The sequence below is a fragment of the Pelmatolapia mariae genome, linkage group LG10_11 (genome assembly GCF_036321145.2).
Source record: "Pelmatolapia mariae isolate MD_Pm_ZW linkage group LG10_11, Pm_UMD_F_2, whole genome shotgun sequence".
Taxonomy (NCBI): Eukaryota; Metazoa; Chordata; class Actinopteri; order Cichliformes; family Cichlidae; genus Pelmatolapia; species Pelmatolapia mariae.
The window spans coordinates 37,798,048-38,079,622 of NC_086236.1; the positions used below are offsets into that span (position 1 = coordinate 37,798,048).

The 281,575-nt window shown below is 41.4% G+C and overlaps 3 protein-coding genes, 3 long non-coding RNA genes and 1 pseudogene across 9 annotated transcripts in view; 3 read left to right on the forward strand and 4 right to left on the reverse strand.

The window, feature by feature from the left end:
• The window catches only part of hlcs (holocarboxylase synthetase (biotin-(proprionyl-CoA-carboxylase (ATP-hydrolysing)) ligase)), a 46,506-nt gene extending 39,592 nt beyond the window's left edge, over nucleotides 1–6,914 (reverse strand). Inside the window, exon 1 of one of the 2 annotated variants that reach the window (XM_063488282.1) lies at nucleotides 5,805–6,914. In XM_063488282.1, the coding sequence (XP_063344352.1) occupies nucleotides 5,805–6,179 (375 nt within the window). In that variant the 5' untranslated portion in view covers nucleotides 6,180–6,914. The remainder of the gene's footprint in view (nucleotides 1–5,804) is intronic. The other variant, XM_063488283.1, reaches the window with a different exon arrangement.
• Nucleotides 6,915–18,194: 11,280 nt separating this feature from the next.
• Nucleotides 18,195–26,023, forward strand: smfn (small fragment nuclease). The gene is made up of 7 exons (XM_063488232.1): nucleotides 18,195–18,401; nucleotides 18,655–18,738; nucleotides 18,817–18,894; nucleotides 21,437–21,548; nucleotides 22,163–22,271; nucleotides 22,762–22,815; nucleotides 25,025–26,023. The coding sequence occupies exons 1-7, from the start codon at nucleotides 18,207–18,209 to the stop codon at nucleotides 25,140–25,142; spliced, it is 750 nt and encodes a 249-aa protein (XP_063344302.1). The 5' UTR covers nucleotides 18,195–18,206; the 3' UTR covers nucleotides 25,143–26,023.
• An 18,453-nt stretch (nucleotides 26,024–44,476) lies between these two features.
• Nucleotides 44,477–45,900, reverse strand: LOC134637116 (uncharacterized). Its single transcript, XR_010095072.1, has 2 exons — nucleotides 45,792–45,900; nucleotides 44,477–45,195 (listed from the first exon to the last, which is right to left on the reverse strand). It is a non-coding gene; the product is annotated as an uncharacterized LOC134637116 (long non-coding RNA).
• A 7,562-nt stretch (nucleotides 45,901–53,462) lies between these two features.
• On the forward strand, nucleotides 53,463–163,902 carry LOC134637767 (CXADR-like membrane protein; annotated as a pseudogene).
• On the reverse strand, nucleotides 61,093–64,118 carry LOC134637768 (uncharacterized). 3 transcript variants are annotated; one of them, XR_010095168.2, is made up of 6 exons: nucleotides 63,888–64,118; nucleotides 63,088–63,199; nucleotides 62,688–62,776; nucleotides 62,423–62,574; nucleotides 62,273–62,305; nucleotides 61,093–61,968 (listed from the first exon to the last, which is right to left on the reverse strand). It is a non-coding gene; the product is annotated as an uncharacterized LOC134637768 (long non-coding RNA). The 3 variants fall into 3 exon arrangements; XR_010573881.1 differs by lacking the exon at nucleotides 63,888–64,118 and having other exon boundaries at nucleotides 61,093–61,303; nucleotides 61,784–61,968; nucleotides 63,088–63,702; XR_010573880.1 differs by lacking the exon at nucleotides 63,888–64,118 and having other exon boundaries at nucleotides 63,088–63,702.
• Nucleotides 115,250–120,095, reverse strand: LOC134636525 (uncharacterized). The gene is made up of 3 exons (XR_010573861.1): nucleotides 119,963–120,095; nucleotides 117,386–118,395; nucleotides 115,250–116,713 (listed from the first exon to the last, which is right to left on the reverse strand). It is a non-coding gene; the product is annotated as an uncharacterized LOC134636525 (long non-coding RNA).
• A 35,645-nt stretch (nucleotides 163,903–199,547) lies between the features above and the next one.
• LOC134637766 (dapper homolog 1-like) lies at nucleotides 199,548–229,508 on the forward strand. The gene is made up of 3 exons (XM_063488284.1): nucleotides 199,548–200,034; nucleotides 220,017–220,143; nucleotides 226,464–229,508. Exons 1-3 carry the CDS (start codon nucleotides 199,762–199,764, stop codon nucleotides 228,053–228,055), a joined length of 1,992 nt encoding a protein of 663 aa, XP_063344354.1. The 5' UTR covers nucleotides 199,548–199,761; the 3' UTR covers nucleotides 228,056–229,508.
• The last annotated feature ends 52,067 nt before the right edge of the window (nucleotides 229,509–281,575 follow it).

The following is a 281,575-nucleotide window of genomic DNA, read 5'->3' on the forward strand; positions in this document are numbered from 1 at the left end:
TCTTTTAGGGTATGTCTCTACCAGCTTTGCACATCTACAGACTGAAGTCCTTGCCCATTCTTCTTTGCAAAACAGCTCCAGCTCAGTCAGATTAGATGGACAGCGTTTGTGAACAGCAGTGTTCAGATCTTGCCACAGATTCTGGATTGGATTTAGATCTGGACTTTGACTGGGCCATTCTAACACATGGATATGTTTTGTTTTAAACCATTCCATTGTTGATCTGGCTTTATGTTTAGGGTCGTTGTCCTGCTGGAAGGTGAACCTCCGCCCCAGTCTCAAGTCTTTTGCAGACTCCAAGAGGTTTTCTTCCGAGATTGCCCTGTATTTGGCTCCATCCATCTTCCCATCAACTCTGACCAGCTTCCCTGTCCCTGCTGAAGAGAAGCACCCCCAGAGCATGATGCTGCCACCACCATATTTGACAGTGGGGATGGTGTGTTCAGAGTGATGTGCAGTGTTAGTTTTCCGCCACACATAGCGTTTTGCATTTTGGTCTCATCTGACCAGAGCACCTTCTTCCACATGTTTGCTGTGTCCCCCACATGGCTTGTGGCAAACTGCAAACGGGACTTCTTATGGTTTTCTGTTAACAATGGCTTTCTTCTTGCCACTCTTCCATAAAGGCCAACTTTGTGCAGTGCATGACTAATAGTTGTCCTATGGACAGATTCCCCCACCTGAGCTGTAGATCTCTGCAGCTCGTCCAGAGTCACCATGGGCATCTTGGCTGCATTTCTGATCAGCGCTCTCCTTGTTCAGCCTGTGAGTTTAGGTGGACGGCCTTGTCTTGGTAGGTTTACAGTTGTGCCATACTCCTTCCATTTCTGAATGATGGCTTGAACAGTGCTCCGTGGGATGTTCAAGGCTTGGGAAATCTTTTTGTAGCCTAAGCCTGATTTAAATTTCTCAATAACTTTATCCCTGACCTGTCTGGTGTGCTCTTTGGACTTCATGGTGTTGTTGCTCCCAATATTCTCTTAGACAACCTCTGAGGCCGTCACAGGGCAGTTGTGGAGCTGTTTTGCAAAGAAGAATGGGCAAGGATTTCAGTCTGTAGATGTGCAAAGCTGGTAGAGACATACCCTAAAAGACTGGCAGCTGTAATTGCAGCAAAAGGTGGTTCTACAAAGTATTGACTCAGGGGGCTGAATAATTACGCACACCCCACTTTGCAGTTATTTATTTGTAAAAAATGTTTGGAATCATGTATGATTTTCGTTCCACTTCTCACGTGTACACCACTTTGTATTGGTCTTTCACGTGGAATTCCAATAACATTGATTCATGTTTGTGGCTGTAATGTGACAAAATGTGGAAAAGTTCAAGGGGGCCGAATACTTTTGCAAGCCACTGTGTGTGTGTATATATATATATATATATATATATATATATATATATATATATATATCTATCTATCTCAGGGGTGCAACAATACTCGTATCGATACTGAACCGTTCGATACAGTGCTTTCGGTTCGGTACGCATGTGTATCGAACAATACAAAATTTTTTATTTATTTTATCAACTTTTCTTCTGACGATGCTGTCTGTGTTGAGCGCTCAGTGGATCTGCGTTCGACTACTCCACCTAGGCTGCACTGTCGAGAGCAGATCCACTGAGCGCAGCGCAAGCTAGCGAGACAAAAGTTAAGCTCGTTGCAACATGGCAACTGCCTCAATGCTACCTGAAACTGAACCTCCCCCACCCTCATTCAGATCTGGCGTTTGGAACTATCTTGGTTTTCATGTGAAGTATGACCCTGAAGGTAAGCGCGTCATGGACAAAAGTAAAACAGTATGTCGGATGTGCCACGCAATGCTCAATTGGTGGGAACTAGCGCGTTAGCGCAGTTAGCTTGTTAACGTGTTGACGCCGTCCAGCCCCACACACGGGACGATCCGCGATAACTCGTTAACGGAGATTTGCCGTGTTGTGGCGTTAACGTCATTTCAGATTAACGCTGACAGCACTAGTGGGAACACAACGAATATGACTGCACATCTACGCCGACATCATCCTAGTGCAAAGACAAGTGGAAGCAGACAAAAACAACAAGCACGCATGCTACAAACTTTACCCGTGTCATTTAGACAGCCGTTAGCACATGATTCTCCTTACGGGGACCTGATATGTTTAATATGCTGCTGAGAGTATACCCCAGAAGAAGCGTATAGTATAGCTTTTATTTTGGAAAGAGCCATTTCTCTGTAATAAACTCATTTCCAAAGATGAGTGATTTCTCAATCAGAGAGATTCTGTAATTTGAGCCAGAGATGTAAAAAAATATACGAGTATTGGCTCGTGGGGGAAAATATGAGGAAAAATGCAGCACTCCTACAAAGTCTCATATTCCAGCACACATTCACAAAAAGACAAACGTTCAAACTGCAAATGATACGGAGTGAATTAGTTTAATGTTGTTTATGCATGTTGAACACTTCTAACATTAAATTTTAGGTCATGATGATTTGATGAGCTGAGACCGGAGTGACACAAGTGTTCAAAATAATTAGTTTCTGATTTATAATTAGAGTAGTAGCTTTTTTTTATCTAAATCCAGCATGCAGGCTTAAGGAAAACAGCGCACACCAAATGAGCTACGTCTCAGTCTACAAATGTTACAGCCCACAAACAAAAAAAACTACTGAACCAGTCTTGCTGTCAGAATAAACTGGAATATAGCCAAGCCAATTCCCGGGAATGATTCGCTTACTGCACTTTACCAGCTGACAGCTGGTGTGTCTGATGTACTGGCCACCTGGTCAAACATCAGTCAGCAGTGCCCTGCACTCTCAGTGTGAGCTGCTTCAGGTGCTTTCCTGACAGAAAGATGACTGTGGGTAGCACCCAGTAAACATTGCTTTGAACTTCAGCCAGTGGTACACCACATCTGCATGCTGCCGTGTGACTGGCGGATTAGAGATTTGTGTGACTGGAGTACAGGCTCTTTAACAGCTGTACCTATTAAAGTGCCTGTGACTGTATGCCATATGTATTTGAAAATGTGTCTCTATTTCAGTTTTCTTGAACTTGTTTGTAGTTTTCTGTAATGTAAAACTCAGAGCAGCATAAGCACATTCTATAGAGCACAGCTGCGCACATCTCACAGACACCAGTGAGACACCAGTAACACTACAGTGAGATACCAGTGAGTCACCAGAGAGACTACAGTGAGTCACCAGAGAGACTACAGTGAGTCACCAGTAAGACTACAGTGAGTCACCAGTAAGACTACAGTGAGTCACCAGTAAGACTACAGTGAGTCACCAGTAAGACTACAGTGAGTCACCAGTGACACTACAGTGGGACACCAGTGACACTACAGTGGGACACCAGTGACACTACAGTGGGACACCAGTGACACTACAGTGGGACACCAATGAGACACCAGAGAGACTACAGTGAGACACCAGAGAGACTACAGTGAGAAACCAGTAACACTACAGTGAAACACCAATGAGACACTACAGTGGGACACTACAGTGAGAAACCAGTGAGGCACCAGTGAGACACCAATGGCACTACAGTGAGACTACAGTGACACTACAGTGGGACACTACGGTGAGACACCAATGAGACTACAGTGAGAGACCAGAGAGACTACAGTGAGAAACCAGTAACACTACAGTGAGACACTACAGTGAGACACCAATGAGACACTACAGTGAGACACCAGAGAGACTACAGTGAGACACCAGAGAGACTACAGTGAGACACCAATGAGACACTACAGTGGGACACTACAGTGAGAAACCAGTGAGGCACCAGTGAGACACCAGTGACACTACAGTGGGACACTACGGTGAGACACCAATGAGACTACAGTGAGAAACCAGTGACACTACAGTGGGACACTACGGTGAGACACCAATGAGACTACAGTGAGAGACCAGAGAGACTACAGTGAGACACTACAGTGAGACACCAATGAGACACTACAGTGAGACACCAATGAGACACTACAGTGAGACACCAGAGAGACTACAGTGAGACACCAGAGAGACTACAGTGAGACACCAGAGAGACTACAGTGAGACACCAGTAACACTACAGTGAGACACCAATGAGACACTACAGTGGGACACTACAGTGAGAAACCAGTGAGGCACCAGTGAGACACCAATGGCACTACAGTGAGAAACCAGTGACACTACAGTGGGACACTACGGTGAGACACCAATGAGACTACAGTGAGACACCAGAGAGACTACAGTGAGACACCAATGAGACACTACAGTGAGACACCAGTAACACTACAGTGAGAAACCAGTGACACTACAGTGGGACACTACGGTGAGACACCAATGAGACTACAGTGAGACACCAGTGAGACTACAGTGAGACACCAGTAACACTACAGTGAGACACCAGTAACACTACAGTGAGACACCAATGAGACACTACAGTGGGACACTACAGTGAGAAACCAGTGAGGCACCAGTGAGACACCAATGGCACTACAGTGAGAAACCAGTGAGACTACAGTGAGACACCAGAGACACTACAGTGAGACACCAGTAACACTACAGTGAGACACCAGTAACACTACAGTGAGAAACCAGTGACACTACAGTGAGACACCAATGAGACACCAGAGAGACTACAGTGAGAAACCAGTGACACTACAGTGGGACACTACGGTGAGACACCAATGAGACTACAGTGAGACACCAGTGAGACTACAGTGAGACACCAGAGACACTACAGTGAGACACCAGTAACACTACAGTGAGAAACCAGTGACACTACAGTGAGACACCAATGAGACACCAGAGAGACTACAGTGAGAAACCAGTGACACTACAGTGGGACACTACGGTGAGACACCAATGAGACACTACAGTGAGACACCAGTAACACTACAGTGAGACACCAGTGACACTACAGTGAGACACCAGTGACACTACAGTGGGACACCAGTGACACTACAGTGGGACACTACAGTGAGAAACCAGTAACACTACAGTGAGACACTACAGTGAGACACTACAGTGAGACACCAATGAGACACTACAGTGAGACACCAATGAGACACTACAGTGAGACACCAATGAGACACTACAGTGAGACACCAGAGAGACTACAGTGAGACACCAGTAACACTACAGTGAGACACCAGTGACACTACAGTGGGACACCAGTGACACAACAGTGGGACACTACAGTGAGAAACCAGTGAGGCACCAGTGAGACACCAATGGCACTACAGTGAGACTACAGTGAGAAACCAGTAACACTACAGTGAGACACCAGTGAGACTAAAGTGTGACACCAGTGAGAAACCAGTGACACTACAGTGAGAAACCAGTGACACTACAGTGAGAAACCAGTGACACTACAGTGAGACACCAGTGAGACTAAAGTGTGACACCAGTGAGACACCAGTGAGACACTACAGTGAGACTAAAGTGAGAAACCAGTGACACTACAGTGGGACATCAATGAGACAGCAGTGAGACACTAATGAGACACCTTTGAAATTACAGTGAAACTACAGTGAGACACCAGTGGCACAAGGAGTTTTGTGCCACTGGTGCACACACACACACACACACACACATTGTATCACTGAGTGAACGCCAGCCTAACTCGCAGCTTTCCATCCGTTTAGCTGCGGCACAGCTTCAGAAAGGTGCTCAGCGTGCTGTTCAGGTCAGGCTCCGTGGGGACCTGCGCGTGTGACAGCCCACCGCACATGAACACACACACAGCTGTCAAACTGTAAGATTAGTAAGATTTTAAAGCGTTCAGGAAGTACTCGCTCTCCACGGTATGACGTAAGCGTGTGTCCGGTGACCAACCTGAGGCTCGCTAACATACACGGCTTTATCTCCCCGCTGAAGAAACACGTTGTCCTCGAGCTGAAGCGAGCCTGAACGCGCGCGCTCAGCGCGGCGCGAGCACAGGCTGAAGCTGAAGCTGCTGCTGTTCAGCCGGGACAGACTGCTCCGGATCAGCGCAGAGTAGCACCTGTGAAAGCGCACCCACATGTAGACGTAGCACAGCGTTATGAGCATGTTAGGCTGCGCACCGAGCGCCCATGGTGGCTCCTCAACTGAAACCAACTCGGAAGCATTACTGCTATATGCGTCCACAGCCGTGAAGCTAACGCTACAGCTCTTCTTCTTTGGTTTTAGTGGTAGGTAGCGACAAGCGGCGGGGCGCATTACCGCCATCTATGCGAAAATCATCTCGATTTCTTCTTCGGGTTTTTGCATTTTGCCACCTGTCCGACGGGATAACTGCCCTAATTATAATCCAGGTGCTCTAATGGAGCACTGTTTACATCCAGTTTGAACGTCTCGGTGTCGCGTTTGTTTGCAGTCCTTAAATAAAGTCAGTCATTCACAGTGAGTGTTCATGTTCTTCATATTCTCCTGCCAGCGTTTACGCAAACGACTCTGTCCTGTCCTTCCACATGTCATGCTTCATCGTGCTAACAAGCTACCAGCGGCTCTGCTGAAGCTGTCGTGGTGCATCAGCTGCCGTAAGGAGGACGTGATGAAGCCGACCGATGATCAGTGTGCACGCGGTCTGCGTCAATATGATGAACACAACATATGATGGTTCAATCACCATTTTTGATGCAGACTTGTATCGGTGGAGCTGAATGACTGTCTAGAGGGCTGTGATGTGCAGCAGCAGTTTGTGCCCTGCTGTTTCCAGTAAAACTCGTCTGTGTCAGATTCTCCCATTTCCACTCGCACTGCAAAAGCTGGTGATGTTTGAATACTTTTAGAAAATTAAACTTGTGATCTCTACACAGAAGAGTGAGAGAAAGAAGGAAGGAAGCTGAAGTTGTTAAAAGATTGTAGTTATATGAAGAAAGTTAGAATATGAAGTATTTATTGAACCTTTGATGAAGAAAGACATTAACAACCAACAAATCAAAGCCGTTTGTCATTCATAAATCCAAGTTCATGTTAAAATGCTTTGGTTACAGTGTCACAGATTTTATATTCATGTATGAACAATAGTATTTATTAAAATGAAGTTATTAACTTTATTTGTATATACATTGTGAGTTCATTGGCGTGAAAGTGTGCCCCTCTTTCCTGATTTCCTCATTCTTTGTGTGTTTGTCACACTTCAATGTTTCAGATCATCAAACAAATGTGTTCTCTTTGTCTAATATTTACAAGTAAACAAAATGCTGTTTCTAAATGAAGGTGTTTTTGGTTGAGGGGTAAATAATCCAAACCTACATGGTCCTTTGTGAAAAAGTGATGCCCCCTAAACATAATAACTGGTTGGGGCACCCTCAGCAGCAACAACGGCAATCAAGCATTTATGATAACTGGCAATGAGTCTTTGACAGCGCTGATGAGCAACTTTGTCTCATTTTTGCAGAATTGGAGGATTTTTGAGCAGAACCGTCTTTTCATGCCACAGCATCTCAATTGGATTGAGGTCAGGACTGTAACTAAGGCACTCCAAAACCTTCATCCACTCACAGGTGGACTCACTGGTGTGTTTTGGATCACTGTCCTGCTGCAGAAGTGCGCTTCACCGTGAGGTCTTGAACAGATGCCCATGAAGCAGAACAGCCCCAGACTGTCACACTACCAACACCATATTCTCCTGTTGGTATGATGTTCCTTTCCTGAAAACCAGATGTAACGGGACACACACCTTGCAAAAAGTTCACCTTTTGTCTGACCAGTCCACAGAGTATTTTCCCAAACGCCCTGGGGATCATCAAGATGTTTTCTAGGAAAACTGAAAGCCTTTATGCTCCTTTCCTCAGCAGTGGTGTTCATCTTGGACCTCTGCCATGCTGGCCATTTTTGCCCAGGCTCTTTTTGTCTTATGGTGGAGTCATGAAAACTGACCTTAAGGGAAGCGAGTGAGGCCTGCAGGTTTTTGGATGTTGTCCTGGGGTCTTTTGTGACGTCGTGGATGCACTCTTGGGTTAAGTTTGGTTGGCTGGCAGCTCCTGGAAAGGTTCACTGCTGGTTCATCCACATTTCTGGATAATGGCTCCCACTGTGGGTTGCTGGAGTCCCACAGCTTTAGAAATGGCTTTGTAACCTTTCCTAGACTGAGAGGGCTCAGGTACTTTGTTTCTCATTTGTTCCTGAATTTTCTTGGATCACAGCAGGAAGTCTGACTTCTGAGGATCTTTTGGTCTATTGCACTTTGTCAGGCAGCTCTTATGTAAGTGATTTTTTGATTGAGCACAGGTGTGGTAATAATCACGCCTGGGTGTGGCTATTCGACTTTCTAAAGATGTGATACACCGCAGGTAATGTTTTCACACAGGGCAGGTTGTAGGTTTGTGTTTTTAACCAGATGTTTAACATGTGTTTACATTCATACTTCTTTTCATCACACCAGTGTGAAAAAAGGCCAACAACAAATTGATGTCAAAGTAATAAATGATCAATGCACCGATTTATTATCAAACTATACACACATGTTCCAGTGAGATATCCCTACAATTAAAATCAGTCAGTTATTAGAGTATTGTCTTTAGTCATTCTAAAATGATGTGCTTGTTTTCCAACCAGGAGACCAAAGTTAACGTGGTATTGATTATTTAGCCAAAACAGTTCAACCATGAAGAAGTGTTTCTAAAAAGGAAACGAAGAAGGCTCAGGTGAGGAGCAGGTGAGGCTCAGGTGAGTCACAGGTGAGATCGTACTGTAGCAGACAATAAGGAACAAAACAGACCTGTGACGTAAACATTAAATGATCTAGCTGATCAGGGTGCGGGACAGATGCTCTCCTCTCTAATGTACCCATCACAGAATAACCATGGTTACAAGGGGACTCTGAAACTCACGATCGGTAATCATATCGATGCAAAAGTAGTAAAACATAGTAAAAGAAATCTGCTGTGTGCATGACTGCTGTCACTGAGTTTTTAAAACAAAGTGAATCCATACTTCTGGAGGAAATCATGTGAATAATGAAAAAAAAAAACACAAATCCTTTATTATCCTGCATTTTGTGTCTTTTTCCAGTTTCTCCAAAAGTTGATTCTGTTCATCTGGACGTAGCGTTTTGTGGGAGAAACGTTTCGTCACTCATCCAAGTGACGTCTTCAGTCTCAGCTGACTGCAGGTTTAAATCTTATAAACAGTACATTTGCATAATGACTGAAACCAGCCCACTGAAGGAACAATGGGCTGGGAGGTCAGTTCCTTAATCTTAATTATGCAAAGTCTCATGACCATTGATCAGTGGTTGTTGATCAACCATGGGTTGTTGTCCCATTCACAGAGAGTTGGGGAATGGCTGCAATCACAGCATTGTAAGATGGTGACAGATGTACCCTTAGGCCCCCTCCTCCATTCAGAGATGGTCTTTCCCTTTTCACGTAAATGGCCTCCTTGACTCCGCCCTCAAACCAGCGTTCCTCCCTGTCCAGGATGTGTACATCCTCATCATTGAAAGAGTGTCCACTGGCCTGTAGGTGTAAATAGACTGCAGAGTCCTGGCCTGACGAGGTAGCTCTTCTGTGTTGTGCCATCCTCTTCGCCAGAGGTTGTTTGGTTTCCCCGATGTATAAATCCTGGCAATCCTCCTGCACTTAACAGCGTACACTATGTTACTCTGTTTGTGTCGGGGGACCCGATCCTTGGGGTGGACCAGTTTTTGGCGCAGCGTGTTTTGGGGTTTAAAAGCCACAGAGACCCGGTGTTTAGAAAAAATGCGTCTCAACTGTTCCGATACTCCTGACACATATGGGATCACTACAGGTTTTCGCTTAGGCAACGGTTGTCCTTCTCTCCTGGATCAGCTGGAGCTTTCTTTAGGCGCCTTCCCAACTTTGACAAAAGTCCAGCTGGGATAACCACATTTACTCAGGGCCTTCTTGATGTGCTGTTCTTCTGCCTCCCTGGCTGCTGTGTCTGTGGGGATGGTGTTCGCTCTGTGTTGTAGCGTCCTGATGACACCCAGTTTGTGCTCCAGTGGATGATGAGAGTCAAACCTTAGATACTGATCCGTATGTGTAGGTTTACGGTACACGTCAGCTTTTAGATGTCCCCCATTACTGATGGAGAATTTGCATAATTAAGATTAAGGAACTGACCTCCCAGCCCATTGTTCCTTCAGTGGGCTGGTTTCAGTCATTATGCAAATGTACTGTTCATAAGATTGGGGGAACCTGCAGTCAGCTGAGACTGAAGACGTCACCTGGATGAGTGACGAAACGTTTCTCCCACAAAACGCTACGTCCAGATGAACAGAATCAACTTTTGGAGATTTACTTACCTGGATGATTGAACATGCATCAAGACGTTTTTCCAGTTTCCATTTTCGTTTACGTATCTGTTCAAAGATAGAAGTATAGTGCTGTCATAGCAGCAAATATACAACAAACATCAAGCACTCATATAAAATGAAAGTAGAAACAGAGATATGATATATACTTATAGAGATATAGCTATAAATATACATACAAAAGGACAAGTATATGTTGTGGTGTACAAAGTGACAAGTGCACTGAGGTGTGATTAATCTTGTTCCACATGTGTGGATCTGACCCCAGTGGATTAATGAAAGAGTCTGACAGCAGCAGAAGGAACGAGCTCCTGTAACGATGTCAGACAGCCAGGCTGAAGGAACCTGTTGCTGAAACTGCTCTTTTGTCCAGGGTGTAATGGAGGGGGTGGGAGTCCATGATTAAGAGCGGTCACTGATCACCTCCTCCAGGGTGGTGAGCTCATGCCAACGACGGACCGATAGAACATATAGAGCAGCGTGCTGCAGACATTGAATGATCCAAGCTGGCGATGGCTCCGTGGGTGGCAGAGGGGAGCCCATCATTTGCAAAGTGATTATGAAAGTGCTCTAAAACTAAAATGAAAAGGAAACAGAGTCAACAATAAAGGAAGTGATGTGACCGCGAAGACAGATGCCATTGGATGCAAAGTGCACAGAATCCAGCAGGAATAATCAGCAGCATTAACATCTGCAGCTGTGTTCAACACTGGGATGGAAATCGAAAAGAATTTAGAAATTCCATAATCGATATTACTTATCGATTCTCATTGGCTCCGCTTTGAGACCATCTCTGAGGCATCAAAGACTTTACATCCTGGATGGTCAAATGTTTGTGCGTGCTGGAGGCGTTTCCCCTCTTTGTTGTGATCGTTACTCCAAAAAGTAATTATTGCACATAGAACACTTTTCTTAAAAGTAATGATGCACCTTAGGAGAAAGACATTCGTTACGTTACTCGTTACGTTACTCGTTACGTTACTTTCGTTTTACTCTTATGATGTTGTGAAATGATCTGAAACACACTGCTGTCTGATAATAAACCCAGAGGCCATAGCCGCACACACGATTCTACTGTAGAAACATGAGCAGGTAGAAAGCTGCAGCCTGACTGCTCATCACTTTGTTACTTTTGTTTTAACGTACCGAGCAGTACATGGCCAGGCCCCAGATTATTTGTCCAAGCTTCTCACAAAATACACTGCTGCTTGTTGTCTCCGCTCACAGACTCAGTTTGTTGGTTGCTCCCCGAACACGATTGAAGAGGAAAGGGGGCGGAGCCTTTCAGTCTGTGGCACCAAGGCTGTGAAACAGTCTACCTCTACAACTACGTTTGGCTGACTCTGTGGAATCCTTTAAAAAGCAGTTAAAAACTTTACTGTTTAAACAAGCCTTCGGTTACATTTTTAATTTACATTTAACCTCTTATATTGTGTATATTGTGCATTTTGCTATTTATCGTACTGTTTATTTTAATCTTTGTGTACAGCGCTTTGTGACTACCTGTCTATGAAAAGTGCTTAATAAATAAATTTTACTTACTTACCTGTTCAGGTGCTGATCTGGGGTCAGCTTTAACGTCACTCTGGGTTCTTGGCTAGCTTAGCGTTAGCATGTTGTCAAGTATGATGCAGTTGTTTCTGTCGTGGAGCAGTCTCCACTTTACCATCGCGCTCTCATCCTTCTGTGCAGTAAAAATGAAATAAATGTCCGCATCCACGCTACAGACTGCACCACGATTTCAGTTCAGAGTGCAAGAACTGACAGGCAGGCAACGACTCCAAGCACCTGGACTTCAGTATCTCAAGCTATATTCAATGGTTCTTTCAATATTTTTTTTAAATGTTCGAGGTTTAAGAAATAACATAAAGCGTAAAGTGGTTTTTCTTTTTTGTAAGGAACAGCCTAACACTAATTGTTTTTTATTTCAAGAGACACACAGTAGTAAAGATGATCATATATTTTGGAGAAAGCAGTGGGGAAGCGGTGATATTTATTTATCTCATGGTACCTCTCATTCAGCAGGAGTGGCTATTTTTCTACATCGTTTTAATGGAAAAGTTATTGATCATAAAGGTGATAAGGAAGGTCATTGGTTAATGGTTAACATAGAGTTGGATGATACTAAGTACATTTTAGTAAATGTTTATGGGTTCAACAATAGAGCTAAAAACCGGAAATTAATTTATGATTTGAAAAAAATGATAGAAGAATGGAAGATCATTTATTCAATTGAAAAAGTCGTTGTTGCAGGTGACTTTAATATGGTACCAGATGAAAAACAGGATAGATTTCCAACTAAATATAACTCTTCTCATTTTAACCAAATAATAATGGATTTCTCCTGCACCCTCAACCTAATCGATATCTAGCGTAAGTTAAACCCAGAAAAACTGCATTACACCTGGAGTAATTCTGAGCGCTCTCAACGCTCAAGACTAGATTATTGCTTAATAACTGGTAGTGTTTTCCCCCTATCATCCAACTGTAAGATTCTTCACTCCCCTGTTACTGACCATTGTGCCATAACACTTTCAATCTCCCCGGATAATAGATCATCAGAACCAAAGAATTCTCACTGGAAGTTTAACAGTAACCTCTTAAGAAGCTCATCTTTTTGTATAAAAATTAAATCCTTAATAGGAGATGTAAAAGCAATGGAGGATTTTTCTTCTACTAGTAAATGGGAATGGTTGAAGTTTAATGTCAGAAAAATTGCCGGTGAAGAAGGAAAATTAATGGCTCATAAAAGGAGACAGAAACAGGCTGAAATCACTGCAAAAATAAGTTCATTGTGCAATTTATCACGTCTGACAGAGGAAAACTCTATAGAACTAAACCAGTTGCAGTACAAACTAGATGAACTTTATATAGACAAAGCAAAAGGTGCCTTCATTCGTTCAAGGGCTAAATGGATTGAGGAGGGGGAAAAGAATTCTACTTATTTCTTTAATCTGGAGAAAACTAGACAAACAAAAAAAACTATAATGAAGTTACAAATTAATAATACTCTGACTGAAGACCAACAGACTATAAACAACTATATTACAGAATTCTATTCAAGATAAGATAAGATAAAACTTTATTAATCCCTCGGGTGGGTTCCTCAGGGAAATTCGGTTTCCAAAAGCACAGCACCAACAAGAGTTACAGAACTTGAGCAGAATATTATATATATACACATATAAATACAGAGACATATATAAATAAAATATACGAAAGGGATAAATAGAATAAATAGGAATAAGAATACAAGGGAATTGCACATTTCAAGTATTGAAGTCTATTGCACCGTTGACTATTAACAAAAAGTATTGCACAAAAAGTATTGCACAGTGAAGTGAAGAGGCACTACAGTTTAGTTGTCCCCCCCTCCTTTGTCCTCCTGTCTCCCCTCCCTCTCCCCTCCAGAGAGGAGTTAAACAGTCTGATGGCGTGTGGGACAAAGGAGTTTTTAAGTCTGTTGGTTCTTGTCTTTGGGAGAAGCAACCTGTCACTGAACAGACTCCTCTGGTTGTTTATGGCCGTGTGCAGAGGATGCCCAGCATTGTCCATAATGTCCAGCAGTTTTTTTAGTGTCCTTTTCTCTGCCACTGTCACCAGAGTGTCCAGCTTCATGCCGACCACAGAGCTAGCCTTCCTGATCAGTTTTTCCAGCCTGGATGAGACCTTCTTTGCTGTGCTGCTCCCCCAGCACACCACAGCATAGAAAAGTACTCCAGCAACCACCGACTGGTAAAATATCCTCAGGAGCTTCAGCCCTCTACACTACAAATTATTCCAGTTCGGAGACGAATTCTCTTTTTAGTTCTATCCATGAAAAAATTCCTCAAATTGACACACACTTTAAAAATCTCAATGAGTCTGAAATTACTTTAGCTGAATTGGATACTGCTGTTTCCCAAATGGCGAGTGGTAAATCACCAGGTCCCGACGGAATCACAATTTTACAGATATTTCTGGAGTGACATTAAAGATTTATTACTAGAGGTATTTAATTTATTTAATGAATGTATAAAAGATCAGATGCTATCTCCAACGATGAAATGAGGAATAATTTCTTTACTTCCTAAACCAAACAAGGACTCTATCCTTTTAGATAACTGGAGACATATCACACTTCTTTGCTGTGATTACAAATTGTTAGCTCATGTCTATGCCAACAGATTAAAAACAGGAATAACTCAAATAATAGATGAGGCACAGTCAGCCTTTATAAAAGGACGTCATATCCATCATCATACCCATTTAGTATTAGATATGTTGGATTACAATCATTTAATTCCTCATGATAGCCTTATTTTATTTCTTGATTTCTTTAAAGCTTTTGATTCTTCGGAGCATAATTTTTTATTTAAAGCTCTGGAGGCTGTGGGTTTTGGTCCCAGATTCGTTAGTGTAGTGAAAATGTTGTACAGAGATATAACAAGTAGTATTGCACTCAATCAAGGGTTTTCTAATAGTTTTAAAATTAATCGTGACATTCGGCAGGGATGCCCTATTTGCCCGTTATTGTTTATTGTTGCAGCAGAAATGCTTGCCATTTATATCAAACTCTGTTCAGATCTGGAAGGCATAAACATTCTTGATAAAGAATTTAAAATTAGTCAATTTGCTGATGACACTGCCTTATTTCTAAGGAATGTAAATATGGTCTCTACTGCAATTAATAAAATCCTTTCATTCTCAAAAGCATCCGGCTTAACACTAAACCTTAAAAAATGTGAAATCTTATCTGTGCACAGCTGTAATCAAAGTACTATTAACAATATTCCAGTAAAAGAGGAGGTAAAATACCTTGGTTTAATAATCAGTAAAAATATTAATGATCGAGAGAATAATAACATAACTCCTAGATTAAATGTAGTTAAAAAAATATTTAATCATTGGCTAATTCAATTCAATTCAATTCAATTTTATTCATACAGCGCCAAATCACAACAAAAGTCGCCTCAAGGCGCTTTATATTGTACAGTAGATCGCACAATAATAGATACAGAGAAAAACCCAACAATCATATGACCCCCTATGAGCAAGCACTTTGGCGACAGTGGGAAGGAAAAACTTCCTTTTAACAGGAAGAAACCTCCGGCAGAACCAGGCTCAGGGAGGGGCGGGGCCATCTGCTGTGATTGGTTGGGGTGAAAGAAGGATAAAGACATGCTGTGGAAGAGAGACAGAGATTAATAACAGATATGATTCACTGCAGAGAGGTCTATTAACACATAGTGAGTGAGAAAGGTGACTGAAAAGGAAAAACTCAATGCATCATGGGAATCCCCCAGCAGCCTACGTCTATTGCAGCATAACTAAGGGAGGATTCAGGGTCACCTGGTCCAGCCCTAACTATATGCTTTAGCAAAAAGGAAAGTTTGAAGCCTAATCTTAAAAGTAGAGATAGTGTCTGTCTCCTGAATCCAAACTGGAAGCTGGTTCCACAGAAGAGGGGCCTGAAAACTGAAGGCTCTGCCTCCCATTCTACTTTTAAATACTCTAGGAACAACAAGTAGGCCTGCAGTGTGAGAGCGAAGTGCTCTAATAGGGTGATATGGTACTACAAGGTCATTAAGATAAGATGGGGCCTGATTATTTAAGACCTTGTATGTGAGGAGCAGGATTTTGAATTCAATTCTGGATTTAACAGGAAGCCAATGAAGGGAAGCCAATACAGGAGAAATCTGCTCTCTCTTTCTAGTCCCTGTCAGGACTCTTGCTGCAGCATTTTGGATTAACTGAAGGCTTTTCAGGGAGTTTTTAGGACTTCCTGATAATAATGAAGTACAGTAGTCCAGCCTGGAAGTAATGAATGCATGAACTAGTTTTTCAGCATCACTCTGAGACAGGATATTTCTAATTTTAGAGATGTTGCACAAATGGAAGAAAGCAGTCTTACATATTTGTTTAATATGTGCATTGAAGGACATATCCTGGTCAAAAATGACTCCAAGGTTCCTCACAGTGTTACTGGAGGCCAAGGTAATGCCATCCAGAGTAAGAATCTGCTTAGATACCATATTTCTAAGATTGTCAGGGCCGAGTACAATAACCTCAGTTTTATCTGAATTATTCATTCCTGCAGTTTAACTAATTGGTGTGTGTTACCTGGCTTCATGGATAGATAGAGCTGCGTGTCATCTGCATAGCAGTGAAAATTTATGCTATGTCTTCTAATGATGCTGCCTAAGGGAAGCATGTATAATGTAAATAGAATTGGTCCTAGCACTGAACCCTGTGGAACTCCATAATTGACCTTAGTGGGTGAAGAGGACTCTCCAATTAAATGTACAAATTGGAGTCTATTAGCTAACACTAACATGTGATTTATCCATATTAGGTCGTATCTTACTGTCTAAAGCAGGACTTTCAAGACTCATATACCCCTGTTATTCAATTTTTACATCTCCTAAAATGATTAAACTGTCCAATTCTATTATATTCAGCTTTATCTGGAAGAATAAAACACATTATGTACGCAAATCACAATTAGTTAAAGACTATGAAAATGGGGGCTTGAAAGCTTTAGACTTTGAATCCATTATTGCTGCGTTCAGGCTCAGATGGATAAAAGACTGCATTTCCTATCCTCAATCTATGTGGTACCATATTCCAAACAAACTCTTTAATAAGATCGGGGGTAGATTTTTTGCTCAGATGTGATTATGAAATATCTAAGATTCCTCTTAAGTTGTCTAGTTTCTATAAGCAAGCTTTGAATTTTGGGAAACTAATTTTCACCCACAATTTTTCACCTCACAATTCTGTGTTGTGGAATAACAGGGTCATAGTCATCAATAAGAAGTCCTTATTTAAATCAGACTGGTATGATAGCGGTGTATGTTTTGTTGTTGATCTGCTTGATAAAAACAGAAACTTGCTATCTTATGAAGAATTTATTGATAAGTATAAAATAGACATTTCATTTAATAATTATAATAAGGTTTGTAAAGCACTACCCACACCGTTGTTAAATCTTATCGTAAATACTTTAAAGTATTCACTAATAAGAACATACTTACCTTCACTGACGATAGGTAATACCTCAATAAAGGACAAACAATTTAATAATAAGTTAATCTCTAATACCTTTAAGCAAATAGTATATATATTCTGTAACTATAATGTCAATGTCAGACATGACCTTGTTAGCATGTTGAAAGAAAAGTCATTTTCTTTTTACCTAAAATACCCATTTGCACCTAAAATGAAAGAAACACACTTCAGAATCATATCTGGCATTTATCCAGTTGGAGAATTCCTGTATAAAAGGTTTAATTTTGAGGCCGGCTCTTGTGCTTTCTGTTCTTCCGATCCAGAAACACTAGAGCATCTATTTTTCACTTGTCAGTATGTTGATGCTTTTTGGTTTGAAATACACTGTTGGGTTTCACTCAGAATTTCCAATATACCTTCCTTCACATCTAAGGATGTTCTTTACTTTATGGACAATCTGGATTCTGAAATCTCAGATGTTGTCAATTTTGTAATAGTGCTGTGTAAGTTTTTTATTCATTTATGTAAGTGGAAGAATGCCTCTCCTATGTTTACCGTCTTCTTGAATTACTTTTGTCAATATTTAAGTCACTTAAGCTTATTTCAAATATGAATAAAAAAAACTGCTGTACTATACTGTAAAATCACAAAATACTTGCTATTCTAATTTTCCTGCCTGTGTTAAAAGGTCTATGTTCCTTATTACTTTACCGTAGAAACTTTTATTTTCTCCCTGTAAAGTTATAATGACTTGCTTCACCATCTTTATAATGTAAATTGTTACAGTTCTGGTCTGTTTCCTTGACTTGTTTTGTATTTCTTTCAATAAAAAAAACAAACAAACAAACCTGGACTTCCGTAGTGATCTTGATGGCTGTACACGTACATCCACACCAGCAGGTGGCAGTAATGCAGCAGTTCGTTGCTGAAGTGTCCGTTTGAAAAGTTTTCTTATGGCAACTAAGACCGGAAGTGGGCTCAGCATGCCGGTGTGCTCGCGCAGTTCGGCATGGGTGCTCGCTACATTCAGCAGGAGTCTGTTCGCGCCGTCTTTCGGAAAGGCAGCGCTTAGCCGGCCAGGAAGTCCGCTGTTAGCACCAGCCGCAGGTCAGGCATCAACAAGAGGCAGCATGTCAGCCACGGGCATGTCCCAGAGAATGGTGTGGGTGGACCTGGAGGTGAGTCACGTGTGGGAACTGTGGTTATTGCTACAACGCACTAAACGCTTTGCTTAGCCGTTGAATGTAACGGTAAGCTGTGGAACTAGATGGCGCATATAGCGCTGGATGCTGGAATAGTAGTGTGAAGTGTCCAACGAGCTGTAGGCAGTCCACGCAGGAACATGGCACACGGGTGTGCAGACTTGAGCTGCTGTTCTCAATCTGTCTGTGCTGTTTATAATGACAACTACGTCTCTCTGTGTGTGTGTAGATGACAGGGCTGGACGTCGAAAAGGACCAAATCATTGAAATGGCCTGCCTCATTACAGACTCTGACCTGAACATCCTGGCTGAGGTAATGTGAACGTGAACACTGGAGCCTCTGCTCTTCTCTCTGTCATACAAGTTCAAGGCAGCTGTTGTTTTTCTCCAGGGGCCAAACTTGATCATTAAGCAGCCCGACGAGCTACTGGAAGGGATGTCAGAGTGGTGTAAAGAGCATCACGGAAAGGTAAGCTGGCGTTTGTTCAGGGGCTCATACCACTGGGCATTAATGTCCAGTAAAGCAGAAATACAGATTGTTTTTCTACGCGTCTGTCAAAAGTCTGTGCTGGAAAGCACCTCTGCAAGAAAGCAAACTAATCTAGAATGCTAATGGGAACATGCAGCTCCTTACAACCATGGCCTTTAAACCATAGTGTGAGCACAAATGTTCCCGGCTCCTACACTCTTATGAGTCTCTGAATCAGTCTCTTCTTATTCATCATAGAGATTGTGCAAACGTATGTTCTTTCTGCTGGTTGCACTGTGCCATTTGAATGCTTCCTGGGTCAAAAACACTGATACTAAAATTAATATCAAATGAAGATAGTTGCATCAGTATCAGGCTATGTCCACGCGTACACGGGTATTTTTGAAAACGGAGATTTTCTGTTTCGTTTTAAAAAATAATCCCGTCCACACGTAAACGCAGAAATGAAGGAAAACGCTGCTAGGAACATGCCAAAGCAACAGGTGGCGATATATTCCTAACCGTGTAGAAATGTTGGCCAATCAGAAGTCTAGAAGCCTCGGTGGGAAATAGTAAACAAAGATGGGGCATAGAAGCAGAACCGAGTCCTATATGTGGAGGGACAGTAACTGTGTGTGTATGTAAGCATTTAAACACTGCAGAGAGTACAATTAACAGTAACAGTATTATAGAAATTCATTTCACTGAAACAATAACGTGGCGCACAGTGTGACATCAAAAAAGGCGCACACCTTTGACACTGCGTTTTCTCCGTTTTCCTCGTCCACACGTAAATGCAAAAACGGAGTTTTCGAAAATCTCCACCCTGGCAGGCGTTTTTAGAAATCTCCGTTTTCAGTGACCGAAAACGCCGTTTACGTGTGGACGAAAGGTGCAAACGCATAGAAAAATCTGCGTTTTCAAAAACACCCGGGTACGTGTGGATGTAGCCTCAGTGCTAACAGTGACGTCTTTGCCTCCTCCAGTTTGACACGCACACACACAAAAGTTAATCTTAAATACTGTAACTGGAAAGAATTGGTTGAAAACTAAGAAGTTAACATTTTCAAAAATTGCCTCATCATTACATGTGTTTTCACAGGACGGGGTCAAATCTTCCCCACGATAATGATATCGAGTGTTTTTTAGTGGTGCTTCGGATCGGATCACGGTTTTAAGTCACGGACCGGATCAATTTTCGGATCAGTAAAAAAAGAAAAAAGACAAAAATTTAACATTTACTTATTGAAGTATTTTTTGCCTGTTAAAAACATTAAACTCTAGACTCATTCCACGCAATTATTAAAAAAAAATTATGGTACAATATAGGGCAGTACAGTCAGTACAGTATCTACCACTCTACCACTCAATTCAATTTTATTTATAAAGCGCCAAATCACAACAAAAGTCGCCTCAAGGCTCTGCTATCACTTCCAACATAAATGAAGACAGGAAACTAAACAGCAGTGATGTTTGTAGGGTTACTGAAGTTGGGCTAGCTGGTATATAATGATGTGCTACGTGATCGCTAGCGACACAGCTATGTTAGCATAAACACAGTGAAACTGGAGGATGAACGCTAACTTTTTTTCACTGGTTAAAAGTTAACGTGAGGGTTCCTGATGGTTAGAGACAAATGCAATCGCATGGCAGGATGCTGTAAACGGACCAAACTTCAGTCAGGAGAACAACTGAGATAATCCATCCACAATACGAGGTTAGTCATTAATATACTGCTGCATGGGCTGTAGTTACATCGCAAGGGTTTAAAAACTGAGAGAGGCCGACAGTGATCACTGACTGTTTTTAGGGGCTTGTTCAGATTAAACAGAACAAGATAGAAAACATTAAAACGTTAAAAACACAACAGCCTTAATAAACACAGAGTTGTTTGGACTGAAGCAGGGTTCATACGTCATCACTTAAGGACCAGGTTACCAGTGTATGAACTTTACTATCGTTACATTCAGGTGACAAAGTCCGCATACTTAACTCCAAGGTTTGACGTATCCGGACCCAAAACAAAATCTTCTGATCCTCTGTAGCTCTTAAAATGAGATAAATGCAGCTTTGCACAAGGGCATGACACGTGACACCATGTCAGACTAACGTTGAACCAGAATGTAGACAGTGTGTGAATAATGAAGTCTCCCTTTGCTGCTTCAGTAGGTATTAAGAGGTTAAGTAGCACCAGGTGCTGCTAATCAATGGACTGATTAATCAGAAGTTTTGACATTTTGCTGGTCTGGACATCAGCAATGATCTTACAGAAGCAGTTGGTGCGACCCATCAAATCATTTAAGGTTCATCATTTTACAGTGAGAAAGATTCAGGGAGGTGCAGACAGTTACCAGTTTTCCAAGAAGTTAATGTTATTGTAACCTCAGGTTGTGCAACACTGAGAGAAAACCCAGACACAGCAGTTCAGATTTTAGTATTTGTGCTCACATGCCTGCTTTTCCTTTCCACTTTACTGTTGTCTTGTTTGAACGATGAGGCGTGTTTTAAAGTAACAAAGTCTGTTGGTGTAATTGTGTCTTAGTCAGGACTGACCCAGGCTGTACGGGACAGTAAAATCACCCTGGAACAAGCAGAGTATGAGTTCCTGTCCTTCGTCAGACAGCACACACCACCTGGACAATGTCCCCTTGCTGGTAAACTCTGATCTTTCTGTTCATGTCCTCAGAACCAAGACCTGGGCACAAAGTTATGATTCTGCATGTCTGTCTGTGGTACTGTGTGGGAGGCTGGATTATGCCAAGCATCTCTGTAATGTCTCTCCGGTGAAGCTACAGGAGCTCGAGGAGAGCCAATCATCAGCTTAGCTTTCCTAATTGTCCGAGGTTTCCATTTGGGTAGCTGTGATTACTCTAATTAGATCAGGGATGGGGAACTCCAGGCCTCGAGCGCCTGCAGGTTTTAGATCTCACCCTGGATCAAATGTTCATCACCAGGCCTCTGGAGAACTTGAAGACATGTCGAGGAGGTCATTTAGCCATTTAAACCTGCAGGACACCGGCCCTGGAGGCCTGGAGCTCCCCACCCTGTGTTAGATAATGCACAGCGAGGTCATGAAAGTGATTAACATGCTGAGTGTGAAAGGACTGACTCAGGTGTCAGTGTAGGTGATCTGTTTCTTCTGCTTCACCCTCCTCATACTGGAATCAAAGCTCAGACTGTAGATCATGTGTGTAACAGCAGCAGCAGCACATGTGCTGGTGTCAGTGATTGGCTTGAGGAGTCATGCTTGTGATTTGTTGTTCTGCAGGTAACTCTGTGCATGCAGATAAGAGGTTCCTGGACAAGTATATGCCACAGTTCATGTACCACCTTCACTACAGAATCATCGACGTGAGCACCATCAAGGAGCTTAGCAGGCAGGTGACTTTAGGAGATGTAAACTGTGAGAGTTGTTGCAGCCAGGCCGCTTTGCATGAGCTGACCTCAGAATAATCTGCCACATCTGTCTCTCAGGGTGGCGTCTCCATGTGGAGAGCCACTGTTAAACACTGTTGGTCACAGGGAGTGTGGGTGGGGTGGGGGGGGACTACGCCCATAAACATGAATGTTTATTCATTTCTAATTTCCATTTCCTAATCAAACCCTTTATAGAAATGAATGCCCACAGATTCATTGCTCAGGTATTTTAGAGTTTACAGTGTTTGCCATTGAGACAAGCCGCACTCACTCACGTGGTTTCTCACTTTGATGTGAACTAAAGTTGTGAGAACCGTTTACTGCAGTTAATGCGCCGCTGCACATCATGGCAAAGAAAAGGTTGCATGGCATTTTCATCTGCATGCTGCCCATACATGAAAATCGTAAATGCATCAGTACGATTGACTTTCTTTCTATAAACACTTTCAGACGCTGGTTTCCAGAAGAATACAAAATGGTGCCTCACAAGAAAGCAACACACAGGTAAATAAAAAGAAAGCTGCATCAACATATGAGCCAATGAGCTTCAGTTTTATTTATACAGCATCAAAACCTAACAACAGTCGCCTCAAGGTGCTTTAGATTGTAAGGTAGGCCCTACAGTAATACAGAGAACCCCAACAATCAGAAAACAGTTGACATCGGGAAGGAAAAACTCCCTTTTAACAGGAAGAAACCTTTAGCAGAACCTCCGGTTGGGGGCGAGGCGACAAAGACAGGATGAAGACATGCTGTGGAAGAGAGCCAGAGATTAATAACAAGTATGATTCAGTGCAGAGAGGTCTATTAACACATAGTGAGTGAAGAAGAAACACCCAGTGCATCATGGGAATCCCCCAGCAGCCTACGTCTATTGCAGCATAACTAAGGGAGGATTCAGGGTCAGCTGGTCCAGCCCTAACTATATGCTTTATCATAAAAGAAAGTTTGAAGCCTAATCTTAAAAGTAGAGATAGTGTCTGTCTCCTGAATCCAAACTGGAAGCTGGTTCCACAGAAGAGGGGCCTGAAAACTGAAGGCTCTGCCTCCCATTCTACTTTTAAATACTCTAGGGACAACAAGTAGGCCTGCAGTGTCAAAGCATGAGCTCTCTATAAGAGAGAGTGAAGATTGCACCTGATTATTGAAGATCTTGGATGAGATGTTGAACAGAAATAGTGTACAGCCAACTTTTCTCTTCCTCTAAAATAAAATGTGTCTGTGCTTTTGTTTAATCTAACTTCATGTTTAACAGCACTGCTGTACTCAGCAATGAACTCCTGTATACTGTAAATATGTTATACTGTCACTGTGACAAACAGCCTGATGAGATCCATGCACCAATGAAGCTCTGAGCTCGGTCTGCTCTCACCATGAATCCAAGTGTTTTTACGCTTTATGTTTCCACTGTATCCTGTCCAGCAGTGAAAAAACACTGTTGTTTAGATCATTCTTAACTTTTTACTGTTTATCAGCTGTGCTGGCTTCATCAGTCTGCACATCACCTTTACATTAGTGCCAGTCAGACTCTGTGAAAGCCACGGCAGCATTAGGCAGAGCCGCGAGCAGGGGAAGTATTATGCACTATATGTGATATTCAACAGCAGATTAAGTGACGTGTTGCAGGAGGTCAGAGTTCTTTTACTGTGACTTCTGGTAGCTTCAAAGGTCAGGTCCTGTATGTAGAAAAGCATCTATACAGACCAAACTTTGAGAAAAAGATTATTTAACTGTTTAGCTCACTGCATCTGACTGGGTGATGGCTCATCTGCCTGAAGGGAAGCAATACAAGCTACTTACTCCTGTCCATTGGATGCAGGGTGATATGTAAAACCTGCAGGACACCGGGCCTCGAGGCCTGGAGTTGAACCCCCCTGGTGTAAAGCTAGTTACACAGATGCTGTATTGGGTTTAGCTTGGTCCTGCTGAAATATGGAAATATGAAAAAAGACATCATTGTGGGAGCATATGCTGCTCTAAAACCTGTACAGTGAGGGGAAAAGTATGTGATCCCCTGTTAAGGTTGCACACTTCCTGAACTCAGCAGTCAAACAAAGCACAGAGGACTTTCACATTTCTACCACAGGTGCATCTGTGAGGAGGGTGAGGGGTAGCACTGGTGTTCATTCTCAATGAGGACAATAAAGACACGTCCTCATAAGGACAGAGATTCATATTGCTGTGTGGTAATTATGAAATGCATCTTGGGCCATAGTGATGAAGGAACATGGACATAATGAAACTATGGGGAAGCAACCTCGTGCGTTACTTGTTGAAAAGTGTAACGGCCCAAACACATTACTCTGAACTGTTGTAATATATTATTTTGTGATAATAATAATAATTTCAGTCTATTATGTGATGTTAGTGGACTATTACACAGTCCAAAAATGGAAAAGGCCTCCACAGCCTAATCTTCAGACTTTGCTGTTCATATCGCTTTTTTAGACATGAAGCTGACATTCTGATAGGTTAATGGAAAGCAATTCATGTTTTTTTGTAAATCTTCCACCATAAATACAAGTTTAAACAAACATGCAGCCTGAGCTCATTTGCAAAGTGTTTGATGCCCTTCACAGGGCATGGAGCTGAGTTTTTAGGTGGGAGCCACCTTTGCAGAATCTTGTTTTAATCCTGGAATGAAGTGTGTATGTGGAGGCGAATGTAGAAATATCCACAATGGTAAAGTTAAAATGGAGGTTTTCTTCTTTAGAGCGTTGGAGGACATCCGGGAGAGCATCAAGGAGCTGCAGTACTACAGAGCCAACATCTTCAAAGCATCAGAGAAGAATCGCACGATTGTTGAAAATGGAGGCAGCAGTATGAGTTAGCACATAGAATGAGAATATAGTCTTCAGTGTTATTATCGTATTGCCATCGGTTTTCATTTGTGCACTTGCGAATGCTCAATAATCCTTTGTTAGAATATTGTTAGTGGTAAGTTTAAAGGTTTCATTGAAAGAAGCAAGCAGCAGTTGGTTTTTTGTTTTTCTTTTCAGGAGAAATCCTTTTTTCCAAGTTCATGATAGTGATCTTTGGTAGATTGGATTTTTGTGTTAATTGAGACAGTGTCTGATGCAATTTTCAATTGTTCTTGTTTTGAAAGTGAAACCAAATAAATCTGGTTGTGCCTGTGGAAAAACTTCTTGTTTCCTTACTGTCATGTACCACATGATGCAGAAAATGGGAGCAACTATAACAGAAAATACCCAAATATTTGTTTATCCATTTCAAGTTCTTTATTTTGAATGTGATGTGGTGCAGATAACTGGAAATGCAGTGCAATGACATGTTGGAATATTTAACATTTTGTCTAAGTGAAGTGACGGACGTGAATGTTACAAACTCAAACGTCTTCATACTGTTACGTTTCTAACAGTACAGTAGTTTTATTTTCTAATCATTTGTTTGGAGCCTTTATTGGACAGTGGCAGCAAAGGGCCACTGTGGGTCAGATTCAAATCCAGCCCATGTAGCATGTGGTCGCCTGCTTACTGAGCTAAACTGGCACCCATATAGCAGATTTGAAAAGTCGTTGTGTCATTGCTGACTGGTGACGTGGGTTCAACATAAATGGAAATGTGTTACTTGTTTGAGTCAGTAAGTCAAAGCTCATACACAGTATGCAAAGAATGTACAGCAGGGTGGTGTTAGCTTAGATGGCAGAGTACAACTTGGTTTAAACTGATTTAGATGAAGTGCAATGTCTTTGAAAGTGTAAGAGAATCTTTTGAATAAATGGAAAATGCTTCAAATCAAGACCAGTAAGTTACAAATACCTGACTTTAAATTCAGTGCACAGTATGTCCTATTATATAAACCTGTGATGTTTGACAGCCATTGCATTGCAATCCCTTGTAGCAGCTCTGCCATGAATTCTTTACATTTTAGTTTTTTGTTGACATTTTAAAAATGTTCATTTTAATTTATGTTTATTTTTGAGGTAATATCAAAATCCTTCAAAGACAGCAATCTTATCAATGCCTCTAAGGCTTTATTTGTTAAGTTACATTGTAGCCATTCTCTTTGGTCTTGTCCAAAGGACATTGTTCCAGCGTGGTGTTTTTTACCACCTGTCATACTGGGTTTGGTTTGCCAAGCTGCATTATTCTTCTGTATAACCCCTCCCAGATTGATGGGTAGCAGAAATTGCTTCTCTAAGATCATTGTTGATGTCCAGACCAACAAACTGCCAGAGTATTAACTCAAATACTTTGGTATTAGTGATGGGATTTCCGGCTCTTTTTAGAGAACCGGCTCTTTCGGCTCGACTCACTAAAAAGAGCCGGCTCTTTCGGCTCCCAACCGGCTCTTCAGGTTGTTTTGTTGCTTTAATTAATTTATTATTAACAACAATACAAAATTATGGACAAAAGGAATTACTAATGTAAAAATATATACAGTAGCCCCTAGAGACAAAGCACGTACAAACTCCAAAACACATTTCTAGCGTTAACTGAACTTCCAAAACAGAGCTACCTAGATCACTTAAATTACACAATTGAAAGCATATGTGTATTGTTTGTGTATTTATACACAAGCACTCATATATATTCAAATAATTTAAAAAATGTTCATTTACCTGTTACTACCACACACCAAATCAGGTCGTTGGTACTTCCTGGCTTGTGTAGCCACTAGGTAACAAAAGCTCAACACTGCGCCCTAGCATCCTGGAGCACTTCTGTTGTGTTTTGTACGTGTTTTAGAGTTTGTACGTGCTTTGTCTCTAGGGGCCACCGTAAATATACTTTTATTTATTCACTCCACATAAAATGTAATAAATAAATCATATAATACAAAAAACAACTATTCACATTTCAACTTTAACTATTTAAATTTTCAGCTTTTTCCTTTTAAACAAATTTAAAGTGAAACAACACAAAACACTGTAAACCACAACACAATTAAATATAAATTAAAATATGAAAACAAAAAGCAGATGCATATTCTCTGTCATATGGGCCTGCATGAATAAACTTTCTGTATCATTTATCATCCGCAACTGAAAATAGTTGTGGATGATTACTATACCTTTCTAATGTGACGTTGTTGTCCCTGGCTCTCTTTCTCTCTCTCTCCCTCCCGCTCTGTTCCTGTGCTACTGAGAGTGTAACTACCGCCCCTCCCCCCTCTTCCCAGCGCAAGCACAAGGCTCGCGTGCGGAGTGAAGCAGAAAAAAAGTGCGAGAGAGAGAGGGTGAGAGAAAGAAAAAAAAAACACGGCTCCCAATAAGGAGCCGGCTCGCGTCGTTCACTTCAAAGATCCGCCTCTAAGAGCCGTTTTGTCATTCTCTATGTAGCAGGTTTATCAGAGAAACTCAGGAGAGTCTTCTCCAAGCACGACATCCCAGTGTACTTCAGACCCAACAACACACTCAGACACCAACTGAGTGGAGGATGATTTTGGAGTGGGATCAGGGTGGAGCCACACAAATATACTACGTCAACCTCCTAAAAGCTTGGTGAAGGAAAGACGTGAGTTAGGGCCCAAGGTGCCAAATTCAACTATTCCTGCCTCACTCTATTGAACAGCATTGGTAGATGCAGATGTGTCCTTCCCCTGCCTGGACACTCCACACTCAAAGAGCACCATTTTGAAATGTGTTACCCGTAGTTTAGCTGCATTTAGTGTACTTCCTGGGTAAAGTCCACTCCGGAGTACCAAAAATGACTGATGTCGCATTCTTATGGAAAACTTGAGTTTTGCTGGAGCATTTATGTGCTTGGATATTCCTGCTTGACTTAATCTCTCTTATCTCGGTTTACTTCACATTGGCAGATGTTCCTTTCATTTAATTGGCTGTGGCAACTACTGTCTCTGTGTATTTTTAATGGCCTTTTAAAATTAAATAATACACAGACTCAGGCCAGCTGATAGAAATGTGAAGTTATTGAGTTTCCCAAATGAATACATTGACATGAACAGCCAGTGAGTGGAGCTATTTTCACTTCACCTGGTTCCCGGGGTATGCCATGAATCAAAGTGTTGTGAACATACTGCCCACGGCTCAACTGATTCAGTAACTGTCCCTGCTCATTTCATGGAAGAGACGGACAAACAATGAAGGCTGTACATCTCGAGTTCATGACACCATCACAAGGTCGGAGGCTGCACGTGTCAAAACCCTAACAAAGAAGGACAGCCTGTGTGGCTGTGCAGACATGTATGCTGCCACTCTAGCTGACTTTGCACTTTAGTAAAGTAGATGCAAAGGTTAATCAGTAAAAGAATGTAACAACCTTTATTATTGCTTTATTTGCCTTCACTTTTACCTCCAGTTACAACTTTATTGTGCCTACTGTCAATCAGCTCATCGGAAAATCAAGGTAGTGAACATCAGATTGCCCCGATGCATCCGTGGCATGTGTGTGTGACAGGTAAAAACATGGGTTGTACAAATGTGTGTGAGTGCTTTGTATGTTCATTACTTACATATTAAAAATACTATACTTATTAGGCCTAAGAATCACCACCTTAAGCGTGAATGATGCGGTGAATACTTTTTAGAAAAGACTAGCAGTTTTCTACATCAGTAGCATTTTAACCACACAAAGCACTTCACAATACAAGCCAACAGAGTTTTGTGTGGCAGAAGTTGTGAAAAGGTGGAGCTGAAACACTACGAGAGAAAAAGAAACAAAAAGTCAAATGAGCTGACATGTTAGCTGTGAGGGCTGCTGCTGCACTTTAAACAGTAGCAGCAGCAACAACAAACAACTAGCAGCAAGCCCTCGCTCTCACAGCAGGCTGCTGTTAGCACCAGCTGTAGAGAAGTGGGGGGGCGTCCCAAAAAGAGTGAGGAGGTGACCGAGATAAATAGGAGGGACATAATTAGGAAGGGAGAGATTCAAGTCAAATAAATGGCTACTTTGACCATGAGCCACTCCTAGTAGCTAAAGTGTAGCTTTTAATTGTCACATGCTGCAGTGCAGTGCAACTAATGACCGACCCTAAAAAATCTTGGCCCTAAAAGTCTAAAAAATATGATGTCCAACCCCAGATTTCGTATTTGATAAGGTTTGTAGTCAGGCCTTGATCAGGTGACCGTGAATCCTTCTTTAGTTACGTTGCAATAGCCTTATGGTGCGTTCACACCAAACGCGATAGGCGCGAGCGAAAACGCCCCAAACGCCCCTAATTTGATGCGTGCACATTCGCACCTCAACGCGTGTCCAAGAAAAATCCATCGCTCCGCAAAATTGCATCTTTTCACGCGCGTGAACCGAAAATGTGGGAGGAATGTGGGAGGAAGTTGTGCCAGATGTGTTGTGCTGCAGATGTCCTCTGAATAAACACATTATCTTGTTAGCGGAAAGGTATTTGTACATCAGTGGGAAAATAACGGGACAGTAGGCGGGCTTGCTAGCTTTTGCGCGGCTTCATCGGGTCAGTCTGAAAATTAAAAAGAAGAATGAATGAACTTACCAGGTTGCCCAATCTCCTCACTTATGTGCCTCCAAGCTAGGTCCTTTTTATTCTTGTCTCGGTAGAAGTAGCAGCTAGCATCATATAGCTCTGGATGATTAGCCATGGCACTGATGAGCTTTTCCTGACGCGCGTTTCAGGCGTTTTCGCGACGCAAATCTGCTTCCGAATTTTCGCCGGACGCGCAATCGCGTGTCATCGCGCTCTTTCCATTGACTTTACATGTAAACCTGATGCTCTGGCCGCCTCTATCGCGTTCGGTGTGAACGCACCGTTAGACTGCTGCGGGCTTCCCATGTTCACTCACCTTCCCCTATACCTGTTCACTTAAGTTATTCAGCAGATCAAGATAAAATACAAGTTAAAGTACAGCCCTCAAAGAAGTTTGCAACAACTATGGTTAGCACAAAGACACAGGCTGCACATGCAGTTAAAAATCACAGCTTGTCAGTTTTTGTGGCTCTTTAATAACATAGGACATATCTCATTGCAAAGATTAAAAGCTCCTAAAAAACTGCATTTGTCAAACGAATAACCTGTTTGGTTTAAAAATGTGAAGTTTATGATTTCTGTATACTAATATAATTCAATTCAGTTTTAGTTATACAGCACCAAATCACAACAGCAGGCGCCTCAAGGCGCTTTATATATATCAGATAACCAATGTAAAGCAGCAACGGCAGGTACAAAGATGACTATAAAGCAAATAAGGACAAAGACATGAGCAGCACAGATAAATGCAGTGATCTTCCCTTACTGAGATACATACAACAGTCACATTCATTTAAAGCAGAGCTGGGAAAAGGCCAGGCACTTAATTAACTCTCCTCACAGAGAACAGAAGTGGCACTATCTAAAAATAGATAAGGTTCAGTTAGCTAAATTATACATACCTGAAGCTCCATCTAGGTATCCCCTCCTCCTACTTCCTGCAGTGTGTATCTGGGCAGCAACACAAGCACACACTGAAGGTAAGTGTGACTGCACTCAGCTTAAACATTAGACGCGAAGGAGGATAAACACCACTTTTCATAAAACAAACAGGAAAATGTGGCTTTCAAGAAAGAACTAATTTTATATTATATGGTAAAAAGTTCACACTATTTAACTATTTTTTTTTATCTTATCTTATCTAACCTTGGAAAAGTTTTAGTAACGGGCAGCATTACTAGATAAACACATTCAACTCCAAAATTGAATCTATTTTTACAATTAATAATTTCTGGCCAGAAATTGCTAGGTGCCGTGCAGTCTTGAGAAATTAAAGAGTGTAGTAGGCATCGACGTTGTCCACATATGCTGCAGTTTATTGGGGATTACGTAAATTCATTAAAGACTGCAGTGTGGGCTTCTGCAAGACTGCTAACCATTAGACTTGCAAATGATGACTCTGTTCGAATCCTGGTTAATGCTCAATATCTGACTTTATGTCTGTGTGTAGCTAATGTGTCCAGTCTATACCTGTACACCATCACCACAGCCTACTTTAAAAAGACAGCTTTCTAAGTTTGTGGTCACAATCAAAATTTGACAAAGGAATGCTGTTGAGGCTCTGTTGGAGGTGGCGACTCTTGCAGAGTGGGGCCTCTGCTACACAACTCCCACACACACACTACAGACCCTTTTGTTCAAAAACATTTCATTATGGAAAAACTGTTTAGGGCAGAAGTTTGATTGATGGGTAGGACCAATTGCTTCTTTAAGATAACTTGATGTCCAGACCAACAAAGAAGAAGATCAGACATCAACTAGGGACAAAACAGAAGGACCATCAAAACAACACTGTCATCCTCACTGTAGCAGGTTTATCAGAGAAACTCGGGAGAGTCTTCTCCAAGCACGACATCCCAGTCTACTTCAGACCCAGCCATACAACACTTAGGAAAAAGGGGTTCATCCCAAGGACAAAACTTCCAAACACAAACTAAACTACGTATTATATGATATCTCCATGCTTCAAAGAGGTTGAAGTGCTATATCTGTGTGGCTCCTCCCCTGTCAGACCTTACAGCTTTGCTCTCAGGTCCAGGATGTACTGAATCTCATTTTTCGCTGGGCTTGGACCTTCCTCCCAGTCTTCTTTAATTAGATCCAGCACCCCCTGTGGCTTACTGCTGAACAGCAACTCAAAGGGAAAAAAATTTCCACCGCCCTCCACTCTGCTCTGCATCACTTGGAGAATCCTGGGACATCAGTAAGGATGCTCTTCATCGACTTCAGCCCGGCCTTCAATACCGTCATCCCAGACATTCTTATAGACAAGCTGGTAAACTTGGACCCCCCCCCCCCCCCCCCCCAACATGAATCAAAAACGTCCTCACAGACCGTTCACAATCAGTCAAGGTTGGTAACCAGAGATCATCCACCCTGTCACTCACCACTGGCTCACCACAGGGATGTGTGCTGAGTCCACTCCTATACACCATCTACACTAGTGACTGCACCCCTACGCACCCCTGCAACATCATCAAATTTGCAGACGACACCACTCTGATGGGGCTCATCACCAACGATGATGACACCGCTTACAGAGATGAGGTCCAGCGACTGGCAGAATGGTGTAACTACAATAACCTCACCCTAAACACCAAGAAAACAAAGGAAGTGGTCATGGACTTCCGCAAAACAAGAACTGATCCCCCTCTGTTCTCCATAAAAGGTGACTAGGTGGAGAGGGTGTCCTCCTTTAAGTTCCTCAGCACCCACATATCTGAGGACCTATCTTGGTCCACAAACACATCAGCGCTGGTGAAGAAAGCCCAGCAGCGCCTCCATTTCTTGAGGGTTCTGAGATGGAACAGGCTGCAGTCTGACCTCCTAGTGTCCTTCTACCATGCCACTATCGAGAGTGTGCTGGTGCATGCCATTCCTGTGCAGTGTTGGGCAAGTTACTTTGAAAAAGTAATTCAATTATAGTTACTAGTTACTTCTTCAAAAAAGTAACTGAGTTAGTAACTGAGTTACAATATTCTAAAAGTAATTAATTACTTGAAAAGTAACTATTGCGTTACTTTAAAAAAAAAAAAAAAAAAAAAAACGTTTAACCCTCTGGGGTCCAGGGTATAATTCGCCATTTTTTACTACTTTTGATTTTCCCTCCACATTTTACCTTTAAAAACGATTTACTTTGCCTTGTTTGGTCTCATTCTTTTCAGCACAACCTCACGTGTCTGAATTTGCAGTCATGTTTTCATTTTGACATACTGTATTAACACAATTGATCTAAAATCAGACAAAAACCATAAAATCAGAGTAGAAAAAGTTATATATTTTACTGTAACAACCACAAACATGTTTAATGAATCATATTTCATAACTTTAAATGCAAATATAAATTGTCAATTTTAAAATCCTATGCACAAGTTTTGCAAACAACAAAGTTATTTGCATCCATTTACCTTTTACCCTTTTTTAAAATAACCATTTCAAACTATTTACAGAACAATCAGCTGCTCTTCAATAAGATGCCACACAAATTATTTGTGCCACTCCAAAAAAATAATTTCTGTCCACTATAAAGGAGAACATCACAGCCTGATACCTGCAGGTCTGACAGCAGCAGGTGTATCACTCCTGTTTCTACCTGGAGACAGCAGTCGCCTCATTGTTCTGACACACAACACAAAACACAACACTACAAACTACACAAGACAACACATGAACTACACACTCCAAACACGCTAAACGTCACAAATCTCTCACATCTCAAAACTTGCTCTCTTTCTGCTCGCTCTCTCTCTCTCCGTCACTCCTAAAACTTCCCTTGTGCTTTGTGTTTTTTTTTTTTTTGCTCAATAGCAGAGAGTGCTTGCTAGCGCTAACGTGGCAAAACTATTGAGGAAAAAACAGGCGTATATATTGTTTATCATGACTCTGGTTTTACGTGGCCTATCAACACAATTTATAAACTGGTATATATCACCTTGTTGCTTTGTCTTTAAGTGGTCATGTGATTGGCTTACCACGACTACTTTATTCTTCCTCAGTCAAACAGCAGCACTCATGCCATTGTTTTGCCCCCTCAGCTCCAGGTGTTGTGCTAGACAGTGATCGTGATTACCGTCCGCGGGAGCGTGCAGCTGCTTAAAGCTGTACTTACATAGTCAGCTGCAACTGATATAAGAAGCGGTAAACTGAACACAGCTTCAACCGTCTGTTTGTTGAAAAATAGTAACGGACCACGTTTCCTTGTTAGTAACTGTAACGGCGTTGTAACGATAGGAATAGTAATTAGTTAGATTACTCGTTACTGAAAAAAGTAACGCCGTTAGTAACGCCGTTACTTGTAACGCCGTTATTCCCATCACTGTTCCTGTGTGGTATGCTGGTTGCACAACAGCTGACAAGAAGAGACTACAGAGGGTCATCAGAACTGCAGAGGCTGTCCACTCCCTTCCCTGGACTTAATTGCCAGCTCAAGATGTCTCTCCAGAGCCAGGGTAATTATAAAGCACCACCTTCATCCTAACCACCACCTCTTCAACATCCTGCCCTCTGGATAAAGATCCAGATCCATCAGGTGCAAAACCAACAGGCCAAAGAACAGCAAATTTCCCACGTGTGGGACTAATAAAGGTCATCTTATCTTATCTTATCTTCTTCCCGTGGGCTGTCAGAACTCTTAATGCAAACTAAGAGTGTGTACAGACTTCTCCAACACATCCACTCTCACACTGCTGTTGATCATCTATGTGCAATATCTCAGTTTTTCCATGTTCTGTGCAATATTTTTTTTGTCTCATGTGCAATATCTTTGGTATGTGCAATATATTTTCGGTCTTGTGCAATATTTTGGTCTCAGTAGAATTACCATCTCCACCCTAAATGACCATAGCCCCTCCACCCTTATTTATTTATTTATTATATTTTGTAATTGCCCTTGTATACAGACCCACAATGTTTCTGTTTCAATGTTTCTTACACATACACCATGTATATAGTTTCACTCACATATGTGTATACATATACAGTGGCTTGCAAAAGTATTCGGCCCCCTTGAACTTTCCCACATTTTGTCACATTAAAGCCACAAACAAGAATCAATGTTATTGGAATTCCAGGTGAAAGACCAATACAAAGTGGTGTACACGTGAGAAGTGGAACGAAAATCATACATGATTCCAAACATTTTTTACAAATAAATAACTGCAAAGTGGGGTGTGCGTAATTATTCAGTCCCCTGAGTCAATACTTTGTAGAACCACCTTTTGCTGCAATTACAGCTGCCAGTCTTTTAGGGTATGTCTCTACCAGCTTTGCACATCTACAGACTGAAATCTTTGCCCATTCTTCTTTGCAAAACAGCTCCAGCTCAGTCAGATTAGATGGACAGCGTTTGTGAACAGCAGTGTTGAGATCTTGCCACAGATTCTGGATTGGATTTAGATCTGGACTTTGACTGGGCCATTCTAACACATGGATAGGTTTTGTTTTAAACCATTCCATTGCTGCCCTGGCTTTATGTTTAGGGTCGTTGTCCTGCTGGAAGGTGAACCTCCGCCCCAGTCTCAAGTCTTTTGCAGACTCCAAGAGGTTTTCTTCCAAGATTGCCCTGTATTTGGCTCCATCCATCTTCCCATCAACTCTGACCAGCTTCCCTGTCCCTGCTGAAGAGAAGCACCCCCAGAGCATGATGCTGCCACCACCATATTTGACAGTGGGGATGGTGTGTTCAGAGTGATGTGCAGGGTTAGTTTTCCGCCACACATAGCGACATTTTGGTCTCATCTGACCAGAGCACCTTCTTCCACGTGTTTGCTGTGTCCCCCACATGGCTTGTGGCAAACTGCAAACGGGACTTTTTATGGTTTTCTGTTAACAATGGCTTTCTTCTTGCCACTCTTCCATAAAGGCCAACTTTGTGCAGTGCATGACTAATAGTTGTCCTATGGACAGATTCCCCCACCTGAGCTGTAGATCTCTGCAGCTCGTCCAGAGTCACCATGGGCCTCTTGGCTGCATTTCTGATCAGCGCTCTCCTTGTTCAGCCTGTGAGTTTAGGTGGACGGCCTTGTCTTGGTAGGTTTACAGTTGTGCCATACTCCTTCCATTTCTGAATGATGGCTTGAACAGTGCTCCGTGGGATGTTCAAGGCTTGGGAAATCTTTTTGTAGTCTAAGCCTGCTTTAAATTTCTCAATAACTTTATCCCTGACCTGTCTGGTGTGTTCTTTGGACTTCATGGTGTTGTTGCTCCCAATATTCTCTTAGACAACCTCTGAGGCTGTCACAGAGCAGCTGTATTTGTACTGACATTAGATTACACACAGGTGCACTCTATTTAGTCATTAGCACTCATCAGGCAACGTCTATGGGCAACTGACTGCACTCAGACCAAAGGGGGCTGAATAATTACGCACACCCCACTTTGCAGTTATTTATTTGTAAAAAATGTTTGGAATCATGTATGATTTTTGTTCCACTTCTCACGTGTACACCACTTTGTATTGGTCTTTCACGTGGAATTCCAATAACATTGATTCATGTTTGTGGCTGTAATGTGACAAAATGTGGGAAAGTTCAAGGGGGCCGAATACTTTTGCAAGCCACTGTACATGTAATGTTTTGAGATGCAGCTCACAAATGTTCCACACAAAGTAAAAAATGGTCAGGACAGTACTGGAAAATTCATAATATCAATCAATCAATTTTATTTATATAGCAAACAACAACTGTTGACCAAAGTACTGTACAATAAAATAATCAGATAAAGTTTAAAAGGAAAGTAAAATAAAAGATAAGAAAATAATAAGAATAAAACTAGAAAGCGAAAATTTCAGAAGAAATTTTAAGTGTGCCTATGCCGCTGGTAAACAGTGTAGTTTGCCATTCATACAGCTACAGAGAGCAAAACTCAGCAGAGCAGCCATTCTCCACCATGAACTATGGTAAAAACAAACACCGCTCGCACCTCACAGATGACAGCTTACAATTTTGGGTAAAGATGAAGTGACTTTGTACAGCCCCGATTTGCAGACGCTGTGCACATAGTTTCATGAGCAGAAGTCCCATTGTACCACGGCAGACCCGACAATGTTTGCATGAACACGCTTTGAAGCATTACGTTATGGACCACTTTTCACACATGGTTGGTGTACCCACACAGCCGGCTGTAGCTTTTCAACTCACAGCCTGACACACACCCAAAAAACAGCCGAGAGAGCACAGACTACGCCAGAGAGGCGTGATTGCAGATGCCGCTCAGGTGGGTCCACCTCCCCTGCAGCGGCACTGCAGACCACGCCCCGCCACACACATCAATCACGTAAAATAAATATTTATGCACTTTTGCATTCACTTTTTGTTTTTTGTTATTTTTACACAGTGTTCTGAATGATTAACAATGGTCTACAGCCAATCTTGTGTATTATTATACAAACTTTGGTTGTAAGATGCCCTACCTGGCCCCCTGGCAAAAGCTTTGCTAGATCCGCCCCTGCACAGTTACCAGCTGTCAGCTAAATAAAAAAGGAGCTTGGTGTTTATTTCTCTCAGAAACAGTTCATAACTTCCCTTCAACTCATTCATGTCACCTAAAAAAAAGGTAAACCTGTTTCTCCATCACCAGTTCAGCTCTGATGATTCGGTAAGGTCATCTCCTGGTTTCCACCAAACTACACCTAAACTCGGTTTATATCTGACCCAAATAGAGTGCAGTTCATAACTTCTTACCTGAAATTCAGTTCACCTCACGCTCTGACCGGCAGCCGCCTGCTTCTCCTGCCTTCGGTTTCCCTGATCCACGATCTACCACCGGTTGATCGGCGGTCGCCTCGCCGCCTCGTTCCCTGCATGCTCTGTCTGACACACACCGGTGGATAGCTGCCCTCGGTATTAGCTCCGTGTCAGCGACCACCAAACAACTCAGTTATTTTTTCCACATCGACCATCAAATTTGATGCAGAACAGCTGATTGTTCTGTAAATAGTTTGAAATGTTTATTTAAAAAACGCCTTGGCTGCATTTTTAGGTAAACAGCTGCAAAACACTTTGTTGTTTGCAAAACTCAGTTACTTTTTTGAAGAAGTAACTATATAATTAATTGCCCAACATTGGTCATTATTTACTGTATTTTACAGACAGAGTTACAGGACTCTCTCCCAGACCACAGACTCACACTCATAATACAAGTCAGAGCTTTATATGAAAAAAAAAGTTGTGTTTTCAAAATTGGAGTTCAGGTTATTTTTCCTTCCAATAGTGTTAACATACTACACAGGTCATGAACAAGATTTCTTTTGATTTTCATTGTAAGTGGGCTAAAGCAGTTAATTAAAAGTGGTCTAACATAAATGTAAATGCTGTAATTTGATTATTTTAATAAACCATGTAACTTGGATGGATTCGATGTTGGCGTGACCACAGTGCACACGTCTGCTGTTGCTCACAGTGGTCCAAGGGACCGCTCAGGGAGTTTGTGTGTTCGCTCAGACACATGAAAAATTAGAGGGAACATTGCAGAGCAGACCGAACCCCGGACCCAAAGACCCGAGATCCGAGGGACCTCCACACTCCGGGGGGGGGGCAGACCCCGCCAAGCAGCTACCAGGGGTGAGCCAGTGCATACCACCCCTGTACGAGCACCCAGCCCCAGACACAGAGAACCACCAACGCACCAGTGGGTGGGGGCATCAGCCACTGGATGGGACTATGGTGAGAGGAAATTTCAAAACTTAAAAAAATAATAATAATAATAATTTCACACATTGGATAATGTGTGAAATACATTAAAAGTGATTTGATTTGATTTGATTTGATTTGATTTAATACTACTAATAATGGATCATGCTGCCACTGGAGCTACCGGTAACTCTTTCACCAGTCAGACGTAGCCATGTAGTCACATGACCAGATATAAAATGGCGGGCTGAGCAGCCCAAGCCTTTCGAGGGAAACAAAGAGCTTTGGATGGATTGTGGGAAGACGAGCAACAGAATTTAAACTGGATCAGTTAAACATTAGTCAAAGAGTACCATTACCAGCAATACCTCCATGGATACTTCCTGATGCCACAGTAGACTTAACATTGTTGGACAAGAAGAATAAGGATAAGGCATTTATTTTAAACTCTCATACAGTACAGGCTTACATTGACCAATATTATAATCATGTTCAAATATATGAACACAGCCGGTCAAACTGGTGTAGCAGTAGTGGTCCCGGAGTTTACGGTGGAAATAGGGAAAAGGATTACTCATGGACTTTCCGTATACACTGAAGAAATGCTCGCAATACTATTAGCTGTTCAGTGGGTAGAAGACATGAGGCCATTACATGCAGTCATTTGTTCAGATTCAAGTTCATCATTGGTCAGTCTACAGCATAGTCATTCAGAAGGTAGAGCAGATGTTTTAGCAGAAGTTCAGCAAACAGTTTTCGAAATACACATGATGGGACTTACAGTTGTTTTTTTATGGATTCCGGCGCACTATGGAGAAAGGCAAGGCAAGTTTATTTATATAGCACAATTCAACAGCAAGGTGATTCAAAGTGCTTTACAGAGACATTAAAAAACAAATAAAAAGAAGAAAGGAGATAAAATCAGTAGTTAAAATGTAAGTTTTGAAATTTAAGCTTAAGTGCAGATTTGGTGCTTTATTCAAATGCAGCTGAGAACAGGTGAGTCTTCAACCTGGATTTAAATAAACTGAGTGTTTCAGCTGATCTGAGGCTTTCTGGGAGTTTGTTCCAGATATAAGGAGCATAAAAGCTGAATGCAGCTTCTCCGTGTCTGGTTCTGACTCTGGGAACTGATAAAAAACCGGATCCAGATGACCTGAGGGATCTGGAAGGTTCATACTGGGTCAGGAGGTCACTGATGTATTTTGGTCCTAAACCATTCAGAGCTTTATAGACCAGCATCAGAACTTTAAAGTCTATCCTCTGACGGACAGGCAGCCAGTGTAAAGACCTCAGAGCTGGACTGATGTGGTCCACTTTTTTGGTCTTAGTGAGGACTCGAGCAGCAGAGTTCTGAATGAGCTGTAGTTGTCTGACTGATTTTTTAGGTAGACCTGTAAAGATGCTGTTACAGTAATCAAGCCTACTAAAGATGAATGCATGGACTAGCTTTACCAGGTCCTGTTGAGACATCAGATCTTTTATCCTTGATATATTCTTGAGGTGATAGTAAGCTGACTTTGTTATTGTCTTAATGTGTTTTTCTAAGTTTAGGTCTACGTCCATCACTACACCCAAATTTCTCGCCTGGTTTGTGGTTTTTAGGTGTACAGATTGAAGTTCTCTGGTGACCTGTAATCGTTTTTCTTTGGCTCCAAAGACTATTACTTCAGTTTGATTTTTGTTTAGCTGGAGAAAATTGTGGCACAACCAGTCATTAATTTCCTCAATGCATTTACCAAGAGCCTGTACAGGGCCTCGGTCTCCTGGTGACATTGTGATATATATTTGTGTGTCATCTGCATAGCTGTGATAGTTTATTTTGTTGTTCTTTATAATCTGTGCCAGTGGGAGCATATAAATGTTAAACAGAAGGGGTCCCAAGATGGAACCTTGGGGAACTCCACATGTGATACTTGTCTGCTCAGATGTGAAGTTACCTATTGATACAAAGTATTTCCTGTTTTCTAAGTATGTTTTGAACCAGTTTAGTACAGTTCCTGAAAGACCTGCCCAGTTCTCCAGTCGTTTGAGTAATATGTTGTGGTCAACTGTATCAAATGCTGCACTGAGATCCAGTAAAACTAAGACTGACATTTTTCCACTGTCTGTATTCAGACATATGTCATTAAACACTTTGGTCAGAGCGGTTTCAGTGCTGTGGTTCTGTCTAAAACCTGATTGGAAGGCATCATAGCAGTTATTCTGTGTTAAGAAGTAATTGAGCTGTTGAGAAACTGCTTTTTCAATGATCTTACTTAAAAATGGGAGATTTGAGATCGGCCTGTAGTTATTCATTTGTGTCTTGTCAAGATTGTCCTTTTTCAGTATAGGTTTAATTACAGCAGTTTTTAGTGGTTCTGGAAACACACCTGACATTAAAGAAAAGTTGACGATCTGTAACAGGTCTGACTCCAAAGTCTTTGAGACCTTTTTGAAAAAACTTGTTGGCAGGACATCTAAACAGCAAGAGGAGGAGTTCAGTTGACCTAAGATGTCCTCCAGGTCTTTGCTGTTAATAGGGTGAAACTGTTTCATGGTGTTTAAACAGTTTTTTGGTGGACACAGTACATATCCTGGATCTGCTGTTGATGTACCAATTGCTTGTCTAATCTTTTGGATTTTTTCTGTGAAGAATTTGGCAAAGTCATTGCAGGCCATGGTCGAATGAAGTTCAGCTGCCACTGACACAGGAGGGTTTGTTAGCCTGTCAACTGTAGAAAATAAGACCCGAGCATTATGACTGTTTTTGGTGATGATGTGAGAGAAGTAGGACCTCCTTGCACTCCTCAGTTGTAAATTATAATTGTGAAGTTTCTCTTTATAGATGTCATAATGAACCTGGAGGTTTGTTTTTCTCCATCTGCGCTCAGCTTTCCTACACTCTCTTTTTTCATTTTTCACCAGTGTGGAGTTTCTCCATGGAGACTTTTTCCTTCCAGAGATAACCTTTACCTAACCTTTGAAATGCTGGCCTTTGGAGATCAGTAGGTCAAGAGTGTGTCCTCTATTATGTGTGGCCTCTGTTACATGCTGAGTCAGCCCAGAGTTGCCCAGAGTGTTACTCAGGTCTTTACTCCCTTTGTCCTGAGGGTTGTCCACGTGGATGTTAAAATCCCCAACAATAATTACACAGTCAAAATCAACACAGATCACAGACAGCAGTTCACTGAGGTCATTAAAAAAGTCTGTGCAGTATTTGGGAGGCCTGTAAACATTAAGAAACACAACTTTGGATGGGGCCTTCAGCTGTAAAGCCACATATTCAAAAGACTGAAAACTTCCAGGAGATAGCTGCTTACATTGAAATGATTCATTAAATAAGACAGCAACCCCCCCTCCTCTCCTGCTCACCCTGGCCTCACTGATAAAACTGTAGTTAGGAGGGGTCGTCTCGATGAGAACAGCTCCACTGTTACTTTGGTCCAACCAAGTTTCAGTTAAAAACATAAAATCCAGGCTGTGCTCAGTGATTAACTCATTAATTAAAAATGTTTTCCCAGCTAAAGATCTAACGTTTAATAAAGCCAACTTAAGTGTTTTAGAGGTATTATTTGCCTCCTCGTGTTTGGGAGCAGTCTGTGGCACACAAGGTATGTTTACTATATTTAAAGGTCTTTTAGAGTGCAGCTCTCTGTGTTTTGACCAGGCCACACGTCTCCTTCTGTCACCTAAAAATACAGAAATTTTAAAACCTTCTAGTAAACAGGGTCCCAGCTTCTCCTGGGAAAAGTCACCACTGCCATAATCCTCACAGCCCGGACCCTCCACACATCACACATCAGACTGCGGAGACAGAGCATGAAGGTAGTAAGCAGGGATTAAAGGGGGTGGGGGTGGGGCTGGGCAATGTAACTTCGATTGCTCTGTTGAGGGCGGGGCTCGATGGCGAACCTTTGGCCGCTCTGGTGGGGGGTTTATGGGGGACAAAAAGGGATTGGGCCGGGGGGTAGATCTGAGCCCAACATTGACCCGCTCCATCATCTCCTCAGTGAATTTCAGGTGTGGGGAGGAGGTAGAAAAGGAGGGGGAGGAGGGTGATGGCCTGTCAGGGGTTTGGGGGACAGGGGAAGGTCGTGGTCCCTGGTCCTGGTCGTTGGTGTTGTTGAGAGAGTTGGAGGCAAATAGGGACCCCTCTTCTTGCCTCAGATGTCTCTCCTTTCTGAGGCTCTTCCAGGGTGGGGGCAGATGGAGCTCCTCCCAGGTTTCTGCTGGGCTTTGTTTGTTCTTGGAGTACTGATTGTTCCTCTTTATGAGATAACTCCTCGTTTATCTCAGCCTTGGCACCAAGCACAGATGGATGACGTATGAAATAAAACAAGTTGGAGGTGAACAGTTTCACCCCTGACTTGTTAAAATTAAATCCATTTGCTGTAAACAGATGCCTGCGTTCCCAAAAAATATTAAAATTGTTGATAAAATGCACTGAGTGGTCAGTACATGCTGATATAAGCAAACAACCTGCTGAATCTCTCGTCTCCTCCTCTGACAGGCGGTACAGGTCCACTGATGAATACAGCTGCATTCAGAGAGTTTACAGTATTTAATAATCCAGTAAAGTCCCGTTTCAGAACCTCCGACTGTTGTTTGGACACATCGTTTGACCCTGTATGCAGAACAATGTGTGTCACAGTTGTATGGGCAGAAATCTGTGCCATCAGAAACTGAATTTGAATAAGTTAAATTTGAATCTGAATTGTAACTTGAATAAAAGCTTTTGAAAACTGAATTTGAATTAGTCTAATTTGAAATTGAATTTATGGTTTGAAAATGATCATCACTAAATTGAAATTGAATTTTATATATTGAAAATGAATTCATTTGCTTTGAAACTGCATTTTATCCTTTAAAAATTCAGCTCTCGAATAATTTCAGTTTCACTCTCACCATTCAGTTTCAGTTCTACAATTCAATTTCAGTTCCAAAATTCAGTTTTTTGGAACTTACTTCCGGTTCCGGTTCAAGAGTAAACGAGCGCAGATTAATAGAACTACGTTTTACTAGCGGACCGAAAGTGTTACTGACGGGAAGCTACAGCGTCTTGAGCTGAATTAAGACTTCAGAAGTCATTCGTCATGTCGAATGACCAGCGGATAAACTCTCAGGTTGGTAATAAATGTATTACGTGTATAAGAACAAGCGTCATGTTAACAATTGATATCCGTACAATAACTTTTATGCTTATTGTAGCTGTTAGCTAAAAACGCTAATTTAGCCTAGTTTGCCCTGGATTTAGCTTTGACAAACAAATATGATCGACTGTTTCTAATAGAAATGCAAAGTTGTCATCTTGTACCCTGTCAGAGCCTTGTATGCTTGCAGAGACCCCTACAGTAGGGAAACATGCAAAACAGCGTCCAAACCTTTGTATTTGAGCTTTATTTATGTCTTACACAGCATCCCAACTCTTTAGCTAACTTAATAACTTTAGCTAAAGTGAATAGTTAGTCTAATTCATTAGTGCAGCATTACTGGATCACCTACGTTTGAAGTGATATGATATGTGACTATCACTGTGTTTAACTACCATAATAATTCTTAGGGTACTGAGTGCATGCTTAGTTTTTTTTTTTAAACATACTGCTCCATTGCTATGTTTGACAGGCTGAAGTTGTCAGGTCACCTCCTAAATCGATCATCTTTTACAGGTGTTTTGTGCCAGAAATGGAGTGTCCACTGAAGACTGAAGATACTGAATCTCTACGCATTGCCATTGATCCCTCTTGTGCCTTCATCTAGACAAGAGACATCAACTTAACCACTCTCACATGCTCTGTACCTACATCACCTTCCCTGACAGTCGTAGCTTGGCTCATCTGAGGGTGAAATTATAAGAATGTGTTATTTTGCAAAGTGCTCTCTAGGGTTCCTAAATAAAATATGGCATAGAGGTCATTTCTTTTGAATTAATCCCTTCTTCTGAAATATAAGAACCTCTCCTGGTTTTAATGGCACTTTGGATTTCCTTACTTTCTGTTCCACTCCCAACCCCAAACAGATGCTGACACAGTAACATGGAAGAGGGAAAGAAGTTGGAAAGGACTACTATAAATAAACCTAATGCCTAACAATGAAAAATGTAAAATAAGAACAATAATAATAATAATAAAGATAAAAGATGAAGTAACAAGTTTTTTGTTTATTCCAAATGATCATCCAGATGTCTGTGACATGTGATGACAAACACCATAATGGAAGGCCTTTGTCATCACATGCTTAAACTCATATATTTTTGCATATGCTGTACAGGCAGTCAGACATGCTGTAACTGTGGGGTAGAAAACTGCATGAACACCATACGGCAGGGGTCTCAAACTCCAGTCCTCGAGGGCCGCTGTCCTGCAACTTTTCCATGTGTCCCTGTTGCAACACACCTAGTAGGTCATTAGCAAGAGTATAGAACTTGAATGCATGCTGAGTTGGCAATTCAGCCATTTGATTCACGTTACAGCAGCTCATGAGTGAATGAACATGGTGCAATAAAAGTATTTTAGAAGTATATGTTTCCAAATACATATATTTACTTAAATTTACTTGAGTAGGTAGGGTTAGGGGTTGCCACCTCAGCATGCAGTCAAGTTCTACACTCTTGCTAATGACCTACTAATTGTATTCAGGTGTGTTGCACCAGGGACACATGGAAAAGTTGCATGCATCCCTCGAGGACTGGAGTTTGAGACCCCTGTCATATGGAATATGACAGGTGTGGTTGAACTGCATGAAGACTCTGAAGTTTCTCTTCTCTTCTGGCAGGACAGGAATGTAGCCTTGTCCTGTGAGCCACCGTAAGGATGTACTTGGAGTAGAACTGGACTGTCACCGGCCTCAGGCTCTTCACCTTTTCAAAGACAAAGCAGTCATTTAGATAAAATATTAGATATTGTTTACCTGTAAATACACAAAGAGAATTTAGAAATGTAATTATTGTCAAGAGTGAAAAAGCACTGATAGTATAATCTACAGCTGTGGCCAAACGTTTAGAGAATGAGAAGTGTTGTTTATTTACAAAGTTTGCTGCTTCAGTGATAGTTGTATATCATATTATATCACTTCAAACAGGTGATCCAGTAATGCTGCACTAATGAATTAGACTAACTATTCACTTTAGCTAAAGTTATTAAGTTAGCTAAAGAGTTGGGATGCTGTGTAAGACATAAATAAAGCTAAAATACAAAGGTTTGGACGCTGTTTTGCATGTTTCCCTACTGTAGGGGTCTCTGCAAGCATACAGGGCTCTGACAGGGTACAAGATGACAACTTTGGAATTCTACTAGAAACAGTTGATCATATTTGTTTGTCAAAGCTAAATCCAGGGCAAACTAGGCTAAATTAGCGTTTTTAGCTAACAGCTACAATAAGCATAAAAGTTATTGTACGGCTATCAATTGTTAACATGACGCTTGTTCTTATACATGTAATACATTTATTACCAACCTGAGAGTTTATCCGCTGGTCATTCGACATGACGAATGACTTCTGAAGTCTTAATTCAGCTCAAGACGCTGTAGAATCCCGTCAGTAACACTTTCGGCCCGCTGGTAAAACGTAGTTCATTTAATCTGCGCTCGTTTACTCTTGAACCGGAACCGGAAGTAAGTTCCAAAAAACTGAATTTGGAACTGAAATTGAATTGTAGAACTGAAACTGAATGGTGAGAGTGAAACTGAAATTATTCGAGAGCTGAATTTTTAAAGGATAAAATGCAGTTTCAAAGCAAATGAATTCATTTTCAATATATAAAATTCAATTTCAATTTAGTGATGATCATTTTCAAACCATAAATTCAATTTCAAATTAGACTAATTCAAATTCAGTTTTCAAAAGCTTTTATTCAAGTTACAATTCAGATTCAAATTTAACTTATTCAAATTCAGTTTCTGATGGCACAGATTTCTGCCCATACAGTTGGATATTCATCTGCAATTTAAAGAATTCTCTCCTTCAGATTATTGATCATATCCTTAGGAAAGCAGAGGACTTTAGTGTTCTTACCGCACATCCTTTGTACATCCTTTATGGCAGAGTCACCCAAAATCAGAGATTCAGGCCTAGCCTTTAGCTTTCCCTGTGGCCTTTTACTTTTCATCAGATTTTCAGTCCTTACTTTGTTACTTTTAGATGGATGGTTGTCCGATAGAAATCCAAGGTCCTTTGATAGTGGAGCGAATCTGTTCTGCAGCTTCAAATTCAGTAAGGGCAAATGAAAGGGCAGATAGAGTTGCAAAGGAGGCCACCAAACATGGGGTGGTTGACATAGCTTTTAGCTTTGGCCAAGCAGAGATAAAGAGTTTTGTAAGGCAAGAAATGAGGAAAAGATGGCAAAAACAGTGGGAGGAAGAAAGGAAGGGACGATGGCTGTATAAAATTCAAAGGAGGGTGGGAGGAATGAGAACCACAGGACGGACTAGGAGAGAGGAGGTGATCATATCAAGAATGAGATTTGGACATACTGGCTTGAACACTACATTATTCATGATAGGGAAACATAATACCGGGAAATGTGATTACTGTGGGGTAGAGGAAACTATAGAACATGTCATATTGCATTGTCAGAAGTATCAGGTTGAGAGGAGACAACTGATCCAAAACCTCAGTAACATAAAAATCAAACATTTATCTTATTGATTTATTGCAAAAGGAATTAGGGAAGTAAAAGTTATCAGGCCTTATTTCAGTTTTTAAAAGAGGGGAACTGTTTGGAAGGATTTGAGGGTTTTTTTTGTTTGTTTGTTTGTTTGTTTTCTTGAGCGAGGGTCCAGACCACACTCCATACCAGTTGGTGGCGGTAATGCACCTTTCAGTTGTTTGCCAACCGCCAATAAAAATGTAGAAGAAGAAGCCCAAGCCTTTCAAACTTACAAAGACGGAAAGAGGAAACACATCAAAAAATGGCAGAAGCAACCGTCTCCGCTAAAACTGAACAGGACAAAGACCCATGCCCGCATATGCAAAGCATGTTTTGCTTTAAAGGAGTACAAAAGGACAGCTATATAATGCGATGTCTTCTGTGTGAGCCAAAGCAAACCCAACATTTCAGTGTACACAAACTCAACATCTAACCTGAGGAAACATGTCGCGGTAAGTTTGCTCTAAATTTCTTTTTTAGCTGTGGTTAAGTGGATGTCAGTCTTACAGCCGCTGTGTCGAGCTTGATTCCTTAAGAGTCGGTGTACTGCAACTTTTTGATGTGTCCATAGTCCAATGTAACCAGTTTCTGCTTCACCCCGCTGCAACAGTTCGGCCCAAACAGACTCCTCGACTCTGCGTTGTGTTGTGTTTTTAAGAAGATTACTGCAGCAATATTACAATTTTTAATGTACAATAAAATAACAACAACAACAACAAATGATGTACTTGAATGGAAACAACAGTGTTGTATCAGTGCAAGGGGCTCGCCACACACAACTCCGCACAGCACACAACGGCAGAACATGCCATTAGCATTCCGCTTTAGCATACAGTTTTACACAATAATAAACAAATGAAAAGTACATAAAACTGGTGTTGGACATGTGTCCACTAAGCACTTATTACACTCGGTGCCCATCAGTTGATCAAACATGTTTTATGTGTCTGTACTACTTAGCTATATTGTGTGCAGAACAATACAACTCACCTCTCGTATGGCTACGGCAGACTGGCAGCGATTACTGCAGCCTTCTTCTTCTTCTTCTTCTTCTTCTTTGTGTTTAATGGCGGTTGGCAACCAACGTAAAGGAGCATTACCGCCTCCTACTGTTCCGGAGTATGGGTCAGACAGTGAGCTTACAATCTGTATCCAAAAAAACAATACAACATCATAACCCTTGCACCGCACATGCTCTACCGTCTCCTCCTCCTCCTGGCACACTCCACAGAGCCCCGTCTCATGTTCTCCTATCATCTGTAGTGTTTTATTTAATGCACAATGTCCCAGTCTAAGCCTGGTAATGACCACCTCTTCTCTCCTATTACCCCTATACAACCTACACCCTGCCACCTCCTTCTGAAGATGATACAATTGCGATTACTGCAGCCAGCCTCACCTAACCAGCCACACCGAGAGGGGGGGGCGCTGTTTCCCCATTACACTGACATTTGTGACAAGTGGAATAATACCACATAAACACTGTTACACCAACACACATGAATTAAATGGCTGAATTGCCACCTCAGCATGCAGTCAAGTACTATAGAGTCTTGCTTATGACCTAATAATTTTATTCGGTGTGTCGCGGTGAGGACATGTTTAATAGTTTCAGGACACTGGCCCTCGAAGACTGGAGCTTGACACCTGTGGGTTATAGAATCACAGTCTTAGGCCTTGCACATATTAAAAATGAGATGATTTAAAAAAAATGCACATATCCAGAATCACTCCCTTTCTCCTAGAAACTACATTAGTAATTAAGCTGTTTTGATATTTTTCTTTTCTCCACAAGTGACTTTTTGTCCTGACTCTTGCTTCAGAGAAGTACAGTTATAAGGTGAAGAAGTTTACAAAGAGGAAAGGCTAAACTTTTTTTTTTTGAAGGAGAATCTATTGACTAGCACTGCTAAGCCTTGCATACGTTCTTGTTTTGAACTTAATCTGGAATTTTTTTTCAGCGGAAACACCTGTAATGTAGGCACGACTTTGTTTCTCTTCCCTTCCCGTCATCTTCGGGTCAAATCTATGCGATTCACAACTTAAAGCACTCATAAATATTGTGTTTTACATCTGATTGCCTAATGATATCCTCCACACTATGCACTTGAACATATAAAAGTGATGATCACCTCTTTCAGTGAATTTTGAGTGTTTTAATCAACATTGTTACACCTGTGGTGTTCCCAGACAAAAGTGACTGCCATAGGAAATGAATTGGAATCCACTCACTGAACGGCCCACTGAACTGAATTTGGGGGTGAAAAATGTTTTTTGTGCTAGTTTAACCCTCCAGTCGCGTTCATCCCCCACCCCTTACTTTAGTGTTCCCAGTCAAAGTTGACTGGTCTATTTTAACAGCTCTTAAATTAGCATAACAGTTTTCACCACCAAATTCAGTTCAGTGGGTCGTTCAGTCAATGGGTGGGTGGTGGTGGGGTGGAACATGACAGGAGGGTTAAAAATATGGGAACATTGTTTTTTTGTTTTTGTTTTTTTAAACTGTATAGAAATTGCTTAGTCACATGTTATTTCATGGTCTATTTTTTTCTGCCAACAGAGGGTTCACTCCAACAAAATGAGGATGTATACAGAATTAATGGACAGCCACAGAAAACGAAAGTCGTCCTCTTCTACCGAGCCACCTATGAAGAATGCAAGACTTACAGATTCTTTCACTGGCTCTAGGCGGATAACACAAGCAACGTTTGACAAGCTTCTGCTTACGTTTGTATGTGAGGCCAACCAACCATTTTCTATAGTTGAGACATCTTCCTTCAAGACTATGATGGAAACCTTGCAACCTCAGAGTACAGTAATGACAAGGAAAACATGTCATTACTGACACTGCGAAGAACATGAAAAGCATAATCATCAAAAAACTGAGCACTGTGAACTATGTTGCTACCACAACAGACTGCTGGTCTGCCAGACAGCATAGCTACTTAGGAGTGACTTGTCACTGGATAGATGACATCTCTTTAGAAAGGCATTGTGCTGCACTGGCTTGTAGACCTCTTAAAGGTTCACACACGTCTGATGTTCTTACTGCAGCATTAGAAGAAATCCATTTCTTCCGACAACAGACAGTGGTTCAAACTTCTTGAAGGCCTTTCGATTATATGGTGAGGACAAAGGGGAAGAAACAGCCAGTTGGCAGGAGGATGGTGGATCTATCCTTGATGATGCAGAAGAAGACTGGGAGTTAGAGGTGGAGTATCAAGATGTGTTTGCTGTTTTGGATGACAACACAGGTCTGGAGTACCAGCTTCCAAGGCACCAAAAGTGTGCATGTCATCTACTCAATCTTATAACAATAGTTGATGCCACTGCTGCAGAAGCTACCAATGATACATACAAGAGACTGTCTCGGTCTGCTTTTGCAAAATGTCATGCTCTGTGGAATAGAACCAGCAGGTCCATCATGGATTATGACACAGTGGAACATGAGTGCAAGTTGTAGTTTCTTCGACCCAATCAGACTCGTTGGAGCTCCCTGTTCCTTGCTGTGGAAAGACTTGTGCGCATTCATAAAGAGCAAGGAGAGAAAGCAATCTGCAGTGTTTGCATGGCATTAAAGATAAAGATGTAAGTTGATGGAACTTGTTTTTAAATATTAAATTGAAACTAATGTGTGAATCCACCCTTTTTTTAAGTGACTTTGACTGAGACTGAAAAATGTGAATATTACTTATCATTTACTTATAGTTTTACTGTCTCATTTTGCAATTATTTGCAAATTTTACAGACAATGCACAGTTATTACATTGCTGTAGAAATGGCTATGACTTATTTCTGTTTTTACACCTTTTTTAGGTTCAATCCTGCTGAAATGGGATTTTTGGTTGAGTTACACTGCTGTGATGAAGCCCGTTGCCATGGCCATTATTATCCTCCAAGGGGAATCATCTGTGCACATGGGGTTCTTGCTGCCAACACTTTACCAGTTGCTGAAGAAGCTGAGGGGGCTGGAGTCATCTTGCAAAATGTGTAGACCTCTTGTTGATGCGCTGCAGGATGGATCCTGCAGGAAGACCCTGAGCTGATTGCAGCTGCAATACTTCTACCAAGATTTAGAACATCGTGGACGACAGAGGAGAGCCTCTTAAAAGCTGTTAAATATGCATGTTATCCATTAAATTGTGAGCCACTAGATTTTGACTTACAATGACTTCTCTTGTTACTGTGATTTGGGATCATAGTGTTAGTTAGGGAAAAAAACATCTCCGGTGTGATAAAAATTTAATGCCAAGCATCAGCAGCTCGGCAGTCTATACAGCACATTAATGCACAGACCTAACCATACATCTTTCCACAGGTCTGACCTTCATCAGACATCACCTAGACACAGAGTTGGGTGAGGTCAGCACAAACAGCAGCCTAACTGATGAAGATGACTTCCTTGGATCCATGGGGTCAGGAAATCCAGAATCAGGGGAGCTGGAGAGGTACCTTTCATGTCCATTCACTGGAGGTATGGATCTATAAGCTGTCAGTCAAAGTCAGTCTTTTTTAATATTCCTGCTGTCCGCCTTGGGGAATAAAATTTTCCTGATTATACCTGTTGCATTTCTGTGTCCTGTGTTTCTGATTTACTTTATCCCTCCTTGTATTTAAAAGATCCACCCCAAGTCTGACATTCTGGCACATCAGCTTTAGTGTCTACATAGATATGAAGTTGCCTCGTTCTAATGTCTTCTCTGAGGCTGCTGTAAATGTGAATGTATTTACTGTGGGTATTGCTTAAAAAAGCTTTGTTGTGAAAAACTGAAATCTGGAAATTAGAATTGTTGTGCCTTATTTTGTTAATGGTTTTACATAATTTCTATTTGAAAATACTGAATTTTGTACATTTATGTATTTTTGTTTGTCTGAGCATTTATTTAAACAAACTAAACACATAAATTAGACATTACAACCAGTTACTCAGTACTTGAGTAGCCTTTTCGCCAACTACTTTTTTTACTCTTACTTGAGTAAGTTTTTGGATGACTACTTTTCACTGTTACTTGAGTAATAATATTTAAAGTAATGCTACTCTTACTTGAGTACAATTTTTGGATACTCGATCCACCTCTGTCTGCGCGTAAGTTGTTGGCAGAAACCTTCATTACATCTCAGTGTCCTGGAGGTGTACAGATTGCAGCCCACCACCTTCTAAGTGCAGCGGACAAACCAGTGCAGTCTGCCTTTATCCATGGCAGAGGCAGCAGCGTACTAGATGGTGATGGAGAAAGTGAGGAGGAGTAAAACTGCACCATCACTGACTTGGGTTCAGATCTTGTACTTTTCTCGTGGTCTCCCCTCATACATAGAAAGGTCTATTTTTGTAATTTTGCCTCTGTACATCTTCACATTAAATCAAAAAGTCAAGGTGAGATTAAAGTACACACTTTGTTTTTATTTTGTTCAGCGTGTCTTGTCTGGCAGCTTTTGCAATCACAATTCGTGATGTCGTACTAAACACTTTTGTTTTTCCAAGATGAGCTCTATAAATTCTCTCTAGGCTCCTCTTGTTTATGTGTTTGTTTTATCTGTTTATTTATTCATTTCTATCAGTATTATTTCTCTTATTACAGCATATGTGTAATATAACAATGTCTAGCCAAAGGCACACAGAGAAAGATCCAGGAGAAGGGGGGCCATCAGTACTGAAGACCTGAGCCCAAATACGACTGTTACCTTCACCCTCTGCATCTTCTCCAGCTCCTCTCTCAGCTCTTGGTATTTCTCCAGATTCTTGTGTTTCTTCTTCCTGATGTTGCTGTCACTTGTTATCGCACCATCTATTACCAAGGCCATCTTCCTCTGTTTGTCCACTACTTACTATGTCCAACTGGTAAGTCACCACCAGTTTGTCCGTCTGTATCTGGAAGTCCCACAGACTCGGTCATTCTTCACCACCCTTGGGGGCGTCTCCCATTTTGACCTCGGGACTTCCAGGCCATACTCTGCACAGATGTTTCTGTACACTATGCCGACCACTTGGTTATGGCGTTCCATGTATGCCCTGCCTGCTAGCATCTTGCACCCTGGAGAGTTTTGAAAATGATTTTATACTTGTAGTCTGTAATATCTATTAGACCTTAAATAGATGTAATATCACATTCTTGTATAATAATTGTATAAAATGCAGGTCACAGCAGCACACAGAAGGTCCAGTTTATTTATAGCACATTTCCAAACAGTCCATGATGCAGAAAGGGCTTAACGATGTAAAATAATAATATAATAAATAAAATCCACAACAATGAGGCAGTAAAATATAGAAAAACACACAAATAACTAAAATAAGTCAATAAAAAAAATCTAAAACAACAACTAAGGCTGTTAAAACCAAAATGTTTAGGTCAACGTGCGTTAGCAGCCAGACCATAAAAATGTGATTTTAGTGACGATTTCAAATGTTTGTGCAGATCTGGGTATCTGCACTCGTCCGCAGCTCGGCTTTTGATTAGCTGCAGGAGTAGCAGCAGGACGCACAGACGGGAAGACATCAAGGAAGCAGCACGCTGACGAGCAGACAGGTCAGCAGACGCGGGGCTTTGCGCTCGGATGAAGGGCGATGCTGACAGTGGCGTGCAGTTGAGGTGCGGCTCCGGGTCTCGCTGTGGTCGCGGTAGAGTCCTCCCCTGATTTGTCCTTGGCGCATGGAGGGATGTCGGCTTCTCATCAGATCAGTCTGTTCGTGGGTAAGCTTTGCTTTAAATGTCATACAGTGCAGTGTGTGTGCGTGTGTGTGTGTGCGTGTGTGTACTAGCACACACTGCAATCCTGCGCGTTCTTGCTGCACTCCCACACAGCTTTGAAAAAGTTTTCGCGGTACTGTTTGAAAAGAAGCTTTGAGAAGCACCTCTGTGGATTAATGTGCAGCTACACATACAAGATAAGGACATAAATACCTCAGTACAGTAGACACAGCACAGACTGCTCTATATTTTCTTCTGCTTATTATCCAAATGACAAAATAAGATTGTTTTATGAAGAACAGAATTATTCCCGTTTATATTATTAGAGAAATATAATTAAAATAAAAGACTCCACCTGAGCTGTGGTTTCACCTGCAGACAGAGTAAGACCAGTGTTCTTCACAGGATATATGTGTGTGTGTGTGTCAGTGCTCATGTTGATAAAAACATTGGACAGCAGTGTTGTTGATGGAGTTTTTACTGTCACAGTATTCACTGCCCACATTCAGCTGACTGCCATTTTGTGCCAAGAGGAATTTGTCATACATTTCCAGATGGGCAGTCTTTTGAGCATCACGAGCATCGTTACTCTCCGTGCTCTGAACCTTTCTCACTTTATGTCCTTGTTTCTCTGCCTGTTTTGTGTTAGGCAAGCAAAGAAGACAAAACGATGGATTGAAGTTTTGAATTAGGTGCTGATTCCATCCTGATTTACCTTCATAGTGTGCAGATATTTATGTGCAAATTTCACATTATGACAGAAATGTAATGCCTAAGACGTATCAAGCATGTTAGCATTTATTGAGAAATATGAAGGTGGAGTAAACAGAGCTGCTGCAGGTTCTGCTGACCATTACTGTTTTAGAAAACACGTCCCACATGAGAGAGAAACAGCACCACCATTGGTATGCTTGTCTGTGGGTGATGAGGCACTTCATTACTTGCATTATGGGAAAATGTTAGACGAGCCACAGCAAGCACAGCTTGTTGTACTTCATCAGCTTGTCCTGCAGCTAAGTAAATGTGATGGAGCCACCATGACACATCAGTTTGTTTGTGCACTGACACTATATCTGATTGTGTGGGTCGTGTAGTAGTATTCAATTTAGGATTCAGTACAGTTGAAGTATGAAGATTGCTAAAAGCTGTCTGTAAACCAGCTCTCGCCCTCATCAGTCCTCAAAAAGAATTCATCTCTTTGCCGTCAGTTTTAGTGGGTTAGGGTTTTAGTGTACTTTCTCTTTGAGCTTTAGGAAACTCACCTTTTTGCCTCCTGTTGAGTACTGAGAACTATCATTGACCTCCTTGCTTACATTGAGCTGATTTGCACAAACAGTGAGTTTGGCCTTATTCCTCTGCTTGTGTCTTGATAAAGAGCAGATCAGCAGTGGCAGGCCAAAGGCTCTGTTAAGAGTGGAGATGATAGATGTTAGGGTGTGATGTGTTGCAGCATTCTGTCCTCAAATCTGTGGCAGCTGCCCTCCCTCATCTCCTTTTCTTCTTGTTGAGTGTCTCAGCAGTGTGTGTCATCGGTGACTTTGACAGCCAAAAGACTCAAATAGGCCAATAGCTTTGGATTTGTTGTTCTTTGGGATGTGGGAGCAGTGCACTCCCTCCGCCCGCAACGATGCACATGCCATCTCTTCTTTCCATCACTCCAGATTCACCTTGGGACTTCAGTGTGCATCTCGCTCAGACACTCGTCATGTTTGATAATCAGAGTAGAGTCTTTATACGTTTAATGTCAGAGTGCCCAGTACACTCAGACTAAGGAGGTCAGGTAGCAGGAAGTGGTAGTTTTGTCTTGTTCATCCAGAGTAAAATGTATACCTTAAATACATCAATGTAATTTTTCTTTGTTTAGACTTGGCTCTAATCATCGCTCCATTCTTGATGCAACCATGAGTTTATGTGCCAGTACAGATCCAGTCGGTGGTGGACACACGGTCCTGTCTGGTGGAAGTGATAAGGGGCTGCATGCGTGTACGTAAACACTGAGTTTTAATTGGCTGTGTACAGCAGCAGGGATTGGTCCCCCTTCTGAGCGCCTCCTCAGCCAATTGACAGAAATCACTTTGACACTGTCGTCTCACTTCCCCTCACCCCTTCTCCTCGTCCATCTCTTCTTGCTCTCGCTCTCCCTGCCAACACTATGTCATTGCCTTAGACAGCACCTGCACACTTTGAATAACCTGTGCCGTTCATATCAACCTGTTCAGCGGTAGTGCAGCCACATAGCCTTAGGGACAAAGAATAGATGCGTCTGCAATATATTTGAAAAGTTTGCACCACATGATAGTTTTTAATGAACTGATTTCTCACATTTATGAGTTTCCATCAGATTTCAGAGCACTGAATGAAAATGACAGTCACAGGTTTGTTTTACTTCTTTTTTCTCACTTGTAGCCATTTTTCCAGTTCCAGTATTTAAACCTTCCCTGAATGGCTTTCAGAGTAATGATCATTCAGGGAAGGTTTAAAACCATGAAGAAGTCTTTTTATGGCTTTGGGTTTGATTTCCATCATGACAGACGCGTCCTCTCCACCTGAAAGAGGCTTCTGTATGACTCCAGCATTGTATAACCATGTATAACCATGTTATTGCCCCGAGGACTGAGGTTACAATTCACTTCCAAAGTAATATTCCAATATTATTTCTCCACAGCCACATCGGAGTGGCTGTAGGTCAGGAGGGTTCGGAGGGTGGTTCGATCCCTGGCTGATCCCCAGTCTGCATGCAAAATAACCTTGGGCAAGATATTACGCCTAAGTTGCTGTGCAATGCATCCATCAGAGTATGAATGTGTATGAATGTTAGTTAGTGAGCATTTAAAAAAATCATAGAAGAAACAGCTTGTATGAATGGGTGAATGTGGCATGTTGTATAAGTGTCCATTTACCATTTACACCCACAGATTTAAACGCTGTTCGGTCTGTGTGGACGTATTTTACAATTTCCAATAGAATACAAAGCAAAACCCTTTAGTACGACCCAGACAGGTCACCAGTCTGCCACAGGGCTACACAGAGAAACCGACAACCATTTGAATTTAGAATCACCAGTTAACCTAACCCCACAAACCCCACAGTCTTTGGACTGCTCTGTGGCCTGACAGAGCAAACCACCATGCCACCAGTGAATTAAAGTGAAGTTACTGCTCATTTCCAACCCATGCCCCTTGTTGGGCTTTTACATCCATAGCTGAGGGCTCTGCCTCCAATTCTGCCTCTGGAAACTAGGAACAATAAATAAGGCTCCACTTTTAGGGCAAAGTGCTCTTAAGTACAGTAATGAATTATTGGTAAGTGAGGAGAAGATTTTAAAAGTATTTTTTCACATTCAAGGGTGGCCAGTGAATAGAAGTTAATATGTTATTAAGGACTTAGAGTAGTCAGGATGTTTGATATGCATCTTACAGGCCATATGAAAACATATAGAGATGAGCCTGAACTTATTTATATAGTTTTTAAAGCCAGATATAATTACTTTATTTTTGTCCGAATTTATATACAGAGAATTACAAATAGACAGTATTTCCTTAAGCCATCTCCCCCAACCAGTCGCAGCAGATGTTTGCCCCTCCCTGAGTCTGCTTCTGCTGGAGCTTTCTTCCCCTTAAGAGAAAGGTTTTTCTTCCCACTGTAATGTATTGCCTACTCATAGTTCATCTGATTGCTGGGGATTTCTCTGTATTATTGTGGAGAGACTGTTGTTGTGATTTAGTGCTACGTGAGTCAAATCAAATCACTTTTATTGTCACATCACATGTGCAGGTACACTGGTACAGTACATGCGAGTGAAATTCTTGTGTGCAAGCTTCACAAGCAACAGAGGTGTGCAAAAATACAATAACATAAGAACAAGCAAAATATAAGAATGGGTAAATCTGAGAATTATATGAATAAATATATATACAATATAAGAGTATATGCGCATTACTGGATGTGTATACTAAATATGTATATCTACGTGTGTGTGTGTGTGTATATACATATTTTAAAAATTAAATAGAATAAACAATAAAATTAAATATACAGAGGTTGGCAGTTGGACATGTGCAAAACAGTGGCATTAATGTACAGTATGGAGTGCATAATGTTGAAGTTCCAGTAGTGAGGGTGAGGTGTCTATGACGTGTTCAGCAGTCTGATGGCCTGATGGAAAAAGCTGTCTCTCAGTCTGCTGGTTCGGGACCGGATGCTGCAGAACCTCCTTCCTGATGGAAGTAGTCTGAAGAGTTTATGGCTGGGGTGACTGGAGTCCTTGATGATCCTCCCCGCTTTCCTCAGGCACCGCTTCCTGTAGATGTCCTGGAGGGAGGGAAGCTCACCTCCAATTATCCGTTCAGCACACCGCACTACTCTCTGGAGAGCTTTGCGGTTGTAAGCAGTGCTGTTGCCGTACTACGTGGTGATGCATCCAGTGAGGATGCTCTCAATGGCACAGCGATAGAAGGTCCTGAGGATGCGGGGGCTCATGCCAAATTTTTTCAGTCTCCTGAGAAAGAAGAGGCGCTGCTGCGCCTTCTTCACTGTTTTGTTTATGTGTACTGACCACGTAAGATCCTCAGCCAGATGTACACCAAGGAAGCGGAAGCTGCTCACTCTCTCCACAGCGGTGCCGTTGATGGTGATGGGGGTGTGTACTTCTCTGCACCTCCGGAAGTCCACTATCAACTCCTTTGTCTTTGCGACGTTGAGGGTGAGATGGTTGTCTTGACACCAGTGGGTCAGGGCGCTGACCTCCTCCCTGTAAGCCGCCTCATCACCGTTGGTGATAAGACCGACCACTGTAGTGTCGTCCACAAACTTCACAATGATGTTGGAGTTTCTAGTGGCCGTGCAGTCGTAGGTGTAGAGTGAGTACAGGAGAGGGCTCAGTACACACCCCTGTGGAGCACCAGTGTTCAGTGTGATGGGGGATGAGGTGATGCTGCCCAGTCTGACCACTTGGCGTCTGTCAGACAGGAAGTTAAGGATCCAGCTGCAGAGGGAGCTGCTCAGTCCTAGATCCTGCAGTTTCCTGTCCAGCTTCGAGGGAACGATGGTATTGAATGCTGAGCTGTAATCTACAAACAGCATTCTCACATACGTGTCTCTCTTCTCCAGGTGCGAGAGGGCAGTGTGTAGTGTCAGGGCTATGGCATCATCAGTGGACCTGTTGTGGTGGTATGCAAATTGTAGAGGGTCCAGTGAGTCGGGTAGTGCAGAGCAGATGAAGTCCCTGACCAGCTTCTCGAAGCATTTGCTCACGATGGGGGTCAGGGCTACAGGTCGCCAGTCGTTCAGTGATGAGATGGTGAAGGATTTGGGTACAGGGACGATGGTGGCCATTTTGAAGCAGGCTGGGACTACAGACAGAGAGAGGGAAAGGTTGAAGATGTGTGTAAACACTCCAGCCAGCTGAGCCGCGCATGACTTGAGGACGCGGCCGGGAATCCCGTCCGGACCAGTAGCTTTGCGTCCGTTCACCTTCCTGAAGCACTTCCACACATCCTCCTCAGACACAGTGTGCACAGTGACGTCATCCGCGGTGCGCACTCTGTCCGGTCTCATGGTGTTCGCTGTGTTGAATCTGGCGTAGAATACGTTCGGATCCTCACACAGAGAGGCCGTGGTCTGCGGTGTGCTGGTTTTCCCTCTAAAGTCTGGGATTGTGTTTAGTCCCTGCCACATACTCCGAGGGTTGTCAAACTGTTGCTCCACCCTGTCCCTGTACTCACGTTTGGCTGCTTTGATCGTCTTCCGGAGTTGGTAATGTGCGTGTTTGTAGTCCGATGTGTTCGCGGAGGTAAAAGCGGTGCTCCGTGCCGCCAGCGCCGTGCCGCCAGCGCCGTGCGAACATCTTTGTTAATCCAGGGTTTTTGATTTGGGAAGGATTTAACTGTTCTGGATGGGACGACATCTTCCACGCATTTTCTGATAAATCCGCAGACTGAGTCTGTGTACTCATCAATGTCATTAGCAGCCACGTGAAACATTTCCCAGTCCGCGTGATCAAAACAGTCCGGCAGCGTAGACTCCGATTGGTCCGACCAACGGTGCACCGCCCTCAGGGTTGGAGCTTCCTGTTTCAGCTTCTGCCTGTAGGCAGGGCAGGAGCAGGATGGAGCGGTGATCTGATTGGCCGAATGGGGCGCGGTGGAGGGCTTTGTACGCATCCCGGAAGGAGGTGTAGCAGCGGTCAAGTAGCCAGTCTCCACGAGTGTTGAAATGGATGTGTTGGTGGAGTTTTGGTGAAACTTTCTTCAGGTTTCCCTTGTTAAAGTCCCCGGTCGTGATAAACGCCACCTCTGGGTGTGCGGTTTCCTCACTGATGATCGCGCTGTACAGTTCCCTGAGTGCTCGGTCAGTGTCGGCTTGTGGGGGAATGTAAACAGCCGTAATAATCACTGCTGTAAATTCCCTCGGTAGCCAGAATGGCCGGCACTTAACCATCAGGTACTCCAGGTCCGGGGAGCAGATGGATTTTACCGGGTGCAAGTTTGCATAATCACACCAGCTGTTGTTGATCATGAAACACACACCACCGCCTCTGCTTTTCCCAGTAAGCTCCTGTGACCTGTCCGCGCGGTGCACAGAGAACCCTGGTAGTTGTATTGCGGAGTCCGGTACCTTGTCTGATAGCCAGGTTTCTGTGAGGCAGATCACGCAGCAGTCCCACATCTCTCGCTAGAATGAGATCCGTGCCCGAAGCTCGCACAGCTTGTTCTCCAGAGACTGCACATTAGCCAGTAATAAACTGGGTAACGGTGGTCTGTTAGTGCGCCGTCTCAGTCAAACCAGAACACCAGATCTTCTCCCTCTGCGTCGGCGTTTGTGGCCTCCAGGGGCACAGAACAAAGGCGTCTCAGGTGAGATGAATAAGGGGTCTGCAAACGGAGGCTCCGTGTTGCAAAACTTGAACTCCGGAAAGTGATGAGAAAGTCCATCTCTTATGTCCAGTAAGGTTTGTCGGTCGTACACAAAGAGACATGTGCTACTCGTGAAAAAATAAAGGAAAAGTAAAATTAAACACAAAAACCAGCTGTTGCTTGGGGGAGCTCACGACGAGGCTGCAATACTCGGCGCCATTGAATTAATTGATTTGAGCTCAGTTCCCAGATAGCAAGGAAACATTGAAACAATGTTGAGTCAATATCAGGCGACGTCATTGAATCAACGTTGAAGTGTGACGTTGACCCAACGTCACTCTTGCACCCATTTTTAACATTGAAACAACGTCAGGTTTTGATGTTGAATCAATGTTGAAACCTGACATTGATTCGACGTTATATTTTCTAACACTGTTGACATTGAAACAATGTCAGATTCTGATATTGAAACACTGTTGAGATATGGTATTGCTTTTCCACCTCTTTCGCACAGTTGCTTTTTATTGAAAAAAACAAAAAAAACAAAAAAGGTCAATAGACATGTATCATTTGCAAAGTACTTTATTAAAAGACAAAGTTTCCTATTTACATTTCTATGTTTCACGTCACTTTTTATTATTTACTCCGGGATGGGGATGGATGATGGGCGTCCTGCGCGCCACCCGTACGATCTGGATCATATCTGAGCCATTTCTGGACTGCTTGAGCAAAGACCAACTCAGACAGAGTTCGCCCCTACCTGCTGCGCCAGGCCATCTAGGACAAAAATAGACACACACACAAAAAAACAAAGACAAAAAAAGGGAATTAGAGCACATGAATAAGCTCTTGTTAATTGTCTTCAGCAGGGAGAAAGTATGTAAACTCCTAGGCTGATAAACATGAAAGTCACCAGGCGGAAATCAGCAAACTGCCGCATTTGATTCCCAAAGAGCTATAAGCTGAAAATGTGATATGTCTTAGCATGGTGTGCCGTGTATCCTTTAAAAAAAAAGAAAAAGAAAAAGAAAACATGGGCCCTCAGGCTGTACAAAGTGTACAACCCGAGGACAAAACAAGCCGAAGACCAAAGACTCCATCTCCAGATTAACCGGATATGAAAGTCTTGTTATTAAGAAAGACAAAGTAATATAGCAAAAAACAGACATAGGAAATGTGAAATGCACCCAGCACATCAATTGATCCCTTTATTGTTCACTTTAGGCTCATAAAACTACAATAAATGTTAAAACTTACCAAATATGCATCTGCACAGTGCTGTCTCTTTAAATGCCCTTTTTTGCTTTGTCTGGTCCTTGGTTTTTTTTCCCCTGCCCAGTTGAGTACAGAGGCCAGCTCCTTTGTAATGGCATAAACCATTACACGGCGGACTCGCACCTCCAGTGTGGTCCAGCAGCACCAATCAACGCAAAGCGTCTCACCTATAGACACATTTTATGAGATGGAATTAGCGTGTCTCATGTCTTAAATGTGTATGCAAGTGCTTGTGTGTTTACTTCATGTAATTGATGATAGAAACATGTCATTTAGTTTTCCCTAAAGCCTGATTTTCAAGTCATACAAAGAATAAACCAAAGTATTGGCAGTACAATGTATTTCTATTCCCTTTTGTTGGATATTCATTTGTTAGTTCTTGTAACTGCTAAAAGTGTTTACTAGTTTTTGCCTGTCACATATATTTGTTATACCATGTAAACTGTGAAATTCCAAGATTTTCAAACTTGCCTTGCAATAGTGGCCTCACAGAGTCTCTGGAATCTACAGAAAAAAAAAATCACAACAAGATGACATTCAGGAGTATAAATTGTTTTGTTTTTTTTAGATAAGAGTACAATGACATTGTGATGCAGCTTTAAAGCTTTTTAAAAAGCATACCATCTATAGGGAAGACATCAGACTCTGCATGCTGGGGAGATCGCAAAGCTGTGTCGGTTTGTGCCGGAGTGGCGAAAGGTGCCGGGAGCTGGGTGGGGCATTATGATGGTTGCTATCAGTGGGCTGGGGGGCAGACTGCGGAGTGATGAGGGCTGTTTAGAAAAAGATAATTTTTTAAGTATTTAAGAATACAGACAACTTGTCAAAAAAGTTTCCTCGTGTCAGACACAGATATGTACACAGACACTAGACAGTATTTTATTACCTGGTATTTTCACTCGAGGGGCCTGGGGAAACCGTTTTTTTGTAGGCTGCTCATCCTCTGAGTCCGTATATGTGTACAGGGGATTTGGTCTAAAGAAAAGAAATTAAAAACGGTCTTAAGTAATTGTAAATATGCTTTTGGCATATTGTTTCCTAAAGTTAGTTTGATTTCTAACAACACACACAGGAAACAGAGACGTGCAAGAAGGTACAGTATACAATGAATTTTTGAAGTGCACAAGTGTACACGGCTTTGCATTTTTAAAAAGTTTACAAACTTCCACTTTTTGGACTATATTATGTGGTGATATTGCAGTATGCAAGCACCACAGATATGTATAAAAGACAAGATCATAAATTCTTAACAATCAAAGATATGTTTGTGAATAAAAAGGTTTTACTTGTGCTTTCTTTTAAGACTGGTCTGAGTTTCAGCTTCGGACTGAAGGTCAGACGTATCACAGCGTTCACGTGGATATCTCTGAAGACTGCGTTCTGCTTCGTGAAATGTGCCTGGAAATACAAACACAATGTACGGCCAGACATACATTACGTGTGGACAAAAGGTGCAAACGCATAGAAAAATCAGCGGTTTCAAAAATACGCTGGTACGTGTGGACGTAGCCTTATTCATTATTTAAGGCACAAACGGAAAGTCATGTACGCGTGCAACGTAAAGTTAGGTGCGCGTACAACGTACAGTCACGTGGGCATGCTGCGTGAGCATTCAAACTGAGTCTAAAGTTTTCGTGTGCGAATTGAAGCGAGTGCTCTCCAATCATCAAAAGTAACAAAGTCATTGAACACGTTTATACAGTTAACTTTACGTTTATCAATCATATATCACAGATTTAGAATTTTTTGTAGTACTAAGCAACTACAGAGCGAAAGTCTGGGTCAAGCGCCGAAGCGACGGCAAGAAGAAAGGAAACCTCGAAGCGTTAAAGCTAGCTTTGTAAGGGAATATAACGAAGAAATTATGAAACAAAAATGTTTTCTTTGTTGATATACTTTGTTCGCAGTGCAATTTATTTGTTGCCGAATTGTAAGAAGTAGACACAATTTCGGGCTCCCACATTTTGTGGGAGCAACGTAAATAACAGTAAAAAAGTCGTTAATGTACAACATTAACAAGTTTTTTATTGTTATTCAAATGCAAACATAACGAAATAACGAGTAAAAAAAAATCATTCATTCTTACCTTATACTAATCATGGTGCGGGCCAGTGCAGTGCATGAACTGATGCCTTCTCCGGTCAATTCCGCTGAGAGTAAATCAAATGTCCCGCTCTACTGTAGAAGACAATGAATACCTGGGGGGATGTACCAATGTGAGAGGGGTGCTGCGGAATAGTCCAAGTGATCGCTGCTTTAATTTCCCGGTCAACTATACATAAATTGCACGTAGACACGATTTTTTAAAGCTGGTGAACTAGACCAAGTCATTGATAACAAATGAACAATAAATCTACTTTCTCTGGTACTTTATACCCGATCAGTTGCAATGCAATTTAATGCTCAACTACAAATCGATGGTTTTTGATGGTGACCGGAGCCGAATGATCGTCAACTATAAATAGACGTTTTCTCAACGTTGTTGTTGTCACCTGGTCGACTATAAATAGATCAAATATCAATGACAAAAAAACAACGGTGAATCAACATTGTTACAACGTCTCTATAGTAAGACCGTCGGTTTACCACAGTATTTCAATGTTGTTACAACATTGGCATTTCAACCCCGACCATATACGACGGTTCGGATGAAAAATCAACATAGATTCAATGTCGTCTTGCTATCTGGGTTATATCTGATATTGTCAACAAATGTAACAATGTATCTTCTACAAGACCAGCAGATATCCAGTGTGTGGTGTTTTGTAAAGATCATATTAGTCAAGTCAAGTGGCTTCATTGTCATTCCAACCATGTGCAGTGGTGATCATAATTAATCATGCTTTATATTGGACGTGAAAAAGAGTCAGTGTATTAGAAAAAGGGAAACAACTATTAGTGTAACGTAGACTTGAAGTCAAGACCGCCTAAACCAAGACAAGACCAAGACCAGATCTGAGACAGCAAGACCGAGACAGCGAGACCAAGACAAGACCAAGACCAAAGTCCGTCGAGACCAAGACCACGTAAAAGTGGTCTGGAGACCGGTCTCAAGACCAAGACTGGTCTCGACACATCCAACTCTAGTGTAACAGGTCAGTGCAATATCAGGACCAATGACTGTATAAAAGATGGACGACGCGACAGCTCCCCAAAAATGAAGCCAAAACGTCTCTATCGCCCCCTGGTGTCTGGCTGCAGTATAGGTCATAAACCCCGCCTCCCCCATGTTAGCGGGGGTCAGACTAAAATAAATTAGCTTGCGTATCTCTGTTCGGGAATAGCAGATAGAGCGTAGGCTCTGAGAGGACGGCCAGCGTTTACGCTACGAAAACACGACCGAGTGTTTTAACCTGACAGCCTGAGGTGTTCTTCAGTAAACTGGACTACCCGACAGAAGGACCCGAGGCCCCGCTGCACTTTTTCGGTAAGTTAAACGTGTTTGTAAGCTAATCCGTAACTACCGTCCTTAGCTAGGTCCTGAGACCTAGCTAGCTAAGACGAGCACTCGGCTGTCAGGGTTCGTTTAGCTAATCTGTGCAGGTGAATGAATTTACTAAAGAAATCAAGAGGAACGCCCCGGGCTGCTCAGTCACTAATTACTGTTACTGTACTTTTATTACAAGTATTATACTGTAAAAGCAACAGGCTGCACCCTGCTTCAGCTCCTGTGCAGAGCTGAATATTAAATATGTGCAAACAACAGCATGTTTTCAGTCTCTTGCCACATCTGTAAACACAGTAACATCTTTTTTAAAAGCTTGTACTTCAGTAACTCCTCATTAATCAGGAACTACGGATTAAAGTACTGTAGTGTACTGTAATACTGAAAAAAATGTAAGAGAAGAACTTCAGATCCTGAGTGTGTGAGGACAGAAGAATCAGCTTTATTTCAGTTTTGAGGGCTAAAATTTATATCTGAGTTTGATGGTTCTGTTCTCTTTGTGATTACAGGAGCTGCCCTCAGATTCAGACCTCAGCACCACCCAGTGACAGCAGACAGATCATCCAACATGTTCACATGTTAACTGCAAAATGAACTGATGAAAACAGTGCAAAGGTTAAAGTACCACACGTGCTGTAGTGAAAGCTGCAGCTTTATTGATAAAGTTAAAGACAAAAAAACAAAAGGATTAATCACTGATGTAACTGTGTCACTATATATCAGCATAAACAGGACCTCAGTTTGGTGTTTCACAAAGCTGCTGATCTCAGACCTGCACAGCTTCTGTTTTAAACACTTGATGTACTCAGCTGCATGAAGAGCATATGAGATTTTGTCTAACACAATTAAATAAAACCTGATGAAGGTCAAAGGTCGTCACTTGTATGTTGAACTACAAACTTGTCATCTGGAATTCTTTCACAGTTTTTTGCACATAGTGTGTTATTTACCATAAAGTGATTCAGAGTTATTCATACCAGAGTAACCAGAGAGGATCATATATTTTTAAATATATAACTTTCTACAGGACTGAATATAATATCTTTATGTAAAAGTCCGGAGCCTCTGGGGAGTATCCGACTATTTATAACATTACACAAACCAAAGGTCTCCATCACAGTGTTCATGAAATGCTGGGTTTATCCAACCCCTTGGGCGGGCCTACGGAGGAGTGCTGAAAATTTCCCTGTGAGGGAGCTGCTGCTGAAGATCATGAGTCCTGCTTGATCAATGCGATGAGCTTCAGTCTTCCTGGTATTTCTTAAATGATGTCTCTTTCAGTGGGTCAACAGAACATCTGGCACAGGACAGCTGTGATGAAAGAAAGGGAAGAAGTTTCTCCAAACCTCTGGACCCAGGAAACCCAGCTTGGTCCTTGTGGTCTCAGGGGCGGATCTAGAAGGGTGGCATGGGGTGGCAAGTGCCACACTAAAATGATCCCTTGCCACCCCAAGTGCCACCCCAGTTTTGGATATGACAGTGTTGTTTATTAAAATAAGATAGCATTAACAGTTTGAGCGTAGTTACAGTCAACTGTGAATATAAATGCTAAAACTGAATATATTGCATAGTGTTCCCCCCCTCCACCATTAACAAATGGTTCAGCCCATAGCAGGACCGGCTTTTTTTCTTGTTTTCAGTAGCAAGCGATGTTTATGATTGTGCCCGAGCACATTTTGAACAACACCATGGGAATTTCGCTTTTTACACAGGTGGTTGGATGTTACACTCTGGAAATGGAATGAAGGTGAGTGTTATTAACCCTCTGTGGTCCACGGACACGCTGCATCTCCAAATCACATGACTGATGTAAGCTGACATAGCAACAAGCTGCAGCCACGCTGAGTCTCTATTTCAGCCCACATTGAAAGTTCGGACTTCAAAGTTTTTAAATTTTAATTACAGGCCAGTAAATCCAGAGTTATGATAATATATATAAGCCACGCTTTTTTCTAAATACTGTCGTCACGTTTTTGTGTGTGTTTTAAGCGTTTTCTAAGGACAGCGCAAAAACAGTAAAGAAAGAAAAAAAGCCACCTCTTTCCTATCGGTGGAAAAATGTACCATGTCGACCAATTAAAAAAAAGTTAACACGTGGGATTTGGTTGTTTAGGAAGAGGGGAAAGCTTTGGGAGTGACGGTAACGGCAGCGAGACAGAGCGAGAGAGAGAGAGAGAGAGTTTTTAGATGTGGGAGATTTGTGACGTTTAGTGTGGAGTGTATACTTAGTGTGTTGTGTTGTCTTGTGTAGTCGTTCTGTTGTGTAGTCGTTTTGTTTTGTGTGTCAGTGAGGGCACTAATGAATGTCACAAAGGCACATTGCAGTGTAAACACTGTCACTAAGTAGAAAACCAGCGGAGTGATACACCTCCTGTTGTCAGGCCTGCAGGTTTGTCCCTGCGCTGTTCTCATCTGTCTTTTGGTGGACAAACTTTTTTTTCCACTGGCACACATCATTTGTGGGGCAGCTTATTGCGAAACCTGATTGTTCTCTCATTTTAGTTTTAGTAATATTTTTAAATGGTTGTAGAAAATGAAAAAAACGGCAGGTGTATTGGCTGCATTTTTGGATAAATAGTTGTATATGTTTACAAAATGTACAATTTATATTTGCATTTTAAGTTATAAAAATTTACTCAACATGTATGGTTTTTTTTACAGTAAAAAAAATACTACTGGGATTTTAAGTTCTTTGTGTGATTTCAGATCAGTAATACTAATGCAGTGTGTCAGTGAAAAAAACAACTAAATTCAGTTGAGCTGAAAAGAATGATGCCAAACAAGGCAGGGGAAAATTTCAGGTTGTATTTCAGACCTCAGTGGGTTAATCCAACAAATCATGAAAAATTAGGTTTAAATTTTTGTTCATGACAGTGCAGATTTCTGACATTTTGTGTAATTTAAGCATGTAACAATGTGATTGTTTTCTAACAAAAAACAGTGTGAAACTTAAGTTAGAGTTGTGTTTGTAAATGAAACGCCCCATGTCGTGTAGCTTTCTGGATTTTATACTTATTGGGCTACATATTTATTTATTATACAGGCTATACAGTACATAGAATCAAAACTCACATGTTTTATGTAACTAAAGTGTGTAATTATGTGGGCTACAGATAATAATTAACCCTCTACTGCATGACTTTTTAATTTTTGGGGAAAAAAATATTTCTCCCTATTTTGGGGGAGCTTTAGGGTCCCTAATAATGTATCAATCATAAAATTTGACACCCTGCCCCCCCCCCCCCAAACAGATATTGGTTTGTTGCTTCAAGGCAACACTGTGCAACAAGTTATTCTATAATAAGTTGTATTAGTACAACAAGGATGAACAAATAAATAAACAACAAATAAACAATGTAAACATTTCACAAAACAATAAAACACCAAAATGCATCCAACATTTGACCCTAACCCCATGCACGCGCGCGCGCACACACGCACGCACGCACACACACACACACACACACACACACGTTGTGTTTCCATCACTTTTGTGGACATTACATTAACTTACATTAATTTCCTGGAGACTTATCCTGACTCTACCCATCACAAGTCCCTGCCTGAACCTTATCCTAACCCTGACTCAAGCCTTCACCCTAAAATTGAATGATTTACCTTGCAATTTGTCCCCATAAAGTAGGCGAGACCTCACAATGTGAGTGTGTAAACAAATTTGTGTCCCCACAACAATAAGTAATACACGACCACACACACTGACACCCGCACAGCAATATTGGTATGGCAGGGATCAGGCCCACACAATGTGCTTACACATGGCCCACATACCGCAAAGAATGACGGCCCTTTGGTGGCCCAGACCTGGTTTGCCAGAGGTGGCCCACACATGGGCCAGCACAAGGCCAGTTTCAGACACCCTAGTCGTCCTGTGCTGGCCCATGTGTGGATTACCTCTGGCAAACCTGATCTGGGCCACCAAAGGGCCGTTATTCATTGCGGTATGTGGGCCATCTGTAGGTGGTGTGCAGCCACGGGCCAGTTGTAGACACACTGCTGGCCCTGTGCTGGCCTGAACAGTTTCAGCTCTGGCCCCAGATGTCAGCATAATGTGTACCTTAATCAAGCCATGCAATAACAACATGTGCCGGAACATGCAAAACAGTGCAAAAGTAACATGCGGAAACTGTTCAGACAGTGAATGGACTGATTTTTATATAGCGCTTTTCTACTCTCCCAGATTACTCAAAGTGCCGATTTGATACCAGATCCTGGCCAGACCTGCTTGCTATGTGGGCACTAACACACACACAGACACAGTTACTTTACCAACTGACCCCTGACCCCTGAGCTCCTAAGTGTCCCTCAAACCTCATACTCCTCTACTTCACTGTCACTCCCTGAAAGCTCACTGTCCTCACTTTCTGAGGACAGAAAGCGCACATTCCCTTGGTTTCCTTGCATAAAAGGTATTTACATCCATGTCCTGTAATTATGAGTAGATTGTAAAGTAAAAAGCATTGACTATGATCATATAAATGCACACAAACACATCTCTACACACATATGCAAATGCACTATATTGCCTGAAAAAAATTGGGCTAACTGCGCAGTGTTGCCTTGAGGCAACGAATGAAAATTAACAGTTTTACTATATAAATAAATTTAAAAAAGTAGAAAAAACAATCAAATATGCTTCTTAACATATCCATGCACATACAAGTATTTTTTAATATACATTTATTTCTCTATAAACATGTAAAATAGTGATCTTTATCTTGTCTCTCATGTAGTGCAGCTTGCAGAAAGGGGTCCTGCCCCCGCCCCCCCAAATATAAGTCACACCACCTTCAACTCATCATTTTATTGGAAAGAGATGTGCCTGGTAGCATTATTTGAAAAAAAACGTTGTTGTTTTTTTGAAGGGCCAGTGTAAGGCATGAAAATGTGGTTTGTTGCCTCAGGGCAACGCTATGCAGTAGAGGGTTAAGTTATAGACTATATTTATATGAAAAACGTGTATACTTACTGCATTTTAATTATTTTAACCATATGTAACCACCTGCATATGTTTGAAAAAAAAGCTTCGATTTTGCCACCCCATTCGATTTCTTTGCCACCCTCATGCCACCCTAAGAAAATTTCTCTAGATCCGCCCCTGGGTGGTCTCCCTCACTAGTTTCTCTCCAGGGTGAATGTAGCTGTTGATATAATAGGGACTCTATTATTAAATGAAAAGAACAAATTAGACTACATTACTGAAACGTTCTGCTGCTGTTTTTAAAGTTTCCATGTTACCAGGCTGTAGAGGGCTCTGAAGATTTAAACAGTTTTAGATCCATTACACTCACAGTCTTATGTTAAAATCTCAAAGGACAGCATTATATTTTTGATATTAACAGTAACTCTGGGCTTCTGTGGAGTGTGCAGATGATCTCATCGCTGTCTAAAAATGGATAAAAAAAACCATAAGAAGTGCTGAATCCTTCACAGACAGACACACAGACTATTAAGAGTATTAGGTGTGTAGCATCGCTAACTAGCTAGCAACAAGCCTCCAACACAGTGCGTATGCTAGCGGCTAATCTAACTAACGAATTAACAACAGAGTGATTTTAGAACTATAAGATGATAAGCTGTGTCTTTTTTATAACAGTGACATGGTTGTATTTACCTTAATTAAACAAGTCGTCAGTCGCGATAAACCAGCAAAAAAACTCGAGCAGCCGGGCTACGTAAAAAGTGTAGGGGGCGTGTTTGCGGTCACGTCCAGCGGGTGTGTGGGCGGGAGCGTTACACAGTCGCTCCACCTCAAGTCACTACTGTGCAGACTCTGGCTCCAAATTTGCAAGATGGCAGCCTCCACAAGCGGGATATTTTGGCTTCATTTTTGCACAATGGGAGGAGGCGGTGTCGCGTCGTCCATCTTTTATACAGTCATTGATCAGGACAGTCAGGGCATGTGTAATACTGGGGTTTGTGCAATATAATTGATGTGTTTCCGTTATTGTTCTCTCTATTGTCCTCTGTTGTCTATTCTTCTTGTCATTGTTTGTTCTAATATGATGTGATCACTGTTTTTGTTCTTGTCACATGATCTGTAAATAGTAAAAACATACAGAGACACTAACTTGTGTTAGACCAACCTGCCAGAGGGTCTGCAGATGGAAATTAGCCCATGGCTATAATCTGGCATATTTACATTTGTTAAAATGTTCATTAATATGTATTGTCCCTCTTTCTAAATAATTAAATTAAATTAAATTAATAACATTAAATTATTTATTAAAGGAGACAACGTTCCTCCAAGATCATGGTGCTACATATAACAGACAATCAACATGGGACTACATAAAGTGCAAGTGTGCAAAAAACAAAAATCAAATCAAATCAAATCAATTTTATTTATATAGCACTTTTAAAAACAACAACTGTTGACCAAAGTACTGTACAATAAAATAATGACAGTGTAACGCAATGTTATTTAAGGGCTACTTTTATTGCAATGGGTGAGTTTACTGACTGACACGCAGAAGAAATAGTTCTTTATGGAGCCGAGATGGTGTGAATGACGAGACCAGAGACTGCAATATCTTGTTCAGGAAAAACCAAAAATATATTGAATAAATGGGGGAAAGGGGAAATGGAACAAAATTAATACAACACACAACATAAATAAATGCCCACAATTAATTAATAAATTAATGCTGTGATTTTCTGTGCAAGAGTCTTTTTGTTAAGAGTGCTTTTGGTCCTTTTTTTAAAGTTTCTTTTTTAAAGTTCACTTTTAAGGAATTCCTCCTTAGGGTCCAGCTTCATGTGATGGGGAAATATGTCCGTAATCCAAAGACTGCAAAGTGGGGGAAAAGAGGGGAAAAAGAATGGTCCTACCGGCCGGGGGAACACAGCCTGCAGCCGCAGCAGCCTATATGCCAGACAGAGACTGGCTAAAAGAGGCTGGAGAACACACATTCGCTGGCTGACGTTTCAGACACAGCGAGATCCGACTAGCGTGTAAGCCGACGAATGCAGGCAGCATGTCAGGGGAACACAGCCGGCAGCTGCAGTGCAGCCGCAGGAGAGGAGGGCCAGGCCAGGGACGCGACCCGCAGGTCGCCCCAGGGCCAAGCGGCTACTGAGCGCCGTCTGTAGACAGGGGAGCCACAAGAGTGAACTCGAGGATGAGACACTCAGGTACAGCCGGAACCGCAGGCAACACACTCACTGGCTGGCATATCAGACAAAGCGAGGCCTGGCTATCGTGTAACCAGCGAACCGTCTGCAGGGAGCCTGGCGCTGCAGGCTGGAGAACACTCACTCGCTGGCTGAGCATCAGACACAGCGAGGTCCGGCTGGTTCGTAACCGGCGAAGCGCGGGCAATAGCAGCAGCAGCGGCGGCGGTTTAAGCTGCAGTCAGAGCTGAGAAGCCGCCTCACTCGAGCAATGACAGGAGCCCTGCTGGCTGTGTGAACCGCGCACTGCAGGCAACACGCCAGACAGAACAGGCTACGCTAGGCTGGAGAAATGCCACTCGCCGCAGCGAGGTGAGACTGGTGTGTAAGCCGGCGAATGCGGGCAAAACGCCAGGGCGACAGCCTACCAAGCAACTTGAGCACGGCAGCTGGCTATCGCTGTGACAGAAATCCGCTATATGCGGATGACGCTCCAGACGGGAAGTCGGAGCCGCCGGCTGGAGAAGTCAAGTCACAGCAGATCCCCGCCTGGCACTAGACAGTGACACAGTGCCAGGGAGAGAGAGCCTGTCGCAGCAGCTCGCCCACTCAGTGGATGGCCGAGGTAGGACGAGGCCCTGGGCCTGTTCCAGGAGCAGAGCAGCTGACCTGCACCATCCATGACAGGAGAGGGGCTGGTGGCTCAGGCCACTGAGGGCCCAAGTGAGGAGCAACCCAAGATTCGTCACCAGGGCATAGCAGCCACTCTGCACCGTCTGTAGACAGGGGGCCAGCAGAGTGGGCCTGATGAGACACTAGCGGATGGTCGGGACGTGTCAGCTCACTGAGCGGGCACCTGCTGGCCATGTGACCCGCGACACAGGGGCAACGCACTAGATAGAGAGCCAGCGCTGTGTGCTGGAGAACACTCACTCGCTGGCTGACATATCAGACACAGCGAGGTCCGATTGGCGTGTGAGCCGGCGAACCGTGGGTTATACGCCAGGGGAACACAGCCCGCAGCAGCAGTACAGTTGCAAAGACGCAGAGCCAATGCAGGGATGTGACCTGAAGGGTCCATCCACACAGCCACGGAGCTGCCCAGCCATCCGCAGACAGGGGGGGGGCTGGCAGCCTAGCCCACTGAAAGTCAAGCGGGGACTTAACCTGAAGGTCTGCCCCAGGGCTGAGCAGTTGCTAGTGCTGTCCACAGACAGGAGAACAGCAAGAGTGAACTTCGAGAACGAGACACTTGTGCACAGCGCTGCAGACTGGAGAACACTCACTCACCGGCTGAAGAATCAGACACAGCAAGGTCCGGCTGGGGTGTAAGCCGGCGAATGCAGGCAAGACGCCAGGGGAAGACAGCCTAGAGCTGCAGTGCAGCCAGGGACATGACTCGCCGGGGGTGTCAGCTCACTAAGCCGGCCCTGCCGGCCACGTAGACCCGCAACATTTGGGCAATCTGCCAGACAGAGAGCCAGCGCCGCAGGCTGGAGAACTGTCAACCGCTGGCCGATCCATCAGACGCAGCGAGGTCCGACTGGCGTATAAAACTGGCGAAGCACGGGCAATACGCCAGGGGATCACAGCCTACAGCAGTGCTGGCAACTAGGCCCAACTCAAAGGATGTCAGGAGGGAGGAGGGCAGCTGGAGGACAGCTGAGCCTAGGCTCCGAGTCCTCCCCGCCTCAACTGAACACAGCCGTCTCCACACACCTGCATAGGCCCCTCAGCTTCTTCACAGCGAGGTGGCCGCAGGGTAGACAGACAGTCCCATCAGGCAACCCTGATCGTCTGACCGGAGCCAAGCATCAGAAACATCAACCTCCTGACAATCAACCTCCACCAGCCCAGGCCTCACAGAGGCAGGGCCATGGGAGGTAATGCTGTGGGAGGGGACTGGAATCAGGCGACCCAGACATGGGTTCACCCGTCCGGGCCCCACTCCAGTGGCAGCCAGAGGGGATGGAACTTCTTCAACATCCACCTCATGATAATCAACCTCCACTGGCCCAGGCCTCGTAGAGGCGGGGCCATGGGAGGGAACACTGCAGCCATCATCCTCATTTAGCCTGAGAGGCACAGGATTGGGGCGGGCTCTCCATGCCCAGCCCACCTGCAGCTGTCGTGTCAAGCTCCATCCCATAGAGGGAGCGACAAAATGGCCACCAGCAGGCCATAAGTAACCCTCATGCCCCTGTCAGGGCATGCCGCCCTGCCCAGGGAAGGCCCGAAGTGGCAACTAGGGACCGGGGGGGCTATTGGAGGAGGGGCCAAAGGCAACTACTCCCACCATGCACGGCAGCAACCAACTGCGCGCAGGGGACCATAAATGCTGGGAGGCAGGGCACTCAACTGCCTGCAACCAGACCAATCAGGCAGCAGCGGCACCTGAGACAGGAGGCGCTGAGGCTGCGTGATAGCATCAACCTTGAGGTCCACTCTACTAGATGGCACCTCAGGAAGGGCTAATTCCCACACCCGGCATACTCCTCCAATCAAGAGCTGAAGGGACCCATCTCACCCGACACTGTGCCTGGGGACCTGCAGGGGGCAGCCCAGGGACAGGTGGGCAACACCGGAGGAGAGGATGGAAGCTTCTTCAACATCCGCCACCTGATAGTCAACCTCCACCGACCCAGGCCTCACAGAGGCGGAGCCATGGGAGAGACGCTGTGAGAGGGACCAGCAGTGAATCAGCAACAGGTGTGGGAGGGGACCCAGCCCATGGCCTGCCTAACTGGTGTCCACAGCAGTGGCAGCCATGTTCCCCATAGTAGCCTGCTCTCTCATTTTTGGAGTTAGGAGAAGGGGGAGGGGCGGGCCATTTAAATGCTCTTTCAGAAAACCAAGCATGGTCTGTCTAGTTTGTGCTGGTAACAAAGCAGTGCATGCAAGCGTCAGCTTCTTTAGCCAGCACAGTAGTGATGTGTCGGTCGTGAACGAAACGGCTCTTAGAGCCGACTCTTTGAGGTGAATGACGCGAGCCGGCTCCTTATTGGGAGCCGCGTTTTTTTTTTCTTCTTTCTCTCACCCTCTCTCTCTCGCACTTTTTTCCACTTCACTCCGCACGCGAGCCTTGTGCTTGCGCTGAGCAGAGACGGGAGGGGCGGTAGTTACACTCACAGTAGCATTTTATGTGGAGTGAATAAATAAAAGTATATTTACGGTGGCCCCTAGAGACAAAGCATGTACAAACTCCAAAACACGTACAAACTCTGAAGCACATACAAACTCCAAAACACATGCTAATTTGAAAACACGTACAAATTCCGAATCACATAAAAATTCCAAAGCACGTACAAATTCCAAAATACGTACACATTTTGAAGCACGTACAAATTCCAAAGCACGTGAAACCTCCAAAACATGTACAAACTCCAAAACACAACAGAAGTGCTCCAGGATGCTAGGGGCAGTGTTGAGCTTTTGTTACCTAGTGGCTACGCAAGCCAGGAAGTACCAACGACCGGATTTGGTAAATGAACATTTTTTTTAATTATTTGAATATATATGAGTGTTTGTGTATAAATATACAAACAATACACATATGCTTTCAATTGTGTAATTTCAGTGATCTAGGTAGCTCTGTTTTGGAGTTTGTACGTGCTTCGGAGTTTGTACGTGCTATGGAGTTTGTACGTTTTTGGAGTTTGTACGTGCTTCGGAGTTTGTACGTGTTTTGGAGTTTGTACGTGCTTTGTCTCTAGGGGTCACCGTATATATTTATATCTAAACATATATAAATAAAACCATGTTTTTTTTACATTAGTAATTTCTTTTGTGCATAATTTTATATTGTTGTTAATAGGGATGGGTACCGGTGTCCGGTGCCGTTCTGACATAAACGGTAGTAACCAGACCGAAAAGCAGCGCACATTTTGGTGCTTTATTTCGGTGCTTTTTTTTTTTCCTGAGCCAATTCTAGCCAATCATTTTACGTTTCCGAGGATAGTAGGCGGGCCCAGGTACGTACGTTCTTTTAGAGCAGAGCTACAGATTAAAAATGCCCAAGGCGAAGCGGTCAAAAGTCTGGCTGTACTTCGCAGCAAAAGATGCAAACTCAGCTGCCTGCAACAAGTGCTTTAAGCTGATACTGTGATACTGTCAAAGGAGGTAACACCTCGAATCCGATGAAACACCTGGCGACGCATAGCGTTTTTTTAAAAGCCGAGAAATGCGACGTGTTTGATAGCTTGCTGCGAGACCTCACACCGAGCACATCTACTGCGGGTGTGGTGCCTGTTATCGGACCCGGAGTTAGCAACATCCCCCAAAAACCCGAAGAGGAGAGTCCTGGTCCCTAGCCCTGCCAGTGTAGCAGAAATGATGAGGGATGATGATGGCAGCAGCAGCTGTTCTCCTCTGCGTGAGGAGCTTAATGTTGTTCGTGTGTAATTTACGTTGAGTAGGCTAACCACGTTATTACATTAATGCATGTAAGGTGAACTAGCAAATACCGTCGTAGTTACATGCGGCTGTCTTCTTGTTTGATGGCAGATACTCCCTTCACCCTGGCCAAAAAGGCTAAAATGACCAAAGAAAAAGTGGAAAACAGTTAAACATGAGAGGTTTTTGGACCAATTTTGTGTTTTTTCCATTGTTTAAGCACTGCTTCCAGCCAAGAGTGATACCATATATGCCCTATAGCTGCAGAAAAGGCTTACATTGTTATCTTTTTACAAAAAAACAGCTAAACATGAGAGGTTTTTGGACCAATTTTGTGTTCTCCATTCTTTAAGCACCGGTTTGAGCACCGTTTAAGCACCGGCACCGTTTCAAAAGTACCGGTTTGGCACCGGTATCGGATAAAACCTAAACGATACCCATCCCTAGTTGTTAATAATAAATTAATTAAAGCAACAAAACAACCTGAAGAGCCGGTTGGGAACCGAAAGAGCCGGCTCATTTTAGTGAGCCGAGCCGAAAGAGCTGGTTCTCTAAAAAGAGCCGGAATTCCCATCACTACAGGACAGCATGCTCTAGGCTGCTTTTACATTGTTATTTATTTTTCCTCTTTCGCCCAGGCACAGCCACACAGCTCGTGCCTATCGTCAAAAGGCAAAAATGCCGTACACAGACATGTTTCGGACGTGTGGGCTGCCATACTTCTGCTACCAAGAAAGGGGGCGGGGCCACACGCTAACCAGGAAGTGCTAACAGGTAGCCGGCACTAGCCGCAACCTGAATTCCCCTTTCACTGTTTATTAGCTCCTGCGTCACAGTGCTGACAGGTAAAAGCATATGCTTGGAACTCTGACACATTTCCCCAATGTAGCCTAGCTACGAGCAGAGCCCTGCTGGCCGCGTTAACCTGCGAGCTGCGGGCAACATGCCAGACAGGCTAACTGGCTGGAATGCTACTGGCAGGCTGGCTAACGATTAGCCGCCACGAACCGTAGCCTAATTCCCCACTGTTTATTCCCCACAGTGTTAAGCAGGCCAACAGCGAACACTTGGAATGCTGAAGCCGTATCCCCTCTGTGTTAACACACATAGCAGCCGAGCTGCACAGTGCCCAGGCGACAGCGTATGCTTGAACGCTGAAGCCGTGTCCCTGCTGTGTTTCCTCACTGTAGCCGAGCTACTCGCTAGCCGGCAGCCGCACAGTGTGGTCCGACCAGCGCATAAGCCTATTTTTCGAGGCGATAAGCCGGGGAAGGGAGACCAACCAAGGGGAGAGCTAAGGGCCAGCTAAGGGGAACCAAGCTAAGGGATACCAGGGCATACCAGGGAAATACCAGGAAAATACCAGGGGAATACCAGGGAATACTGGGGAATACCAGGGGAATACCAGGAGAGAGGCACGGAGGTTGCCGAAACACGCTCCTGACGGACGCACATACATACAGCACTCTCAAGGCACTCACACACACACACAACACAAGTGGAGATCAAACGATCACCGGTGTCACGTCTGCACAGCTGTTTTATACGTGAGCTGTGGGGCGTAGCCAGGCTTGCCGGAGTGTCTTAAAGAAATATCCACACGCCACGACCAAGGGGGGTCGTACCCCGTACATATGGAATATGTAACGGTGTGGACAGATAGTCTCGATATGCTAGAGAACTACTGTGATGAAGTCTACTCCCCACTGCTGTGTAATCAATTATTGTAAATGTAAATGTTATCAGGAAATGATCAGACAGCAGAGGGTTTTCAAGAAACACTGTTAAATGTTCAGTTTCTATGCCATATGTTAAAACAAGATCTAGAGTGTGATTAAATTGGTGGGTGGGTTCTTTTACATTTTGAGAAAAGCCAATTGAGTCTAATAACAGATTAAATGCCATGTTGAGGCTGTCATTTTTAGCATCTACATGGATGTTAAAATCACCCACAATAATTATTTTATCTGAGCTGAGCACTAAATCAGATAAAAAGTCTGAGAAATCAGACAGAAACTCTGTGTAAGGCCCAGGTGGACGATAGATGATAACAAGTAAGACTGGTTTCTGAGTTTTACAGCTGGGGTGGACAAGGCTAAGCATCAGGCTTTCAAATGCAGTACTAAGTAGTACTGACTAGTAGTAATGACTAGTAAAGTCATGTACTAACAGAGACTTGGAGGAGAGAGACCTAATATTTAATAATCCACATTTCACTGTTTTACTCTTTGGTTCAGATGTGGATACTGTATTGTTCTTTCTTTGTCATTTTTTATGTTTAAGTTGTTTTTTGCTGGTTTTTAGTTTGTTTTTTGTCTGTTTGGGAGCTGACACAGTCTCTATGGAGATGGGGTTTTGGGGGGTAACAGGAGGAGAGAAGCTGCAGAGAGGCGTGTAAGACTGCAACTCTGCTTCCTGGTCCCAACTGTGGATAGTCATATTTTGAGGGGTTTAATAAATTTGTCCATATTTCTAGAAATGAGAGCTGCTCCATCCAAAGTGGGATGGATGCCGTCTCTCCTAACAAGACCAGGTTTCCTCCAGAAGGTTTGCCAATTATCTATGAAGCCCACATTGTTTCTGGGACACCACTCAGACAGCCAGCAATTTAAGGAGAACATGCGGCTAAACATGTCACTCCTGTCTGATTGGGGAGGGGACCAGAGAAAACTACAGAGTCCGACATTGTTTTAGCAAAGTTACACACCGATTCAATATTGATTTTAGTGACCTCCGATTGGCGTAACTGGGTGTCATTACTGCCGACGTGAATTATGATCTTACTGTATTTACGTTTACCCTTAGCCAGCAGTTTTAAATTTCCTTCAATGTCGCCTGCTCTGGCCCCTGGAAGACAATTGACTATGGTTGCCGGTGTCTCTAGCTTCACATGTCTGAGAACAGAATCACCAATGACCAGAGTTTGACCCCCGGGTGTGTCGCAGAGTGGGGAAAAACGGTTAGACACATGAACAGGTTGGTGGTGTACCTGGGGCTTCTGTTTAAGACTATGCTTCCTCCTCACTGTCACCCAGCCGCCCTCTTTCCCCAGCTGCTTGGGGTCTGCCGGAGAACAGCTAGCGGGGCCTACGCTACCTTGGCTGCACCAGCTACAGGGGCCTGGCTAGCTACGGGTGAATGAAGGGTGCGAAGCCGAGTCTCCAATTCAGTAATCCTGGCCTCCAGAGCTGCAAATATGCTACATTTTTTACAGGTAGCATTACTGCCAAAGGAGGCCGAGGAGTAACTAAACATCTGCGCAATGAGCAGGAAAGTGCAGGAGGGACAGGTGAAGTAGCCATGGTGCTAAAGAGTCGGCTACGAGCTAAGCTAAGCTAGCAAAACAGTAAAGACACAGTGAGTGAATACTTTGGCTATAAATTAGGTAGTGAGTACACATAAAGTGTGCTTCGGGTGAAGCCCGTGAAGATTATGCTATGAAAGAAGAATGTATCTAAAACTTTTTAATTAAATTGCTAAGCAGATAAGCTATTCAGAAACACCACTGTGTTTGAGCAGGAACAGGAAGTGATACTCTAGAGAGAGAGCGAACACCAAGTGACAGCGCTACCAAGAGTCAGGAGTCAGTTTTAGAAAACCCCTTGTTTATGTCAACAAACTGTGATCTATCAAAAAGAAACAGAAGTAGTATAATGCATTTGCTTTCAAATCCCTGCGGAAAAATGTTGTGATGGCACTGAATGCTGTCTCATCTTTGACCTCCACTCCTACCTTTGTTTGATGTTAGTCTTGATAGCGCATTTCCTGCCTTACTTTGAAGCGTGGTTTTTTACATGCTGTGCTTTAGTTTTTCTTCATGCTTTGTGATTGCCCTGATTGTTTTCATATGTGAGTAATAACTTTCCCATTGGTCAGTCCACAGTGTACAAATAATAGTCTGCAGTCTTGTGCAATTACAGATGTAACTGAGTCGCTAATATGCAACGTTAGTCCTGTGACAGACTGGTGACCTGTCCAGGGAGTACTGCACCTCGCACCCTCTAGCCTTCCTGTCACGTGCAGGGCAAATCTGCCAACTTAAAAAACTCATAAATATTGTGTTTTACATCCGATTGCCTTGAGGCCTTATGCCATCCTCCACACTATGCACTTGAACATATAAAAGTGATGAGCACCTCTTTTCATTGAACTTTGAGTGTTTTAATCAACCTTGTTACATCTGGGGTGTTCCCGGTCGAAAGTGACTGCCATAGGAAATGAATGGGAATCCACCCTCCACCCCCCCTGTGGCCTCTGACTCCTGAATGGCCCACTGAATGACCCATTGAACCACCCACTGAACCGAATTTGTTGGTGAAAAATGTTTGTCATGCTAATTTAAGAGCTGTTAAAACAGACTGGTCAATTTTGACAGAGAGCACTAAAGTTGGGAGGGGTGGGGGGTGTCACAACTTTAGGTCTAAGAGTCTGAACCCTCCAACCCTGAATTGGATATGTGAAATAATATTGATGGTAGGACTACACAGATCAAATTTATCAAAAGAAGATATATTTGCCAGTCACTTTATTATGATAACTATTAACACTTCCACTGCACTCTTGCCTCCTTATTAGTGCCTGCATTATTATTTAGTGTCATCTTCTTTGCTGAAGCCTTCGCAAGTTACTCCAAACATGACAAGCTTCTCATCCATGTGATCTTCCAAACTCACGCTCAGGAATCCAGGGGGGAAGACAAGGACAGGTCCAGAAAGATCTATGTACAAGGAAACAGGTGGTTAGACGAGATCACAAAGAACACGAGAGCAGAATAGAGCCGGGGCTACACTAACACAGGTTGCACAACGATCCAGGAAGAAGAGACACTGAGCAGCCGCCTTAAGTAGTGGCTGGAACAGTCAGGTTAACAGGCTGCAGGTGAGTGATCAATTACCAGTGCGTGGGCCAAAAGAGGGAACCCATAATGAGTTCATCAGAATGACATCAAGCTGTATGCCAAGAGTGAACGAGACATCGATTCACTGATCCACACCACCAGGATATACAGCAATGACACTGGAATGTCATTCGGACTGGAGAAGTGTAGTCGGATGATAACAAAGAGAGGGAAGGTAGTCAGAACTGAGGGGATCAAACTACCAGAAGGCAACATTGCAGACATAGAGGACAGCTACAAGTACCTTGGGATCCCACAGGCAAATGGGAACCATGAAGAGGCCACTAGGAAAGCTGCAACCACCAAGTACCTGCAGAAGGTCAGGCAGGTCCTGAGGAGTCAGCTGAACAGTAAGAACAAGATAATAATAATAATAATAATAATAATAATAATAATAATAATAATAATAATAATGGATTGCATTTATATAGCGCTTTTCTAGGCACCCAAAACGCTTTACAATTCCACTATTCATTCACTCTCACATTCACACACTGGTGGAGGCAAGCTACAGTTGTAGCCACAGCTGCCCTGAGGCAGACTGACAGAAGTGAGGCTGCCATATTGCGCCATCGGCCCCTCTGGCCAACACCAGAAGATGCGATCTATCAACACCTACGCCCTGACCGTGATCAGGTACCCTGCTGGGATAATAAGCTGGGCAAAGGAGAAGATAGAAGCCACTGACATCAAAACCAGGAAGCTCCTGACCATGTATGGAGGGTTTCACCCCAAGTCCAGCATCCTGAGGCTGTACGCTAAGCGAAAGGAAGGAGGCCGGGGACTGGTGAGTGTCAGCACCACGGTCCAGGATGAGACAACAAACATCCACGAATACATCAGGAAGATGGCTCCAACCGACCGCGTGCTCAGTGAATACCTCAGCCAGCAGAAACCCAAGAAAGAGGAGGAAGAGGAGGAAGCATCATGGAAGGACAGGCCCCTGCACGGTATGTACCAGATAGAGGAGGTGGCTGATATCCAGAAATCCTACCAGTGGCTGGACAAAGCTGGACTGAAAGACAGCACGGAGGCACTAATCATGGCAGCACAGGAACAAGCTCTGAGCACAAGATCCATAGAGGCTGGGGTCTATCACACCAGGCAAGACCCCAGGTGCAGGCTGTGTAAAGATGCCCCTGAGACAATCCAGCACATAACAGCAGGGTGCAAGATGCTAGCAGGCAAGGCATACATGGAACGCCATAACCAAGTGGCCGGCATAGTGTACAGGAACATCTGTGCCAAGTATAACCTGGAAGTCCCGAGGTCAAAATGGGAGACACCTCCAAGGGTGGTGGAGAATGACCGAGCTAAGATCCTGTGGGACTTCCAGATACAGACGGACAAAATGGACAGATGGCTAACCAACCAGACAGAGTGGTAGTAGACAAGCAGAAGAAGACCGCCGTAGTGATAGATGTAGTGAAACTGAATGACAGCAACATCAGGACATCTGAGTTCCGAGCTATCTGGAACGCTGCATATGTTTAGTTTGACAGTCTACACACAAATTTGTAATTAATTGCATATGTGCACATCCACATGGAACGCCATAACCAAGTGGAACGCTATACAAATACAGGCCATTTACCATTTAGCATCCACATCCCATCTGTTGTAAATGTCAGCATTTACAACAGATGGGACAGTTTCAATTTATAAAACACCTCATTAGTTTGGCCTGAATTATTTGGATATCTTGCTATTATATGTATATTTCCTTTTGTTTTTGAGTATTTGCATCTAGATCTAATCAACTGATACATAAGCTGGAGGGGCACTGGACTAATAGGACAAGATCATATATGAAACTCTGAATACATTTTTTGCAGTTATGTTTATGTTGATTACACCAAGTAAATTTTAACTCATGCAACTGTAAAAACACACTGTGTCTTGCAGGGAAAGGAATACCAAATGAACCGTCCTGTGGGGTGTGTCCTGCAAAGGTTCCCGAGCACATTCCGCCTACTGGTGCTTCTGCGACTGACCTTTATCAGCAGAAGCTGGGATCAACCTTAAAAAGTTGATCCCAGCTTCTTCAGTTTATCCCCTCTTAAGAAGCCAAACAGTTGACTAAAACTGAGTCTGTTTCTCATTCTGACCTGTTGTCACTGTACCAAAATGTGGTTCACAATAAGTATGAATGCTTTAAAGATGCAGACAGGTTTGTTTGTGTTCAACAAAAGTTGTGTGTGACCTGTTATGGTGGTGTTCATTGAAGAAATGAGTATACTTCTGCAAAAAGAAAAATTATTACAGAGAAAATGTTAAAGCTGTTTCAGTTTAGAACAGTTAAAATATTTTGCACTTACAATCTTGCATGGGATTGTTGGCAATAAACGGAGAGAGCTTGCAAAACATAATAAAAGCACGGATGAAATAGGTGGGGCAAACACGTAGGTTAGGATTAAAATGCACGACTACCCCAGCTGATTTCACAAATAGTTCCACTTCCTTTGTAGGACAACTCCATCAATTCATTCACCTACTGTGGTAGTAGTACCGTGGTGCAGTATTATGAGTTACACGCACCAGGTTAAGGGTCTCTGTGCTGGTCTACAGTCAGGTCCATAAATATTGGGACATCGACACAATTCTAACATTTTTGGCTCTATACACCACCACAATGGATTCCAAATGAAACGAACAAGACATGCTTTAACTGCAGAGTGTCAGCTTTTATTTGAGGGTATTTACATCCAAATCAGGTGAACGGTGTAGGAATTACAACAGTTTGCAAATGTGCCTCCCACTTCTTGAGGGACCAAAAGTAATGGGACAGAATAAGAACCATAAATCAAACATTCATTTTTTAATACTTGGTTGCAAATCCTTTACAGTCAATCACAGCCTGAAGTCTGGAACACATAGACATCACCAGACGCCGGGTTTCATCCCTGGTGATGCTCTGCCAGGCCTCTACTGCAACAGTCTTCAGTTCCTGCTTGTTCTTGGGGCATTTTCCCTTCAGTTTTGTATTCAGCAAGTGAAATACATGCTCAATCGGATTCAGGTCAGGTGATTGACTTGGCCATTGCAAAACAGTCCACTTCTTTCCCTTCAAAAACTCTTTGGTTGCTTTTGCAGTATGCTTTGGGTTGTTGTCCACCTGCACTGTGAAGCGCCGTCCAATGAGTTTTGAAGCATTTGTCTGAATATGAGCAGATAATATTGCCCGAAACACTTCGGAATTCATTGTGCTGCTTTTGTCAGCAGTCACATCATCAATAAATACAAGAGAACCAGTTCCACTGGCAGCCATACATGCCCACGCCATGACACTTCCACCACAATGCTTCACTGATGAGGTGGTATGCTTAGGATCATGAGCAGTTCCTTTCCTTCTCCATACTCTTCTCTTCCCATCACTCTGGTACAAGTGGATGTTGGTCTCATCTGTCCATAGGATGTTGTTCCAGAACTGCGACGGCTTTTTCAGATGTCGTTTGGCAAACTCTAATCTGGCCTGCCTGTTTTTGGGGCTCACCAAAGGTTTACATCTTGTGGTGAACCCTCTGTATTCACACTGGTGGAGTCTTCTCTTGATTGTTGACTCTGACGCACATACACCTGCCTCCTAGAGAGTGTTCTTGATCTGGCCAACTGTTGTGAAGGGTGTTTTCTTCACCAGGGAAAGGATTCTTTGGTCATCCACCACAGTTGTGTCCCGTGGTCTTCCTAGTCTTTTAGTGTTGCTGAGCTCACCAGTGCGTTCCTTCTTTTTGGGAATGTTCTAAACAGTTGTTTTGGCCACGCCTGATGTTTTTGCAATCTCTCTGATGGGTTTGTTTTGTTTTTTTCAGCCTAATGATGGCTTGCTTCACTGGTAGTGACAGCTCTTTGGATCTCATCCTGGCAGTTGACAGCAACAGGTTCAAAAAGCAAACAGCACACTTGAAATGAACTCTGGACCTTTTATTTGTTCATTGTAATTGGGGTAATGAGGGAATAACACACACCTGGCCATGGAACAGCTGAGAAGCCAATTGTCCCATTACTTTTGGTCCCTTAAGAAGTGGGAGGCACATATACAAACTGTCATAATTCCTATACTGTTCACCTGATTTGGATGTAAATACCCTCAAATAAAAGCTGACACTCTGCAGTTAAAGCATGTCTTGTTCGTTTCATTTGGAATCCATTGTGGTTGTGTATAGAGCCAAAAATGTTAGAATTGTGTCGATGTCCCAATATTTATGGACCTGACTGTAGACCAGCACAGAGACCCTTAACCTGGTGCGACTGTGTGGCATTAGTGCCTGATTCAGACACGTGAGCAAAATAAAAAAATGACTCCTATAATCTGCTTCCCTTGAGTCTAGAGTGTTCCTTGTGTCATTATTAACATGTCTGTCTATTATCAATATTGCTTTCTTTCTTTTGTATTTTAGTGCTGCCCATGCTGCTCACAGTTAGCTACACCTGCAGCATCTTGTTCCCATGTTTCGTCTAAAGGTTGTGAGAGTTTTATTTATTTGTACAGAAATTCATCAAGTCCTTACTGCTTACTGAAGGACTATGAGGCCCAGAAAAATTCTTTGTCAGTGGGCCTTTTCTTCTTTTGCTGACAGATAGTGGGTTTGTTGTGATAAATTAAATCATTCCAGTCCAACTGAAATCATTTTTAATTAGTCCAAGTACACTTCACTTCAGGCTTATGGGTTCTCTGCTTTAAGTTGGAACTTTGTGATGCCACAGCACCCAGTGCGGTCTGCAGCACTACTAACAAGATCGTCCAAAAAGTGCATTATTGTAAATAATAACATAATTGTGAATCACGGACCTAACTGGTCACAAGGTGCTTACGGAAAAATGAGAGGCTTGTCATGTTTGGAGTAACTTGCAAAGGCTTCAGCAGAGAAGATGACACTACATATTAATACAGTCACGTAAAGATTATAAACAAGTTGTTAAACATTAAATGTTCATTTTCTGTGTCATATTTGAAGTGCTTGATTAAGATGGTGAGTGGTTTATTTACATTCTGGCAGAAATCACATGCTGTGTGAAGTTGACACTGGTGGTATCAGTAAATATCCACAGTTTAGTTTTCATTCCACATGCAGCTATAGCATTAATAAAGACGTCTTCATTTGCAGGTATTGTTCCTATTCATTTAGTCAAAGGGTTTGCATTGTTATAGTGTAGAGGTTATTGTCACATAGAATGGCTTTTTTTCCATTACTTCCATAACTCATGACAGCATTTTTACTTTGTGTACTTTTAAATCGCAGTGCCTTTTCATTCTGGTACATTACAAAAGCCCAACTAATGTTTAGTTTTGCTCTTGTTTTATACACCCCGTGTCAGACATGTACATCACGGACAAGCTGAACATTTAGATTTGTATGTCTATTCTTGCCTTTTCACCCTTGGTGTTAATATGGACTAAGAGCCAAACTGCAGCTACATACTTTAGGGTTGTTTGTGGTGAAGTTTGGCAGTTAGGACACAAGTCCTTTCAAAACAAGAGGAAGGGCAAAAAGCCCCCAGTGTTTTCTGAGTTTCCAGTGTTGTATATAATATATGATATGCAGTACTATGTACCATATATCATCTAAATAAGATATATTGTCTAAATGTGTAAGGATATTGCCTTACATTAGGTTTATTTAGGCCAGTTTGTTTCGTGGAAATTGGGGAAATGGCCTGAGACTTGCACAAAGGGAACATTTGTTATTATATGCTACCCTCCCAACCTGTTTCTCATGTTGAGGCTGTGTAAAAGAATGGGGCATAAAAGGCTGCTTTGTCATCACAGCAGTAACAAACACAAACATCTGAAAATGAAGACCTTCTCTGACAGGCTTTATGCCAGGGGGTCCAACTCCAGGCCTTGAGGGCCGGTGTCCTGCAGGTTTTAGACCTCACCCTGGGTCAGCACACCTGAATCACATGATTAGTTCATTACCAGGCCTCTGGAGAACTTCAAGACATGTTAGGGGTGTCCAAATCCATAGGCTGAATCCTAGACCCGTCCTTCACGGTCTACGTGGGCTGGGTCCTCAGAAGGTCGGGTAGACAGGAAGCGAGCGGCTGTGAAACTGGATGGTCTAGCCTTCAGATTTGCATCACCGCTGTCTCGGTGGAGTTTAATAAACTCAGCCGTCTGCTCCTTGCTATCTAAAATATAACAGGACACTGGAGTAAATTCTCGACCATCTCACACTTCTGTTTAATCAGTTTTCTGTTTGACGTTTATTCAGCTGTGTAAAAACCAAGGAGGAACCCACCAGATGGATTAATAAAGTTTTATTTTATCTAATCTAATCTAATAACTTTAATCTCAGCCAAATCGATTTACTCAGGAACAAATAAAACACTGAAAAAAGCCAAACAATAACATTTTTAGGTTATCTAAGGCTACGTTCACACTGCAGGTCTTAATGCTCAATTCCGATTTTTTGATCAAATATGATTTTTTTGTCTGCTTGTTCACACTACAAATAAAATGCGACAGCAAATGCGCTCTAGTGTGAACGGTCAAAGCGGCCCGCATGCGCAAAAGAAGACGTCACACACAACGCGCTCTGTTTAGACCCAGAGCAAACAATATTGTTTGACTGATGGCCCTTAATATAAAGACCTACGTTTCCGTTTCCCAATTTTTGCTTTAAGTTATTTTGTTATTTACATAATAATGTAAATAACCTAATAATGATCCTTATTGCTGTTTTAGAGAGGAGCGGTGCTTCAAAGGATAGTTGCAGATTTCTGTCAGAATCTGCAGATTATACAGTACAAATAAAATGTTCACGTTTCTTCAACGTTGTCTTCCCAACAGTTTCACTAACATCTACACAGGATGGACAGGAAGCGTTCACGATGTCTTCACGGGCGCTTCTCCGGCGCTGATAATTGGCGTCTGTCTCGTGTCAGTGACGTAAAAGACGGATTTAATGCGACATGACCATTCAAACAGCAGGCGCTTTCTAAAACATCAGATATGTATCGGATTCAGTACCACATACAAAAGTGACCCAGGATGGATTTGAAAATATCGGATTTGTGCCGTTCACACTGTCATACCATGATCGGATATGGGTCGCAGAGGGTCAAAAAAATCGGATTTGATGTGCTTTCGCCTGCAGTGTGAACGTAGCCTGAGTGACTTATATATCACGTTTAACCTGAGTAGCGCAAGACCGCGGTGATCTGAAAATGATCCGCTGGGAGTTTGCTGTTCTCGCCGGCTCTAGTGACCCTCGAGCTCCCGGCTAGCTATCGAGCTGGTGGATAACAGACGTCTCTGAAAACATCGAAGCACTTTTGCAAATATGTGATTTCTTGATAAACCGAGCAGGTATTTGAAGTTTACACAGCTACATTCTTGCCTGAAAATATGTTAAAAGCTTATTTTGTGACCCAGAAAGAGTAAAAAGAGTAATATTAACCCTCTGGGGTCCAGGGTATAATTGGCCGTTTTTGACTACTTTTGATTTTACCTCTATATTTGACCTTTAAAAACTGTTTATCTTGCCTTGTTTGGTATCATTATTTTCAGCACAACCTCAAATATTTGAAATTTGAGTTATTTTTTCATTTTGGCATTCTATATTAGCACAATTGATCTAAATTCAGACAAAAAATTCAAAATCAGAATAGGAAAACGTTATATTTTTTACTGTAAAACCCACAAACATGTTTAACGAATCATTTTCATAACTTGAAATGCAAATAGAAATTGTACATTTCTAAATATTATGCACAAGTTTTGCAAACAACAAAGTTATATGGTACTATTTACTATTTACCTAAAAATGCAGCCAAGGCCTCAGGCGTTTTTTATATAACCATTTAAATCTATTTACAGAACAATCAGGTGTTCTGCATCAAATTAGAAGGCACACAAATTATTTGTGCCAGTCCAAAAAATAGTTTGTGTTCAGTATAAGACAGAGGACAACACCACAGGCCTAAACCCTGCAGGTCTGACAGCAGGAGGTGTATCAGTCCTGTTTTCCATGTGGGAACAGTATTTACACTGGAATTTGCCTTTGATTGCTTTTTTGGAGCAAATGTGACATTCAGCAGTATAACTGACACACAATACAAAACAATAACTACACAACACACTAAATATAGCCTCCAAACACGCTAAACGTCACTAATGTCTCACATATGAAAACTCGCTCTCTCTCTTTCTTTTGCTCAGAGTGTTTGCGTTTCTTGGATTGCCGGGAGGGAAACCGATGAAGCAATCTGAAAAAAGATGGCGCCGGTGTGTATGGCTGGCCGTCTTCCTCCTACCTGCTTTAGATTCCTTTTTCTCGACTTTTGCATAGTACTACTCATTCTTTTAACATTATGTTCATCTGGTGGCAACGCACTAATTACCCTATGACCGGCAAATGCTTTTGGACCTTCGTTTTTCTCAATCTCATGACTCGGACTCACGATGGACCTTGGGAGGCGCCAGCTTGATGCGCTTGGTCTCCTCCACCAACGTATCCTGCCTGCCTTTACCCACCCTGCGCAAGAAATGCTACAGGAAGCGGGGTAAACGGAGCGGCATTCGTGTCCGCCTTAAGGCTTATTTTCGAGCTCAGGCTATGGCTGATCCATATGCTACCACGGACCTTCTACTTACCTCTTCCTGCTCCTGGCACCGGCTTTCTGCTCGATCACTCAGCCGTCGGTGGATTTGCTTCGCCGGGCAGCAAGACTACCCCGCCCTCCCAGAGGCATGCCTACCTATTCGGACCTGGATATCGTCTTCCAGAGGTGGTGCGTGCCGCAACAATCTAAGTCATCTGCGCCGCGTTACGAGCAGAGACGCAACTATGACGCGGATGGCTCTACTGAATGCAAGGTCACTGGTGAATAAGACTTTTATTTTAAATGACAGAGACATGGATTCGCCCTGATGACTCCTTCTCCTTCTCGGAGCTTCTCCCCCCTGACTGTTCCTTCTTTAGCTCACCAAGGCTTACGGGTAGAGGTGGTGGCTTAGCCTCAGTTTTTAAAAATATACATAAAGCTCGGCAGCTGCCTTCTCCTACCTACGGTAGCTTTGAAGTTCAATTACTGGAACTGGTCAGTTCTTCTAAAACCTTGTGTGCCGTGGTTTATCGTCCCCCGAAGTATAATAAATTTTTTATTCATGATTTTACTGATCTGTTAGGATCTATCTTTGTTGAATATGACTGTGTTCTTATTACTGGTGATTTTAACATTCATATTTGCTGTAAGGATGACCTTTTAGCCACGGACTTTCTTACCTTAACTGACTCTTTTAACCTTGTTCAGTGGGTTAATGGGCCAACCCACTTCAAAGGCCATACCCTCGATTTGGTTTTCTCATATGGCTTGGATATTTGTATTAAGCATATTGATAATGTTGGGATCTCTGATCACTTCCCAGTTATCTTTGACACTGATCTGTGTAAGATTGAACTGTTTCTTGAGAATCCCCGACGCCCTATGCGTATTATTAATTATGAATCTGTGACTAAATTTTCTGTGGCTTTCTTCAACTCTGCCTCTACTACTAGCTTTGACTGCTCCAAACATCATACGGTTGACGACATCGCTGATTCTTTGCTATCCATGTGTTCTTCCATCCTTGATACTGTAGCACCGATCAAAATGAAATCTCCTAGAACTAATTCTCAATGTTGGTTTAATGATTCTACGCGTGCCCTGCGGCGTGTATGCCGCCGAGCCGAGAGGAAATGGAAGAAAGATAATCTCCAGGTATCCTTTGATACTTTGCGTTCTAGCCGCCTGGAGTTTCAAATTGCTGCTAAACGTGCTAAAGCAGCCTTTTTCTCTGATATTATTGTGACCAATGGCCATAACCCTCAATTGCTATTTAAAATCTTTAATTCAGTGGTTAATCCCTGCCCTGATATGCCGATGGTCCCATCCTCAGCTCTCTGTGAACAATTTCTAAAATACTTTACTGATAAAATTCTATCTCTCAAATCCTCACTCCCCCCAGTGGTGAGCCCTGCTCTCACTGGAGAATGTGCTTCAACTCTTCATCAGTTTGAGCCAGTGTCACTCTGTACACTTAAGCAAATTGTCAAGCAACTGAAAATGACTAGTTCTGCATATGAACCTCTTCCGCCTCGCATTGTGAAGGATGGCTTTGATGTAATTGGGCCCAGTATTCTGTTTTTAATGAACTTATCATTGTCTTCTGGCTGTGCTCCCTCTGTTTTTAAACATGCTATAGTGCAACCTGTTCTTAAAAAAGGTGTCTTGATCATTGTGATTTCGTTAATTATAGGCGGATATCCAAACTTCCATTCCTCTCCAAAATCCTAGAGAAGATAGTTCTCTCGCAACTCCAGGCTTACCTGGATGCGCATGACATCTGTGATAAATTTCAATCTGGTTTTAAACCACGCCACAGCACTGAAACAGCTTTGCTGAGAGTCCTTAATGATCTTCTCTTAATTACTGATTCAGGGCATTCTGCTGTATTAGTCTTATTGGATTTGTCCTCAGCCTTTGATATGGTTGGCCATAATATTTTATTAACGAGGTTAGAATGCACTGTGGGCATTCGAGGTGAAGCCCTTAACTGGTTCAAATCATACCTTGAACAGGTCTTTCTCCGTTACCTTGGGTACTTATTCTTCCTCAACTGCATCCTTATGCTGTGGTGTGCCCCAAGGCTCTGTGCTTGGCCCAATGTTATTCTCTTTATATATGCTCCCCCTAGGCTTAATCTTTGAAAAATATAACATTTCTTATCACCTCTATGCCGATGATATATTTTCAATTACATGATGATGACATTGCTCCTTCGTTGCACTGCTTCCTTGAGTGCATGAGAGAAGTCAGAGAATGGCTTTCAGACAATTCCCTTATCCTGAATGAAAAGAAAACGGAGATTGTGGTGTTTGGCAACCATATCCCTAGGGGCCTATTAGCTGATACCTTTGGTTCCTTTGCCACTTCTTTCTCTGACTCAGTTAGTGACCTAGGTGTCCTGCTGGATAGCTCTTTCAAATTTAACAAACAAGTGTCTTCAGTAATCAAATCTAGCTTTTACCAACTGCGCCTTATTGCTAAGGCTAAGCACTATGTCCCTCATAAAGATCTTGTAAAGCTCATTCATGCTTTTGTGACTTCTAGATTGGATTACTGTAATTCTCTCTACTTTGGTCTTCACTCCGCTCTCCTTCACAGACTTCAGCTTGTCCAGAATGCTGCGGCTCGCCTCCTGACTGGCGCTAGAAAGCATGCCTCTATCACCCCTGTTCTTATTGATTTGCATTGGTTACCCATAAAATATCGCATTGAATTTAAAATATTGTTGCTCACCTTTAAAATTATAAATAATTTAGCCCCTCGTTATCTTATCGATCTTCTTAGTCTATATGTCCCTGGGCGAGCCCTCAGGTCTTTAGCCCAATTACTCTTGGCTCAGCCTAGATCTAGACTTAAATCTAGGGGTGACCGTGCTTTTGCCCTGGTTGCACCGAATCTGTGGAACAACCTTCCTATCGCTATCCGTGCGTCAGACTCCGTTTTATCTTTTAAATCCCGTTTAAAAACTCATTTATTCAACATAGCTTTTCCATCTAGTTAGCGTCCCTGTTTTATATTTGGTTCTATTTCTTATTTATGTATTTTATCTTTTAGCTATATCTGTTCTTAGTAACTTTGTTCTTATATTCCCTTCTATTGCTGTATAATTAGTGCCCTTAACCTGATGACATATGTGGTACTTTGTTAATAGTCTTTTATTTATTGTCTTAATTTTCCTGTTTTTATTGTAAAGCACTTTGGTGTATTGTTGGTCTTTTAATCGTGCTATACAAATAAAGTTGTATTGTATTGTATTGCTCGCCCGCTTTCCAACGCGGGTGTCACTCCTAAAACTTCCCCTTCTCCATAAACAACCAAGTGCCACATGTTGCCATATCATTTTTTTGATTGGCTGACATGGTAAACGTTAACACCAATAGGGAAGGGGTGTTTTTTCCTTTTTCTAGCGCTGTCTGTAGAAAATGCCGTTTTTACCATTCTTCCCACTGTAAACGCCACTGTTTTGTTCAGAAAAAAACATTGTGTGTATTTTTTATCATAACTCTGGTTTTACGTGGCCCATCGACACAATTCACAAAACTGGTATATAGTTTGAAGTCCGCACTTTCGACCCAAGTTGAAATGGAGACTCTGAGTCGCTGCATCTTGTAGCTGTGTCATCTTAAATTGGTCATGTGATTTTTGACGCGCCAGCGCGTCCGTCGACCCCAGAGGGTTAAAACGTAGTAGCCACCATTGTCGAAAACTGGAATTGGCTGGGCCGCGCTATGCATTCTGGGATATGGTGGGCCACGAAGGATACACCCGACCCATCCTTCAAATTCGGGGTAAAGGAGGACACATTTGTCGGCTGCATTCGGGGGAGTCTACGAATTTGGACAGCCTTTGTCGCATCGCTGTGACGTTAATCGGCCTACAAATGCGGCCTCAGAAGGATGCAGCCCATGAATTTGGACACCCCCGTTGAGGAGGTCATTCAGCCATTTAAATCAGCTGTGTTGGATCAAGAACGCATCTAAAACCTGCAGAACACCAGCCCTTGAGGCCTGGAGTTGGACACCCCTGCTTTATACCATGGACCCTTTCTGCATTGATGAATTGCATTACATGGAAGCAGAACTTGGCTTTCCCATTTACTGCTTGCCAGTAAATGGGAAAGCCATTATTTAGAACTCAGATTACCCAAATTAGTTAGAACTCAGTTATACGGTGTGATCCTGTATATTGGGACTGATTTCAGTGACATTCAATTTCAAAATGTGTCTACAAAGGTATAGTAATCATCCACAACTATTTTCAGTTGCGGATGATAAAGGATTCAGAAAGTTTATTCATGCAGGCCCATATGACAGAGAATATGCATCTTCTTTTTGTTTTCATATTTTTTCATATTTATATTTAATTGTGTTGTGGTTTGCAGTGTTTTGTGTTGTTTCACTTTAAATTTGTTTAAAAGGAAAAAGCTGAAAATTTAAATAGTTAAAAGTTGAAATGTATATAGTTGGTTTTTGTATTATATGATTTATTTATTACATTTTATGTGGAGTGAATAAATAAAAGTATATTTACGGTGGCCCCTAGAGACAAAGCATGTACAAACCCCGAAGCACGTACCTAGTACCTAGTGGCTACACAAGCCAGGAAGTACCAACGACCGGATTTGGTGTGTGGTAGTAACAGGTAAATGAACTTTTTTTTTTTAATTATTTGAATATATATGAGTGCTTGTGTATAAATACACAAACAATACACATATGCTTTCAATTGTGTAATTTAAGTGATCTAGGTAGCTCTGTTTTGGAAGTTCAGTTAATGCTAGAAATGTGTTTTGGAGTTTATACGTGCTTTGTCTCTAGGGGCTACTGTATATATTTATATATAAATAAAACCACGTTTTTTTTTTTTACATTAGTAATTCCTTTTGTGCATAATTTTATATTGTTGTTAATAATAAATTTATTAAAGCAACAAACAACCTGAAGAGCCGGTTGAGAGCCGAAAGAGCCGGCTCTTTTCAGTGAGCTGAGCCAAAAGAGCTGGTTCTCTAAAAAGAGCCGGAAATCCCATCACTAATGTTTAGCTAATCCACCGCCTCCTTTAATAATAACGATACTTGTAAGAAATTTAGCCAGTTTGCAGCTCTGGGTACCAGGATGAATGAATTAGAGAACCAGCTCCACACCATCGGCCCTGGTCTCCACCAGGCTGCTGTAGTCAGAGTGAGTGAAGGTAGCTTAGCCACTATTAGCTGTATTAGCCAGCAAATGATGTTGAAATTCAGACCAGCTGGGTGACTATGAGCAGGAAGCATAGCCCTAAATAGAAGACCCTTGTACACCACCAACTAAGGTGTGTTGCTTATGAAATCCATGAAGTGCTACAGAGAAAATTACATTTTATTTATGTAATTAACACATTTTGAACTCTTAAAGAAATATAACAAAAGGAAAGACACCAACCTGAACTAAAATGATCCATGTAGCAAAGAAAAACTGTTGTGAGCCGCCACCCTCATATCACCTTTGGGCTTTTGGAGCCTTGAACTGACTTTTAAAAAATAATTGGAAAAAAAGCACTATGCTGCTAAAAAATGCAAAATAGATATTTGCAAAATTCTGCCTAAATATGTATTTTACCATGTTAATGTATGTGGTGGGGCATCGTCTGCAGTGCCGCTGCAGGGGAGGCGGACGCACCTGAGCGGCACCCCCAATCACGCCTCGCCGCCTTAACGTCTGTGCCATCTATACTGTTGTATTGTTGTTGGTGTGTGTCGGGCTGTGAGCTGAAAAGCTACAGTCGGCTGTATGCGTACAGCAACCGTGTGTGAAAAGTGGTCAATAAAGAGATACTGAAAAGCATGTTCATGCAAACATCGTCGGGTCTGCCGTGATATGTCTACAATGGGACTTCTGCTCCTGAACCTCTGCGCAAAGCGTCTGCAAATCGGGGCTGTACGAAGTCACTTCAGCTTTACGCAGGACTGTAAGCTGTCATCTGTGAGGCGTGAGCGGTGTTTGTTTTTAACATAGTTCACGGTGGAGAATAGCTGCTGACATAATGTGGATCCGAAGATCCATAATTGGCCTACCTGGGGTTGAAAGTCTCGATAAATGCACGGCGTTTCAGCGGGTAGACTGGCTTCTGCGAGTGTGACACTTATTTTGAGCGATGAAAAAATAATAAAATATAATCATAGTTTTATATTTCAATATCACAATAATCTTCAAATTTAGAACTACAAGTTGAAAAAGAACTAACATAAATAAAATACACTTCAGCTAAATACTTCTAATTTATTTTCCCAAACCATGCGGAGCCGCACTATAAGGACTAAAGAGCCGCATGCGGCCAACCCCTGCAATAGGACAATAGGAAAGATACTTACTCTCCTCTAGGTTCAGTACATTGTTGCCGCTCATCCAAAATGAGACGTCTTTGCAAACACCATTCTTCTCAAGCAGGCTCACGTTGCGCCACCCCCTCTTCCATAATCTGCTGTGATTGGTTGTCCTGCACTCATGTGACTGAGCCTTACTGAGCAGTAACACACTGTAGTGAGTCAGAAAGCAGAGCATCATGTTGAAGTACTCTAAATGAAACACTGCAAACATGATGCATGTTTCTCTACTGTGGCCATACCACCAACTTATATGAAGACTTAAAGGAGCTTGAAAAAAAGAACTTTGTCCTTGAACAAGCAGCAAAAGAAATGAAGGGAGGAGGAAGGAAATCCCTGAAACAGACAAAAGAAACAAGGGGAAAAAACTCAAATATAATTGAGTCTCTCAAGAAAACTGAATTACCATTAACTGATTAACAAATAACTTCAAACTCTGCAGCAGTCAAGATCCATGCCCAGTCATTGCTACCAGCAGGTACTGACCGTAAGACCATATTGTAAACACACCAATGACTGTTACTCATCACTGCACATTTACTGGCAGGCTGCAAGGGGAAGCTGCAAGCTCCCAAGAGAGACACTGATGTCAAGCGATTCAGCTGTTTTGCATTATTTTAAAAGGAAGACATCTTTGGATGTGCAGGCATACTATTTCACCAAACTGACAGGACTAAAACTGTTCAATTCAATTGAACTCAATTCAATTTCATTTATATAGCGCCAAATCACAACAACAGTCGCCTCAAGGCTGTGATGGCAACATCACTACTATACATTGATACTGTCATAAATATGACCTTTAATTCAACCGGCTGCATTTCCATCTTATCAGACTGAGACTGTGTGGCTAGAACAGTTATGAGTAGCTCCTTCAGTAACAGTTTTCAACTTTTTTAATCCAGCCCTCAAAGGGTTAGTGATTTTGTCTTCCACTGACATTGTTACGTTTTTTATTATCAACAAATTACACAGTGTTCTTCATTAAAGACTCATTTTCTTCTGCCTGTCAGCTCTGGCATTGTTACACTAAATCTAAGAATAATAAAATTATCTAACAAGAGGAACCTGCAGAGAGCTTAGAGAGCTCTTGTTGGTAAAGCAAATGTGTTTGGCACAACACAGCGTTCAGACCATGATCCTTCTTTTTAACATTGCTGCACATGACATGTTTGACTTCAAAAAGAGAGTTTAATATTTTGGAACAGTTAAGTGAGGTATTGTCTCAATTGTTGACGTTCAGTCTTCAGCTGAGCAACTTTCCAGCTGGCACCACGCATCCTCTCCAGGTCCCAACATCACTGAAGAAGGGGAGAGCATGAAATAAAGTGCAGCTGCCCTACCAACCTCCCTGGCACTGCTGCACCACCCCTCCCCTGCAGCAGAGCCATAGACCACACCTCCACCACAAGCTCAAATTAAAAAAGTGTGGCTAACTTCGATATTGTATCTTTTACCATTTTAAACCTCCAGCACCGCATACACAAATTGTAAGTGTATGTCTTCTATCTTTTTGTCTCTCATGCGAAAAAGCCTTTTTCATGATAGGTTTTACCCACTGTACTGGGACACGCAAACTGGATCACATATCTCCCATACTTGCATCATTACATTGGCTACCAGTCAGCTTTCGAATTGATTTAAAAATTTTAACACTTGTTTTTAAGACGTTACATGGCCAAGCCCCTTTATATGTTGCTGATCTCCTAACCCGGTATTCTTCCCCAAGATCCTTGAGGTCTGCGGACCAAATGCTTTTGGTTGTCCCAAGGTCAAGGTTAAAACACAGAGACCGGGCATTTGCCGTGACTGCTCCTAAATTATGGAACTCATTGCCCTTGCATATCAGGACCTCTCCAACACTGGAGACATTCAAAACCCATCTAAAGACCCACTGTTACTCTCTGGCTTTTAAATCAAGATAAGTCTGTTTCTATTGTTCTTTCCATGATTCTATTTTCTCTTAATCTATATTCTATTTTATTTGGTATGTCTTCTGCTTTGTCTGTGTTATTGTACAGTACTTTGGTCAACAACTGTTGTTTTTAAAAGTGCTACATAAATGAATAAACTTGAAACTTGACTGTAGGAATTCAGGAGGCAAGACGTGAAAAGACAGACAAATGTGTGCAAGCAAAGTAAGTGAGAGGAAAGAAGAGAGTCTTAAGAGCTTGAAAAAAGAAGACTCACGGACTTCTATGAGTTTGTGAAGATGTTTCACTACTCGTTCAAGAGACTTCCATTTGTGCTAATGAGAAGAGCGGTTTGTGTTGGACTGAGAACAATTTCTTACTCGACTAACCATGAAAAAAAAAATTAGACTAACCAACTAGTCTGAAAGCAAGAAACACTCAGGTGTTAAGTTAAATTTGATGGAAAATTTCAGAAATTTGAAAGCATTTATCACATTTTTAAATAATGAACCATGCCTTAAATGTGTGGCACGTTGCATTGTGCATTATCAACAATACATGTTATCCTCCAGACACATGGTGCTGGGTCTTTAGCCCCTTTTCTATTAATATCTACTAGGACTGACTCGCCACGGATTGCCATGACTTGACTTGGATCGACTTGTTTTCCGTTACCACCTAATGTGCATGATCTTTATCATAGGAATGCTGTCAAGGATTAACGTTGTGACGTCATTAGTATGCGACACGAACGCTACAACAAAAGTAGACGTCAAGATGATAATACCTGCTGCTCGCTCTGTGGCTTGTCCTCAGACTTGGGGACCATGGCGTTGTTTTTCCCCCCTCATTGCCGGGTTTCTAAAATGCAGGTTTTGATTTTCATGAATGAGATGCTCTCATGACTCGTCGAGGGATGCCACTGACCAGCCAATCAGTGGTCTGCAGATCTCTAGAAATGTTTTTATTTTTGTTCTCATGATTCTTTCAAGTTCAAGTTTGGTATGGTTTAGTATTGAGTTTGCCTCACTTTTGCTCCCTCTCCCGTCATGTTCCTCTTTCCCTCTGTCTCCCTCTTTCTCTCGCTCTGAGCCTTAGTCGTGTCCCTGTTTCGTCTTCCTTACCTGTTCTTTTGTTCCTCTCCTTGTGTTTCATCCTTGTCTCCTCAGCGTGTCACATGTTCTTTGTCCTAGTGTCAGTTCATGTGTTCATACTACTTCCTGTTTTATTTTGTTAGTCCTTGTCTCATGTGCATTGTGTCCAAATTTTACTTCCCCTGTCTCGTTATGCCTGATTTGTCACTGCTGCGTTGCCGTGTGTCTCCACTTTTCCTATTCGCGCTCAAGTGTATACATTGTGTCAGTTCCCCTTTGTCCTCGCTGGATCATCAGTTTGTCACTCTATGTTTGAGCCTCTCTCTGTGTTTGTTTTACCGAGTTTAGTTTTCCTAGTAGTGAGCGTCCAGTCTCCTTTTGCTTTTTGTTTTGTATTTCAGTGCGCCGTGTTCAATTTCTTCAAAAGAAGTACTGGTTGTTTAACAAGATTTAATTTGCTTCGGCAGTTGGAATTACAAATTTACAGCGCCGGACCTTTCTGTAAGAGCAGCCATCTGTCTTCACAGAAAGGATGACCCTGAATCGGGCCGTACAATTTTATGCAATATATATTCTACAATATATATAGTACTAAGAATCAAGCGTATTTTATATATATATGTCGTTTTATGGGATGCTCCTCCCTGTGCCCAAACTCCGCTGCAGGTCCCTAGGTCAAACGAACACTGCAGCATCACTGAAAGTTAAAAACTGTCTAAATCCTTTCATCTGTAATAAAGTGAATAGCGTTGCAGCTTTACCAGGTGTAACAATTAAGTTTCACATCCAGGCATCCATGAAAACCGAATTTATGAAATTTACCGGTGTTAAAAGTTAGCAGGAATTTAGCTCGCTAGCTTCCATCTAAATATAATATATCATGCTCTGACTGAGAGATTTCCAAAACAAATTAAGACGTACAGCTCTGCTATCCATTCCGACATAAATGGAGACAGAAAACTAAACAGCAGTGAATTTTGTAGGCTTACTTAAGTTTGGCTAGCTGGTATATATTGATGTGCTACGTGATTGCAAGCGACACAGCTATGTTGGCATAATATATGCAGTGAAGCTGGACGATGAACGCTAACTTTTTTCCCCTCGATAAAAGTTAACGTGAGGATTCTCGATGGTTAGGGACAAATGCAATCGCATGGCAGGATGCTGTAAACGGACCAAACTTCAGGAGAACAACTGAGATAATCCATCCACAATACCAGGTTAGTCATTGATATACTGCTGCATGGGCTGGGCTGTAGTTACATCGGAAGGGTTTAAAAACTGAGCTTTAAAATGATTTGCGGTAATAAAAGCCGAGCCAGTTTTTATTACCGGCTCGGCCGACAGTGATCACTGACTGTTTTTAGGGGCTTGGTCAGATTAAATAGAACAAGATACAAAGCATTAAAACATGTTAAAAACACAACAGACTTAATAAATGCAGAGTAGTTTGGGCCCGGAAGCAGGATTCATACATCATCACTTAAAGACCGGATTGGCTGGTGGTTGCAATGACCATGTCGGGCGGAGCCACTCAACCTTAAATTGCTTGCACTATTACATAGTCGTTATTGAAGATAAGCACCTCTTTTCGCTTCAACCCAGCAAGAATGGCTGTCTGGTAAGACATCTCAGTCATGCTACTCTGAAAACCGTGGTTACGCAAGTAACCTAAAGTTCTCTTTCCTAGCATTCCTTTCAATGTCTCACTATGGGAAATGGAGACTCCCGTATTGTCAGACAAGTTTATCTCAAGCAGTCACAGAAATAGCCAGTGCTCACCTATCCAAGTGCCAAGTACTACTTGGGCTACGCTTGAAGCGGAGATGTCCAGCCTGTAAAAAACGTACGAGGCGAAGACTAGTTTGCTACTGCACAGATGTTCTGAACTGGCACCCAGGACGATGCCAGACCATGGGTCCGCTCCCTGATTCTAAGAGCTTGAAACGTGTGTTGCTCTCAGAGGGAGGAAACGTCAGTCTGCGTACCAGTGTGTGCAAGTGGCGTGAACGCAGCCCCACCTGACGATTGATGTAAGCCACCGTGGTGGTATTGTCCATCCTCACAAGAATGTGATGTCCATGTAGAAACGATAGGAATTAGCTTGACCTGCAGACAACTGCAGGATGCAGCATTTTGTAGTTTGCTGTGAACAGTGCACAACCCACCTGTAAAATATAGTCTTTTAAACTTGAAATTTTGGTTTCTGGTATCGTTGTTTGCATCATTTATTGTTTGCCCAAAATGTTTTAAAATTAAGACAAAGAAACAAAGAAAACTGTGTTCAATCACAAGCAGAGGTATGAGGGCAAAAACTTAATTATTCAAAGACAAATCCCACCCTGCTATTGTTTCTGTTTGGATGGGTCAACACAACTTTTTCAAAATGCGATCATATATAAAATCATGTCTTACTGGACAATATCTTGAGTTCATTTTCTGATTGATTTGTCCAATGTCAAAATATATTGACATGCTCCACTCTAATCAAGGGAAAATAATGTGTGAATTGTGCGAAGGTACTTGCCTTAGATCCAGGATTTTTTGGAGCTTTGGGGGAGTTCTCGGATGGTATTGGCAGACCTCTGGTTCAGACTTGTGTGGGGCTGTTTGGAGCAATAGGATTATTGGTTTTGTTCTGGTTTTTATGGGTAAAAGTGGCAGATGCTGGCAAATGTCAGCATATGTTGGTAAATAACTTGTGAACAAAGCAGCTTCTGATAGTTGGTCAAGTTACTTGAAAAAAGTAAAGTGTAACTAATTAGTAAAAAAAAAGTAATCCCATTACTTTACTGATTACTTATTTTTTAAAGTAATTAGTTACTTAGTTACTTTTTAAAACATGATTAATTCCCTAAATAGGTAATACAGCAATAGATCTTTCAGCCCAATTCTACTTTTTCTGCATAACCTTATCATATAAAATGTAATCAAATGAAAAAGTCTCTTTTTAAAACTTGTTTTATTAGTTTTAATCTTTTAACTTTATGCATCAAGCAAACATTAAATTATATGCAACATTCTCTGACTGGAAGAAATTTGTTTAACATTTAAACCTATTTTCTGCATATTCCAGCATATAAAATAAAATAGTTTTTTGTGTTTACACTCACTCTTTCAAATAGATGCATGTAAAACACAGCAGAAAATAAATAAAATCAAAGACTCAGCGGTCCTGTTGCTCTATTTTCACCTGTATAGCAGGAGTGGGGCAGGCGGAGGTTTGCCCTGGTGCAGGTGTGCCGCAGCGGTCAGTGGAAGGATACGACAGTTTCTCTGTGAATTAGTGATGGGAATTCCAGCTCTTTTTAGAGAACCAGCTCTTTCGGCTCGGCTCACTAAAAAGAGCCGACTCTTTCGGTTCCCAACCGGCTCTTCAGGTTGTTTTGTTGCTTTAACAACAATATAAAATTATGCACAAAAGAAATTACTAATGTAAAAAAACCATGGTTTTATTTATATATGTTTAGATATAAATATATACGGTGACCCCTTAGAGACAAAGCACGCACGAACTCCGAAGCACGTACAAACTCCAAAACACGTACAAACTCCAAAACACGTACAAACTCCAAAACAGAGCTACCTAGATCACTTAAATTACACAATTGAAAGCATATGTGTATTGTTTGTGTATTTATACACAAACACTCATATATATTCAAATAATTTAAAAAAATGTTCATTTACCAAATCCGGTCGTTGGTACTTCCTGGCTTGCGTAGCCACTAGGTAACAAAAGCTCAACACTGCACCTAGCATCCTGGAGCACTTCTGTTGTGTTTTGGATTTTGTACATGCTTTGGAATTTGTACATGCTTCGGAATTTGTACGTGCTTCAGAATGTGTACGTGCTTTGGAATTTTTATGTGCTTCGGAATTTGTACGTGTTTTCAAATTTGCATGTGTTTTAGAGTTTGTATGTGCTTCGGAATTTTTACATGCTTCAGAATGTGTACGTGTTTTGGAATTTTTACGTGCTTTGGAATTTGTACGTGCTTCGGAATTTTTATGTGCTTCAGAGTTTGTACGTGTTTTGGAGTTTGTACATGCTTTGTCTCTAGTGGCCACCGTAAATATACTTTTATTTATTCACTCCACTGACTGATGTCCCCCTGGTCCCAGCTCCTATATTTGTTCCACTTTTAACAGTAATACACAAAACTCTGGACTCGGACCTCGCTCTCCCACAGTCAACACAATACCCGTCATAATCACAAACAGAGAGCAACAGAATTATCATAAATCCAGTAACTCCAAAAACATTAATAACCTCCGGCCTCTTCAAAAATGTCAACATCCATTGAACTCTACTGTCAAAAATCCACCAGTCTCGATCAGTATGGCACTTTTAAATGTCCGCTCTCTGTTGAATAAGTCTTTTATTATTAATGATTTAATTTTAGATAATAAACTTGATTGTTTATTTTTAACTGAAACATGGCTGGGTTCGGATGCACCAGTTGTTCTCACTGAGGCCTCCCCAACAAATTTTAATTTCTCCTTTTCTATTAGAAGTGGTAAGAGAGGTGGTGGGACTGCATCTTTAACCAACAACACACTCACTACCAAACAAATTTTATTTGACCATTTTACCACTTTCGAATTCCACGCTATTGTTTTTAGCAGCCCTCCAGTTTTATCTGTCACAATTTATCGACCACCTAAAGACAGTGCTGCTTTTATCAAGGAATTCTCAGAATTTTTAACAAACATACACTCAAAATATAACATGATAATTCTAACCGGTGATTTTAACCTGCACATAGATAATCCTTCTGACCCTACATCAAAAGAATTCTTAAACATTCTTCACTGTATGGATTTTACCCAGCACGTCATGCAGCTGACTCACAACAGAGGACACACTCTGGACCTGGTCATCACCCATGGGCTGTCCACCAGTGTGTCCTCTGTTGTTGACTTGGCTGTCTCTGACCACTACTGTGTGTTTTTTAACATCACCGGTTTTATTCAGCGGGAGACCTCGGTGCGAACTGTGAGGAGGCGCTATCTAACCTCCTCTGAAGTGGCTGCAAATTTTACCAGGGTTTTAGACGAATGCCCCCCTGTGATTTTACCTGCACCCTGTGATTTTATTTTTAATCATTTTAACAGCAAACTGAAGAAAAGCCTTGACTCCGTTGCTCCACTCACCACCAAAAAGATTAACGTAAAACGTGTATCACCCTGGAGAAACGAAGAAGTCAAAACACTCAAAAGGAATTGCAGGGCAGCAGAAAGGAGATGGAGGAAAAATAAAAATGAAATCAACTATCAAATACTTTGCGAGCAACTTAAGATTTACAATAATATACTAAGGAATTCAAGAAATTCATACTTCGCCAAAATAATCAGTAATAACAAAAATAATCCCAAGGTCCTCTTCTCCACCATAGATCATTTATTTAACCCTGATTTTAACAGCTCCCAAAGAACCCCTACAGACTCACTCTGTGAGCAGTTTGCAGACCACTTCAGGGGAAAAATCAACACCATCAGATGTGATATTTTATCTTCTCGTGATATGATTTTAAACACATCTGAGGGCTCGATTGTACCTGAGGAGACACTGGACAGCTTTGTCCTGGTTAATGCTGAGAACCTTAAGAAAGTTTTCTCCACAGTGAGACCCACCACATGTCTTTTAGATCCAATCCCCTCTCCACTTTTTAAAACACTTTATGGATTTTTTGAAGCCAAGCTTTTATACATGATGAATTGCTCTCTTCAGTTGGGTGTCTTCCCTGCTGCCTTTAAAACGGCGGTGGTGAGGCCCCTTCTGAAGAAGAGCAATTTGGATTGTAATGATTTTAATAACTACAGACCTGTATCCAACTTACCATTTTTAAGTAAAATTTTAGAAAAACTTGTTTTTACTCAGATTACTGATTTTCTGAATGATAAACAGATCCTAGAGATATTTCAGTCTGGATTTAGGGTGAACCACAGCACAGAGACTGCTCTCCTAAAGGTTTTAAATGATCTTAGATGTAACTGGGACGCCCAAAAGCTCTCATTCCTGGTGCTACTGGATCCAAGCGCAGCCTTTGATACAGTAGACCATGCTATTCTTTTAAACAGACTGAAACACATGGTTGGCCTCTCTGGTGCTGTACACAACTGGTTCACTTCCTATCTCTCAGACAGAACTTTTATGGTGTGTATGGATACATGCTCCTCTAAGATCCAGAAAATGACATGTGGTGTGCCTCAAGGGTCGGTTTTAGGCCCTGTACTTTTTAATTTGTATATGCTCCCTCTTGGCGGTGTCATCAGGAGGCATGGAGTGAATTTCCACAGTTACGCTGATGACACTCAGCTGTACATCTCCGTGTCTCCTGATGACACCAGACCAATGGATGCCCTTTTTAACTTTATTTTAGATATAAGATCTTGGATGGCAGAAAACTTTTTACAGCTTAACCAGGACAAAACTGAAGTTTTAATCATCGGTCCTGAGGCTCGGAGAGAGAAACTCTTGTCTAAATTACAGGCATTTTCACTATGTCCTTCGCTACAAGTGAAAAACCTGGGTGTTATTTTCGACTCTGAGCTTGGTTTTATCCCACATATTAAACATGTAACCAAAATTGGATTTTATCATCTAAAAAATATAGCCAGAGTCCGCCCTATTCTCTCTCGGGCCAACACGGAGATGTTGATGCATGCTTTTATTACCAGTCGCATTGATTACTGTAATGCCCTGCTCTCTGGTCTCCCCAAAAAGAATATTTCACCCTTACAACTTTTACAAAACTCTGCAGCTCGTGTGCTGACGAAGACCAGAGGGCGGGCCCACATTACACCGGTTTTAGAATCGCTGCACTGGCTCCCCGTGTGTTTCAGGATCGATTTTAAAGTACTTTTATTGGTTTTTAAACGTCTTAATGGTCTTGGGTCTTCTTATCTCTCAGATTTGCTTTTACCATATGAACCCTCGTGGACCCTGAGGTCCTCTGGTACTGGCCTTTTGATTGTCCCTAAAGTCAGGACACATACTCACGGAGAGGCAGCTTTTCAGTGGTATGGTCCTCGACTGTGGAACAGCCTGCCGGAGGAGCTCAGGGCCGCAGAGAACGTACATGTTTTTAAGAACAGGCTCAAGACCCACCTTTTTAATTTAGCTTTCACCTAACGTTTATTTATTTTATGCTTATTTATTCTATCCTGTTATTCTATTTATATTATTAATTTAGGTTTTACCTAATATTTATTGATTTTATTCTTATTCATTTTTTATCTTCTTACTCTATTTATATTTATATTGTATCCCGTTCTTATTTATTTTATCTTTTTACCCTGTATATATCCTTATTGGGTCATATCTCCAGTGTTTCCTCGGAGGGGGCTCTCTGCACCAGGGCTGTGATTGACCGTGGCTGCTGGGGCTCTGCGGGTCCTCTCAGCCTGGCTGGGGGGCTTCTTTGCCTCCCCCCTGCTGTGTGCCCAGCCTGGAGGCTGCGGTCTGTGACCGGCTCCCGGTGCAGACGGCTCCCTGTGATAGTGTTTCCTCACTTGGCTCATGCGTACCCAGCCCAATTTTACTCTTTAAGTGTGCGTGTGTGTGTGGGGGGGGGAAAGAATGTGTGTATTCATGATCGTTTATGTTAATGAGAGTGTGGGGAGTGAGTTGGAGGGCGGGGTGGGGTGGGCTGCTTTTAACCATGTAAAGCACTTTGTGCTACTTTTTTTTTTGTATGAAAAGTGCTTTATAAATAAAGATTGATTGATTGATTGATTGATAAAATGTAATAAATAAATCATATAATACAAAAACCAACTATTTACATTTCAACTTTTAACTATTTACATTTTCAGCTTTTTCCTTTGGAACAAATTTAAAGTGAAACTACACAAAACACTGCAAACCACAACCAGTGGCGTGTCTAGAAAATTTTTGTGGGGGGGGCCAGGTAGGGGCACAGATTTGGAGAAGGGTAGCAGATGTAATTGGCAGATAATGTTAAAAAAAATTCTACCAACCGTTAACCATAATTCAATAACCCTATAAACCTAATAACCGAATATGGTTTTAACTCTTATTAGAATGAGATTTTAACCACTACAGTGCAAAGTTTTTAGATACTGCGTTGATAAAGTACAAGAGATACAATCAGTGCTTTGTCAGTGTTTATTCAGCATTCAAGGACAGCAATATTTGCATAGTATTTTTACTGACATATAGTGCACATATGTTTTTGGGCAAAAACATTTTTGAATATTAAAATACGAACATTTTTAACATACAATTGGCAAATTAGCCAATGCCAATGCAAAACTTTATCTGCCTATTAAAAAAAGAAGATAATCTGTGCACAAGTCTGTAAATGATTGTTTAAATCAGCTGTGTTGAAGTATGGAAACATCTGAAACCGGGAGGACAGGAGCCTTGAGAACCAGAACTGCACATCCCTGCATTGAACATGGCACAGCCATTTCATGGGGTGATTTACACTCTATTCATATCATGGAGCTGGAAGATAGGATAAGTAATGAGAGAAATTAGCTAGACCGCACAGTGTAGTGTAAGTGCTGCCTTATGGTAAACTTTAGTAATATTGATGTATAAAGAATAACACTGGCTGATGATGAAATACAGTCAGCTGGCATGGTGACACTGCCAGTATTAACCTGCAACCAAATCTGCAGCTCCATACAGCAATGTTAGGACTTGGATTATATCTTATAACTCATAACTCTTATGCTAGCTCCCCCCAGCAGCCTACTGTCTGAAATATTCTATGGTTGCAATAATTCTTTAAGTGTTATTTTTTCCTTGGCATTCTAATTTCACCGAAGTTTACTAAACTCAACAAACTTGATATTACTTACCGGGACATTTATTCTCTCCTCATTTTCTTTTGCCGAAAAATTGTTTTCTGCGCTGCCGTCTTTCGTGCTTTGCTCTCCTTCCTTTGCTAAAGTGATGCTCATAGTGCACAAGCCGATGCTGCATTCACTTACACTCGGATATCTCAGCTTCACTGTGAAAGCATAATTGTACATTTCATATTTGATTGAATTTTATTGTTTTAGCTTCGGGGTGGCACCTGGGGTGGCCATTCTCGTTGGGGGGGTGGCCGCTGGACACGCTACTGACCACAACACAATAAAATATAAATTAAAATATGCAAAACAAAAAGAAGATACACATTCTCTGTCATATAGGCCTGCATGAAAAAACGTTCTGAATCCTTAATCATCCTCAACAGAAAATAGTTGTGGATGATCACTATACCTTTCTAATGTTGTCTCTTGTTGTCCCTGGCTCTCTTTCTCTCTCTTTCCCTCCCGCTCTGTTCCTTTGCTACTGTGAGTGTAACTACCGCCCCTCCCCTCTCTGTGCGGAGTGAAGCAGAAAAAACTGCGAGAGAGGGTGGGAGAAAGACAAAAAAACCCCCCACAAACTCGCATCGTTCACTTCAAAGAGTCGGCTCTAAGAGCCGTTTCGTTCGCGACCGACACATCACTACTGTGAATTTCACATTCCAGTGGCAGCGTATTTGGTGCTTGCTCGGACGTTTAGGGGTTTCTTCGCTGTAAAAAGAAGTTTTCTTCCCACGCAGTGAGCAGCGGACGCTAATGTTTTTGTCACTTTTTACGGAATCAAACTCAAAGTAAGGTCAGTACTTCCACGCTTTAAACGCTGCACGGTCCCGCACTCGTTATATTTTCCATTTTTGATCTGCACACAGCTGTTGCCACGAACGTCGCACTCGCTTACGTCATTGTCATGAGACACTCGCAAAAAAATCACGGTTTTAGTAACGCAGCGTGCTTACGGGAAAGTAACAGTAATCTAAATACCTTTTTTGCAATAGTAATCCCTTACTTTACCCGTTACTCAAAAAAGTAATCGGATTACAGTAACACGTTACTTGTAACGCGTTACTGCCCATCTCTGCTGATAGAGGCCATGTTTGTGGAGTTAATGAACCTGCCTGAATAGTTATTCAGATCTCACTTAAAATCTCACATTAAAACCAAGGCTTTGACTTACGGAAGAGGATTAGGGCCATGGAAAAAAAAAAACAAAAGAATTCTGAGAAAAAAGTCTGAATTCTGACTTTAATCTCAGAATTCTGACTTTTTTCTCAGAATTCTGACTTTAATCTCAGAATTCTGACTTTAATCTCAGAATTTTGAGGTGGGCACCTGCAGGCTTCCAGCTTCAGTGACAGCGATGTGTCCAGTTGTGCAGGTGGAGAACTAATTCACTAAATATGGTGGATATAAGTGATTTTCTGCGTGGCCGAGGGGTCCCCGAAGATGCTATTTCATTAATGGAAGAGCAGAAGGTGAGTAAAAAAAAGAGAGATAGTTTGGTGTCTCTTATTTTTACAGGAAAACAGTTACGGTACAGTTACGGTTAGCTGTTAGCATGCTTGTTAGCTTATAATGTTATATAGGAATGAACGTGTTTGACGATGTTACAGTATACTAGGTGAATTGACGTTTTAACTGTTGTTGATCGCAGGATCATCCCAGATGGGTTTGTTGCATTTTATTTTATTGTTCTACTATTTCATAGTTTTTCAAGGCAGTTAAGCGGAGCTGTGTTACAGATGCTAGCCGCCTGCCAATATCACTGATATATTTGATGTGTACAAGTAAGTTACACTTAGTACAGCGGAGGAGAGAAACTGTAATGAATGTTTATGCGGATATTTCACTCAGAAAAATAGGTGGCGTTCATACACAGCCACCGACACTTCCCCGGTTGTTGTTCTGACGGTGGCCGACTGACGATCCCCTCACAACATGTTAGCTAACACAAACTAATGTTGTGCGTGTAACTGTGTATACGTTAGTGGTACAGTGTCGGAAGAAGTGAGCAAACTGTTAACTGTTTATAATGTCAGAATGACATCATCGTTCTCCTGCACTGTGTAATGTATGTCAGCTCAAGAAGGAAATCATATCTTATACTCTGAGCTGCCCAGTGCACTTAACGCCTACGTGTGGAAATGGTAGGCTACACTACAGTTCACTACCGGTAAAAAATAAACTTAATACAGTATTTGATTTTTTTTAATAGAACAATAAAATAAAAAGTGCTGGCTGAGGAGCGCTGCCGCATTGAACTTTGACCTCGGAGTGACGTGACGTTTGTTCACACAACCAATAGAAGTGCAGAAAGTCGCAAATCAGGCATATTGTTCGCATAAACACAAAAATATTGTGCCATGTTGTGCCAAAGAGTGATTTACAATGTTACTTTGTGTTCTATGTGTAATACCTTTGCTTAAATGACTAAATGGACTGTGTATTTATGACTCTGCGTTATAGTCCTACATACATAAGTAACATTCATATGTACAGATAAAAATGTACAGAGATATGTACACAAGCGTGTACACAAAAGTCTACTGCTGATCGAGCTGCTCAGTGCTCGTACAGTCTCATGCAGAGGGCGTGGAGGTGTTGTCCATGGTGGATGTTAGCTAAGACAACATCCTCTCCTCCCCAGTCTGCTCAGTGGACTTTAGCGGACCGCTAAAGCTGGCCCTCCCGACCAGTTTGTTAAGTTTCCCCCTGTCCCTCTCTGCCATTCCACCACTCCAGCAGACCACAACAAAAAAAACAGCAGACGCCACCACAGTGTCGTAGAACATCCTTAGAAGATGTACTACCTACATCATAACCAATCAAGTCCTGCCTTTTTTTAAATACAGAAGAGGATTTACTATTTACTGAAAGGCTATGCCTTAGTTTGCTTCTTTCATCATTGTGTTTCGCCCTGCATAAAATAGATAGCTTTTCTGATAACTACAGTCAATACTCTTCTACTGGCATTAGCGGTGACCTAAGAGGCTTAACCGTAATATTGCTTTGCAGTTTAAATGTTGCAGAAATTGACTGTCTTTTCTTTCTTCTTGTGTGCAGATTGACTGTGACGTCATAGCACTGATGGATGACGCAACTTTGGCGAACTACATTCCCTCGTACGGAGACCAAATTGCCCTCTTCAATTTCTGCAAAAGCAAGCAACCACTGTCAAAAAGAAAACTAGGACTTCTGCACAAACTTCGTGAGAAAATGAAAACCAGAAAAGAAAGTCCAAAGGAGAACACTTCACATACAGATGCAGGAATAAGACAGACAAAGAAGCAAAAAGCAACACGAAATGTTGAGATAGGATGGATACATAGTGATGGAAAAATAGCCAAACAGGTGAGAGCGAAGCAGGGAGGTGGCACTAGAAAAATTCAAATGGCCACTGATGCTGGATTAAAAGATATTCTTCAGGAAGGAAAGAAACTTTTTTTTCCTGATGGCATATCTCCTAAGGGATGTGAAACAGATTTTGAGTTTGAGGTTTGGGACTTTAAACAGAACCACCTTACTGATAATACCTGCCAGTCTATTGGCAATATGTATGAGGCAGCGAGACTGACAATGTTACGTTGCAACAAAACCAAAAGATCCTGAAGAAGATGCCAGCGAGACATCTGAAGTGGTGTTTGTCTCAGAAAGCAGTGGCAGTGATATTAATCCATTGCAAGTGGGGGAAGTCAGGGGTAATTTTGATGAAGTCATCGCTGGTTCAGAAATTACAGATGATCCAGAAATTACTTTTGGTCCAATTTTTGATGCTGAAGAAGATACAGACGACACATTAGTCTATGAGGGTTTTCTTGTACCCCTCAGTCCACCTAATTCAGAGAACGTATTAACAATCGCCATACGTCATACTGACACTTTACGTGACATAATTACTGCTTTCTCTGATGCAGAGATTTTGAGAAAAACACTGAATGTGAAGCGCATACTTCCAGACAACACAGAAGAACCAGGCACTGGATCAGGAATACTAAGAGATGTACTCACATGCTTCTGGCATGAATTTTATGAGCGATGCACCCTAGGTGCAACAGTTAAAGTGCCATTCATTTGCCATGATTTTCCTGCTGAAAAATGGAAGGCAGTTGGGCGAATACTCTTGAAAGGTTACCAAGAATGTCAGTATTTTCCAAATAAACTTGCAATCCCTTTTCTGGAACAAGTGCTTTTCAGTGGTGTTTACAGTGATCTTAAAGCACACTTTCTACAGTTTGTCAGCAGCCAAGAATGTGATGTTTTGAGGGAAGCAGTAAAAAATTTCACTGCAGTTGACTTGGATGATCTTGTGGAAGTTCTTGACAGCTATGGCTGTAGAAAAAGAATCACTGCTGAGACTCTTCCTACAATCCTTGATGAAATAGCACACAAAGAGCTTGTCCAAAAACCAATGTTTGTTATTGAGTGCTGGAGGGAGATCATCTACCCCCATATCTCCCTCAGTCCAGAGGGACTGACCAAGTTATTCTCTGAACTGCAACCAACTTCAAAAAAAGTGTGCCAGCTGCTGAAATTTGCTGTGGATTTGACTCCACAACAAAAAGAAGTGAAAAATCATCTCAAAAGATTCATCAGAGAGCTGGATAACATTAAACTTCAGAAATTTATGCGTTTCTGCACCGGTTCTGAACTTATAGTAACAAACAGTATTTATTAGGGGTGCAACGATACACAAAATTCACGGTTCGGTTCGGTTCGATACTTTGGTGTCACGGTTCGATATTTTTTCGATACAAAAAAATGTTCATGCTTTTTTAATTTGTCATTTATTAAAATTATAAATATATATTTTAACTCAAAAGTACAGTTTTTAAATTTAATGTTGCTGAAACGACAAAGTAATAAAAAAAATAAATATCTCATGGAGAAATCCCTCATCTTTGGAAAAGAGAGTTTATTACAGAGAAATGGCTCTTTCCAAAATAAAAGCTATACTATACGCTTCTTCTGGGGTATACTCTCAGCAGCATATTAAACATATCAGGTCCCCATAAGGAGAATCATGTGCTAACGGCTGTCTAAATGACTCGGGTAAAGTCTGTAGCATGCGTGCTTGTTGTTTTTGTCTGTTTCCACTTGTCTTTGCACTAGGATGACGTTGGAGTAAATGTGCAGTCATATTCATTGTGTTCCCACTAGTGCTGTCAGCATTAATCTCGTTAAAATGACGTTAACGCCACAACACGGCAAATCTCCGTTAACGAGCTACCGCGGATCGCCCCGTGCGTGGGGCTGGACAGCGTCAACACGTTAACGAGCAAACTGCGCTAACGCAGTAGTTCCCACCCATGTAATTGAGCATTGCGTGGCACATCCGACATACTGTTTTACTTTTGTCCATGACGCGCTTACCTTCAGGGTCATACTTCACATGAAGACCAAAATAGTTCCAAAGGCCATATCTGAATGAGGGTGGGGGAGGTTCAATTTGCTTTGTTGCAACGAGCTTAGCTTCTGTGCTAGCTTGCGCTGCGCTCAGTGGATCTGCGCTCGACAGTGCAGCCTAGTCGGAGTAGTCGAACGCAGATCCACTGAGCTCTCAACACAGACAGCATCGTCAGAAGAAAAGTTGATAAAATAAATTAAAAATTTTGTATTGTTCGATACACATGCGTACCGAACCGAAAGCACTGTATCGAACGGTTCAATAGCGATACAAGTATCGTTGCACCCCTAGTATTTATGTGGAATTTCAAGATATGACAGAGTGTACAAGAAGACCAGTCGGACCCACGTGTGGGAATGTTCTGCAGCTAGCTAAAAGCTATGAAAACTTCCCAGATTTTCGTTCTGAATTTAATGCAGTTCTTGAAAGTAATGTCTGGGTGATGGACATTGTTTAGACTCTCACAGCACTGCGCTACATTTGAACTGCACATGCACACTAGAGCATAACTGTAAAGAGATGTTAGGAATATGTATTTTTATGTATTTTGAACTTATACAATATACTTTTTTTAATTAGAGAGAAGTTTCTCATCTCTGTTAGAAGTCCAGTTTTGGCTAATATTTCAGTTTCTTTTATCTTTTTGAGTTTTACATGATACAGTCACAAAACAAAACGAACGGGTACACTGTTTACTACCATATCCGAGCTGTCTTCACCAAATCCAAGCTTTCCAGCTGTAAGACAGAAACCTTCAGCAAAAGCATGAAGAAAGAATACTAAAGATCTATAAACTATAATTAAACTGCTCTTAAACTTTCTTTAATGCACCATGTGTGGTGTGAGAGTTCAGCACAGTCAAATACTTTTGTAAGTAATTAGTAGTAAGACTAATTCATTCAGATGGTATTTTCTTATTAGGTCAGGGCTAAAACTTTTGTAATGCCAAATTGTCATGTTCTCAGATATAGTATTAATCTTAACACCTGAAAAAATGTCTTGTTACTGCCAGAAATTATGCATTTTTATTTGTATGCATGTATGTTCTCAACCATTGACACTTGTTTTTATTTCTATACCATAGATGACACTGAAGGAATATGTGATACCACAATAGCCAGTGTTCATGATCTTTACAGTAAGTCACTGATGTATACTGATGCATAACAAGACTGTATAAGATCTATAAGTTTGTTTTAAAAGTTGAGTCATTCTTGTTACAGGGCAGCTTATACGGTTATGAGTTTTAGCCATGTTATTGGCATTGGCAAGAACAGGTTTCTTGTAAACTTTTTCCAATAAAATGTTACTGTACACAGTACATTTGTATTGTTGTTTTGAATATGTTCATCAAGCTCCTTATCTATTTGAACATGCCAGAATTCAAGAGACTGCCACACATGAGCTCAGTAACATGGAAGAATACCATTTATTTTTAATTTCAAACATTTCATAAAGATACACAAATATAAATGTAAAACATGTTGCACTTAATGGGACAATAACTTGGTTCCACTTGCAGGAACTGTTTTGTTGCATTGTTGCTGGGATACTACAAATAAAAGTCAAAATATTTTTGGTATGTTTCTTATAATTTTAGGATTCATATCATAAAGGAGCCTTGTATACGACAGCTTACACTGCATCAGTATAGCAATGACTCATGGTCATTTTACATGAAAACCAGCTAAAATATCTTACAACTAACAGAAGTGAAATACAATAATAATTAGGTGATGGATCTTCATATGTGTAAATGATTATAATAGCTTTGCTTTAATATAATTGCACTAAAAGCTCCCCAAAAGGCATAACGACTTGAAATATTAACAATGATACGTTTATAGAAACGTTCTGTTGTCAAGACCTAGAAATGTTAATGCTACTATGGTTTGCTGAAACATACCACAGATAACCTGGGCACCTAGCATATCACATGCTGGTGCCTTGGTTTCCAGCCATGAATATTAAGAGTAAAGGTTGATACAGAAAACAATGAACAGAGAGCTGGTCAGTTTATATTTTATATACTATGCACATGTCTGGCAACAAAACACAGAAATTTATATTGCAATTTACTGGTAGGCAGGTTTACACCACTTATGATTCAATCAAAAATATAACATTTGTAAATGCAGTTTAATGTATGGCCTTTTAAGGATTGACATGTGTTTCATAACTGATTGATAATATCACAATATTCAGCTTTTTCAAGCAATATATAAACATTTCTGTTTAATGGTAGTGTGAATGTAGAAAAACAATCAAACTTGGGGGGAAAAAGATACCAACCAAACTGTATTTATTACTATGATCAACATAAAATGATACTAGTTGGTGCTGACCTCCTATCAGCACTCTGAATTTACATTACAGTAGTAATAAACAGAAATATTCTCACAGAATGACCTGAAAAATGGCATGTTCGGTCACACCTAAAAGATGTCTTTCATTTAATGCAGTGCAGAAATACCTGCATAAAAGGTACCTGTAAGACATGGCACCTACTATCAAATCACGTTATCAAGATAAAGAGAAATATTTTATATTTATTTGTACATTTACACACTGAAGTTTCTTAAATACTTTGCAGTATTTCTTCTCTTAACCTAATATACAGATCCGCAGCACCAAGTGGATCTCCTGGGGCATCCCATTCATTTTCTACCATAAGCAGACAACACAGTTCAAAGACTGTTTCATCACAGGGGTATTGACCTTTTGGGCTACACTTTTCCATACACAAAGTGATATCCTCCATAGAAATAGGTTTCAGTCTATCCTCAGCACTGTGCAGCTCTGGAAATGAGTACATTACTACTGGTCGACCCGATGCTGCACTACCACTTGGCCGGATTTTGTGCGAGTTCCATGTGTTCACAACTTCATCAAGTTCATCCTACATGAAAAACAGCACAATATAAGTATATGAAACAGACCATGTACCAGTAGATTTAGCCAAAGTTCAGGCTTATTAACTCATTAATCAACAGACATAGAAAGTGACCTCTAATTAATGTAAAACCAAGCAGCAACAACAAAATAGCACTGTCACTAAACAGCACATGGACACAGAATGGTGCTACATGATTCTACTGTTGAATAGATAGCCCAACACTTTATACTCAGTGTGCTATGATTCTACAATATATTTTCAATAGAGAATTAACCAAATGATAAGATTGCTTTCTGAAACCGTGCCCAAAAGACAACTAGGTAACAGACTCCATAGTAATTAAAACCATGTGGCAATAAAAAAAAATATAATGCTCCATGCACCTGTGCTGAGAAAGGTGCAGTTACTTCCACTGATAACATTAGTACAATTCCATCAAAGTATTAAAATGGAATCCCAAAAAGTTGATTCTGTTCATCTGGATGTAGCGTTTTCATGTGAGAAATGTTTTGTCAAAAATCATTCCTTACCTGGCTGATTGAGTATGCATCAAGACATATTAAAATGGAAATAAAATTCATATTTAATTTAAAGAAAAAAAAAAATGTTCTAACCATATTTATATTTTCTATTTATGCAGCTAAGACATTACATAGCATGAGCACATGCTTTTACCTGAATAAGATTGAGAAAGCATAATTGGATAAGACTTTTGTCCAAAAAATCCTCTGTGAAGTGGCCATCATCCTGAAAAGTTTGAAATAAGTTCATCCAAAATTGTGCACTCTGTTTGCGTAGGGTAGCCCACCATCCTTCTATACGTTGGTTGGCCGTACTTCTTCCATAAAGGAAACTTTTCTCACCTGCAAAACTGTCTGTGTGGTTTCTCCGTAAAAACATCGGCATTTGTTCGACACAACCATTTTCTGTACCTCGGTCAGCACGTAATCTCTCTGGACATCCATTGATGCATGAAACTGTTTTCAGAAAATAACTTGCAATCAATTTAGGGTCATTGTTTGTGGTATAAGCCTCCATCCATAAAACATAGCGGCTAAAACCATCTATGCAGCCACTGATAGCAATACCACATGGTTTCAACTTGTCATAGCCATCCATGTGCCAGAGAGCATTTGGCCCTCTGCAGCTGTACTGACGTCTTCTCAACCGTCGAGCTCGTCTCAGTTCCACACCTTGAGGGTCAACCAATTTGATTATGCATCTTACAGTATCTTGTGACACCACAAATCCATGCTGAATTGCACGAAGATGAAGCCAACGATAACCTTGCATCTGTCCATTTGTCATGATCTCTTGTTGGACAAAGGCTAGCACTTCCTCCAAGTTTGATTGATTCTTCCTTCTAAAAAGCCCAAGTCTTTTACAAATTCTCTTTAGAGTTCGAACACTTATAATTGTCTGATGACTATGTGCTAAAATTGAAAGTATTTCTTTGTTACTGAAAGAAAGTCTGAAATACAGTCTTATTAAGTCATCCAAATCTGACATGTCAGCCACTGTTTCTCTCACTTTGAGAGGTGAACTTTTTGCAGAAGTCCTAGTTTTCTTTTTGACAGTGGTTGCTTGCTTTTGCAGAAATTGAAGAGGGCAATTTGGTCTCCGTACGAGGGAATGTAGTTCGCCAAAGTTGCGTCATCCATCAGTGCTATGACGTCACAGTCAATCTGCACACAAGAAGAAAGAAAAGACAGTCAATTTCTGCAACATTTAAACTGCAAAGCAATATTACGGTTAAGCCTCTTAGGTCACCGCTAATGCCAGTAGAAGAGTATTGACTGTAGTTATCAGAAAAGCTATCTATTTTATGCAGGGCGAAACACAATGATGAAAGAAGCAAACTAAGGCATAGCCTTTCAGTAAATAGTAAATCCTCTTCTGTATTTAAAAAAAGGCAGGACTTGATTGGTTATGATGTAGGTAGTACATCTTCTAAGGATGTTCTACGACACTGTGGTGGCGTCTGCTGTTTTTTTTGTTGTGGTCTGCTGGAGTGGTGGAATGGCAGAGAGGGACAGGGGGAAACTTAACAAACTGGTCGGGAGGGCCAGCTTTAGCGGTCCGCTAAAGTCCACTGAGCAGACTGGGGAGGAGAGGATGTTGTCTTAGCTAACATCCACCATGGACAACACCTCCACGCCCTCTGCATGAGACTGTACGAGCACTGAGCAGCTCGATCAGCAGTAGACTTTTGTGTACACGCTTGTGTACATATCTCTGTACATTTTTATCTGTACATATGAATGTTACGCAGAGTCATAAATACACAGTCCATTTAGTCATTTAAGCAAAGGTATTACACATAGAACACAAAGTAACATTGTAAATCACTCTTTGGCACAACATGGCACAATATTTTTGTGTTTATGCGAACAATATGCCTGATTTGCGACTTTCTGCACTTCTATTGGTTGTGCGAACAAACGTCACGTCACTCCGAGGTCAAAGTTCAATGCGGCAGCGCTCCTCAGCCAGCACTTTTTATTTTATTGTTCTATTAAAAAAAATCAAATACTGTATTAAGTTTATTTTTTACCGGTAGTGAACTGTAGTGTAGCCTACCATTTCCACACGTAGGCGTTAAGTGCACTGGGCAGCTCAGAGTATAAGATATGATTTCCTTCTTGAGCTGACATACATTACACAGTGCAGGAGAACGATGATGTCATTCTGACATTATAAACAGTTAACAGTTTGCTCACTTCTTCCGACACTGTGCCACTAACGTATACACAGTTACACGCACAACATTAGTTTGTGTTAGCTAACATGTTGTGAGGGGATCGTCAGTCGGCCACCGTCAGAACAACAACCGGGGCAGTGTCGGTAGCTGTGTATGAACGCCACCTATTTTTCTGAGTGAAATATCCGCATAAACATTCATTACAGTTTCTCTCCTCCGCTGTACTAAGTGTAACTTACTTGTACACATCAAATATATCAGTGATATTGGCAGGCGGCTAGCATCTGTAACACAGCTCCGCTTAACTGCCTTGAAAAACTATGAAATAGTAGAACAATAAAATAAAATGCAACGAACCCATCTGGGATGATCCTGCGGTCAACAACAGTTAAAACGTCAATTCACCTAGTATACTGTAACATCGTCAAACACGTTCATTCCTATATAACATTATAAGCTAACAAGCATGCTAACAGCTAACCGTAACTGTACCGTAACTGTTTTCCTGTAAAAATAAGAGACACCAAACTATCTCTCTTTTTTTTACTCACCTTCTGCTCTTCCATTAATGAAATAGCATCTTCGGGGACCCCTCGGCCACGCAGAAAATCACTTATATCCACCATATTTAGTGAATTAGTTCTCCACCTGCACAACTGGACACATCGCGGTCACTGAAGCTGGAAGCAGTGTTGCCAACTCCTCAGTAAGGAAAATCGCTATTGGTTGTCCTAAAAGTCGCTAGAAGTCGCTAAATGACGTCATCACTTAATTTGCATAATTGGTCATGCTAATATAATTGCAACCTATGTTGTTGGAGAGAGAAATAACATCGTGGAAGAGACATAAAGTGAGTAAAAAACGTCCTAAATGCATTTAGAGTTTATTTAGAACTACAAATTACATTTCTTTTAGCAATTATTGTTTTTTTTAATGTCACAATTCCAACCCTGCTCCTTTACCCGGGCTTGGACCGGCAAAAGTGACCCGAAATAGGCACTCTGGTGGAGTTACTTTGTGTGTGTGTGTTTATAAGTAGTTTTAAACCTTGTGATCCACAAAACAGCATAAGAGTAAAAGAGTAAAAGAAGAACTGACTGCGTTACAGCACCCGCTGCTTGTTGAGAGTAAAAGCGATATGCGCTTTCACGTCTTTTTTAGCGACTTTAGAAAAAAAGTCGCTAGGGGGTCTGAAAACTCGCTAAATATAGCGACAAAGTCGCTAAGTTGGTAACACTGGCTGGAAGCCTGCAGGTGCCCACCTCAGAATTCTGAGATTAAAGTCAGAATTCTGACTTTAATCTCAGAATTCTTTTTTTTTTTCTCCCCATGGCCCTAATCCTCTTCCGTATTGACTAGCCAATTATAAGTTTTGAACAAATCATTATAATTTGACCAGTTTCTAATGACATAAGTTTTAAAATATCTATCTAATGTAAGTCAAAAACTACACTGCTAAAGCATTTATTTTCTTTGAATAGACACTCCTGTTCATTTTCAGATTTTACAATAAGGACTAAGAACAAAAAGTATGCAAGCTGGCTAAATTGTTACACTTTTAAATGTCTATATCTTCAAATCACATTTCTGTCTAGGATTCATGAATGTTTATTATTTATTATATTTATGTTGATATCTGATGCAGTGAACAATGATCTTGAAGAAGCCTGTATCTCTACAGTTCTGCTGGGTGTGCTAATGACATGTGCCCAGACAGTGATGAAGAGGGTTGTTGGAGACAATGCCACGCTGCCCTGCCACCATCACTTCTGGGTTGGTGATCATCCCACTCTGGACATTGAGTGGCTGCTCCTCAAGCCAACCAACAGGCAGAGAGTGGTATGTGTCTCTCAATGCATGAGGTTCACTGCCCATTTTGGATAGACAACAACAAACCCACTGTTACCTGTTCTCTTCCATAGTCTCATAGTCATTTTTAAACTATTATTTTAGTAAAATATTATTTTTATTAATATTTTTTTTAATTATTATTTTAATATTTAAGTTACTTTTAATTTTTTCAGTTGCACAGGTTTTCTAGGCATCGTGAAAAGTTTCACACAAAGCTTGTATGAGTTAAGTTGTAGTTATAGTAGTTTTCCTATATAAAACTATTTTAGCGATTTTGTAGTACATAAAAAAACTACAAAAGAGTGCACACCTTTTGCAAATGGAAAACAGCATTTATCCATAGCTGTTGCAATTAATGTATTTTGCATCGCCTTGTTAAATGCACAGACAGAAAATAAAGAGCATTTCAAAGATCTGTTCATAGCCAACAGCTCACTGTTCTATGATGCAAATTCTGCAATCAAACACATTAAAACCTGATATTTTTCCAGAACCTTCCTCATCCTCACCAACATTTAAAAGGATTTCTTCCTCTCCACATGGTCTACCTGTCCACTACATTTCATGAAATTCAGTATGGTAGTTTTTATATAACCCTACTCCAGGCAATCAAACAAACAAGCAAAGAAATGGCAACATTGGGTCCTTGACATTGGTAGTATGCAAAGGCTCAACAAAGCAATGTTTTATCAGCATCCGTCCATTTTTAAATAATTATTTTTTCAAATAATTAAAACATACATATTAAAATTCTTAAGCACATATAGTTTGACTCTCTCCGATATATTTGCTCATTGTTGTAGATAAACTGGACATTGTTGTTCCTCTATATATGCATTATCTCGCATGACATGTTACAAAACCACTACCATTACTACCCACCTGTTTCACTTCCTCCTACCAGGTGATTACCTACTTTTCTGGAAGAGTTTTTGACCCCAATGAAGGAGAACGCAGTCGTGTAGCTTTTGCTGGAGAGTACTTAAAAGGCGACGCATCTCTGCTCATCAGTGACTTGTCACTGACAGACTCAGGAGAGTACAGCTGCAAAGTCAAGACTGGGCCACGGTACCACTGGAGTACCATCAGTCTCACAGTGCTAGGTAAGTAGAAGACAGCCCGTATGGTTCACAGAAACTAGAGATATATAGGTAGAAGATACATAAAGTGCCATGAAATCCATAACCTATGAATTAGAGCAGTCATTCTACAATAGTTTCAAGTTTTATTGTCATATACAGATAAACAGCGTAGCCACATTTACCCGCAATAAAATTCTTTGGCTCGTGCTCCTCAGCTTTACATGAACATATAAAAGTGTGCAGTTATATTAAATAAGAAAATAACAACAACAACAACAACAACAACAACAATAATAATAACAAAATAACAAAATACTTAAGCATTAAATAATAAGAGAATTTAAGACAGTTGTTTGGTATTTACATTTTTTGCAAAAATCTTGTGCAGTGAGGATTTAAAGTGGTTAAAGTGAAAGTGTGTAGAGTCTAGTAGCTATAGTGAGTGTGTAATGATGTGTGCAGAATGTCAGCAGTTCCAAAGCCGGATGGCTTGTGGGTAGAAACTATCCCTGTGTCTGGTAGTGTGGGTCTGGATGCTCCTAAACTGCCTGGACGGACAGCAGGTGTGTGAAAAGTCTGTGGCTGGGATCACAGAGGATCCGCTGCGTCTTCCTCGTGCAGCGCTGTCTATGGAAATCGTGCATGGCTGGCAGTTCAGTCCTGGTGATGCGCTGTCTGATCTCACCACCCTCTGCAAAGCTTTGGTCCTGAGCGTTACAGCTTCCATACCAGGTGGTGATGCAGCCAGTCAGAAGACTCTCAATGGTGCATCGGTATGAGTTTGTTAGTATTCTGGGGTTCATGCCGAATCTTCTCAGGCGCCGCAGGAAGAAGAGCCGCTGTCTTGCTGCTTTTGTGATCACACCAACATGGTGTGACCAGCTCAGATCCTCGCTGATGTTGATGCCCAGGAATCTGAAGCAGCTGACTCTCTCCACCTCTGCTCCTTCGATGTGGATGGGGGTGTGGCCTCCTCTCTGCAGTCTCCTGTAATCCACAATGAGCTCCTTTGTTTTGCTGACGTTAAACAGCAGGTTGTTGTCGCGGCACCATGATGTCAGGGCTCTCACTTCTGCCCTGTATGCCGTCTCATCTCCATCAGAAATGCAGCCGATGATCGTGGTGTCATCTGCAACATATGATGGTGTTGGAGCTGTGTGTTTCTGTACAGTCGTGGGTGAACAGGGTGTACAGCAGGGGGCTGAGCACTCATCCCTCGGGGGCACCTGTGCTGAGTGAGAGTGTGGATAAGGTGTTGCTGCTGATCTGAACCACCTGAGGTCTGTCTGCCAGGAAGTCCGGGATCCAGCTGCACAGGGAGGAGCTGATGTTCAGGTCACTGATCATATCATCCAGACAGGACGAGTCTGGATGGTATGATGGTGTTGAAGGCGGAGCTATAGTTAATGAACAACATATGCACATATGTGTTTTTCTGGTCCAGGTGGGAGAGGGCAATGTGAAGTCCACTTGCTATTGCGTCGTCTGTAGATCTGTTAGGCCTGTAGGCAAACTGGAGTGCTCAGAGCACTTCATAGCAATGGAGGTGAGTGCTACTGTTCGATAGTCATTTAGGCAGCTCACATTAGTTTTCTTTGGGACAGGGATGATGATGATCCTCTTAAAACATTTTGGGACAGCAGCCTGGTCCAGGAGCTTTCCGAGTGTTTATTTTCCTGACGTATTTACACACGATTGCCTGAGAAATCTGAAGAGGGCAGCAGCTGTCCTCTTCCAGCAAAAGCTCTTGAGATAGATGTTTATCAAAGCATGCATAGAAGGTGTTAAGCTTATTAGGGTAGAGAAGCAGTTACCTTCCTCACTCTGCCGCTGTTCAGAAGGCAATATCCTTGGATTCTGCCAAACAAACACAGATTCTCACAAATGCTTGTACAGGACTGTCACGATGCACTCAGGAGTGAGCGACTCTCTCGTACAAATAAGAGAGAGATATTAGATATTGGATGGGGCCGCTTTATGTAAAAGCATATGGTTCTGTGAAAAAATCTAACATTGCCCTATTTACCCATCCTGCAACCCAAGCAGTCCATTTAGAGCTGGTCTGGAATCAGTCAACTGAGACATTTTTGGTAGCATTGAAGAGATTTGTTGCTCTGAGAGGCGTTATCTATTTTGACAATGCTAGAAAATTTAAGAGAGCAGACCAAGACTTAAAAGGACTATAAAAGACCATTAAAGTCCTGCAGTTATTGAAGTTTTTCTCAAAAAGGGGCATCACCTGGAAGGTCATTGCAGAACAAACAGCCTGGTGGGGTGAATATTGGGATCATCTTGTCCAGTTGGTGAAAACCTGTCTCAAGAACGTACTAGGAAGAGCTTCACTCAGCTTTGAAGAAATGTGCACTGTACTAACAGAAGTCAAAGCTACCCTGAACTCTAGACCTCTCACTTTTGTGCACAATGAGGAAAATGAACCACAGCCACTTACATTCCCACCAGGGAATTGGGTGGTATAAGACGGACCAACAAGAAAACAAAATGAATAGGAGCCTAAAGTCCAAAAACAAGAGCATAACCATCTAAAACATAGTTCACTGCTACCCTTGGAGCAGAAACAGGGAATGACCGGGCCCTAGCCACCTTTACCCAGGGAACTAGAACAGGTGTAGAAGAAGGCTGGACCGCAGTCGCCCTTGGGACAGGAACATGCTGAGGTGCCGAATAAGTCTTTACAAAGTCCAACACAGCTGTAGAAAAATGACACACTGACTTAGTGCTTGCTGCCTCAGATTCACTACATGGTTTAATAGTAACTAAACTAGAAAGTTCATTAGACAGCTCTGAAACTCCACTGCTAACCCATCTTGAATTTGCCTCAGATAAAAGAGTTCACAGTCTTAACCCCTGCTACTGACACGGAAAGAATTTAGAGTCTTTATGCTGGCAGACTAGGGTTTGAAAGGGTGGCAGTGCTACTCACAGGAGACATAGGCTGTATCCCAATTTAGGGTCTGCAGCCTTACAGTACGCAGCCTTAACGGTCCACAAGGGCCGCGTACTCAAAGACCGCTAAGGCCGGAAGTGCGAGGCTTGTGAAATGGGACGGTCTAGCCTCCGTCGCGCTGCTAACAGCTGGAGATGTTTCATACAGCTTTGTTTGACAGAAATGAAGGAGAAAATCTTTTGTTCATTTGTTTGTTTGTTTCTACATGAGCTTTGATTAGTTGAGTATCTGAGGCTGAGACCACGGGACTGTAAATCATGATTGTTGGGCTTCATTTCTGTATTGAACAATCATTTAAGATTAGTTAGTAAATAACAATTAGCTAATGTTGTTCATGAGACTAAAGTCATCTCACTTTGGTAATGTAAATATAATATGGCCAATATTAAAGTTATTATTTCAATCATTATTAGTTATTACAACAGTGAATGACTCTGTTTCAAATACTGAGCTTCAGTAAAGATTCAAGCTGCATTTATTTATATTTCCTGTCACCTTAAATCTTCACTCAAAGACAAGTTTCTTTGACACTGTATATATAAATGTATTATATATAGGAGACAAATATTGTTCTTTTAATATGTTGGCATTACTAAATTTGTCTCAGTGCTGACTTTAAATATCCATGAAATCATCACATTCTCTGTGAGATTAAGGTCAACTATTGAACGGTGTATATTTTAAAGTAAAGGCCTTAAAAACAAGTTAGTACAAACGCCACTAATGTCACATAACTTTGCCGACATGTGGCCAACAGTAATGTTTTAATGTTCTTTGTTATTAAACATTTGCACATAAATAAGTGACATAATATTCAGTACTTACTTTTAAAAGTTTACTCTTCGGGCGCCCCTCTTCCGCCGTTTTTTTTTTTTCGGCAAAATTATCCACACCCACCGCCGCGCTATGCATTCTGGGATATGTTGGGCCATGAAGTCTACACCGCCACATCCTTAAAATTCAGGGAAATGAAGGACGCATTTGAGGGCCGCATTTTGAGCAGCCTTTGAATTGGGACAGCCTTCGTCGCATCGCTGTGACGTAATTGGCCTTAAAATGCGGCCTTTAAGGCTGCAGACCCTGAATTGGGTCTGTTCGAAGTTGAGACGTGGACCTCTGAGAAGAGGGAGTCTGCGGGACCAAGGCAACATGTCTCTCTGAAGTGCTATGGTGTATCTTGAAGGCCTGAACATGAAGATGAAACCTGGCGAGGATACGTGGATACCTGGAAGCATGTAACCTTGGAAACATGGCATGAACATAACCTGACAACGAATAACAGGAAACTCACACACTGAATACACAGAGAGGAGACACATGGGGAACACAGCTGATACAAATGAACATGATGCCACAGGGGAAGCAAAACTAAACACATTGGACATAAAACACAAGACTATCAAAATAAAACAGGAAACATAAACATGAAGACCAAAGACACACGGGGAGGTGAACGTAAACAGTTTCTGCCACTAGAGCGGCCGATATAAGACAAAGTCATTTGATTCCACAGGCAGGCAAGAGGTGAGACAAGCACATAAGCTCAAGGAATAAATTATAGCATCTCTGCTGGGGACAGGAAGAGACTGAACAGGCTGATCCGAAGGGCCAGCTCTGTTCTAGGATGCCCTCTGGACCCAGTGGAGGTGGTGAGTGACAGGAGAATGGTGGCTAAGCTGTCATCCCTGCTGGACAACATCTCCCACCCCATGCATGAGACTGTGACAGCACTAAGCAGCTCCTTCAGTGGGAGACTGCGGCACCCACGGTGTGGGACGGAGAGATTTCGCAGGTCTTTCCTCCCCACTGCTGTCAGACTCCACAACAAAGACTTTAACTGATCAAACACACACATCCACAAATGTGCAATAACACAAATGTGCAATACTCTTTCTGGCACCGTTGTATTTTTCACTCTGTTGTATATAGCATTTGTATTCTATTTTTATCCTATTGTATATTTTATTCTATTTTATTCTACTGTATATAGTATTCTATTTTTATTCTATTCTGTACAGTTGTGTACTGTATTTATTCTTATTTTATTTTATTCTAATTGTGTATCTAATTTTGCACTGTCCACTTCCTGCTGTGACAAAACAAATTTCCCACGTGTGGGACTAATAAAGGTCATCTTATCTTATCTTATCTTATAATGAATGCAAACTACAAAACTCAAATATATCAGAATATGATACCAGACTAAACTGTTTTTAAACAGTAACTAAATCATCATGATACCAAGAGAATATACAGTTAGCTCAGGATGCTGAGTGAAAAGAATCCTGTCAATTGTCATTAGAAGACAGCATTTTCCAGGATCCTTTGCAGTAAAAAAAAATGAGGGAAGGTACTTATCTCTTGCTAGAGAGAAAAATTTTTCGGGAAGCCATTATAATTTGTGCTCTTCTGTTGTTCAGTATTTCATGTTGTCCACCATTTTAAAGTCTCATATAAAGTCTATCGTCTGTATTACTGATATCCTGTCTGTTTTCTTGGCTAAGTGGATTTGCTACATCAGGGATATTTCAATCAGCTTTGCAGTCTTTGGGACCAGCGGCAAAAAAGTGGTCTGGTAACTCAAAGTGAGACCCAAGATTTCCCAGAATTCAAAAAGTTAAAGTTAAACAAATTTGACCTTGACCTTAAAGAGCCTGGTTTGAGTGAAAAAGCCAGGAGAGAGCATGGTGGAATACCTGAGAGAGGTCTGGCCTTTGCTGAAGAGCTTGTCGTGACACCTGGTCCCTTCTGGCTGCCTCTACATCACAGCTAAGAGAAAGTAAAAGGTTTTAATACCCAGCCAGAGTCCTAAAAGAGGGATTTTCTCTATTTCCTAATTATAAAGCATTTTTATTGTTAATCATGGATAAATCAAAATACAGGTTTGATCAGTATATAAAGGAAAAATATAGTTTAAGTAGTGAAAATGATTGTTTTAATGTCTGAGTTGTGTGTGTGTGTATGTGCACATGAGCCAGCCTCAACCTTGTGTGTGTCTGGAGGAATGCAGGAAGATAAGAACTGTGTTGCCAACTCATCATAGATATAATCCTGAAGAACCATAGCATTAGGTTTTTTAAGTGTAAAACACAAAACCATGATTTATATGTGGTTGTACTGATGGTTAACACAGTTGCATATTCACTTAAAACTAATATAATACAACATATGTATTAATGCAATGCAAATATATAAGGATTAGCCACAGAAAAAATGATCTTTTTCCGTGGCTAATTCTAAATACAGGTCCTCTTCTACTTCTCTTGAATATGGTGTGCCACAGGGCTCTGTTTTGGGGCCTTTATTGTTTTTGCTGTACATACTCCCTCTTCAGCACTTATTGAGCACTTTTAAAGATATTTCTTATCACTGCTATGCAGATCATATTCAGTTGTATATCTTCTCTAAGCCCCAAGATGTTTCCAAACTACTGATTTTGCATAGGTGCTTAGATTCCATTAGGGGATGGATGGCTGATAACTTTCTTCAGCTAAATGAGGAGAAAACTGAAGTCCATGTTTGTGCTCCCAAAAAACTGGTACCTATGGTTATGGAAAACATAGGCCCTCTCGCTACATTTGCCAAACCTTCTATCAGGAACCTTGGTGTAACTTTTGACTCAGCTCTGACTTTGGACACTCATGCTAATTTATTGGTTCGCTCCTGTTTTTATCATTTAAAAAATATTGCTAAGGTGAGTCCTATTGTTTCACGCTCAGAACTAGAAATGGTCATCCATGCATTTGTGTCATCTCGTTTGGATTATTGTAATTCTTTGTTTACTTGTTTATGTAAAGCGTCTGTGGATCGTCTCCAAGTTGTTCAGAACGCTGCTGCAAAGCTTCTGACCAAATCTTCTAAATACTCCCACGTTACACCCCTGCTGATCCAGTTGCACTGGCTCCCCATAAAATTAAGAATCCACTTCAAGATTTTGACTTTGACATTCAGGGCTCTGCATGGACAAGCACCAACGTATATCAGAGATCTTTTAAATCAGTACATCCCCAGCAGGTCCCTGAGGTCATGTGATGAGGGCTTGCTGGTCGTCCAACATACGAGGCTGAAAACGAAAGACGATAGAGCGTTTGTAACTGTGGCCCCCAGACTCTGGAACTCCCTTCCTTTGAGCCCGAGATCTGTGGACTCAGTGGTTTCATTTAAAAAACAGCTAAAAACCCATCTTTTTAAACTTGCTTTTGGTTGATTTCTGTTTTTAGTGCTGTGAAGCACTTTGTGATTTTTGTCTTGAAAGGTGGCATACAAATACAATTTTACTTTGCTTTACTTTAAGGGTTAATCATTCTTAGTTGCTTAATACTGGCATGCTGAATATCAATAAAATAAAATAAATATGTTTAAGTTAACCAGTAAAATGAATCAGAAAATACAATAACAGTGATTCTAATAACAGGCTTCACTGAGAACCTGCACAGAGTCTGCCCTTGGGGTGTGTGTGTGTGTGTGCGCGTGTGTGCGTGTGTGTGTGTGTGTGTGTGCAGGAAGTGAATTATATCCATATGTAGTTAAATGTTTAAATTTAAATGATTTCTTTATGTTAAGAATAACAAAGAAAATGTAATGAGGTGATTTTAAAGTGTAAAAGTTTAAGCTTTGTTTTAAATTGTCATGGTCCTGAGTCTGTCGACTCAGTGTTTTGTGTTTCTTTATGCTTTTGTTTATTCTGATTAGGTATTCCATTATTATTCGCTATTTTGTTAGGTTTCTGTTCTGTGCCTGTCCTGGTCCCTCCTTCCGTGTTCCCCCTGTCTGTCCATGATGTCATTATGTCTGCTTATGAGTCTGCGTCTGTTAAGTTCTGTGTCTCGTCTGGGTCTCTGTCTGTCGTGTGCTTCCTGTTTTATTTTGTTATTGCGTTCAGCTTTGTGCTCTCCCTGTCTCGTCAGTGTAATCAGCGTCAGCCGTGTCTCCCAGCTGCTTCACCTCTTGTATTTAGTGTCTGCGTCTTCCCCTACTCGTTGTCATGTCGTACCCTCACGTTAACTGTGTGTTCCGTCTGCTAGCCTGCCTGTCTGCTTAGTTTGTTTTTGTATTCTTAGTTTAGTTAAGTTTATGTTCTATTACTGCCCAGCAATAAAGCTGAGTGTTTTGAGTTTACGTCTGCCTCCGAGTCCTGCATTTTGGGTCCTTCCTCCCTGCCTGCCTGCACACAGCCATGACATAAATCATGTAAGTCAGATAGAGAGAAAGAGACAGATAAGGTGTTTAAACATCAACAGCTAGACTGTCCAAAATGCAAAATGTGACGTCCAGTAGGGAAATGGGGGAGAAAGGGTGAGCAGATGTAAAGGAGATTTTGGGTTCTTCCCTTTTGTCTTCTGTGAGATGAGCAGTTCAGACGATTCCAGCAGATGGAGTCCAACTGTGAACCTATGAATTCATTTTTGAATTTCTGGATTTTCATCTGCTCATTTTTGCTGTTTTTGCAAAGTATTTTGATTTGCATTATACTTCCACTAAATGCCCATCTGCTTTTCTGTTGGGTGAACAAAATCAGCATTAGCTCAGAGTAGGTTGTTAGATAAGCATAGTTAAAGTATTTGATAATTGTTTTTTGATGTTTTTATTATTTCATTTTGCTTTTGCTTTGCTCCTGTTAAATCGCTTTAACAAAGTCTAAATGGTGGACATATACCTTTACTGTTTCACAAAAGGTTAAAAAGTCTGAGGATTATTCTTTATTGGTGCAAATAGCTCTTACAGGTTATCCTAGCTATATTAGAAATTTATATTTCCGTGGAGCCTCCTGTCCAGGCTACTAAAATCATCCCAGAAATAACAATTACCATGATCAATAGAGGAGCTACCGTTAATATTCCTGCATTTATTCACGTGTTCAGTGTTGACTGGAAACTCCTCTTTATTCCATAATCTAACTTGTCAAAAATGAGCAGAGAAAAGCCAAAACCAATTTGCAGGTTTACAGTTTGGGCAGCAGTTGATCCCTCTGGCACCTGAAAGGAAAGAACCCTCTGTCTTTTCAACTTTCATACCTGGACACCCCCCCCCCTCTCTCTCTTTCTGGATGTCGCATCTTCTGAAATGACATCTGGTCTCACCCACTGTGACATCCAATCAGCTGATGTCCTTATCATCCTCTCTCATTCTACCTGACTGTTCCACATACATGATTTTAAAAAAAGTTTAAACTTTAAAATCACTTCATTACATTATATACCTTATTTCTAATACTGTAAACAGAGAAAATTCCATTATGTATGAACATTCAGTCACATATGAAAATACTTTAATTTAGTTTATGCTATTTTACTTTAACTAGATCTATCGTTAGCTCATTCTAATATGAAAATGTATTTCTTCAAAATCCCTTTTTGATTTAAATACATTTAAATACTTTCTCTCACCTTTTCTCTTCAAAACTCTGTGCTTGCTAATCACACAACACAATATAATTACTTTCATTAAATCACACATTTTAAAAGTCAGACGTTCTTTTAGATAAGTGGCTCCTTGGTGTCATTCGCTCACTTGCCCCTCCCATCCTTTCCACGTAAACACATGCACACACGACTTCCAAGGTCATCTTTGGAAAAACAAGCCACTCCATATGAAATCTAAGTGAGAGGCCTCTTATTAGAATCATTACATAGATTATATTTTTTATTGATTATATTCAGATCAAAATTAAGCAGCTAAGCATAATTAACTATCAGCAAAATCATATATGGTTCTCTGTTCAGCTATTACAACACTTAGTACCATTTCTTTTATTCAGAATCACGTGTAATAATGTGTTGTTATCTTTCATATTCCTGCAGCCACACAGACACTAATCTGCCAAGATCGAAGCTGGATCATGTCTGTGTGCACAAAGACAGGGTGGCTGTAGCTCAGGAGGTGGAGCAGGTCATCTACTCATTAGAAGGTTGGTGGTTCAGTCTGCTCCACTGCTGCAGTCTCCGTGCCAAATATCTGTGGGCAAGATACTAATCCCAAGTTGCTTTCTGATGCATCTTTCAGAGTGTGAATGAGTCAGGCATGTTGTATAAAGTGATTTGAGTGTTCAATGAGAGTAGAAAAGTGCTAAATAAGAATCAGGCTATCATTCATTTAGCAAAATATAGACGTTAGAATAATTTCCATTGCTTATCTGATTTCTGGGCAGCACGGTAGTGCAGTGATTAGCACTGTTGGCTAGATTTGTAGTCAAGACCGCCTAAACCGAGACTAAGACAAGACCAAGATCAGAGGGTATCGAGACCAAGACAAGACCGAGACCAAGTCAAGACGAGACCAAGACCGAGACCAAGTCGAGATGAGACCAAGACCAAGACCGAGACAAAAAAGTCTTTAAACTGCAGCCAGATGCTGCTTCGTTTACGGGTGTCAGGCATATTTATGTGTTTTTGCTTTCGCGCAGCCCTCCTCACCGCTGTCTACTGTCTCACTCACTTACTGAGAGGACAGACGCACGCTTGGCCACAATATGGAGGGATTGGAGCATAGCTGAACCACTGTGTGAGAGATGAGCAGCGTAAGGAAATTAAGTGAGGGTAGAAATGACTGAAAGATTAATAGGCTGTGTTTTGAGTTTTGTTCAAAAAAGAATGACTTCATATAGGAAAAAAATATATGTCACATATCCAGGACACCTTTAAACTAGTTTTTTAATTAAGCAGCAAGGCAGAACAAAATCAGGGCTGTATCAAGACACAGGGACTAAACCCAAATTCAACCAGACCCAGAACTGATCCGGAATTAAAACAGGACTACAACAGTTCAAAATCAGGACTACTTAGGACTTCACCAAGACAGAACCAGAATCAGAATTAGATGATAGTAGCACTAAAAATCATCATAGACCTGCACTACACTTATTTTTTAATTCTACCAAAGTACACTATTTAGATTCAGAAAAGTTAATATAATTATTCAGCCTTGTTGTGCAAACAAGCCTGCATAACTTAATAAATATAGAATTTGAAAAGTAACAAATGGTATCTAAAAAGTTACACTAGGTACTGGATACATGTTCTGATGAGTTTTGGCAAACAACCATTTGACTAACGTGTGTCTCACCTGCTCTCTCTCCCTCTCTGTTCTGTCCTCATTCTCCTCTCCCTCTCTGTTCCTCTCTCTCCCTCTCTGTTCCTCTCTCTCCCTCTCTGTTCCTCTCTCTCCCTCTCTGCTCCTCTCTCTCTCTCTCTCTGGTCCTCTCTCTGCCTCTCTGTTCCTCTCTCTCCCTCTCTCTCCCTCTCTGTTCCTCTCTCTCCCTCTTTGTGCTGACAATCAAGCCAAACACCAACATCATCAAATATACAGTTGAAACCAGATATTTACATACTCTTCAGATAAAAACACTTTTTTAATTGTAACAGCAAATCAGACTAAATGTTTATTTATTTAGATTGATAAATATAAAAAACATATTTGTTAAATTTAAGAGTAAAGAGAGAAATTGTCTGTATTTCTTAATTGTAAATGGCCAAATTGTATTGAAAATTGAGCCACACTTATGGAGCTCCACAATTCTGTTCCTGGTGTTTTGGTTGACATCTGTTGATTTTCCCATGTCACTGAAACAGGCTCTGTGTTTTGCCTTATATGCATCCACAGGTGTGCCACCAATTTACTCACATGGACTCTACTAACCTATCAGAAGCTTCTTCAGCTCAGAATGGAATCGTCTGGAGTTTTCTTATTAATTAACAATAAACTTAGTGTATATGTACTCCTAAATTTGATGAAAGTGATAAAAATAGACAGCTCCCTCTTTTTATTCTGACATTTAACTAATTCAAAAGATATTTCAATATTTATTTATCTAAAACAAAACAAGTTTACTCTAAATTGATGTTTAACAGTAAAAAAAAATGTTTTTATGTTTTTTTCCTAAAGTGTAAATATCTGGTTTCAGCTGTGAATACACTGCTGTGTATTGAAATTCCTCTTGTTTTGCATAGAAATATATTGAACAACATACAAAGCATAATATATAAAATAACATCTACCTGAGTTTTTTCTTTGAAAGAAGCCCCTTATGTCCATTGTTGTGTTCATCAGTACACAACTGAAACCAATTTAGAGAGTTTGTTTAGCAGTGGAGGGTAACAACTGAAAATATGAAATAAACACACATGTAAGCTAAGACTCTCTAAAGAAACAGCATTGTTGTTGTTCGGCTTTTCATTTCTCCATTTGTTGATTCACTCGAAGAGCAAGTAACGTAATAATTCCCCTGATACAAAGCAGATCCCCGAGACCATGTGGTGACCAAGAAGCAACAGAAGGTTCTAGGTAACCCTAACTTGGCCTGGGCAAAGAAGCAGAAATATAACCATAGGTTTGAAATTAAAAATGGAAATTGAAATGCCTACAGTACATAGAGCCAGCAACAAACAAGATATTGGACTTGAGGAGTGAAGACAACAGCCTAGGAAATGACAAGGATATTGAAAAAAGCAATTTTTCACCTTTGCCTGATGATTAAGATTATGTGGCAGGCCTGGTAGCAGTCCAGAGATGTGTATGTTGCATAGGACAGCAAGACTTCAATCAACCTGACTATTTTGAAAAATCGGTGTAGGTTCCACTACTCCATCCTCACTCTTTTGTGATAACTAAACAAATAGATGAGAAAGAATCAGCTGCTAGACTGGAGATGGGAGTGGCAGAAGTGTCACACAGTGTCTAGTGGAGCCCCACAGTTCTTATGGTGAGGAAAGATGGGTCTATATAGTTCTGTGCATTGGATTCAGTGCAATTCATTTTAATTATACAGCGCCAAATCACAACAACAGTTGCCTTAAAGCGCTTTATATTGTAAGGTAGAACCTAGAAAAATACATACAGAGAAAAACCCAACAATCATATGACCCCCTATAAGCACTTTGGCGACAGTGGGAAGGAAAAACTCCCTTTTAACAGGAAGAAACCTCCGGCAGAACCAGGCTCAGGGAGGGGCGGGGCCATCTGCTGCGACTGGTTGGGATGAGAGAAGCAAGACAGGATAAAGACATGCTGTGGAAGAGAGCCAGAGATTAATAACAAGTATGATTCAGTGCAGAGAGGTCTATTAACACATAGGTCGTGTCCAAATTCATGGGCTGCATCCTCCTGAGGACCGGGCCTTCGCAATCTAAGTGGGCCGGGTCCTCAGACGGTCGGGTAGGCCGGAAGTAAACGGCAGTGAAATTGGACGGTCCAGCCTTCTGATTAACGTCACCGCTGTCTCGGTGGAGTTTAATAAACTTGGCCGTCTGCTCCTTTCTATATAAAATATAACAGGACACTGGAGTAAATTCTCGGCCGTCTCACACTTCTGTTTAATCAGTTTTCTGTTTGACGTTTAGTCAGCTGTATAAAAACCAAGGAGGAACCCACTCGGGGGATTAATAAAGTTTTATTTTATCTAATCTAATCTAATAACTTTAATCTCAGCCAAACCGATTTACTCACGAACAAACAAAACACTGTAAAAGCCCAACAATAGCATTTTTAGGTTGTCTCAGGTTATATTTCATGATTATACTTATATACTACGTTTAACCCGAGTAGCGAAAGTCCGCGGTGATCTGAAAATGATGTGCCGGGAGTTGTGCCGTTCTCGGCGGCTTCAGTGACCCTCGAGCTCCCGGCTCGCTATCGAGCTGGTGGGTAGCAGGCGTCTCCGAAAACGTCGAAGCACTTTTCCAAATATGCGATATCTTGATAAACCGAGCAGATATTTGATGTTTACACAGCTACTTTCTCGCCTGAAAATATGTTAAAAGTTTATTTTGTGACCCAGAAAAATTAATAAGAGTAATTTTAAAACGTAGTACCGGCCGCCATTACCGGAAACTAGAGTTTGGCTGGGCCGCGCTATGAATTCTGGGATATGGTGGGCAAAGAAGGATACATCAGACCCATCCTCAAATTCGGAGAAAATGAGGACCCATTTGTCGGCTGCATTCGGAGCAGCCTATGAATTTGGACAGCCTTCGGCGCGTCGCTGTGACGTAATCGGTCTACAAATGCGGCCTCAGGAGGAGGCAGCCCATGAATTTGGACACGACCCAGTGCATCATGGGAGTTCCCCAGGAGCCTACACCTATTGCAGCACAACTAAGGGAGGATTCAGGGTCACCTGGTCCAGTCCTAACTATATGCTTTAGCAAAAAGGAAAGTTTGAAGCCTAATCTTAAAAGTAGAGATAGTGTCTGTCTCCTGAATCCAAACTGGAAGCTGGTTCCACAGAAGAGGGGCCTGAAAACTGAAGGCTCTGCCTCCCATTCTACTTTTAAATACTCTAGGAACAACAAGTAAGCCTGCAGTGCTCTAATGGGGTGATATGGTACTATAAGGTCATTATTACCTTGTATGGGAGAAGCAGGATTTTGAATTCAATTCTGGATTCAAGTGTGAAGCTTTGCTCTTTGGTGCAGAAGATAGTGAATTTCACTTTGACCTGGGCAGAGCTCAAAGGGAAATGATCCTGTGGAGGCCTGGGGCACGTCCTACTCTGCAAACAACAGAAGGTCTAGCCAGCCAATTACTTTCTTGCTCATAAATAAACTTATGAATCATGGACTTCAAGGCCTTATTCAGCTGTTCCACCAACCTGTGGGTCTGCAGGTGATAGAGACTGGTTTGAATCAACTTAATGCCCAACTACTCATCTAGCTCCTTTAAAATACAAGACATAAATGAGGTGGCCTAGTCAGTCAGTATCTCTTTCAGTATGCTGAGAAACTGTGCCTTTGGCACACTCATTGCATAATCCACCAGAACTAATCAAAGCGATATCCCTGTGTACTCCAGTGAAATGATGATGTCAATGCCAGTGCGTTCAAACATCACATGTCCCTAAAGGTTGTGAGCGCAACCCTACACACTTCCCCATTAACTTACTGAAGCTAGATCAATCTGTTCCCAAAATTAAAGGGTGTATTTAATTTTCACTGACATTATGGGATATTTGTGAACAATCTGATTCCCACCAATTACACCTTCAACAATCCCCCTGGCAAACCAAAGTTTGGTAGACCTAACACCAAAGGAAGATGTCAAAGGGCCAGTGACGTCGAACACAGCTCCCGGTGAGTGGGCACAGTTTTTTTCTTTCTTTTTTCTTTTTTCCCGCCTGTCCCGTTTGGTTCTTTTGCCATCAGAATTACTGTCTAAAGGCAAAGAAAGATGCCCAACGGATTTACTTTACCAAATGGACCATCCCGGCCTTGCCGTATTGGTCTATTTGATTGACATTTGTTTTTATTGTTTATTTTATTTTATTTTCACTTGCTACACAGGAGACAGACATGACAGGGGGAAAGAAAAGGGAGAAAGAAAGAGAGGTAGGGAAAGAAAAACAGCGGGGAAGAGGGACGGTGATAAAGGGCAAAAAACAAAAACCAACAAAACAAACAGACAAAAAATACAATACCACTTTTAGTTTTTACATTTTTATTGTTTTTAACTTGTGTTGTGTCTTTTACCTGTATTGCTATGTATCGCTTTTATTTTATTTATCTCTTTAGTTGTACAGCACTTTGTTTGAAAGCGCTTTATAAATAAAGTTATTATTATTATTATTATTATTATTATTAATCACCTGGATCACCCGTTGAGAGAGAAAAAAAAAAAAACAAGCAAAAAAAGAGAGCAATATAATAAACAACATCATCGCGATGATCTATGTGAATATAACAGTAAATACTAAATATTGAATATTATTGTGCAGCACGTAGGATCGACAGCGCACAGTGTGCTTTGAGGTAGGAGCCAAAAAGGGTGTAGCTTGTGTCTGTGAGCACCCGTGTGTACACCTGTGAGCATGAACACGCTTGCATTTAAAAGGTTCCTTCATGTAATGATCTGCTAGAGGGTGTGGGGGGCCACTGCCCCGTCCTCCAGGGCATGAAGCAGGTATGGAGGAGATCAAAACTCCAGACATCCAGAGGCCCCCAGAACACAAGAGAACAAGGAAGACCAACAGAGGGGCAGCCGCGCCACTATCCCAGAAAGAGCTGAGGAGAGCCCCAGATGAGGGGTCACTTAGCAGCTGCGGAGCAGAAGCCAGGGGGGGTTGCAGTGACGTACCCGTGAGCTCCGCCGGCAGCCAGCTGTGCCAGAGTGACCGAGTCCCAGGCCCAGAGGCTGAGGGCACCCTACCCCCTGAAGGGGCCCGACTGAGCCCCAGGATCCAGGCCCCGACAAGCAGCCACCAGGAGTGAGCCGGTGTGTACCTGGACGCCCATCCCCGGACACAAAGAACCACCAATGCACCGATGTCTGAGGGCGTCTGCCACTGGCAGGGGGAGTGGTGGGGGGAGATGGACCTGAGATGTCCCTAGAGAGGTGCCGTCTGATACCCGACCTGACATATAGACACAGACAAACAGGCACACACAGATACAAACATCCATTCCCACCCTCATGCTCTCATATGCAATTACTCAACACTCACCCAACGTGGAGACAGACATAAAGAGACACTGTACACACAATCACACTCCCCAAGCGTACTCTATACCCCAGGGTCTAGGTACCCTTGCCCCTAGATGGGGAAACTGCACCCAGACCCAGGTAGTGTTACCCTCTTCCCTGGGGTGGAGAGAAGCAGACCGCCCCGACTCGGTAGCAGCAGGGAGGCCCCACGTTCCAGACCCCAGTCGGATGGCCAACTCCTCCTCCCAGCCCCGGGAGGAGGAGTTGGAGCAGGAAGAGGGAGGCAGCTGGAGATGGGGAGGGAAGGAAGGGAGGGGCAAGTGAAGGGCTCTGTTGGCTCTTAGGTGACGGTTTCCTCGTGGCTGCGTGCAGCGGGGTTGGGGGAGGGTCTGTGCTGACAGACGTGGGTTACTGACCTGGTAACCTGGCTACCCCTGGGTGGGTCCGGGGCGGGCGTGGGGTTCTGGGGGTGCTCCGTCTCCGGGCTGGGGCCCTGGCTGGGCCACTTGCCCCTCCCTGGCCCCAGGGAGGGGCAAGTGACCCCTCCCTGGGGCCAGCTCCCCCGCTGACCCCAGTAGGCACCCCCATACTCTGCAACCCACCAGGGCAAGGGGGCCCAAGCCCATCCGGACTGGGGCCCAGTTCAGCAGCGCCGCCCGGCTCCACAGAGCCCGGGACAGCCCACCCGACCCCACCACAGAGAAAACTGCACCCACCCCATCATCCACTCATCTTCCAGACTACACAAGACAATAGACACCCAGGCTGAGTTCTTCCTCCACCTCTCCTATATCTCTCCCCCACCTGCAGAGTTAGTTCCTGGAGAGAGGAGACCTCCTGCAAGATGTAACACCGACCAGGACCCAAGCCCCCAAGGCCCAGCCAGGGCCCCAGCCCGGAGACGGAGCACCCCCAGAACCCCACGGCCGCCCCGGACCCACCCAGGGGTAGCCAGGTTACCAGGTCAGTAACCCACGTCTGTCAGCACAGACCCTCCCCCAACCCCGCTGCACGCAGCCACGAGGAAACCGTCACCTAAGAGCCAACAGAGCCCTTCACAGGCCATGACCGCTACCCCGGGTTGAGCCCTCCAAGGAGGACGCTTCTGGAGAATCCTCCGACGCCCCAAGCCTGTCCCTACCCCCACACCAATCACAACAGTGAAGGTGGGACCAAACTATGACCCCCCACCCCCACTAGGTGATGGAGCTGATCAAAGGAGCCAAGAGCAATTGATCTGATGTGGTGGCAGAGGCTGCATTAAGACTAATGTAATCTAATAGATAATTTCTACATTGGTTAGAATTAAGATTATTTTTATTTTTCCAGTTCATGAGGATTGTTTTCTTGGCTATGCATAGGGCAGTGGAAACCATATGGGCTATATTCTTTTCTGTAGTGACATTATCTAAGCTGCCCAACAAACATACTAAAGGGGAAGTTGGAATGTTACATTTCATGTATTGTGTACTCTATGTAGTATTTTGTATTGAATTAATTGAAGACTGGGATTTCTAATTAAATGAAAGGTTTTTAAGCATATCTGAGACCAGAAGTTTTGGTCTAAGTTAACTGATAAATCCGCTTCCCATTTTGCAATAGGAAGTGATATTGATTCATCTGTTTTAGAAAGCATTCTGTATATTTTGGATAGTAATTTTGGGGTTTTAAGAGTAAGAAATTGTACCACACTTGGTGGTGTTTGTAGTTCAACTTGATCGGGTTTAAATTTCTTTTTTACTATGGATTTAATTTGTTGATATTCTAAAAATCTTTTCTTGTTGATCCCATATTGTGTAACTAGTCTGTCAAATGGAATAAATTCTGTTCCTTCTAATATATGTTCTAAATATTTGATTCCTTTACCACTCCAATCTGGAAAGTTTATCATATTATTGTTTTGTAATATTTCAGGATTGTTCCAGATAGGTGTACGTTTGCATGGGATTAATGAAGACTCCGTCAATTTTAGAAACTCCCACCATGCTGTCAGAGAAGAGCTGATGTTGACGCTTTTGAAGCATTCATGTCGTTGGATGTTTGAGCTGATAAATTGTAGGTCTGAAATCTCTAGATTATTGCAAAGTGCTTGTTCTGCATCTAGCCAAGGTTCGTCTAAGAAGGTATGTTTTAGCCATCCTGAGATAAATTGAAGCCTGTTGGCTAAGAAGTAGTACTGAAAGTTAGGTAGTTCTAATCCTCCTTTATTCTTGGTCTGTTGTAGTGTTTTTAAGCTTATACGTGGGGGCTTATTTTTCCAAAGGAATTTGGACATATATGAATCTAGAGATCTGAACCAATCTTGCGGCGGTTTAGTTGGGATCATTGAGAATAAATAATTTATTTTTGGTAAGACCATCATATTTTATAGCGGCAACCCTTCCATATTTTATTTTATGACTGTATTATATTTTTACCTTGTAAAGCACTTTGTGACATATGTCTGTGAAAGGTGCTATATAAATAAACTTTACTTACTTACTTACTTACTTCCCATGAGTGATATGGGTAGACATTTCCATCTAGCCAGATCGCCTTCTACTTTCTTTAAAAGTGGGATATGGTTTAATTTAGTTAGATCTGCAAGCTTGGGATGAACATTAATACCTAAATATTTTATATTTTCAGATTGCAGTGGTGTAGAAGAAGAATTATGGAAGGAGCAATTAATCGGAAGGACTGTAGATTTTGACCAGTTAATTGAGTAATCTGATATTCTTGCAAAAGAGTTTATCAATGCAATTACCCCAGAGAGGTTGGTTTGTGAGTTTTGGAGAAAAAGTAACACATCATCCGCATAAAGGCTGATTTTATGTTCCACGTTCTTGCATTTTATGCCCTTAATTACTGTATTCTGTCTAATTGCTGCTGCTAGTGGTTCGATAAAAATTGCAAACAGTGAAGGGGAGAGTGGGCACCCCTGCCTGGTGCCCTTCAGGAGACAGAAGCTGGAGGATGTTTGGTCATTTGTTTTGACACAAGCTGTTGGGGAATTGTATAATATTTTTAACCAGTTAATGAAAGAGGTTCCAAAACCAAATTTGTGTAGAGTTGCAAATAGAAATTTCCAGTTAACTCTGTCAAACGCTTTTTCTGCATCTAAAGAAAATATTGTAGTTTCGATGTTTTTACTGTATGAGTATGATTAGGAAACTCAGGTGTTTTAAGTTCTTTTAAACCTCTAAGAGGTCAAGTGGGCACAGTTTCTGTAGCAGCTGGGACTTGCAGAGAGACAGTGGACAGTTTCGAAATGGTGTTCAATGAGTGAAGTACAGCCAGGCAGGGAGGAGAACATCTCTGCAAAATGCTGTTGCAATGCAGCATTTTGCAGCGACTCAGTAATTTTCAGTAATACAAAATGCAGGTAGGTCCACGCTGCTTCGCAGTGCACCATGTGACCATCAATTCGTATAATTTAGTCAAAGGCTGAGCATAGTGTGCCGTCACATGACTGTTCTAGTGGAAAATCTTCCATGGAGTGAATTACTGGAGCCGGCGGGGCCTCACGAGAAGGCCCTGCCATCTCCTCCTCCCCAGAGTTGGACAACCCTGCATCACCACTGAGTGCAGCACAGACACTACACGCTGCTAAACGTTGTAAACGCATGCCCGCACACTGCTCCAACAGGTTATTAAACCCCGGCCAATTTGTTCCCAGAATTAAGGGATGTGTCAGGCACGAGCTGACTGCAGCCTTTACTCTATGCTTTTTGCCCTTGTATCTTGTATTGAATTTGCAGCTGCACAATGGCATGTTCGTGAATATCCCCATGCACACATCTAACCTCCACCCACTCTGCCTCCAACAATGCCCTGGGTCGAATCAGGATTTAGTGAACCAGAGTCTGCAAGCAGAGTCTGTCCACCAAGGCCTCATGTATACCCCCTTGGCACCTTACTGGCACATTGTACGTCCCTCTCAGACTGAGGGAAGTTGTTGGAGGGCTGGCGACATGGAACACCAGTCCCCCCTCCATCTGACATGCCCCAGCCAACCGCACCTCCAACATGACTGCCCCGGCACTTGTGTGGCTCCCGGCAGGTTAGGTGCAGTGCCTGTTAGAGCCGGAACCTGTGGAGAGAGCAGGGGGAAGCGAGTGAGTGTTTAGATGCAGCTGCTCTTCCGAGGCTGCAAGCCGCGGTGGTGAAGCATCCCGGAGCCTCCTTCTTGGAGCTGGAACAGGCCAGCTACTAGGTGGCATAGGGGGCTGCCCTGCCGCCTCCCCCAGTTGTGCAGAGATAAATCGAGGAATCCTTCAGTCAGGGTTACGGTTGCGCTCAAGCTGCCTGTGCGATGGCAGCAGATCCATCCTGTGGTCTCCATGGGCAGCCCGCAATGAACAGTTCCAGGATCTCCTGCTCCATGATGCGAGCCTCCCCTTGAGTGGGCCTGGGTTACAGCCACAGCCTCGCTGAGTTGCCTAGCGTAGGGGAAAGGCTAGTCCTCCGGCCCCATCTGACCCTCCCAGAACCGCCAGCGATAGTCCTGTGGTGCAAGGCCCTGTTGGACATCTGCGAAGCTGCTGCTCAGATGCGGGCAGGCTGAGAGCCACTGCATGGGCTTTGTCAGACAGCAGCGGGAGCAGAATCAGCACTTACTCCTCCTCCAACCAATGGTACACCACCGCCATGGCCCGAAAGACCTCCAGTAAGGCGTGGGGGGTCGTCTCCCTCCCCCGTACAGTAGAGGGACACTGGCAGGGGCCAGCCCAAGCTACCAGACTTCCCAAAAGCGCCATCCAGTGCTCAGATTGGTCCTGCAGTTGTTCCAACTGGTGGCTAAACACCACCTCCTGCTCCTGCTGCATACCCGCCAGCTCAGCCACCATCCAGGCCAGCGCCTCCACTGGCTGGGCCGGTCTTGGTTCTGCCAGTGGAGGCGCTGGGTTTTGGCACCACTGTGTAAATGATGTACCCGCCAACAGCGTTTGCAGTTGCACACGTTTTTATTTGCACTGTTTTTAACTGGACAACTTTTCATCTACCCTGCTTGTAGCCCTAGGTCCCACCTCAGGTCCCAGCACATATTTTATCGAGGAGGCATGACTAGATGATGAAGCTCAGGTATGAGTCAGCCTCACACCTGAGGCTGACTCCGCACCCTGAACCCTCTGCTCCACCCCTCCCCTTCAGCTGAGCCACAAACCACACCCCACCACATGACTCAACAGCATTTTGAGAATGTCTGTGTGTCTGTCTGACTGTCTGTCCACAGTGAAGCCATCTAAGCCACAGTGCTGGATGGAGGGCAAATTCTTGGAAGGCAGTGATGTTAAGATGAGCTGCAAGTCCGCTGATGGCTCTGATCCTATCCATTACAAATGGGAAAAAGTACTGGACGAAGGCAAATATGTAGACAAGCTGCCTCCACTGACACTGATAGGTAAGTCTGTCAGATGTACCTAGGGCTTTTTAAAACAAAAATTTAAACCTTGAAACGAAGCAAAAAAGAACAAAAAACACACATCTTTGTGATGTGGTAGGGCATCATAATGAAAAAATAAAAAGTGTGTTGTGCAGCTCTCTCCATGCCCACAATATATATATCTCGATCTGGTCAACTTTGACCTTTGTTTATCCAACCTTGGTACTTATGTCCCCCAAGGTCAAGTGTATTGTTCTGGAATTTGAAGATGATCTATAAAAAATTGCAGGTAATATAAAGTGTTTAATGATTTTCACATTTGGTGTTATTGACCTTCAACCAATTTTCAAAAAATTCACCATGATACAAAATCTGAAAAATGCTAAACTGTGAACACCAGATGCTGTGCATGCTAACATAAAGACAAACAAACAGAACCGATTACATACTCGTTTTACTACATAGTCATGTTTCAGCTCTTAAAGAAATGAAGACTTCTGAATAATCTAAGTTATTCTGTTCTCCTTTTATCTTTTCCAAGTACATTTAGCTTGCATAAATAATCTGTCACAAGTATTTACTTTTTAAAAACAGCAAAGATTTGTACAATGGCTATGGCTATTTCTTTATGTTAACTCATCTTTAGGTACATTTATTTCAATAGAAATCAACTCTTTTTCAAACAACACCATAAAACGGTAGTGCACTCTTAGATGCTGTCTTTTCATTCTTGGTACATCAGATTTCAAAACCCCAGAGATTGTGGCACTGAGGAATTTGACCAAGGAACAAACCGGACTCTACAAATGCACAGCCAGCAATGATGTGGGAGAAGAGAGCTGCACAGTGGAAGTCAAGATACACTGTGAGTGAAGAACTTTTTTTGAACACTGAATAAGTTAAAAATTGTTGCTTTTGATTTGCAGAATAAAATGCTTTTCCCCTCTTCATGTCATTGTAGAGCTCATCTGCAAATTATTTTCATACACACTGCCTGAAGTGCTATAGTGAAACTGTAGGTGAAAGTGACATTCTTTTAAATCGCAGATCACAACATCTCTCAAAATTTGTGGTCTGTCTGTGCTTCTCAACCTTAAGTTCACTGCTTCTTAAGTAGAATCTAAGTTATTTTCCTAAAATCACTGATCATTTTTCTTTTAGCAAAAATATGGATGAAATCTGCTGAAGTGGATAGGAAGACAGTCTTTTGTCTATAGTTCAAAATAATACATTGCATTGTAAACTCACACTTGGAGGGGCTTTCTACACTCATTATTGATCAGATCCATCAATTAACACTAGACTCCACATATGATAGTGTTTTTTTGTTGATTCTGAGTGGAAAGGTGGTGCACTGGTTCACCCTATCACCTTGCATTAGTGGTTTAAATTTAGATTGGCTAGGGCTTTGGTGTGACAAAGCCTCCCTCAAACTTTAATGTAATGCAAATGGACTTATTCTTATACAGTGCTTTTCTATGCTCTTTCTATGTAAATGCTTTCTATCTAAATCCTACTTCGGAGAGCAACATGGGGTTGGTATCTTGCCCAAGGACATTTGGCATTACTGGAGCAGACAGGGATCAAAACACAACTGAAGACAATGAGGGAATAACTATGGGCAGAAACAGGAAATGGGGGGGGGGGTCAAAAATCCTCCACTTGAGGCCTCAAAAGTTTTTAAGTCTTTTCAATAAGTATTCATAGCCTTTTTATAGGTGCAAAGGCTGTGAATACTTATGTACATGTTATATTTTCCCTTTTTCATCATGAGATATTGTGTGTAGATATTTGAGGTAAAAAATGAATTTCATCCATTGTGAATATGAATGTTGTGAGAAAACGTGGAACAACTTAAGCGCTTGTCAGTACTTTCCCGGATCCGCTGTACCAATCCATTCTTTTCCTCATACCACTAGCAATGCAGCTCTTTTGATTTGAACATAATAAAAACCCTCAGTGGCCAAATTGTCATGGGAAATGTTCTGGAATAGGACATAAACTTCTCTCCCAGTACTCCCTCTGACTTTGAGTCAGCACTGTCATCTGTGGGACATATTTGTCCTACGTCTATTACACGCTTGACAGTGGCTTGTGCAGTAGCCTGGAGTTGGTCTCCAGCAGTGTTGTTCAAGTTATTTGAATAAAGTAATTAGTTACTTAGTCACTTTTTAAAGAGTCAAACTCAAAGTAATGTCAGTATTTCCCAGCATTAAATGCTGCATGGTGCTGCTCTATCCCGCGCTCCATGTTTTCTATTGTTGATCTACACATGTGTCTGTTGGTACCATGGACGTCACACTCTCTTACGTCATTGTCATGAGATGCTCTCCCATACAAAATCATGGTTTAGTAATGCACTAACACAGCGTGCTTATGGGAAAGTAACAGTAATCTAATTACCTTTCTGCAATAGCAATCCCTTACATTAAAAAGTAATTGGATTATGTGTTACTGCCCATCTCTGGTCTCCAGTATTGTCTTCCAGTGCACTGAGTTCCTAAGGAACATTACTAGTGTACTTTAAGCCTTGTATAGTGCCAAGCATTCCTATACCTGTGAGTTAAAGTGTTTCTTGTGGTGATTTTAGGCAGTGCGCAGGTTGGTCTTAGAATTCTAGTCTACTCTTCCATCAATCAGGAGCTGGTGTTTTGGTCTTCTGTCGTTATTTCTAGTGTCATTCTGAACTGTACTCACGTCTGAGTACAGTTGACTCACATGTCTACTCAGCTTGGTGGCTATGAAGCCTGAGAGGGGCTTCTTTGTTGTAGAGAGGCAGGTAATTGTCATACTCCTTCAAGATCAGGTTTGTTCTGCTCTGTATTAACAAGTCCAAGTGAGAAAAGGTTGTAAGCAGCCCAGTTATTTGTGCTGCCAGGTGTTCATTGAGTGCCCTTAGCTTCTTTAGTTAGTAGGCACAGCTCATGTTTAGTACTGGTTCTGTACAGCACGTCATTTTTGAGAATCAATAATGAAGTGATGGTCTCCTTAACCTGTTGATAGTCTCCTTAATCGGACAAAAACTGGTTCATCCCAAGGAAAAAACAACATAGTGTTTCCTGTGCAGTGCAGTGTGTGAGTGCTCAGACTTCTGCATTGGAGAAACCAAGCAGCCACTCCATAAATGCATGCCACAACATACAAGAGCCACCTCAACAGGAAAAGACTCAGCTGTACACATGCATCTAAAGCAGGGGTGTCCAATTCCAGACCTCGAGGGCCGGTGTCCTGCACGTTTTAGATGTGTCCTTGATCCAACACAGCTGATTTAAATGACCTCCTCAACATGTCTTGAAGTTCTCCAGAGGCCTGGAATTGAACTAATCATTTGATTCAGGAGTGTTGATCCAGGGTGAGATCTAAAACCTGCAGGACATTGGCCCTCGAGGCCTGGATTTGGACACCCCGATCTAAAGGATAAAGATCACTCTTTCAAGGATGTCAGTGTTCACATTTTATACAGAGAAGACAGATAGTTTGAGAGAGAAGTGAAAGATTGATTGATTGATTGGTAATTTATTTCAAACATGTAAACAACATACAGATACATTTAGAAAAGAAAATAAGAGAGAGAAAAAATACTATACAAAAAAAAAAATCAATACATGTCAATATAGCTATCGTTCTGATTAATTTACATGTTGAAAGGGAGTGGGAAGAAGTAAACACTTATTTAATCCCACCCCTTTGCCATAAATTATCAGTTAATATTTAGTCAGCTTCCTTACTGATATAATTTGTAATAAAAATAGTGAAAAGAGGCCTTCTATGTCCACTATGTCCACTGTGAACAGCCATCTTTCAACAGAGGAGGTGGCTTATCACACCAACTGCTTGCCACCTACAATGCAGTTTTGAGATCCCTTCCCAAGGTGCCTCAAGCCCTACTCACATCTTGCGTCAGTTGATCTCAATGGGTCACATGATAGGGTGAGGGAAGGTTTGTTCTGCTGATGAACTCTGCTGTTAATGACTTACAGCTTTTTTAACATCTTGGCTCATGTGACAAGGCACATCATCAATAGTGGTTCAACGACCTTCTTAATGGACAACCCCCACTAGAGTTTAAATATCTGAGACTTTCCACCATTTGGTTTTAGAACTGAAGAAGCTTTCAGATGAGAGGTGAAGTGTCTTCAAGAAACTTTAAAAAGTCCAGTTTCTTTCTTTTCCAAGCTCATCAGACAATATAGGAGAAATCTGCCCTCTCTTTCTAGTCACTGTCAGTACTCCTGCTGCAGCATTTTAGATCAAGTGACGGCTTTTCAGTCAGTTTTTAGAACAACCTGATAATAATGAACTAGAGTAATCCAGTCTAGAAGATCTAACTGGATGAACAGGATTTTTAGCATCATTTTAAGACTGGATTTTTCTAATTTTAGATATTGTGCAAATGGAAGAGAGCATATCTGTTTAATAGTTTTTTGAGCCTTTGTGTTTTATGCTTGAATCATTCAAGTATAAAAAAATGCACCCTACTCAAGGGATGAACCAGTGCCAGCCAAACAATTTGTCAAAGAACCCATTTTAAATTGAATCTTTAGACACCTTGTTACTAGCAGCCTGGTGCAAAACACACCTTGAATCAACAACAAGGTGATTTAAAAAGAGCCAACAATCTGTTACAGCTCAATATGGCGTGCCGTGTGTCTTTAAAATAATTTGAGGGAAACTGGACAAGTGGAAGACAAAAGAAGTGGCAGGCCTTTAACAAACTACAAACTTTCCAATTGGTAGACAATGCACTCTTCCTCCTGAGCCACAACCACCCCTTAGAATAAGTATTTGCATTTATATTTGCACATACTTCAGTAAATCACTGAACATATTTCCAACTTTTCAAGAAAAATAAAAAGTGGTGACTCAAGACTTTCGCACAATACTATAGTCGACAACTTGGAACTTCTGGAATAGCATTATTTAAAACAATTTTATTTTGCAATTATAAGTACAATTTAAAATGTACTGATTTTCAAGGTTCAATTATTTTATAGAAGCAGCTATAATATATAATAGCTAATGGGATAAATGAGGTTTTTTTTAATCTGGCTTTAGCTTTTTAATACTGGGGTGTGTTATATAGGTTTCTGAAAATGATAAAGATGGGGAGACAAGTATTTTATTGAAACTTGCATGCAACTGAAAAATAGCAATGGTGAATTTGATGCATTGGTGGTTGTAGCAATAACATAATAGTGTGTCTTACATCAATGTTTTTTGTTATTTTTGGTAGATGTGAAGGGAATTGGTGTGGTAGCAGGTGTAGTGGTTGGTGTGTCCTTCGCCATTCTGCTTATCTTACTCATCATCTGGTTGGTATTCTGCAAAAAGGACATGGAAAAAAATGAAGAAGAGGAGACGCCCAATGAAATCAGGTAGACAATGCCTAGAATATTTCTTTGAACATGATAACTACCCATGACAAAAAACTTTACTTTTACAGTTTTATTCAATATATAAATATAATTGCTGCGTGTTATACAATCATTCATTTCATCGTTTCAATTCTCATTACCAGAATCACTGAAATATATGTATAACCTTGTAACGGTGGCACGGCAATGTGAAGGGGACCAAATGGAAAAAGCAACCACACGAGCCTTCAATGGTTTTCAAAGCTTTGAATATATTTTCTCTTTTTTTGTGGTACAGAGGTTTTGTCATGCTCACCAGCAACACATCTAGAAATAACTACCCTGAGCCTCTCAACAAACCCCTCCTTAAATAGATGCTGGTCATACCATCACCAATAAAAATGTAAAAAGGCCTTCCCACCCCGACAAAGCCCAACTACAAAACCTATACAATGAAACATTGCAGTTATTTTGACACACCTCACAAATATCTGATTACCAAACACCCCCCAGCTAAACAATATCCCAACTAACTAAATCAAATCAAACTGAAAATTCAACCCACTACCCCCTCAGCTCTCATCAGATGGTTCAACCCATTATCAGTGGGTGATTGGAAAACTCCTTTCAGGTGAACATCATTAGGCCATAATCATGTGTGCACTCCATGACTAAGGCCTTCAGGAAGTTGACTTCAAGGGAAAGAGAGAGAGAGAGGTTAATGGACTTCAAAACAAAAGCATAACAAAATCAAAACTTCTTATCAGAAACTGTGAGTGCGTACATCACTTAGTGAGGGAGATGCTCCCCAGCACCCTCACAAACCTGTATACCTGTAGGACTGCCGTTCTGATCCATCAATGTTTCTGCATGAAATAAAAACTTCAAATAGACGAATCCCAAAATGATAGTTTCAATTTATGGCTGTATTGGTTATAATAGCAGTTACTTTTTCTCACTTTTTACACAAACTGATTGTATTAGTTTGAATTGCAATAATTCAGACTGTTGTGGAATTTTTCTATTAATTAACCAGTTACAGAACAAGAAAGTTGAAAGTATACACTACTGGTCAGAAGACTTAGAACACTCTAATTCTTCCAGTTATTTATTGCAATTCAAGTCGTTCAAATCCAATGAATACCTTGAAATGGTACAAAGGTAAGTGTTGAACTGCCAGAGGTTAAAAAAAGGTAAGGTTGCCCAACACTAAAAAAGAATGTACATTTCAGAAAAATGGCCTTTTTCAAGGAACACAACATGGTTTTAACAATTTAAATCTGTTCTGCAACAATGGAGGTTGATCCAGCCTTGAAAGCTGGTGCTACTAATTCCTACAGGTGTTCCAACTTCTCTGGATTACTTCCAGCCCCCTCTGTCTGCATAAAAGCAGTGTTGGAGCACACTGATGTACCCTCGTGAGCATTAGTGGAAAAAGGCGATTAACAGTAGAAGACAGACGATCATAACACTTATAAATGTCGGTCTGTCCTACAGAGAAACTGCAAAGAAAGTCAAGGTGTCAGTGAGTCCAGTTTCCTTCACCATCAAAGACACTCAGAAACACCCCAGTTTCCACAAAACACAAGATACCACGATAAAACCATTCAGGAGCTGAAATAATCGACTTGTACCTTTGGCTTAATCGTTGCCCTGCATATCTGAAATGTCACCGCCAAAGAAAGCCTCGAACCTAGGCAAGAATAAGACCATCGACAGATGGTCGAGCATCGAGCTTGATGCTAATGATAGTTGCACCAGCAGGGCTTTGACTGAGCCTAACGTTGTCACTCTGGATGACAAGACTGAAATGTATAAGATATGCCAGGAAATATGTAAGATAATATCTGAATCAATCCTGGAAAAACTTGATGAGCAGTTTGATGCTTTTGAGGCCAAGTTCCAGTTGGTGCTATCCGTACAGACTGACTTACAGAACCACATGGAAGGTCAGGAAATTAGCGGTCAACGCCCCGGGAATAGCGAATGGGAACGCTTGAAGCCAAATGCAAGGACCTGGCAAAGCTTGTAAATCAGATTCAACCCAAACTATTGGACTTGGAGGCCTGTACTCGGAGACTTAATATAAAAATTGTTGGCATTAAAGAGGGCTCAGAAGATAGGGAGGCCGAAGGAGTTTATTTCCAACCTCATCCCCGAATTATTTGGTAAGCAACACTTCCCACATCCACTTAAGGTCGACCAGGCTCATCGATCCCTATGGCCTAGGCTGGCAGCGGGAGAGAAACCGCGTACCATCATCGCCCGAATACATCACTTTCAGATGAAAGAGCTTATGCTATGCCTCGCCAGGATGCAACCGATGGAGTACAAGGGGAATAAAGTTCTGATCTTCCCAGGCTACACCAGCGAAGTAATGAGTTAGCACCGTTCCTTCCGGAATGTGATGCAAGCCCTGAGAGAAGATGGAATTAAATTCCAGCTATGGTACCCAGCGAAGCTGTGTTTGCACTGGAAAGATGAGGATGTTCTGGAGGTTTTCAATGATCCAGAACAAGCAGAGGTGGCTCGCCAGCGTTAGAAATATAGTGCTACAGAGAAGGAGTAACTTATCTTCTTTTTTCTTTCTCTCTTTTTGTCTAATAAGGTGAGCGAGCTTTTAGTTTGTGTTGTGCATCATGCTGTGGACTATCAAACAGACTGCACTGTGTTGCTCCTAATTTCTGACTTTTTTAAAAATGTTTTGTTTTCTTCATCTTTATGCTAACTGTCAATCCACAGTTTGCATACAAACTGGCGCCGATCAGCTTTTCCAGAAAGCGCATAGTTCAGTAAGATCATCTGGTAATGTGTCATAGTTATATATATAATTATATTAGTTAAGTAAGTGGTTGGTTGCGGTGGAGGGCATTGTGATTCCTTTAAGTGAGGTTCACAATTTGCCCAGCAGCCTCGGTTTGGTTTACTAGGGGATAGATGCATGTCATTTTCGGGAGAAGCGGGGTGGGCAGGTGATAGGCGCTGGGGTATTGTTTTGTTTTGTGGCTCAGATGCGTGTATTCTATTTGTTTATGTTATGCAGGATTAAACCGCTGAATTTGATCATTTATATCTATAATGGCTGATGTCCAGTGTGGTGTGAAGGCAGAGGGGAGAAACCTGCAGTTGATCTCATGGAACGTGAAGGGGCTGGGTAGTCCTATGAAAAGGGGAACAGTTTTTAAGCATTTAAAATCCCTATCTGCAGATATTATCTTTTTGCAAGAGACTCATATTAAAAAAGACACACAACATAGATTAAAGTGCAACTGGGTATCTCAGATATATCAGTCACCATTCACTTCGCATGCGCATGGTGTCGCAATGTTATTCGGGAAGAATGTCCCATTTCAGATCACTTCTGTGGTTAGCGATCCCTTAGGTAGATATATAATTGGTCTCTGGTACCATAAATTCTCACCCATTAACACTTTTGAATATATATGGTCCAAACACAGATGAACCGAGTTTCTTTAAGAGAGTCTTTGATCTGCTCCCAGATAACAACTAGTGATTTGTCGGTCGCGAATGAAACTGCTCTGAGAGCCAGCTCTTTGAAGTGAACGACGCGAGCCGGCTCCTTATTGGGAGCCGTGGGGTTTTTTCTCTCTCTCTCACCCTCTCTCTCTCGCACTTTTTTTCTGCTTCACTCCACACACGAGCCATGTGCTTTGCGCTGGGAAGAGGGTGGAGGGGCGGTAGTTACACTCACAGTAGCACAGGAACAGAGCGGGAGGGAGAGAGAGAGAGCCAGGGACAACAACGTCACATTAGAAAGGTATAGTAATCATCCACAACTATTTTCAGTTGCAGATGATAAAGGATTCAGAAAGTTTATTCATGCAGGCCCATATGACAGAGAATGTGCATCTTCTTTTTGTTTTCATATTTTAATTTATATTTAATTGTGTTGTGGTTTGCAGTGTTTTGTGTTGTTTCACTTTAACTTTGTTTAAAAGGAAAAAGCTGAAAATTTAAATAGTTAAAGTTGAAATGTAAATAGTTGGTTTTTGTATTATATGATTTATTTATTACATTTTATGTGGAGTGAATAAATATATGAGTATATTTACAAGCCAGGAAGTACCAACGACCGGATTTGGCGTGTGGTAGTAACAGGTAAATGAACATTTTTTTAAAATTATTTGAATATATATGAGTGCTTGTGTATAAATACACAAACAATACACATATGCTTTCAATTGTGTAATTTATGTGATCTAGGTAGCTCTGTTTTGGAAGTTCAGTTAATGCTAGAAATGTGTTTTGGAGTTTGTACGTGCTTTGTCTCTAGGGGCCACAGTATATATTTATATATAAACATATATAAATCAAACCACGTGTTTTTTTTGTTTTGTTTTTTTTACATTAGTAATTCCTATTCTGCATAATTTTATATTGTTGTTAGTAATAAATTAATTAAAGCAACAAAACAACCTGAAGAGCTGGTTGGAAACCGAGAGAGCCGGCTCTTTTTAGTGAGTTGAGCCGAAAGAGCCGGTTCTCTAAAAAGAGCCGGAAATCCCATCACTAATAACAACGATTCTAATATAATAGTGGCTGGAGACCTTAACTGTTTTTTTGTGACATTACCAATAAGTTTGATGTGTCACATGGCCCTCTTCCTATTGAAAAAACAAAAGTTGTATCCAAGATGGCCAACTTCTAAATGGCCACCATGGTCACCACCCATCTTGAGGAGTTTCCCCCTCACATATACTAATGTGCCACAAACAGGACTTTAATATCACCAACCATTTCCATTTTATTACGGTGTATCCATAAAAATGGCCCACCCTGTGTATATATATATATATCGTTATGCTAAGCCAGCCTACCGCAGACATGAGCGAGACAGATAAATATGAAGGCATGCCGGCTCGGACGTCGCCCGGATCAACAAGGTCCGCGTCAGGTGTTGAGGAACCAGGGCACCCTGACGACAAGTGGGCTACTGGAACAAGAAGGCATCGGTGGGCAAGAGACGAAAACAGGGCGTTGTTGGAATGCTACCACGCAAGTAACCCTGGCAGAAGGGGTTACATGAATAGGATGAGGGACCTATGGATTCTTCGATACCCAACGTCCACAATGACGGCGAAACAACTAGTAGCTCAGTGTTCCAACATTTGAAAGAAGGGACTGCTCTCACAGCTAGAGATTGACGAGGTACAACATAAATGCTACGGCAAGGAGGAGTCAGTACACCAGGTCAGGGGGCAGATATCATCACCCCCACCCGAGATTGGGTACATAGCCCCAAGTGCGATAGGAGAAGGATCGTTGAGTGCAAGAGGAACTGACCTGAAAGATAGGATCATGGCCAAGCTTGAAATCTGGATCCCCCGTAGCCGGTTACCAAGATTACGTGAAGTACCCTCAGAAGGTCTGCTAGATGATGTTAATGCAGCACTACGGATGATACCTACAACCACGATTACCGACACTAACAAGCTGATCTACACTATGGCAGCAGTGATCAGTGAGATGCTTGGCTACAAGTTGAACAGCCACAAGGGGCAGTACCCTCCATGGAGAAGGAGGCTAGAGGGCAAGATCAAAGTAGCACGGAGGGAGGTTAGCCAACTAACGGAGTTGCAGAAAGGCGAGACAAAGAAGACGGAGTCGACGGAGCAATACTGGAAGAGCATATGGGAGAAGGACACAACCCATAACGGCAATGCTCAGTGGCTAGTGGATCTGAGGGCAGACCATAGCGACCTCCCTGAACAGGGTCCAGTAACCATCACAGTGGCAGACATCCAAGAAAGGGTCTCCAGTATGAAGAGTTGGACAGCACCAGGGCCCGACATGGTTCACGCCTACTGGCTGAAGAAGCTGACTGCACTCCACGAGTGTCTGGCAGCACAAATGAACCAGCTGCTAGTTAACGAGAGACACCCGGAATGGCTAACCGAAGGCCAGACGGTCCTGATCCCCAAGGACCCCAAGAAGGGACCGGTCCCATCCAACTACCGACCAATAACCTGCCTCAGTACTACATGGAAACTCCTGTCAGGCATCATATCGGCTAAGATGAACAGGCACATGGGTCAATATATGAGCGGGGCACAGAAAGGGATTGGCAAGAATACCAGAGGCGCAAAACACCAGATACTGGTAGACAGAACAGTCAGCCGAGACTGCAAGACCAGACTGACCAACCTGTGCACAGCCTGGATTGATTACAAGAAGGCCTATGACTCAATGCCCCACAGCTGGATACTGGAATACCTAGAATTGTACAAGATCAACAGGACCCTAAGAGCCTTCATCAGGAACTCAATGGGGATGTGGCGTACAACACTAGAGGCCAACTCCAAGCCCATAGCACAAGTCACCATCAAGTGTGGGATTTACCAAGGAGATGCTCTGTCCCCACTGCTGTTCTGCATAGGCCTGAACCCCCTCAGTGAGATCATTAACAAGACTGGCTACGGATACCGACTACGAAACGGAGCGGTTGTCAGCCACCTCCTGTACATGGATGACATCAAGCTGTATGCCAAGAGTGAACGAGACATCGATTCACTGATCCACACTACCAGGCTATACAGCAATGGCATTGGAATGTCGTTCGGACTGGAGAAGTGTAGTCGGATGGTAACAAAGATAGGGAAGGTAGTCAGAACTGAGGGGATTGAACTACCAGAAGGCAACATTGCAGACATAGAGGACAGCTACAAGTACCTGGGGATCCCGCAGGCAAATGGGAACCATGAAGAGGCCGCTAGGAAAGCTGCAACCACCAAGTACCTGCAGAGGGTCAGGCAAGTCCTGAGGAGTCAGCTGAACGGTAAGAACAAGATCCGGGCCATCAACACCTACGCCCTGCCCGTGATCAGGTACCCTGCTGGGGTAATAGGCTGCCCAAAGGAGGAGATAGAAGCCACTGACATAAAGACAAGAAAGCTCCTGACCATGCATGGAGGGTTTCACCCCAAGTCCAGCACCCTGAGGCTGTACGCTAAGCGGAAGGAAGGAGGCCGGGGACTGGTGAGTGTCAGCACCACAGTCCAGGATGAGACAAGAAACATCCACGAATACATCACGAAGATGGCCCCAACTGACAGCGTGCTCAGTGAATACCTCAGGCAGCAGAAACCCAAGAAAGAGGAGGAAGGCGAGGAACCATCATGGAAGGACAGGTCCCTGCACAGTATGTACCACCGGCAGATAGAGGAGGTGGCTGATATCCAGAAATCCTACCAGTGGCTGGACAAAGCTGGACTGAAAGACAGCACAGAGGCACTAATCATGGCAGCACAGGAACAAGCACTGAGCACAAGATCCATAGAGGCTGGGGTCTGTCACACCAGGCAAGACCCCAGGTGCAGGCTGTGTAAAGATGCCCCTGAGACAATCCAGCACATAACAGCAGGGTGCAAGATGCTAGCAGACAGGGAATACATGGAGTGCCATAACCAAGTGGCCGGCATAGTATACAGAAACATCTTTGCCGAGTATGGCCTGGAAGTCCCGAGGTCAAAATGGGAGACGCCCCCAAGGGTGGTGGAGAATGACCGGGCTAAGATCCTGTGGGACTTCCAGATACAGACGGACAAAATGGTGGTGGCTAACCAATCGGACATAGTGGTGGTAGACAAACAGAAGAAGACTGCCGTAGTGATAGATGTAGCGGTTCCGAATGACAGCAACATCAGAAAGAAGGAACACGAGAAGCTGGAGAAATACCAAGGGCTCAGAGAAGAGCTCGAGAGGATGTGGAGGGTGAAGGTAACGGTGGTCCCTGTGGTAATCGGAGCACTAGGTGCGGTGACTCCCAAGCTAGGCGAGTGGCTCCAGCAGGGAACAACATCGGAGATCTCTGTCCAGAAGAGCGCAGTCCTGGGAACAGCTAAGATACTGCGCAGGACCCTCAAGCTCCCAGGCCTCTGGTAGAGGACCCGAGCTTGAATGATAAACCGCCCGCAGGGGCGAGATGGGTGTTTCATATATGTATATATATGTATATATATATATATATATATATATATATATATATATATATATATATATATATATATATATATATATATTTTTTTTTTTTTTATAAAGCTCTGACTTATATTGTGAATATGAGTCTGTGGTCTGGGAGAGAGTCCTGTAACTCTCTGTCTGCAAAATACAGTATATAATGACCAATGTTGGGCAATTTAATTATATAGTTACTTCTTCAAAAAAGTAAGAGTTATGCAAACAAAGTTTTTTGCAGCTGTTTACGTTTTTTAAAATAAACATTTCAAACTATTTACAGAACAATCAGCTGTTCTGCATCAAATCTGATGCCACACAAATTATTTGTGCCACTCCAAAAAATAATTTCTGTCCACTATGAGATAAAGGAGAACAACAGCCTGATACCTGCAGGCCTGACAACAGGAGATGTATCAGTCCTGTAACACCTGTAACATTCAGCAGTCGCCTCATTGTTCTGACACACACAACAAAACTATTGACTACACTACACACTAACTACACACTAACTACACAAGATTTGCGCTAAACGTCGCAAATCTCTCACATATCAAAACACGCCGTCACTCCTAAAACTTCCTCCTTCCTAAACAACTAAATGCCATGTTGCCATATCATTTTTTGATTGGTCCACATGGTACATTTTTCGACCAATAGGAAAGGGTGGGGGTTTTTTTGGTTTTGTTTTTGCTCACAGGTGGAGAGTGCTTTCGAGTGTTTTCCTTATAAAACGCCGTTTTTACCATTTCTTCCCGCAGTAAATATAAGCAACGATAGTATTCAGGAAGAAAACCAAACATTGCAGATATTTTTATCATAACTCTGGTTTTACGTGGCCTATCAACACAATTTAAAAACTGGTATAAAGTCCACACTTTTCCCGTCAGTTGTTCCGTCTGTCCTGTTCACATCTCCAATGGTTGTACACGTTGTCATTAACGTGGCTTCACTCCACATCAGCCACGACGCTTTGCAAGCTAAAACACCGGTGTCGGCACATAAGGACGCTGTCATAGCCTGTCAACGACGTTGATTAGCTGCGTATATACGAATGTGAATCGCATCATTGGCTGGACTATGGGATAAGGTGGCATCGTTCTAATCCCATACGGGAGCAGCCAGTCACTTACTGATTAACACTGCAGAACAGAATTGTTAAAGTATTCATTTTAATTTCAATTCAGGTTAAATTTTTTTTTGTGCGCAACGCAGATTTTCTGTGCACAGAGGCCGTGCCAGCAGTGTGCAATTGTGCACGCGCACAGCTTAGAGGGAACATTGATCATAATATATTAATCTTTGACCATAGTCCTTTAACAATATCATCAGACCTTTTACATCCAAAACAGGTTTATTCTTGGCAACTTAATGCTAATCTTTTTAAGGATGACAATTTTGTTAAAAATATAACCTGTAAATTGAAGAGTTATATAGAATTAAATGAAAATGGTGAGGTATCTGATTCTACTTTATGGGAAGCACTGAAGACTGTTTTGAGGGGTGAGATAACTTCTTACACTTCAGCTCTTAAAAGAGAAAGAGAGAAACGTCTGTCGGAAATCAATAGCTTTCCTGTCCTGGAAAGAATGTATCAAACCTCTAAATCATGTATGGATTATAAAGAGATACTGAAATTAAAATATGAAAATAATGGCATTATGAGTGGCCTAGTCAGCAATTTACTCTGGAATTTGCGACAAACGCATTTAGAGTTTGGGGATAAACCTGGTGCGTTGCTAGCACGACAGCTTAAGGGTGTTCAAGAGCAATATGCGGCATCAAATCTAAAACAGGAACTCTGCTAACTAACCTTATTAATATAAACTGTTGTTTCAGTGAGGTCTATAGTGATTTATATTCTCTTAAGCATAATGTCTTGCAATCCGATCTTAATTGTTTCTTCAACTCTCTCCCACTGCCTAAACTCATGAACTCTGACCGGGATTATCTCGATTCTGAGTTTACTCTTCAGGAGGTTGTCCAGGCTATAAATTCATTCCCTAATGGTAAAACAGTGAGACCCGACGGTTTCGGTTCAGAGTTCTATAAGACATTTTGCGACATTCTTGCACCACTTGTGCTTAGGATGCTGCGCAACTCAAAAAATGAAGGAAAATTGCCTAAAACTTTGTGCAAAACCAATATTGCTCTCCATTTGAAAAAGTGAAGAGATGGGACTAACCCTGCTAATTTTAGGCTGATAGTGCTTCAAAATTTTAGTAGTAAGAAAATTACAAAAATCTTGGCTACTAGATTGAATAAACATTTGGCATCTATTATTCATCCTGACCAGACGGGGTTCATCCCTGGTAGACTTTCCTTTTTCGACATTAGGCGATTACTCAATATAATTTATTCCGACTATAAAAATTGTAAGCCTCTGTTTTGGCCCTGGATGCACATAAAGCTTTTCATCAGGTCGAGTGGCCTTACATGTTTGAGTCACTGCACAGATTTGGATTTGGTGAATCTTTCATTTCTTGGGTGAAATTGATTTACACAGAACCAATGTGCTGAACAATCAGTTCCTTTGCTCCTCAGCTCGATCACATCTTTCGGTAAACTATCAGGATATAACATCAACTAATCAAAGAGTGAGTTTATGCCTCTTTCCAATAATAGCTCGCCAGAACTTATGCTGCAAGATCCATTTAAAGTAGTTAAGAATCCTCTACCCTACCTTGGCTTGACCATACCTAGAGATCCCAAATTATTATTTAAATTGAATTTCACTGAGTATGTGTCAGGGCTAAAGCAAAGCATTGAATATTGGAAAACACTGCCTTTGTCAATGATTGGATGCATCAATTCAATCAAGATGATTTCTCTCCCCAAATTTTTATATTTGTTTCAAAAATCTTCCCATTTATCATACAGTGGCCTTTTTCAAAGATCTGGACTCAATCATTCAGTCCCATATTTGGAATGGCAAAAGGGCCAGAATCTCTAAAGTGCATTTGCAGAAATCCGGAGAGACGGAGGGCTTGGCCTGCCAATTTTTAAACACTACTACTGGGCTGCTAATATCAGAGCGTTAGTGTTCTGGCAGCAGGACTCCCTGGATTACCAGGCATCGACCCCCCTATTGTGGATTAGAATGGAAGCTGTATCAGTGAACAATTCTTCCCTGTGTTTCCTATGTTATTCACCAAGCTTGGAAAGTTAGATTCTTATAAATGTCTGGGTTTTGTATTAAAACAAACCATTAGAATTTTGAATCAGGTTAGAAGTTTTTTTAGCACTGCCAGACACTTCTGTACAGACACCAATATGTTTTAATCACGATTTTATGCCTCCTTGGCAAGATAACATTTATCACGGCTGGAGAGAAAAGGGTTTAGTGTCTATTAAGGATATGTATATTGATAACAAATTCTCTCCTTTTGGCCAACTAAAAGGGAAATATAAATCTGCCACATTCACATTTTTATAGGTATTTGCAGGTCAGGCGATATGTCCAATCCAAGTTTAAAGAGTTTGCAACTCTACCGTCGGAACATGGCATCTACGAAATACTCAAGAGCCAACCTGATACCAGACATCACAAAAATTGTACAGTTATTTGGTGATTCTATCATGGTGCATACTGCTGGGATTAGGCAGGCTTGGGAGAATGAATCGGGGATGAAGGTGTCTGAATCTATGTGGAGTAAGTGTCTGTCTAAAATCCATTCTTGCTCCCTGAAGAGTAGACACCAATTAATTCAATTTAAAATCCTCCACCAATTACACTACTCTAAGATCAGACTGCATAAGATGTATCCTTCTATCTCCACAATGTGTGACAGGTGTAGATTGGCAGAAGGTACGTTGTTCCATTACTTTGGTCTTGTCTCTCATTAACAGACTTTTGGTTTAAAATATTTGACTAGTATTCCAAGGCATGTATGAAACCTCTACAGCCTGAACTTGAGCTTGTAATTTTTGGATGTTCTCCAGCGTCAGAGCTACTCCCAGTTACAGTGCAGCGGCCATTGGAACTAGGTTTGATTGCTGCCAAGAGGTTAATCCTGAGGGAATGGAAGTCCCCCACTCCTCCTTTCTTTCAGTTGTGGGTAACAGACATGATGTCCATAATACAAATGGAAAAGTTCAGCAAAGACTCAAAAGATTCTCTTCTGAATGTCTGGAACCCCTTCTTGGAACACTTTGCAAGGACCAGATTGGGCTAAACTGGACCCAGATTTGTAAACTCTTATCAACTCCAGCTTTTGGTACTCTATCCTGTGGTGTTTTGTGAAGTGCATGTTTGTCTGAATTAATTGTTTTTTCTGTAACGCATCTGAGCCTGTTTGTTTTTGTTTGTTTGTAGTTTGTTTTTGTTTTATATTTTAAAAAATTAAAAATTAAATTATCCACAAAAAAAAAAAAAAAAAAAAAACCACGGAGGAGGAAGTGTGATGGTCTGGGGCTTTTTGCTGGATCCAGGGTCGGTGACTCGTACAGAGTGAGAGGCACCCTGAACCAAAACAGCTACCACAGCATTCTGCAGCGCCATGCAGTAGCCTCTGGTATGGACCTAGCTGGTCAGGAGTTCATCCTACAGCAAGATGATGACCCAAAACTTGAAAACTGAGCTTGAAAACACGGAGTGTCCAGCACAGTCTGCAGACTTAAACCCCATCGAGTTGGTTTGAGATGAACTGGACAGAAGAGTAAAAGCAAAGCAACCTACATGGTCCACATTTATGGGAACTTCTGCTACAGATATGGGAGGATATTGGATTTCTATTGTAGAAAGAATGCCACGAGTGTGTTCAGCTGTTATATCTGCCAAAGGAGGTTACTCTGATGAGTCAAAAGTTTAGAACAGCGGTACTGGTCCGTGAGTCTTTCGGTACTGGGCGATTTGAGGCTCGGGTGTGAAATTTATGGTTTTAGGCATTTTTATCGGTTTTTATCATTATTTTTTTTAAATCATTTTTATCATTAACTTGGTTTCCCTGGGTCTTTTCCCGAGTGTTATGAATAAATCTTCTTATTTTGGTACCGGTACTGGTTTTATTTTGTTGAATTTATCCATGACACCTTAAAGTCCGGTCAGTGAAAATGTTGTTGGACATAAACTGGTCCGTGGCGCAAAAAAGGTTGGGGACCGCTGGTTTAGAACACATTTTGGTCTACAAATTGATTCCATGATTTTTTCTTTTGACTCCAGTTCCTTATTTGTACTATGCTTCATTACAGAGTGCAATGTGACAGTAAACTTCATAATTTTCAATAAAAAACTGGAAAAATTGGGGTGTTTTAAAACTTTTGACTGGTACTTTTCTACTAAAAGTATACTTTCTACTTTACTAAAGCTAAACTTTCATGATTAATTTCAGTTTCGTCCTGCCAGTAAATCATGCAGCTATGTTCTCATTTCAGGGAGGATGCAGAAGCTCCCAAAGCCAAACTAGTGAAGCCCAACTCCCTTTCCTCATCTCGCTCTGGCAGTTCCCATTCGGGCACCTCCTCCACCCAGTCCATGGTGGACAACATGGGACCTAAATGTCAGCGTGCCTTTGTTCCTGCTGTGGCTGCCCTTAACGAGAACTGCCAGGCTTTTCCACAGTCTCCACCTGAATGCCATCAGAAGATTCCCAAGATCCCTGAACATCTTTTGCACCCACTTCCATGTCTACCTCTCACTCCAAACCCAACCCCCGTCCAATGTTCAGCCCAGGGAACATGAATTATATTGGGGTCACTGCTGTTATGATCAAACCAGCTCAAACCAGGGCCTTCCAAGCCGTGTAGAAGAAAAATCCAGTTCCTCAACTTACTTAATTCACACTGTGACAAAACACTTTCAGCAACTCAACTCTTGAAGAATTTCTGCAATATAAAAACAGTTTTGTTCTGGTGTCATTTATTTGTACACAGTCACTTCTGTAGGTTTTAGAGAGAGATTGTTAGGTTGTTAAAAGTGTATTTCAGTATACTTTTAACAACCTAACAATCTCACACACATCTGTTAACACCTGTAGTTTTACTTTCTGACAAAAGTTTACAGATTTGGATATGATGCACAGTCTCAGAGGTACTTTGTGAAAATCTTTAATTCAGGTTCATGGACCAGTTCTTACCATTGTTCACTTTTACATGAAAATGCAAAAATACCTGCAACACAGTCTGATTGCAGTTTGTAAAATATTGTTGGCCACAAACTAATTTGTGGCCATGGACGTTAAATATTGTATTTTTTAGTTGGATCAAGCTCCACTGCAGAAAGAACTATGTAGTAGTGCTTGCATAAGTCACAGGACCCAAAAACTTCCGTCTGAGAATTTTTTTTGTTTGCTTTGTGGTGGACCACCAGGGGACTCCACTCACATCCAGCGAGAAGGGAAGAGGGAGGGGTAATGTTTTTGGGTTGTAGGAGGTGTTTGCTGCCTTGTGAGTTCAGTTGTGTGAAGCTGAAATTAAAGTTGGAGTAAAACGTGATGAGGTCTCGTGTCATCTTTACGTACCTCCACATTGGTGACCCCTGAGACGAACATGCTGAGGCCCGAAGAGGAAACCGGCCCTTTCCCAGAAGCATCTGTGGCTGCCAGACTCCCACCTCTGCCTGCACCTGTGTTTGCTTTGGTAGTTAAAGTATAGGACTTTTGGCTTCACGACCCTCCTTCATGGTTCGTGCATGTCGAAGCTCAGTTTGCTCTTCATGGAATTTTATCTGACGACATGAAAAATGTGGTGGCCTCATTGGCCTCATTGGACTCCGCTGTCCAATGGCCCTCCTCCAGAATCCCCCTGCCCAAAGGAAATACACCGCTCTCAAGGCACTGCTGCTGCGGCGCTACTCCCACTCCGACACAGAGAAAAGAAAGTCCTCTCTCTCAGGCTTAGGTGATGGTACCACTTTCAAGCTCATGGAGAACACGCTGTGCTTACTGGGGATGGATGACATAGAGTTCCTCTTCACACATGGTTATCTCCGACAACTGTCCGCTTCTGTGCGGGCTGGCACCCACACTAATTCTCCCAGAGGCCTCTGGCTCAGTGACAGTGGCTGGGATCACGGCACGACGGCACTGAGAAAAAGGGCTGTGTTTATACCATCAGCGTTTCGGCGCCAAAGTGAAGATTTAAGACCCAGGGAAATGAGCCCGCCAGTGGTCTGTAGCAGACGTGACCAGGAATGGCTGCTCTTCATAGAAGACTCACACTCGGGGAGACATTTTCTGGTCGACTCTGGCTCCCCTCCTGCCCTTGGCTGGTTCTGACAGGCTAGCTAAGGGCTGTGTGCAGCTACTAGCAGCGGCTAATGGCTCCCCCATCAAAACATTTGGTGAAAAGTTGGTGACCGTTTGTTTTCATTACCGTGACTTCCAGTTGAACTTTGTGATTGCTGCAAGCTCTGTGCCGATAATAGGCGCAGATTTTCTTTGTGCTCACAGACTACTGGTTGATGTCGTTAACAGATGTTTGATCAGTGCTGTGTCATTTTCTTCACTGCTATGCTAATCTTGTAGTTTCATGTAGGTTCATGTTGACCGCATGTTGGATGATGTGTTTTTGGGGAATACTGTTAAATATGTCAGAACAAGATCTAGAGTGGTGGGTTCTTTTACAATTTGAGAAAAACAAAGTTAGTCTAATTCTGTCTAATTAAATTAATCACAGGAGTGTCGATTAATTTAAACTAACATAATCATCCTGCTCTAACCAGGTTTCCATAAGGCAGAGGAAATCAGTTTGTCTATCATTTATTAATTCATGTACTGACAAGAACTTAGACTTAATGTTTAATAGTCATAGTTTTTACTATTTGGGTACTATATTGTTCTCTTTTTTTGGTGGTCTGGGACTAGGCACTCTTTAAGTGGATGCGGTTTTACAGGGCTAACAGGTTATTCTATGATTAAGCATTTCTATACCAATGAGTGTTTTTGAGGTAATGGTGCCTCTATTCATAAAGAATGAGCTACTACCCTAAATACTAAAGACTACGCTAAGGCTCGTTATTATATAGCGCTTTTTTCCTCTGTCTGAGCACTCAAAGCGCTTTATACAACATGCCTCATTCATACATTCACACAAGCACTTTGTTCTATGCTTAAGTGCTTTCTATCTAACATTCAAACTCCACTGGAGGTATCAGAGAGCAATTTGTGGTTAGTTTCTTGCCTAAGGATATTTGGCATGAAAACTTGAGCTGCCAGGGATCAACCTTCCAAATTTCTAATTAATAGATGACCTGCTCTAACCCCAATCTTAAAAGCCTTGGAGAAGTTTGGAGCAACAAGGTCACTTGGTGTTCGCTCTCTCTGTGGTAGAGTATCACTTCCTGTTCCTGCTCAAACACAGTGGTGTTTTTGAGTAGCTTATCTGCTTAGCAATTTAATTAAAAAGTTTTAGATACATTCTTTTTTCATAGCATAATCTTCACGTGCTTCATCCGAAGCACACTTTCTGTGTACTCACTACCTTATTTATAGCCAAAGTATTCACTCACTGAGTCTTTACTGTTTCGCTAGCTTAGCTTAGGTTGTAGCCGACTCGCTAGCAGCATGGCCTCTTCACCTGTCCCTCCTGCACTTTCCTGCTCATTGTGTCAGATGTTTAGTTACTCCTCGGCCTCCTTTAGCAGTAATGATACTTGTAACACATGTAACACATTTGCAGCTCTGGAGGCCAGGATTACTGAATTGGAGACTCGGCTTCGCACCCTTCATTCACCTGTAGCTAGCCAGGTCCCTGTAGCTGGTGCAGCCGAAACGAAACGAAAGACCAAGACAGACTTTTAATTCATTTGAAAGCCTGATGCTTAGCCTTGTCCACCCCAGCTGTGAAACTCAGAAACCAGTCTTACTTGTTACCATCTATCGTCCACCTGGGCCTTACACAGAGTTTCTGTCTGATTTACAATAATTGATTACACAGCAGTGGGGAGTAGACTTTATCACAGTAGATGTCTTTCTGTGCTGTAACTACCCATATGGAAAAGATATATATAAATCTTATAAAGTTTGTATCTGTCTTGTCTGAAACTTGCATGAAAAGCAATACAAGAGTGAAAACAGATATAAGATCCCTTGAAAAATTTAATAAATGAAACTTGTATGTTTTGGATACTTACTAAAACAATATATGAAAGTGGCCACTTTCATGAGTAAATCATATAAGCCTTATATGATTCACTATATGAAGCAGGCCACATCTGATGCAAGTCTTTTATAAGTTTTTACTATTTCTTTTCCATATGGGTAAGTTTAAGAATATAATCCACCCACTGTTATCATCTTCAATGCCCTGTACCAACACAGAGCAGAGCAGCTACCTGAACACTACTCCAACAGAGGTCGATCATCTTGTTAATAATTTTACCTCCTCACTACGTACGACTCTGGATACTGTAGCTCCGGTGAAAACTAAGGCCTCAGATCAGAAGTACCTGACTCCGTGGTATAATTCTCAAACACGTAGCCTAAAGCAGATAACTTGTAAGCTGGAGAGGAAATGGCGTGTCACAAATTTAGAAGATCATCATTTAGCCTGGAGAAATAGTTTGTTGCTTTATAGGAAAGCCCTCCGCAAAGCCAGAACATCTTACTATTCATCACTGATGGAAGAAAATAAGAACAACCCCAGGTTTCTCTTCAGCACTGTAGCCAGGCTGACAAACAGTCAGAGCTCTGTTGAGCCAACCATCCCTTTAACGTTAACTAGTAATGACTTCATGAACTTCTTCACAAATAACATTTTAATCATTGGACAAAAAAATTACCAATAATCATCCCACAGATGTAATATTATCTACAGCTACTTTCAGCACCATTGATATTCATTTAGAGTCTTTTTCTCCAATTGATCTTTCTGAGTTAACTTCAATAATTACTTCCTCCAAACCATCAACGTGTCTTTAGACCCCATTCCTACAAAACTGCTCAAAGAAGTCCTGCCATTAATTAATGCTTCAATCTTAAATATGATCAACCTATCTCTAATAATCGGCTATGTACCACAGGCCTTCAAGCTGGCTGTAGTTAAACCTTTACTTAAAAAGCATCTCTAGACCCAGCTGTCTTAGCTAATTATAGGCCAATCTCCAACCTTCCTTTCATATCAAACATCCTTGAAAGAGTAGTTGTCAAACAGCTAACAGATCATCTGCAGAGGAATGGCTTATTTGAAGAGTTTCAGTCAGGTTTCAGAGCTCATCACAGCACAGAAACAGCTTTAGTGAAGGTTACAAATGATCTTCTTATGGCCTCTGACAGTGGACTCATCTCTGTGCTTGTCCTACTAGACCTCAGTGTAGCTGTCAGGGACCTGGGTCTGAGGGACCCAGGGTCCTTGAGCAGTGTGGACTGTGATTATTGTTATTATGTGTGTTTTTCTCTCCTTTTTTGTCCTCCTTCTCCCTGTGTGCTCCCGGATGTTTTGGGTCGCTGAGGGGGACTGCGACCCGGAAGTGTTCCCGCACTGGAAGCTGCCGCACCTGCCGCTCGTTAGCCTTCACCAGCTGCATCCGATGGCCTCATCAAGAGCGTCCTATTTAAGAAGGTGGCTGAGCTCCAGTCAGCGCGGGATTATTCTATATCAAACTTTTAAAGTACCTCCGTTGATGAGTGTTTATGTGAACGACATCGCTACTGTGGGTTTCCTGCTGAGCTGTGTGTGTTTTGTGTCACCAGGAGTCGGGAGCGAGGCGCGTCGTCACAAGGGGAAATTGGGTTTTGGAGTCATCACTTTTTCACTGTTTATGGACACGTGCACGGTATGGGATTCACAGAAGAATCGCCATGGGAGCCACAGTGCTGGATTTATACATAGTTGTTGTTTTTGTCCACTCACCATAAATAAATCCACTGTCCTTCACTATAAGAGTCTAGCGTTTGGGCCCTACTTTCCTCAACTCCACGGTCTGCCATCGCTGACCGTGACAGTAGCATTCCATATTGTTGACCATAATATTCTATTAGAGCGATTAGAGCACGCTGTAGGTATTACAGGTACTGCGCTGCAGTGTTTTGTATCATATCTATCTAATAGACTCCAATTTGTTCATGTAAATGGAGAGTCCTCTTCACACACTAAGGTCAATTATGGAGTTCCACAGGGTTCAGTGCTAGGACCAATTCTGTTTACATTATACATGCTTCCCTTAGGCAGTATCATGGTATTACCTTGGCCTCCAGTAACGCTGTGAGGAACCTTGGAGTCATTTTTGACCAGGACATGTCCTTCAATGCACATATTAAACAAATATGTAAGACTGCTTTCTTCCATTTGCACAACATCTGTAAAATTAGAAATATCCTGTCTCAGAGTGATGCTGAAAAACTACAGGCTGGGCCATTTATATAGATACACCGTAATAAAATGGGAATGGTTGGTGATATTAAAGTCCTGTTTGTGGCACATTAGTATATGTGAGGGGGCAAACTCCTCAAGATGGGTGGTGACCATGGTGGCCATTTAGAAGTCGGCCATCTTGGATACAACTTTTGTTTTTTCAATAGGAAGAGGGCCATGTGACACATCAAACTTATTGGTAATGTCACAAGAAAAACAATGGTGTGCTTGGTTTCAACGTAACTTTATTCTTTCATGAGTTATTTACAAGTATCTCTTTGTTCACAGCCATTGACATGTCGAAGAGGTTAACACGTGAGGAGCGGATCGAAATTGTGTTGATATCTGGTGAACGCAGTAACCGGGTCATTGCAGCAGATTTCAATGCAAGACACCCTACGAGACCACCCATCTCCCATGCTACAGTTAGCAAACTGCTTGCTAAGTTTCGTGAAACTGGTTCAGTGTTGGATTTGCCAAAATGTGGACGCAAGAAAACTGTCGCTAATGAAGAAACATCAGTGGCTGTCCTAGCTTCATTCAGCAAGAGCCCACAGCGTAGCACTCGCCGCATGTCACTGGAGAGTGGCATTAGTCGAACATCCCTTCGGCGGATATTAGCTACTCACAAATGGCACCCTTACAAACTCCAGCTACTGCAGCATCTCAACGAGGATGACCCAGATCGGCGCACAGAATTTGCAGAATGAGCAAAACAAAAATTGGAACAGGACCCTCAGTTCAGACAGAAGATTTTGTTCAGTGATGAGGCAAACTTTTATGTGAATGGTGAAGTTAATAAGCAAAACCATGGCTATTGGTCTGACACTGACCCACATTGGATGGATCCCTCCAAGACTGTTGGAACAACAAAAGTGATGGTTTGGTGTGGTATATGGGGTACAACGATAGTGGGTCCATTCTTCATCAATGGAAACCTCAAGGCCACTGGATATTTGAAATTGCTACATGATGATGTGTTTCCCTCTTTATGCACTGAAGCTGGCACGTTCCCTGAGTTTTTCCAGCAAGATGGTGCACCACCACATTAGGGGGGCCAGGTCCGAGCATTCCTAGATGAACAGTTTCCTGGAAAGTGGATTGGTCGTCGTGGGCCAGTTGAATGGCCCCCAAGGTCTCCCGATCTGACCCCCTTAGACTTTTATCTTTGGGGTCATCTGAAGGCAATTGTCTATGGTGTGAAGATACGAGATGTGCAGCACCTGAAACTACGGATACTGGATGCCTGTGCTGGCATTTCTCCTGCGGTGTTGCTATCAGTGTGTGAAGAGTGGGAGAAGAGGGTTGCATTGACAATCCAACACAATGGGCAGCACATTGAACACATTTTATAAGTGGTCAGAAACTTGTAAATAACTCGTGAAAGAATAAAGTTACGTTGAAACCAAGCACACCATTGTTTTTCTTGTGACATTACCAATAAGTTTGATGTGTCACATGGCCCTCCTCCTATTGAAAAAACAAAAGTTGTATCCAAGATGGCCGACTTCTAAATGGCCACCATGGTCACCACCCATCTTGAGGAGTTTGCCCCCTCACATATACTAATGTGCCACAAACAGGACTTTAATATCACCAACCATTCCCATTTTATTACAGTGTATCTATATAAATAGCCCACCCTATGGCTCATGCATTTATTACTTCCAGGCTGGACTACTGTAATTCATTATTATCAGGAAGTCCTAAAAACTCCCTGAAAAGCCTTCAGTTAATCCAAAATGCTGCAGCAAGAGTCCTGACAGGGACTAGAAAGAGAGAGCATATTTCTCCTGTTTTGGCTTCCCTTCATTGGCTTCCTGTTAAATCCAGAATTCAAAATCCTGCTCCTCACATACAAGGTCTTAAATAATCAGGCCCCATTTTATCTTAATGACCTTGTAGTACCATATCACCCTATTAGAGCACTTCGCTCTCACATTGCAGGCTTACTTGTTGTTCCTAGAGTATTTCAAAGTTGAATGGGAGGCAGAGCCTTCAGTTTTCAGGCCCCTCTTCTGTGGAACCAGCTTCCAGTTTGGATTCAGGAGACAGACACTATCTCTACTTTTAAGCAGGGCTGGACTGGGACAAAAAATCGGCCCGGGCATTTTGACTAGAGACCAGCCCACCAGGATAGAGATTGAAAATGTGACGTCATTCAGGGGTAAAACCGCAAAGGATTCTGGGAACTCGTGGCAAGAGGTACTAGCGCACACAGGCTTTCAATTGAACTCAGTTACACAGCGATAAAAAGAAACCCAAAAAATGTCAAGAAGCTGTTGTATTATTAACTGCAATAGCCGGTCGCATGACAGCCACGGGAAGCCGACGGGTAAAGAGATCGGGTTTTTTTTATCGGATTACGTCGTTGAAGAGAAATTTTTTAAGCCATGTTTCCGAAGTAAGAGCCGATGGATGGTCTGGATATACCAAATATAATGTCTCAGAACACTCCAGCTCACATGTTAGTCTGCTCCAAGCATTCCCACAAAGGTCAGTGTTTTGTAGTAGTTAATACGTCATTTTTCTTAACATAATTTGTGATATAGGTTACAAGCAAGTCTGGCTCTGAACAGAAATGGTCGTGCTATGCTCCTTTGTTTATTGTGCATAAATAGTGAATTGTCCTGACACAATATTGCGTTTCGCTTCTGTTATTACCATGGTACATTGACAAAAACATGTACTTTTATTCACAGGATAAAACAGTTGTTTTGTATCACTAATTGTCCAGTGCGATTACAACATACAATATTATTGTCACTGCTACATTTCTGTAATGTGTACCAGAAATTATTTCCACTACTAATTAATTACCGTTGAGCTCAAAGGTTATATTAATAAACGGTTAACGAATGTGTATTTATGACGACGATTTGTGAGACTGGTAAACTTACCTTTGTTCGTACGATGGTCTTTCGTTCTACACGGTGCATTTCAAGATCCTGTACCCATCCGTCGGTAAACTGTACCTGGGCTTGTTGCAGTGACCTGAAGTTACTAAAAACTTCATGAGTGTATGCACTCACTCCAAGAACCGTATAATTATAAATCTGAGCGTGGTGAAAGTTGGGCAGCACGCTAACATCTTTTGTCCACTCTGTGTGCTCGTAAGGGTCTGACCCTTTCACTCCTTTGATTTTTTCCTCGTATCTTTTCTTTGCCTTTTCGTCGAGTCTGTCTTTGTATGGTCCGGCATTATTCTCCTTCGTTTTGTACATTCCTTTTTTGTGCGGCAAAGAAAAACCAAGAAGGTATTGGAACCGGAGAATGAACGTTTTGCGGTGCTGCAAATGCTTGCATTTGATGCGGTACCTGGATTGTTTTGCCACGAGTTCCCGACATGCAATGCGCGAAAGTCACGTGATCTGTCAATCGCTATAGGAAAAACCATAAAGCCTTTGCATGAAAACAACTGCTTTGATGTACACTGCCTTGTTGGTATATATGTATCAATCTAATAAACTTAAACCTACACCATCCTCCCTATTCTGGATTTTAAACAGTACATAGCGGAAACAAAAAGACTGCTTGGTCGAGTTAACCTCCTGAACTATCTACAACACATGGTAGAAACCTTAAATTAAGACCAAGAACACTAGAGGTGAGACATGATTATTAATTAATATTAAAATTAATAAATGACAGATTTAGTGATTTTCATAAACACCTCTTTTCCTTTTTTTGTTCTCCATTTTCTTTAGTTCGTCTATAAGATTGCTAAACAAGGGGGAGGGTACATCCGGCCTCCTCGGCTGTAATTGGTCAAGCCCAGAGTCGATCATGACCAATTGGCCAATCCAACACCTTTCATTATATATACCCTTCCTAAAAAAAAAGAAAAAAGAAAATCCATCGGCCCATAAAAACAAAAATGGATGGATGAATTGAATTGAATATTTTCAGTTGTTACCCTCCACGGCTAAATAAAGCACCTTCAATCGGTTTCAGTTATGTACTGATGAACACAACAATGGACATAAGTGGCTTCTTTCAAAGAAAAAACTCAGGTAAATGTTATTTTGTATATTATGCTTTGTATGTTGTTCAATATATTTCTATGCAAAACAAGAGGAATTTCGATACACAGCAATATATATATATACAGTTGAAACCAGATATTTACATACACTGTTGGGGAAAAAACAAAAACATTTTTATTTTACTGTTAAACATCAATTTAGACTAAATTTTTTTGTTTCAGATAAATAAATATTGAAATATCTTTTGAATTAGTTAAATGTCAGAATAAAGAGAGAGAGAGAGCTGTCTATTTTTATCACTTTCATCAAATTTAGGAGTACATATACACTAAGTTTATTGTTCCATTCTGAGCTGAAGAAGCTTCTGATTGGTTAGTGGAGTCCATGTGAGTAAATTGGTGGCACACCTGTGGATGCATATAAGGCAAAACACAGAGCCTGTTTCAGTGACATGGGAAAATCAAGAGATATCAACCAAAACACCAGGAACAGAATTGTGGATCTCCATAAGTGTGGCTCAATTTTGAATACAATTTGGTGCCATTTACAATTAAGAAATACAGACAATTTCTCTCTTTACTCTTAAATTTAACAAATATGTTTTTTATATTTATCAATCTAAAAAAATAAACATTTAGTCTGATTTGATGTTACAATTAAAAAAGTGTTTGTGTTTTTATCTGAAGAGTATGTAAATATCTGGATTCAACTGTATATTTGATGTTGGTGTTTGGCTTGATTGTCAGCACAAAGAGAGAGAGAGGAACAGAGAGGAACAGAGAGGGAGAGAGAGGAACAGAGAGGGAGAGAGAGAGGAACAGAGAGGGAGAGAGAGAGGAACAGAGAGGGAGAGAGAGAGGAGCAGAGAGGGAGAGAGAGGAGCAGAGAGGGAGAGAGAGGAACAGAGAGGGAGAGAGAGAGGAACAGAGAGAGAGAGAGAGAGAGGAACAGAGAGGGAGAGGAACAGAGAGGGAGAGAGAGAGGAAAAGAGAGCGAGAGAGACCTATAACACACCTTTATTACATCAATACTTCAACACACAACCATAATTGAAAATGAATGCCAAATCAACATATGAACAACCCTCCCCTCCCACCATCAACCCCACTCAAATACAATAAACACAAAAAAGAAAACAAAACCAGAAAACACTCCATTCGGCTTTCTTCAAAAATTCAAAACCAAATCATCATCAGTTATTTTACACAAAACTCCATCAATGCCCCAAATAGAGACAAACTCCTCAATGTTGGACACCATCTTGTAATAAACAAACTCTACTTTCAAACGTGCACCTACCAACCCTTTAAACATAAGTTCTAAATTAACAGATCCTGTTCCCTTCATCTTGTTCCTCCTTGTGAGCCATATACTCATCTTCGCCTGACCCATCAAAAAATTAATCAAGCAAACCCTCCTACGCTGCACTGCAGAGTACCTCGGACCCAGGATAAAGAGACCCTCTTCCAAAACACTCCCAAGGCCAGCAAGCCACTGCTGCAGCAATGAAAAAAGGCCAGCTAGCCTGGAACAGCCAAGCCACAGGTGCTGCAGTGTTTCCTCAGTCAGACAGAAAAGACAGTGCGTCCCAGTTCGTGGATCCATATGTGCCACGTGTCTGTTCGTAGCCACGGCCCCATGCACTATTCTCCACTGGAGATCCGCACTGTGCTTCTCTATGGGAGGTTTGTACAGGGACCTCCAGCTGCCCCTCGGAGATGACCCCGGAGCCAACACACCTGACCACTTCGACTCCAGAACACCAGCCAACAATCCCCTGTTCAGCACCTTTACAGCCACCTCGTATATAGCCTTCTTCGAAATCCTTGACAGGTCACCCAGAACAGGTGTCCGAAAGGAAAGAAGAGAGCCTCCCTCCTCATCCTGCTCCCCAACTGCGGCACAAACAGACAACGAAGGAAAGTCAGCTGAACTTGGTTGACCACCCGCAGAGCGAGTCCCCAGTGCAGCCCTCACGAGTCCAGGAAGAACACCCATGACTTCTTCCACCAGCTTCTCCAGAAAGCGCAGAGACCTGATCCCAGTCTCCTGAGCCAACTTGGCAGCCGTTTTCCACTGCCCTGCCGTCCTCAGGCCCGCCAGCTTGGTAAGACCAGCATTTACGAGGAACCTCTGCACACTAGCAGTGCTGAGCATCCTACTTGGCACCAAGGGATTGTAAAAAAGAGGCTCCTCAAAAACATCACCATAAAATTGAGAACAGTCTCTCTGTACTTTAAAAACAGTCTTCCAAGCAGTCAAAACAGACTGGTAAAAAACAGAGGTCTGCGAAAGATCCATGCCAGTCAGGTCTATGAGAAACAGGTGCTTGTCATATGTAAGGTCCTTTATTCTGCGAAGCAGCGTAGATGCAGTCTTAAACCAGGGCGGTTGTTGTCCTTGATAAAGATAATGCTGTGCTGTCTGAAGACGGAACGCTGTGATACGGCTGCGAAGGTCAATCAAACCCTGACCCCCCTCTGACACAGGTAGAGACAGCACAGCAGACCTGATCCAGTGAAACCCTCCCCAAAAGAAATTAACCAGTCTTTTTTGTATCTCCTTGAGAAGAGAGGCTGGAGGTTCAACAACAGTGGCACGGTGCCAGAGTACAGAAGCGGCCAGGTTGTTAACAACCAAAGTCCTTCCCCTGTAAGACAACTGTGGCAGGACCCAAGTCCATCGAGACAACCGGGCAGCAATTTTCTCAACAACACCCTCCCAGTTCTTCCCCTGAAAAGCATCAGTTCCCAAAAACACCCCCAAACACTTCAGTCCCTCCCTGTTCCACTGTAATTCTGACGGTAACACTGGCTCCTCTTTATCAACCCACCCTCCCAAAATGAAACCTTCACACTTTGACCAGTTAACCTTTCCGGAGGATGCTCGCTCATACAAGTCCAGCGTCTTTCTGAGTGTTTTAATATCACATTGACTGGTTATAAAAACCGTAACATCATCAGCATAAGCAGACAATTTTACTGGACTTCCTGCTTCATCAAAGGTAAAAACTGAGAGTCCCTGTCTAAGATGGTGTAAAAGGGGTTCAATGGCCAGTGTATACAACATACCAGAAAGAGGGCATCCCTGCCTGATGCCTCTCTGAGCTGGAACAGGCCGACTTAACCCTCCCCCTACCTTTAACATGACAGCAGCGTTTGAATACAACAATTTGATCCAAGAAATGAAAATGTTCCCAAACCCAAAAGCTTCTAAAGTTTTAAACAAATAGTGGTGATCAACTCTATCAAAGGCCTTTTCTTGATCCAGAGATAAAAACCCCACATCCAAGTCCTAGAGCTTGGCCAGATCAATAATGTCTCGAATTAAAAACAAGTTGTCCATAATAGTTCTCTCAGGGACACAGTATGCTTGATCCACATCAACAATCATGTCAATACAGGTCTTCAACCTGTTAGAAAGACATTTTGCAAGAATCTTGTAGTCCGCACAAAGCAAAGAAACAGGCCTCCAATTTTTGAGTAAACCCAGGTCCCCTTTTTTTGGCAGTAAAGTCAAAACTGCCCTCGTGCAACTTGTTGGCAAGATCCCAGTGGTCATACAGTACGTAAAAACCTCATAAATGTCCTCTCCTATCAGCGACCAGAATTTCTGGTAAAATTCCGCAGGAAGACCATCAACTCCTGATGACCGACCAACGTTGAGTTGTTGAACCGCTGAAGACATCTCCGCAAAGGAAATAGCAGACTCCAACACAGCTGATTCAGCCTCATCCAGCCGTGGCAGCCCCACCAGCATCTTCGTCACACATTCAGGGTCACACGGGTCAGCACTAAAGAGGCTGGCATAAAAGTCAATGGCAAGCTTCCTCATTTCTACTGAGTCAGATGTCACTGTCCCATCTGGAAGCCTTAGGTGCAACATTTGGTGTGACTCTCGAACCCTTTTCTCCAGCCTAAAAAAGAACCTAGTCGGGGCATCTATTTCCTTAATAGTAGAAATCCGAGTCCTGAGAAGAGCACCCTTTGCTCTCTCGTGAAGAAACTTGCCCAAAGCCTTCCTCCTACTGTCCCAGGTATTATTTGAATTGTCTGTCCCACTTATAATCTCAGTCTCTAGCCTCATGAGCTCTCGTTCTAAGTCCTCCAAGTAATCTTTAGCAGTGGCCGTTACATGTGATGTGTATTGTTGACAAAAAAGCTTTATCTGTGTTTTCCCCACCTCCCACCATTGAGCCAAATTGCAAAAGTCCGTTTTCCGTAGTTTCCAGTGGCACCAGAAGTCAGAAAAAGCTCCACAGAACTCTGTGTCATGAATCAGCTGCACGTTAAAGTGCCAGTGCGAACAGATGGTAGAATGCATCAATAAAGAAATATCTGCAGTCACTAAATGATGATCAGAAAAACCAACAGGTGAAATCTCTGCTTTAACTAGTCTATTATTATACGTCTGGTTGACATATAATCTATCAAGCCTAGCTGCCTTCACATTGCTCTCAGAGACTTTTACATATGTATACTGTCTGGTTGTGGGATGGAGCTTTCTCCACACATCAGTCAAATCATTCTGAAGAATGACTGTAGACAAAAGTGAGCCCGAAGGTGGGTGAGGCTCTCCTGTGTTTCTGTCAACTGAAGGGTGGGTTGTGCAATTCCAGTCCCCTCCCACTAGTGCTGGGCGATATGAAAAAAATATTTATCACGATATGAATTCTTTTATATCACGATAACGATATATATCACGATATACGACCTGACCTGTGGTCATATAGAAAGTACGCAGTCTGTAAACAGCGAGTGCCGAGGGTGCAGTCTTTGTTTTGAGTTACCGTAAAGTATGTTGCAAATCCGGGTGCACGTACAGCAGCACCAGCTCGCAAACCATGAGACGGAGTTTCTTTGCGAAAAATATCATTTTTTTATACTTTATTTTTTCTTGCATAAAGTTAAGAGCATGTATAGTGAGAAGACAACACTAATATATTTGCCACAGGCTATTTAACCCTTTAAGACCTACCATAGAACCAAGTCCGCCAGAGCTTATCTTTATGTTTTTACATGCTGTAGTGCCATTTGTGGGAGTATTTCAAGTTTCCATATATCAATACAACCGTTATAGCCCAAATTTTAATAATATGTATGCATTAAGTCCATAGTAACTACATAAATTGCAAAAACTTGTAGTGCAATAAACTACAAAAAAATTGAAAATCGTTTTTGTTTTGTTTTTTACATATATTTCTAGGTAAAAAAATTTTAAGAGGTGTATCCCTCAAAACTGTAAATACAAAAGTTTCCAACCACGAGAAATTTATTTTGAGTGTCTTCATAGTTTTATTTTTGAGATACACTAATTTTTATATACTGCAGGAAAAATGAAAATAAATATTATAATGCATCAAAATAAACTATTTCCAACAGTGTAATTTGAGTTCTAAGCATCCCAGAAACGATACAGAAAAGCATAAAGTCAAACATGTCTTTTAAAAACACCAACATAGGCTTATAAGGCCCTTTCGCGAAAATGACGTCACTTCCGGTTTCGGGCAGTTAATGACGGACATGCGATAGTTCGCGCTGACGTATATGCCAACGTAGGAAGTCTTATGAACGTCGGCAAAGCGTGTTTCTGGAATATTATCTTTTTGTTGCTGCAAGTGCTTTTTATGCAATTTTTGCAAAGTTATATGTGGAAGGAAACCGTGACCTTGGACAAGCTAATGGCATAAGATGTAAGTACAACTCCTCCGGTTTCACATGCAAAAAAAAAAAATTGCGCTACCTTACGTGGTTCCAGTTCTACAGGGATTTAAAAATAGTTAGGTAAAACGGAGTGTGCCTGCTCCGACTGGTTGTAAAGGGTTAATTATATATTTTATGTAATAATTTATAAAATTTGGGTTAGAAACGATATAAACGATAGAAGACAAATGGCACGATAGACACTTTTCTATCGTCCACACGATATATATCGTCATATCGCCCAGCACTACCTCCCACCACTATTATTAAACCACTATTTAATTTTGATAACTCATCAGTAATTTTACGAAATAATCGCACATGACCCGCAGCTGAGTTATGGGCGTATACATTCATAAAAACAAAAGATATCCCCTTGATGGTTGCTTTTACTACCTGTGCCCTTCCCCGCTCTATCTCACAGACAGAAACATGTGACAGGTGAAGGTGCCTAGAAAATAAAATTGCTACACCCGCACTGAGGTTGGTACCATGACTTAAAAAAGCCTGCCCACTCCAACTCATTCCCCATTCTGTCTCATTATCTATAGTGCTATGTGTTTCCTGTAAAAAGAACACATCAATGTTTTTGTTCTTGCTAAGCTCCACTAAGACTGCACGCCTTTCCCTATCCCTACCCCCATTAATGTTGAGTGTACCTACTCTCAAGCTCGCCATATAAGACAGAGAGAAGAGGAGGAGAAAAAGAGAAAAGACAGTGAGACACTTCCAGAAAGACACCCTCAGTGCTCCAAACATTTTACTATGCTTTTAAAGGAGTTTTTCCACGTTTTTCCTTTCTCAACTTAGTCAAGATCTTTTTAAGACGGAATCTTTTCTGTTTGCTCAATTGTTCATAACCAACAACTCTTCTGATTTTCAGAACAGATTTTATAAAAAGATCAACATCTGGAAAAAACTCAGTGACTTCCACAGACTGCATACCGAATGTCTCATCCAAAAAGCGGTTTATATCGTCTATGGAATACGACTGCTGATGGTCTTCTTGTGAAACAATATCAGAGCATTGTGACAGGGAATCATCTTCCAACAAGTCTGCGCTCAAAGAACCTGAAATTACATTCGCAACACCCACCTCACTCGCCGTTGCATTGGTCTGTCCACTGTCCTGATTTTCCTCCACACTTCCCCTGTCCTGTATGTCACCACATCCATCCCCCACCTCATTGGTCCCCTGTACTACCCCCTGTTCTTCTAGCGCAGCCTGTGGAGCACTGGCTGCAACCTCCATTCTGTCACCCTGCGCCGCTAGCGGCTCACCGATGACAGCGCTGCTCGTAGACGACTGCTCGTCCGCACCGCTACAAGCCGGCTGTTCTCCCGTACCGGTGTTGTGCCCAAAAGTGATCGTCTGCCAGAAACTGATTGCCGTCCGCGGGAGCGCGCACAGCTGCTTAAAGCTGCAGCGCCCGGATTAAGTGCGTTGCCAGCTACTTCCGTGCAACTGACATAACGTGGGGGAAACAACCCAAAGACATTAATGCCTTTCTTATTAGGCAAAGGTCTGCATTTATGGAACTTTAACGTTTATATAACCGAATTATGACGTTTATCAGAAGGTTGCTTTCAGTGTGTAGCGCAGTCACGAATGACTACACGCATCACGATGGAATAATTAATGCCTACAGGTTCAGTATCTCTACTCTCGTTGTTCATATTTGATATAAGACTGTCGAATAGTAGTTAAAACAATAAAGACCTATTGTATCAGTATCACCATGACTCTGTCTTGTTTGTTCAGAATAACGACTGAGAACATGGCATTTTAGTGCTACCGAAAAGTCATTGTGGCCTATAACTTGTCACTGAAACAATATTTCAGCTTCAAACTTGTTGGATATATTCCCGAATGGTTACACGTGATATATTATATCCCAAAAACTCTCCAAGAACTGCTGAATACCTTTTAAAAGAACATTAATACCGATAATATGTAATTTTCAACCTGCCAAAAAGTGATTGTGGCCTATAACTTGTCACTGAAACAATATTTCTGCTTCAAACCTGTTGGATATAATCCAAAAGGATCATATGTGACACATTATATCCCAATCAGTCTCTAAGAAATGCAGAATAACTTTTAAAGGAACAATAATACTCATAATGTGCCATTTTCGACCTGCCAAAAAGTGATTGTGGCCTATATCTTGTCACTGAAACAATATTTCTGCTTCAAACCTGTTGGATATAATCCAAAAGGATCATATGTGACACATTATATCCCAATCAGTTTCTAAGAAATGCAGAATAACTTTTAAAGGAACAATAATACTCATAATGTGCCATTTTCAACCTGCCAAAAAGTGATTGCTGCCTATATCTTGTCACTGAAACAATATATCTATTTCAAACTTGTTGGATTTCATTCAGAAGTGTTAAATGTGACATATTATATCCCACACAGTCTCTAAGAAATGCAGAATAACTTTTAAATGAACAATAATACCAATAATGTGCCATTTTTGACCTGCCAAAAAGTGATTGTGGCCTATATCTTGTCACTGAAACAATATTTCTGCTTCAAACCTGTTGGATATAATCCAAAAGGATCATATGTGACACATTATATCCCAATCAGTCTCTAAGAAATGCAGAATAACTTTTAAAGGAACAATAATACTCATAATGTGCCATTTTCAACCTGCCAAAAAGTGATTGTGGCCTATATCTTGTCACTCAAACAATATTTCTGCTTCACAATTGTTGGGTATCATCCGAAAGGATCATATGTGGCACATCATATCCCAAACAGTCTCTAAGAAATGCAGAATAACTTTTAAAGGAACAATAATACCGATAATATGCCATTTTTGACCTGCCAAAAAGTGATTGCTGCCTATATCTTGTCACTGAAACAATATATCTATTTCAAAGTTGCAGGATTTCATTCAGAAGTGTTAAATGTGACATATTATATCCCACACAGTCTCTAAGAAATGCAGAATAACTTTTAAAATAACATTAATACCGATAATATGTCATTTTCGACCTGCCAAAAAGTGATTGTGGCCTATAACTTGTCACTGAAACAATATTTCTGCTTCAAACCTGTTGGATATAATCCAAAAGGATCATATGTGACACATTATATCCCAATCAGTCTCTAAGAAATGCAGAATAACTTTTGAAGGAACAATAATACCGATAATATGCCATTTTTGACCTGCCAAAAAGTGATTGCTGCCTATATCTTGTCAGTGAAACAATATTTCTGCTTCACAATTGTTGGGTATCATCCAAAAGGATCATATGTGGCACATCATATCCCAAACAGTCTCTAAGAAATGCAGAATAACTTTTAAAGGAACAATAATACTCATAATGTGCCATTTTCGACCTGCCAAAAAGTGATTGTGGCCTATATCTTGTCACTGAAACAATATTTCTGCTTCAAACCTGTTGGATATAGTCCAAAAGGATCATCTGTGACACATTATATCCCAGTCAGTCTCTAAGAAATGCAGAATAACTTTTAAAGGAACAATAATACTCATAATGTGCCATTTTCAACCTGCCAAAAAGTGATTGTGGCCTATATCTTGTCACTCAAACAATATTTCTGCTTCACAATTGTTGGGTATCATCCGAAAGGATCATATGTGGCACATCATATCCCAAACAGTCTCTAAGAAATGCAGAATAACTTTTAAAGGAACAATAATACCGATAATATGCCATTTTTGACCTGCCAAAAAGTGATTGCTGCCTATATCTTGTCACTGAAACAATATATCTATTTCAAAGTTGCAGGATTTCATTCAGAAGTGTTAAATGTGACATATTATATCCCACACAGTCTCTAAGAAATGCAGAATAACTTTTAAAATAACATTAATACCGATAATATGTCATTTTCGACCTGCCAAAAAGTGATTGTGGCCTATAACTTGTCACTGAAACAATATTTCTGCTTCAAACCTGTTGGATATAATCCAAAAGGATCATATGTGACACATTATATCCCAATCAGTCTCTAAGAAATGCAGAATAACTTTTGAAGGAACAATAATACCGATAATATGCCATTTTTGACCTGCCAAAAAGTGATTGCTGCCTATATCTTGTCAGTGAAACAATATTTCTGCATCAAACTTGTTGGGTATCATCCAAAAGGGTCATATGTGACACATTATATCTCAAACAGTCTCAAAGGACTGTTGAATAACTTTTAAAGGATCAGTAATACCCATAATATGCCATTTTCGACCTGCCAAAAAGTGATTGTGGACCATAACTTGTCACTGAAATACTATTTCTGCTTCAAACTTGGTGAATGTCATTCAAAAGGGTCCTCTGTGACATATTATATGTCAAACAGCCCCTTAGGACCGCTGGATAACCTTTAAAGGAACATTAACATTGATAATATGCAATTTTCAACCTGCCAAAAAGTGATTGCCGCCTATATCTTGTCACTGAAACAATATTTCTGCTTCAGTCTTGACTGATATCATTCAGAAGGATCATCTGTGACATATTATATCCCAATCTGTCCCTTAGAACTGCTGAATAACTTGTACAAGAACAATAACACCCATAATATGCCATTTTTGACCTGCCAAAAAGTGATTGTGGCCTATATCTTGTCAGTGAAACAATATTTCTGCATCAAACTTGTTGGGTATCATCCAAAAGGGTCATATGTGACACATTATATCTCAAACAGTCTCAAAGGACTGTTGAATAACTTTTAAAGGATCAGTAATACCCATAATATGCCATTTTCGACCTGCCAAAAAGTGATTGTGGACCATAACTTGTCACTGAAATACTATTTCTGCTTCAAACTTGGTGAATGTCATTCAAAAGGGTCCTCTGTGACATATTATATGTCAAACAGCCCCTTAGGACCGCTGGATAACCTTTAAAGGAACATTAACATTGATAATATGCAATTTTCAACCTGCCAAAAAGTGATTGCCGCCTATATCTTGTCACTGAAACAATATTTCTGCTTCAGTCTTGACTGATATCATTCAGAAGGATCATATGTGGCACATTATATCCCAATCAGTCTCTAAGAAATGCAGAATAACTTTTAAAGAAACAATAATACCCATAATATGCCATTTCGACCTGCCAAAAAGCGTTTGTGGCCTATATGTTGTCAGCGAAACAATATTTATTAGGCACAGAATGACACGACATTTATTTTTAAAAATAAAAATTAACGATTTTTAGATTGTATACATTGTCTTATCTAAATATAAGGAGAATTTCACGTTTTGTAAGGTTTTTATTCATTCTTTCATAAAATATTTCTGATGTTTTAGAATATTATTTTTTCGTTTCCCTTTAAAAAATGTTTTTCCGATTTAAATTTACTCAACATCCTGTTGTTTTGCTTAGAGCTCAATTGGTAGGCCTAAAGTGCTTCAATTAGCAGAGTGCAAGCAAAGCGTTACAGAGTCATGGACCCCACTCTTTATGCCGATATTCTCTCGTTTAAAACCAATGGAACCTTGCCCAGTGTGTTTTCCACCACACAAAAGTCTAATTTTTGTCGAAAGGCAAAGAACTTTGAGGTTCAAGGTGAGTTTGTCGAATGTTTTATGTAATTTTCAACCTTCCACTGTTTGCCAAATTTGAGTTTAATTAACAGCTGCGCACAACAGCGAACAAAAGTAGGGCATCCTAGTTACGTCTCTTGAGGAATACATAATATTTCTCCTAAAACATGTGTGTGTTCTAATTCCCAAGTGACCAACATCATCGCTATCACCGCCATTACTAGGTGTGACGGTGTTGTAACTAGTACTGGCTAGCGTTAGAAGTTCGTAGTGTTTACAACTTAATTCTGTTTGAAAAATTAAAATGGGGATTTTGTTTATGACACCAACAACATATTATTGCTGTCTTGTAATTTTTCTAAAATGAAAAACATAATTTGACAAAAGGGGAAAATTTAGAAAAAAAAAAGGAATTTATATCGTGAGGTCACGTGTTCTGTTCGCGTGTTGTTGTTGTTTTAATTTTGCTGTGCTAATACTATCCGTGTCAATAATACATCTGTCGCTGTCCCTTAATGAGGTTTTTATTTTAAAAAAAAAATCCCTGCTTTAGATTTTTAAATGCGTGCATTGACTCATAACTGTAATTCATAATGAACTATGGTGTGTTGTTCAGGAAATATTTATAATTAACCATTAACTCTTTGGTGTGGTACATCGATATTTTTTGAAATAATTCTATTTACACATACACATCATATGTTTTTGACCATGTTACAGTACTGTAATAATTCCACATTTATGACTATATTATAGCAGATTAAAACTACTCATGGATTTCTTTTATTTCTTACAGATGGCGAGTTGTACTACATAAGGTACAAAGGCACAAATCAATGCATTAAGGCAAAAGTGCTGTGTGGGCCCAACAAAGCCAATGAAGTTTTTCTAGACTTTCATGCCAGCAGTGGTGGTTCACACTGTGGCCAGAAAAAAACAAGAGAGGCAATCTCAAAAAGATTTTATTGGCCTGGAATGTCAGAGGACATTAATTTATGGGTCTGTATACAACTTGATTATACATGCACATTGTTTATCTCGCAAAATGTCTTTTATTGTCTTAAATTTCAAGTTAACCAATGTACTAGTTAGCTGTCTATTTAGTATAGGTTTTGTATCAGAAAACAATTAAAAGTCTTTTTATTGAGAGTTATATGATTTAAATTATTATACTGATTATATTACAATAATATTATTTTATTTATTTTGCCCTCCTTTCAGGTGACTCAGTGTGTGGCATGCCAGGCCAGCAGTGTCATCATTAAAAAGGAGGTGGAGTACACACCGATACAGGTAAACATTTTAGGTGTATTTTTTCCTGTAAATGGTTTGTAACATAATACATAAGATATAAAACATTGATTAAAATTAAAATTACTATATTGAAAATAATGAATTGCTTATGATTTCTATTTTTAATAGGTCAACCAGCCATTTGAGCTTATTGGAATGGATTTAATTGGTCCACTAAAAATCACTTCTAATAACAACCAGTACATATGTGTACTTATTGACTACGTCACAAAATGGCCCCAGGCATATCCGTTGAAGTCAAAAAGCGCTGAAGAGGTCTCAAAATGTATTCTTAAGTTTTTTTACCAGTTTGAAGCACCGAAGCGCATTTTAACGGACCAGGGGAAGGAGTTTGTGAATGAAATAAGAAACACCTAAAATCCATTACTCAGAATTAAATTAACTGTCTAACAAAGTGTCATCTTGTTTTACTAGTGTAATGTGGTTATTTATTTCTGAATTCAGATCAACCGAAATGTTTGCAAAATCCTAAACATTCAAAGGAGTCTCTGTGCCCCATACCACCCACAGACAAATGGGTTGGTAGAAAGGATGAATGGGACCATACAGAGGTATAATGTTATTTACGCATTTCATATGTTTATATTTTTAATTTGGTTTTCCTTCATATCCCAATAACTGCTTTGTTATTTAATTTTGTAGAGCACTTTCCAAGTTGGTAAATGAAAAGCCAGAGGAATGGGACAAACATTTGGATCCTGTCATGTTTGGCCTGAGAGCCAAGTGCCATATGACCACTAAGTACTCACCCTTTTTTTTAATGTTTGGTAGAGAGGCGAGGTACCCTACGCAAATCCCAGATGAATACAGAGTAAGTTATTTTAAAAAACATTGTTGGATTAAATACATAAGACTTTAAATGTCTTTTCTTGATTTTTTTTTTTTTTTGGGGGGGGGGGGGGGGGGATTTTCATATAATAACACATCCTTTTTCTACATCTTACAGGTGGACAGCAGTGTGGAGGACATTTTGTCTGTGGAAGAGGCAACAGAAGAAATTCTTAAGCTGGATGAAGTCCTTCAGGCTGCAATTTCCAATACCAAAAAAACACAGTCAAAATATCAAAACAAAAATAAAGGCAGACCTAGTCCGAGTTTCACAGTCGGGATGAAAGTGTGGAGGATGAACACGAGGAGCCAGCAGAGGAAAGGGGGCAAGTTAGATCGCAATTACCTCGGCCCCTACACAATTGCTGCAATATCAGGGAAAAGTGTGGATCTTTTGGACAGCAAAGGTGTGACAATACCAAAAATTAACATTGATCATTTAATGGTGTTCACAGAGGAACAGCCAAGAATTCCACATAAGTTGTCTAATGCTTCTTCTTCTGAGCCATCCACCACTACCACATCCACAGTCGGGCCCCCAACCACCACGTCAGCCTCTGCACCATCCACCACCACGTCAGCCTCTGCACCATCCACCACCACGTCAGCCTCTGCTCCATCCACCACCACGACCACCTGTGAACCATACACCACCACGTCAGCCTCTGCTCCATCCACCACCACGTCAGCCTCTGCACCATCCACCACCACGTCAGCCTCTGCACCATCCACCACCACGTCAGCCTCTGCACCATCCACCACCACGTCAGACACCAATGCATTGTCCAGTGCCGCTATGGGCATGATGCATGCCTCCACTGCCTCTGTAAAATCTACAGTAGACCCCTCGATCATCAAGAGTATGTTTATTCATTTTAAGAAGTGCTAAAATTAATGGCTTTTTTGGAAAAGCATTTACTGACTACGTAGTCTTTAACTGTTGATGCAGAATGTTTACGAGTTGTGGGCTCATGTATTCAAAAGTTCTATCTTTTAGTTGTAAAACAAGATTGATGAACAGTAACATACAGCTGAATAGCCCTGAGGATGTGTTCCTTAAAGCTGGAACACTAATGTGCAGTTAGGTAATACTGTCACTGTCACTTGGCATTAGTCTAAATCACAAAGCATTAGGAAATATTCATAAAAAATTTAACTTAATGTGCAAACTGACATGTAATAATCTAAGGAAGACTAAAATTGATCTAATATTATCTTCTTATCATGTCTAAAAATAGTCAGCTGTTGTTGTTTTCTTTTTTTTTCTTCTTTTTTTTTTGGGGGGGGGCGTATTATTTTGTTCTAAGGTCCATCCAAATACAACATTATTTTTTGTAAACATTTCACAGATGTGACAGATGCGTGGGAGGGAAATAAGACGTATGTCCTCCTGTCAAAAGTCGGACCATACAAGATATTTTTTGATGACATTTACAATACAGCTCCCCAAAGGGAACTAGAAAGTGAGGTAAAGTGACATTTCTTTCTTTTTGTTTTTATGCTTACTTTTTCCAACAATAAATGTTTGTAGCATAACTAACTTTATTTAAGGTATTTAAAAATTTAAATCAATTATTGTGAATCTCTTGTTGTAATTCCAGGTTATTAATGCTTATCTGACTGTCTTGGTAAACAAATTCAACCAAGACAGTGCTGAAAAAGCATTTGTGGTTGACACCTATGAAATGACACGTGTATGGAAGCGTAATAAGCCGAAAATTAAGGTATTAAACAATATTCTGTCATTAAGTTGTCCTTAAAAGCTTCGCAATATGTATTATCAGTGAGGTGGGTCCATTTAACTTGTGTTTTTAATTTGTTACAGATTGACCCAGTCTTCTACAAGTATATTTTGGGAGTTGTCAATGAAGGTCATCACTGGATGCTGGTGGTAATAATTTTTTCATACTTCATGGTCATTTGCGTATAGACTACTAGGTGACCAATTAAAGGAACAATATAAATGCATTTTAAAACATTCTCCCAATTGGACAATTGGAGAATCATTTGCAATTAAGACAAGACACAATGTAGAAGAGCATATGACATTGTATGTCTTTTTAAAAAGTCATTTCTCACCCATCTTGATTTTATGTTCAAGCATAAATTAAGTAGTGCATTCAGTGTGCCTTGCGAGACACAAGTACATCGTCAATTTTATTTATTTGTAACTCTGGTGCTTCAACATTTAGGTGATCAAACCTGGAGAAAAGAGAAGCTTGTTTCTCGATCCACTTGGTGAAAGCAAAAGGAGAGTCACACAATGCCAGGACATTTCAAGGTAAATTTGTCTCTGCATATATGTTAACACAGTGTAAATCCAGTAGATGAAAAACATTGAAAACTCAGAAAGTGACATTATAAGTTACCTTAAAATTGTAGTAGTTGCAATGATCTTTAAAATAATCTGTCTAATGCATCCTCATCTCACATTTCGTAGCTGCTGGATGGTGCCAAATATACACAAGCTGACACATTCAGATTATGTTTAAGTCTTTGATGTAGAAGTTATATGCTCAAAGACAATCATTTTTTTAAAATATATTTTAAAAAGTATACATTCCAAGCATATTACTTTATTGTATTCAACAGTCTTGTTGAAATATCACAAATCTCTCAATTAGAAAACTAAACTTTTTCTTTTTCGGAGCACTGCACCTTCTGTGTATACAGTATTTTAAAATGACTTATGTAATTACATTTGTAAGTTATGCCTCATTTAATCAAAAACACAGTTTGTTGGGATACTGGGTCTATCGACCAAATGTTTTGAGTTGTCTTGTGTCCCTGTGATTTTGTATTATGGCTTATGTTCAAAGCTCACTTTGTAACCCTGAGTTTACTCTATAGAGGAAAGTGTCATATTTTGGTGTTCTTGGATTATGTTTGGTTCCCAGATTATTTAGTAATTTCCTCCTCTGTAGCTGTCCTCTGTGTATCCCGCTGTATAACTGTTTATGTAGTTAGGTAAGTTCTTGTGCCTTGTTTACCCAACTGTATCACAGTTTCCACCTTCTGGTCAACAACAGTGGTGTTTTGTTTTTCTAATTCGGCCAACATGTCCGCTGGATGTCCTTCCCCTGGCTTGTACCAGTACCCCACACGCACCTTACATTTCTAGGTTTAAAATGTAAAACGTTTATACAGAACAACTTATTAATCCTTCCTACATATGTCTTTCAGGTTTTTCATGAGACACAAAGGGCTTAATGCATCAAGATGGGCATGTGACACACTGCCTCATCCTATTCAACAGGATGCAACTTCATGTGGTGCCTACGTTTTGAAGGTACGTGTAAGAGCATGACTGAAATAAACATAATGAATAAAAGGCATGCAGAATCTGCAGCAATAAAAACCAGCTCTTGGACCACAAATTATGATACATTATATGATCAAATATCCATATTTTTCACAATTACTTACATTAATTTCCATATGTTAATGGCAATGAGGTTAACTTCATAACTACTTACATGGTATAAGAGTAAACGTTTATAAGATTTCAGCTTCCAATATTTTATGTTCAGAGTATGTAACCGTCCATGGACTTCAAATTTCATTTTGAACTTCCTCAATTCCTGGTGCAAAATGCTCTATGTTGTGTTTATGTAGTCCCCCTACCAGTTATAGAGTTCAACTGCTGTTGGGATGAATGATCTGCGAAAGTGCTCCTTCCTGCAGTGAGGGTGTTTCAGGAAGGAGCTGTGATAGTTGTCTCAATTGGTTCATATTTATCACAGTTTCATACCAGTTTTCATAATTATTTTCCCACTTTAGTTGTTAATCCTGTTCCATCTTTGCTGGTGTTTTGTTCATGTTTGCCTGCCTTAATAAAATCACTTGCTTTTGGTTCTAGTCTCTGCTCTGTCTCCTCCAGTGTCTCCATTTGTGTCCTCTTTCTTGTTCAACACAAGCGCTTACTATGATTTTCTAAAAATAAATATGATTCAAATTTGAAGAGCAAATGTTACTTCAAATAATGACTGCATTCTTATATATTTTATTCACAGTTTGCAGAGTGCATCTTAAAAGATGTTCCAGTAGAGTTTGATAACTCTGCTTCAAGTATTGCAAGTCTGAGACAACAGATTGCAATATGTCTTCTTGAGAATACAGGTATCATTACAAATATAACTTAAATAGTAAAATACAAACTGTTATATTGAACATGTTTTTAACATTGTTCTTTTATTGCTGTAATCTTATTATGTAGTCATGCAAACAGAGTTCATTATTATTATTAAAATTAAAGTAATTGCTTCTTGTTGTTGAAGATGACCTGACTGACCTATGCCACTATTGTGGGAACCACGATGGTGACACCGAATGGGTAAATGCTTATGTTTTACATGTCCATAGCCCATTAATCATAAAAAGATGATAAAAAAAATCACAAAACAAAAATATAATTTAAAAAATGTGACAGACCATGTGAATACATCATCTGAGTTATTGTAGTTGTAATGAATGGTGGACTGCTTTATGATCTGAGTATTTTGCACAATTGTTATTTAAATACTTATTTGTATAACACTATTAACATAATACTTGCGTTTCCTTGTTTTGTCTAATTCAGATTGGCTGTGACATTTGCCCACGGTGGTACCACAGGAGCTGTGCAAAGAAGCCCCGCAAGAGCACAGAAAGCAAATTTGTCTGCGAAGCATGCTGGTCAGACAGTTAGTTTCTCTGGCAATTTTTCTAAGGCTTAGAAATGTGTGTTTTGTATCGTTGTCTCCAATAATATTAATTAGTTGTTTATTTATTTATTTATTCATTCATTCATTTATGTTTGTGTTGCTGTGTGTGCTTCAGTATTGTTAACAACGTTAAAATTCAGCTTTGATTTGAATTAGTTTGTAGGATTATTCAATTATCTCCTGTTTCCTAACATGTTAACATTATAGTTACTGTGGGCAAAGAATTAATATATATGTTGTTTCATGGTTTACTGGTGTTCAGCTTCCGCTATACCCCGTTTCTGCTATATTTGTTAGTTTTTTTCTACTGGTGGTTTCTTCTTGAATTGGATGTTATTGTTAATGTTTTTTGGTTTTCGTTTCAATTAATAAGTGCAGTATTAGAATGACATTTTTTTGTCTTTGGTTTTCTGTTTCATATTACTTATTGTTGATACTTTATTTATGCAGATCTCCCAGCTGTTTCCATTTGGCCATTATCCTTTTTTGGTGTTATATTTGAAATTTGACATTTTATGCGCTGTTCAATAAAGGCTTTATTTAAATTTTCAGCAGAATTTGTCACATATGGTCGTTTTGGATTATATCCAACAGGTTTGAAGCAGAAACATTGTTTGAGTGACATGATATAGGCCACAATCACTTTTTGGCAGGTCGAAAATGGCATATTATGGGTATTACTGATCCTTTAAAAGTTATTCTGCATTTCTTAGAGACTGTTTGAGATATAATGTGTCACATATGACCCTTTTGGATGATACCCAACAAGTTTGATGCAGAAATATTGTTTGAGTGACAAGATATAGGCCACAATCACTTTTTGGCAGGTCAAAAATGGCATATTATCAATGTTAATGTTCCTTTAAAGGTTATCCAGCGGTCCTAAGGGGCTGTTTGACATATAATATGTCACAGAGGACCCTTTTGAATGACATTCACCAAGTTTGAAGCAGAAATAGTATTTCAGTGACAAGTTATGGTCCACAATCACTTTTTGGCAGGTCGAAAATGGCATATTATGGGTATTACTGATCCTTTAAAAGTTATTCAACAGTCCTTTGAGACTGTTTGAGATATAATGTGTCACATATGACCCTTTTGGATGATACCCAACAAGTTTGATGCAGAAATATTGTTTCACTGACAAGATATAGGCAGCAATCACTTTTTGGCAGGTCAAAAATGGCATATTATCGGTATTATTGTTCCTTCAAAAGTTATTCTGCATTTCTTAGAGACTGATTGGGATATAATGTGTCACATATGATCCTTTTGGATTATATCCAACAGGTTTGAAGCAGAAATATTGTTTCAGTGACAAGTTATAGGCCACAATCACTTTTTGGCAGGTCGAAAATGACATATTATCGGTATTAATGTTATTTTAAAAGTTATTCTGCATTTCTTAGAGACTGTGTGGGATATAATATGTCACATTTAACACTTCTGAATGAAATCCTGCAACTTTGAAATAGATATATTGTTTCAGTGACAAGATATAGGCAGCAATCACTTTTTGGCAGGTCAAAAATGGCATATTATCGGTATTATTGTTCCTTTAAAAGTTATTCTGCATTTCTTAGAGACTGTTTGGGATATGATGTGCCACATATGATCCTTTCGGATGATACCCAACAATTGTGAAGCAGAAATATTGTTTGAGTGACAAGATATAGGCCACAATCACTTTTTGGCAGGTTGAAAATGGCACATTATGAGTATTATTGTTCCTTTAAAAGTTATTCTGCATTTCTTAGAGACTGATTGGGATATAATGTGTCACATATGATCCTTTTGGATTATATCCAACAGGTTTGAAGCAGAAATATTGTTTCAGTGACAAGATATAGGCCACAATCACTTTTTGGCAGGTCAAAAATGGCACATTATTGGTATTATTGTTCATTTAAAAGTTATTCTGCATTTCTTAGAGACTGTGTGGGATATAATATGTCACATTTAACACTTCTGAATGAAATCCAACAAGTTTGAAATAGATATATTGTTTCAGTGACAAGATATAGGCAGCAATCACTTTTTGGCAGGTCAAAAATGGCATATTATCGGTATTATTGTTCCTTTAAAAGTTATTCTGCATTTCTTAGAGACTGTTTGGGATATGATGTGCCACATATGATCCTTTCGGATGATACCCAACAATTGTGAAGCAGAAATATTGTTTGAGTGACAAGATATAGGCCACAATCACTTTTTGGCAGGTCGAAAATGGCACATTATGAGTATTATTGTTCCTTTAAAAGTTATTCTGCATTTCTTAGAGACTGATTGGGATATAATGTGTCACATATGATCCTTTTGGATTATATCCAACAGGTTTGAAGCAGAAATATTGTTTCAGTGACAAGTTATAGGCCACAATCACTTTTTGGCAGGTTGAAAATTACATATTATCGGTATTAATGTTCTTTTAAAAGGTATTCAGCAGTTCTTGGAGAGTTTTTGGGATATAATATATCACGTGTAACCATTCGGGAATATATCCAACAAGTTTGAAGCTGAAATATTGTTTCAGTGACAAGTTATAGGCCACAATGACTTTTCGGTAGCACTAAAATGCCATGTTCTCAGTCGTTATTCTGAACAAACAAGACAGAGTCATGGTGATACTGGTACAATAGGTCTTTATTGTTTTAACTACTATTCGACAGTCTTATATCAAATATGAACAACGAGAGTAGAGATACTGAACCTGTAGGCATTAATTATTCCATCGTGATGCGTGTAGTCATTCGTGACTGCGCTACACACTGAAAGCAACCTTCTGATAAACGTCATAATTCGGTTATATAAACGTTAAAGTTCCATAAATGCAGACCTTTGCCTAATAAGAAAGGCATTAATGTCTTTGGGTTGTTTCCCCCACGTTATGTCAGTTGCACGGAAGTAGCTGGCAACGCACTTAATCCGGGCGCTGCAGCTTTAAGCAGCTGTGCGCGCTCCCGCGGACGGCAATCAGTTTCTGGCAGACGATCACTTTTGGGCACAACACCTGGCATCCACAGCGCGCTCCTGCTCACTTGCCCCACTAGCATGAGCCTCTTGTTCACAGCGCACCTCCTGCTCTTTGTGAGGGCAGGATGAGCGTTTATGGCCAACATCACCACACTCAAAACACTTCATGCTATCTGCACTGGCGTAAACAGTATATAAGCAGTTTTCGTATCGTACTTTAAACGACACTTCCAGTGTCTGCGAAGGATCGTTCAGGTACATGAAGGCCTGCCGTCTTAGTGACTGAACGTGCTGCAGTCTGGCGTCTTTGCAGCCAAGACGAACAACCCTGAACCCGCTAGCAAACTTTCCAAAGCGGATCAGTTCCTTCTCAAGGAGTTCATTCGGGATGAACGACGGGACACCGGACACGGTGACCCGCGTAGATGGCACAAACAGTGGCGAAACAGCCACAAACAAATCATCCAGAATGATCCCCCTTTCAACCAACAGGTGAACCAAGCGCTCCTCACGGAGAAAAGCAACCACAGCCTTGTTCATCCGAGAGCCATAAGTTATATTCCCATGGCCCACCTGTTCACCAACAGCCAGCAGAACCTGCTCCACAGTGTACTGCTGGGGTGCTACCACCCTGGCCCCATGTCTAATAGACAAGGGAGGCGAACCCTCACAGAGGAGGGACGCCATGACTCAAGGTAAACCTGGCCAATTAACTAAAATTCTTCGCTTCACACAACACAATGAAATAAACTTGCCTTACCTTTTAACCACCCATAAGCCCAAAGTTTTCTGGAAAAAAACAGTCCAAACGTCCCAAACTCACTCAGCGGCTCCACGCACTCACCACACACATTCACACACCCATTCACTCACACTCCCAGCATGCAGTGCAGGAAGGAGAGGAGAGGAACAGAGAAGGAGAGAGAGAGGAACAGAGAGGGAGAGAGAGGAACAGACAGGGAGAGAGAGGAACAGAGATGGAGAGAGAGGAACAGAGAGGGGGAGAGAGGAACAGAGATGGAGAGAGAGGAACAGAGAGGGAGAGAGAGGAACAGAGATGGAGAGAGAGGACAGAACAGAGATGGAACAAGAGCAGGTGAGACACACATGTTATTCAAATGGTTGTTTGCCAAAACTCATTAGAACATGTATCTAGTACCTAGTGTATCTTTGTAGGTTTGGAAAAGCCCGGATCTCTCAGGGTATCCTGTGAGGAGTGTGAGGGTGCTTTGGAAAGATTAGGCATCTGGCCTGTTGTTATAGGCCATTCAGTTCCTGTACAACCATAGTGAGAGCTTGGTTCATATTGCTGGCAATAACTCATCAACGGTGGGTTAATGAGTTTGTCATCAGTTCTGTTCAATTTGAAGATGAATGAGAAGTGGCAAGAATGAAAATTACTATCTCCAACTTAGATACCATGGTTCCCAGTGGGAAAAAGGTTCAGTGCCCAGTCTGGGTCGAGGAGTTAGTAAGTGTACTAATAACTTTACTAGTTTAATGTTTTTAAATGTCATTTCTGAAGCATTTCTGAATGCAAATGTGAAGATGATGGTATTTTAACTTTAAGCTTGTAACTTTAAATTGTGATATTTATTTTTTAATTCTCCTTTATAGTACAGCTAAAGCAAAGTAGCTAATCATTGTTTGTAGAATACATGACTGCCCTGCTAATTATTGTTAGTGACTGATACCATATAATGCATCTGTCAGGAGCTGATAGCCACACATTCTCTAAAGGAATTTCTGGTATAGAGCAGGCTTCCATCAATACCTGAAGCAGCAAAGCAACCACAGACCATGACATCATCACCACTGTTTTACTGCTGGTATGATGTTCTTGTTTTGAAATGCTGTGGAAGTTAATTACTTCCCTCACAGGGCCTAGTCGCTTTGGACAACTTTTTTCCCTTAATAAATCAAATCATCATTAAAAAAAATATGCACTTACTGATATGTTTACTCAGTCTTTGACTAGTTTTAAAGTTTGTTTGACAATCTGTAATATTTAAATGTGACAAATATGCAAAACAAACAAACAAAAAGGTCAGGGGGCAAACACTAACTATTTACATGTAAAAATGATAATACAATGAATACAGTATGGAGTTGTAGTGCAGTTTATAAGAACTCAAACCTACTGATGGAGAATTAAAAGAAAAAAAATCTACTCATTAAGAAAATTTTGTTTTAGTAACCTGAGAGTCATCAAGGCAAAATGAATAGATTAATAAATTAAAAAATAAATAATAAATAAATAAATAATAAAATGAATAAATACATTTCTGAGTTAAGTTTAAACTACGTTCTTAATAAACCATACAGTGACACAGATGCACTTCACATATAGGCTACAATAATCTGTGGATATTATTATATTCTTTTTTTTTTTTAAATGTTAACAATATATTTATTGAGTTCTTTTATATTACAAAACAAGCAAATGATAATAGTACAGTTAAAATAAGATTTACAAAAAAACTTAGCACCAAGCATCGTTTTCTATGTCTCAAAATCTCAGTTAAATGTGACCACATTTCTTCAAAATCGACTCCCTTTCCTCTGACAATACAAGTCATTCCAATACAATACATGATGCCATCTTCTTCACCTACATATGACTTGAGGATACATCCATTTTCTTCCAAAACAAAGATATGAACCGCGTGGCCTGCAGGAGTCCACAGTCAATCAGTTTTAGCTGTCTGGAGCTAAAAACACAGTTCTCTCGATCCAATATGCACAATGATCTCAGAGTTTATATAATTGATTTCCAGTAATGCTGTAATATTGGACAGCTACATACATGGTTAAACTTTCTGTCTAAACATTTACTACAGCTATCTGGGATGACAGGGGACCAGTGGTTCAGTTTGACTGGGGTTATGTAAGTTCTCATCAACCACTTATACCAGAGGAGTTTCATCCTTGTATTAATTGATTGCCTTTGGGCTTTTAAACATGCAGTTTCCCAGTCCGCCTCCTGTACAACTTATCAGTAGTGGGTTCCTTATCATGTGTTAATAGAGCTGTATAGAAAAAAGACATATGACCTGTACTCACCGGCCATTGCAGTATGATATGATAATGGTGGCTCAGATACAATCTGTTTATATTTTGACATAATGAAATGTAGATATTTAAAAAAAAAAAAAAACATTTCTTTGGGATGTCATATGGTTGGCATAACTGATCAAATGTAAGAAGGTTGCATCCTTATAAAGGTCTGCTTCCTTCTGTATGCCTTTATCTGCCCAGAAGCATATAGTTAGGGCTGGATCAGGTGACCCTGAATCCTCCCTTAGTTATGCTGCAATAGGTGTAGGCTGCTGGGGGATTCCCATGATGCACTGAGTTTTTCTTTTTCAGTCACCTTTCTCACTCACTATGTGTTAATAGACCTCTCTGCATTGAATCATACCTGTTATTAATCTCTGTCTCTCTTCCACAGCATGTCTTTATCCTGTCTTCCTTCTCTCACCCCAACCAATCACAGCAGATGGCCCCGCCCCTCCCTGAGCCTGGTTCTGCCGGTTTCTTCCTGTTAAAAGGGAGTTTTTCCTTCCCACTGTCACCAAAGTGCTTGCTCATAGGGGGTCATATGATTTTTTTTTTTTGTAGGGTCTACCTTATAATATAAAGCGCCTTGAAGCGACTGTTGTTGTGATTTGGCGCTATATAAATAAAATTGAACTGAACTGAATTGAATTAAATTGAATTTTGAAACTCTGATCGGCTCTTCCTGCCTTAAAACATGTGTTGCCCCAAATAGGTGAAAACGAGAGACAGAAGACTTATCTCCCACATACTCACATGCCCTATAACAAATATCATCTGTGCTTTTTAAAAAAGGGTTATTTGTCATTTTTTAAATATTTTTTGGGCTTGCAGGGTATAAATACAGATTCAGTTGAAGGTTTGTTACTGATGTTTGTTCAGTTTTATGCAGACTGGGGGTGTCTCAGTGGAAAAACAGAACATTGCTGATGCCGCTGTACAGACCAGTAATACAGTTTAAGATTAGGGAGTTGAAACCCCCCTCTTTCATATGGCAGGTACAACAAGCAAAATCTTAGTCTAGGTTTGTTGTTATTCCAAATGAATCTATTAACCCTCTCAGGCTAAAATTAAGTTTTAGTTACAGGAAAAATCTGATATTTGGGGAAAATTATCAAAAAAAAAAAAAAAAAACCTCATAAAATATGTATGTGGGGTAATCAGGTTGTTAGTTTTTAACTGTTGCAAATCGGCAACGCCTGCCTCGAGAGGGTTAAAGATACTGTTGAACTTATCAGGCAGAGGAAGTGACTGAAATGGTGCTTGTTAAAACACTGGCTTTGGGATTTGTATAAAAAGTTTAACCCATCTGAGAAAATTATTTCCACATCCATCCATTCTTGGGAGAACATTAGACAAATATGACCATTCTATTCTGTCAAAGACCTGACGAGCATCGAGTGATAATAAAGCTGTATCCTTAGCATCAAATTTCTCATGAACCCTTCTTATGTTGTGAAACCCTTGACGTTCTGGTACAAAGCCATTTTAATCATTATGAACTAAATGTGCGATACTAATCTTCTTGCTAAAACTTTACAAAGTATTTCAGTGTCCAAACCCGTCTGACTTATTGGTCTACATGATGAGGTTTCAAAGTAACCATTGCCTGTCTCAGAGTGAGAGCCTCATTTTGATATGCTTCTTCATACATGTTAAAAGGCAATTATTAATAAAAGGAATTAAGCCATGGCTTTCTGCCATCAATTAAAATACAGTGAAAATAACAATGAATAAAGTTTGACAGGTTAGAGTGAAATGGCAATCATATCAAGTCAAGACAAAGTAAACTTTATTGTCATCTCTGCTATATTCAGTGCAGCATACAGAGAGATGAGACGACGAGGCTCTGGTTACATCAGTGCAAAGCAAGCTAATAAATAGATATAAAAATGAGACAAAAATAAATAAATATACGCTTGAGAGTTGCAAGAGTTACATATATATTTCACCTGTAATATTCTGAATATTTATAATTGAGCTAGTCGTATATGTTTAGAGCTATTTCTTATATTTTGTCAACGTTGTAATATGTTGTATTATTCAATTTAGTTCAGTCTGTTACTGTTATTGCCCTGGAGCCACGGTAACCACATCTTTTCCTGAGATATTACAAGGGTGAAACGTTGCCCTGCTTTATTTGGGACTACACAGCATTTTATATCCCAGCCTTTTGGACTACATATTGAGACACAGAAATACACACACAAGAACAAACTCGTTTGATTATCTGTGTATGCATGCATCTATAATAAGTGCCAGACAGAATACAAGCTGTATTAACAGTAAACAGTAATATTACTAAGAAGGCGATCCAAAGTCACACCGCAGTGTGGCGCTGCAGCTTGCGCTGTCACAGCAAGAAACTTTATGGCTCCATGTATGCTGTGGATATCTGTGGGGCATTTGCGTGTTCTCCGTCTGCCTGCGTGTATTTGCTCTAAATATTCGCCCTTTTCCCACAGTCCAAAGTCCTGCGAGTTTGAGCTGATGGCTGTTCACTAAGCTAGACAAAGTGCTTACAGTTTATACCAAAGGCCTGCCTCCAGATGTTTTGAGTGTGCAAGACTAGTGCGGCGTATACAACCTCATCATCGTCCTAAAATACATTGGAATACTCACAGGAATACATCGCAGTAATATAACGTGTTTATGTCTTTTCTTTATCTTGGACTGTTGTTTTTATTTGGAATGAGGCATTCACTGAGCAGTATGAGACTAAGTTGTGGTTGTGCAGGATTCTCAGCAGCATTCCTGTAGGCTCCGCCAACAGCTGTCCAAGTGAGACTGTCCGGCAGAGCGCAGGCTAGAGGAGGGGAATGGGACCGAGTGCTAAAGCAGTGAGTTCATCAGCGCGAACAGACAACGGATACCGTTCCACAACAGGTATTCGAAGAATCTGAAGAGACAGCCAGACTTTTAGGGAATTAATTCAGCTTGAATTTTTAGGAAAACTGTATTCTGTGATGTCTTTCCAAGACCTTCGAGACTCTTTTGAAACGTTCTCGCAACACATGAAAACGGGGCGCAGTCGGAATAAAGAGCGATTGCAAGCCAGCCTGGCCGGGTTATGTGAGCTTGAGCTTCTCAAACAGAGACAGGAAAGCAGGGTGCTGTACGCTCTTGGGATCAAGGACCCTTCGTCAACCGGGGGCCCGGCTTGGGGAGCTCTATGCTCGGAACTTTGTGCTATGGACGCACCGAAAGGGAAGGAAAGCTCTGGTCTCATTCTCCACCATGTAAGTTCTATTTGTCCTAGCTTATTAGCTAAATTAATATTAAAGTTAGTATAGCCGATGTGAAAGCCAGCTAGTTTAAATTTCAGTTGATCCGTTTTCCAAAAGTTCCATATGAAGACAGCTGATCCCATACGTAAGGGTGGGTGGGGGTGTTGTAGAGGTGTGTAGTGCTAATACCCATGGCTCGTTTCTTAGCATTTACTTGCGCTGACTTGTAGGGATTAATTGGCTTTGAAATAGCTTCTTGCTTTTACATTACGATGGTAACTATAACGACCAAGAACTGTCAGTATGCGAAAAATGTCGGTGGCTGCTCTTTGTGTGGGGTTAGTGCATGAAAACGTGGAGAGCCAGGCATTACCATTTTTGGTCAGTTTGGGGGAGCTTCATTACATTATCCATTTTATGCTGAACACAGTGGCTTATCCAGAGATCTGTCTGTTGAGTTTGAATCATTTCTCACATGAAGACTGAGGTCATTATTTTGGCATTACACCAAACCATCTTTGACTCTTTAAAATGAATTCCAAGAATCATCAGCAGATAAGAAGTTGTTCTGTGGCCTCGGGATGCAGTTCGGATTCTCATTCAAATACCAACGATGTTTCATTTATATATTTATATCATTCTAAATGATAGATTATGCTATATATTGCAGCACAATGTAGCATTGGATAATCATTTACAGTTTTGGAATTTAATGCACTATTATTATCTCCAAGGATGCTGCACTTTGTCTTGGTTTTCACTTCCAGAAATAAAGATGCAATTAAAAAAATGTAACCATGTCAACAACAGTTTGTAGTTTGAAGTATAAGACACAGTTTTTCACATTATAAAGAGCCATATTCATTCTGTGCAAATTTGAAACTCTTACTGAAACGAGGTAACATCTGAAAGACAAGTAGCTGCCATTTCTATCGATAAATCTAGTGTGCGCTTAAAACATGAGTGAGACAAATGTCCTCCTGTAAAAGGATGCAGCAGATGAGCTGCTGACTGTGACAGTGAACAGTGTAAGACATGCTACATCGTGAATGGTGGAGTTTTCCGACTCGGGATAAATAGTTTAAATGTTACAACTATGCCATATAATTCTTTTTATATGACTTTGCACAACACTAGGAACACTAGGAATACGGGAATTGATTGTAAAGAAACAAATAGTTCCATCTTGTGACTTTCTCTCTATCTAGGGAATTTAGAAAATGTCCAAGCTACTCTTAAGGTTGCACACAACACTCTTCCCTAACCCCAAGAGAAGATATTGTGACTTGAACATTTGCCTCTTTGTTTTTCTTTGTGTTTTTTATGTAGATCATCGGTTAATTCCTAAACAATGACACCTAATGCAGTGGCACTATGGCTTCATATCGGTTTCATATTACATATAATTTGGACTGGTTGGGACTTATAGAGGTTAATGCTGAAATTAGTCATTCACCCCTTGCTCCCTTGGGAATGTGTATTTGTTTATGTGTGTGGCAGTACTGGAAAAAAGGGACAAAAAGGCCTTATGTCTGCAATGTGGGAACAAAGACAACTAGACTGAGAAAAAAATGATGTGTATGCATGAAGAGAGGGTATATGTGTTTATTAGTGAGGAGGAGTTGCTGACAGCCATGTGACAGCTGACAGCAGGTGGGGAAACAGAGCAACCTTCACAGTGGCCTCCAGCGTGTAAAGAGATTAATGAGAGGGCATGAGGCACTGTGAATGCATAATGTGTAGTGTGTCTGTGTGAATGCACTCTGGATTATCTAACAACTATGTTAATCATATCAGAGTCGTGTCTAGGAACAAGAAGAAGTGCATTAAATTTCCAAGGATAACAACCTCAGAAAGTGACTTACATTCAAAAAGTGTGGCCTTTGTGGGAATGTCTACATATAAGTGTTTATAGTTTGTACATTTGTGCTGTCATTTTAACACACTATCTCCAGTCCAGGCTTTTTTCATCTGTGTATCATCAAGCCAAATGTAAACATTCTCAATTTTAATATATGTGCTTTGTCTACATTTCACACCAAATAGTGTTGCTCAAACACAGCAGCAAGTCTCTGCTGGTGTGGTTGGAATGGAGGGGTGGGGGTGCATTGATCTGACTAATCACTTATGTGAAGTTTCAAAATCAAAAAGTAATAGCTGTGCAGTTTCTGCAGTGTAATCACACTACAAGCTAGCTGCTTGAAACACAAGTCCTGTAAGTCACGATTCCCACCAGCATAGAGCGATATTTATTTATTACCCAGGGTCAACATACAATTTACACTGTAGGGCTGCGAATTACCTGGGACTGCTGCGTTTGACATTAATTGTGTCATTGAGCAGAGTTTACCCTGAAGAATGTAGATAGTGCTAACTTGTAGTGGTTGCAGATCCTAAGGTACCAGTTATATTTTAAGTCTAATAAATATAAGTTGTCACTTCCAACTAGTCATCCCCACATAGGATTTATTTTATTAAAACCCTATAACCAGTTATGTATACAAGTCTGTGCCCACAATTCACAATTAACAGCAAGAAAACATGACATACTGACCTAAAATCAACAAACAAAAATAAATAAAACTGTTTTTTTATTTTATAAAACACCCACACTGCAACCACAGAAATGACTATACAAATATTTTGGTAGCAAATGCCCTGTTTGAACGATGAAGTCTATGCATTTAGGATAAATTTGGTCAAATAAGATCCTTCAAATTTACTCGAGTGATACCTATCTTGAGAGAAGGCCTGTATAAAGTGGTTTGCTTGTAGACTAAAAACTTGCCTCACCTTCACAACAACCCTCACCTCAAGGTACTATATACACATATATAAACCCGAACAATCAGTTGAACCCCTAGAAGCAAGCACTTGGTGACAGTTGGAAGAAAAATCCTCCTTTTTACAACAAGAAACCTCTTTGTGTGCAATTCTGTTTACATTATACATGCTTCCCCTAGGCAGCATCATTAGAAGACATAGCATACATTTACACTGCTATGCAGATGACACCCAGCTCTATCTATCCATGAAGCCAGATAACACACACCAATTAGTTAAACTGCAGGAATGTCTTAAAGACATAAAGACCTGGATGGCCGCTAACTTTCTGCTTCTTAATTCAGATCAAACTGAGGTTATTGTACTCGGCCCTGAAAATCTTAGAAATATGGTATCTAACCAGATTCTTACTCTGGATGGCATTACCTTGGCCTCCAGTAACACTGTGAGGAACCTTGGAGTCATTTTTGACCAGGACATGTCCTTCAATGCACATATTAAACAAATATGTAAGACTGCTTTCTTCCATTTGCGCAACATCTCTAAAGTTAGAAATATCCTGTCTCAGAGTGACGCTGAAAAACTAGTTCATGCATTCATTACTTCCAGGCTGGACTACTGTAATTCATTATTATCAGGAAGTCCTAAAAACTCCATGAAAAGCCTTCAGTTAATCCAAAATGCTGCAGCAAGAGTCCTGACAGAGACTAGAAAGAGAGAGCAGATTTCTCCTGTATTGGCTTCCCTTCATTGGCTCCCTGTTAAATCCAGAATTCAAAATCCTGCTCCTCACATACAAGGTCTTAAATAATCAGGCCCCATCTTATCTTAATGACCTTGTAGTACCATATCACCCTATTAGAGCACTTCGCTCTCGCACTGCAGGCTTACTTGTTGTTCCTAGAGTATTTCAAAGTAAAATGGGAGCTGCCTACCAACGGGTTGAGGATCAAAGCTAAAAACTTAGAGTTGATCATACAGACAATCGGTCTTAAAGGTGCACCCTGTTTATGCATCTTTGGTAAACCATACAGACGTGGTGTAGATTCGCCTGGGTACAGCCTGTGATATGAGGTCCGGTCAATAGCATTGTGTTGTTTTAACTGCTTCAGACAATCTATCACCCTCTTCCTGTAACCACTTCCTGGGTCTCGTTTCAGGAGGTCATAAGTATTTTCGTCAAAAACAGTGACAACATTTTTTCACAATAGTCTTTCTGGTTTAGCAAAACTGTGCACCTACCCCTGTCTGCTGTCTTGATAATGTTGTTATTACTAAGGGATGTGAGTGCCTACCTCTCCTCCGTGCTGATGTTGGATGCTGGGGGCTTTGCATTGCTTAGACAGGCCGAAACTTTCGTATGCAGTTGCTCTGCTTCTGCAATGTTCTTGTTTCGAATTGTTGTTTCTGTGGCTGTGATCAGTTCCACTAGTGGGATTTGTCTCGACATCACCGCAAAGTTCAACCCTTTTGCAGGGATGTTTTTTTCTGCTTGGGTGAGTCTGTCAGACAAATTTTTCACCCACTCGTCCACATCCTCGGTGCGGTATCCTTCTCTCTTCTGGTCTGTGAGGACACTGTATTTTGCTGTGGTTTCCGATGCACAACAAGTAAGTCAGATTTCCTTTCTTACCTGGTCTTAGACTTTTCATGCTGTGATAAGACAAGACAAGCATTCTCAGTGAATTCAAAAAACTTTTGAAGAGTATTCTCATCTAGAAGTATTGTAAGTCTCTGTCAGATCCGCTCCTCTTTAGATTTTAGCACATCAATGGTAAAATTTGTTTGTCTCCCCTGTTCGTTAAGCAGCTGGTTCTGTCCCTTCTGGAGGATTTTAGTTGCCCAGAAGCCTTTAACTGAAGAGCTAATTATCAGACTTTTAGGAGTAATCCTGTTTTGTCTGCATCTGAGGCTGAATCTCAGGTGGTTCCTGTAATCAGCCATCTTACGTCCTGTTTTAATACCATCATCCTAGACATCCTTATAGCCAAGCTGATAAACTTAGACAGAGCCAGGGCAATTATAAAAGACCGCCTACATCCGAACCACCAAATCTTCAACATCCTCTGGAAAAAGGTTCAGATCCATCAGGTGCAAAACCAACAGACTAAAGAACAGCTTCTACCCATGGGCTGTCAGAACAATAAATGCAAATTAAGAGTGTTTACAATCATTCTGTTGCTGCTTCTTGCTATTTATTATGTTGCTTTTTTGTGTTTCTGTTCTTCCTGTGCAATATTACGGCAGATGTGCAATTTCCATCCCTTAACAGCCAAAGCCCTTCTACCCTTCTTTATTATTTATTATATTTTATTACGATGCCCTTGTACACACCCCCACAATGCTTCCTGTAACCAAAACATATATAGTGTACATAGTGTTCTTATATTGTTTTGTTTATATTGCCCATTGAGTTTACTCATACTCACGTACTAGCTTTAGGCAGCTCTAGGTTAAAATGTCTTGATGCATGGTCAATCATCCAGGTAAGGAAATCCCCAAAAGTTGATTCTGTTCATCTGAATGTAGTGTTTTCCGTGGGAGAAACATTTCGTCACTCATCACTCGTCACTGACTTCTTCACTGGTGAACAATGGGCTATGAGCCCACAGCCCATTGTTCACCAGTGGTGCTAGTTTCAGTCATTATGCAAATATACTCAGTCAGCAGTCACCTGCACAGCAAAATCTCCATTGTCAAAGTGTTCATTTAACACTCAACAGTGTTATATTTAACACTCAGAGGAGTGCACTCATATAGACACTCTCTAGTGTCAGTTTAACACTGGAAATTTTGCTGTGTGCAGTCAGCTGAGACTGAAAAAGTCATTTGGATGAGTGAAGAAACGTTTCTCCCACTAAAACCCTACATTCAGATGAGCAGTATCAACTTTTTGGTATTCCCTTACCTGGATGATTGACCATGCATCAAGACATAAAAACACACTAAGTTGGAAAGAAAACTGCAAACTTGATACAATTATTTCTCTAAAGTATGATTTCATTGGTTGCGTGATTAATGTATCCAACTGAAGTCAACTAGAATATAAAGAGAGATCATTTTCTGGGATGTTGTTACATTTCAGTCCCTGTAGAGTCCCTCTGATGGTCAGTACTACACTGCTCAATATTACTGATGCATGTATGTTTATACACACATGACTGTATGTTGGACTATGCAAAGACAAGGGAGTGTGTGGGAGACTTTTAGCACACACACACACACACACACACACACACACACACACACACACACACACACACACACACACACACACACACACAGAGAAGACATAAGCAACCATTGAGTCAGTGTGGTCTCACATGAGTAGCTGCTTGGCCCCCACACAGCTCCTTTTATATAATACACTCCAGACATAAGGTCAGTTTAATTTTTTTCATGTGTACACATACACATGCACACATAAATCCTTTATATAGTACAATATTAAAACACTGCTCAAAAAATAAATAAAAGCAACACTTTTATATCAGACTATAGCTTTAAGCCAATTAAACCTTTAGGATACGGTCATATTCACAAGTGTGAAATACTGTAAGTCAAGGCAAGTTTATTTATATAGCACAATTCAACAACAAGGTGATTCAAAGTGCTTTACAGAGCCATTAAAAACAAAAACAAATAAAAAGCATGATTTAAAATTGATTAAAAAAACAGTAGATAAAATCAGAACAGTAGATAAAATCAGTAGTTAAAATTTAAGTTTTGAAATTTAAGCTTAAAGGATTAGGATAACCTTGTGTTTCATAAGCAAGAAAGGTGCTCAACATCTTTAAAATAAAGTAATTTCCATGGCTTTCCAAGTGATACTTCACAAGTATTCTTCATGACTAGCTCAACTAGAACTGAACTATTGCCACACATAGCAAAGTCTACAGTTTGCACTTCACATCATATTATTTAGCTGAATACTTCTGAAGGGAAAAGGAGATGTTAAAAAATGAGTTCTCCTGTTAGGGAATGCATTCCTTCTGTGGATCATAACGTTTGCTTTGTATGAGAACTTGCTGACCTGTACTGAAAAAACAAATTGTTGGATTAAAATTAAAACAATATGAACACTATGTAAAAAACCAAAAATGTAATTTACAGCTTTACTGTAGCTGTGTGAGCAACTACAGTAAGTATAATATGAATAAACAACAACCTATAGAGCCTTTGCAGTGATACTCCATAGCACATTACTTTCTTAGCTCTAAAAATACATACAACCTGTTGGTGCAGCAAGAAAGAATTAAAGTGACTGTATACATGTTTGTGTGAAACAGCTAATACATATCACTTCAGACACAAAAAATATGAACAAATATAAATTTAAACATCAAATGTTTACATAATATTCAGTTGTTGTTTTTAAAAAGGAGTGTTTTTATTTCAAAACCCCCTGTGAGTAGAAAATCTAGGAAAGATTTTACCCTGCCTGGAATAGGGTTACCGGGTCCCTGGCCGGGAACCAGGCCTGGGGAGGGTGCCCGAGGGCCAGCGCCTGGTGGCCTGGCAGTTTGTGTTCGTTGGCGGCCAGGGGAGGAGAAGGCTGTATGTTTTGGACACTAGGCTGAAGAGAGGGCTGAGCCGTCAACTGATCACTACCTAGTGGTGAGATGGATCAGGTGGCAGCTGTGGGTACCGGCAGGCCAAGCAGAACGCAGCTTGGGCAGAGGCTGAAGCAAAAATTCAGCTGTTAGAGGAGTTCAGGGAGGCCATGGAAAAAGACTTTGGGAGTGCATTGAAGCGATTCTGGCATACTGTCACGTGACTCAGGTGGGGAAAGCGGCACTCTACTGTGTGTAGTGTGGGTGGAGTGCATCAGCGGAGATGAGGTCATTGAGGCAGTTAAGCAAAACCCTTGGCTGCAGGACCCCAGGGGTGGATGAAGTTCGCTCTGACTTCCTGAAATCTCTGGATGTTGTAGGGCCTGTCTTGATTGATAGGCCTGTACAATGTTGCTTGGAGATCAGGGGCAATATCTGTGGACTGGCACACTAGGGTGGTGGTTGCCATCTTCAAGAAGGTGGAGGAGTTTAAGTATCGCAGGGTCTTGTTCACGAGTGAGGGGAGAAGGGAGCGGGAGATCAACAGATGGATTGGTGTTGCAGTTGCAATGATGTGGACCCTGTACCAGTCTGTCATGGTGAAGAGAGAGCTGAGCAAAGCTCTCGATTTACCAGTCGATATATGTCCCTTCCCTCACCTATGGTTAAGACTTTTGGGTAGTGACCGAAAGAAGAGAGATTGCAGATACAAGCTGCGGAAATGAGCTTTTTCTGAAGGGTGGCTGGCCTCTCCCTTAGAGATATGATGAGTTCAGCCATCCGGGATATGCTCAAAGTAGATTGACTACTCCTCCACATTGAAAGGAGCCAGTTGGTTCGGGGATCTGACAAGGATGCCTCCTGGGTGAAGTGTTCTGGGCATGTCCCACCAGAAGGAGGCCCTGGGGCAGACCCAGGACACGCTGGAGAGATTATATCTCTCAGCTGGCTTTGGAACTCCTTGGTTTTTCCCCTGGACAAGCTGGAGGAGGTTCCAGGGCAGAGGGAGGTCTGGGCTTGTCTCCTTAGGCTGCTGCCCCTGCAACCTGGTCACAAATAAGCAGAAGAAGATGGATGGATGTCTACAATATCTAAGGCAGCTCATCAAAAATGTCTACAAGTAAATTAAAATAATTTAATGAAAATAATGAAGTCTTTTAAGTTATACTTAAAAAATACTAAGGTCCTGTTTAGATCAGTTGACTATAAATCAGTCATACCAGTTATCTATACAGCATTAAAATGAAATGTTCTTTTTATTATGAAAGTGAGAAAAGATATGAAAAAAAGTAAAAGGTACTGTAAGCTCTTACTAGCAGAATTTTTACTGTAATTAAGTCAATGCTGTGTGGAACTTACAGAAGTAAGTGCTGCAACAAGTGAGCAGTTTCCGCTTGTGTGTGAGAAATAACATTTCCAACACATAGCCACAATCCCTGTGAAGAACATGCCAGCATGTTTCAGTCTTCATTAATCCCATGCAAACGTACACCCATTTGGAGAACCCTGACATAATACAGAACAATAATACGATTAATTCCCAGACTGCATTTTTAAAGGAATTAAGTACTTGAAACATATATTTGAAAGAAAAGTCTTTATTCCATCTGAAAGATTAGTTATAGAAAGAAGACTATCCTCATAACCTGGAAAAATAAAAGTAATCCTAATTTTAACCAATAAAGAGAAAACTCGATAGACCATATTAGTCTTGATAGAGCCTCTGTTGCATTAGATCAATCTCTCTGGGCTCCTTTGATCGGCTGCATAACCTACTGGTGGTGGGGGGTCATAGTTATGTTCCTCCTTTGTTACTGTAGTTGTAGTTGAAGCCTGCGGTCAGTGGGCTTGGTGGATCCCTGCCGTTGGTGGATTTCAGGGAACGGGAGTGCCTATGAGGGTCAGCAGGGGAGCTGGCTTCAGATAGGGGGTACTTTGCTCCCTCACCTGCTTGAGGTGCAGGGGAGGTAATCCTTCTCTGTCTCCTTCTGGCCACCTGTCCCTCACTTTTATTCCACAACTTACACACTCACATACCTTACACTCTAAAGACACATACATATAGGGCATTTGGGATGCAGCAACACCACATATGAGTGGGTGGAGACTTCTCACACCCTCGTTCTCTGTTCGCCGTCTGGGACAGGGGGCCAGGAGGAGGAGCTGCGTGCCTGGTTGGGGTCTGGGCTGGTGGGCTTCCCTGCTGCTGTGGGGCAGGGATGGTCGGCTTGTCTCCACCCCAGAGTAAAAGGGACCATCTCATGGACCTGGCAGCGGAATCCCCCTTAGTGGGTGCTGGTGCCTAGACCTGGGGGTATGGAGTATGTTAGGGAGTGTGTACTACATTCATTTCTGTGTGCCTCCATGTTGGGCAAATGAGTGAGTATTAATATATGTGTGCATGAGGGTGGGAACCCATGTTTGTGTCTGCGTGTCAGGTCAGGTCTTAAACTCCACCTCTCTCAGAACATCTCAGGGACCCTCCAGGTGTGGGGGCCTATTTCCTCTCCCCACACTCTCTGCCAGTGGCTGGTGCCCCCGCCCGCTGGTGGTTGTTGGTGTCCGGGGCTGGGTGCTCAGGTGTGTACTGGCTCACTCAGTACACATATACATATCATGTATTATTAGTACTGTATGCTGCTCAGTAACATTTAATATCTATTATTTACTGTTACTTTTGCATAAGTTGGTTGTTGCTGTGGCTTCCCTACTGTGTTGTTTTTTGCCTGTTTTTCTCAGCATGTCTTGAAGCACATTTTCATTCTTTTCTCTCTCTAACCCTCTTCTCCTCTGTTCTTCTCTCCCTCTCCTTCTGTTAACTTTCTATCCAACTTCTCTTTCCTTGTTCTTCCGCTTTCCTCTACCCAGTCCTGTCTGTTCTAATTAGATAGTAACTAAAAAAAAAAAAAAATCCTAATAAAAATCTAATAAACTATGACTATCAGGTGGCGGGTTAGCCTTCTTAGACTGTGAGATTTCCATCAGTAATGGGGGACATCTAAAAGCTGACGTGTACCGTAAACCTACACATACGGATCAGTATCTAAGGTTTGACTCTCATCATCCACTGGAGCACAAACTGGGTGTCATCAGGACGCTACAACACAGAGCGAACACCATCCCCACTGACACAACAGCCAGGGAGGCAGAAGAACAGCACATCAAGAAGTCCCTGAGTAAATGTGGTTATCCCAGCTGGACTTTTGTCAAAGCTGGGAAGGCACCTAAAGAAAGCTCCAGCCGATCCAGGAGAGAAGGACAACCGCTGCCCAAGAGAAAACCTGTAGTGATCCCATATGTGTCAGGAGTATCGGAGCAGTTGAGAAGCATTTTTCTGTCTCTGTGGCTTTTAAAACCCAAAACACGCTGCACCAAAAACTGGTCCACCCCAAGGATCGGGTCCCCCGACACAAACAGAGTAACATAGTGTACGCTGTTAAGTGCAGGAGGATTGCCAGGATTTATACATCGGGGAAACCAAACAACCTCTGGCTAAGAGGATGGCACAACACAGAAGAGCTACCTCGTCAGGCCAGGACTCTGCAGTCTATTTACACCTACAGGCCAGTGGACACTCTTTCAATGATGAGGATGTACACATCCTGGACAGGGTGGAACGCTGGTTTGAGGGCGGAGTCAAGGAGGCCATTTACGTGAAAAGGGAAAGACCATCTCTGAATCGAGAATCAACTCTCTGTGAATGGGACTCATGGCCATTGATCAGTGGTTGTTGATCAATGTCCATGAGAATTTGCATAATTATGAGGAACTGACCTCCCAGCCCATTGTTCCTTCAGTGGGCTGGTTTCAGTCATTATGCAAATGTACTGTTTATAAGATTGGGGAAACCTGCAGTCAGCTGAGACTGAAGAAGTCACATGGACGAAACGTTTCTCCCACAAAATGCTACGTCCAGATGAACAGAATCAACTTTTGGAGATATCAGGTGTATCAGTATAGCAACCAGTATGGCATTTTTCTGGCCCTTCAGACAATAATTCTGATTGTTACATACAACGTTATCATGACACTTGTTACAGCCCTAGCAGGGCCTCCTCCTGAAATTGCCTTTGTGGGCGTGTCCTACCGTCTCTCCTGCCTTAGGTGACACCTTTTTCTTTTGTACAGCTGTCTCCCATCAGCAATTAAAGGTATTTAAGGCCAGAGTAAGGTGAGCTCTGGTGCCAGAGAGCCATGTTGGTGTCGGTGCAGCTAGTGAGCTGTGTTCGGTGATTGTTTACTCCTGCTCTTCAGAGAGGAGTGTTTGGTGACTGAACTCTTTTTTTTTTTTACTTATTTTTCAGTTTACTGACCGATGCCTGAGTTTTGTTTGTTTTTTTTAAATGGTGATAGCAGCTTGTCTGTCTCTTTTAGCTGAGTTATTAATAGAAACTTTAATAAAACTCTTTAATTTAACCCTTTTGCCTCCCTGCCTCCTTTTTCCGACGCGGACACTTTTTGTTACTTTCCCCCATCACCTGGACCCTTTTAGGGGAACGTAACACACTTATGACACAAAGTAACTGCAAATATATTTGCCATCAACTATTTACTTTTACTCATGGTCACAAGGGCGTGTCCACATCTGTTCCTTCTGTGTCTGAATTAGTAGAATTAATTCACATCCTAATATTTTATAATTTTTTATTATACATCCTTTTATGTTTTTGTGTCTTACATGTATCACTATGCATTTTTCTTTTATGAAATTTTAATTGCCAATTTCAGAATACCTTTCCACCTTGCAGACTGCCAGCTCTTTCATTTAATGAACCTGGGCTTGCTTTCATACCATGTAATTGGGACGAGACATGTTGCTAGTGAAAGTCTTCACAGTGAGCTCTAGGGTTAGAATTAGTAAGTTGAAAACACAAGATCATGACCTCTGAGTTTTCACTAAAATTTGATGATGAAAGTCATAACTATGAGGAAAAGCAGCTGTTCGTAGTACTCATGTATGTGCATGTGCATACAACCTCATGCAAACGCACCATAAACACATGCAACATAATCAAGTAACAGAGCCACATGGAGCGTAGCCATATTTTGCACATGCAGCACAGGTTTAAACATTAATTAGCTTGAATTTGAACCTTTTAGATCACTTTAGTGAGAAATTACTAGTGCTACCCAATTTTTACACATAAGGTTTTGTCATGCTTTTTCACCCACCGTCCCTGTTGCCCTGTCTCTTTTTGACTTTAAGAATAGAGAACCCAAATTATGCAGTATGTATTTATAGAACATATTAAGTTAGACATTCTCAACTTGAATGACTGGGGACTTTGATAGACATCGTTAGCACATTCATGTCTAAAAACTAAGCATAACCAACCACTTTTAGCAGCAATAACATAAAGTAATTGTTTTCTATATGACTTTATCGCACATGTGTCAAAGTCAAGGCCCGCGGGCCACATCCGGCCCGGCGTACATTTATATCCGGCCCGCGAGATCATTTTATATCGATGTACTATTATTGTTATGCATGGCCCGGCGATGTGAGGCGCTAATAATATACAAACTACAGATCCCATAATGCAGCGCTGCCGCCTTCTTGCTGAACGCTAGGCTACCTGGGAACATTCCCGAGTCAATCTAGCCGCTCACAATGGTGGAGAGAAAAGTTGATTCTGAAAGCAGAGCCTTTCAGTGCCAGTGGGAGACTGAATATATATTTACAGACATTGCTAGTAAACCCGTATCTTATTAGTGGAGCTAATGTGGCTGTAATTAAGGAATTTAATTTAAGACAGCACTACGAGACAAAACGTCAGGATAAGCTAAAAAACCTAAATGGAGAGCAGAAACTACAGAAAGTAGAAGAGCTAAAGAAGAATCTGACATTTCAGCAGACTTTTTTCACCAGAGCAAAATCACAAAGTGAAGCTGTTGTGAAATCAAGTTTTATTGTATCAGAGGAGATAGCCAAATCAGCCCGGTACCACTCTGAAGAGCTGCATGATGAAGCTGTGCGATGTCTTGTGTCCAGACAAAACGCAGATTTTGGCAAATGTGAGCCTGAGGAGAAATACGATTGCTGATCGGGTTTGTGAGATGGCCACTGATTTAAGAACACAGTTGTGTGAAAGAAGCAAAAACTTATTGCATACTCTCTTGCTGTGGATGAAAGTATAGACATGATGAACATTGCACAGCTGGCCATCTTCATCCATCGATGCACGGGACAACGACAGGAAAAGACGTTTTTGAAAACGTATGTCAAAGTGTAACCGACATGAAACTGCCCTGGGACAAACTTGTTGGACTTACAACAGATGGAGCGCCGGTGTTTTGCGGTGAAAAAAGTGGACTAGTCAGCAGGATGCGAGTAAAGATGCAGGAGAACTGTACCGGTGAGTTAACAGCATATCACTGCATCATACACCAGGAAACACTGTGTGGTAAAGTCCTAAAAATCGAGCATGTAATGATCACCGTAACGCAAACTGTAAATTTTATCTGAGCTAAAAGTTTAAATCACCGTCGATTTCAGTCTTTTATGTGGGAAATAGATTCAGAGTTTTTATCTTATCATACAGAGGTCCGTTGGCTGAGTTGGGGAAAAATTCTCAATCGAGTTTTTGAGCTCAGCAAGGAAATCTGTCAGTTCATGGACATGGCATGTATGATGCGGTGAAGGCATTTCAAATGAAGCTGTCACAAATGCACCAGTGCAACCTGCCTCACTTTCGCTGTTGCAAAGTAATGTTGAACAAAGTCAGCGGACTTTGCTGAACTGCACCTGTGCAGATTCAGATGGAGGTGCAGTGTAATGGGACACTCAAGGCAAAGTACGACACTGAATGGCCCGCACAGTTTATTCCATTCCTGAAGCAATGCTCCGTCTACATGCGGCTCCAACCTTGTGTATGCTTTCATTGATTTTTTCTGGGGGTTTTGGCAGCATGTTCATATTTCTAACTTGCATAATTTTGACAGGGTATATTTTTATGAAGAGCAAAATATTTAAAATTAAAGTTTATTTTTTAAGTTTATTTAATCTGGAATAATATTCCTGTCTGTTTTTATTCATATTTATGTTTAAAAAACATTGTTTTAGTGTGTTCAATAAATGTTTATCTTGTTTGGCCCGCGACCTAAAGTGTGCCTTGAGTCTTGGCCCTCTGTGCAATTGAGTTTGACACCCCTGCTTTATCGGTCCCTCACATCACTGTGGAGAAATTTGGCAATTCAGCAAGATATCAATAATAAATAATTGTTAAATGCAGAGTGGTTTGTAAACACGTAGTGAGTGAAAATACAGGTCCTTCTCAAAAAATTAGCATATTGTGATAAAGTTCATTATTTCCTGTAATGTACTGATAAACATTAGACTTTCATATATTTTGGATTCATTACACACAACTGAAGTAGTTCAAGCCTTTCATTGTTTTAATATTGATGATTTTGGCATACATAACTCATGAAAACCCCAAATTCCTATCTCATAAAATTAGCATATCATGAAAAGGTTCTCTAAACGAACTATTAACCTAACCATCTGAATCAACAAATTAACTCTAAACACCTGCAAAAGATTCCTGAGGCTTTTAAAAACTCCCAGCCTGGTTCATTACTCAAAACTGCAATCATGGGTAAGACTGCAGACCTGACTGCTGTCCAGAGGGCCATCATTGACACCCTCAAGCAAGAGGGTAAGACAGAAAGAAATTTCTGAACGAATAGGCTGTTCCCAGAGTGCTGTATCAAGGCACCTCAGTGGGAAGTCTGTGGGAAGGAAAAAGTGTGGCAGAAAACGCTGCACAACGAGAAGAGGTGACCGGACCCTGAGGAAGATTGTGGAGAAGAACCGATTCCAGACCTTGGGGGACCTGCGGAAGAAGTGGACTGAGTCTGGAGTAGAAACATCCAGAGCCACCGTGTACAGGCGTGTGCAGGAAATGGGCTACAGGTGCCGCATTCCCCAGGTCAAGCCACTTTTGAACCAGAAACAGCAGCAGAAGCGCCTGACCTGGGCTACAGAGAAGCAGCACTGGACTGTTGCTCAGTGGTCCAAAGTACTTTTTTCGGATGAAAGCAACTTTTGCATGTCATTCAGAAATCAAGGTGCCAGAGTTTGGAGGAAGACTGGGGAGAGGGAAATGCCAAAATGCCTGAAGTCCAGTGTCAAGTACCCACAGTCAGTGATGGTCTGGGGTGCCATGTCAGCTGCTGGTGTTGGTCCACTGTGTTTTATCAAGGGCAGGGTCAATGCAGCTAGCTATCAGGAGATTTTGGAGCACTTCATGCTTCCATCTGCTGAAAAGCTTTATGGAGATGAAGATTTCATTTTTCAGCACGACCTGGCACCTGCTCACAGTGCCAAAACCACTGGTAAATGGTTTACTGACCATGGTATTACTGTGCTCAATTGGCCTGGCAACTCTCCTGACCTGAACCCCATAGAGAATCTGTGGGATATTGTGAAGAGAATGTTGAGAGACGCAAGTCCCAACACTCTGGATGAGCTTAAGGCCGCTATCGAAGCATCCTGGGCCTCCATAACACCTCAGCAGTGCCACAGGCTGATTGCCTCCATGCCACGCCGCATTGAAGCAGTCATTTCTGCAAAAGGATTCCCGACCAAGTATTGAGTGCATAACTGAACATAATTATTTGAAGGTTTACTTTTTTTTGTATTAAAAACACTTTTCTTTTATTGGTCGGATGAAATATGCTAATTTTTTGAGATAGGAATTTGGGGTTTTCATGAGTTATGTATGCCAAAATCATCAATATTAAAACAATGAAAGGCATGAACTACTTCGGTTGTGTGTAATGAATCTAAAATATATGAAAGTCTAATGTTTATCAGTACATTACAGGAAATAATGAACTTTATCACAATATGCTAATTTTTTGAGAAGGACCTGTAGATGAGTGAAGAAGTTTTAAGCCTACAGGTAGAGAGTGTTTCTGTCTCTGAACCTGAACTGGGAGCAGAAGTCTCTGCCTCTCATTCTACTTTTCAATACCCTAGCAACAGCAAGTAAGCCTGCAGTGTGAGAGTGAAGTGCTCTAATGGGGTGATACGGTCCCAGTTTACTAAGATAAGGTCTTTAAGATAAGCTGGGGCTTGATCATTCAAGACTTGTAAATGATGAGCAGGATTTTAAATTTGATTCTGGATTTAAGAGAAAAGCCGGTATAGGAGAAATCTGCTCTCTCTTTCTAGTCCCTGATAGTATTCTTGGTGCAGCATTTTGGATCAGCTGAAGGACCTTCTGTCTGCCTTCTGATGAGACTGCCTAAGGGAAGCATGTATAATGTAAACAGAATTGGTCCTAGCACTGAACCCTGTTGAACTCCATAATTAACCTCAGCATGTGAAGAGGACTCTCCATTTACACAAACAAACTGGTGTCTGTTAGATAGATCTGTTAGATACCTACAGCATGCTCCAATCTCTGTAATTAAATATTATGGTCAGCAGTTAAGTGGCTGAGAAAGTTCCTTCCCCCCTTCTTTTAGCTTGAGTCTTTGTGACTGGACAAAAGATCTCAGTGACTTTTAAGGAATATAAGGAGTTAAGAGATCAGCAAGATCTGCTGAAGTAAACAAATTAAGGGATTTAAAAACATATAATAAAATCTTAAAATCAGTCCAAAACCATTCAGAGAGACCAGTAAACGGTGAGCAGTGGCATTTTAGAGCATTTGAAGGTGTGAAAGAGAAGTGTCATGTCTTCAGTTTTGTTCCTGTTAATGTTTAACAGAATTTAAGGTCATCCAGTCTTCAATGTGACTGAGACATTTTCACAATAGTTTTAGTGAAGTGTCATTATTTTCTTTCAGGGGCAGGTAGATTTGGGAATCATCAGCATAATAGTGGAAATAGATGCTCAAGTGCAAGTTACCAAGGCAAGAATTGAGAATCCTGTGATCACCTGTGTCAAACAAAACCAAAAGAATTAAAATAAATGAGTCCCCAGAGTAAGTAGCTAAAGCGACTATTAAAAACTAATCTAAGAACAGATTCTGTGCTGTGAAAATCCTTAAAACAAACTTGCAATACCTCAATAATCACACAAATGTCTGGTAAGAACAGGAGCTGACAAAGAACCACTTTATTTGAAATAAAAGGGAGATTAAAGATTGGGTGAAAATTTGAATCTACTGAGATGACTTTTTGTATTCAGAGGACGCACCAATGCTTGTTTAAAATAAGAAATTACCAAACCAGAAACTAGATTTCTGTTTATGATTAACTGAATACAAGGTCTGATTGTGTTCCTCCCTCAATAAACCACCAGAACAATATGGGAAGGACAGTTTTCTTAAGGTAGGGGGACACATTCAAATCCGCTAAACACAACAGAGCCGATAACAACAACAGAAGGAAGCAAGATGTTTGCAATAATCCACACAAAAGCGGAGAAATTTACATCCAAAGGACCAGGACGTCCTCCTGAAATGTTGGGGTTTATCACAATGGTGACAGCCTCAGGTGGTATAAATGCACTGCAAAAATAGGAAAGACTCAATTTACTGCCAGCATTATTATTATTAGGGCCTCTATTTATAGTGAAAGCTAAATTAACTATAAACTTTAGAATTCAAAAATTGCGTTTTGCAGCCTACAATGGCATACTGGCTAAATGTTTACTCCCTGTGAATAAACCATGTTTCTTATAGCTTAACAAGTGAACTGCATGTTCACTTGTTAAGCTATAAGGTACCTGTTATTGTACATGGTGTAGTTTAATTGTGATAGTAAGTGTTTGTGGGTGTAGCTGTCTGTTAATGTCTAGGTCACTGCTCTGTCTGTTTCTACCTACTCTCATCCCGGGAATGACTAGAAAGCATTTTTGCATCTGTTCACACAGTTGTGCAGTTAGGGAGTAGTTGTATGAGATTCCAAGAGATTCCTATAACTTCATTTAAAAGTATGTATGATGTCAACTTCAAAAAATTATTAAATTATTAAATTTACTTATATTATTAATGATTATAGGGTCCCTTGGGGGCAATGTTCCCTCTAAGCTGCGCACTGCTGGCACGTTCTCTGCGCACAGAAAAATCTAACCTGAATTGAAATTAAAATGAATACTTTAACAATTCTGTTCTGCAGTGTTAGTCAGTAAGTGACTGGCTGCTCCCGTATGGGATTAGAACGATGCCACCTTATCCCATAGTCCAGCCAATGATGCGATTCACATTCGTATATACGCAGCTAATCAATGTGGTTGACAGGCTATGACAGCGTCCTTATGTGCTGACACCGGTGTTTTAGCGAGCAAAGCGGCGTGGCTGATGTGGAGTGAAGTCACGTTAATCACAACGTGTACAACCATTGGAGATGTGAGCAGGACAGACGGAACAACTGACGGAAAAAGTGTGGACTTTATACCAGTTTTTAAATTGTGTTGATAGGCCACGTAAAACCAGAGTTATGATAAAAATATCTGCAATGTTTGGTTTTCTTCCTGAATACTATCGTTGTTTATATTTACTGGGGGAAGAAACGGTAAAAACGGCGTTTTATAAGGAAAACGCTCCAAAGCGCTCTCCACCTGTGAGCAAAAACAAAACCAAAAACCCCCACCCTTTCCTATTGGTTGAAAAATGTACCATGTCGACCAATCAAAAAATGATATGGCAACGTAGCATCTAGTTGTTAAGAAACGGGAGGAAGTTTTAGGAGTGACGGCGGTGTTTTGAGATGTGAGAGATTTGCGACGTTTAGCGCAAATCTTGTGTAGTTAGTGTGTAGTGTAGTCAGTAGTTTTGTTGTGTGTGTCAGAACAATGAGGCGACTGCTGAATGTTACAGGTGTTACAGGAGTGATACATCTCCTGTTGTCAGGCCTGCAGGTATCAGGCTGTTGTTCTCCTTTATCTCATAGTGGACAGAAATTATTTTTTGGAGTGGCACAAATAATTTGTGTGGCATCAGATTTGATGCAGAACAGCTGATTGTTCTGGAAATAGTTTGAAATGTTTATTTTAAAAAACGCCTTGGCTGCATTTTTAGGTAAACAGCTGCAAAAAACTTTGTTGTTTGCATAACTCAGTAACTTTTTTGAAGAAGTAACTATGTAATTAATTGCCCAACATTGGTCATTATATCCTGTATTTTGCAGACAGAGTTACAGGACTCTCTCCCAGACCACAGACTCACACTCATAATACAAGTCAGATCTTTATTAAAAAAAAGAAAAAAAGAAAGTTGTGTTTTCAAAATTGGAGTTCAAGTTATTTTTACTTCCAATAGTGTTAACATACTACACAGGTCATGAACAAGATTTCTTTTAATTTTCATTGTAAGTGGGCTAAAGCAGTTAATTAAAAGTAGTCTAACATAAATGTAAATGCTGTAATTTGATTATTTTAATAAACCATGTAACTTGGATGGATTCGATGCTGGCGTGACCACAGTGCACAAATTAGAGGGAACATTGCTTGGGGGTTGCATCAAGAAGGGTGTTCAGCGTAAAACTAGCAAAGCAAACATGTAGAGCTGCTGTGGCAGCCAAAGCCATGAATACCAAAGCAACTGTTACATTTAATATACACCACGGCGATGAGTAGCCTCTGTATAGGAAGAAAATTTGACATAAAATGTGAACACAAATAGAAGCACACAGCATTGGAATGAATGTTCAGTCTTTGATGATTTTTTTGACAATTTGAATTTCTTTCTGTGTGTATTACAGAGCAGTCTGCAGTTTACTCCCTGGGGTTTAAGCACATCTTTAGAAGAGCAGGTGGCAGAGCTGAAGGTGGACTGTGAAGTCAAATCATCAGATTCCACTAATCTGGATGCCAGCCAACTCATTTCAGGTAAAATTCAGGGCAGGGATAGCTCAGTAGGTAGAGTGGTGGCCCCATGATTGGAGGGTCGGGGGTTCGAATCCACTGAACGGCTACCCTGAGGTACCCCTGAGCAAGGTACTGTCCCTACACACTGCTCCCCGGGCGCCCAGTGGCTGCCCACTGCTCCACTGAGTGAATGGGTTAAATGCAGAGAGGAATCTCCCCAATAAAGGAGATCAATAAAGTATACATTATTACATTGAAAGGCTCACAAATGTCTATTATATGATCCAGAACTGGAAACTAAGATTGAAAAATACAATAATTTGTGTAAGTTTTAAAATCATATTTATTTATTTTCATTTATTGACAGTTTAGGAGTGAAGAATAGACAGAAAAGAGAGGGAGGGGGAAAGATATGCAGCAAAGGGTCACAGGTCAAATTCAAACTGGGGCTGTTGCCCCAGTTTGAAGGGCTTATGTTCTAATATGGAATTATGGCTACATTTTTCCATGTGTTTGAATTACTTTGTATTTGTGTGTGGATTACTCACAAAAGCATGCATTTGTGAGTAATTTAGATCTATCATGGGAGCATGAAATTCTATTAATGTCAAAAGTTCCACACGGGAAAAAAATCAACAGCACAGTGTGCTAATTCAACAAGTGTAGAGCTCAACAGCTACGCGTGCAAACAAGCCATGTTGCATGTGACAGTGTCTGCTTTGTGAACACTGCAACAGATGCACACTCCTGCAGTAACTCCCTGCTCTTGAAGCTGAATCCTGCACGCACCAATCAACTGAATTTAGACTTTTCGGACAGCAGCGCCCAAACGAAGAAAAACCTCTAGTTTAGCATTAAAGTAATCCAGTAACAGCTGTCAGCGTTTCCACTGCTACACAGAAAACAATACGTGTTGACAGTTAATTTGGCAAACTTCATTTTCCAAAATGTAAAGAAATATGGTTTCTAACAGAGCTCAATGTTGCTGCCACAAACTGAGGTACACTGGTCCATCAAGTGACCAATCACATTAGTACCCCGCTTCCTTTGGGCTCCGCCCTTCAAACACTCAAAGGTCAGTTTTTTCCAACGAGCATCTCCAAAACTGCAGCTCTTGTGGGATTTTACCAGTGTGCAGGTGTCAGTAACAGTAATAGTGGTGATCCAGCGACAGCGACAGCCAAGGCTCATTGATGCATGTGGGGAACAATGGCTGGGCCGTGTGCTTTGATCAAACACACAACATACAGTAGCTCACATTGCAGAAAAAGTTCATGCTGGTTCTGATAGAAAGGTGTCAGAATACACAGTGCATCACAGATGTTTGCTGTTTTGGCAGCAACACAGGGACCAACACAACATAATTGGCAGCTGGTCATTAGGCCTAATCTGTGTATGTACCACAGTTTACTTTTAACGAAGACAGAATGATTTTACAGGTCTTCGTTTGTTATATGTATGAGACTAGTAGACTCACAACCATGACTGGAAAATAGATGCGAAGAGAATTACTAGTGTGCAAAAGCATAATCAGTAATATCAATAGCAATCCAAGAATTTGCTATAATCTCACACCATCCTCTTCAACTAAGCCAAAAACAGATATTGTAGTGGAGATATCAGAAATACACAGCATTATGGCACTGATTCATTCTTTAGCACTATGGTCACCCTGGTGTGTCGGCCAGAACACCACTGAAGGCCAAATTGTCCCAGAGTACAGAAGAAGGCACTTTATTCTCACGACTCAGTTCCTGTGGCTGTAAACACAGGTGTGCGTGTGTGGTTTGTTATTATTCACGCACACATCACATCCCATCGGACGAATCCACCTCTCATTCGACACTAAACTGGCCACCTTACTAACTGGATGACGTCACCAGACGGTGGGCTGGCTCAAACTAACAGAAGGTTAAACATTAAATGAACAGTATATAAACTTACAAACACCTGTATAAGAACTCAAATAGAATTATCCTTTGAACTTGGGGCCTTTTATACAGATATCGTCTTGCTAAATGAACAAAAAACAACACACACACACACACACACAGACAGAGACCCATTAACGACTCAGTTCAGAAGGACTGAACGGGGTCACCATATAACAAAACAAATTGACATCAACAGGTTTGCAGGCGTTTTGGACAAATGGCAGGGTCAGGAAATAATATTTTTCAGAAAAAACTACCTAATTTCGTCAGTGGAGGTGAAATGACCGAGTAAAACCCTGAAAAAGTAAAATTTAATTCATAAGGAAAATGTATACACATATGTATAAAAATGACTTTATTTTGCAATTTAAACATGTAGTGCAACTCTTAAAATATGTCCAAATTACTAGTAAACTAGTAAAACACACAGGGAGACCCCATTTTCATATTCATGTTGACCTTCAGAGTGTTTCCCTGGCTGCCACCTTGTAACATCCTTTGCTTTCCACTGCACTGTATTAGCCAGTAAACACTAATTAGTGCTTTGAACTGATGCATAATACAACCTAAATTATTTCAGCCATCTTGGGTGCCACTGTCAGAAGAAATGGACGATATGGTAAATGATCATTTGACACACCTCAGCTTTATACAGGTGATTTCACTCCATTTTAGTCTTTAAGAATAACAAAAATTACACAGCAAAATCTCACTGGAAAATAACTCAAAATATTAGAAATATTCCAGTGTTTGAAAATCAGCACTGCTCAGTGTTAGCCATTGTTAATCTTCAAAACTGACTAGGTTACGTTTAAAAATATAACACTGTCAAAAGTGTTCATTTAACACTCAGAGGAGTGCACTCATATAGACACTCTCTAGTGTCAGTTTAACACTGGAGATTTTGCTGTGTAGGAGAAAGATTTGTAGTAAACAAAAATTGATAAATTTTAGAATTACATATGCCACATTCATTGTGTTTGCTTTTTTGTTTGTTGTTTCAGTACAGTGCAGTGGAATAAGCAAAACTGACTAAGTCTAAACGGTAGTACAGTTCAGCTACCACCTACAGTGGCTTGCAAAAGTATTCGGTCCCCTTGAACTTTTCCACATTTTGTCACATTACAGCCACAAACGTGAATCAGTTTTATTGGAATTCCACGTGAAAGACCAATACAAAGTGGTGTACACGTGAGAAGTGGAACGAAAATCATACATGATTCCAAACATTTTTTACAAATAAATAACTGCAGTGTGGGGTGTGCGTAATTATTCAGCCCCCTGAGTCAATACTTTGTAGAACCACCTTTTGCTGCAATTCCAGCTGCCAGTCTTTTAGGGTATGTCTCTACCAGCTTTGCACATCTACAGACTGAAATCCTTGCCCATTCTTCTTTGCAAAACAGCTCCAGCTCAGTCAGATTAGATGGACAGCGTTTGTGAACAGCAGTTTTCAGATCTTGCCACAGATTCTGGATTGGATTTAGATCTGGACTTTGACTGGGCCATTCTAACACATGGATATGTTTTGTTTTAAACCATTCCATTGTTGCCCTGGCTTTATGTCCTGCTGGAAGGTGAACCTCCGCCCCAGTCTCAAGTCTTTTGCAGACTCCAAGAGGTTTTCTTCCAAGATTGCCCTGTATTTGGCTCCATCCATCTTCCCATCAACTCTGACCAGCTTCCCTGTCCCTGCTGAAGAGAAGCACCCCCAGAGCATGATGCTGCCACCACCATATTTGACAGTGGGGATGGTGTGTTCAGAGTGATGTGCAGTGTTAGTTTTCCGCCACACATAGCGTTTTGCATTTTGGTCTCATCTGACCAGAGCACCTTCTTCCACATGTTTGCTGTGTCCCCCACGTGGCTTGTGGCAAACTGCAAACGGGACTTCTTATGGTTTTCTGTTAACAATGGCTTTCTTCTTGCCACTCTTCCATAAAGGCCAACTTTGTGCAGTGCACGACTAATAGTTGTCCTATGGACAGATTCCCCCACCTGAGCTGTAGATCTCTGCAGCTCGTCCAGAGTCACCATGGGCCTCTTGGCTGCATTTCTGATCAGCGCTCTCCTTGTTCGGCCTGTGAGTTTAGGTGGACGGCCTTGTCTTGGTAGGTTTACAGTTGTGCCATACTCCTTCCATTTCTGAATGATGGCTTGAACAGTGCTCCGTGGGATGTTCAAGGCTTGGGAAATCTTTTTGTAGCCTAAGCCTGATTTAAATTTCTCAATAACTTTATCCCTGACCTGTCTGGTGTGTTCTTTGGACTTCATGGTGTTGTTGCTCCCAATATTCTCTTAGACAACCTCTGAGGCTGTCACAGAGCAGCTGTAATTGTACTGACATTAGATTACACACAGGTGCACTCTATTTAGTCATTAGCACTCATCAGGCAACGTCTATGGGCAACTGACTGCACTCAGACCAAAGGGGGCTGAATAATTACGCACACCCCACTTTGCAGTTATTTATTTGTAAAAAAATGTTTGGAATCATGTATGATTTTTGTTCCACTTCTCACGTGTACACCACTTTGTATTGGTCTTTCACGTGGAATTCCAATAACATTGATTCATGTTTGTGGCTGTAATGTGACAAAATGTGGGAAAGTTCAAGGGGCTGAATACTTTTGCAAGCCACTGTATATTCACAGTGCTTACAGAAAGCTAGCATGCATTCACTTCATTTACTTGACAAAGATAAGCCACAGGGATGTGCTGTCATGCTGTGTTCTCCTATGCAGGGGCACAATTACATACATTTACCATACATTAATCCAGTGATTTCCAAACTTTTTTGGTTAGGCCCCCCTTTGTTTTACAAGAGAAATGTTTGCTGTGGGACAACTGTGGGATACTGTTTGTCCGTGATTTGAACCGGGGGAACAGATTACGGCAGGATCAGCCTGATATTATTTGTATCCCACTGTAACTTTACTGTATAAAGAGCTAACATCTCCAAAATGTCAGGAGTAGTTAGTCATTACAACAAGTGTTTGTGAACTAAAAATCAAGAATGTGGGATCCTGTTTGTCTGTGAGTTTGAGAGCCCAGCGCGCGCTCCCGACGCAGGAAAAACTAATTCTGTGGCAGAGACCTACCTCGGCACTTGTGCAGGTGAAGCCAAAGGGAAGATATGCTTCACCATATTTTCTAGTCTTTGGCTTGGAAGGAAGTTGGTTTGTAAACAAATTTGGCGATGCTTCATCTCCTCCTTTGCGTTTGTGTGGGAGCCCCGTCACAAACCTTTCCTTTATGCTAGCAGTGTCCAAGCATTCTTTCTTTGTTTTTTTTTCTTTTCATACTGCGCCCCCGCCTGCAATGGCTCTGTGCCCCGCCTAGGGGGCGCGCCCCACACTTTGGGAACCTCTGCATTAATCTATAATTGATAAATATATTTGTTGGTGTGTATGATGGAGGAAGGACGAGCTATCCACAGGAAGCATTTTGAAAAAAAATGACCAGGCTTGTGAAGTTGAACAGCTCTAGTTGTTCAGGTTTTTTTTATGGATTTGTAAAATCGATTTACATACATTCAGATTGTTTTGTATTTGTCATCGGACTGAAGCACAAGTTTGCAAGTATTCAAAATGACTCACATTTGTAAATCTTAGCTTGTGTTTGTGGATCATGTCATACACATTTGTGAGCCCCTTCAGACAAGTTTAACCCCATAGTGATGAAGAAATTTATTCCCAGAAACTGATGGACGGTTGTTAAAAGGAGAACACGGCCCTGTCCCATTTGTCAAGTGTTGCTGCCATCAACTTCAAAATGACCACATTTTTTTTTACGTCAAACATCTTTTCTATTTTCTATTATGAATAAAATATAGATTTATAAGATTCTGTTTTTAATTTACATTTGACATACATGCCAACTTTTCTTAGAACTGTAATTGTATCATATTTTCAAAACCAGTTCAGTTTCACATCTATAACATAGAGCGACAGACAGTAGCTGATGTTTTATCGGTTTTCTAATAATTCCACTCTTGTGGAAAGTTACTGCACATAAAAGGTTTCATATCCTAGACTAACCCTAGCCTTTCTTGACACCTGAAAATTTAGCTTATGGCTGTAAAATAAAGACAAAACATTGGTGTAGACACGTTTAATGGTTATCACACTGACGTTTTATTTTAAATCCTTGCAGTCTAAGCACATGGAAGAGTCTAGGTATATTATTCCTCTAATAAGGTTCATAGATTATTGAGTGAAAACTACTGTATTGTTTGTGTATCTGTACCACATATATGTGGTTTCAATTAGAAGTGTCACACTGGTCCATAGTTTTTCATTTTTATCTGCAATGGTCAAGATTCATAATTCCAGGTAAATGTTCATTAAAGTGAGAACTGACATCAGAATGATCATATGTATTGCCTCTGCTTTTTATTTTTGTTAGGGAAAGCCCGTGTAGCCAAGCAAAATGGATCTTCTGAAATGAATTGCTACCCCGTGACCTCATGTTCCCTCTCAGCCCCCGAGGGGAGTGGTGAGAAAGAGAAAAAAAAACCATATATGTCCACCCTGACAAGACATGCCATCGTTACCGGTGCTTTAGGGAAATTGAAAGAAGTTGACCCCAGTCTGTATGATTATCAACAAACCCAAAAGGTTGAGACTTACATATTTGGAGTGATTCAACGACGAACTCTACCCACACGGCCCTCAAAGCCTCGTACGAGCCTGGCACATGATGCCCGAGTTGTTAATGTGGTAAGGCAGAGTAGTTTGTGCCAAAAGGATGAGCAACATTTACCAAAACAGGAGTCGGCTCAAGAGATCATTGCACCCTCCCAGTGGTCAGAAGGAATTGCTTCAGAGGCTGGCCATAACCTAGATCAGGAGCAATACCTTAGGATAGGGCCTACTGAAGATCCACCACTCCCATATCATCTCCAGCAAAAGGGGCTTTATACCAAACCCAGGCAAGCCTCCATGACGCTGCTTGACTATCCACCTTGTAAAGATGTCCAACCAGACTCCAGCACTACTGAGCCTGACTTATCCCAACATCTCCCCAAGTACCAGTCCCCTCCAGCAGCAGCAGCAAAGTCTACTCAACCATCTTCTCCCGAAGATCATCTGGTCAGTGCAGAGTATATTCCAGGTCAACCTTGTCGGACCTCCAACCGAGCTTATGCACATCACCACACCAACCACCACAAAGGTCCTGGGGTGTCCAAATCCAACCGATGTGCATATTCTCCAGAAAGACTCTATCATCAGGAGCAGCAACCCATGGCTTTTCATATCCAACCCCCAAGGTACAGAGGAGGCCCAAAGAAATGTCGATCAAATGAAGACAGAAGTGGTGCCAGCAGAAAGCCAGGGAAGAAGGCGTGCAGGTCTCAGTCAGAGAATAGCTTACAAAGGTTTCCAGAGCGCAAGTTTAATACAGTCGAGAGGGATGGTAGTGGAAGTGGGAACGCTGGAAGGGGAAGCCGCGGTAATCAACCCAGAAGCAAAAAGCAGCAACAAAGTAGCGGCAGCTACAGGCGCTCGCTGTCCACTTTGGAGCTCAGCCAAGATGAAGCTGATCAGCCACCTGTGACAATACCTGTGCAAAGCAACCAAAACTGCTGTCTTAGGCGCACACGTAAACCCCGTCCTACACACGCATCATATGCTTACCCCACAACCTCGCACCATTTCCACCATCATCAGCACATGGAGTTTCAGTTGGAAAGGGACCAAACGCAACTGTGTCAGGCCACCGATGATTATTCTCACGCAGGTCAGGTAGAGTCTGAGTCGAGCATGAGTGAGGCTGACTCTCCAGATTCCAGCTCATTGTCCAGTGATTCAGATGAAAGTGGTGGTCTGGTTTGGCCACAGCAATTACCCCCAAGACTTTCCCTCCCATCAACACTTGCTCCATCTGGAGCACCTCTGCAGCCTAAGGCTTTTGTCAAGATAAAGGCCTCACATGCACTTAAAAAGAAGATCTTGCGCTTCCGTACTGGTTCACTGAAAGTAATGACCACTGTATGAAGTGAAACGAATGCCAAAGTGAAGTAACATGAGATGCAGTCCTTGAGTTTATGTACAGTGATGACATATTACATGGAAATGCTAATGAACTGATTTTGGACATGAATGGGTTTTAGTCTCAACAAGCAATGAACGAAATGGCTGTCACTCTATGCATCTATGCATCTCCAATCTCTGTTTCAAAAGTAAGATGTATAAATGACATTTTCCATGATAGTAGAAGTCTTAAATAGATGACTCACGCTAAAAAAGTCCTTGTCTTTGTTCAGATAAGTCCTGAAACACTGTCACGCATGCACATGTATATCATATTCCAAACCATGTATATCTTCATTTGAATTAGCCTGACACAAATTAAAATGATAAGGGGCCTAATGTTAGACCAAGATTTTTGTTTGGGACTTGGTTGTATAAATCACAACACTACAGACTGTGTGTCTGTAGTGTTGTGAAATTCACTTCACAACACTACTCATCTTAAGGCACAACATACCAACAAGGTTTCACTAGAAACCAAGTTTCAAAGGTTTTGGTGAGCTTGCTGTCTGAATGTGCCTACTTTTACTCACCCAAAATGGTGCTATGTGTAAATCAAAAACACGTGTGAGCAGAGCTTAAGTACATTAATATTAATTTGTTTTATTTAATACATTTGCATTGTTTAGTATGTCGTATGAAAGTAAGTCATTCATTTTTGGGTATGTAGATGAGCACAGGCTATTAGAACGACTGCAGCATTTAAATAAAGTCATTGCCAATCGTATTTAAATGTATTTGGCAAATAACTTGACCCCAGTTCAGTCACAGAGAGATGGCAGACTAATAGTAGACCAGTGACTCTGTCTTTATTGCCGGTTTATCATTTTACACATTTACAATAATTTTTAACATTAAGTTTTGTTGCTATCTTCAACCACTGTGTGACTCTGATGTCTCTGATATCTAGGGCTTAATATTCTCTTTCAAGTCTGTAATGTCAACTTTACAAAATTAAGGATGCAATAAGTTGGACAAGGGATTTAAAAAGAGCAGATTATTTGAAATCAATCACCATAAAAATGAAATAAGAAATGCTTCTATTGTGACAATGACTCAGCACACACACAGGCAGCTTTGCAGGGTGAGTATCCATTTATTCACAATGTTTACAACACCGCAGCACTGAGCACACTCATGTCTCCAGTCCCAGCAGGCTACTCAAACGTAGAGATTGCTCAGACAATCAGTCCCAGCTGCCCTGGAAAACTGAGCTTTCTGGTAACGTTAAATCAAACCGTGCTCTTTTCCCAAACTTAGCCAAATAACTTTGGTGCCTATGAGTAACCAAACAAAGGTCAGCTGCTCTCTTCAAAGCAATTTTGTGATCAAGACAGGAATAAAGTAAAAAGGTGTGGTTATTATTTTATGTTCTTTACCTTACCAAACAAAGTGCCTTTAGGTGGCTGCTATATAAATAAAATTGAATTGAACTGATATTTGTGTGTGTGTGTGCATGTGACCAAAGGGGGATTTCTATGGGCTGGGCTGTTTTATGACTTTAGGATTTAGCTGTTTCTTTTAATTGAAGGGGAGAGGAGGGGTGCAGCAAAACACAGCAGCAAAAGAAAAACTTGCAGCCACATTTGAAAATATTTAACACTGAGTAAGAAATCAGTCGATTTCAGCTTTTTTGTGCTATGCTACAGTCCGTTTATAGCTTTTTCTCCATTCCTTCATTCCTCCATCTGGTAGTAGTTAGAAACAGAACCCTCCCTTCTGGCCAAGAACCGAGAGTATTTCCTGCTTAGTTGGTGGTGGGACAGAGAGGCATAGAGCCTGCAGAGGAAACCCCAGAAAGAGAAACAGAGGCACAGTTAGAGAGTGGGAGGAGGGTGAACGAAGGCCTCGTGCACATACATCTGGCTTTCATTACCCAGACAGAGAAGGTGATGGTAAGTGAGGGCAGACAGACAGAGGGGCTTGTATATGTGCCACTTTTGGAGATACTGTACATTTCTCGCTTATTTTGATGTTTTTCTGACTTTCACTAAGTTTATCCTCATTTCAAAAACTTGGAACCGACTTTCTAAACCTGCCTTCACTGTAAACAGAACAGCAAGAAGGCGTGGCCCTTTTTTCTTCGCTATTATTTTTACTTTTTTCTGTTTGTAAAAACATGAATCTTGGTGCTCTGGGCCTTCAATGTAAAGCTCATGTACTAGTCGAGTCAGCCAAGTCCTGAGGGAATGACAGAGCCATCAGAAGAGTAGTCAAAGAGCAAAAGGTTCAAAGAATTTAAAAAAATAAGAGCACACAGAGAAAATGGTTTGGTGTGAACGTTTAATCCCCCTCTAACAGTTTCTCCCCAGGGACACAACACAACTGATATTTTGACGTCATGTTTAAAATGCAGTCAGTCCAAAAAACATAATTATGTTAAACTCAGTTACTCAGGATTTATGGTTTAGCAGGAAATCTCCACAATGGCTGTGTCCTATCTGCAAAACCCTTTGAAAACCTACGACATAACCCAACGTGAGACTCCCAAAATATGTGCATCAGAGTGACAGACCCCACCTCAAAAGCACAGAGAGAGCACAACTCCCCACAAAGGCCAAGAGCTAAACTAAAACACTGATGTTTAATGCTCATGTCAGCTTTGGTAACATAGAAATCTAGTGTAGTGTATTGATCTTCTTGTGTTACTGTGAAGTTATAAAATGGTGTATTGAAACATGTTTTTAAGAGCTCAAACAAAGAAAGTTCTTATGTTCCCCAATGACTAATATATTGCTTTAAAGTTTGGAGATGATCCAGTGGAAACCAAAGCTCTGAACAGACTGAAACCTTTGGCTTCTACAAAGTGTAAACTTTAGATTTTAAGATATATTTATAGTGTGTGAGTTTGTAAAACTTTATCCATTCATTGTTATGTCGTAGGGTGTCGTATTAAAAAAATAACGAGTGTTTGCACAGCTCTCTCCGTGCCCCTTTATATGATATATAAGGCCAACTTTGACCTTGAATGCTAACAATAAAGGTCAAGGTTAGCCTTAGCCTAGGTACTCGTGTCCCCCAAGGCCTAGAATATTTTTTATAAAGTTGGAAGACAATCCATAAAAATAGTTAGACAATTACGCTTATAAAACCGATTTTCACATTTGGTGTGACATTGAGCTTGACCTGATTTTCACCTAAATTAAATCAACTTGAGGTGATTTAATTTGAAAATGATATCTGGGAAACTGTGGACGCTAGACTGCTGTGAGAATAGCAATCATCTTCTCAAAATAAAGAAGAATAATCATAACATCAATACAAGGATTTACAAATGTCAGCAAATTTGGGTGTGATGAAAGTAAAGGAAGTGGAATAAAAAAAGGTTGACCATAACAAAAAGTGTGGACGCAGGAGGGTTTTTTCTATCGCCTGGCACTGTATATAAAACAACTGGACATCACCACACTAATTGACACATAATGCACACGCACACTTACATGTTGGGCCATAGCTCTACAAAGGCTCAGTGCAAAAGTAACTTTTCAAAGTGGAGCATTCGTGGCACAGTCTAAAGCAGGGGTGTCCAACTCCAGGCTCGAGGGCCGGTGTCCTGCAGCTTTTAGATGTGTCCTTGATCCAACACAGCTGATTTAAATGGATAAATGACCTCCTCAACATGTCTTGAAGTTCTCCAGAGGCCTGGTAATGAACTAATCATGTGATTCAGGTGTGCTGACCCAGTGTGAGATCCAAAACCTGCAGGATGCCGGCCCTCGAGGCCTGGAGTTGGACAAAGTCTCTGCACTCCTGTCCCTTTAATCTCTTGTACAATATCATATATCTTTTATGATCACAATGAGGAAAACACATCATTTCTAACAAAAGGAAAAAATTATTTTGGTAGTCAATTGAGCAAACTTGATTTTTCAAAATGGGAACAAACATTAAACATATTGTGTTGCTGCCAGTTATCACTCAGTGAAAGACACATCTGTACACATCTGGCTACAGACCTTCAGCTGCTGGGGGTTCAGGCTTCACTAGAGCAGGCAGTCTGGGGTGGACAGGAGAATGGAGGAAGTGACAGGCTGCCTCTTTACAACACAAGGTAACAATGGTAAGTGACTTACTTGTTTGATTTGAACTAGTGTCTGATAAAAGTTAAGCTTGTTGCTATCATTCTGTGTACATTTAAACCATCGTATAACTATATTACACACCATGCTTGTAGCTGCTGGCTAGTTGAGCAAGGGTTTTTTTACTTTGTTGTTATCTCTGTGCAGCCAACCAGTGGATCACCTTTGTCTGTAGCTCCATCACTCTGGTGTCCTGCTGTGGACCTGCAGACCAAACATGAATTCCACATATCAGTCTGCTGTCTACTGTTACAACAAAATATTTATTTTAAAAAATGTTCATTTTAGTTTGATAGGGTTATATACTTCAGTATTTACAAATCTTAATCATAAAAAGACTGACAGGAACTATATCAAAGAGCTGTTTGTGCTAGGTAGAATGTGGTTATTAGAAAAATTATTGTACATGGTTTCAATTAAAAAAACAACAACAGCAGGAATGAAAACTGTGTGTCTGATTTAGATTATGAATCATCATTTAGCAGCCCACAAAAACTCACGGAGCCCACATGGTGTAGCTGCCTCTGATTATTCTGAGAAGTTAATCCTTTTTCCACTTATTTGTATATCCTTAGATAAAAGCATTAATACTACAGTATATCTGCATTGTGTCAAAAGCTCACCAATAATATGTACCTCAAACATTTGTTGTTGTTTTTTTTCAAAATCCTGTCAGCCACTGCGGCAGCCTCGCCCACCAGATACTGGATAATGCACCTGCCCCCCAATGCCCTATGTGTATTTTTATTGAGTTGTGAACTGTATTGAGTATAGAGTGATTAAAAAGAAAGGGGGGGGGGGGGTCACCAGTACAGCCAGCAAAGCCACATGAATGGCCCTACCCAGTGCAAACCACAACCCCCCTCAAGACCCTACGTGTGTGCCTGATGTGTTGTGTGGGAGGCGGGACATGTAAGAGCAAGCAGACAACTGGTCCATTGCCCACACCCCACCACAGGGTTGGAAAAACAATTATTCAGTGCCTGCAACAACAACAACCACTTAGTCTGGAGTGGAGACATTGTTTCTATTTAATAACATATTAGTAACCATGTTAATAATCTTAAAACAAACTTAAAGAATAGTGGTGACTACCAGGAAACACCCGGTAGTCACCACTGTGTAAAAAGCAGGAATTTAATGCTATGGTATTGATAACTTACTAAAACAAATATCAGGAAGTCTGGGATGAACTGGAAACACAAGCGTAAAAGAATAATACATATGAATTTCACAGCATAGTTTATATCTGGATGGCAATACATAATATGATAAAAAAAACATTTCAGGTAGGAAAGAAAGTGGAAAACATTTTTAAAATGTACAGTACACAAAAATAAGGTGCCATACATGTTCTCTTGCTTATCTAATTCAGGGTTGTGGCGCCACCATTCTGCGCCTCCTTCATCATTGATTGACCTCTATCCAAAGATCCAGCTCTCTTGTCCAGGTTTTCTTACTGAAAAATTCAGAGTTTTAAAACAATGTTAAAGCAAGCATGTTGTAAATGGCAGTTCTTTGACCAACAATTTGACAGATACAGATTGTACTATTAAAAAACTCACCATTATAATTTGGGTATAATGTAAAATAATTAATTCATCTTTTTCCTTTTATGTCAAAAACACGTACCAGCACAGATTGGAAAATTTTATGTCTATCATTAGAAATAAACCACTACAAAATTCAGTGGGCATAGATAGCGCCTTTGGATGTGCTGTCACTTGGTGTTCGCTCTCTCTGCGGCAGAGTATCACTTCCTGTTCCAACACACAGTAATGTTTTTGTGTAGCTTATCTGAATGGCAATTTAATTAATAACTTTTATTTCATAGTGTAATCTTCATGTGCTTCATTCAAAGCTCACTCTCTGTGCATTCATTCGCTAATTTATAATCACAGTATTTACATACTGTTTCTTTAGGGTTTCACTAGCTTAGCTTAGCTCATAGCCAACTTGCTAGCAGCATGGCCTCTTCACCTGTCCCTCCTGCAAGCAGCCGAACGTACCATAGGCCCTGCTAGCTGTTCCCTAGCAGAATGTTCTGAGCAGGATAGCTGGGTGACGGTGAGGAGGAAGCATAGTTTTAAACAGACGTTCCAGGTACACCACCAACCTGTTCGTGCCTAACTGCTTTTCCTCACTCGACGACACACCTGCAGGGGATCAAACTCTGGTAATTGGCGATTCTGTTCTGAGACATGTGAAGCTAGAGACACCAGCAACCATAGTCAATTGTCTTCCAGGGGCCAGAGCAGGCGACATTGAGGGAAATTTAAAACTGCTGGCTAAGAGTAAACATAAATTCAGTAAAATTATAATTCACGTCGGCAGTAATGACACCCGGTTACATATATTGGAGGTCAACATCGATACTGAATCAGTGTGTAACTTTGCCAAAACAATGTGGGACTCTGTAGTTTTCTCTAGTCCCCTCCCCAATCAGACCAGGAGTGACATGTTTAGCCGCATGTTCTCCTTAAAGTGCTGGCTGTGTAAGTGGTGGTTAATGCTTCAGTCTTAAATATGATCAACCTATCTCTAATAATGAGCTATGTACCACAGACATGAGATATATATATATATATATATATATATATATATATATATATATATATATATATATATATGTATATGTATATGTACTTATTAAACAAATATGTAAGACTGCTTTCTTCCATTTGTGCAACATCTCTAAAATTAGAAATATCCTGTCTCAGAGTGACGCTGACAAACTAGTTCATGCATTTAATACTTCCAGGCTGGACTACTGTAATTCATTATTATCAGGAAGTCCTAAAAACTCCCTGAAAAGCCTTCAGTTAATCCAAAATGCTGCAGCAAGAGTCCTGACAGGGACTAGAAAGAGAGAGCAGATTTCTCCTGTATTGGCTTCCCTTCATTGGCTTCCTGTTAAATCCAGAATTCAAAATCCTGCTCCTCACATACAAGGTCTTAAATAATCAGGCCCCATCTTATCTTAATGACCTTGTAGTACCATATCACCCTATTAGAGCACTTCGCTCTCACACTGCAGGCTTACTTGTTGTTCCTAGAGTATTTAAAAGTAGAATGGGAGGCAGAGCCTTCAGTTTTCAGGCCCCTCTTCTGTGGAACCAGCTTCCAGTTTGGATTCAGGAGACAGACACTATCTCTACTTTTGACACATAATGCAAGATTAGGCTTCAAACTTTCCTTTTTGCTAAAGCATATAGTTAGGGCTGGACCAGGTGACCCTGAATCCTCCCTTAGTTATTCTGCAATAGGTGTAGGCTCCTGGGGGATTCCCATGATGCACTACGTGTTTCTTCTTCACTATGTGTTAACAGACCTCTCTGCGCTGAATCATACTTGTTATTAAAAAGAAAGGGGGGGGGGGGGGGGTCACCAGTACAGCCAGCAAAGCCACATGAATGGCCCTACCCAGTGCAAACCACAACCCCCCTCAAGACCCTATGTGTGTGCCTGATGTGTCAGCGGGTGGGTCAGCGCCCTGACCCACTGGTGTCAAGACAACCATCTCACCCTCAACGTCGCAAAGACAAAGGAGTTGATAGTGGACTTCCGGAGGTGCAGAGAAGTACACACCCCCATCACCATCAACGGCGCTGCTGTGGAGAGAGTGAGCAGCTTCCGCTTCCTTGGTGTACATCTGGCTGAGGATCTTACGTGGTCAGTATACATAAACAAAACAGTGAAGAAGGCGCAGCAGCGCCTCTTCTTTCTCAGGAGACTGAAAAGATTTGGCATGAGCCCCCGCATCCTCAGGACCTTCTATCGCTGTGCCATTGAGAGCATCCTCACTGGATGCATCACCACCTGGTACGGCAACAGCACCGCTTACAACCGCAAAGCTCTCCAGAGAGTAGTGCGGTGTGCTGAACGGATAATTGGAGGTGAGCTTCCCTCCCTCCAAGACATCTACAGGAAGCGGTGCCTGAGGAAAGCGGGGAGGATCATCAAGGACTCCAGTCACCCCAGCCATAAACTGTTCAGACTACTTCCATCAGGAAGGAGGTTCTGCAGCATCCGGTCCCGTACCAGCAGACTGAGAGACAGCTTTTTCCACCAGGCCATCAGACTGCTGAACACGTCATAGACACCTCACCCTCATTACTGGAACTTCAACATTATGCACTCCATACTGTACATTAATGCCACTGTTTTGCACATGTCAACTACCGACCTCTGTATATTTTATATATCTTATTTTATTGTTTACTCTATTCCATTTGTAAAATATGTATATACACACTCACACACACACACACACACACACACACACACACACACACACACACACACACGTAGAGAAACATATTTAGTATACACATCCAGTAATGGATGTGTATACTACTCTTATATATTGTACATATATTTATTACTTTCAGATTTAGCCATTCTTATATTTTGCTTTTTTTACGTTATTGTATTTTTGCACAACTCTGTTGCTTGTGAAGCTCGCACACAAGAATTTCACTCTCATGTACTGTACCAGTGTACCTGCACATGTGACGTGACAATAAAAAGTGATTTGATTTGATATTAATCTCTGGCTCTCTTCCACAGGATGTCTTTGTCCTGTCTACCTTTTAATTTTTGTGACCTCTGATTGGTGTCATACTGGGGACATGAATTATAATTTTACAGAATTTACATTTCTCTTTAGCCAGCAGTGTTGCCTGCTCTGGCCCATGGAAGACAATTTACTAGGGTTGCTGGTGTTTCTAGGTTCACAGGTCTAAAAATAGAATCCCAAATAAAGAGGCTGAGGAGTAGCTAAACATCTTTCACACTGAGCAAGCACTGAGGAAGAAGCTGGAGGGACACGTAAAGAAGCAATGCTGCTATTGAGACTCACCATGAGCTAGCAAATATAATCAGCAGGATTCAACAAACAGTGTGCTTTGTGAAGATTACACTGAAATTGAAAAATTTGTTATCTAAAAGTTTGGAATTAAAAAGGTACACCGATAAGTTACACAAAACACTACTGTGTGTTGTAGCAGGAACAGGAAGTCATACTGCAGAGAGGGCAAACACTAAGTGACAGCGCCACACTCTGGTAGAAAGTGGTTTCTGGTTGCATATTTACAAGCCCCAAATGGAAAACACAGAGGATAAGCTTCTAATGCAGGAATGATGAAAAGAAAATATAGACAAAAAACAGAAAGCAAAACCCAGGAGCCATGATGAGTAATTACACCATGACCAGAAACAGTAGGAAATATACAGCAGCATGTTTCTCGACAAATGACAGAGACAATAAATACAAGAGATAATTAGGCAAATGAAACACAGCTGAAAGTAACCACACATGAGCCAACAAATAGTAGAACTAATACAACGCACTACCAATATAAACAAAGTTACAAAACACAGACTGAACAAATGAACTTGACACAGAAGGGAAAGGCTCAGATACTAACTAATACTAACTGAAATAAGCATTAACTGAAACAAAGAACTAAGACTCAACATACTTAGGCAAGTGTCAATCAAGAATAAGCAATCAAAGCAAGAACCAAATGGACTATTAAATAATAAAGAAGAATTTAAATGTGCAAAGCCCAGGACCCTGACAGAAAGAGGTGATCTGTGCTACATAGCAGCAGTTCTATGTCTTGATGATTCTGAATTTTTGAAAGCCAAGTTTGCCTGTTTAACAGTGGCATTCAGTCAGAACAAGTCAAATCTAAAAATATATAAATAAAAACGCGCCATAATAAAGCAATCTCTCTACTTTCATGTCAGACAGTGCTGTCATAAAGCTCCTCATGTGCATTCATCCTTTTCATTACTGCCATCTTGTGGCCAGTTCACTTCAATTTTATTTATATAGTCACAATCAGAATCTGAATATCTTTATTATTAAGTGAAATTAAGTGCAGAGTCAAGAGAAAACCTTTAAATATAGTTACAAAAGAATAATATAAAAAAAAGACTTAGAACGCAGTCAACAGCAGTTGCCTCCTGGTGCTTTATATAGTAAGGTAAGGGCCCTGCAACAATACCAAGGAAACAGAGAAAACCCCAAAAATCAGATGAACCTCTGTGAGCAAGAATTTGCCAACAGTGGGGAAAAAACTCCCCTTTAACAGGAAGAAACATTCCAGCAGAACTAGCCTCAGTAAAATTATTTGCTCATCATTATGTTTTTTCTTGTGCAGAACTTGTGTCTCGTCAGTACATAATGTTTAACCCTTTTCTTATGGCATCTTAAGACTATTCAGTCTCTATAGACGTCTTACTGTGAAAAGAGCATAGGATCAGGAACAGCTGGTATGAATAGGCTGACAGGGCTAAGCCCTCCCTATCCCTATACTTCCGGCGGCACCACGAGCAGGCAGCAGCTGATAGTGCTCTGGCTAATTTATAGTCCTTTTTATGGTGTATTGTTTTGTTTTTGTTTCACGAACGAGTTACGATGCAGACCACCTACAACATGCAGACAAAATCAGGAAAAACAGCACAATTTCCACGACAAATCTGCTGACAGAGCTACGGAGCCTGGGTCTGCTAACTCCCCACCCCCCACCGAGGCAACGAGGCACAGCTGGCCGAAACGCAAGCACTGCAAATGTAAACAACAGCGAGGGAAGCGCACCAGCACTAGTGCTAGGCTAAAGGGCTAACCCATTCCGGCCAGCACTTACATCCATCCTGCTCTCCAATAGTGGTGTGCAATACCACTGATTTCCTTTCTGATACCAAGTAAAATTCAGAGTGGTATCGACGATACTGATCCAATACCGATACTCTGTACAAAAACTTAATGTTTCATTGTATTTCATAATACAATATATAATTGTATTATGTAATCGTAATAATATAGCGTCATAATGATTACAGGACATCAGACTACTTGTTCATATTGCTTAATAATGCAGAATTATCATATAGAAATTTTAAAAACTGAAGTTGTGCGCTATTTGAACATGTTGCCTGCCTGCAGCACTAAAGGACTCCGCCAGAGACGTCTGTCTCACCCTAGCAGCACCTGTCCTTCTCCTCCTCTTCAGTTCGCCTCAACATAAGTTCGTCATATTCTGTGATATGATTTACTCTGAGGTGTTTGATAAGGTTAGTGGTGTTGCCACAACACCTCACTGTCTTGCCACATGTATCGCAAACCACGTCTCGGCCGTTTGTGGAGGTAAAATACATCCACACATGACTCCGTTCACGCTCAGCCATCGAATCGATATTTCAATATCGATCCGCACACCACTACTCTCCAACGTTCGCTCCCTGGACTATAAAATGGATTATCTGTGGCTCCAGCATTCAACCCAGCGTGAAGTAAAGAACTGTTGTGTTTTCATCATCACGGAAACGTGCACGAACTCGGCTGAAGTGAGTCGCCACTGCTCACCACAGGTGGAATTTTTAATATTAAAGTGTCATCTTTTCTATTTACTGAGAGAGTTTTCCTCGAGACTTGTTATAGCAGTGTATCTCCCACCAAATGTTAATGCTAACATGGCACTAGCAGAGCTGTCTCCAGCTATCAACGAGCTCCAGACTGCACACCAGTAAGCTTTTCTTTTTGTAGCCAGTGACTTCAACCATGCGACTCTCAAGACAGTCCTCTCCAAATTCCATCAACACGTGAACTTTCTAACCAGAAAAAGAACTGCCTGGATACAGTTTACACCAGGGGTGTCAAACTCAATTGCACTTTAGGTCGCGGGCCAAACAAGATAAACATTTATTGAACACACTAAAACAATGTTTTTTAAACATAAATATGAATAAAAACAGACAGGAATATTATTCCAGATTAAATAAACTTAAAAAATAAACTTTAATTTTAAATATTTTGCTCTTCATAAAAATATATCCTGTCAAAATTATGCAAGTTAGAAATATGAACATGCTGCCAAAACCCCCAGAAAAAATCAATGAAAGCATACACAAGGTTGGAGCCGCATGTAGACGGAGCATTGCTTCAGGAATGGAACTAATAAACTGTGCGGGCCATTCAGTGTCGTACTTTGCCTTGAGTGTCCCATTACACTGCAGCTCCATCTGAATCTGCACAGGTGCAGTTCAGCAAAGTCCGCTGACTTTGTTCAACATTACTTTGCAACAGCGAAAGTGAGGCAGGTTGCACTGGTGCATTTGTGACAGCTTCATTTGAAATGCCTTCACCGCATCATACATGCCATGTCCATGAACTGACAGATTTCCTTGCTGAGCTCAAAAACTCGATTGAGAATTTTTCCCCAACTCAGCCAACGGACCTCTGTATGATAAGATAAAACTCTGAATCTATTTCCCACATAAAAGACTGAAATCGAGGGTGATTTAAACTTTTAGCGCAGATAAAATTTACAGTTTGCGTTACGGTGATCATTACATGCTCGATTTTTAGGACTTTACCACACAGTGTTTCCTGGTGTATGATGCAGTGATATGCTGTTAACTCACCGGTACAGTTCTCCTGCATCTTTACTCGCATCCTGCTGACTAGTCCACTTTTTTCACCGCAAAACACCGGCGCTCCATCTGTTGTAAGTCCAACAAGTTTGTCCCAGGGCAGTTTCATGTCGGTTACACTTTGACATACGTTTTCAAAAACGTCTTTTCCTGTCGTTGTCCCGTGCATCTACGGATGAAGATGGCCAGCTGTGCAATGTTCATCATGTCTATACTTTCATCCACAGCAAGAGAGTATGCAATAAGTTTTTGCTTCTTTCACACAACTGTGTTCTTAAATCAGTGGCCATCTCACAAACCCGATCAGCAATCGTATTTCTCCTCAGGCTCACATTTGCCAAAATCTGCGTTTTGTCTGGACACAAGACATCGCACAGCTTCATCATGCAGCTCTTCAGAGTGGTACCGGGCTGATTTGGCTATCTCCTCTGATACAATAAAACTTGATTTCACAACAGCTTCACTTTGTGATTTTGCTCTGGTGAAAAAAGTCTGCTGAAATGTCAGATTCTTCTTTAGCTCTTCTACTTTCTGTAGTTTCTGCTCTCCATTTAGGTTTTTTAGCTTATCCTGACGTTTTGTCTCGTAGTGCTGTCTTAAATTAAATTCCTTAATTACAGCCACATTAGCTCCACTAATAAGATACGGGTTTACTAGCAATGTCTGTAAATATATATTCAGTCTCCCACTGGCACTGAAAGGCTCTGCTTTCAGAATCAACTTTTCTCTCCACCATTGTGAGCGGCTAGATTGACTCGGGAATGTTCCCAGGTAGCCTAGCGTTCAGCAAGAAGGCGGCAGCGCTGCATTATGGGATCTGTAGTTTGTATATTATTAGCGCCTCACATCGCCGGGCCATGCATAACAATAATAGTACATCGATATAAAATGATCTCGCGGGCCGGATATAAATGTACGCCGGGCCGGATGTGGCCCGCGGGCCTTGACTTTGACACATGTGGTTTACACCAACGTGTGCGGAGCCTACAAGGCAGTTCTGGGCCTGCACATCGGCTCATTTGACCATGCCACTGTGTTGCCCACCTACACATCACTGCTGAAACGCACAAGACCTGCCAGGAATACCATCAGAGTCTGGCCGAGTGAGGCTGTCTCAGGGCTTCAGAACTGCTTCGAGTGCACAGACTGGAACATGTTCAAAGAGGCAGCCACCCAAAATGGCTTCTTGGACCTGGATGAGTTCACTGTGACTTGCTACATCAGTAAGTGCACAGAGACGGTCTCCAAAAACATCACCACGAGAGCCAATGAGAAGCCCTGGTTCACTGCAGTGGTACGTGAATGTCGAACAGGTCGACCGAGGATGCTATTTCCACTGCACTTCACCTCTCCCTCTCCCACCTGGACAAGAAAGATGCCTAAGTCAGAATACTGTTCATAGACTTTAGCTCAGCATTCAACACGATTGTTCCACAAAAACTGTTAGACAAATTTAGCAAGTTGGGACTGAGCACCTCTCAATGCAACTGGATACTAGATTTCCTGTCAGAGAGGCCTCAGTCCGTCCGAATCTGTTACAATCTCGCTCCACCCACACGCCAATCAGCATCCACGGTTCCACAGTAGAGACTGTTAACCGCATGTCAACCGCAAGTTCCTGGGAGTTGACATCTCAGATGACCTCACCTGGACCACCACCTCCATCACCAAAAAGGCCAGGCAGCGCCTCCACTTCCTAAGACGCCTGAAGCGGGCCAACCTTCCTCCTTCCATTCTCATCATGTTCTACAGGGTCACCATAGAGAGCGTTCTGACCAGCTGCATCTCCGTGTGGTTTGGAAACTGCCAAGTCGTGACCTCAGCCAGCTACAAAGGATTGTTAAAGCAGCTGCCAAGATCGGAACATCTCTCTCACTGCTACAGGACATCTTCCACAAGCGCTGCATCAGTAAGGCCTCCTGCATTGTGCTTGACCCCTCACACCCCTCACATGGACTCTTTTCTCTCCTTCCATCCGGACGCTATCGCAGTATTGGGGCCAGATCCTCCAGACTGGGGGATAGCTTTTTCCCACAAGCTATCAGACTCTTGAACTCACTACCGGCTCTCCCACTTCCCCCCACCACACACACTCACACAAACCGTTAACTGACTCTATTGCACTTTACACACCACTACCTCTGTAAGACATGCTGCTCTATGGACAGTTTTTACTCCCAAGAAAATCTGCTCTAGTTTACAAGCTGCTACACTGTTCACTTTAAACCACTCTAAACTGTAAATTGTAAAATGCAAATTTTATAACATTAGCTCTTTTATTGAGAAAGCAATTGAACACAACAGTAGTATGGCTTTTTACACTATCTTTGCTTTCAGTTTTTTAACTTATAGTTGAAAAGAAAAAAGAGGAAAAAAAATAAGAGTAAAGAAAAAAAAGGAAAAAAACAAAACTTGGGTTAGGAGGTAGCAGGGTGGGTAAGTTCGCATAATACTCAGGGCTTTAACGTAAAAAAAAAAAGCATGGTTCATAAAAAATCACACCTCACAGGCTTAACATATTCTGTCCATTTAGACCATATTCTGTAAAAGGTATCCCTCTGAACTTTAAGAGAAAATGACAATTTTTCCATCGTATAGATGTCTTGTACAGAGTGTATCCAATCTTCCATCGTTGGTGGTTCAGGCTTAAGCCATCTCCTCATAAGAGGCTTTTTACTTGCGGCCAGTAGGATATACAAGAGTCTTCTATCATTGGAATTCAGTTTATCCACTGGCACACAACACAAAAATATGGTCTCAAAGGTTAAAGGAAAAACAAATGAAAAAACATTTTGTAGATGTTCATGGATTAGAGACCAATACTGGTGAATAACTTTGCAATCCCAAAAGATATGGAAATGGTTAGCTCCATCTCCCCCACATCTCCAACATTTATCACCAGTTCCCCGATATCTTTGTTGAGCAGTTGTGATGAAAAATATCATGATGCTTTTCCAGCAAAATTCACGCCAAACATTAGACCCAGTGGTAGCCCACTGTATCTTGCATGCGTGGCCCCAACACTCCTCTGTAATCCACAGATTACCTTCTTTTCCCCACATCGCTTTAATATACACAGTGCTGTTGTTTTTACACCGCAGGATGCTGTTATATCGTTTGGAAATAATTTTGCTTTGCGCTCCAGATTTGGTTAATAATAAAAATGTTTCTGCAAATTGTAATTCGTTTAGGTTCACTTTTAAGTTTTGATTAAAATAATTTCTGACCTGTAGATATCTAAAGAAGTCGTCTGAGCCTAAATCATGTTTACTCCTTTCAAAGCTTTGGCATGCCCCCTTGCGGACAAATGAATAATAATTAGTTATACCTTTTGAAATCCAGTTTTTGAATCTATTATCGTACTGATTTGGGATAAAATCTGAATCATATGCACACCATCTTAAAACCTTGGAGGCATTTTCCAAACCGCAAATTCTGATTACTTCTTTCCAAGCAGATGTCATTATTTGTAGTATAGGTTCATCTGCCACGTGTATTTTATTCTGCAATTTTATGTTCGATATTAAAGCTGTAACTGGTTTTTTCCTTTAACTATTGTTCCTTCAACATCTTTCCATCAAGGCGGTGTAATCTGGACAACAGAGACATACCAATGGTCTTAACTGAGCTGCATAATAATATTCTCGTAGACAAGGAAGCCCACGACCTCCCTTTTCTGTCTTTAGTTTGAGCGTTTTATATTTAACTCTAACTTTTTTCCCATTCCAGATATATTTTGACAATATTCTATCCCATACCACAAACTGTTTTTGTAGTATGGCAATCGGTAAAGACTGAAACAAATACAGCATTCGGGGAAGAATATTTAATCTGATTGATTCGATCCTGGAGTGTAGGTCCAGAAATGGAGTGGTATTCCATCTTTGTATATCTGATTTTATAGATTCGTTTAGCGGGGCATAGTTGGCATTGAACATTTTGGCGAAGTCACGATGTATTACCACCCCTAGACACCTAATGCTATCTGCATCCCATTTCCATTCATAACGATTCTTAATTTCGACTGGTGGTTCATAGTTTAAAGTTAATACCTGCGTTTTATTTACATTAACCTTATATCCCAAAAAAGAGCCGTACTCTGATAGCATTTCCATGATTTCGGGGAGTGCCTGTGAGGGATAGAATATTGTTTATAGTAAGTCGTCAACAAATAGTGCTAATTTCTGTTCCCCTCCTGCCGTTCTTACTCCAGTTATATCCTGTCTCTGCCTGATCCACTTACTTAATGGCTCTATAAACAAAGCAAAAAGCAGTGGTGAAATACTGCAGCCCTGTCGTGTCCCGTGTTCCAGTATAAATGGTTCGGTGAGGTCTCCGTTGATTTTAATTTTAGCTGTTGGCTTGTTGTATAGCCCTGAAATAATATCAATTATGGATTTATCAAAATTAAACTTCTCAAGCACTTTATATAAAAAGGACCATCTCACTGAATCGAACGCCTTCTCAGCATCTAAACTTAACACTAAGGTCTCTAATGTTTTGTTTATCAACCTGCCTCATTATGTGCAAACCTTTCTGATGTTGTCCTGGGCCTGTTTCTGTTTGATGAAACCCGTTTGGTCATTATGTATTAACCCGGGTAATATCATTTCTAGTCTCTTAGAGATGATGGATGTGAACAACTTATAGTCAATATTCAGTACACTAATTGGGCGATAGTTACTACATTCTAGTTTATCTTTTCCTTCTTTTGGTATAATAGAAAGTATTGCTTCCCTCCATGAAGAAGGGATAGTTTTCTTTTCCATTACCCAATTAAATGTCTTTAACATGGTGGGAGTCAAATAATCCTGCATTATTTTATACCATTCTGGGCCGAACCCATCTGGCCCTGCCATTTTCCCTCCCTTTAGTCTTTTAATTGCCAAGTGAATTTCTTCTTTAGTTATTGTGGACAACAGCATTTTATTTTGTTCCTCTGTCACACCTTGCAACTTTAGACCTGACAGGAAAGTATTAACATCAGAATTGTTATCTACAAAGGGTTGGGAGTAAAGTCTTCTATAGTAATTCTGGAAGCATAGTGTAATTTTCCCCAGTTCAGTTTCTATTTGTCCGTTAAGAGGGTTCTTTATTCTATGTATAGTCCTCTCTGCTTGTTGCTTCCTAAGTTTAAGAGACAGAAGTCTCAATGATTTCCTCCCTACCTCGCATTGCTGTTGTTTAATAAAAATAAGTTTTTTCTGTATGTCCATCGTATTTAGATCATCTGTTTCTTTTTTAAGTTTTATTAGATTTAATATCATCATTCAGCGTCACAGAGTGTAGATGTTGTAGCTCTAACAATTTGTCTTCTAATTGACAATGGTTTTCCCACCTTGATTTTTTCAGGTAAGAGGATATACTAATTATTTTTCCTCTAATCACTGCCTTCAATGCATCCCATAATATTCCCGGAGATACCTCCTCATTTTCATTATACTCTAAGTAAGTTTCTATTTCTTTTTTCAAACTCTCTTTAATATTTGGATAATTTAAAATGTTTGTATTCAACCTCCATAATATTTTTGCTATTCGAGCAGATATCAAGATAAACCGGGTTATGATCTGAGATGGTACAAGCGCCTATTTCACAGCTTTTAATTCTAAATAGATCTTTCTTAAACATGAGAATATAATCTAGCCTAGAATACACATTGTGCGGAATTGAGAAGTGGGTGTACTTTCTATCATTTGGATGAAAATCTCTCCACACATCTAGTAGTCCAAAATCGTCCATAAAATGTACCATTCTTCTTCCAATATTCCTCTGATCACCTTTTCCGTTTGAAGAGTCTAGTTTGGCATTTAATGCGACATTAAAGTCACCACCGCAAATGAAAATTCCCTGACTCCTTGTTGCCAATTTCAAAATCTGCCCTTATAAGGACCAGTCACTGCCTGGGGGAATATACACATTTAGAGAGTAATCATGGTGCCCTCAATCTTACCCGTTACCAATATATATCTACCTTTCTTGTCTTTATTTTCCGATAAATGTTCATAATTCAAAGCTGAGGATAAGAAAATCGCCACCCCCCTTCGCCTCCCAGAGCTATGAGAAGAATAGAAGACATGTTTGAAACCTAGTTTGTTAAGTTTTGCATGATCTTTATCAGCTAGATGTGTTTCCTGCATCAGAACAATTTGGGCTTTGTCCCTTTTAAACTTAGATTGGGCTTTCCACCTTTTCACTGGACTATGTAAGCCATTGATATTAATTGACAAAATTTTTATTAACCTGCTACTCATATAAATTGTATTTTCTATGATTATTATAGACAGTTTGGTTGGCTCCCTGCACACCCTTGTAAAAACTAAACATAAAACACATGAAAAAAAGTTTCATCAGAAAGGAACAGAACTCAAAATAAAATCTTAACTTCCAAGGTAGAGGTCCCTGAAATGGACCCTGCTTCACCTCGAGAGGCAACTTCCTCATCAGTCTATGACGGAGGCTCTCGATGGCTCACCATAAAGAGCATACATGAGAGAACCTATTTATTTATGTATTAATAATAATAATAATAGTACATTTTATTTGAAAGCGCCTTTCAAAACACTCAAGGACACTGTACACAGTAGAATAAAAAGCAACATAAAAGCATAAGACATAAAACAAATTTAAAATAGCAGAGTGGAGAGGTTATGTGGGATAAGCTATTTTGTACATGTGAGTTTTGAGTTGGGACTTAAAGAGAGAGAAGGAGGTGATATTTCTTAAATCAGGAGGTCGGGAATTCCAGAGTCGAGGAGCAGAAAGCCCTGCTCCCCATGGTGGCAAGACGAGGAGAGGGGACAGAGAGAGAAAGAGAAGAAGAAGATCTAAGACACCGAGATGGGGCGGTGATCTCAACCCGATCAGAGAGATATGGAGGAGAGAGATGATGAATAGCCTTAAATGTGTACAAGAGTATTTGGAAATTGATGCCATATTTGACCAGGAGCCAATGAAGCTGCTGCAGGACCGGAGTGATGTGGTGGACAGAAGGGGTCCTGGTGATGATACGAGCAGCAGAGTTCTGGATGCGTTGGAGCTTGTGGATGGATTTTTGAGTAAGACCAAAAAAAGTGAATTACAATAATCGATCCAGGAAGTGTTACGAGTTCGAAATTGAGGATGAGAGTAAAACAATGATAGTCCAGAAGAGGTCGGTCAAACAATTGATTTTAATGAATGCACGCAGCGTGGAGAGGTGTAAACTGCAAAACATCAGTTGTACATCTCTACCCAAAATACACTCTAGATTGCTTTTATAACATCAGGGTATTGTAACGCCCCCTCTTGCGTTTACAAGCACATAATTTGCATGTAGAGAACATTCATGTATTTTAAGAGATAACTGCAGACACAGAAGTTCCCCTTTCTGGCATCCATCCAAATATGGTGATGATCTCAGGCCTTTGAGGTCCCCATGGACTTGTCCTCCTTGTGTCACCTGTAACTAGGCAAACTCAAATGCCACAAGAAGCTGAATACATTCAGGCCTTTGCTTAGACTATTTTACTGTAACAATATACTCAGCATATAAGCTTTTAAGATGATAGATTTAACTCAACGATTTAAAGTGGTTATAACTGCACCTGTAATAAACATGTTAATATTTGATTATGATAACCCCTGTAATACAAATTATAACATAATGCCGACAGCTTCAATAAATGCTTTGATGAAATGATAATTAATGTAATGATAAGGATGCTGGTTATATACAGTTCAGCAGTAAACTAATTTCTTTACTTCTACAATTCCCTCTCTTGATGTCTCTCCCAGAGACATCACCACACCATTTCCTTGTGTCACTCCTCGACCCACTCTGTCACCTCTAGATCCATTAATGGCATCATGGGCCCCGAAACCACCATTCCCAGGTCCACTGCCTTCGCTCTGACCCTCTCTAGCCGTCCTCTAGGTGGTCCAGTAATAAAGCACCAGCTCCCACTTGAAAACACTTCATGCTTAAGTGGTCTCTGCTCCTTTTCTGGGTCCCTCTCTAGTGGAAATCTTCTCCTGTAAGGGATAGAAAACAAACAGCCTCTCTCTGCTACCCCTCACTAATCTACTGTGTTCATCTACTGTTCCTTTAATTATTCAAAGTTGGTTCACAATATCATGTTCTGGGCTCTATCCTTTATATTAACTTTACTTAATCTCAATACTCTTAATGTGTGTGAGCAACGCTTTTAGTTCTATTAAAAACACCCCGGGTAAAATATACACCATCCCTATGTCAGCCTAAATGTCCGCTAGAAAGCACACTTCAAAATTTTCTATCAGGATTTACGCCTCTTTTGGCTTCAAGCATATACATAACATGCAAAAGTTACTGTTAATGCCAGTTAGACAAGTTTCCATTATCTCCAACATTTTGTTTCACCCGTCTCACCCTCACACGTTTCCTGTTCACTTATTGCATATTTATCTTTAACACCTTTTACCTCAGTAGTTGCTAAGCAGAAACAAAGCAACATGTGTTCCACCTTTACCCTGTAAAATAAACCCCTGTCATGTTTGTGTCTGTAAGCATATTTTGCATTCATTCATTACACTCCACGCCATTCCTGGAAGTTAGGAGCTGTAAAGTTAAAAGCTACATCAAGTCCAGGCCTTTGGCCTGGCCTATATTTAAATCATGTGTGTTTGTAAGCGTGAATGCAATTAACCTGCTATGTTCTCATCTTCCCTCAACGTGTATCACCTGGACACTCTCACCAGTGAAGTTTAAAACCCTTTTGGACGGAACATCAACTCTAAACAAGCACAGTTATGCATTGTGTATAAAATGAACTCAACCTGTAAATAGAGACATCACTGTTATGACAAACATATTCAATACTATTAAAATAATACTGTACAACCTGTTATTAATGCAGTCATCATAAGGCAGATTATATGATAGCAATAAAAGAATCTCTAAATCCCAACAGGTCCTGCTTTTAAATCTTCCCTGACTTTCCCTTCAAGTTCTGCTTTCTTAGTACAATCATGAGGTTCTCCTAATCCCATTAAATCTGCCATGTTGATTCCTTCATGTGTAAATGTCAGATTTGGAGCTTTTTATTTAATCATCTTCCGGGGGTGAGAGACCTCTGCACAGCTCAGACGCCAGTTGCAAGAGCTCTCTAACATTAGAATCATCAGCTGCGACTTATATGGTGTTATTTCGGTACTTTATACTTCACACAGTTTTGAACGTTGTTTATATGGGGAGTTCCTCTTTTTGTGTCTATATCTATTAATATGCCTTGTGCACTAAAACTTCCTGTTTTTCAGTCTGGCTGAGCACTTGTTTGTGAGTAAAAGGTGGCCTTGCTCTACAAGCCAGCCTTCATTATTAAGGTACATAAAACAAGATAATGAGCAGATACACATTATTTATATAGCGCCAAATCACAACAAAAATTGCCTCAAGGCGCTTCATAGACACAGAGAAAAACCCAACAATCTTGTGACCCCCTATTTGAGCAAGCACTTTGGCAACAGTGTGAAGGAAAAGCTCCCTTTTAACAGGAAGAAACCTCCAGCAGAACCATGCTCAGGTACGGGCAGCCATCTGCTGCGACCGCTTGGCGTCAGCTAACAGAGACTTTTGAAGAGAGATACTTAATATTTAATAATCCACATTTCACTATTTTATTCTTCGGTTCAAATTTGGATTCTGTATTGTTCTTTATTTGTTATTATTTATGTTTAGATTGTTTATTGCTAGTCTTGGTTTGTTGTTGTCTGTTTGGGAGCTGACATAGTCTCTATGGATAAGCGTCTTTTGGTGGGGTAGCATCAGGAGAGAAGCTCCAGAGAGGCATCTTCCATGTTAAACGCTAAAATATAACAAAAGATATCATGCTAAACAAACAAAACCTTTCGATTGGCCAACCCTATCTGTCTCCTCAACGGGTTGTATGTTTTCAATGTTTACTTATTATTTTGTCATAAAATAAATCAAACAAATAACTTAAGCTGTGTGACAGCACCTTGCGTTTACGCCGGGCTGTGAGCTGCCCTGAATCTACTTGCTACACCCCCCTTTCACCCAATTTAATTTCTCAAGAGACTTTAAACTATTCCTGACCTTCCCCTTCTCTCATCTGATCATCTCAAGCACGTCCTGTACCAAATTTGCTTCCTCTTTTCAAGCCCACATTTAATTACAAGCTCTAACAACTTACAAAGATACCAGAGTTATTCTCAGAACTCAGAGCTGAGGTTCCCCTTTTCTAAGTCTGTATGTTCTACAAGAGAGCAAGCTGCTAGTTGGTAAACAAGTTTATCATCACAAAAGTTATTAGGTAAAGGTCACGTAGACATTTACTTAGTAACCCTAAAAGAGCACATTTCATGTAGCTATTCACATATATACAATTTTCCTTTTACATATCTGTATGTGCACGCCTAAATTATAACCTCTTATTCTAGAAATCAAAAATAACCTGAAAATAACACTTTCTGCCTCCGTTTTACCATACCTAAATTATCAAAAACCCCAAACGTCATCAAGTAATCCTAAAACCCATTTCAAATTAAACCTTAAGTCCTGTAACTCCCCCCTTTTTGTGACACATCTCATGTGTTACAAACTCAAAATCCTTCACTCATGTTAGGGAATTAAAAGAAAAGGTTAATCATATCATATTAGGTATACATGCTCCGGACCTTCAAACATGTGTTTAAGGAATGAAATCAAATTAATCATCATGTCAAATCTTTTCTCGGCTCCATCCACAGCCTGCATCCTTGAAACATCCTAGAAACAAAAACCTGTGCGTTAACCAGAACTCCACATTTCATAATCAGTTTCTCCCACTTATCATCCAACCTGTGTTATAAAAGAAAACTTAAAACAGAACAGTTATCAGTCATGTGTCCAACCTTAGTCCAGTCTTTTGTCAGTGTCCAGTCGGTCCAACCTATGGTCTGCCTGGTCCGTCCATCCACCTGTCCATTCCCACACATTCACTCACACGCATTAACATCGGGTGTTGGTAGACTTCCACACAAATAATCAGATTTCCCACTTTCAGCAAACTCAGTTTATTTATATAATCATTTATTTTCTTTTTACTTGTTTCTAGTAAAATAGTTCTTTATATTTTTGGGACTGGATTGGCTCGCTGCAATCCTTTTAGACAGGGACTCACAATCTGATCAGATCCCCCACGTGGCCTCTTTCCTTCGCCCATTGTAATCTGGAAAAGGTCACCTTATTTTTGTTCTCCTGAGACTTTTGTCAGCGCCGTTATTCATTCTTTTGCAGGCCTGCTTAGAACAAAAATGAGAAAAAAGAGAGCTGAGTAGTAGCTCATCAAAGTACAAAACAAAATCACCTGACAGGTTTTTTCTTTCTAAGTGCACTGTTACAAACCACCCTTAAACATGTCCATGTTTATTAAAACTCCCTCTATTAAAAATAAAACAACAACCTCAAAAATCTTCAACAATCTTAAATTTCACCCGTTCAACACACTAAAAACCTCGTCAAAAGCTGCACCGTTTTGTACACAACAATATCCCCCTTTAAGCACTTTACCATACTCAGATTCAGCCTAAGATATAAACACGTTATAACAATGTGTCAACACTAATTTATAAACCTCTTAATCAAATTTGCACCTCTGAACTGTCTACTTCTCCTTGAAGGCCTCAATCACACACACACAGCAAGCTCCTCTGTCATCACTCACATGAGCTCTCGAACTAATTTGCATACTGAGTCATATTTCAACAAGTTAACTTAACAAGAGAAATACATGTTTAAACCTTATCACATTATTCAATTATTTTCATTTTCTTTCTATACTAATCACTTACTTTGATCCATCAGTGCAAGAGCACTCCTAAGTCACCCTTTTAAACTACTTTAATCACTTCTCTTTTGTTTGTTTTTTGTTTTGTTTTTTCCATAACTCACTCCCTTGTCATACAGCTTCGTTTGAGTTATTCCACAACTCTATTTTATCCAAGTGTGTTTTAACACTAGAAGTCCCAGGCTTTTCTAACCCTCTGTCAGCCAAGTGAAAGCTAACTTGGCTAGTCTGTTAGCATCAATTCATATGTAAATTGGGTCGTTACCTGAGAATTGTGGGTGTGTGTGAATGATTGCTGATCTCTAACTGCCAACTGCCTCTTTGTTTGTGTGTGGGGAGGGGGAACTGCTAAAAGCTGTTTACTTCATTTTGTGTTCGTCTTGATGCATTCTCAATCATCCAGGAAAATAAATATCCAAAAGATTTATTGATAAAAACAGTACAAGAAAACAAAACAAAAAAATTTTCTACAAAAACAACCATTTGTACACATATTTACAGATAATAAGTGAGTGAGTACATTTCAATCACTCACAATCCTGGCACTGCCATGGTATCTGTAGTCTGCATTTACCACATGTGTATCTGTAGCACTGAACACATCGCACAGTGGCATGATTGTTCTTGCATTTGTGTTTGACCTGACATGTGGCTCTTTTTGCAGGGCTAGGTGTGGAGGGTTGTGTCCGAAGCAACTGTTCTTTTCTTGCCTTCTTCCCAGCCATATGAGAGTTAGCCAACTCTCTTGCAAGCTCCACCAGGAAGTCCACCTGTCTTTCCTGCGTCCCGGTGCATGCTTGATACAGCACTAGTGCATTCAGTGCTGCCATGCCAATCATGTTATAGAACACGGCAACTGGCCAGCGCCGTGTTCCTCTGCGGACCGTGTACTCCCGCACCATCTGGTCCATCACATCCACGCCACACTTTGTGGTGTTGTAAAGGGTGACAGTGTTTGGCTTCCTTTTGGTGGTGTTATCAGTCTGAACCACGCTGTGCATGCTGCTAAGAATATAGACTGTCTTCTTCCGTTTGGCCGCATACGCCGTCAGCGTGGCAGCAGAGGCTGAAAACACCTAAGAAATAAGATAAATTGTTATTTCCATAGCACTTTTACACACAATGAAACACATAAACATAGAACCACAAAAGACCTCCAGCCTACCTGAGTGGTGAATTCATTGCGATCTCTGTATCTAGCGGATTGAGGAATTTCCCGGCGAATCTTATTGACTGTGCCGAGGATGGTGGTTTTCCGTCTAAGAGTTTTTTGCGCAAGTGAAAGCGATGTGAAGAAATTGTCCGTGGTAACATTTCTGCCCTTGTCTAGGAATGGTTCCATCAGCCTCATCACTACATTTTCAGACAGTCTCTCCCCACTGGAACGATTGGGGTCCTTGCCAAGATATGGGAGGACATTGCAAATGTACTTGGATTTTAGGTCGCAGGCCACCCAAAACTTGATCCCAAACTTGTCTCAGGAAACTAACCACTCCAAGTGGTTCAGCATGGCCCCACCTTATTTACATAACAAAAGCAGCTGTTCACAGGTGATTAAGAATATTAGCTAAAAGCCTACCAGCCATTTGGCTCGACGGTGGGTTTTAAAGGTAGAAAAGCCAAATGGCTCTTCTCTGGGACTTCTAGTGTTAAGTGTATTTTCTTCAACATTCACACTATTTTAACACTCATGATATTAGCAAGCTCATTTAATTACATATGTTTGTGTTCTTAGCCAGGTTTTAATCACTATCTATGCATTACTCTTCATGAGCTTATCTCTGTAAGGTTAGTGCATTTTCTGTTTGTATGTGTGATTTTTATAAATGTTTCTTTGTGATCTTTGTGATCTTGTAAATGTTTCTTTTGCAGTGTTTCAAACTCATTTTGACAGGGTGTGTTTTCTCTCTCTGGCTCATCACTGGTCATTGTTAATGGCATTTCCCCTCCGCCTGTGCCCAGCGGCTTTACCCGTTGAAGTCCCGTCTCCTCCAGTGACTCCAAGGTCACTCCGGGGCTTAGGTTCAAGCAATCGTGACTGCGCCTTGCCTTAGGTTGTCCCAGGGTTTCGAGGTGGGATCTTACCCGTCATGGGCTGTCCAGCCTTCCATGCTCGCCTGATACGGGGGCCAACTGGGCAAGGGTGTTATCAGGTCTGGGGGACACACTGGTTCTGGAAATTAAAGGAGTGTAAACTGCTTTCTTTATTTCATGTGTGTATTAAACTTTTCAACAATAATTTCACATGTAACAGTTTGTGTACGTGCGTTTTCACTTCATTAATGTAATTGTTAGTTCATGTATTTATTTCTCTCGGTCTGTCTCTTTTCTAAAACCTGTAATTAATATAATTTTATTACTTTATTACTTTTCTTAAAACATGCATTCACTTCATCTTCTTAGAATTTTAAGGTCTGTCTATTTCTCTGGGTGATCCCCTGACATCATCAGTCACTCACACACCTTCCTCTCACACACACAGCAGCACAGTATTTCCTGTTTCTCTTTCCTGTTTCTACAAATTAATCAAACCCTTGTTTTTTCATATTTACAGTCTACAAACCCTCTTTAGTTTTACTAAATCTTGGTCTAAAAACAATACACCCTTATTTCATGCACACTTTTAAATATTCCAAGTTTTTTGCATTTGTCAGTTTTTGTGACATCATTCACCCAATACTTTCATAATCGTCTCACACACACTGCCTCTTCTCTCAACCTCCCACTTTTCACTCATTCAATAAAATAGGGAATTCTACTTCAGTTAAGTACACAGTTATACGATAATCATAATCTGCTTCCTCTGTTTCACAGCAAACACACACCTCGGTTTCCACCTGCACTGACTGTCCATCAGTTACTGGACGCAGCGCAAGACTGAAAGTGAAGCCAGTCATATGGTGTACTTCCTCCATGTAAAATACAAATAATATATTGTGGGGTATTTAGTAAAACACACTTCTACTCAAGTTTAGAAAGGGTTACGTATTATACAAATTATGAGCGAAATACCGGACTGCTACTATACAATTTTCATAATATACGTATCATGGTCAACAGGAATCATACACATATAGCAAACAGAAACAGCATTTCTACCTTGAAAAGAGAAATAGAAGTTGTCGTAGAGCGCAGTCACTGCAGTCAGTCATTAGTAAACAGGAAGTCTTAATCTAAGAATGTCACAGGCATCTCATTTACATAGACACAGACACACACAGTCTTAAAATAACCTACAGGCTGCAGTAGTACTGACAGACGTATTTCACATAAAAATTGTCATAGTATATTACAAAGACGTCTCACAATGAACAATATTTACAAGGCCTAAAGTCGCACAACCTACAGAATTTTGACAAATTTAAATTAACCCTCCAAGGGATAAACTCCAAGTTTTTTGCGATCAATTAACCAGTCTCGGCCCCGGACCGTGGTCACATATCTAATGCCCTAACACAATTTAAAAGCGTCAACCAACTCAACCCCTGCCGAAAAGCTCTATTTTGGGGCATTTCACATCCCAGGCTTCCCCGAAGTTTTAAGTTAAAGTTACACGCCCGAAACCCGGTTTCTACTGACCAAAAAGTGCAAACCGGACGGTAAACTGACCTAGTCAGTAGCTATTTTGGGCCGTCCTCAGTTGCCCACGATTGCCAATCGGACTATCCCTTCCCAAGGAAAATCCTGACCGTCGCCAGGAAATTTGGAGCGTCACCTCCGAACAATGCACTTCTTAGAATTCCCCGAATTCCGTTCTACAGAAATTTAATTACTTTGAAGACACCCCACAAAACCACAAAACCAACCACATTGGTGTCCAAGCCCGGCTTTATATTCAATTGAGACTTTACTGTCACAAACACTTCACCAATTACCTATCACACTAAATTCACTTAGCAGTCCAACTGCTTTTTTTTATTTCTTTCCTTTATTCTCTTTACTCAGTACTGTCATTTATACTTCATTATCATTACTTCAACTTCCATTCTCATGAGATTTTCACCAAAATCAAAACAGACCTTTACCAGTAATGTCAGTGAGTAGACTTTAATTTCTCATGTCCAATCTGGCACATTTTGGAAATAATTCAACAGGTAGTGCCTTACCTTTGAATAAGCCGGCTTATGTCCACTCACTTCGACCACTGACTCGTGTCTGCCCGTTTGAGCACCTCGGACCCTCTCGGTCTCAACCTCCAACTCTCTCCCCCTCAACCCTCGGCCAATGCACCAAATGTTACGAGTTCGAAATTGAGGATGAGAGTAAAACAATGATAGTCCAGAAGAGGTCGGTCAAACAATTGATTTTAATGAATGCACGCAGCGTGGAGAGGTGTAAACTGCAAAACATCAGTTGTACATCTCTACCCAAAATACACTCTAGATTGCTTTTATAACATCAGGGTATTGTAACGCCCCCTCTTGCGTTTACAAGCACATAATTTGCATGTAGAGAACATTCATGTATTTTAAGAGATAACTGCAGACACAGAAGTTCCCCTTTCTGGCATCCATCCAAATATGGTGATGATCTCAGGCCTTTGAGGTCCCCATGGACTTGTCCTCCTTGTGTCACCTGTAACTAGGCAAACTCAAATGCCACAAGAAGCTGAATACATTCAGGCCTTTGCTCAGACTATTTTACTGTAACAATATACTCAGCATATAAGCTTTTAAGATGATAGATTTAACTCAACGATTTAAAGTGGTTATAACTGCACCTGTAATAAACATGTTAATATTTGATTATGATAACCCCTGTAATACAAATGATAACATAATGCCGACAGCTTCAATAAATGCTTTGATGAAATGATAATTAATGTAATGATAAGGATGATGGTTATATACAGTTCAGCAGTAAACTAATTTCTTTACTTCTACAGAAGTAACAAGGCTGTGGACAAGAATGGCAGCGGCATGTGGGGAGAGAGAAGGACGGAGATGATTAATGTTGCGCAATTGAAAATATGCAGACAGAGCAAGATTATTAATGTGTGAATTGAAAGATAGAGTACTGTCGAGGATGATACCCAGACTTTTCACAGAGGAAGAAATGAAGACTGGCGAGTTATTGATAGTAACAGAGAAACTGTTGGTTCTGGATAATGTTGATTTAGTGCTCGGATTTGTTACTGTTGAGTTTAAGAAAATAAGAAGAGAACCATGAATTTAGTTCGGCTAAGCAGAGGGTGAGGGAGGATGGGGGAAGAGCAGAATCAGGTTTAGTGGACAGATAAAGCTGGGTGTCATCAGCATAACAGTGAAACTGGATATTGTATTTACAGAAAATGTGTCCAAGCGGAAGAAGGTAGATAATGAAAAGAAGGGGCCCCAGGACAGATCCCTGGGGCACGCCAGTGGTCAGAGGAAAGGGCTGAGAAGTGAAGGATTTGAGTTGAATAAACTGAGTGCGATCAGACAGGTATGATTTAAACCAGGCTAGTGGAGTATGGGAGAGACTGATGGAGGCTAGCCTACTGAGGAGAATGGAGTGAGAAATAGTGTCGAAAGCAGCGCTCAGATCGAGGAGAATAAGAATGGAGAGTACACCGGAGTCAGCTGCCATAAGAAGATCATTGGTTATTTTTATAAGTGCTGTTTCAGTGCTGTGGGAGGGACGAAAACCAGACTGAAACTGATCATACAGATTATTATTAGTTAAATGTGGGTGGAGTTGTGTGGCAACTATTTTCTCAAGAATTTTTGAAAGGACTGGTAGATTGGAAATAGACCGAAAATTCTCAAAATTATTGGGATCTAGACCAGTTTTTTTCAATATTGGGGTAATGGCGGCAATTTTGAGGGAAGCAGGAGCAGTTCCAGTGGTAAGTGAAGAGTCGATGATAGCAGATATGAGGGAAGCAAAGAAGGTAGACATGCCTTAACCAAAACTGTAGGAATGGGGTCTAGCTGACAGGTAGAAGGTTTTGACTTACAGATCAAATCTGAAATATCATTAACAGAGGCGAGCTGGAAAGCAGAAAAACAGTGTGATGGGAGAGGAATTACACAGGAAGAGCTAAATGGAACATTGGAAACCAGGTCTTGGTGTATTTTGTGAATTTTCTCGATGAAAAATAACATTAAAGATGTTTTGTACAACGTATAGTAAACTTAATTGTAAAGGGAAACAAAGTAAGTAAACCTCAATTTCCCGAGGAAAAAGGTACCGTCCTCCTGAAGGCTCTGAGTTTTTCTTTGTAGCCGGGATCGCATTTCTTGTTCGTCGCTGCGCTTGCTGGTTCTCTGCCCACCTTACTCCATGTTAGCTGCTTCAGTTGTTCCAGAACTGTTTCAGATGTTTTAACGACCTTTACAGCATAACCTCTACTGGCCAAATCTTCAGTGGCTTCAGCTGCAGTGTTGTAAATTTTTGTTTTATCAGTATATTTCACCTTAAGCCGGGCTGGGAAGAGAGTCTGGAAGGGGATCTGCTGCTCTTTCAGAATCTTGCGCACCTCTGCATATTTTCTTTGTTTTTTCAGAATCTGGGGGGGGGGTGATCATGATCCAGACTCACTTGTCTGCCATTGAAAGTAAATCTTCTTTTCTGCCATGCCCTATGGAGAACAAGTTCTTTTTTTTTAAAGCTGAGAAATTTCACAATAATAGATTGCGGTGGAGCATCGCCTGGGGGTGGCGGGCCTAGGGAGCGATGCGCTCGTTCGATGCGCATGTCATCGTGGGACGGCGACAGCCCCAGGCCATCCCGCAGCAACTTCTCAACAAACTCAATCATTGTTGTAAAGTCCTGTTCTGCTGTATCAGGAACACCATAAATGCGTATGTTCTCTCTTCTTGTACGGCTCTCTAGGTCTATCAATTTATCCTCCAGCCTTATCTGCAGCTTTATTATTTCAATCATGGCATCCTCGGTGTTCTGAATCCTCTCTTCCACTTTCTCAATTCTTTCCTTGGCCTCGTCCAGTCTGCTGCTCACCTTTAGGATTTCTTCCTTAATTTCCCCCAATTGTCCACTGATTTCTTGGCGAAAGTCTTTTATTTCCTGTAGAACAGTGGCCAAGTCAGCCATATTTCAACCGTTGAACACTGTGATAAAATCACACTATACAATAACAGTTCTTCAGTGTGTCGGTACCCCGCGGGCAGCGAAGCGTATTAGCCTAGGAACTGGCTTTGTTTTCCCACCACTTTCTTGCTGCTTCAGAATATCGGTTTGATGTATTTCGTTCACCCCCTTCTTTATTTACCTTGCAGGGCAAAAATGTGTCGTCTTGATGGGGTTAGATTTTCATATTCGTAGGTTCCCTCAAGAGCTCCCTCACAGCGTTGCCATCACGGTGGCGTTTTCAAAACCGGAAGGGCCAAATTTTAAATTGTAATTTCTCTTCATCCTCTAATCTTAAGTGTGTATTTATTTTCTTACTCCTTTTGTATCTATTTATTAGGTTGTTTTTCCACTCATGTAACCAGAGCCTTGTTGTCTTGTCTCTCCATATGCTGCACTGGATATAGCGGAGATGACAACAAAGTTTACTTTGACTTTTCAATTTAAAATAAAATAAAATAAAAGGGGTCTAGACTTGGGGTGAAACCCTCCATGCATGGTCCGGAGCTTCCTGGTCTTGATGTCAGTGGCGTCTATCTCCTCCTTTGGTCAACTTATCCCAGCAGGGTACCTGATCACGGGCAGGGCGCAGGTGTTGATAGCCCGGATCTTGTTCTTGCCGTTCAGCTGACTTCTCAGGACTTGCCTGACCCTCTGCAGGTACTTGGTAGTTGTAGCTTTCCTAGCAGCCTCTTCATGGTTCCCATTTGCCTGTGGGATCCCCAGGTACTTGTAGCTGTCCTCTATGTCTGCAATGTTGCCCTCTGGTAATACGATCCCCTCAGTTCTGACTACTTCCCCTTCCCACAAGATCTGGGCTATCAACACCTACGCCCTGCCCGTGATCAGGCATATGTTTATACAATATATGTATACACACACACACACATATAAAAACAAAAAACAAAAAACTTGGTTATGGCGTTCCATGTATGCCTTGCCTGCTAGCATCTTGCACCCTGCTGTTATGTGCTGGATTGTCTCAGGGGCATCTTTACACAGCCTGCACCTGGGGTCTTGCCTGGTGTGATAGACCCCAGCCTCTATGGATCTTGTACTCAGAGCTTGTTCTTGTGCTGCCATGATTAGTGCCTCTGTGCTGTCTTTCAGTCCAGCTTTGTCCAGCCACTGGTAGGATTTCTGGATATCAGCCACCTCCTCTATCTGCCGGTGGTACATACCGTGCAGGGGCCTGTCCTTCCATGATGGTTCCTCGCCTTCCTCCTCTTTCTTTGGTTTCTGCTGCCTGAGGTATTCACTGAGCACGCTGTCAGTTGGGGCCATCTTCGTGATGTATTCGTGGATGTTTCTTGTCTCATCCTGGACTGTGGTGCTGACACTCACCAGTCCCCGGCCTCCTTCCTTCCGCTTAGCGTACAGCCTCAGGGTGCTGGACTTGGGGTGAAACCCTCCATGCATGGTCAGGAGCTTTCTTGTCTTTATGTCAGTGGCTTCTATCTCCTCCTTTGGCCAGCCTATTACCCCAGCAGGGTACCTGATCACGGGCAGGGCGTAGGTGTTGATGGCCCGGATCTTGTTCTTACCGTTCAGCTGACTCCTCAGGACTTGCCTGACCCTCTGCAGGTACCCCTCAGTTCTGACTACCTTCCCATCTTTGTTACCATCCGACTACACTTCTCCAGTCCGAACGACATTCCAATGTCATTGCTGTATAGCCTGGTAGTGTGGATCAGTGAATCGATGTCTCGTTCACTCTTGGCATACAGCTTGATGTCATCCATGTACAGGAGGTGGCTGACAACCGCTCCGTTTCGTAGTCGGTATCCGTAGCCAGTCTTGTTAATGATCTCACTGAGGGGGTTCAGGCCTATGCAGAACAGCAGTGGGGACAGAGCATCTCCTTGGTAGATCCCGCACTTGATGGTGACTTGTGCTATGGGCTTGGAGTTGGCCTCTAGTGTTGTACACCACATTCCCATTGAGTTCCTGATGAAGGCTCTTAGGGTCCTGTTGATCTTGTACAATTCTAGGCATTCCAGTATCCAGCTGTGGGGCATTGAGTCATAGGCCTTCTTGTAATCAATCCAGGCTGTGCACAGGTTGGTCAGTCTGGTCTTGCAGTCTCGGCTGACTGTTCTGTCTACCAGTAGCTGGTGTTTTGCGCCTCTGGTATTCTTGCCAATCCCTTTCTGTGCCTCGCTCATGTATTGACCCATGTGCCTGTTCATCTTAGCCAATATGATGCCTGACAGGAGCTTCCATGTAGTACTGAGGCAGGTTATTGGTCGGTAGTTGGATGGGACCGGTCCCTTCTTGGGGTCCTTGGGGATCAGGACCGTCCGACCTTCGGTTAGCCATTCCGGGTGTCTCTCGTTAACTAGCAGCTGGTTCATTTGTGCTGCCAGACGCTCGTGGAGTGCAGTCAGCTTCTTCAGCCAGTAGGCGTGAACCATGTCGGGCCCTGGTGCTGTCCAACTCTTCATACTGGAGACCCTTTCTTGGATGTCTGCCACTGTGATGGTTACTGGACCCTGTTCAGGGAGGTCGCTATGGTCTGCCCTCAGATCGCCGTTATGGGTTGCGTCCTTCTCCCATATGCTCTTCCAGTATTGCTCCGTTATTCTCCTGCCTTCTATCTCTCTGGTGTACCTCCTCAAGCGGCTGGCCAAGGCTGTGAGTCTTTGTTTGGCAGTTTCCAAGGCCTCAGGTATGGACAGCTTGCTGTATTTCTTATGCACCTTCTTTGTCGCGCCTTTCTGCAACTCCGTTAGTTGGCTAACCTCCCTTCGTGCTACTTTGATCTTGCCCTCTAGCCTCCTTCTCCATGGCGGGTACTGCCTTGTGGCTGTTCAACTTGTATGCATATGCAGCTGGATGTATATATATATATATATTTCTTGCCCCCCTCGGAAAATTTCTCTACATCCGCCCCTGCGTGTTAGAACTCCGGTGTCTGGCAACCGCTCACCTTTTTCATTCACGCGCTCAGGGACAGTGAGCGCAAATACAGTGTTTTTGACAGGAAGTTACTGGCCCTACACCTCGCGACGTGACATTTTTGAGGGTCGTAGCTTTACCGCGTACGTCAATCATAAACTCTTGACATTTGCAATGTCCAAGGTCTCTGACCCGTGGAGCGTGAGCCGACAGCGCCAGTTGGCAGCCATTTCCAAGTTTACGACAGACATTCAGCACGTGGCTGGTAAGTCCAACTGCGTGGCTGACTGCCTGTTCCGTGCTGGTTTCTCCCGTTTATGTTGGCATAGGCTTTGACGCTATGGCTGCTGACCAGCGTGCTAACCCGGACGTCCTTGCCCTTCAGTCTGCGTAAACGGACCTTACACTGGAGGACTGACCCATGTGGAACGGCGGGCCTAGCCTGCTTTGCGATGTTTCCACCGGCCGTCCACGTCCGGTAGTTCCCCTTTTTGGCGCCTTTTTGTGACGTTGTCGAATTTTTGACTCAGTACACGTCCTCTCTCATCCAGGTGTCCGGGCCTCAGTCAAGCTGGTCAGCTCTAGGTTCGTTTGGCCGGGTCCTCGCAAATCGGTGAAAGACTGGGCAGCGGCGTACATCCCATGCCAACGTGCTAACATCCATACGCCCCTCGAATCCTTCCGTGTTCCAGGGAAGCGTTTTGATCATGTGCATGTGGATCTGGTTGGTCTTCTGCCACAGTCGCAAGGTTTCACGCACCTTTTGACTGTAGTGGACCAGACGACCCGGTGGCCTGAGGCAGTGCCTCTGGTATCCACTATAGCATCAGCGGCATTTTTGTCAACGTCGGTTTCGTGCTTCGGCGGCATGTAAGCAAACTCAAAAATAGTATGTTACCAAAAATTGTTTTTTTAAATTAGGAGAACTTGAAATGTTTGTCCGTAGGTAAACAATTAGTATTGCACACTCAGAAAAATCAAGTTATTCTTAGTACTGTGTACTTGCAATGACTATGTTGTCCTAACATAGTTATCTTTACGTAAGCTTTACATTTTTTGAGGCAACGAGTTTGCATACATTGTTTAAGTTCAGAGAAATAACTCAGAATAAATAAGTTGGCCTAACTTATTTATCTTAAGTAATTTTTACTTTGTTTTTTGTTATATTTTTTAAAAGCTGTGGGAACTAATTTTACTGATTTTACAGTGGATCTGAATGAGGGCCTTAGGTTACACACAGCACACAGGACACTCGGGAATCTTTCATTGTTTTTCTTGGAACATAGCTGCCACAAGAAAGCAGGATTTTTAGCACCTGACGAACAGCTGAAAGTGCAGTTATAGGAGTGCCTAGTGTTGAAAGGGAAAATGTAAAGTGATAGGCAAAACATGGTGAGTGTACAACTGTAAGGAAAACAAATTGCAGTTGCCCTAATTAAGGTAATCTAAATCCATAATAAACCAAAACAATAGGTGTACTTTTTTGTGAGTGACTGACAGACTTTTAATCTTCGACACTAGGCACTGCTGGAAACTTTCTATTTCATCCCTCGATAAAGACAAAGAAGTTGACTTTAATTAGCTGACCCTTATTACTGTAAATATAGACAGAGAATATATGTGGTTAGTTATACTGATATGACGTGGCTAATGTTTTTTAGAGTATTCACCCCAAAAAATACACAGCAAATTCAAAAGTGTTAAATGTATTGGTGTTAGTAGTCTTCTTGCAAAAGTAGAGTTAATTTTACTCTAAGTAGAGTCACATTCTTTTAATGTAACTCTGAGGTGTAAAATGATAGTAGTTAAAATCGAGTGTTAAAAATGAGTGTTTCTATGTCAAATCTGGAGGTGTTACAATGGAAACATTAACTCTTGACCTCTTAACTCCGAACTCCTAGAGGGGCTATGACACTAATGGAGTAAATTCACAGACTCCGCCCCCAGCACCATAGGCTCCAATCGAAGCTGAAGTGAAGCCGTTTCAGAACATTTTGCTCTACATATTTGAGTTGTTTGCCATGCTTGGTAAGTCATTTTTTCAAAGATTGTTTCAATTGTTATTATTAGCTTTTACTTCTGTGGCTCTTTGGAGTTGAGACCAAGCTGTGTGAAAGGCATTAACCATGTTGCTCGGTGATAGCATGATATTCTGTTTTAGCTAGCTGAAATGTATTGTTTGCGGGCAAATACTACAGCCTTGAAAAAAAGCTTGCATGTGAATTTTCAGTCAAATTTTTTGGTCAGCTTAAATACACCTAAAACAATGTCTAGAATGTGAAATGTTGGTATAATGATGCTACTTGAAGCCTGAAAACGATCTCCCATAAAAAAAAAACCTAGCAAACAACAGTAGCAGATGTCCTGACTGGGTTCTACGTTAGCATTTAGATCCCTCCAGAGTTTTGTGCACACGGTTTAGGTAAAAATGAAAAAGGTTGAGGTTTTAAATTTAGTTCAGTATTACCTGTTGTCTGTGTCCTTGTCTTTTGGGAAAATACTTTACACAAGTAATGGCTCAAAAATGATTCCTTTTTTACTGTGCTGCAATTGATTACCGGATTATTTGTGCAATTAATTAGTGTCAACTGATTTTGAATCAATTTTGAATCAATCTCCACACAGAATATGCTGTGAATATGAAGGTGGAATATGGGGGAGAGCAGAAGTGCGTTGAAGTTCCACAAAGTGATGAATGAAGGACATGCATATTGTATTGAAGTAATAAGTGATGAGAATGCTGTTATTTGCATTTACCAGCTCACCTATGTCAGACCTTTTGATAAACAAAATTCTAATGAAAGTAAGAACATGTACATTGTTACATCTTTCAGAAAATGTTTTGAAATTATGGTGCACAGTTCAGAATAAATGTTTTTCAAAAACCATTGCATCTTTTTAATAAATGTTTATTTCCAAAGGAATTTCTAGAAGTTCAGAACAGTAAAATTTCCACTTTTTAGAATTAATTAGAAGATAACTCTTATGTAGTTAAACTAAAATAATCTTTGAGAGTTAATATATAAATTCTTAACACCTAGTTAGCATTAGTAAGTGTTAAATTATCAACTCCAGATAGATTTGGTGTTTAACACTAAATCAGAGTTAACGTACCAACTCTCCAAAAAGAGTTAAATTAACACTCTCTGGTGTGGACCCATATAGACACTTTAATAGTGTTGAAATCAAATCTGACAGTGTTAATTTGGACATGCTGGATTTGCTGTGTACACACTCCATTTTCAACAGTTTAGGTGAGGGGTTGGAGGTGTGCTGTACTCAGACTATACTATCCACCCCCAGTGAATTATTTCTTTATTTCTAATCATAAAGATTAAACATTCAAATGTGTTCCAATATGTTTAATTGCTATACTTTATACACAAATTTAAGTTAATCTTGTTTCCCCATTCAGGTGATTGCTGCTCTGCATGTCTTGTTTTTAGTTTTACTTCCCTTGTTTTCTCTCCCCTCATTTCAAGTATTTATTTGATGGAGTCAAACCTCATCTGGTTTGGCCATGAAAGGCCATTCATTTGTTTATGAAAGCTATTTCAATCCACCTCTCCCCTACATCTAAAAATTAAAAAAAAGATTATTAAGGCACTGGTAATGGAAGAATAATAGTGAAACAACAGAAAAACAGCAGGAAATCATCATGAAATATCTGAACCAACCTACTTGGTGGTCAGTGGTTAAGGGTCTGTCCTTGTTTCGCTTGAGAATTTGACAACAAGATACAGGAGCTGGGGTCCATTCAATAAAGCTGTTGCCGCTCAGCAGTACAGTTTCCAGTATATTTGATTTGTGTACCTTGCTATTGTAACACAACCACAGAAACAGAGAGAGAGAGAAAGGGGGAGGTGAAGAGAGGTAAAATGCACAGAAAAGGGACAGAATAAAATGTAGTGGAAAAGAACAGAGAAGCTTCTCTAAGAGTCTTTGGGTTCACTTTCACAGAGGGTCGATCTTTTTGATTGCACTAAGGTAACTGAGAGTAGATATAAAAATATTAAACACAATTTCATAACTTAATTTACTACAAGATTAAATAATTAAATTAAGTCAGTGGGCTTTGATCAGTGGTTGTTGATCAATGGTCATGACAGTTTGCATATTAATGATCATAAACTGACCTCCCAGCCCATTGTTCCTTCAGTGGTGCTGGTTTCAGTCATTATGCAAATGTCCTGTTTATAAGGTTGGAAACCTGCAGTCAGCTGAGACTGAAGAAGTCACTTGGATGATGATGAAACGTTTCTCCCACTGAAAAGGTCCGGATGAACAGAATCAACTTTTTGGGGTTTACTTACTTGGATGATTAAGCATGCATCAAGACACTACTATACAAGCTGTACACCGACTACTTTACATTGCATCAAAGTCATATCTTCAGTGTTGTCCCATGAAAAGATACCAGTTATGTGTGTTCCTGTGCTTCCCTCTAGAGGACAGCTACTATAATAACATGGCAAGTGCAGTAACCTGCTAGGCTCTGTAGTGAGGGAGTCAAAGTTAAAACTCTAGGATGAGACTAGTGGATATGAACTTGACTTGTTAAACTGTCATTGCACACAGCCAGAAAAGTTAAAGGGAAAATATCTCTGTATCTTTTAGGTAAATGTTTAGCATCTGAAAGTCTTAAAATAATTTTTCATAAACCTTCAATTTAAATTTGTGAATTTAAAAGGTGGACTTGACTTTATGATTACCATCATTTGTCAGCACAGGATTTAGTCAGTGCACTTCCTGCCATAAATGTCCAGCTTATGGATACATGTAAAAACATTTAAAAAAAAAAAACCTTTATTATTATACCGTAATCATCCATACTGACCTGGCAATGCAAAACAGGAAGGTGCACACAACTGCAGAGCTATTACAGAAGGACGCAAATTATTTAAAAAAAAAAAATCTACATTCAATTATTTTATTTTTTAGTAGTAAAGGACTCGTCGTAACAGCATATACTTTAATAATGAATTTTTCATTATGAATTCTGACCAAAATCAGACAATGTATGTGAAAATTTGGCATTTCTTCACAATCCAAGAAGGATAAATGTACTGTGGTTATAAAATAATTTTTTTTTATAATTTTCTTAATTTATTAGCAAGGTAGTAAAATATTACTCAACAATAACACAAATCCATGAAAAACGTTACACACAGTATATTTTAATGCTTGTACTGCTTCAGTTCCTCAGGCAGGGTGGGGCAGCATCAGGGGTGGTGGGGGAGGTGGGCGGAGTTAGCCGGATGAGAGACAGTTGAGTCTGGGATGGGCCAATAGAAGACTTCCTGGTAACTGAGCTACGAAATAAAAATTGGAAATGGATAACTGACTTGATACAGGAACTAAAAATCTTCACATTCATTTCCTCCACATAGCTAAATTCTAACTGTATTTTTTATTCAGGTTTATAAATTTACTTTGTGATCCACCTGTGCCTTAAAGATGCTGCATAGTAAAAAAAAAATGTTATAAAAAGAAATGCTAAAATCAAAAGTGCCTTTTCCCCACTGGTATAACTCACAAAGATGCAAGTTAAAGCAGATTACCCATAAGGTAGAGAGGAAATGGTGTATAGAAAACCTTCATTTAGCCTTGGAAATTAGTTTGTTGCTCTGTTTTGTTTTGTTTTTTTAAGCAGCTCTCCGTTAACCTAGGAAATGTTACAATTCATCATTTATTCATTTAACCTTAATTAGTAATGATTTCATTAATTTCTTCACAAATACAATTTTAATCATTAGAGAAAAATATTCATAACCATCCCACAGACCTATAGCTATTTACAGCTAACACTAGTTACATTTATTTAGAGTCTTTTTCTCCAATTGATCTTTTTGAGTTAACTTCAATAATTACTTCCTCCAAACCATCAACGTGTCTTTTAGACCCTATTCCTGCTCAAAGAAGTCCTGCTATTAATTAATGCTTCAATCTTAAATATGATCAACCTATCTCTAATAATCAGCTATGTACCACAGGCCTTCAAGCTGGCTGTAGTTAAACCTTTACTTAAAAAGCATGTCTAGACCCAGCTGTCTTAGCTAATTATAGGCCAATCTCCAACCTTCCTTTCATATCAAACATCCTTGAAAGAGTAGTTGTCAAACAGCTAACAGATCACCTGCAGAGGAATGGGTTATTTGAAGAGTTTCAGTCAGGTTTCAGAGCTCATCACAGCACAGAAACAGCTTTAATGAAGGTTACAAATGATCTTCTTATGGCCTCTGACAGTGGACTCATCTCTGTGCTTGTCCTGCTAGACCTCAGTGCAGCGTTCGATACTGTCGACCATAATATCCTATTAGAGCGATTAGAGCACGCTGTAGGTATTACAGGTACTGCACTGCAGTGGTTTGTATCATATCTATCTAATAGACTCCAATTTGTTCATGTAAATGGAGAGTCCTCTTCACACACTGAGGTTAATTATGGAGTTCCACAGGGTTCAGTGCTAGGACCAATTCTGTTTACATTATACATGCTTCCCTTAGGCAGCATCATTAGAAGACATAGCATACATTTACACTGCTATGCAGATGACACCCAGCTCTCTGTCCATGAAGCCAGGTAACACACACCAATTAGTTAAACTGCAGGAATGTCTTAAAGACATAAAGACCTGGATGGCCGCTAACTTTCTGCTTCTAAAGTGAGATAAAACTAAAATGATTGTACTTCACCTTAAAAATCTTATAAACAGGGTGTCTAACCAGACTGTGAGGAAAGTTGTTCTTGACTAAGATATGTCCCTAAATATGCATATTAAACAAATATTTGCTTTCTTCCATTTGCGCATTATCCCTTAAATTCTATCTCAGTGATTAAAAAGGAAAGAACAACAACAACATACATTATTATCAGGTTGTCCTAAAAACTGTGAAAAGCCTGTAGTTGTATCCAAAATGTTGTAGTGCAGAGAGATCCAACACAACAGGGCACCTCCCTTTTTCAGGGAGTGGTTGTTGTTTAGGGTGGCTGTACGTCAGAGGCAGTCATCTACTAGTTAGATTGCTGGTGGTTTGATTCCTGGCTGCTCCAATCTGCACGTCAAATATCCTTGGACAAGACACTAACCCCAAGCTGCTCTATAGTGCATCCATTAGAGCAGTGGTTCCCAAAGTGTGGGCGCACAGCCATTGCAAGGGCGGCGTGGTATGAACAAAAAAAAGAATGCTTGGACATTGCTTGCACAATAGATGGGGCAAAGCGGGAGATGAAGCATCGCCAAATATGCTTCCAAAGCAACTTCCTTCCAAGCCAAAGACTGGAAAATATGATGAAGGATATCTTGCTTTTGGCTTCACCTGCACAACGTTGGTGCCAAGGTAGGTATCCCTGGCAGAATTTGTTTCCCCTGCGTCGGGAGCACGCGCTGGGCTGTCCACATCATGGACCAACAGATTCCAACAGTTGTTTATGTTTTTAAACCTATTCTGCACAGAGAGGCATTTTTTTTTTAAAAATATCTATTGCATCAATTGATAGCAGTGTTGAATATTAGTACACGGTAAAAAAACAACCACATGCAAAATAATGACACCATAAAGATGGTTTGTTTTTCTGTTATTTAAAAGAGGTAGTAGTTTATTTTACTCCAACCTGTAATTTGTTGCAGTTTACTTTTATTAGATTCATTGTTTACAAAAGGTGTGAGGTGTGAAATAAACTGCAGTGGGATTTTCTTGTAAAACAAAGAGGGGCCTAGCAAAAACCGTTTGGGAACCACTGCAAAAGAGGATAAATGTTAGATAGTAAGCACTTATGAAAAAAGTGCTTGGGTTAAAGAGGCAAGTTGTATGAAGTGCCTTGATTTCTCAGGGAGCAGATTCCTCTGGTTCCATGGCTGTTCCCAGGACCCAGACTCAGTGCTGGAAATTATAATTATCTGCTCTTTACCTTTCTTGCTTGTCCTCCTGCTGCTGTCCATCCACAGAGTTCTCTGTCATGTGATCAGCACTTCTGTTGTCATCAAGTTCTTCCTCCACATTGCTACCCACTGGACATCCCAAAGGCCAGCGCAGCTCCCCACTCTCCTGTTCACTGTGGTCTGTGGGCTCCACAACAATAGAGGGAAGACGCTCCCTCCTATAAACAAAGTCTTCAGGATAATCTGACTCTTCATTCATGTTGGCTTCAGGGAAGATCTGATCAGGGAACAAATTCATAATGCTCTTAAAAAATGTAAATTGAAAATAAGTAACTGTAAGGACTGAAAGTCATGTGCTCATAAACAATACAATCTTATTTCAGTAGATGACGTTCTCAGCATCCTTAGTTTTTTCAGGTACTGAAATAAATGCCAACTGGTTACAAATTAACAGAATTATTATTATTATTATTATTATTATTATAATAAAAAGGAGTGAAATGAAAACCACAGTGAACTAAGATGCTACTCAGACAAGCTCTGCAGCATCAATTACAAGGATGATATTCTGACAAGTTGAAATTTTGAAACAAAATAAAGAGAGAAACAGACCTAAATGACTTTGAAGAAGGTTTCATTACATGTGATAGCAATATCAGTGAGCGACTGCTCAACGTGTGTTTCAGTAGGCACAGTGACATAAATGGCTGTAACTGTTAAATGGTTTACTTTTGTTAAACCCACTGAATTAAAATGAAAGTCTGGGCTTTAATCACATCTCATGTGGTGGTGTTAACTGTAAAAACGGTCATTAGATCCGGCCTAAAATGTTCCTCTTTGGCAAAGTCTATAGTTAGGGCTGGATCAGGTGAGTCCTGAGTCCTGCAATAAGCTGCTGTTTCTTCTTCACTCATGTGTTTATACACCACTCTGCATTTAACAATTAATTATTATTAATCTGCTCTTTTCAACAGGGTGTCCTTTGTCCCCTCTTCCTCCCCTCACTCCCAGCCAGTTGAGGCAGTTGGCTGCCCCTCCCTGAGCCTGGTTGTGCAGGAGGTTTCTTCTTGTTAGGAGGGAGTTTTTCCTTCCCACTGTTGCCAAAGTTCTTGTTTACAGGGGTTCATATGATTGTTGGGATTTTCTCTGCTTGTGCTTGTGTTGAATGTTAATGTGCCTTAAGGTAACTGTTGTTGTGAACTGGCACTATAAAAATAAAACTGAACTGAATAAAAAACCTACCTGATAGGCTCTGCTTCCTCTCCTCTGAACTGGACACTCCTCCATCTGAGATTCAACTTGAGTGAGAATGGTGTTCATACTACACACACACACACACACACACACACACACACACACACACACACACACACACACACGCACACACACACACACAGCCATGAGATGTAAGCCAGGGGTGTGATTGCCATTGTTTTACTTCTTTTAGCAACACACTCTGTATTTGGCTTCTAGTAATCTCCTCAGTTCCCGTTCACTTGATAAAGATTTTGTGCTGGTCATCTGAATGCCATCCTCACATTTTGCGCAGGACACAGCCTCCACAGTGGTGAAACACTCTTCGTGGACAGGGCTCGATCAGGTTACCCTGAACCCTCAGTTAGAGAAAACCTAGGCTGCTGGAGTGTTCCTTCTTTGCTCACATCTGTTTACTCTTTGTGTTCATACATCACTCTGCATTTAATCATTAGTTATTAATAATCTCTGGTTCTCTTCCATAATGTGTCTGTTTTCCTGTCTTCCTCCCCTCACCCCCAACTGCTTGAGGCAGATGACTGCCTCTTCCTGAGCCTGGACTTCTTGCTGTTAAATGGCTTTTCCTTCGCACTGTTGCCAAGTCCTTGCCCAAAGGCAGACCAAGCAGGGACTCATTGGGGTTTTCTTCATAGTATTGTAGGGTCTTTACCTTACAGTATAAAGCACCTTGAGGCAACTTTTTCTGTGATTTAGCACTCTATAAATAAAACTGAATGGAAATGAATTACTTTCCAGAGTGTGCCTCTCTGAGATATGGTTTTTATTCCTACATGCGTAGCCTCATTGGATGTGAGACATTCCATCATTTCTTTAATCCTGTCACAAATATTTTTGAAACACTTTGGCGACATAGGGTTCAAAATTTCTAAATTGGATTTGAACTCAAGGTATAAAAATCAAAGATAAGATATACATGTCACATTTGTGAAACTGTAGTGTTTATACAAGGTGCTGATGGGCATTAGTAGACTGGACTGAAATGCGTAAGGATGACATCTGCATGTTAACTATCAGAGACCTCACACTCTCAAAGTCTAGAGATTTCCAACAGGGTTTTAGGAATGTCCAGCTTAGCTCAAGTTTACAGGAAGCAGTGGACTGAGGAATGACTTACAGGGTTTTTGCAGTAGAGAAAAATGTCAAGTGTTGGTATATGGTATACTGTAGGTATACGGAGGGAGACAGCTTCTCCTGCTGAGTTAATCTGCAGCTAATTACTAAGTACAAGCTTGATTAATGCCTCAACCCCATGGAGGGGGGAAGGGTACAAGAATGTAAAACAAAGAACATTTGTTTTCACTACTACTAGTTTTCAAATATATGTGCTGTAATTAACATATTTGTAACAGAAAGACCAGGCCTACTCATAAAGACTTTTATGGCATATTACATATAAATAAACACACAATAGGTTTCTGTATATGCATTGCCATTCATTTAGGTCTTTTGAAATACTGGTCAGCAATATTTAGTATAGTCACTGTGTAGTTCAACACAGCTCTATTCCACACATTTATTAAAATAATTAATTACTTTATTTGTTCCTAGTTCAGACAGCAGTCACCACAAGGCATTTTCTATTATCATTAAGGTAAAGACCATAATACACAATTCATATCCTCAAACCTTTAGAAAGTGGGTAGGTGGAAGGTAGAGTATTTAAATCTTGTAACTTACCTATGTGAGGCAGGAATGCAGCTCATGTTAGGCCCAAAGACTTTGAGCACAAAACTAAAAAGGTATTCCAAGGAAAATGGAAAAACCTAGACTAGTTCAGTTAAAAGTTAGTTACTGGGTGCTATCAGTCACTTTCCTGTCCGTCCTGCTAATCACAGGTTCAGTTTCCTCCTCTGGTTCTCTTCCCTTCATTGTCCAACAGTGTCATGTTTAGTGACGCATGCAGCACTTGGCATACACACTGGTGTGCGAACCTCCTTTCCAATCTGACCGGCTCAGTGTCACCTTTAATTACAAACAAAACCTTGATGTAACATGTGCAGCAACACATGACTTGGCATGTGCTGATTAACAGGTGAGCTGTCCTGGCAGCACACATTCATCCAATTGGGGAGATTATTTTACATCATAATTAATGCTACAAGCTTACCTCCATATAGCTTCAAATATGTATTAGTCAGCAGAGTTGTTGATGTCATAGTAATAAAATTCCCAGCTAAGGCTGTGAGAACTACTATTATGAGAACAGAATTTAGTTTAAAATCACAAGAACATGTTTCATGTAATTAAACACATGAAACATGTTGGAATTCATCTGAGATAAAGTTTTACTAACACCTTAGTAAATATTAATAAATTATGTGAAGCTCAATCATATCACAGGTGTTTTCAGCACCAGTCCACCCAGGAGGTAGTGCTATTCCATCTGTAACAGTGCTATTGTCTATTTAGTGACTTGCCACTGATTATTCTAATTGAATACTTGTATCTGTATGCTGTGAGCAGTCATCAAGGCGCAAACTATTGAAGGCTATGGCACAGTTGCAGATGCATAAATGATAAATGTACTTATATAGAGTTTTTCTGCACCCAAGTACTGTATTATCATGCTTTTTACAACTACATGTACTTTTGCTGTGTGATTTATTACTATTACTGAAGAAAAAAAATAGCTATACACCTTGTGTCACAAATTTGATTGATGACCCTAGCCTTGACCCTCCCTCCCCCCCTTTCCCCCCCTCCCCCACCGGGGAGTAATTTGATCCATAATCGCGCCACCTGTTGTTTTGAAAAAATAAAAAAAAAGTTTTTAGAGGGAGGGGGGTCTGCGGAGGGAATAAAAACAGAGAGGGCGGCGCGCACTTTTCTATGCACAGACGAGGAGATGGATCCTTTTATTCTGCAGCCCTGCGCTCCTCTGTACTTGGACGGGGAAGAGATCTGCTCTCCCGAGGCCGTAAGCATGGGAGGCAGCAGCGGCGAGTGGTCCTCGTCGATTATCAGCGACACTCCCGTCACCGTCTACAGTAACAGATCTGAAGCAACCGCTGCTCCGCGGAAAGAAGGGAGAAATAAGAACATCTTCATATTCCGCAGCCAGATACCTGCTCCGAGGAGCTTGCGGGGAGAATGGACTCTGCCTTTTGAGGGCTGTGGAAAGTGGGGGCTACATATTCAGATACAGCATATTTACTATTGAAGGCCTCAATCCAGACCTTTTGACCCTACCAGAAATACTCCGGAAGTGTCTAGTCATTTTCAGACCTGTTGCAACATGTTCCATAAGCATGAGGGGAGGGGTACGGTTGCTGTGGAGATCAGAGAGGGAGGGAGGGTTCCTGAAGCATAGGGGTGACGCAGCTGTTGAGTCAGTGCTGTATAGAGAGACAGAGCGGCAGTTAGTTTTCCACAAACTCATAGTTTGAATTCTGTTTAAATATTATGACAATTTTCTCTGTATTTCATTTTTTAACAATAGCGGATGCATTTTACTTTCTTAAGATGCACCGGCGCTTGTAATGAAAAGAAGAACTTTCTATCTGCTTGTAACCTACAGGCTGCCCACCTCGTATGTGTAAAAAAATAAATATCCCTTAGTGAATACTTAGGATACTTACTTAAACAATTAAATCACCCTCGGATGAGGTATTTTGGTTTTGTGCAGCCACTCCTTCTCAGACCAAAGTAAAGAGTTTTTCTTCATTTTTTGAAGAAAAACTTTCCCCTCTTTCCCCTCCCCCATCGGAACTGTGTAATTTGATCCATAATCAATTTGATCCTGTTGTTTTGAAAAAATAAAAAAAAAAGTTTTTAGAGGGAGGGGGGTCTGCGGAGGGAATAAAAACAGAGAGGTCGGCGCGCACTTTTCTATGCACAGACGAGGAGATGGATCCTTTCATTCTGCAGCCCTGCGTTCCTCTGTACTTGGACGGGGAAGAGATCTGCTCTCCCGAGGCCGTAAGCATGGGAGGCAGCAGCGGCGAGTGGTCCTCGTCGATTATCAGCGACACTCCCGTCACCGTCTACAGTAACAGATCTGAAGCAACCGCTGCTCCGCGGAAAGAAGGGAGAAATAAGAACATCTTCATGTTCCGCAGCCAACTTTCTATCTGCTTGTAACCTACAGGCTGCCCACCTCGTATGTGTAAAAAAATAAATATCCCTTAGTGAATACTTAGGATACTTACTTAAACAATTAAATCACCCTCGGATGAGGTATTTTGGTTTTGTGCAGCCACTCCTTCTCAGACCAAAGTAAAGAGTTTTTCTTCATGTTTGAGCTCCTTTTACATCAGGTTTTCTCATTAGCAGAAAATAGACGGAATCCCTAAAAGAAAATGGTCTTGTTTTACACACACACCGCAGGTCAAGAAGGAGTCAACAAACCGCTCTAATCATTATCAGTATTTCTTAATGCTTATAACCTACAGCGCGCCCACCTCGTATGTGTAAAGTAAGCCTTAGTGGAAAAAAAAAGGTTCAAAATATTATTATTAAAACACCTATATGAGGTATTTTGGTTTTGTGCAGCCACTCCTTCTCAGACCAAAGTAAAGAGTTTTTCTTCATTTTTTGAGCTACTTTTCCAAAACAGGTTTTCTCAGTAGCAGAAAACTGTCGACAGACATGAACTCTAAAAGAAAACGGTCTTGTTTTACGCACATCGAGGAGGAGTCAACAACCCCTCTAATCGTTATTAGTATTTCTTAATGCCTCCAGCCAAGCAAAGAATTTCATAGAGGCCTCAACTCCTTGTACGTGCAAAATAACCCCGAGTAAAAAAAAAGAAAAAAAAGAAAAAAAGCACATATTCAGAACTCTATCCCAAGTATTTTTATTAAAACACCTATATGAGGTATTTTGGTTTTGTGCAGCCACGCCTTCCTAGATCAAAGTAAAGAGTTTTTCTTCATTTTTTGAGCTACTTTTACAACAGGTTTTCTCAATAGACAGAAAAACAGAAACCCTAAAAGTAAACGGCCCTGTTTTACGCACATCAAGAAGGAGTCAGACGACCGTCAGTTCATCCCGGTCAATTACCTCCGAGAGCTCAGGATGCTTCCTCCGTCTTGTACCATAAGCGTATGAGAAAAAAAAACCTATTATTTTTGTAAGAGTGAGAGAGAGAGAGAGAGAGCGCGAATCGAACAAACTTTTCTACAACACGATATACCACTCCGGGTCAGGAGGGGCGATATAGCACGGACCGGCCGGATGGAAGCATAACCGGAAGCATGGCAGGGACTTTCCCTTTGACCTTCATCCTGCTCCATGATCAGCCATTAAATCTTTCCTCAATATTGCTGTAATGTAACAACAATGTTAGTTTTTTAAGATCAGACAGGTCTCAAAACATTCCTTACACACAGTCACTGAATTAGCATCTGCGGCACAAATAAGCTTCAGGGACTGACTTGTTTTTTAGAACCGACCTTTGACACTAGGATGTTGGCTTAATTTTTACACAAAGAGAAATTTGACCCTAATAATAAAAAACACGATACTGTGGTGAATACTTACCTCAACTTTGATGGGTTTTTTTCACAGCTATTTATTTAGAAAAAAGTAAACAGGACACAATGCACATTGCAGAGAACATGAATGGGAATTCCTCCTCTCTATACTTAGACGCCTCCCTAACAAATGCCAAGTCATCATCTCCATATTGTGTGTCCCACTTTTCAAGTTTCATTGAAGTGTATCCAAGTGCACAAGATGTAAAGCAATCTATTAGTTTTTTAAGTCCCCGGTCTAACAAGATGCCATTCATTTAGGAGACTAACCATTTTTTGATTTTAAATTGTGCTAACTTCAACGCACTAATGTTACAAATAAAACATATCAGAACTCATTTTTGTTGGACACAAGAACAACTCAAGCATATTTTTCGGGAGCCGAAACTAGGGCTTACAAGTTTGCCGTGCCCCCTGGGGACCAGTGCGAGGTTGTGCGGCGTGGAGGGTCCAGACACTCCCACAGCGCAGACTTTGCTATCCGCACAGAGCGTTTCTCATGCAAAAGAGACAATACAGCGTGTTTCTCTGCTCCCGGTAAGCATGTCCTTTATAAATATCTCTTTGATTATTTAAACAGTGTTTAAATTGTGACTCGTTTGTTATCCAAAAACATTTTATCTATGTTACTGATTTAAAATATACATAGATATCTTTCAAGTTTTTAGCTCAAACAGACTCTTGAGCAAAATACGTAATGGCATAACCGGTGTGCACCCTAATGTACATCTGTTAAGTGTATGTTAATCAGTACATGAAGCGTATGTCTTTAAAGAGTCCATCATTTGTGAATTTACAGATTTATTTTTTTAACCGCAGTTTTCACAAACTGTGGATGATGAAATTATTGTAGAAAATGTCTTTAAACTAATCGCTGTTCCTACTTGCTGAGCTACTTCTTTTTTCTTTTTTTTTTTGTCTGTCCCATTTGGTTCTTTAGCTGTCAGAATTGTTGTCTGAAGACCAACAAGGATACCAAATGGATTTATTTTGCCAAATGGATCATCATGGCATTGCCGTATTGGTCCATTTGATCAACTTTTGTTGTTATTATTTATTTTATTTTCAGTAGTTACAGATGAGACAGACATGATTGGGGGATAGGAAAGGGAGAAAGAAAGAGAGGAAGGAAAAGAAAAACAGAAGGGAAGAGGGACAGTGAGAAAGGGCACTTACAAAGACAAAGAGAAAAAAAAAATCTCCTGGATCACCTGTTGAGAGAAAAAGAATAGAAAACAAGCAAAAAAAAAACAAAGCAACATACTAAACACAACACCATCATGTTAATCTAGCTAAGTGTAAACAGCAATAAATACTAAATATTGAATGTTGTTGTGCAGCACAGACAGCGCACAATGTGCTTTGAAGTAGCAGCTAAGAAAGGTGTAATTTATGTCTACGAACAGTGAACACCCATGTGCACACCCGTGTGGATCAGCACGCTTGTATACAGAAGGTTTCCCCATGTAACGGTCTGCTAGAGGGTGTGGAGGACCATAGCCCCGTCCCCCAGGGCATGAAGCAGGCATGGAGGAGATCCAGGCTCCAGACATCCAGGGACCCCAGAGTGCGAGAGCCCAAGGAGTACCACCGGAGGGGCATCCGTGCCACCCTCCTGGGAAGGGCTGAGGAGATCCCCAGACGAGGGGTCACCCAGTAGCCACGGAGCAGAAGCCAGAGGGGGCTGCACTGGCACGCCCGCCGGCTCTGCCGGCAGCCAGCTGTGCCAGAGTGAACCGAGCTGAAGGCCCCGAGGCCGGAGGTTCGAGGGCCCCCCTTTGCCCCGGAAGAGGCCTGACCGAGCGACAGGCACCAGGCCCCGCCAAGTAGCCACCGGGAGTGAGCTGGTGTATACCTGAGCGCCCAGCCCCGGACACCAAGAACCACCAATGCACCGACCCCTGAGTGCATCAGTTACCGGCAGGGAGTGTGGTGAGGGGAGATAGGCCTCCACACTTTGGAGGGCCTGGGTGTTCCCAGGGAGGTGGAGTCTAAGACCTGACCTGACATATAAACACAGACAAACAGGCACACACAGACACAAACATGCATTCCCACCCTCATGCACACATATACAAACACTCAGCACTCATCCAACGTAGGAATAGACATATATGCACATGTACACACAATCGCACTCCCCAAACATACTCTATACCCCGGGTCCAGGTACCCTCGCCCCCAGAGGGGGAAACGGCACCCAGACCCAAGAGATGTGACCCTTTCCCCCCGGGGTGGAGGCAAGCAAACCGCCCCAGGCCTCGCAGAAGCAGGGAGGCCAATCTGTCAGCCAACACCTCCTCCCAGCCCCCCGCCCCGATGGCTGGCAGAGAACGGGGGTGTGTGAAGACCCCATACCTCCCTCCTCCCGCTCATGTGTAGTGTTGCTGCGTGTTGTTCTAAAGTGCATTTAAAACAGGGGAGGGCATGGTGCTGCTGCCGGAGAGCAGCAGGTGTTAGCACGGCCCCTCCCGAGAACCCTCAATGTCTACATGGATTTAAAATTGAGAGGTGGGCACCGGCGCCAGAGGTAGGGTTGAATACTCAGACCATTCACTGGACGCCGTTGGCTGGTCACCCTCAAGGCCCTATATATATGTGTGTGTTATGACAGTGTGAATAATGTGGATGTCTAAGTTGTGGAATAAAATTGAGGCACAGGTGGCCAGAAGGGGACAGAGGGGGGGGATGTCTCCCCTGCACCCTGGTGACACACCCACACCCCAAGGCCCTACCTGTGTGGGTGGGTGTGGTGGAGCGGGAAGAGGGAGGCAGCCGGGGATGGGGAGGAAAAGAAAGGAGGGGCAAGATGCTCCTCCCTAGGGCCAGCTCCCCCGCTGACCCCAGTAGGCACCCCTGTCCTCTGGCACCCACCAAGGCAAGGGAGTCCAGGCCCATCCAGACCGGGGCCTACGGCAGCAGCACCGCCAAGCCCCACAGGACCCAGGGAAGCCCACCCTACCCCACCGCAGAGGAAACTGTACCCACCCTAACATTCAATCATCTCCCAGACTACACAAGACAACAGACACCCAGGTTAGGTTTGTTCTCCACCTCTCCTATGTCTCTCCCCCACCTGCAGAGTGGACTTCTGCAAGGATGGAACACCTCCCCGCCAGTTAAAGAGCCCCCCAGTTAGGCCGATGCACCAGAGGCCCCCTGCGCCAGGGCTGAGCCCCCGTGCACCCACCCGCCCACAACCTCGGCGACACACCGACTAGGACCGAAGCCCCCAAGGCCCAGCCAGAGCCCCATCACGGAGACGAAGCACCCCCGAACCCCAAGCCCCCCCGCCTGACCCGGATCCACTCAGGGGCAGCCAGGCCACCAGGCCAGTAACCTACGTCCGCCAGCACAGACCATCCCCCAACCCCCGCTGCACGCAGCCACGAGGAGAACACCCTCTAAGAGCGACCAGAGCCACTGACCAGGTTATGACCACAGCCCCCCGGGTTGAGCCCTCCCGGGATAACGTCTCTAGGGGTCCTCCAGGCGCCCTAAGCCCGTCCCAACCTCCACATCAACCACAATAGCTAAGACGGGACCAAACCACGACCCCCCACCCCCTCTAGGTGACGGAGCCGATCAAAGGAGCCCAGAGGGATTGATCTAATGTGGTGGCAGAGGCTGTATCAAGACTAATGTGATCTATTAGATGGTTTCTATATTGGCTAGAATTAAGATTATTTTTATTTTTCCAGTTCATGAGGATCGTTTTCTTGGCGATGCATAGGGCAGTAAAAACCATGTGGACTGTATTAGTTTCTGTAGTGACATCATCCAATTTTCCCAACAAGCACACTAAAGGGGAGGCTGGAATTTTACATTTCAGGCACTTTGATAAGTCTTCACATATCTCACGCCAAAACTTCTGAACTGGTGAACAGAACCAAAGAGCGTGGATGTAATTGTCTGGTGTATTGCCTTGACAGTGTGAGCAGTTGTTGGAAGATGTAAAGCCCATCTTGAACATCCGATGACCAGTATAGTGCACTCTATGTAGTATTTTGTATTGTATTAATTGCAGACTGGGATTTTTAATCAATTTAAAGGTTTTTAAGCATACCTGAGACCAGAAGTTTTGGTCTAAGCTTACTGATAAATCTGCTTCCCACTTTGCAATACGAAGGGATACTGATTCATCTATTTTAGAAAGTGTTCTGTATATTTTAGATAATAATTTGGGGGATTTAAGAGTAAGAAAATGTACCACACTTGGTGGTGTTTGTAATTCAGCTTGACTGGGGTAAAATTTCTTTTTTACTATGGATTTAATTTGTTGATATTCTAAAAACCTTTTCTTGTTGATCCCATATTGTGCAACTAGTCTGTCAAATGAAATAAATTCTGTTCCCTCTAATATATGTTCTAAGTATTTAATTCCTTTACAACTCCATTCTGGAAAATTAATCATATTATTGTTTTGTAATATGTCAGGGTTATTCCAGATAGGTGTACGTTTGCATGGGATTAATGAAGACTCCGTTATTTTTAGAAACTCCCACCATGCTGTCAGAGAAGAGCTGATGTTAACACTTTTGAAGCATTCATGTCTTTT

What these genes read in the sequence shown, in the direction of transcription:
- LOC134637766 (XM_063488284.1), top strand. Translation starts at nt 199,762, where the DNA reads ATGTCTTTCCAAGACCTTCGAGACTCTTTTGAAACGTTCTCGCAACAC. An exon ending in CTGGTCTCATTCTCCACCAT is followed by an intron (nt 200,035 to 220,016) that starts GTAAGTTCTATT and finishes TGTGTATTACAG; the next exon opens with AGCAGTCTGCAGTTTACTCC. An exon ending in TGCCAGCCAACTCATTTCAG is followed by an intron (nt 220,144 to 226,463) that starts GTAAAATTCAGG and finishes TATTTTTGTTAG; the next exon opens with GGAAAGCCCGTGTAGCCAAG.
- smfn (XM_063488232.1), top strand. Translation starts at nt 18,207, where the DNA reads ATGCCGGTGTGCTCGCGCAGTTCGGCATGGGTGCTCGCTACATTCAGC. An exon ending in GTAAAGAGCATCACGGAAAG is followed by an intron (nt 18,895 to 21,436) that starts GTAAGCTGGCGT and finishes ATTGTGTCTTAG; the next exon opens with TCAGGACTGACCCAGGCTGT. An exon ending in TGGACAATGTCCCCTTGCTG is followed by an intron (nt 21,549 to 22,162) that starts GTAAACTCTGAT and finishes GTTGTTCTGCAG; the next exon opens with GTAACTCTGTGCATGCAGAT.